The 269,784-nt window shown below is 32.2% G+C and overlaps 4 protein-coding genes across 26 annotated transcripts; 2 read left to right on the top strand and 2 right to left on the bottom strand.

The window, feature by feature from the left end:
- The first annotated feature begins 20,459 nt into the window (after nucleotides 1-20,459).
- LOC143222709 (xylosyl- and glucuronyltransferase LARGE2s-like) lies at nucleotides 20,460-63,014 on the top strand. Its single transcript, XM_076449593.1, has 15 exons — nucleotides 20,460-20,520; nucleotides 34,662-34,790; nucleotides 36,718-36,880; nucleotides 41,881-41,994; nucleotides 42,389-42,459; nucleotides 44,277-44,437; nucleotides 44,807-44,918; nucleotides 45,356-45,514; nucleotides 49,824-49,946; nucleotides 51,126-51,279; nucleotides 54,803-54,881; nucleotides 55,044-55,158; nucleotides 58,075-58,164; nucleotides 61,751-61,832; nucleotides 62,680-63,014. Exons 2-15 carry the CDS (start codon nucleotides 34,675-34,677, stop codon nucleotides 62,764-62,766), a joined length of 1,626 nt encoding a protein of 541 aa, XP_076305708.1. The 5' UTR covers nucleotides 20,460-20,520; nucleotides 34,662-34,674; the 3' UTR covers nucleotides 62,767-63,014.
- A 10,535-nt stretch (nucleotides 63,015-73,549) lies between these two features.
- LOC143222707 (phosphatidylinositol 4-phosphate 5-kinase type-1 alpha-like) lies at nucleotides 73,550-168,179 on the bottom strand. 23 transcript variants are annotated; one of them, XM_076449571.1, is made up of 22 exons: nucleotides 167,861-168,098; nucleotides 166,804-166,881; nucleotides 164,638-164,677; nucleotides 161,683-161,835; nucleotides 160,079-160,113; nucleotides 156,981-157,142; nucleotides 154,596-154,726; nucleotides 150,099-150,240; nucleotides 141,367-141,519; nucleotides 137,447-137,506; nucleotides 133,819-134,058; nucleotides 125,495-125,575; nucleotides 123,258-123,327; nucleotides 115,639-115,789; nucleotides 110,565-110,697; nucleotides 109,614-109,701; nucleotides 108,151-108,213; nucleotides 102,993-103,121; nucleotides 93,029-93,281; nucleotides 91,745-91,938; nucleotides 87,364-87,476; nucleotides 76,889-77,098 (listed from the first exon to the last, which is right to left on the bottom strand). In XM_076449571.1, the coding sequence occupies exons 4-22, from the start codon at nucleotides 161,819-161,821 to the stop codon at nucleotides 77,045-77,047; spliced, it is 2,391 nt and encodes a 796-aa protein (XP_076305686.1). In that variant the 5' UTR covers nucleotides 161,822-161,835; nucleotides 164,638-164,677; nucleotides 166,804-166,881; nucleotides 167,861-168,098; the 3' UTR covers nucleotides 76,889-77,044. The 23 variants fall into 23 exon arrangements, with proteins under 23 accessions (XP_076305698.1, XP_076305700.1, XP_076305699.1 ...); XM_076449584.1 differs by lacking the exon at nucleotides 108,151-108,213 and having other exon boundaries at nucleotides 74,835-77,098; nucleotides 87,364-87,461; XM_076449586.1 differs by lacking the exon at nucleotides 108,151-108,213 and having other exon boundaries at nucleotides 74,835-77,098; nucleotides 87,364-87,458.
- Nucleotides 168,180-168,210: 31 nt separating this feature from the next.
- Nucleotides 168,211-219,969, top strand: LOC143222706 (uncharacterized). The gene is made up of 3 exons (XM_076449569.1): nucleotides 168,211-168,364; nucleotides 213,638-213,722; nucleotides 214,409-219,969. Exons 2-3 carry the CDS (start codon nucleotides 213,645-213,647, stop codon nucleotides 214,775-214,777), a joined length of 447 nt encoding a protein of 148 aa, XP_076305684.1. The 5' UTR covers nucleotides 168,211-168,364; nucleotides 213,638-213,644; the 3' UTR covers nucleotides 214,778-219,969.
- Nucleotides 219,970-232,189: 12,220 nt separating this feature from the next.
- On the bottom strand, nucleotides 232,190-251,462 carry LOC143222704 (uncharacterized). Its single transcript, XM_076449568.1, has 2 exons — nucleotides 251,370-251,462; nucleotides 232,190-238,314 (listed from the first exon to the last, which is right to left on the bottom strand). The coding sequence occupies exon 2, from the start codon at nucleotides 238,292-238,294 to the stop codon at nucleotides 233,309-233,311; it is 4,986 nt and encodes a 1,661-aa protein (XP_076305683.1). The 5' UTR covers nucleotides 238,295-238,314; nucleotides 251,370-251,462; the 3' UTR covers nucleotides 232,190-233,308.
- Between the last annotated feature and the right edge of the window lie 18,322 nt (nucleotides 251,463-269,784).

Raw genomic sequence — 269,784 nt, 5'->3', positions numbered from 1 at the left:
CTTGCCATCCACCCCCATACACTTTCAATGGGGTTCAGTTCGGGCGCGAACACGTTGGATGGTTCAAAAGAATCACGTTATTCGCAATAAAAAAGTCCTTTGTCCTGCGGGCATTGTGGGTTGCAGCGTTGTCTTGCTGAAAGATCCGGTCATTTCCACACAAGCGAGGACCTTTAGTCAATAAGAATGCTCTCTCCAACATGCCAATGTAGCCAGCTGCTGTTTGACGCCCCTGTATAACCTGAAGCTCCATTGTTCCATGGAAGGAGAAAGCACCCCAGATCATGATGGCAACTCCTCCTCTGTGTCGTGTAGAAAATGTCTCTGGTGGGATATCCTTATCGTGCCAGTAACGTTGGAAGCCATCTGGACCATCCAGGTTAAATTTTTTTTCATCAGAGAACAAAACCTTCTTTCACTTTTCTACGTCCCATGTTTGGTGCTTCTCAGCAAAGTTTAACCGAGCTGTTTCGTGGTGTGGAAGGAGGCGTGGCCTTTGAAAAATTTACAGTTTTTAAAGCCTTTCTCTCGTAGATGCCGTCTTATTGTTCTTGAGCTGTATTCTGCGTCCGTAAGGACCTTAATATGGTTCGACGATCGGCTGGTGTCTTGCTGGCGAAATTTTCTTGGGCCAACCACTTGAAATTCTCGTTCCGTATTCCTCAGGGTCTTTTAAGAAATTTACAACAGCAGTTTTAATACGCCTAATCTCACCAGCAATGGCATGTTGAGAGAGACCTTTCTTTTGCAGCTTGACAATTCTGCCACGTTCAAACTCTGCCAACTTTTTAGCCTTTGCAATGTTTTTACCAAATGTAACACAGAAGATATCAGTGGGAGATGTTGGCAACGCTAATGCTTGAACACAAATGACTAAATTTCGTTACGTGTTTACCGATTAACGCTTCGTTTCAGTATGGTCTTAATCTTTTGAACATCTAGCATTTAAGCTAATTTCACAGTGTTCACATTTTCCCTATTAAATGCTATAAAAGTTGTTTTTTTTCCATTTTCTTATTTTCATCTTTCGAAGCTCTACTCAAATAAGTGGTTGAGTGTAAGAACGTAAAATACATAGTTTTTCTTTATGTTCATTGGCCTTAAGATTTTGGCCAGCAGTGTAATTTTTATAATATCTTAAATAAACTAAATTCTTTTAATTGTACTGTTTTTCTTTAACATTAAAATATCTACAAACACTCATTGATGTTTGCATTGTAAAAAGATGAACCGTAGTTCTAAATAAATATGTTTAAATGTGATATCTTACACCCTTGTGCAAATTAATTGAAACAAATGGTCATTTGACAATATTTTCAGCATGGCGGCCAGTATAGGCTCGCTGGACTCGCTGATTTCCTTTAATAGTCATTTTTTCACACAGACGGCGTCATTAGCTGTGTTTTGCAGCACGGTCGATTTATTTTGGGGATATATGACGAAATGTTGAGAAATATTACGTCATTCGAAATTGCGCAGAAGGGCAAGGAGACCAGTCAAAAAACAACTTCTTACCAGTTCAATGAAAAGAAAACGGTATCAATGGTGTCTGAAATACCAGAACTGGACGCAAGAACAATGGAGAAAGGTGTTATTCAGTGACGAGACTCATTACTTCGTACAGGGTCAAAGAAGTCTGCATCTTCGCAGATCTCCAGGTGAAAAACGTCGAAATTCTCACATCATTCAGTTTGTAAAACATCCCTTGAAGATGTTTTGGGGCTTTTTCAGCTACTATGGCGTCGGAGGCTTACATATCGTAGAATGTATGGTGCAAGGACCACAGTACATCGAAGTTTTGCAGAGAAGAGTCGTTCCAGAATTGAAAAAGAGATTTCTGGATGGATCTGGCATTTTTCAGCAAGATCTGGCTCCGTGCCACACATCGAAACTTGTGAAGAATTTTATGACTACAACGCGAATAAAGGTGCTGGACTGGCCTGGAAACACTCCGGACTTAAATCCTATTGAAAATTTTTGGGCGATTTGTAAAGAAAGACTTCGGGGTAAAGACTACGAAAGATAAGCTAATTGAGTCCATAATTGAGGTGTGGTACCGCGATCCAAAAATTAGTAACGATTGCAGTCAACTCGTGGACTCGATGCTAAAGCGGATTAATGATCTTCTGAAAAATAAAGGTGGTCATATCATGTATTAATTTGTGAGTAATTTTTGGATTTTCAGAAATAAAACGCAAAAAATTGAAAAAATCGTAATTTTCCGTTTTGTTTCAATTAATTTGCACAAGGGTGTACCTTACGTAAATGTCTTCTTTAGTTCATACCAAACAAAATATGACCTAAGTTTTTTAATGTTGTTTACTGTTGGCAATACTAAAGAAACTGTTGTCTCTCTAATGTCGGTAGCATAGTCAACAAAGTTTGTCTAACCAAATAAAGTTTTTATAAATGACGTAACTTATAAATTTAGAAATAGTGTCTTAAAAACAACGAGGTTTTTAACCACAGTACACTGTATAACACAAAACTATACAAATTACAGTGCTATATAGAACCATGTAGTTAGTGGATTATTCTAAGAGTGGATATCTTTAACCACCGCTAAAAAATGGTACGTCTGTATAGATCTTTGAGAAGTAGGTGGAATATTTGCTACTAATTTATGATTCTTTATAAACTGTTTATAATAACGTAACTGTTAAATTAGTGACATATGGTTAACTTAAGAATAGAATGAGCGCTTCGTTTGTTGTTTGCTAAGATTCGTAATTTTGAATATAACATAAAACAAAACAATAATGAAGTAAAAATTATTAAAGACAACTATACTTTATTCTATCCCGGAATTCAGAACTCTACTACAAGGCCAAACAGCGACCTCTATTAACGTAATCGTGACAAATGTTAGTTATAAGTTATTATAGTAAATAGTACTGACATTAAATTTTAGCTATTGTAATTTGAAATTAATATGTATTACAAAATATTCATTATAAGGAGTATTACTACCTAAAAAGAAGGTAAAAATTGACACATTGTTTAACTCTAATATAAGCATAACACAAAGTGATTAGCTTATTAATTATTATAGCATCAATATATGTTGTATCTAGATGCCAATAATTTTAGATATGCTAGTGATATATAAATATTTACTAAAAGATTGTATGACAAACATTCACAGATGCTAGATGTTTTATGGGTACTTTGTGAAACATATTTTACCTTAAGTTGAACATGAAGAAACTAAAGATGCTGGCGGTTAGATGAGAAGAAAATGATATATTAATTAAAATGATACTTCGGCGGGTAACAGATGTTGACCACTTATTGGATCTTATTATATATAATATCACTACCGCCCTCTCTGTATTTTTAATAAAGTGGATTTATGATTTCGAATACGAGTTAATAAGCGGTTTAAGTTACAAATGTTTAGTACAAAAATAAATAGTAGCCACATTGCATCATCTGAAGCTAAAACGTGGAACACATACAATACAAAGTGACTAAAAGGATACAAATACCAGAAAAACGTATTCAGGAATCATTAAAAGGTAAGTACTTCAGTGGGTTTTCAGAATTTGGAAAGTTTCCATCCATAGTCAGGTGTGAAAAAAAAAATTACTCAAAAGGGAAAATGTGGAAATGCGACACTCGCAGTTAACGTGAAGAAAAACACTGGAAGTAGAAAATGCGAAAATTCATCACCTACACTAAGATGTGAATAAAAGTACTGAACGTGGAAAGATGTCGCTCACAGTTAGGCGTGAAGAATGTGAAATGTCACCAAATACAGTTAGATATGAATAAAAACCGCTGAAATTGCTTAACTCTAGGATAATAGAAATATTTTATTATATTTTGAAAGTTTTAGAACTATTTATTTGTAGTTAAATAAAAACTACATAATAAGCTATCGGCACTCTGTCCACCACGGGTATCGAATCCCAATATGTGATGTGTCCACAGACATATCGTCTGCGCCACTGGTGGGCGGTGTAAAAGAAAATGAGTTAGGAATGCTTTGAATATTGAAGATGGTTTATAGAAATAAACTGATACCGTGAGATGGTTTAAAAGTGATTTGTATACCGAAGATGGTTTATAGAAATAAACTGATACTGTAAGGTGGTTTAAAAGTGATTTGTATACCGAAGATGGTTTATAGAAATAAACTGATACTGTAAGGTGGTTTAAAAGTGATTTGTATACCGAAGATGGTTTATAGAAATAAACTGATACTGTAAGGTGGTTTAAAAGTGATTTGTATACCGAAGATGGTTTATAGAAATAAACTGATACTGTAAGGTGGTTTAAAAGTGATTTGTATACCGAAGATGGTTTATAGAATTAAACTGATACCGTGAGATGGTTTAAAAGTGATTTGTATACCGAAGATGGTTTATAGAAATAAACTGATACTGTAAGGTGGTTTAAAAGTGATTTGTATACCGAAGATGGTTTATAGAAATAAACTGATACTGTAAGGTGGTTTAAAAGTGATTTGTATACCGAAGATGGTTTATAGAAATAAACTGATACTGTAAGGTGGTTTAAAAGTGATTTGTATACGGAAGATGGTTTATAGAAATAAACTGATACCGTGAGATGGTTTAAAAGTAATTTGTATACCGAAGATGGTTTATAGGAATGAACTGATACCGTAGATAGTTTAGAAGTGATCTGTTTATCGTAAGATGGTTTATAGGAACGACTGGATACAGTGAAAAGGATAATGGATGAATTGCATGTCGTATGATACAGATTATAAACAGCCGTTTTTAATTATGCTTTCAACAGCTAATCGATAGAAATTCCCAAAAATTTGCAAAAAACTTTAAAAAATAAATTAAATGGCCTGCAATATAATGCTTTTATTGGCATAAAATTACTGTAGGGCATTTTGAAATATACAAACTGTGTACTAGCAAAATTAGAAATAATAAATCTTATTATCAGTTTCTGCATTTGCAGCAGACAAAAGACAAGTATGAGTTTCTACACACCAGTGATTGAAAATCTGTAAAGGACTAATAAAAAGGGAACAAAACATTACAGCAAAATATAGTTTTAATCGCGTTTTTAAGGCTTAATATATCTTATATGATATAGATTTTATTAAAAGAGGAACAACTTAGTTTGATTTCCTTTTTTTTTTCAAGTAAACACGAACAATAATGGAATATGTAAAAACGTTAAAACGGAATGTTGTTTTTTTATTATTACGTTGTGTGATAAAAAAATGACAGTTGTTTTAATCAACCACACAGAATGTACGTTAGAAATATTTTTGATGGAAATAGAAAATTTTAGCATTGAGGAGATGATACAACTCTAACAAATTGTTTCTTCATATGTACAATTAATTAAAGCGATTATTATCACAACACTTTGAAGTTTTCCGTTATTCTCTTTGTTTTGTTTGTAGGAATATGAACAGAAAAAATGAAAATTGTGAAAACAAAATGATGTACACATCACATGGGTATGGACACTTAACTGTCAAATTATCTTTTAAGGGTCTGATATAGTGCATTTATAACAACATTCAAAATTAAGCATGATATAACAACAATCAAGAGTAAGCACGATATAACAACAACCATAATTAAATATTATATAACAACATCCACGATTAAACATGACATTACAACACTTGCGAGTAAACACGATATAACACTAACCACGAGTAAACATGATATAACAACGAGGATAATTAAACATAAAATATCCACAACCAAGATTAAACACACAATATAACAATATCCAGAAGTAAACATGATATAACAACAATCACGATTAAACATGATTGCTTTTATTTATTAATGATAACCTTATATCTACGGGAACAACCTTTAAAATGTTCTTAAACGAATTTTAACTGACTTCAACGAACGTCGTTACTTCATTTTACCTTGTAAATTTAGGTCGTTGTAGGTCTTTCAGGAAATTTTACCATTTTTTAAAAATAGCAAATCAACGATTTTTCAGATCATTCCGGGAAATACAGCTATATATTTATTTATTATAGACACCGTTAAAGCGTTATCTTACAATGTCAACAGTGCACATCGAGAGTAAACACATATACGCACACCGTTAACAAAACAACGGGATTTCTAGCAGAACAGATGGCTACAGTTTACAGATTCTAACACGTTTACTGTTTTCCAAGCTGTCTTTAAACAGTGCTTTTATTTTGGCAGACTTATTAATTTAGGGATAGCACCGTTGGCAGCTGGGGGGAATTTTCGCTCATCGTATCGGTCAACATTGGCACGAACCCTAATTGGATCATTTTCGCGCTGGTAAGAGATTAAGAAGCTAATTAGCTAATGTCGCGAGGAATTTATTAGCCATCAGCTCGTGGGGAACGATTTCTCTTTGAATTTCACTAGGGGACGATAAGAGTGAAACGGGCAAGCTCAACGTCTGGTACATAATTACTTCATTAGCTCCTTAATGACACTCCTAATACATCACCATCAATATCTCTGAATTGCTTGTAATGCTTCCTCGTCCTTGGAGGTTTAAATGAGTTACAATTTTTGTTTACTTTTTTGACGCTATTGTGAACACCGTACTAAAGGAACGTGGAAGTGAACTTCATTAAGCTGTAACAGCAACTCCTGGTAACCTTCCTTCTGCTAACCCTCCAAATTTATCTTCACAAGTACAAGGAACGAACGATCTTAGCTCGAGAAAGAAAAAAAGAAAGAAAAAATAATTTTTATAGTACTTGAATGTCTGTAGGAATCTAATCTGCACCATTTTAGCAAATAAAAACTGAAATATATCCACAAAGACGAGACGATAGATTGAAAGTACGTGCGTATAACTGTTAAATATTGTCTAAAATTATTTCCAATGGATATCACTGCAAATAAATGACAGCATCAAAATTAATGTCAGTTGAAAGAAATAAAACTAAAACCAGACCATGTGTTAAATACTTATAATATTATGTATTTTACAACAAAAAAAAACTAGTTTACAAATGCAAAAAATGTCATTTTTGTTCCTGTAATAATATAATCAAATCATCGTAAGCCTGGTATTTATGTCAGTGCTGTAACCGCAGTGTTGTACGCAGAGTGAGTATGTTACAGTTGTAATCAAAATATTATAAACATGGTGACTATGTCAGAGTTGTTATCAAAGTATAACAACCATAGTAATTACGTCTCAGAGGTAATCACCTGTGTTATAAGTGCAGCAACTATGTCACAGTTATAATCGCAATGTTATTGTAATAATGTTACGGCAATAATAATAGTTTTTCAGCAAGGTAATTTTCCTTGCAGCGATAAACTTAGTTATATGACGTCATTTTGTTGAATCAGTTATTGATTGGAAGTCAAATACCTTGTTTCCAAACCGAAATATTGATCGCGAGATTCCATAATTTGTATAACCACCACGAGATCGTTTCTATATATTTATTACGGCACATAACTCAAGCATCTGCGGTCAATCAATTGTTTCTATATTCATTATGACTACAAATTTTTAGCTTAAGTTTTAAATTAAACACATCCCACTTGAACAAACATCTCAATATTAAAGACACTATTTCCTTCGAACAAAGATATTAGTATTAAAGACACTATCTCCTACTTGACTTTGAACAAAATCTCAACATTAAAGACACTTTCTCCTCCTTGAACTTGAAGAATATCTCAAGATTAAAGATACTATCTCCTTCTTGAGTGTGAACAAAGTATTAACTGAAAAAAAATTTCCCCCTCGAAACACCCTTTTCTGCTGTACGGATGTCTCCTACGATTATATAAACAAATGTCACTATGAACATAGAAATGCTCTACAACCTGCCTTACTGAGACTAGAGGCTTCACGTAGCAATACGGTCAACTAGGCTGCTCTTGATTCTGATGAGATAATGTTTTCATTGAATCAGGAAAGACGAAACTGGTCCACCCTAGAGTAACTTTTATAAAGGGCGTAAAATAAATTGTGATCTGTAGATGGCGTCTTTTACATTTAGATGTATAATTTTCATAATTTTCGCGCGATTTTTGACCGCATAATCTGCCACCAATTGTAATACCTATAGCGAAGTTATAATAATAATAAAATAATAATAATTCTCTGTAATAAAAATAATGTTTAAAAAGTCGTGTTGGAACTTTTAGAAAAAAAACTGCTCAAAAAGGAACTTTTAAACTTAAATTATGCAGTAAGCAAGTAGAAGAAGCTGACAGTAGTTAAAGTGAATACTCTGTAGAAGAAGCTGACAGTAGTTAAAGTGAATACTCTGTAGAAGAAGCTGACAGTAGTTAAAGTGAATACTCTGTAAAAGAAGCTGACAGTAGTTAAAGTGAATACTCTGTAGAACAGGCTGACAGTAGTTAAAATGAATACTCTGTAGAAGAGGCCGACAGTAGTTAAAGTGAATACTCTGTAGAAGAGGCTGACACTAGTTAAAGTGAATACTCTGTAGAAGAGGCTGACAGTAGTTAAAGTGAATACTCTGTAGAAGAGGCTGACACTAGTTAAAGTGAATACTCTGTAGAAGAGGCTGACAGTAGTTAAAGTGAATACCCAAGATTTTTCAATAGAAAAAAAGAAATCATTTCTTCGTTTACACGACAAACATGGCAGAAGAAATAATAATAATAATAATAGTTGACTGAAATACTGAAGAATTTGATAATGGTAATGACGCGAATATTTTTATAAACTTAGTGGTTTTTTGGAAAAATCCCAACATTAGTATAAATTGTATCAGCTACTTGAGTAATAAGGTATAGAAACAACACAAGTGTTGCAGAAGAGGAGGGCGTTATTATGACGATGAAATCACTTTTAGGGTGTCATTGAAACTATGACATTTTATTGATTCCTATGTTAGTACTAACCTGTTTGAAATAATCCTGTTTTGATTTGCAATATAATCTGAAATAAACCTTAATGACATTAAATACAATGGTTTATTCACTAAGTTAATTTTTCGAAATTAAATTGCTTAATCCTGAACCTAACTTATAGTATACTGATCAGAAGTACAGAAAGTTAGACTCTGAAAATAAATGGAAACCATCCGTGTATAATTTTGTAAACAGATTTTACAAGTCGGTTCTGTCTCTTTAAATACAATAAGCTTGATAAAGGATGGAATTTATATTTCACACAAATTGGATATTGGTACTAGGTGAGACTTAACACCTTGTTGGAGAAACAAACTGCCGAGGGTTTATTATCTGATTTTATAAAATTTAAATGAGTGATAATTCCCCCGTGGGACAGCGGTAAGCCTATAGACTTAAAATGTTAAATTCAGAGCTCGATTATTCGCAGTGGACAGAGTAAAGTAGTAAATAGCCCAATGAGACTTTCCTCTAAAAAGAAAAAAAGAGTGGTAAAATAAAATAAATCATACAATTATTAATTTTTATTGTTTAAAGGAGTTCGAGAGATAAAAAGAAAATTAGAACTTTGTTTCTAGTGCCTAGTTCAACATGAAAATAAAAAACAACATATAATTAACGGATAAAAACTATTAATTTCCACGTGCGCTACGCGGTTGGCCTGGCATGGCCTAGCGCGTTAAGGCGTGCGCTTTGTAATCTGAGGGTCGCGGGTTCGTGCCCGAGTCGCGCCAAACATGCTTGCCCTCCCAGCCGTGGGGGTGTATAATGTGACGGTCAATCCCACTTTTAGTTGGTAAAAGAGTAGCCCAAGAGTTGGCGGTGGGTGGTGATGACTAGCTGCCTTCCCTCTAGTCTTACACTGCTAAATTAGGGACGGCTAGCACAGATAGCCCTCGAGAAGCTTTGTGCGAAATTCCAAAGAAACAAACAAAGCTACGCGGTTACCTAGTTAACTTCACTAGATTAAATCTATTCAAAATCGATAACTGGAAATTCTTGTTATTAATTTGGACAGTGTTAAAAGGGGGGAATAAGGTAATTCTGTTTTATCACTAGTTTTCTATCACAATAACCTCCTTAATTTTGAACTATTAATATAGAAGAAAGGTAGCTAACCAACAATGTCTACTGTCATTCTTGGTCTTCTATTGTCTGATAGAAAGTAGGATGGTGTTTTAGCAGGAACGTTTCACGAACCATAAAATATCGGATTGTTAATATGTTCGGACATATTAAGCACTGGCCACACCCATTCCTATAACTACTATTAATGTTACGTGAAATGTGCGTGAATGTAAAGAAAATTATATAATCGTGAAATAATACGTACTTGGAAACTTTGGAAAGTTTATCTTTTTAATACAGAAAAAAATATTTAATTAATAAAATTTCAACATTTTTTTTCCTTATTAACAAAAAAGGTGAAATTTCACAAATAAAGTTATTGTTTTATTTACTAAGGTTTGGATTTATCGGGCAATTTATTATGTATGTATTTCAAGAAATCTTTTTACATGATGAAAATGATCCTAGTGTTTTTATATGATACCGTAATTTGGCTTTTACATACATCTAGCAATAGCAGTAAAATGAATTACTGTAATTAGCTTCGTTTTTAGTTGAATAATTTTATGGATTCATAATATGGAAAGTATTAAAATACCAAAAATATAATAAATTACCACAAGAGCTATTTTCCAGCAAACATTAAAAAAAAAAAGGCAGAATCTGACGCGCTTTTTCAAACGTTTTTATTTGATTACAATCACCGCGCGTGCATAACAATGTATCCGCTGCCTGTTTCATCAGAGCCTGCTTTTTTTTTTCTCGTTTCTTCGTAAAATCAGCATAACTTTCACCCGGGTTTTCTTAATCGAATAACGTCAAGGTACTTCTATTGGACAGAAATATACAGATTTTCGTTGAAGTGGAAATCAAACGAACGGTTTAGTTAGGCTAACGATGATCAGGTCCCTTGGAGATAAGACAGAAGTTTAAAAGATGCAAAGAAGACAAGTTTATAAGACAAAGACTGAAAAAAAAAAAAGTGACACGCTTTCTGCCAAAGGAAGAAAACTTCAAAGGAACTTTCACTACGGCATGTGTAGTTAACTGCTGTACACACACACACAGAAGCTCACGAGAAATAAGGGCTGCATTGTGTTGATACAAATATGGATTAATGTATTCAAACCGAGTAATTCAGAGTCGTTTTCTTACATATCGTCTCGTTAAGAATTCTGCATTCGGTCGAAGTTTGTTTTGATTGAAACAGAAAGTCACGTGCGAGCGTAGGACGAGTGAAAATAGAGGAAGACCGATTTGCATCTTTAATGTTGATTTATTTTGCATTCACCAGTTTTCTCGCCCAGTCATCACAGTTTGATTGTCTCAATATTGACTCTTAAAACAGACACGGAATGGGAGGTTTTAGCATATAAGTAAATCGGTCAAAGTGTTAGTTATTATTAAAAACTACAGACGTAACTATTTACGAGTTTATTACATGTTCAAATATTCAATAGATTAATAGTTTGACTGGTGAGACTTATAGAAAAAAAAATGTAAAGAAATAATTAGTTCACAGTAGTAATTTTTATGAACACGGATTAGCATTGCGAACCTTGTGATAGTTTTCGGCTTAAATTTGTTTGTTGAATTTTGCGCAAAGATACTTCAGGGCTATTTGTCATAGCCATCCCAAATTTTGAAATCACATTTAGCCAATACCACTTACTTCCAACTTGTTGGCCACTTTTTACCAATGAATAATGAAATTTGCTGTCACGTTATAAATACTCACCGCTAAATGACGATCACGTTCGATTATATGATTCGAACCCGTGAAATACAGCTTAGGAGTAAAATGCCCCTAACAGGTTATGCCAGTCCCTCCACCCTCCTTTACCGCACTTCAAAAACCTCCTTTGATATAAAACTGAAGAGAAATATTTTAGGCTATGATAGCTTTTCCCCACCTTCCCTGAATTGAAAACCTGCTTTGGGTATAGAACTGAAAAAAAAAAAAAAATCGATTGAGATCAAGGATTATGAAGATTAAGCTGTCATACATAAGATATCGAAATATTATGTTTTAATACATGTATACTTAACATCACATTTTCAATTATTTCTATTTGTGTACCTGTACTTACGTGAGTATTGAAGTTTTAATTCATGAAAGAAATGAAGGATTATGGAAACATCTATTATTTGGTTTGAATTTTACGCAAAGCTATACGAGGGCCATCTGCGCTAGCCGTCCCTAATTTACCAGTGTAAGACTAAAGGGACAGCAATTAGTCATCACCACCCACCGCCAACTCTTGAGCTACTCTTTTACCAACGAATAGTGGGATTGACCATAACATTATAACACTTCCAAGGCTGAAAGGACGACCATGTTTGGTGTGACAGGGATTCGAACCCTCGACCCTCAGATTACGAGTCGAGTGCTGGGCCACATTTATTGTTATCACTTCTATAACAAAACAAGTACAATTTTTAAAATAAATGAAAATGTCGATATGGTATGCCTTGAAGAATTTCTTGCTCTTGAAAAAACAAATTTTACTGAAAATTTGAATTACTGTTAAATTCAAAGTGGATTTATTTTTTAGAATAAACCTTTTATACAGTTTAAAATTCAATAAATGTGTTAAGTATAACTGGCCAATTTTCCAGAATTTGTTTTTCATAAAAAGATAAAACGGATATACTAAAATAATTCAATCACTCCTATGTGAATTTAATTAAAATAGCTTCATAATTTTGTTTTTATGTCACACATTCACTGGATTAAAACAACAACAAAAATATTAGCTTTTTAACTCCAGAGAAAGTTTTCATCCTATGTCTCCGCCTAACAAAACTCGTTAATTTACAGCTATTTGGTGAACACGCCGTTTGTGTGTAATCAGTTTATTTTACAAGTTCGGGCTTCAGCGGCACCAGATGGGCAGGGGAAATAAATGCTAACGATGAGACGTGGTTTTCGCCACTTTTATCGCTTTCATTGCTCAGTCAAGGGATGAAGTCAGGCACTAGCCCCAGGGGTGGGGCTGTGCTTTGCAGCCGAAAACCTCCCGGGCCTTCCCCTCATCTTTGATTACCGCGTCACGCGCGTATTCATTGGCCTCATTGAATTTGGCTGAAATGGGCACTTAGATTTAATTAAGTGCCGTTTGACGTTTTGTTCACTGCGGTGATCGATCGAACTAAGTGGATTTACGATAATGTGGGGACTGCCTTGATTACACGCGCCACTGTTTGCTCAACGGTTCACAATCAAGCTCTACGCACGGCGGGTGTGCAATTAGAAAATTACATTAAATATGTCGTACTGTATTACGGCGTTAGGGCATGACCACCAAATTAAGCCTGCCAGGAAGCTCTGACAGTCGCCGCGCCGCTCATCTGTAAGCAGTCGGTGTTCTGACCAGCCTGGCCTTGGGATCGATGCCGCTACTAGCGAGTCGAGCGTGAAATGGTGCGGGTAATCTGTCGGAGCGTGCATTGCAATGTTTCCAGAACCGATTTTCCGCTGGCCGCGGCCTTATTAGAGAAACACTGCTGTTAAACGATCTGTCAGCATGGTTTCTTCACTGAGAAACTTTCGTTGATCGGCTTGCTGCCTGTCCAGCGACTTGGTCGTAGCAAGAAGTGCTGTGAAATAGTAGAAGGAATGAGGCTGCTTACGTCTGCATCAACTTTAGTAATGAACGCCCTTCTCTACTGTTTCTGTAAGACAGATGCTCCATTAGTGCAGACAAACTTTATGGTTTCGTATTAGCCTTTCTAGAAGTCGCTGATAAATGACCCGGACAACAGCTTATCATGCAGATGTGTTGGAAACACAAATTACATCTGACTGAATGAGGTAAAACAAGGCTAACGGATCACGCATGGCTGGTGTTGACATAAAAGTTTTGTGAAATAAATTACATGGATTTACATGAAATGATAAATACTCCTCATTGAAGCATCAATTTTTATTGAGACAGTTTCCAGTGAGCACCCTACATCAAAGTTATTTGTATATAGAGTGTATTACAACCTTTCTTTAAATAAAATAGTATTGTGCAACACTACTGCCCTCTGCAACATAAACATCTGAAAAAAAGTAAAATAAATATATTTTTTTCCTGATCGGGTAAAATTCTTCTTCACGTTATGCACAAGTTACATTGGATTAAACTGAACTAAGTATGGCATACAGATAAATAATTTTTACCTTGTAAGCAAACACAATTACCACCAAATAACTGAATTTTCAACAGGTCAGACTGTTGGAACTTATTAATGCTATCTTATACATCGGTACATTTCTTTCCTAGTGTTGTCGTTGATCGTTCAAGTTGTCAGTCATCACCCAAATACACTATATCCTACTGTTGTTCTAATTCTGAAAGTTCTAGTGTTAAAAATGCATTTTCAGACAATATTTACTTGCCTGACCTACCCTAACTGCCCCCCCCCCAATGAACCAGTGGTAAATTTACAGACTTACAACGCTAAAATCCAGAGTTTGATACCACTGAGTAGCTTTGCACTAAGGAAATATCCACAATCACCCTACCTGATCCCAATTCAGTCAGTTGTAAACGATAATAATTCAATTCAAAATATAGCTACTCTAAAAAATATGTATAAAGAATAATAAAATGTGATCAAAAATTAAATAAAGCGTTGTATTATTATTTAAACAACTGTTTTAAGTTTAAATTTATAGTCTTTTATTCGTTGTACAGTCATATATAGAATGAACACAAATCAGTTATATATATATATACAGCTTTACTGAACGAATAAATTCCTTAATTAAACTCATGTAATTCTTCAGTACAGTATATTCCGAATCGCAACGCCATCTATTAAGGGAAAACGATCAGTGTTCATCGTTACTTTAAACAATAACAAAAATCCGTTATACTGAAGCAGTGTAATTTCATATGCAATGAAATAGGTCATCAATTTAATTCGTGCAACGCTTATCATACGTTTTCTTGGCTATTTTCAACATAGCCAATTTCTTATATTAAATATTACTCAACTGTCTAGTCTTTATTTATTCGGCCACAGGGAATTTACGGGTAGGAAAAGTATTTATAAAAATAATACATTAACTTAAAAGGGTTGTTTGCGCTTAAATTTTCAACTATAAAACATATAAATAAAAGGAGTTTTATTACCATGAAATTCGAAGGCAATAAAAGGACACAAACGTTATAATTTCAATAATCGAAAATTAACCAGTACATAAAATGGAGATTTACACCAAGGTGCTGGATTGCGAGAAATGAAGAGTTAAAAAGATTAATTAATGAAAGTTCAGAAGAATAATGTCGAAGTAAAACATTGTAAGTTTTGTAATTATTTTTTTATACCACGGATAACTTAAAACAGCAGGACGAAACAAAAAAAAACAACATTTGTAGAATAATATATGAAGGAACGAAGCTAATACATCAACACAGTTGAAGTAGATAAAGCAGACAACTATTTTGGATACGTTTGACTAATGTGAACAACTGTGTTAACGTAAAATGATTCACTGTCTTTATGTGATACAAAAATATAACCACGTATCATTTATGTGAGGGCTATATAACTTTTGATTTTATTTAAAAACAAACTATTCTTGTTGGCGTTTCCATAAAGACTGGAAGATTATACCGCAAAAATGAGGCCTAACACTCAAGAACTCACTCTTACTGCATAAAACATACTGAATAGATAGAAAATGTGTTATTCTCTTATGAAATGTTTAAAGTGAATAAGAAGACATTTTTTTTTACAGAGAAACTTTTTTTCCCACTTCTATGAGATAATAAGATATTTCATAAAATACTTGCATGGGAATTTTATTTTGTTTTACCAAAAATTAGACCAATTTTGCTAGGACGTAGTAAATATCTGAACAGTGTGTTTTTCTTATAGCGAAGCCACATTGGGCTTTCTGCTCAGCCCACCGAGAGGAATCGAACCCCTGATTTTAGCGTTGTAATACCTGAACAGACAATGACAGTAACCTTGAAGTTTCCCAGCCCGATTTTAATTGAACTAATAATTAGAAGCTTTATAAATCCATTCTGTTCGTTACATTTATAAAACAGAGGGGCACTCAACAGAACCAATAACTTCCGCAACTGAGAGTTAATTATATTTGGCCCTTAAAAAATACAAAAACGTGTTCGGACCATTTTTGGCACAAAATGCGGAATAATATTCTATGTATGTTTACCAATTTTCGTCTAAATCCAATAACTTTTGACTGAGTTATAGAAGAAAAAGTACGTGAAAAACCCATTAACCCACTTTACTCTAACGGGTACATTTACATATCGATTCTCAATATAAAGACCAATAACTATTCACCTTTTCAAGATGTAGGACAATATTTCTTTCTTATACATAAGTAGTTAAATATTTAAAGTTATTTCAATCAACCAGATGACTATTCGTAAAACGGTTTCGCCAAGCAAGTTCAGCCTGAGTAGAGATAAACTTGTCTGATAACTTTTAAGGAACAGACGCTGCTGACCTTCCTATGTTTGTTTGTTTGTTTGAAGTTAATATGAAGCTACTCATTAGGCTATCTGTATTCTGCCCAAATCAGGTATCAAAATCCGATTTCTAGCGTTGTAATTCTTCATACATACCGCTGTATCACTGAAAGCATTATGTTAGGTGTTACCATGTTAAAATCCCAAGTGAAACCATGTTAAATGTTTGTTGTTATAAATAATTTATATCAAGTTTAACCATGTTTGAAACATTTTATTACGTCAAGCGTTATAATGTTAAAATGTCACGTGTGACCATGTTAAATATTTTTATAAACAATTTGTTATGTTAAGTAGATCTTATGAGAAATATGTTTATATGTGAGGTCTGAACATATGTATGTATGTATTAGATCAAAACCACTTTGAGAAATCTGATGTTCTTCCGCGGATAGTCGAACCCCGGATTTTAGTGTTGTAATTTCGTAAATTTACCGCTGACCCATTGGGGAACATTATATCTAAGCTTGATTATTTATCCACCCACCCCCCAAAAATACTTAAATTAATTCAAGTACACAGAAAAGAGAAAGTTACGTTTGTTTGTGGAATTTAGCTACTTATCTGTGCACCCTAATTTAGCAGTGTAAGACCAGCTAGTCATCACCACCCACCGCCAACTCTTGGGCTACTTTTACCAACGAATAGTGGGATTGACCGTGACAATAACGCCCCACGGCTCAAGTGGGCGCGAACCCGCGACGATTACGAGAACGCCTTAAGCCAGAAAGTTACGAATAATTTACATTTCCTTGTCTATGAGAACTTGAAATATATTTGGTAATAAATAATAACTACTTTTTGAGACTATATTTGTCAGATTGTATGCAACTGTACCTAAATAACGAATGTCTCTAAGACAACTTGTTATTGTTGATTTTTGGTTTTAAAAGTCTGTAACAGTTATTAGAGGATATAAAGTTAAATTAATGTTATCTAACTTGTTATACCTTCTGTAATTTATATATTCGTGAAAGTGTATACAAATAAAGCCACATTTACTGTATCTCCCCTGGTAGCAAATTATGAAACTATACGCAGCATATGAATATTTTCTGAGGTTTGCGAGTAATGAATAAATATTTTGTACAGTTCTCGAATATGCGCTTTGTGATTCAAGTTAAAAAGACTTGGAGAAAGAAGCAAATAAAATGGATTTTATAACTGTGATAAAACATTACTGAGTTTTATCGTAGAAAGCGTCTGAATGTTTTTAAGCACATAAAAATACATCATTTATAAATTTTTCGTGTAAATAAAACATTTTATGCAATCCTTCGAGTATATGATAGCTTTGAAATGGTCTAGTTAAATTAACAGACTTAGTCTTTCCATCCGAAAGCTTTTCTTATTAGAAAACTATGCTAGCTTCAGACCTTGGTGTGAAATAAGATTTGACCAAAACATGTTATGCATTGCGACGGATTGTAAAATTATCAAGTTCAAATCCAGCAGCGAAACCAACATGACCTCATTTGTAATTACACATATGAACCAATTTAATATATTTCATGTTTCCTTTCCTAAGACTTATTTTTAAATTGCTCCAATATTTTGTTGTCAGATATAGATACAACCTTAACGTTTACCTATAAGCAAACTTTATAAACCAGTTTCTTCAGGTATTCTTCTGATAATGTAGAATGAGACTACTGTTTGTGAACACTCCAACGCGGGTTCTTACATCGGTTCATAATATATAAAAAACGTTACTGGTAAGGTTATTTGATATTGTCAAGCTCTTAAAGAAATATTAACATGGAGTAACGAATCCCCATCCATCAAACATACTCACCCTCGCAACCATGGGAGTGTTATAAAGTTACAATCAGTCCCACTATTTGTTGGTAGAAGAGTAGCCCAAGAGTTGGCGGTGGTGGTGAAGACTAACTGCCTTCCCTCTAGTCTTACACCGCAAATTAGGAACGGCTAGCGCAGATAGCCCTCTTGTAGCTTTGCGCGAAATTCAAAAACAAAAAAATTATAACATTAGTTTTTTTCAAATTTGAAGGGTAACTTGTGATCATAATAAGTATATGCTTTTAATGTTGAACTGTTAATATTATATTGAGTTTGCTGTTAAGATACTACTTGATGCAATAATTATTCCTAAAGTTGCCAAATAAATTTTGTGGTTTGATCCTCTCGGTGGATCGAGCACAGACAACCCATTGTGTAACTCTTCGGTTAAACACAAAAAACAGCTGAAAATGTAATTAGAATTTCCACAATAATTTACACAGTTTGAAAATTCTTGAAAAAAAATTTCTTTTTATATTTTGATTAAAAATTTTCGAATAAAGAGCTATATAAGTAGATTAAATGTCATTTTACCAGTACGGTCAACCAATGGGAAACAAGAAGCGAAGTTGTTTGTTTGTTTTTTGAATTTCGCGCAAAGCTGCTCGAGAGCTATCTGCGCTAATCGTCCCTAATTTAGCGGTGTAAAACTAGAGGGAAGGCTGGTAGTTATCACCACCCATCTCCAACTCTTGGGAGTGATCTAATCTTTAACCAACGAATAGTGGGATTGACCATAACATTATAGCGCCCCCACACCTGAAAATGCTAGCATGTTTGGTGTGACGGGGATTCCATCCCGCGACCCTTAGATTACGAATCTGCCTTAACCACCTGGCCATGCCATCTTTTCCCTTAAAAATTAAAATCTGTTATTATGAGTGAATTAATAAACAGACAACCTTTTCACAAGCAACAGAACAACTTGGGAAATATATTCGTTACATAACTTCTTTATTTATGGACTTGAGTTCCCAAATAGATCCAGATGGGAGTTAAATGAATGATGTTGTTACAAGTTGTATCAAAAGTAAACATTCTTGTATTTTGCATTATGTTGACTGTTTTTGTAATTTACTGTCTGAGATTGTTCTCATATCATTTCAAGGTTTTCAAAACTTTCTTTTATCACAATATACAGTTTAAACTTTACTTAATTCATTTATTTTCTCATACGCACCGGTGGCTTAGCGGCAAATCTTAATACTTATAGCATGGCAGGAAAAGTCCATTATATAGCTACAGACTTCGCAACAAACAAATACAACTTTAATGATAAATTTCTTTTTAAAGAAAAAGCGACTTTTATTCTTTTACAAGACCTTTTAATGAGAACATGTTGCTTTTAATTACATAGCATTTGTGATTTTGTTTTGAACATTAACTGTTCATTAATAAGTCAGAGAAGAAAAAGGTAGATAAATACAAATAATTACTGTTTTATATCTAAAACTGTGTTCTGGAAGCAGCGTAATTATCCAGTAAATATTTGTTTTTTGCCGTTCTTTATTGCTATTTAAGTTTCACAGGGAAGATAGGTGGCGTTTTCTTTATTAGTGCATGTTATATAATTAAGCAGACCGTAACGAGCAGAGCTGTAACTATATTGTAATTAAATGGCTAATTAAAGTCAGATTGTATTGACCGACTTATTATTACTACAGGGAGTTGCTCCGTACACAGTGTCGGTCAGAATAATCTAATAAACAATTAGACAAGGTTAATTTTGTACATGACAAATATAGCTTCCGGGTGTCGTTTAATAAAATAAACATAAGGGAAAGGACAAGGTTACAAAATTACTTGCTCTTCAATATTCAAGTTCTTATAAAGAAAATGTGACAATAAAATGCTTGTTTATGAACAGCAAATAGTTCTGTATGTATTTCTACCTGAGAATAGCTCTTAACCTCTCGACAGTAATGTACACAAAAGAAAAATTAGTGTTTGTATAAAGAATAATAATAAAAAATTATATATAGTACAAAAAGTGAAACGTATAACTAACAATAGCCAGTGGTTTCGGAGAAACAAATGATGAAGTATACGGTCACTCTGATCATTCATATTATACTTATATAGATTTGTAAATAAGTTTTGCTGGTCAAACATGCATTAAGTCTTTTTTTGATAAAAGTCGAGGAAGGTCGAAACGTTGTTTTCTGCTTATCAATAAAAGTGTAAATACCCATACCAGCCATTCTGAGATGCATGCATTGAGTCTGCAAGGCCTGTAGTATTGATGAGCCGTGGTTTTGGCGAAACTTGTCTACTGAAGGGAGCAGAGAAACAACAACCAGGTTAGTGTTTGTTTTGAATTTCGCACAAAGCTACTCGAGGGCTATCTGTGCTAGCCGTCCCTAATTTAGAAGTGAAAAACTAGAGGAAAGGTAGCTAGTCATCACCACCCACCGCCAACTCTTGGGCTACTCTTTTACCAACGAATAGTGGGATTGACTATAACATTATAACGCCCCCACGGCTGAAAGGGTGAGCATGTTTGGCGCGACAGGGATGCAACTCAGATTATTGTTCTACGTTATTCACGGATTGTTTATTTTCTTCACTGAAAAGAAAACTCACAGTTGATATATTAAACTATTCTCAAAAGGAAAGCCAGTACAAATATAATTGTGGTACCAAATTAGGTATTTACTCTGTTTTTGTTTTCAAAAAAAATATTGCAAAAAAATTATTTTATTGACATCTTGATTCAGCAAAACCCAAACAGACAACAAATTCTCCTTAAAACAAAATTGTTATTTCTCTGCTATTAATGTATTTCTCTCCATCATGATCGTATAATCATTTTTCTGCTACGCGATATTAGAAATTCTTTCTATTGACAGTTGTGATTATTTTGTAACTTGAGTAAAGTAGCTTTTAATCAGTAGCACATCCATACATCTTTTAAATTATATATATATGTGTGTGTGTGTGTGTGTGCGTGTGTGTATATATAGTCACACTTCTTCATCATGTTATCAGTCCTTCCTTCTTAACATAACAGTAGCCACTGTTTTTCGACATGTACTTATGTTCCATGAGATAACACTCGTTTTACTTAATGATATCATGCACTATTATTCTAAATAATAGAGGTCATAAATTCGGACTCCCCCACATGACCACATTTATTCTCATTAGGTATATTATATCCTCTCCTTCAATATAATATTAGTAAGTATTTTATAATAATACACCAACCATTCTTTCACATGATAATATTCAATATTCTGTAAAATGACAGATATTTACAATTATTCTGCTTTATAAAGTAACAGCCAGTCTTTTCCTCTACATTCTTCTCTCTGACACAAATCTGACACGAAAGTTTGAAGTCAGAGATAAGCGATACAATATCATGGGTGTGCATAAGGTGGAAGGAGGCAGTCAAGTTCCCCCAAATACAATTTGTTGTTACGACTTCAGTCATAGTGGTGAGTGCAATGGACTTTAGGCTTGGTGGTTATGGCATTCCACTCGTAATATACGGGTCCTGTGTTCGAATCCTGTCAGTGAACATACTTGTCCTTTCAGCCCTACGGGCCATTTAATGTGTGGTCAATCCCACTTTTCGTTAACTAGCTGCCTTCCCTCTAGTCTCACACTGTTAAATTGGGAACGGTTAGCGTAGATAGCTCTCGTGTTGCTTTGCGCGAAATTCTATATCAGACACATCCAGAAATAAATAAAATTGCATGATACGTGAAATTAGATATTTTTAAATATAGTTTTGTTGTTAAACCAAATCCAGTTTGATTAGTTAGGTAGCTGCCGTCATCTATAGACAACTTTTTAGAATTTTATTTGATAAATTGTTTTCCACTTTATTTACACTGCTATTAGAGTAAACTATTAATTTTTCTTAATACTTTTCTTCAATTGAGCCTGATAGTTCAAAATAATAGTGACTTTGTATCATAGTTTATAAATTTCATCTTGTAAGTGACAAAATAATAGATCGTCCAACTTTGTACTTGCTGTTAGAGGATTTTTTACTGATGCGGTTTCTCTTATTTAATAAAAGGTGACTTTGTTTGTTCTTAAAACAAGTTTTTATAATGGTTTAATATTTCATAATAATTTTAACCCTCTTTAAGCCACACTGAAGATGACTGTTATCATATTTCTGGCTTTAATCCGATGTTGATTTGTTTGAATTGTAATAGTTCCCGCCATTTTCGATGCTTGTTTTGGTAGGTCAGGAAATATATTGTATTCGATTTAATTTGAACTGTAATTAAGATTTGAGCTCACGTACCATATCAATATTCTATGATTAATTATAAGTGTCTTAAACCACTGCAGAGGGGTTAACTCAGTCAAATCTGAGCGAATTCGATGAAGAGGTCACCGAGTTCCTCCTAGAACTTGATCTTTGTAAGCTAATGTGCTAAACTGTCTAATTTTTATCCAACTAGTGGTTCTTCACAAGATTTGTAACAAATTCATGCACATTTACTAACACATTATTAGTTCATAGAATAGGTATGTGTGTGTATTATTTGCTTTGAGCATGATGTAAACCGATAGAATAATCACACAGTGAACATCGACGAAATGCTCAGTGAAGCCGGTGTTTAGTTCGGTATTCTCACTTCTCTCGATTCCTATCTATGAATTATACAATCTTCTATTCAGAGGCCATTATATATATAATAAATAACACCTTAGGTGTGAAAAAAGGTGCGGCCATAAAAGACTCAGTGTGCGATTTAAAGGAATGAAACGATAATAATTTTACAGTAAATATTCCTTCCCTTAATAGCCAGGCTGTAGTTTTTTTGTTTTTTTTTGTTCAACTTTGGACATGATGGTGGGTAAAACAGCACATTCCTATTTAATAAAGTAAGCAGTTATCTTGAAGAAAAACTCTTTTTATTCTAGTCGTAAATGAGACAACTATGCCCATGATTAATTTTCCCTTTTAGCCAGTCCTGACATAGTCGTCTTTGATTGGGGTGCCTTTTAAATTGCTTGTAACACCATCTCGATGTTCAATGTTTAAAGTTTGAGAAATATGTAAAATCTTCAGTTTTAAATTGATCAAAGGTTGTACACAGTGAGGTAAATTATTTAGTTTTGTAAATTCTAGACTACAGAGTTCCTATCAAAATTACACCTTGATCAGTATGTAGTTCAAATGGGACACCAAGTCAGACCACAAAACTAATCTGTGATACAAAGTACTGCATATTCTCGATGAATGAACTTCTGTGTAGTTCTCTGATGCCCACTTGTCCTATTTGGATGTAGTATTTCAAAAATTCATCTTTTCGTGAGAATTAATGTGTTTAATTACACTGCACAACAATTTTTTTTGAAAAGTTTTTGCTGATTGTGACAGGTACCTGGTGGATATGCACAAATATAGTTTTGGTTTTGCTTCATCACGTGGGAACTCTGAAAAATAGAGAGTTAACTGTCTACCGGCAATAACGTATTTAATTGCGTATATGTTTCTAATACGCTATTAAGTTCAACATAATTAAAAGTGTTTTGCTCCTGATTTTCGTTTGTATTCAATGTCCGGAGCATTACGTTGCAGTGTCCAACAGTAGTCAGCAAGCATTGACGGATTCCAGTTGCCCTGATATCGTTTTTCTATTGTAGCAAAACTGAAGATTTCGATGAAACGGTACGTGACGGGCAAATTTGGATGTGATTTTCGTGATCATCAGCCAAAAATCTATAAGGAACACCAACAGTGTTCAAGAAGCAAAAACGTTGTTTTGCAGTGTTATTAGATTTTATCTCTGCTTTATGTTAGTTTAACACGTTAAACGACTACATCTTTCACCGTTCTTGACCACTTGTTAGTGGATAAAGACTCAAGGTATTTAACTACATTTGGCAGCTTACAGTTTGATACCCATATTGTTGACTATCGTCTATCAAGAAATATCCAGTCTACTGAAAAATAACCCCAAGCCATCATAATTGATTAAAATAGTTTTGGCTCTTCCCTTAGAAAGTGTTGATGAGTAAATTTGAAAAACAACCCCAGCCTATCATAACTGATTAAAATGTTTTTTTCACTTTTCCCTTGGAAAGATTTGATTGATTTATTGATCTTTAAAAATGGCCTTAGCCTATCATAACTCATTCAATTATTTTTTGTTTGTTTGTGTTTGAATTTCGCGCAAAGCTACACGAGGGCTATCTGCGCTAGCCGTCCCTAATTTTCCAGTGTAAGACTAGAGGGAAGGCAACTAGTCACCATCACCCACCGCCAACTATAGGGCTACTCTTTTACTAACGAAGAGTGGGATTGACCGTAACATCATAACGCCCCCACGGCTGAAAGGGCGAGCATATTTGGTGTGACGGGGATTCGAATCCGCGATCCTCGGATTACGAGTTGAACGCCTTAACCCACCTGGCCATGCCGGGCCTAAACTGTTTCTGAGTCTTCACTTGGGAAGCTGTTTGATTAATTGTGCTTATAGTGTTTATTTTGTATCTTCCTACACGTTGTACCTTGATCTGTTTATCACATTCGGTTTTCAGCAATTTTAACTATTGTGGCCAATAATGAAGTGTTAATTTAACTAACAAATTTAAAGTGGAACTAATATGATTAAATTGACTTCTAAAAGTGTTTTCGTCGTCACTCTTAAAATATTAAACGAAATAATACATTGCACTCATCTAAAGCTTGTTCGTAAATATTTGACTTTAGGTGGTGGGAAGAGCACAGGATAGCTGGCCTCTTGTGTAGCTTTGTGCTTGATAACTTCAAATAAACAAACTCTTGACTTTACGACTTAAAACTTGTGTACTTGTGCATTTAGGGCCATCTATTGGGCGATATATGTATCACGGAGTCGTGAACAACTAAGTAATATAAAACGGATTGTCTTGTTTGCAGTTGTATAATCCTGTATTTAATCCTGAAAACTTGAAAAGAACCCGTAATTTAAATCTCGGTGTTAGAGTATATCATAATGCAACATGAAGATAATCTGTGTGAAAGAGCTGGTAAGCTGTTTATTTTTTTAATTGCAAGGCTAGTTTTCTAATGTCAGTTAAAAAGGAACATTGCACCATTAACATAGATGTTAAATGCATCAAGAGACTAATCGAACGCTGACAGTCTGATGATTATCTCTAGAAATTATTGCCTGATGCCGCAATTTTCACTGCAAGAAAATTCTGCCAAGGTTGTTGAGGTCAATCTTCGACAACAGACCTTGATAAAATTTCCAAAAGCCCTCCACTGCACGTGAAACTCGGTTTCTAAAATCAGGTTAGACACAAAAAACCAATTGTAGCTGCAGCAGGTAACTGAGCAGATGTGTGTGATCGAATGTGATTCTTGTTTATTACATCGTCTTTTTTACGAGATTGTTCGAACCTTGTGAATCTCCTTTAGCGTCAAATTATTTTTTCTTTTCTTTTTAGTCTTGCTAAAATATAGCTACAACTTTATTGTAATGTTTCTCTTGTGTAGTTATCGAGGGATTTTTGTCTGTGATTAAAACTTACAGTTTGTAGATGATTATAATCCTGTTTCTGCTTGGGTGAATATGGTTTTGGTGTTGTTACATAATTCCAACGACAGTACTTTAAATAATTAACTTGGTAAGCAAGAGACGAAAGAATTAATGCGCAAACCCTATTGATATCTTCACCAACATTACATCAACGAAATTCTTATAATATCCAGTAAACGCGGGAAGATAAGGAAACATGAAAGTAATTCACCCATATAGTTACTGAGCGAATCATATATGTCTTAAAACTTGATGAGTAAATGAAAAATAGTATAGAGGAAAAAACTGTTTGTAAGCAATGTTAATATTATTAAAGGACCTGTTTTACTGTATATAAACATTGATAACATGCTGTAAAAGTTGGACATACACTCTCAAAACAAGTGAACCCTTAGTAATAAATGGCTCACCATTTTGTTTAGTCTTTGCGCGGAAATGTTAAATTGAATGGTAATAATATTACATCTTTAAGGTATTTATAGGGAGGAGATTTGTAGTAACATTTTTCATACTTTTCTTAACTAAAACATTAGTTTATATCAATGTCTTAAAGAAAAAAAGGCAAATGAACTACAAAAATCTGCAGAAGTTTAAAGATTAGCTCTTCGTCCTTTGGCAGTAGTATATACTTGTATCACTATTGAATTTATTTTGAACGTTCTCGCTAAACTAGACAAGCTATATTTGCATAAGCTGTTCCTAATTATGAACTGATAAACTAGAAGGAAGACAATTAGTCAACAGCATTAACCGCTAACTTACTCTTCGACTGTTGTGATTAAACAGTGGAATTTGACAGTCACTCTCATAAAGCACTTCCACTGCAAAGAGTTCGGCATACTAACCATTGGGACAGACTCGGATTGCTCTCTGAAGTTTATTGTTTGCTTTTGAATTTCGAGCAAAGCTACACGAGGGCTATCTGCGCTAGCCGTCCCTAATTTAGAAGTATAAGACTAGAGGGAAGGCAGCTAGTCACCACAGCCTACCGCAAACTCTTGGGCTACTCTTTTACTAGTGGGATTAATCGAAATATTATTACGCCCTCACGGCTGAAAGGGCAAGTATGTTTGGTGTGCCGGGGATTTGAGCCCATGACCCTCAGATTACGTAAAGTTTTAACTTTACGTATTTGTCGTTTAGATTGGATGCCGTAAAAATATTGTAAAAATAGATATTATGTTCTGTATTCTGGTTACCATACTGTGGTTGTCCTATTCTTCCTTACGGCTCATTAGGAAGAGCAACCTTTTTACAACTGGATGCAAGAAATAATGGTATAATCACTGATTACTTATTCCAGTAAATAACTTAATACAACTTTTGCAAATAAATGTTTTAAAGTAAAAACTTTAAAGAAGAATATATCAAATCGTTTATTGTACGGTAAACAGAAAACAACGATGAAACTGCCTTTAGCAAATTCACAAGACTACTTGGTGGAATTATTTTTACTTACGAAACCTTAGCCAAATACTTTGGCTGCTGTATCTTTCGTATAAATAGGGGAGACTAGATAAAAAGTACGGTTTTATTCGATTTTTTATTTGAAATAAAGCTAAAATGTCACAAAGAAAGTAACAAAATGATTTTTGACATTCTGACAATGAAGTTAGACATACTATTATTTAAACTGTTTGTAAGGTTAGTGATATAGTATAATGTTTGTATTATTCCTGATGCTGCGAACGGACCCCAAAACAGACTTCAGAAGTGGGTAAGGGAAATGACATTATTTTAATAACCCACGACTTTTTTAAAAATATATATTTAAAAACTACTTAAACTTTAATCCTGGCGCCAAAATAAATTTTTACCTTGGAGTGCAAACGCCAATTAAGAAAATTTGATTTTTTGTTTATTATATATTTTGTTCACGTTTGCTACTAACAACCTAGCGTTGTGTTTTGTAAATAAATGTTTCGCTTTTGAATGTGAGTACTTATTGGTATAGTTTGGTTTTGCGCAAAGTATGCCCGTTTAAAATCTTAGTCTAAAATTCAGGTAGACATTCGACTAAAAGATGAGATAGAAATATTTAAATATTGAAGACTAACGAAAAACACCGTAGAGAAATTGACTTAGACATTGCGTAGGTAAGATAGAAGTTGTGTAGCTTGGATAATGTGGATTTAGTGAATTTTAGAGAACAAATGACCCTGGCCTTTGAACGTTAAACTTACTACGTAGCGATGGAAAGTTATGAAATTAAGTTTTGTGTGTCTGTATATTCACATTGCATTTTAATTGATATCAATTTATCTTACAATTAAAACCTAAAGTGTATATATTTGTTAAATTTCGTACAAAGCTTTTTTAGGGCTATCTGTGCTTGTCGTCCCAAATTTAGAAGTGGGGAGTGCAAGTTATCCAGAACCACCCACTATTAACTTTTGGGCTATTATTATACTAATGAAAATTGTAATTGACCGTCACGTTGTATTGAATCCACAGCTATATATATGTTTTAAAATTAAATCTGGACAAGGAATATGAAAATGGTTTCACTATTTTTAAACAAGTTATAACTATGCCTTCCTGTGGATCAGTGGGTAAAACACTGAAAACCTAAGTTTGATACCACCGATTGGTAGAATAGATATCCCATTGTGTAACACCTTACTCTTAATAACAATGAAACAAAATCATTGCTTCAAAACGTAGTTTTACAGATTTAAAAACATATTTTAAGGGGAAAAGGCTAAGGCAACCTGTAAGAAGAAACTAATGAGCTTTACATTGGAAAGCTTTATTATAGCAAAGCTAAATGCTTATTTCTAAGAATTGGACGCACCTATTTGCAGGTAGTTCATGAGTAAGTTTGGGCGAACCTTCCATAAGCAAAATATGTATATATTTATTGTCTCCTCCCGTTCCACTCCCAGACCCATTAAATGTTATAATATATTTATTACTGTGACAAACATTGAGTCTAGTTGTATAAATGTGGATGTTATTAAATAGTTGATATTACGTTGGAATTTATTGTTAGTACAATTATTAGGTTGTGGGGAAAAAATAAGTTGGGATAAAATTCTAAGGCCATGTGAGACGAAATGTACACCATGGCCTTTGTATCGGAGCTTTAACGAAACGATTCTCTTAAAAATATTTGTTTTTATTTTGATTCAATTCTTTAAAAATCATATGATTTTATAATTTATAGAATGTAAAAATACTGAGCTGAAATCCAAGAAATCATTCATCTCCGTCTAAAATTTCAAGACTTCAGGCATAGTCTTAATGTTAAAGCGAAAGACACCATTTACTTAATTTCAAACACTGTAAGTGATAAGTGATTATATCATATACGAAGGAAAGTTAGTTATATCCGTTTACTAATTTCTGTAGTCACCTGAAATTCAAACAAATGTTGGTTTTATTAGTTTACGAGAATCTTGCAGCAGTTGTCAAGGTAGTAGTACTATATAGCGTGAATGGTGAAGGGCATGATGAATGTAACATGATTATACATTCCTGTTGTAATTGAAGCAACCCAATAAATAATTGGTAGAGGAGCTATACTCCATTATACTTCTAAACAAAAAGTATTGTGTAAAAATATAATCAAGGTTTGGGTATTAATAATAGTAACGTTTGCGTACTTGGTTTAATTAGTTCAAGTCACGAGTTGTGTATGTTTACAGGACTTGCGCAAGCTTAGCGATTCACGCACATAAATCGTGAGTGATCGAAATGCAGCGTGAATTTGGATTTTAAACACTCGCACAGATGCAATAACTTTAGGTGTCTTAATTCCTTTTAAACTATCTTCAATAGATCAGAATAATTACGGCAAGGGATACATTTAAATTACGTTCTCAGAATTAAGTTATTAGCTGCGCGTAGAATGCAAATCCTCTTGAAGGAATTAGAACCTTAAACAATTATAAATTGCAACGTAGTCCTATCAATCAATAACATTGGCTCCTTTTTGATTGGAAGCTGATTTTTGTATATTGCATCATCAATTTCTACATTATAATGCATTGTCATTAGGCTTCTCGAGTTTTTTTTTTATTTCTGTATCTCGAGCTTACACGGCAGCAGAGCATGGTGTATAATTTCTTTAAAAATATTTTTTAAAGTTGGAAATCTCAGGTACGGATTTTCTTTTAGAGAGGCTCTTGAAAGATCCCGTCTTTTAATTATTAAAAATTATGTTTACATCCTTAATTCGTTACGAGGAAAAGATTCTTAGATCGCCTTCCATTTTAGTGAACGTGCAGTAATATTCCACTCGTAATACAAAATTGTTTGAACTATTCGTTCTAATCTCATTCGTGCACATGTACATGATTAGGCTGCTCAGAATAATAAACGTACGATAAGATATCGCGTGGTAAAACTTTGATAAGCTCATGCAATTAAACATAGTGATTAAATATGACTTGAAGTGATTATAGAACTTTGCCATTGGTGGTAGGAGAAGAAAGTAATGTAAAATTCCTAAGACGCCCTCTTTAAGTGCCTAACACATACTACACTTCTCATTTCTACATTCGCCCCACGCCTGCGTAAACTCACTTGTATTTTCATATCTGCTTAAATTAGTTATGTTTTATTATGAGGTGGATGTGAAGCGGATGAATGCATATAGATACGAGTTTGTACTACCTTTTACCAAAGTAACAATGTTCACTTTGAAGCACAAAAAATTAGTTTTTATGAGCTTCAGGTTCATAATATCAAAAAGCAATGAGTGCAGTTATCTTGACTATTAACAAACTCAAAATTCGTAGTCGGTCAACATAAAAAATAAACAAGCAAGCCTTAATAATAAAATAGATTTCTATCATCCGTTGTTTTATGTTTCAAATTTAGTAAAGATAATCAGTCTTCGTTTCAAGATGCACATCTGTCTGTAAAATGAACAACCAATTACTCAAGTGCTTTGGTTTGGTCAACGGTAAGTTTACAGACCTGTAACACTAGCATCAAGGGTTCTATTATACGCGGCCCGACATGGCCAGGTGGGTTAAGGCGCTCGACTTGTAATCTGAGGGTCGCGAGTTCGAATCCCCGTTGCATCACACATGCTCGACCTTTTAGCCATGGGGGCATTACAATGTTATAGTCAATCCTACTATTCATTGGTGAAAGAGTAGCCCAAGAGTTGGCGGTGGGTGGTGGTGATTAGCTGTCTTCCTTCTAGTCTTACATTACTAAATTAGGGACGGCTAGCGCAGATAGCCCTCGTGTAGCTTTGCGCGAAATTAAAAAAAAAAACCTATTTTCTGCGATAGACATATCGCTAACTAGAAAAGTAATAACTGAATTCTTAAACCAAAATTTTAAGTAAAACAATGAATTAAGCACTTGTTGAGCGCCTGCAAAATTTATTACAAACCGAACTAAAAACTTGCAATCCCATTTTAAAGTTATATTTTAATTATCTTAAGTAAAAATCTATTTTCGGAGTAGCATTTATATCGCGTGTAACGGATTTACTGTTATACGTTTAATACCTACGTTTGTTTCAGTTTGATGCATGTGACGTATATTGTTGGATGTGTATTGTGCGAGTCTCGTAAGTTCTCTAAATTTGTAGAATATTCTTGAGGATAAGAATCTTGTTGTTTTTTTGGAATTTTGCACAAAGCTACTCGAGGGCTATCTGTGCTAGCCGACCCTAATTTAGCAGTGTAAGACTAGAGGGAAGGTAGCTAGTCATCACCACCCACCGCCAACTCTTGGGCTACTCTTTTACCAACGAATAGTGGGATTGACCGTAACATTATAACGCCCCCACGGCTGGGAGGGCCAGCATGTTTGGCACGACTCGGGCGCGAACCCGCGACCCTCAGATTACGAAGCGCACACCTTAACGCGCTAGGCCATGCCAGGCCTTGGGTATGAATCAACAATATTTGTTTTATGAAAACGCTAGTATGTTTTCGAGCATTGTTGAACGTTTTATAAATTCGCTTTAAATTATATAAACAAACACGTCAAGAGACAGAATACTGTTTGTCAGAAACAGTTAGTATACTGCAAGCCTCGGGAGCTATAATTGTGATTAAAGCTTATTAATCAGAATACTACAGAATTTGATTAGGTACTTTTATGTATTTCGAACATTATAAACCGTTTAACTTCAGCGAATTACCTTCAGACGTTAGTATTTCTATGAAGACATTAGTTATTGTCGTTTGTGAAAACTTGCAAGTTTTTTAAGTGAGCTAACTAGCCGTCAAGAGAAGTGTACAGGTGTATCAACAAATTAATTTATTCTTTGTGAACGTCAATAAAAGATTCAGTTCCAGACCAGGTGTAAGACTCAATATTGTTTGTAAGTTTGTAAAACTCGTGTATATAAACTATGATTTGTTATGACTAAGTAAATAACCGCTGTTATAACTTTATTGCGCGTATTAAAATGTATTTGTGTTGAGAAAGAAAATTGTGTATAAATCTTATTGGTAAATATCGTAAATTTGATACATATCAACATTCAATTAACTTCTAAATTTAAATTCAAATTTCTAGATGTTTGAAATCGTAATACGTAACACGATAAGTTGGAAACTCGTCCAAGATTAATTATAATACGTAATGCGTGCCTTAAATACTTCATCAGCGTGTTTTTTTGTTTTTTTTAGCAAAGTGCCTTTTGTCTTTACTATATTTTACTTTTATAATTGAAATATATAAAAAAAACATTAATACATGAGTGAATACCAACTTACTAACTACCTTCGTGATAATATTTTTTTTTTGCCAAATGCTACTAAATATGTTAATTCTAAAAGAATCAAACTCTTAAAATACTAAAAATATAAAATAATTCTATTTGAGACCTTTTAAAAAAAATTACAGGTGTTTAGTTATTGTAGCTCAAACAGATTTTAGAGTGAAATCATTACGGGAAGGACATACTAATAGCTTTATTCTGCATGCAAGTAAATTCCCTTTCGGTGGACTCAGCAGATAGCCCGATGTGGTTTTGCTATAAGAAAACGCAAGATTCAAACAAGCAGAATCAAAATAACATTAATAAATAAATTCGTAAGTTAAATAAACGAATAAATAAGAAAGGCCTTACTGAAATAACGTTATCACGCTCCATTCTTTTAGGGTGCCTTCCATAAATAACGTGCACATTGTTTGAATGTTGATAACAGTGTCATAATGATTGTGTATTAAAGTAAGAGCTCTCTGTGTTTCTTTGATTTGTACATCTCAAAGCTCGGCATGACTAGGTGGTTAAGGCAATCGACTCATAATCCGAGGGTCACGGGTTCGAATCTCCGTTGCACCAAACATGCCATTTCAGCCGTTGGGGCGTTATGATGTGATGGTCAATCCCACTATTCATTGGTAAAAGAATAGCCCACGAGTTTGTGGTGGGTGGTGATGACTAGCTGCCTTTATTTACACTGCTAAATTAGGGACGTCTAGCGCAGATAGCTCTCGAGTAGCTTTGCACGAAATTCAAAAACCAAACCAGTCACTAAAGGAAATTCTTGCTTTATAAATTTGACATTCTTGGAAAAGATTACTGCTTATGTAGATGAAGATGAGGATGTAGATTTGATGTAACTGGATTTTGAAAAAAAAAAAATTGACAAGTTACTACATTAAATGACTTGTGAAAAATAATATCTATAGATATGAGAAATAAATTAGTCAATTGAATAGAAGAGTGGGTAGAAGGAAAAAACCGGAAGGTTGTAACAAATGGATCTCAAAGTGGATTAAGTGGTGTACCTCAGGTCTAAGTGTTAGGGCCTTTGTCCTTTTTGCGTCCGTGACATTGATTGAAGAATATTAAATATATTACTTAAATTTACAGATGATATTAAAGTCGTGTGTCACTAGTTGTAAAGAAAACGCTGTTAATGATCTAAATCTTTTCGTAAATTTGATAAGTTGGGCAAGTAAACGGCAAGTAAATTTAAATTATAATAATCGCGCAAGATAATCCATGTGGGTTATCTTAATTTGAGTTATAAATATAATTTGGATGGAATTTGTTTTAACAGTGTCATGAAAGAAAGGGATCTAGACGTAATAGTTGTCTAAAGAGGTTATAATTTCATTGTATATGTCACTGTTTATGCCACATTTGGAGTATTGGGCTTCTTAACGTAGGAATGATATTGAGTTGTTGGAGAGGGTTCAGAGGAGTTTTACTGGAATAAAAAAACAGAAATCTCTCAAATTATTTTCTCTTGGAAAAAAAAAGGGTTAGAGGGATCTGATAGGGCATTTAAAATTGTAAAGGGATTGATAGTGTTGATGTATCTTGTTAATATAACAATGAGAATAGTAGGGCTAGGGGACACCAATATAAATTCTGGCAGTTATCTTCAGCTAAAAGTTTTAGTTTTTGGAACTGGTTGCCTTTGGATGTTTAGAGGCAGTAAATTTAAGTGTAATTAAGAGAAAGCTTGGTAAGTATATAAATGGCAAGTACTAGATTTAAGATTTTTAAAAATATATTTACTAACCGTTTCAATTTAGCTTAGAGGTTCGAGCAACTGAGATGGACCAGTCGGTCCATGTTGTCCAAAACGTTGTCATGCTATTTATCATTTATCTGCTCGCCATTTCAGCCATGGGGGCGTTGTAATGTGACGGTAAATCCCACTATTCGTTGGTAAAAGAGTAGCCCAAAAGTTGGCGGTGGGTGATGATGACTAGCTGCCTTTACTCTAGTCTTACACTGCTAAATTAGGGATGGATAGCGAAGATAGCCTGGAGTATCTTTGCTCAAAATTCAAAACAAACCAAAACCAATAATTTTTTGTTTGTTATTAGTAAAAGTGAACTTAAAATGAGCAATTTAATTTTATATTTCATCAATCGAGTAATCTTCAATGAAACTTTTAACTTACTTATTAGAACATTCTACTTTGTGTTTTTTATTATTTAAGGCTCTTTTCAAAAATTATGAAACATTTTATCTCATGCAGAGTTTTCTTTATTTTTCTTATTAGATTTAAAACTGCAATGAAAACTGAACGTTGCAAACGCTTTCTGTTCCAACTGATGCTATTTACCGTGGTTTGTATAGCAGCTTATATGTTCTGGATAAATTACTTTTCACCATCAACACTTACCGTTCTGTAAGTATAACTGTTTGAAGTTGAAATTCTTGTAACTTTATATGCAAAATTAGATTAAAATCAAATATGATGATTTTTCAGAATAACAACAACAATGGTTACACATTTCTAACACGATTTATGTGTATGGAACTGAAACTTTGAGCAAAACTAAGTTGTGGACACCTTTTATATCTATGTTCAAAAAATTATTAAACACCATTGGTAACTTTTATAAACAATCCATTTTTCTCCAGATTTCGTGGTAAATAAATGTATATATTGCCTTGTCACAAATACCACGACACCGCTTAAACACGTCATGCTGTCCATACACTTGACACTTTAATGAGTGTAAGTAGAGGGTCACACTAGGTATACAGAGTGGTGTATGTAAACGTAACATAATTTTTTGGGACATCATGAGACCTGCTGACCCATCTGGACTATCTCATCCCTTAAACTAAACCATTAATAAATAAATCAAAAAAATTTAAGGCCAATCCTTATCATTCATATATTTTTCAAGCTTTCTCTTAGACGTAATGTATTTTACTGCCCTGCCTCCACAACATCTAGAGGCAACCACTTCCAAAGGCATACCCCCTGTTATAAAAATAAAACTGTCTTAGCTGAAGATGACTCCTACCCTGCCAAAATCTATATTTGTGTCCCCTAGATCTGTAATTCTCACTGTGAGATATGAAAAATGTTGATACATCAATATTAGTAATCTTTTTTACAATCTTAAACACTTCAGTCAGTTCCCCTAACTCTTCGTTTCTCAAGAGAGAACAATTTGAGAGGTTTCTTCCTCTCCTCGTGTGACAACCCTACCATCAGTTATCACTTTAGAAGCCCTCCTCTGAACCTTTCCAAACAATACAATGTCTTCAAAGGTGAGGAGCTCAAGACTGAACACAGTACTCCACATGTGGTCTTACCAGTGACCTATACAATGCAATTGTAACTTTAAACTTGTACTGAATATTTCTGTAGATGCCATCTAAAATTATATTTGCCCTTTCACTAACAACATTACACTGTTTGGATGACTTATAATAAAGATACTAATACTATTACTCCAAGATCCCTTTCTTTCATGACGCTTAAGGTTATTCCAATCCAAATTATACTAAAGAGAGAGTAGGATACACGCTGATTGAAGTATAGGAAAATCAACAATGAAGTATTTGAATTCCTTAATCACATGATGTTTGAATCTAGTGCTCCTAATTTTATTTAATAACTAGTCACCTATATATAGGAAATTATTTTGTTATTATTGACGTGATTAGCACAGATGTATCATTATTAGCACTCATGTAAATATAGTAATATGTGTAATAAGATACACGAAATGTTTCCTGTTATTCGAAAATGTATATTTTAAAAGTTTTGTAAACCATCGTGTACTTGAAAGTTGACGGAAAAGCGATTTAGTTCTTTTATTCTCAACCTCTTCATTTTCGTTCATGCGTAAAATATTAGTTTCAGGTAACCACAGAATAGATGTAAAACAACTCTTGGTGAATCACGAATCTACGTAAATTTAGACAGATAAAAGTTGTGAAAAAAAACGATCCATAATACTAGGTTTCTTTGTTTACACACACGTGCACCACGCATATTTGGAATTGTATATAGTATATATCACTAAATCAAAAGAAAACTAACATATATTAAGTGTAAGTTTAGAATTGTATGACTGGTACATCAGAATCTTGAAAATCTATGAAAATATTGTATCATTACAAGTTTATTGCAACGTTTAATTATTTTAAGTCTGATACGTCATTTTAAGCACGTCGGATATAATCATTTGTTGGATATTATCTAATAAATTTTACTAAAGAAAAATTTGAGTTATTTATAATCCGAGGAACTAAGCAGAATCTTATGATATCATTATGCTATTGATTTCACTTTCTTTCTTTTGTGTGACTAGCAAACACTTAATTGTTCCGACGATGAGGCTGAACAAAAAGCCTAGAGAGAACCTTATTTTGCTTCAAAAAGTTCCTCATAACCAAATATTCAGTACAGGCTGGTGGAGCTCTTATTCTCATTGGTCTTTAAAGAAGATGTGTTATGATGGAGTGTGTTATACGGTAAAACGTTTAGAACTTTAAGTCACCTAATTAGTTTCAAATATAAAAATGAGTTATTAATTTTTTTATTCAAACTTTTTTCACCTAAACAAAAATCTAGAAAATACAGAAGGTTAGTTTTATTAAAGATATTGTTCGTTAATCTAATTGTTGATAAAACTCTCTGTTCCAGATTGACTACAACCACTTTATTAATCTGATTGTTGATAAAAACCGTCTTGGCTAGAGCTACTTTGTTAATCTGATTCTCTATAAAAAATTAATTGTCTATAAAACCGTTTCGCGACTATAACCACCTTGTTAATTTAATTGTCCATAGAAAAGGTCTCTAGTACAACCACCTTGTTCATCTAATTGTACATAGAACCTTGTCTCTAGTACAACCACCTTGTTCATCGAATTGTACATAGAACCTTGTCTCTAGTACAACCACCTTGTTCATCTAATTGTCCATAGAACCGTCTCTCTACTACAACCACCTTGTTAGTCTTATTGTCCATAGAACCGTCTCTCTACTAAAACCACCTTGTTAGTCTAATTGTCCATAGAACCGTCTCTCTACTAAAACCACCTTGTTAGTCTAATTGTCCATAGAACCGTCTCTCTACTAAAACCACCTTGTTAGTCTAATTGTCCATAGAACCGTCTCTCTACTACAACCACCTTGTTAGTCTAATTGTCCATAGAACCGTCTCTCTACTACAACCACCTTGTTAGTCTAATTGTCCATAGAACCGTCTCTCTACTACAACCACCTTGTTAGTCTAATTGTCCATTGTCCATACAACCACCTTGGTCTAACCCTCTCTCTCTACAACCACCTCTCTACTACAACCACCTTGTTAGTCTAATTGTCCATATAACCGTCTCTCTACTACAACCACCTTGTTAGTCTAATTGTCCATAGAACCGTCTCTACTAGTCTAATTGTCCATACAACCACCTTGTTGGTCTAATTGTCCATAGAACCGTCTCTCTAGTACAACCACCTTGTTAGTCTAATTGTCCATAGAACCGTCTCTCTACTACAACCACCTTGTTAGTCTAATTGTCCATAGAACCGTACAACCACCTCTCTACTACAACCACCTTGTTAGTCTAATTGTCCATAGAACCGTCTCTCTACTACAACCACCTTGTTAGTCTAATTGTCCATAGAACCCTATCTCTACTACAACCATCTTGTTAGTCTAATTGTCCATAGAACCCTCTCTACTACAACCACCTTGGACTCCATCTCTCTACTACAACCACCTTGTTAGTCTAATTGTCCATAGGACCGTCTCTCTACTACAACCACCTTGTTAGTCTAATTGTCCATAGAACCGTCTCTCTACTACAACCACCTTGTTAGTCTAATTGTCCATAGGACCGTCTCTCTACTACAACCACCTTGTTAGTCTAATTGTCCATAGGACCGTCTCTCTACTACAACCACCTTGTTAGTCTAATTGGCCATAGGACCGTCTCTCTACTACAACCACCTTGTTAGTCTAATTGGCCATAGGACCGTCTCTCTACTACAACCACCTTGTTAGTCTAATTGGCCACTACAACCACCTTGGACCGACCTCTCTACTACAACCACCTTGTTAGTCTAATTGGCCATAGGACCGTCTCTCTACTACAACCACCTTGTTAGTCTAATTGTCCATAGGACCGTCTCTCTACTACAACCACCTTGTTAGTCTAATTGTCCATAGGACCGTCTCTCTACTACAACCACCTTGTTAGTCTAATTGTCCATAGGACCGTCTCTCGACAACAACCACCTTGTTAGTCTAATTGTCCATAGGACCGTCTCTCTACCACAACCACCTTGTTAGTCTCGACAACAACCACCTTGTTAGTCTAATTGTCCATAGGACCGTCTCTCTACCACAACCACCTTGTTAGTCTAATTGTCCATAGGACCGTCTCTCTAGTACAACCACCTTGTTAGTCTAATTGTCCATAGGACCGTCTCTCTAGTACAACCACCTTGTTAGTCTAATTGTCCATAGAACCGTCTCTCTAGTACAACCACCTTGTTAGTCTAATTGTCCATAGGACCGTCTCTCTAGTACAACCACCTTGTTAGTCTAATTGTCCATAGGACCGTCTCTCTAGTACAACCACCTTGTTAGTCTAATTGTCCATAGGACCGTCTCTCTAGTACAACCACCTTGTTAGTCTAATTGTCCATAGGACCGTCTCTCTAGTACAACCACCTTGTTAGTCTAATTGTCCATAGAACCGTCTCTCTAGTACAACCACCTTGTTAGTCTAATTGTCCATAGAACCGTCTCTCTAGTACAACCACCTTGTTAGTCTAATTGTCCATAGAACCGTCTCTCTAGTACAACCACCTTGTTAGTCTAATTGTCCATAGAACCGTCTCTCTAGTACAACCACCTTGTTAGTCTAATTGTCCATAGAACCGTCTCTCTAGTACAACCACCTTGTTAGTCTAATTGTCCATAGAACCGTCTCTCTACTACAACCACCTTGTTAGTCTAATTGTCCATAGGACCGTCTCTCTACTACAACCACCTTGTTAGTCTAATTGTCCATAGAACCGTCTCTCTAGTACAACCACCTTGTTAGTCTAATTGTCCATAGAACCGTCTCTCTAGTACAACCACCTTGTTAGTCTAATTGTCCATATTGGACCGTCTCTCTACTACAACCACCTTGTTAGTCTAATTGTCCATGGACCGGACCGTCTCTACTACAACCACCTTGTTAGTCTAATTGTCCATAGGACCGTCTCTCTACTACAACCACCTTGTTAGTCTAATTGTCCATAGGACCGTCTCTCTACTACAACCACCTTGTTAGTCTAATTGTCCATAGGACCGTCTCTCTACTACAACCACCTTGTTAGTCTAATTGTCCATAGGACCGTCTCTCTACTACAACCACCTTGTTAGTCTAATTGTCCATAGGACCGTCTCTCTACTACAACCACCTTGTTAGTCTAATTGTCCATAGAACCGTCTCTCTAGTACAACCACCTTGTTAGTCTAATTGTCCATAGGACCGTCTCTCTACTACAACCACCTTGTTAGTCTAATTGTCCATAGGACCGTCTCTCTACTACAACCACCTTGTTAGTCTAATTGTCCATAGGACCGTCTCTCTACTACAACCACCTTGTTAGTCTAATTGTCCATAGGACCGTCTCTCTAGTACAACCACCTTGTTAGTCTAATTGTCCATAGGACCGTCTCTCTAGTACAACCACCTTGTTAGTCTAATTGTCCATGGGACCGTACAACCACCTTGTTAGTCTAATTGTCCTAGGACCGTACAACCACCTTGTTAGTCTAATTGTCCATAGGACCGTCTCTCTACTACAACCACCTTGTTAGTCTAATTGTCCATAGGACCGTCTCTCTACTACAACCACCTTGTTAGTCTAATTGTCCATAGGACCGTCTCTCTACTACAACCACCTTGTTAGTCTAATTGTCCATAGGACCGTCTCTCTACTACAACCACCTTGTTAGTCTAATTGTCCATAGAACCGTCTCTCTAGTACAACCACCTTGTTAATCTGATTTTCTATAAAACCGTCTGTCCGAGCTCAACTACAACCGCCTTATTATGTTCGTGTAATGGGAAATGTGCGAGAAGGTGCGTACTGTTATACACGTGGGTGATCCAAGTTAAATGGCTGTTCATTAGAATTATCTTATTAAGTGACACATCTTCACAATTTATAAAATGGGAATGTTTTTAGCGTAGCACAAAATGGACTGTTTTATAAATGAGAAAAAAAGAGAGAGAGGGAATATTTCCAAATATTTTGTTTTATTATAAGTTAATCAGCAGACACGTGTTTTATGATGGACGAACTAGAGTACAACTGTAGTGGGGCATTTTAGTGTCCTGTAGATAAGAAAAGTAATCAAAGAATAAGGAAAAAGGAAAAAATGCTATACGGAATTAGACATGCATTTCTGATTTTAATTGAATTTGAAGAAACATGACAAGCATAACGCCAAACAAAGTGAATTTGTTATAAGTGCAAAAACCAATCAAAGTGACAAGTGTGCAAGACAAGAGAGAACCGTTTCTTAATGGAGAGGTTTTGTTTATTTTATTTTATAGAAACTACTCAATGGAGTATTTGTCTGTTCATTGCAGTATTTGTGTGCTGTCAATCCATAAACTTACCACTGACCAGCTGGAGAACTTGGATGAAGCTTTCAACAGAAAGAATTCTGGAGCAAATACGAAGATATTATGAACTAGACTGTAGGCAAACACAAAGCGACAACCGCCTCAAAGTGAATCCATTACTCGAGTAATTAATCGTTTTGCCAAAAATGGGGAAGCAGACGTATCCTTACTGTCACTAAGCTCACCAGCATGGCCGAAACATCTGCAGGAATTGCATAACATTCAACAGGGAAAATCTCTGAGTGACATCAAAGGGAAACAACCAATAAAAATAAGCAATTAAGGCAGTCACAAGCTACACTCATTTCAAAATCAGTTTCTGTTGTTAAACCTACTGACTGCCATACGTGGGATTATGTGAAAGTTTTAAATCTTTCAGATTAATCTGCATGAAGTACAAGTAACAACTTGTAGAGTTTCTGTGGTTTAAATACTGCAATTTAACCAACATCAAGAAGATTAATTCCTGAAATGGAAATGTTTTTCTGAACTTTTTTTCCTAAAATAACTTTTATAACTAGTTTCTGTTCTCCTACATTTATGGTCAACACATAAATCATGGATTCAGAATTTTTAATTAATTTACTTTTTTAGTTTGTCGATGATGCATAAAAATTGGAAAGCTCTAAACGAATCCACAAATATCAAAGAAATATATAAATTTCGTCTATTTTCACTAATGTCTAACACACATTTCCCAAAGCATGTTCAATGTTCGATTTTATTGTTTCCTGATCTTAAAGTTTCTAAGAAAAAGTCGTTACGTAATTGTAAATGGTGTATATTTATACTGTTTGGTTTACTAGCCATAAGAGTTTGGTTCTATTACACAGACACTTAAAACACAATGTTCACGAACGAGTAGTCAAGTATTCCAGTACATACCGATTAAAACGAAAGCCTTACTCAGAGGAATCAACATTTCAATGGAAGTTGTTGGGAAAAAAGTAAGTAACATATCTTCGGAAAACCATTTTATTTTATTTATAATAATTTTAGTTCCAAATCATTCTTTGTATTTTGGTGTTATTTAAAGTGACAATAAATAATTTTTGATATAGAATGCTAGAATGAAACTTAATACATTTTCCATATTTTACTGTGGAATGTAGTTTGTGTAAAATTTCGCAACTTTTACGTATATGACCAGAGGACTTTTGATATTATTATCTTATTATTCTAGAAGTGCTGTGAAAGCAAAAAAATCTCTCATCGCAAACACTGAAGTGTATAATATTTCAGTGCTATTATAGTGTATATTTTATATAGTTTCCTGTCTTACTTGGCATATTCTGTGTTTTGTATGATTATTATATTCTGTAATTGCTTCTTGATTTTCAGAAATCTTCCGCATCTAGAATGAGTTTGTTGGTTGGCATTAGGCTTAGCAACGGAACTTTAAAGTTGTTCAGGTATGTGTAAAGCTTTTAACCTAACATTTTTCTCCGAAATGTGATTTCATGTTCGAAAATCAACTTATTTAGAACACAATCACTATAATAATACAAAACATATAAGCGAAAATTGTATGTCAATAATTAACTTGTTAATTTCATAGACAAATATAACAAGTTTTAATAAGCTTATTAAATTTGTATTCGTTTTATGCTAGTTGTTGATAATACTTTAACTAGAAAGATACCTGCAAATTTTCGCGGTGAAATTAGTATCTGTTGCGACATCACTTGTTTGAATACAGAATTTCCAGAACGATACAACATATTCTAATCTCAGACACAGAAGTCTAACAGGAAAGCCGACGAAGGGCTATTGCCCGAAACATTGTTTTCGTGTTCACTAATAAAATTATTTTAATTGGCGAGTTTGTCACCATTACCAAAATCTAAAGTCCACTTTTCTTAGGCCTAACATTAAGTAAGCCTTTATTAAGTACAGCCTATGTTCGAAAAAAAGAGATAAATTAACACTAAGTTGCACTGTTTGCGTTAGTTTAATTCAGGCTAAACTTTACTGTACTTTAGCTACCGATAAAAAATCTTACATTGTTATTCTACGACTTGACGTTATACGTGTCATTAGTTTCTACACTACAAGATCATAAAACAAATTAGTTACATAGTAGTGTCATTATAAGTGATTATTTTTCTGTGTCAGTTATTCGTTGGAAATTTGTGGCGTATAATTGATGCTAGCCACCCCTATGGTTTGAACTGTCACTTAGTAGTTTGGTTTTCTCTGCAACTTCATAATGAACGAATTTAAAACGCATACACCAATTTTACAGCTGTTTGTAATTGTACAGGTGGGAAATGATTTTCTGTTAATTTATTGTGCAGAACCAAAGTTTTTTTTCTTCTATTACACATTTAATTTCTAAACAGCAGTGAATTTATGGGTTTACTACACCCTATGCTAAAACAAAGAAATTATTATACAATCTTACCTCTTGGCTGGATGAAAGTTTTGGTTTTAAACGAGTGTTGTTTGGAGTTATATACCACAATAACATACATAAAAATATTTAAATTGGGTGTTTTGTTTAGCACAAAGCTACATAATTAGCTATCTGTACTCTCTTAACTGAGGGGAATCAAACCTCAAATTATAGCGTACCCATCGGGAGACAATATGTATTTTTTTAACTTTTCAAAGCTACTGAACGCATATAATATAACTACAAGAATGAATCACCATTTCCTTATAATATAGGCTCTGAGATATATATATTTTTAGAAATTATAATCGTTGTTTTTTCTGTTTGTGAGGCCCGGCATGGCCAGGTGGTTAAGGCACTCGACTCGTAATCCGAAAATTGCGGGTTCAAATCCCCGTCACACCAAACATGCTCGCCCTTTCAGTCGTGCAGGTATTATAATGTTATGGTTAATCCTATTATTCGTTGATAAAAGAGTAGCCCAAGAGTTGGCGGTGGGTGGTGATGACTAGCTGCCTTCCGTCTAGTCTTACACTGCTAAATTAGGGACGGCTAGCGCAGATAGCCCTCGTGTAGCTTTGCGCGAAATTCAAAAACAAACTTTTCTGTTTGTTTCGTGATTCTATATTTCTGGGCTGATCTATTCAAGGTATATAAAAGTCTTAGTGTCATAGAGACAAACTTTCCTCTAGTTGTGTTTGTGTTATAGGAATAACAGTTAAATAGCAATATTTTTTTCATGATATGTTTAACTTTTATTGCTCAGTGGATTTTCTGTATGAACTGTTTAGTTGTTGTTTTATTGTTGTCTTCTTTCTTTTTCTGGTATCTCAGGCGCTCGTCTGCACTTGATTTTGTACTGGAGCCATCACCAATAAGACTAGTGTATAAATCGCCACCTGAAGTTACAATCTGGGGAATAATTTTGATGTTGGAATGTGGAGGCAAAGTTTCAGACGCCGGTTTTAAAAATGTCGCCGTCTTTCCTATTTCAGGTTACGATGATGACTAAGAGCAATAGGTTTTTATATGAATCGTAAATTAGCATAGCTAATGGAGTTACATCACTTTGGACATTATTCAAACCATATCGCATAGAAATAATATCGTGAAATCACAATACTGAATTAAGTTTTAATGTTAAATTCCAAAAATAATTGTTAATAATCAATCACCTTATAATAGTGTTTGTGAAGACAGTTTTACACTATCAAGTTCTTTAAAGTTTGATATTCGTGAAGAAAAATAAAATATTCCTTGAATATAGCAGAAAAGAAATATTTTTTTCTTCTTTACAAAAATGTATTTTGTTAGTTTATCTAGTATTTACTCTTTTATTATTATTATTATTATATTTTATTTAGAATTACGAACACGTAGTGATGTTGTGGACACCTGTTTTCAAGAACCAGAAAGAACATTAGACGTACCACCCTGCCATCTAAATGAGGAACCTATCTTGGTACCACCAAAAACGTATGAAACTGTATTCAAGAAATTGTTTGACATATTATTTTTAAGTGTTAGTTCAGGGAAAACTTTGCACAGTTAGAAAGAAAATTCTTGTTTATATAACTATTAAGTATGTGTGGAATGTTATTGTGAATGTTTAGAACTTAATGATGTTTATGGAACCAATGTATATGACACAGTTGGGATACAGTTATAAATGTTTAGACATTATAATAACTTAAAGTTTTCGTGTTAACTTTAACAAAACCTGATACAAATGAATGACAGCCTTATTCAGACAGTGGATAAACAAACAAAAGCTTTCCATACAAAGGTATTATGAAAACAAATGCACTATTTCAGCTTAAAAACTAACGAATACATTTTGATTCTTGTATAAAAGATGAAATATTGAAACGTTTGTTAATACGTTGACTTTTATGGTTTTTTGAAATTTACAGATTAGCCAATGAAACGTCTGTAACTCTGGCAACCCAACTAACGATGAGTAGGTTAAAACTCCTCAACCAAACACTGGTACCGTGGGAAGGAGCTGTTTCTATTGTGTTTTTTCTTCCTTTATTTGGGAAAGAAGATGAAGCTCGAGTGCTTTCTGAAAAGTAACCGTCTTCATCATCATCATCGATTAATTAATGATGTAGTTAAATTTTATATTGCTAAAAAGTAACCTAAAAACACTTGGGTAGATTTATTTTAAACTTTAGTACGTAGGTTCTTTATTTCTGTATGCGTATGAATGCACACACACACACACACACACACACACACACACACACACACACTGCTGGTCAAAATCTTAAGGCCAATGAACATAAAGAAAAAATATGCATTTTGCGTTGTTAGACTTAACCACTCATTTGAGTAGAGCTTCGAAAGATTAAAAATGTTTTCAGCATTTAATAGGGAAAATGAGAATAATATGAAATTAGCCTAAATACTAGCTGGTCAAAAGTTTAAGGCCATACCGTTAATTGGTAAACACGTAACGATATTTAGTCATTTGTGTTCAATCATTAGCGTTGTCAACATCTCCTACTGACATCTCCTGTGTTACATTGGGTAAAAACATGGCAAAGGTTAAAAATTTGACAGAGTTTGAACGTGGCAGAATTGTCGAGCTGCAAAAGCAAGGTTTCTCATTGTGCCATCGCTGGTGAGATTGGGGGTGGTAAAACTACTGTTGCAAATGTCTTAAAAGACCCTGAGGGATACGGAACGAAAATTTCAAGTGGTCGACCCAAGAAAATTTCGCTTCCGTTGAGCAGGGGGATTCGACTGGTTGTCCGGCAAGACACCAGCCGATCGTCGAACCATATTAAGTCTCTTACGGACGTAGAATACAGCTCAAGAACAATAAGACGGCATCTACGAGAGAAAGGCTTTAAAATCCGTAAACGTCTTCAAAGACCAGGCCTCCTTCCACAACACGAAACAGCTCGGTTAATCTTTGCTGAGAAGCACCAACCAAACATGGGACGTAGAAAAGTGGTAGAAGGTTTTGTTCTCTGATGAGAAAAAATCTAACCTGGATGGTTCTGATGGCTTTCAACGTTACTACAACATAAGGATATCCCACAAAATGTGTGGGAAAATGTGGACATTTTCCACACGACACATTGGAGGAGGTTCCATCATGATCTGGGGTGTTTTCTCCATTTGGACCATCCAGCGTGTTCGCCCGAACTGAACCCCATTGAAAATATTTGGGGGTGGATGGCAAGGGAAGTCTATAGATATGGACGTCAATTCCAAACAGTGCATGATCTTCGTTAAACCATCTTCATCACTTAGAATAACATCCCAGCCAGCCTTCTGCAAACGTTTATATCGACCATGCCAAAGCGAATTTTTGAAGTTATTCGCAATGACGGCCGTGTAACTCACTACTGAAACCACTTGTTGTACATTTCCTACCCTGTTTAGGACTTCGTTTTGGTATGGTCTTAAACTTTTGACCAGCTAGTATTTAGACTAATTTCATAGTGTTCACATTTTCCCTATTAAATGCTAAAAAAGGTTTTTATTTCTATTTTCCATTTTCCTATTTTCATCTTTCGAAGCTCTACTCAAATAAGTGGTTGAGTCTAACAACGCAAAATACATATTTTTTCTTTATGTTCATTGGCCTCAAGATTTTGTCCAGCAGTGTTTATATATATATATATATATATATTTCAAGTTAATAAGAAACAACGACAAATCGTTTTGACTTACTGATTTGTTATTGTTTATGAAAACGGTATTACTTGTAAAAAAAATCGTGTTTAGCAGTTTCCATAATAGTATGACACATAGTTTACGACCACGATATGTATAATCAAAACTTACAAGTCCATTTGTAAAGGTTGTATATTGTGAAACCTTACAAGTCCACTTTAGCGATACATTGTTAAAAACACCATAGTAATACAAAGTGTTTCATAACCCACTCGTCCCAATGAGATCAGGTAATAAACTAAAGGCCCGAGGACAGAGGCCTGTAACAAATATATGCTCTACTAATTATGTTTTATACATGCTTTCTTTTTGTCATGTTGTGACGTGATATCTTGTATATAGTATTTTGAAGTTGCGGGTATTATTCCTATTAAAAGCGTGTGGGCTAAATGGTTAAGTCACATGCTATTTGTATAAGTTTTAATTTATTAATATACAAAACTTATTATTCAAGGAATAGTTTGGATATCAAATCATTTTTAAACAATTAAAACTGCAAAACATTATTTGAATATTTTTTACCGCTATTCTTGCCTTCCTTGTCAACCTTGCGATACACGTAATCTTGCTGTTCTTGTTAACCTGCAGAAAAAGTATATCTTTCAGCTTTCAGAACAAGTCTAATCTAGTGTTTCTTCCCAAATGAAAACGGAATAACGTTTTAGTAATAATCCCTTTGGAAAAGCCAAATTAAACATTTCTATACTTATGTCGTAGTTTAGAAACGTGACATTATTTACATGGCCGAGTGCAACCTAGTGGACATCGTGTGGGACTGTGGAGCTTACCTTCCGTGGTTTATGCCCCGTTATAGTTTGTACACATGTATCGTGCTCTGCATTTTGGGGTCGGAGTGCGTATTAAGAGTGAAGGTCAAATCCTACTGTTCGTCTAAGAATAGTAGTCAGAGTTGTCATCGTTGATTAGCTCATTTCTCTCTAGTTTAAAACTTTAAAACTAGGGATGTGTAGTGTGAAAAAGTTTGTGCGAAATCCAAACAAAAAAAAACCTATTTACTAATATTTAATATATTTATTTAGTAAAGATAAAACCATTTCCTGTAGCTAACTTATGTGTTATTGGTGTGACAATTTGTGGTGTAAGTGGTAGTTGAATAACGACAATTTCATTAAATAAATTGGTCAAATTTATTATAAGTGAAGGATAAAATTCGTAATTCACTTGATTCCACTGGAGACTTACTGGTACATTAAAACGAAATCGGAAACATTAAACATTTTATTTGATTTCTGTTTTAATAAAGCAAATCCTGTATTTATTCAATCGAAGGCTTTCGGTTTCAGAGGTAAATATGAGGGCTTATAACGCTAAAATTCTGGCTTCGATACACTCGATAGACACCACCATAATCTATTATTCAGCTTCTTACTTAACAACAAACAAATTTAATCCTAACATACTTTTCATGAATTAGAACTAAAAACAGACATTCGAGCACGTGTTTATTATTGTACTTTTGATGACATGCGTGAATAACCTACAGAACATCTATGTTAATATAAAATACTGCTTCCTCACACAGTTTTCATTCTATAGCTTCGAACGAACGTTCCAAGAATCCTTAAGACATCAAAACATTGAGAATGGTAGTTACAACGACCATTGACTGACTCAACCTGGTGATTAGGACGTTTGGCTCGCAAGCTGCGGGTCGCAGGTTCGAATCTCTGTCACCGAACATACTCAACCTTTCAGTCGTGGGGGCGTTATATTGTTACGCTCAACCCCACTAATCTTTAGTTTATAAAAAGAAGTAGCTCAAGAGTTGGCGGTGGGTGGTGATGACTAGCTGCCTTCTCTTTAGGTCTATCATTGTTAAAAAGTGGGACGACTAGTGCAGATAGCCCTCGATTAACTATGCGCGAAATTTTAAATAAACTTAAAGTCGAAAGTATTTAAAATGGTGGTTCCAACGACTATCACAGCATATTTTATGAATTAACCATGGTCGTAGCTACTTTTTCTGTAAAAACAAATTTGATTGGCAAACAGTCAGATGTAAATACATACGTTACACTTGTTGCTTACAAGAAACAGCCAATTACGGTAATATTTACTTTATTCGTGTTATTTAAAAGTTCAATGTTGTAATATCAAAAATAGATTGCTGTGTCTAATCGAATAACATTACCTTAACGTCTTAACTGACCCAGAAATATTTCTTAAATTATATGCACGTAATGTGTTTAAAAGCCTTTTCTCAAAATAAATATCTCATTTCCTGTGAATAGTGCTAAATTACACGAAAGTTAACTATGCATGTGATTTGTTAAACTTCATTACGTAAAATCTTTTGTAAAATCTCTTAGTCTAATAATGAAGATGCGGCATGGTGTGGTGGTTAAGGTCACCAAACATGCTTGCTCTTTCAACCGCATGAGTGCTATAATATTTCGGTCAATCCCACTACTTGTTAGTAAAGAGTAGCCCAAGAGCTGGCGGTAGGTGGTATTGACTAGCTGCCTTTCCTCTAGCCTATTACTGCTAAATTAAGGACGACTAGTTAAATATTTTTCGAAATTCGATGACGAAATTGAAACCAAAGTAACACTACAATAATAGACTAAAAGTTAAAATTAGGCATACCTGGAATTCATGTTAAAATGTTATATAGTCTAGATCGTAACGCTACTGTGGCTTATAATGCTTGAATCTACCACATTCTTTCAGAAATAAGGTGTATAATTTCATCAAGTATCATAATCTTGGGAATCGTGGACAAGTTACTATTGTTGTCGGGAACTGCACTTCCGAAAACTATCCCATCAACACTTTAAGGAATATTGCCATTAGGTAAGCTGTATAACTGGTTAAGCACTAGTGTCGTAAAGTTTCCATTTCCTAAAGTTTTAAAGAGTATTTATGATACAGGGATTTATTCACGATTTCGTTAGTTGAAAATTTTACATTGACAATGTATGTGTTTATTTCTGAATGACTTTTTGCAGTCGCGGGAGATCAGCCAGTAGTATCAATTGACTGAGAGAAAATTGAGACAAATGTCGGATATACGAAGTACGATGAATAAAGTAAAGCAGAATTCCATAAAGTAGTTGGAGCCCGCCATGGCCTGGTGATTTAAGGCGCTTAACTCACAATGGATTGTGGGTTCAAATCCCCGTCACCGAAATTTTCAACCATAAGAGCGTTATGATGTATTGATCAATCCCACTATTCGTTGGTAATAGAGTAGCTCAAGAGTTTGTGAAAGGTGATGTTGACTAGCTGTTTTCCTCTCTAGTCTGTGGCTCGGCATGGCCAGGTGGCCAAGGCACTCGACTCGTAATCTGAGGGTCGCGGGTTCGAATCCCCATCACACCAAACATGTTCGCTCTTTCAGCTGTGGGAGTGTTATATGTGACAGCCAATCCTACTATTCGTTGGTAAAAGAGTAGCCAAAGCGTTGGCAGTGACTGGTGATGATTAGCTGCGTTCCCTCTAGTCTTACACTGCTAAATTAGGGACGGCTAGCGCAAATAGCCCTCGTGTAGCTCTGCACGAAATTCTAAAAAAACAAACCTTCTAATCTGTTACTGATAAATTAGCGACGGCGCGAAATTCAAAGCAAGTCGGAATAATCAGCGAAGTGATCTTTCAGAGTGTGTTAAATTAATTTAAAAAAAAGTAACATGCTGTGAGTCATGGAACAGCGATAAAAAGAACTTCATGACCTAGGATTCGGTAACAGTGCAAACAAAACAACAATTTCTAAGGAACAGATCAACGCTAAATCTCGCCCCCTCCTTGTCTCATGCCCAAAACATGGACCAAACACCGACAACAAAAAACGGACAACCAAGTCAGGACTGTAGAGATTGGCTGTTAGTGCTACCTGACCATGAAATATCATTCTTCAAACATTCAATATTTGTTTTGTAAATAAGAATGAGAATGTATTTTAAATTCGATTTGATGTTAGAGAAGCGTTGAACTAATTCTAGCTCACTGTATGTATTCACCTGTGAAATCTAGAGAGGTGAAAACAGAATTTTTGCTTCTACTGGACGTAGACTTTCAACCTTCGGCTGATCTAGAGATCAACGCTTTGAGGACTATACGGTCTTGGCCCGTTGTTGATAAAACAGCGTTTGTTGTACCAGGGTTCGAATTTCGTGGGAATTTGAAGGTATACTAAGTTTTTTTTTATTATAAGCTTTACTTATATGGATGAATAATACATAGCTTATAGAAACACACCAAGTAAAGTTCAAAATAAAAATTAACTACTGTAAAAACTTTATTGATGGGTTAATATAGAAAACAAAACTATTGTTTATAAGTAAATTCACAGAAATACTTTTCAAGTACAACTATCTAAAAACTTCAAAAATCTTACAATTATATTTGTCGTAAGGCATTACTGAGAAGTCGATTATATTTTTAAACACTAAATTCTAATCTAGTCTCATAGGGATTTTGAAGAATTAAAAGAATGTGTAATAACCACACTATATTTGTTATATCCACTTGGAATACGATTAACCTATTACTATATACTCTTCTAATTCCTAAAAATCCGTAAGGAACTAGTTTAAGAATGTAGTGTTTAGAAATTAATAGTTTCGTTTGGAGTTTACTTATTGTTTAAGCATTGTTTTGTTACAACTTACAGCTTTTAGAGTAAAGAAAGTCTGTTCTTAGAACAGGTAGGACGTAAGATTTAGTATTTAAATCAACAATGTATTTAAATATTAAATTGATAATTATTACTTTTGCATGTGCGTATCACTCCTCGTGAATTGACAAATGTTTATTTATGGCTGAACAGAAAAAAGGCAAACTAAAAGTGAATAAATATCAAAAACATGGAATAGGTAATACAAAATATTTGCATGATATTATGAACGTGTGTGGAAATAATGATCTAAATTACAAATAGAGTATTTGTTGATTGTGGTATTTTGATTTTACTAATAAAGCTGCCCGAATTTTTCTTTTGTTAATTTCACGTTAATGTTTTAACACTAACATTTTATTCAGAAAAAAACTATTTGTTTTGCTCGTATGTTTATTGACTTGGGAAGGGGGGTTTTGGTGTTCTTTCAACCTGATCTTTAAATTACGTCCTATTTCATCTATGTAAGAGGATGAGCACTTTATATATATTTTTAATGTTTCTTGGTGTGGTGTATTCGTTAGATAATTTTCTTAATATGTGTTAGTAGATAACATGATTAGAAAACTGGTTTATGGAATTTACGTTGTATATGTTTTTCTATGAATTTTAGTGGTGAAACTTTGGAGGTAGAGAGGTGTGTGTGGTTCGTACGATTTTAACGTTTGAAAGACTTATCATGCAGTTGTTTTAATTTTGAAAGGTGAATTTTGTCTTTGTGCAGATTGTTTGTGTATTGACAAAATTTTGTTTGTTCATCTTGACAAGTAAAACCGCAAAAAACGTTATTTACATATCTAAGCCAAAATGCAGGTGTGTATGTGGAAGTGACTGTGGCATATTGTTCTCTATGATGTAAGAAAAGTGGCCAAAGGATCTGGAAATGGATTTCCCATGACAAGTCAGTGTAATTGAAGAAAGTGTGAATTTCTATATTAAGAAGCAAATATATGTGGCTCGTTGTAACAGTTCGATTAGGTGTTGCTATTTTATATTCATTCTGTTTTTTGTACATTTTATGTTCGTCAAAAATCGATATCTATCAATTCACGTTGATTGATATCTATTCACTATCAGTTATAAAAATTAAATACATTCTACATTGTAAGAGTGTTGAATGTTGATTTAAATATAAAAACGTTCTTTACCGTCAAAACGTGTGAACTTGAGAATGAATGATCGCACCAGTGATCGAAACGTCGTATATATTCTAAAAATCAGTCTTACTGTAAAACGTGTAGCTTGTATTAAAAGTGTTTAAAAATATAATAGGCCTAACACCAATATAACATGACAAGTAAAACTGCAATAGTTCAAATAGTTATTGTTGTAATACACTGCTGGCCAAAATCTTAAGGCCAATGAACATCAAGAAAAAATATGCATTTTGCGTTGTTAAACTCAACCGCTTATTTGAGCAGAGCTTCGAAAGATGGAAATAAGAAAAGGGAAAATAAAAATAAAAAACTTTTTTAGCATTTAATAGGGAAAATGTGAACACTATGAAATTAGTCTAAATACTAGCTGGTCAAAAGTTTAAGACCATACCAAAACGAAGTCCTAACTGGAAACATTCGCTTTGGCGTGGTCGATATAAGCGTTTGCAGAAGCCTGGCTGGAATGTTATTCCAAGTGATGAAGATGGCTTCACGAAGTCCGTGCACTGTTTGGAATTGACATCCATTTCTATAGATTTCCCTTGTCATTCACCTCCCAAATATTTTCAATGGGGTTCAGTTCGAGCGAACACGCTGGATGGTCCAAAAGAATCACGTTATTTACCATAAAAACGTCCTTTGTTCTGCAGGCATTGTGGATTGTAGAGTTGTCCTGCTTAAAAATCTAGTCATTTCCACTCATGCAAGGGCCTTTAGTCAATAAGGATGCTCTCTCCAACATGCCAATGTAGCCATCTGCTGTTTGACGTCTCTGTTCAACCTGAAGCTCCATTGTTCCATGAAAGGAGAAAGCACCCCAGATCATGATGGAACGTCCTCCACTGTGTCGCGTAGAAAATGTCTCCGGTGGAATATCCTTATCGTGCCAGTAAAGTTGAAAGCCATCTGGACCATCCAGGTTAAATTATTTTTCTCATCAGAGAACAAAACTTTCTTTCACTTTTCTACGTCCCATGTTTTGTGCTTCTCACCAAAGTTTAACCGAGCTGTTTCGTGGTGTGGCCTTTGAAGACGTTTACGGTTTTTAAAGCCTTTCTCTCGTAGATGCCGTCTTATTGTTCTTGAACTGCATTATGCGTCCCTAAGGGCCTTAATCTGTTTCGACGATTGGCTGGTGTCTTGTTGGACAACCCATCGAATCCTCCTGCTCAACGTCGGTAAAGTTTTTTTGGGCCGACCACTTGAAATTCTCGTTCCGTATCCCTCAGGGTATACAAAGAAATTTGTAACAGCAGTTTCACTACGCCCAGTCTCACCAGCGATGGCACGTTGAGAGAGACCTTGCTTTTGCAACTCGACAATTCTGCCACGTTTAAACTCTGTCAACTTTTTAACCTTTGCCATGTTTTTACCCAATGTAACACAGGAGATGTCAGTAGGAGATGTTGACAACACTAATGCTTGGACACAAATGACTAAATTTCGTTCCGTGTTTACCGATTAAAGCTTCGTTTCGGTATGGTCTTAAACTTTTGACCATCTAGCATTTAGGCTAATTTCACAGTGTTCACATTTTCCCTATTAAATACTATAAAAGTTGTTTCTTCCATTTTCTTATTTTCATCTTTCGAAGCTCTACTCAAATAAGTGGTTGAGTCTAACAACGCAAAATGCATATTTTTTCTTTATGTTCATTGGCCTTAAGATTTTGGCCAGCAGTGTAAAGGATGACATACTTCAACAATATTAAGTTGTATATTTATTGCTGCTGTTGCTATAATAGTAATAACAATAATAATAATTATTGATATTTAAATATATAGTAGGTAAAAGTGACAGGTACCTTTTCGCGGAGCAAAACATTTTTATGATTTAAAAGTTGTTTTTTTTAAACAAGTTTAATAATTTTGTGTTAGGAAAGTAGTTTTCTTCCCCGGACAAAGTCTGAACTTGTAAGAAGTATATTTCAGAAGAACCACAAGATTCAACCAGTCAGTATCCTTTTAGCGCGATTATGTCACATCAGAAGAGTGTTTGTTGATAGCATTAAAACACTGAATATTTTATTAGTGGAAAAGTTAAAATAAATTGAATATTATGCTCAGGACACCTGTGTTGCACAAAAACTGAGTGTTTTTAACTTAATCATTTTTAAAGAATATAACGAAGGAAAAAGTCACACACTAACAAACTACAGTAGGTGGTACAGAGAAGAGCAGCCCTATATTCTACAGTCTTTTGATGATATGTATGAACCATATACACTTCTGAAGTAAGTTGTTTGTATTCTATCAAACGTAATACAGTCTACAGACTTGATAATAGTATTTATCCTGGAACCTGTACAAATTTCCAAAGACAAAAATAATTATACGTTTAATTGCAAGCTGTGGAAGTGTACTAGTCACATTTATACACAGATTTTACATTCTTTCTTAACAGTGGTTAGAAAATATCCTACAACTTTTTTCTACCACAAATTGTGATTTTCTTGGTTGGCTTTTGTTTACATTCCTTTGATTTGTTCCGTAAAACGTCGCCACCGTTACAAATCATTAAGTTGGTAACAATTTTTAATAACACAACACTGAGAAGCCGGTAATATACGATTTCACTGAAACTCCACTAGCATCAACAGTAGTAATTGTATCTAATTTTGAGTAGAAATTTACAACATTAAACTACTATGTGCAACAGTGCTATTTTTACGTGATATTTCGAAGTATTGTTTCAACATGTCCTGTTGTGTACAGGTGATCTCCCAAGCTTTCTTTTTTTTCTCACATAAATGTTTTAATTTTCACGTGTCTTTCAGCTCAACAGTTTTCTAGTGTTAAAGAAGTTTCTTCTTCTAGTTGTATAAACTCACAGAATGAAACTGAACAATTAGTTATTTTCTTGACAACTGTATAATCATTAGAACTCGAAAGAAAAGTTGATGTGGCTGTTGAAATTCAGTAGCTTTATAAATTTTATGTAAATAAAATGTATCACAGAAAAAGATAAGTTTAACTTAATTAATCATAAAGAATACAAAAGAGGAAGAGGTCACACTCTAACAAACTACAGTAGGTGGTACAGAGAAGAGCAATCCTATATTTTACAGTCTTTTGATGATATATACGAACCGTATGTACTTCTCAAGTAAGATCTGTAATCGTTAAAATCTTTGTTTCACAGTAGCGTGTGAAAAACTCATTGAATGTTAATTTTATGTCTCTGCAGCGAGATATGCTGTTTTTCTTTTTTTCTCCTTCCAAACACTTTTCATTGGACCGTCGTTCTTTCATTTGATAGCGGACTTATTTGAAATTTGGTAAGGTTGTGTCTTGGTCCAATGGAACTAGAAATCTTTCTTACATTTTTTATTTATTTCTTTTTAAGGATTTTATGTGGTCAAAAATCAAAGTTAATCTATATGTTTGGCTCTTGTACGGTCATATTTACAGTAATCCAAATATAAATTTTTCGTATGCTCAATATACTGACATAAAAAAAAAACGTTGGATTTGCCCATTTTACGTCTTTACGGGGAGTAGTCAAAGCTCATAAAAGCAATTTTGAGGATTTGGGTAAATTATTTTTTCATGAAATGTAATACAAAGACACATTTCAGCAGGTTCCAACTATTGATATAAACAGTTTTTTTATTTTAATCTGTGTTTCACAATTTTTCTGGTGTAAAATTGGCCAGGTTGGGATTGCGTGGCGTAGACACGTTACATTCGCCCACGAATGTTTGCCTCTTTAATACTGTTATAATTTATTTATTCTATAAAATCTATACAAGTTTACTTAGATTGAAAAACAACAACTGTACTTTTCACAAACCACTTATTGAGATGTTAGTATCTGATCACGTTTGATTTAATCAACATATTGTGCATTACAATTAATATTAGAAAGTTTTATAAATGCAGATTTGTAGAGATCTTGGTTGCAGAGCTGAGTTAGAATCCGTGCGATATAAAATTTTCCGTGCACTTTAAGCTGAGGAGGTGTTAAAAGAGTGATATTCAATGACAGAGCATTGATGGTGAGTTTTCGGGCGTTGCTGACTGGCTGCCTTCCCTCTGTTAAGTATCACAAAAATAGAGATGGCGGGAGATGACCTAAGTAACTTTGACATAAATACAAATATAGAATACAGTGTAGTTGTTCCTCGTATCTACTTATTCCCTCCCTCATCTACTTAGTTAACTATATATAGGAATTTGTTCGATACTTTTTAATTTCAATTTTGCTTTAAACATTTTTTAACTTAGCACAAAATCAATAGCACAAAATGTGACATCGGATAAAATGTATTCTACTAAGAGCCTCCTAAGAAACAGTAGCCGTGATTTCCATCTGAATAAAAATATTAGAGTGAAGTGTAGTTATCTATGTTGCAACTTAGAGAATGGGGTGCATAGTTTTGTTCTTCGAAGAAATATGTACTACTATCTACTTTTGTGTGTAAATTACTATTTAAATTGTTATTGTGAAGGATGGATGTTTGAATCTCTAAATTCTGCCTCACAGTGTGATTGTAAAAAAGGAATATTTCATACGAGTAGATGAATACAATCATAACATTATAAACAAAAACAACTTGTATGAAACTGGATATGTCGTTATTCTACAGAGAAGCATAAACATTAGGGCTAAACGGAATAAATAGCGTGGTTTTGATACAGAAACGTAGGGAAAAATCCATCATGTCTTTTAAGAAAAAGTGAAACGGCTCATTCATAATTTGACTTTTTAGAAGAACAGAAAACACTATGCTACTTAAAATTCAATAAAAGTATTCTAAAATACGTAGGTATGTTAATTTGTTTCTTTACGTGTTTAACATGTTTCTTAATATAAATGCTTTGATACTTTTTCTTAATATTCTCTTTTTGACTGAACCATTTGGTCAAATAAGACTTACGATTTTAACTTATTTTTATAAGGATTAATAAGTGCTTTTCTACTTTTAAATGCGTTAATTTTAAAGAATATTTTCTAAAAACTGATGGGTGGATAAGGCAGAACTTATTGAAACAAGTAGTTGCGTGTATATATATAAATGTTTATACGTATATTTTTAAATTAAGAAATTATTTATACTCAACGGTTTCCTAGTTACATAGAAACCTTTCAGCATAAAGACATTTACAGTATTCACAGTTAATACTCCATGTGTACTTTGAATGTTCAGGAACACCCCCACTTTGCCACAATACGACGAACGATTTCGAGGATATGGAATGGATAAAATAACTTATATTATGGAACTTTATGCTGCAGGGTAAGATGTCAGAAACTAGTGAGTAACTTTGGCTTTTTACTTAGGTGAATAACTTAAATAATGGCACTTAGAGATGCAGGATAAGTTCGGATGTCAGAAACTAGTAAGTAACTCAGGCTTTTTACTTGGGGGAAATAACATAAATAATGCAAATTTGAGATGCAGGGTAAGATGTTAGAAACCAAAGAATAACATTGCCCTCGATTTTTTGCTTGGGTAAAGTAACCTGAATAATGGAACTTTGTGTTGCAAGGTAAGTTCAAATGTTAGAAACCAAAGAATAACATTGCCTTTTGTTTTGTGCTTAAAGTATTAGTCGTGTATCTATTACTTTGGAAAAGAAATTATAAGGGTTTCTGAGACATCAGTATAACAATAAGTACTCGTGTAAACTATTAGTACTTGTTTATTACACTGATCCAAGTGAATATGGCCTTAGTAGCTAGTTTGTAGATCTGAAGGTCTTGGGTGTGAGACGTGATGCTACTGAAGATGCTTCACGTTGTCAGATTTGTCATGAAGATTGCAATCAATTTCGTTATTCGGTTTAAAGAACCTGACAAAGACCTAATGGTTTCCGGTTTCTGTTACCTACTTGCCTTCCTTTAGGTCGACGGTTCAGAATTAATAATGGCTATACTTGGAATCCTTGATCTAACTTTTTAGTCCATATGCGCATGGTATAAAATGCAATTCAGATTGAAAAATTCAATCCCTCTCCTATTATACAATAAATATTCAGTTATATACAAAACCTCATTAATACTCAATAACTTCAAGAACTGTAGTGTTAATTATTTCTCTAACGCGAGTTAGCCAGTTTTTTGTCATCAGCGTTCTTACCCGCACAATTTTATATCTTTAGAAGTTACAGTATTCTGTATTTCAGTATTTACACTTTAAAACCAGATCGGATCGAATAATCTAAATTACCAAGTGAGACTACGTTTTGTTTTTTACTTAGTTTCAAGACTAAGGTTATTGATGGTTTTGTATTTGAAATATTTGATTTCTGTGAGCCAACTGGAGCAACATATGATTAGGAATTTCAGGTAAGCTTCCCTTTTTGTAAAGGAAAATAAAAGTAGTGTGAAAATGATGTAAACAAATTTCTTGTTTATGTTTTTTGAATAGTTTGTCAATTGATCTAATTGCTCGATTTATAGGTATCTTGCGTATTTCCTTCGAAGTAGTTTTTCAGTCTCTCAGATTACCTAAACAGACCTTTTCACTTTGTTTTTCAATTCTAAGACGAACAGTGTCATAAATGACAGTTTAATCAAACCAGTGGTTCATGGATTACATCCTTCATGAAGACACAATATTGTTGAGACAGAACTTGGGGTTTTGCCCAGGTGTTACACAACACTTACAAATTGTTTTTCTATCACTGCTTTCGCTAAGAGTTTTTTGAAAAAACTGGTGCACGTTAACTAAACAACTCTTACATGGATTACAGGTTTCAGAACTAATTTGTGTTTCAGTTTTCTTGTATTTTGTGACAGTACTAACATTATTTATATTCAGTATGTTATCGGACCTATTTTACTTGTGTGTCTTTTATTCTTCTAGAGGGTTTCGATAACGTCTTCGATTTGCTATTTCAACCAATTAAATTCTCTTTTGATATTGAATGTGGTCCCACTGTCCAGTTTTTCAAGTATAAGGCTTCTATCTTTAGCTCAAAAGCTCCAATTTGAAACTTTTTAAAAAAATATTATTTCTAAAGAAGGTAAAATGTAAATAGTTTCAAACAGTTCTACAAAAGGTGCACGCCCAGCATTAAACACTTGGACATTCCGTTTTTTTGTGTTTTTTAAACAACTAACCAACATTTTTAGGGTTAAAATCGGATTTGTATCAATATGAAGTAATGTACTATTTGTACTTTGTTTACTACGTTTGAATTGAACTATGTATCAAACGCTTTTATTAAATCTTCCTTCAAGACTTCATACATGTACTTTCCCAAATTGGTGGAATCAAGATTCATTGTTTACAAATATTAATATGAATGCCTGTGATGTAACTCAAACATGCGAAACAGAAGTACGTACCTCTACACAGTGTTCAGGAATTAACATCTGCGTATTAGTAGAAAACTTCTGCTCGTCCTCCTTAATTCTGAGAGTAACGATGGCGTCTGCCATATTTAGTTTCGACATATAGTTTTTTCTTTGAAAATTTGTCAAACCTGTATTGACATGTTGAATAAGACTTAGATTATTTTATTTAATACATTTATTATTATATCATACATCTAATTCTATTTTACTTTTTATTTACAATTATAGCAGATTTTCTACTTGTTAAATAATGATTTTTTAAAAATAATATTTGTAGTAATTTCCATTAAAAATAATTTATGTTGAATTAGTGCTAGATACAGGCGCACCACTTGGTTCGTTGGCTTGACGAAGGACGGCCTGGCATGGCCAAGCGCGTAAGGCGTGCGACTCGTAATCCGAGGGTCGCGGGTTCGCGCCCGCTTCGCGCTAAACATGCTCGCCCTCCCAGCCGTGGGGGCATATAATGTGACGGTCAATCCCACTATTCGTTGGCAAAAGAGTAGCCCAAGAGTTGGCGGTGGGTGGTGATGACTAGCTGCCTTCCCTCTAGTCTTACACTGCTAAATTAGGGACGGCTAGCACAGATAGCCCTCGAGTAGCTTTGTGCGAAATTCCAAAAACAACAACAACAACAACTTGACGAAGGAGCTGTGCGTATGTGTTCATTGGCAGTAGCGAGGAAGATTATTTAAGTGGTTGTCATACTTGCAAAAACATGAAAGTGAACAGTGTTGGGTCTCAGTATTCTTCTTGGAACATGCCTAATCTGCGACTTTCGCAGTAATAAATGATCGGGAAGTTGGACCATTTTCCATACGGACAGACTCGAGCCGCTTTATATTATAGCTTTCAAATGGTCTTCCATAGTATTTCTGTTAATAAAGGAATTGTTTTTATACAGATCGAAGCTAGAAAATAATTGCGACCTTCTTGTTCAAACAAACTAAATATGTAAATTTAGTAATCACCAAGTGCTTCACTTGGTATAATTTGACGTCATCTCCAAGCCAAGACCTCCAACTCTTGAGATATTTAAGTGCTATTATCTTTCTTTAATAGTTTGAAATATTTAAATTGTGAGTTTGGAAAATTATGCATCTAACTCAGTGTTTTCGACAACAACGTTTCTGTAGAAAACGAAAGTTTAAAGATTTAATATTCCTTACGAGAGGAATATCAAAGGCTACTGACAGTATATTTTGACTAATATATATAGTTTACCTTTTTATGGAACACTACCTAAACAAGACAGTGTTATGTGTGATGAGCATAATAAAAAGTATTATTATATGGAAAACAAGTTTCTTTTTCCTGATTGTTTGCAGTTCAAAAATTACCTATACACTTTCTAGATAAATCAGTCGCTATTGTTTTGTTGTGTAACACACCATAAAGTAAGTTATACATAGTAATTGAAAATTGGCAGAAAACGGTTATATTATAGAAACTTTACAAATAACTCGTAGTATTGCTATGTTGTAGTTACGACTAATGTTAAGTCTTTGGCGTTTCTTCAGGTATCAGTTTGTTGTTCTACCTGATGTTTGGATTACACATCTACCTCATCAACGAAACCCACTTTTGGGCAAGCTGATTTCGGTAAATTATTTATTTATTCTAGTTACTACTACTGTAATTACCACATTGGAATCAGTATAAAGAAACCTTAAACATGGTATCATTTTAACTAGTTGCAGTGTATTCATTTGTAATTGAAGGTAAAGATACACACACACACACACACACACATTTATATATATGTATATATATATAAACTTAAGAGTCTAGTTGTAATAAGGGATTTTCCATAATCCAGCTACATAGATTTCGAAAGTAATATTTATTTCTTTGTCATATAAGGACTTTTTACGAATCGGGAAGAAAAAAATAAACTTACAACAAATATATAGCAATATGTTTAGGCCATTTATACAACCTCATGTTGCCACAGCGACGAATAACTAATACTGAAGAGAGAAAATTGTCAAAGTGCATGCACCAACAAATGTTATCTAGAAATGACGTATCAAACAACCTGTTAACCGTTTATGTACCAGTGGTGTATTTCTCGTGGATTCTAGAATGATCGATAAGAATGATATTGCGATTTGTCCACAGAAATCTATGGACCACAATAAAATGTGACCCGAAGCCTGATTTAAAAAAAAAAAGATTTACTTGTGTAAAAAGTGCATATGACGTTTTTAGCGTAGAACATGTAAATATTTCAATACAATGTAAAACAATCTCAGGCCTGTGTAATTAAAACTTTCATACACACACAAAACTGGAAACTTAAAACCAGTCACTGAACCTTTCACACACATTTGTGAACTTGAAATCGATAACCATTTCATGAACCGTTGCGTTGAAGAAACAAAGCTTCATGTTTTTCACTCCACAAACCTCTAAGCTTACTTTGATATATTTTAATCTTACATTTCAGGATGCTGAGTTCAAGATCAGAAACAGGATGCAAAGATTTGAATTCTTACACTCTCTGATAGCAAGATATAACATCTCCAGATGCTGATGCTCCTCTTTGCCAAACACCAACCTTTATTAGTTCTGTAACTGTTACAACCATTCTGAAGCATACATCCTGACTCAAAATTTATCGTTAATTTTTATTTTATTTCATTATTTTTGAAAACGTGGTCATATATTTGCATAAGTGCTTTCTTCTGTATTCGGTCAAACTATGATTTAATATTTGATGTCGGACTGCTCCACGATCGTGAAATGAGTATTGTACAAAAATAAAAACATCGGTTGTTATCACGTTTCTCTGACATTTTTTTACTTGATCATCTCTATCTTTCGAGATACTTTTTCTTCGCCAATTGAATGCTTTGATAGAAACTTCACAGTACTAAAAACCAGAGGATCTAAGTTTATAATAAAACTTTTGAGGTTTCTTCCCCTTTTGTTTTTATTACCGAATTTGGCGTGGAAAATATTTACGATTTGGACAATTTATTTGCATTGATAATTAGCAGCTTACTTGATTAACGATTTCTTCTCTTTGCTGCGACCATTGTATTATAATTACGTTTTGTTGGGTCTGTTTCTACTTTTATGCAACTTCAAGGTTTTAATAAATTTCAGATCCATGGTGCTCGTTTCGTGATTTACCTTCTCTGTTCGACCAGTGTTTTTTCTAACAACTCGGATGTTATATCAGTTTTCGTAAGAAGCTGCGAGAAACTTTTCAAAGTAGCGTCACACACATGTACGCGAACCATGTAAGTTATTTCAGTTAAATAGATTACTGAGTTATTCCTTGAGGATATAAAACTAAATTCAACATTGCAAGAGCTTAGATGGATAAAACGAAATATCGTTCAATCTTTGGTAGGAAAAACCCAAGCAGTAGGAATTTATAAGGAAGAAACTTGACATCTTCCATCATAGATATAAAAACGTATTGATATGTTAAAAGTGGTTTTGAACCAAGAAAACTCTTAAATGTAACTCGTGAATGCATCACTTACGAAGTTAAACCTAATAACTCTATACAATTTGAGAAAGCTTAAACTTCTAAATTGAAATTATTAAAAATAACTCTTCCAATATACAGTTAGCTAGTAGGTTATTACTTGAAGTGATATTGTGGTGATAGGATAATTAATTAATTAACCAAGTCAGATTATTACTCGTTTCTGAGAGCAAAAGCCACACAGCCTATCATATAAGTATGGTTTCCACTACACTGGATGAATAAAAATACTAACAAAAGTCAAAAATCGGGAGCATTATAAACCTATAAGACTCGCTAACCCCACTCAGTATGTAATATTACAACCAATAATAACAAGGAAAACTATATGACACAATAAAATGGAATTATACTGATACAATGGGATACGAACCACAGATGAAAAAGAGAAAGGAAACTTTCTACAGACACATGACTAATAACACAATCAATCAACTTAGCATGAAGTTTGTAAGACCTATATACCTTTGTCGAAACTATCTAAGTAGTTGGTGCAAGTCCTTATGAGGGATGATACCTCAGAAGAAGGGATAGTATATCAACTTTTCTAACAAGCCTCGTCTTCTGTCACTACACTCCAACCCAGAAATATATATTTATTTTAAAGTGAATATAAAATTAAAACTTTGTGTTCGATACGCTGACGGAATGGTCAGTTTTTCTAAATTGATAACGTTAGTATACTTTGCTCGACTGATTAGCAAGATTACGTAACACGGTATTGAATGGACTGTTCTCGTCTCATAATTTGTTGGAGACAAACAGCCTTGATACATACTGCCATTTTATACTGAAATGTCTTTGTCACCTGGCATACTCTAATGCTTCGATGAGAGTTACAGTAACTATATATATATTATTTGGATGGAAATTACAAGTTGTGAACACTGAAGCCCATCTTATATATTAGATTCAGGTTATAGCCTTTACACCAACTCTCATGTTGTAAACTCTCTAACCACTTTGAGATACTCGCAGATCCATCTATTTGTATACGTACTTATGTGACTGCTTGTGCCATATCAACGAACTGAGTTTGTGATAACATTGTCATAGGAAAATAAATGGGTGAAAGTAAGAATCTCTTCAACTATTTTCAAAGGGACGTAAAAGAAGATATTCCTCCAGCATTATTATCCACAAAAAATGACAGTCAAAATCTAACAACAATGAAATACGTCTATTAACAAAAAAAAACAACCTGTGGTCATCAAAATTGGTAACTGTCCGTGGAAATATACCTGGACAGATTCAAATTATAACGGAAATGTGTTAGTTAACAAATTCCTGTAACAGTGAACAAAATTCGACTAACTGTAACTCGCACGAAATACTACAAAAGAAAAACAACAACAACAAAAGTATGTCAACCTATCTGCTATTCACTGGTACAGAACGAAAATTATGTAGTTCCGTATGCCTAAGTTACAAGGTCTGCATTTCTGTATAACTGGATTCATTCACTTTGATCTGACGAATCATGTTTTATCTCTTTTCTGCGCTAATTGTAGAATAATATTATGTAAACGAACTTCCTTTTATCCTTATGTTCCAATAACGTAAAGCTGCTACAATGGTGTAGAGTACAATACAATAAATTCATCTTTCAGTTATCACAGTCCTATCTGTATGTGTAGTATCTTTGTGCGGTATTATCTTACATTGATTTATTTTTCAGTCATTAATATCATTAAGTTAGACTAAAATTGGAACATTTGACTTGGTAGAGTTGAAGAAGAGATACTGGATATAATATTAAAGTAAAATATATCTATTTAATATATGAGCAAGTCAATACACAAAGTCAGACGGTGCTCGACAGAGAGAGGTTTTAGAATTTATGAATATATCTTTATACATAACCAATGCCATACATTTCATAGAATGGGTACTACCCACGTTATTTGTTGTATCAAGTAAAAATAAGGACTTTATTCTTTAGGCATTTCGAAACTTATAAACAGCAACGTTAATAAAGAAAGCATAAACAAGGTCTGAACATAAATATTCATCAACACTGTCAATGAAAGCTGTCGTAAAATATTCTTGTGAAACACCGAGACCATGTATAACAACTAACACATGAAATAAAGTCAATACTGGACGAAGCAGATTTTCCTAAACATGAAATCCTATCAAGTGCTCTGAAATGAAACGTATGTGAAAAATGTAGAAACCACTTTTAAGCTTAAATTTTAAAATCCAACAAAGAAAGAAAACACGGTACTTTTTAAAAGAATCCCATCAGAAATAACCAAAACATCGGTTACCACCTTATGCGCAGATAATAAACCCTTGAGATCTGTAATTACTTTATATTATGATGAAACTTTGTTCCCAGTATTTCACATGTATGTATGAAAGCAGCTGCAGTGCAGAAGAATGTAACTAAAACAGTGGTTATTCTACAACACTATTAATAGCAGCAAGTTTAATAGAATGTTAAAAATATTTCATGATTTACAATTAATATAATTTGGATAAAAGCTTGGCTCTGTTTAACCATGTTACAGTTATTAACTGCTCAATTAATAAGCAGTCGTGTGTGTGCTTTCTTTTTAGCTATCTGCTTTGTCCACCGAGGGGAATCGAACCCTTGACTTTAGCGTTGTAAATCCGTAGACTTACCGCTGTACCAGCGGCGGACATAAGCAGTCATAATGGTAGTAACTTCCACGCGGAAGTAATCTCTGGAGACGATGCTAGTAGAATAATTTAGAGCCACGTAGAAATAAAACACAGTCGCCTTTAACTTTATCTTAAGTAAGGTCAAGGGCACTGTAAGAAAACTGAGACGGGAGCAGTGCTTTATGAAATAATAAATGATGAACAAAAATAGATCTTTATAACGATGATTCAGTTATTTCAAACTGTCAGTAGTGTACCTTTACAAACCCATAAATAGATCTGGGCGGGATTTTGTCGGAGGTGAATAATAGTAAACAAATATCACTTTAAAGACTTGAATATGATGAATAGAGCAAAATACTACAAGATCAATGCAAAAATCTATAGTCTTGACATAGTTTCTGCAAACCCAACTCTGACCGGATTAATAAATATGTATAAGGAAAGGATCACGTTGTTTAGGGATTGTACTTCTACTAACGCAAAGATACGAAAAAGGATAGTCAAGCAACAACTATGCTTCAATACTTGTGTTTGTTGTATTACCGAATCCTGAAGATAATAACTATTTTTTTTTCTTTTAAGTGTTTAAATCTTTTAAGTGTGTAAGTAATGTGAACATTGTGCGTTTTTTCTTTGAATCTAAAATTTTGAGCTGTTATAGTAATCATTCATTAATCACTACTGTAACGTTTATTCAAGTTTTAAAAATTAAGTTTTTGTCTTATGATTTTATTGCATATAATTCAAAATATAAACTAAAAGAGGAAGAATTAGCAGAATGAAAACATTCCTTGGCAGCAAAATAGTTAGTATCGTATCAGAGTGCCATCAAATACACTACTGTCAAAATCTTCCAATTCTCGTCTTGTAAAGTATGCATGTTGAACACAATGTTTTAGGTAATATTAAAGCTAATTTTTATATTATAGGTTTTTATCACTCTTTCAAGGTATATTGACCAAAAATATCACTCCATTTTTGTCCTTTTGTCTTTAAAACTATCAGGTCATCCCTCAAGTAATGACCGATTTTAGGATGAGGAAAAGAGGATTTCAAACGCTTTTAATGTTATTTAATCAATAATATATGTTCCATTATCATTAACTACTTCCTGCCAACGATTCACAAGCTTCTGAATGCTATTTCTATAAAATTCTTGGGGTTTGGAGGAAAAGAAGGTAGTTTTGATATCTTCATGTATTCTAAGTTCTTTTCCATTAAGATAGTTCTGCAAACTTCGGAATAGGTGATAATCAGATGGGGCAAGGTCTGGAGAATGAGGAGGATGTGGAAGTTTTTCCTAGTCTAGCTCTTCAATCTTTGCATATGTGATCCTTACTGTATGGGGTTGTGCACAACCTGGTGTAACACAACACCTTTACGATTGATGAAAGCAAGCCTCTTTCATTTCAGTACAACATTCAAGCGCTCCAACTGTTGACAATAGAAGTCTATATAATCATTACACTAAGTGGCAGCAACTCAAAGTGGTTCACACCAACAATATCCCACTAAACGCTTAAAAAAAGACTTTCCTAGGGTGGAGGTCCATTTTGGACTGTGTTTTAGCCAGTTTATCTGCACTGAGCTATTATCTGCGAAACTCAACATTTTTAAAATATATCAATTTTTTATCTCGTCAATAACCTGTCCAAATAAAGGTAAGTTATATTCACGAAAGTGCAAATGTCCACTCCTGCTCTAAGGTTGGGTTCTGTCAAATCATGGGTGACCCATTTTCAATGTTTTGACACTTTTCCAAACTGTTACAGATGGCGGTGAACTATTAAATGGGTTGAATTAAATTTCTGTGCTAGTTCTTTAACTGTTACAGTACAATATTCATCAAGTGTAGCTAGCAGCAAGTCATCATTAAACTTAACAGGATGATCTGAACGTGGTACATCACTTAAGCTGTGGTCACCTGATTTGAATTTCTGAAACCACCTTCGACATTTTTTTATTGAGAAACCCTGCACCATAAACACCTTGAATGTTTCGTGTAGTTTCTGCTGCACTATTGCCTTTTTTGAACTCGTAAAGCATTATATGCCTAATGTGCTCTTCAGACACATCCATCTTCATAAAAGTTTATTTGATTAATGATCTGAAAAAGTGGAGTTGGGTTAGTTTCGTTTATTTGTCTAAACATTTTTATATACGTCCTACTACATATTTTATCCATTAAAGCCTTTTACGACAAAAATGATGATGCACTTTCTGCATTAAATTTTCGGGCATTACTTATGGATGTCTTGATAGAAAGAATATGAACAATTTTGAGAACAATATTTGGTAGCACAGCAGACCTGAATACAGAACTGTATATTGAGGCAATCACATCTTTGAAGCAAATTTCTACTTGCTATGCAACACAAATAAAAAGTAAATTCCAACTGGCAAGGAATGCAAATGTGGTTTCCAAATGTCCTCATGTGGCCATTTTCACAAAAACTGACTTTTCCGGTGGCAAAGCACTATCTCAAGGAATTAAATTATATTTTGTGTAAAATAATTCAGATAGAGTTCAGCATTATGCTAAACATATTTGCCACGATAATCTGTTTGGAGTTGCAATTATACAAGTTGGTCATGAAGGTGTTAGAATAAATTAAAACAGTATCGATATCCTCTCTTGCAACCTCTGACCTAAAGTGCTCTTTCAGAATTAGTTAAAAATACTATTATATATGAAAAGCCAATGAAACCAGACCTTTTCTTAAAGCTTGAAAAATATATAAGAGGAGGATGGTAGTTTAATAAGAAATGGGTAAAAAACATAAAACAGATAAATGGAATTTCTTACTGTATAAGAATTAATAGAAGCAAGATGGAAGAATAAGCAACAAGGTCATTTACAGTACATGGGTGACGTGTGTTGTATATGAAATATCAGTAGGCATTCCCAGCACCTCCAAAATATGCTGCAGTGGAAGAGACATCCTCAAATAGAAGAAATCTCTTTACGGGATGAAATGTATTTTTCCAACAGTGCACAGTCATCATTTTAGACTAAAATGTTTGGATTCAGATAAATTTACCAGCATTTTTCAAGTGAGAGGCAGATACTGATGAAGACTTGTTTAAATAGCTATAACTAGTGGATCACCAAAGCTACACTACACATTGTCTTCAAAGTTCCAAAATTGATCTGTCCTTGAGACATATTTAGGAAAACAAAAAATAACACAAGCACAATATAATCAAGTTCTTTAATCCATTCACAAAAAAAAATCTTGTCTAACTTCTATTGTCCAGTGAACTTGAATATCTACAAGTTCTAATGCAATTTTTTTATTTACAAACATGTCATCCATAAAAGTCAAAGAACTACTGTCTTTCAAAATAACTTCACAATAACTGAAACACAATTTGATTACACAATAATTAAGGTTTCCTGATCCCATGTTGTAGTAAACAACTGTTTTGCTTTCAGTCATAATACATATAAAACCATAAATAATGTTGCTGGTGTGGGATTTCTTACACATTTAACTCTAACAAACAACTTCCTCTGTCACTTTAAACAAACTTACTTAAATCTTCTATCCTTTAGAAGTTTACATCAAATGTCTAGCAGTAAATTCAGCTAAATTAGTCTCCTGTAGTAAAAAAATGAATCAAAAACAGATGAGACTTCTAGGTCATTTTTGTTTTCAGTGAATTTCATACTGTGTTGAAGAAAATTAGGTAAACAAGTTCACTGAATAACAATGGATAACTAATTGTGACAGTATGTCACGTTATTCAAACACCTGAAATATTTTACGTTATTAGTGGTGAGTAAAGGATTTGTAAATCACAATCAAGTGTTTCTTTTCAACAGTACACATGCACAAGTAGGAGCAAAAATTAAGAACTCTAATAAACTCACTTAAATATTAATGTACTGAAATATTTTAAGATAAATGTAATCTACACACTTTTTATGGAAGGTATTTATATTTTAATATTCAACAATCATGCAACATTTTTTTTAAGAGGGTGGAACAATGAAAAAATTGTTCTCTAAGTTTTATTAAAATATACAATCATTCATAGAAATGCCTTCTAAATTATCTAACATGACAATTGTACACCAAAAGCAATCATTGCATAAGATTTTTTTAAAAATTTAACAGCAAAACATACAAGCACAAGCATAATATAATAGTACCATGTCACACTCCAAAATTCCTTGCAAAAGAATTTTGGAGAAATTTATCTTTTACATCAAAATACAATATTTAGTAATAAAGTGAAGTAAAAGGTTATCTATTACAGGAATGAAATATACATTTATGCAGTGGTCTTTACAAAATATAAAAAACATAAATGCTACACATACATTATTTAGAGTATACCTTACTAATATCCCAGATAATCCAAGAATAATAAATATTTTTCTTTGAGATGAATTATTGTCCACATGCACTTACAGAAAAATGTAATCTTTAATTCTAAGAAAATTTAGGAATTCAACAATCACAAGACAAGGACAGCAACTTTGTTGCTTAGAAAAATGATACATTGTAAATTTCACACATTCATAGACAAGTTCCTATTTTTCTTTTTAAAATAAAAACACAACCTTTCAGGTAAACTGTCCCATTTTGAAACTCAGAGAAACCTTCCTAGTTTTTAACCTACAATATTTACAAACACAAATATTTGGCTCTCCCTGATGTTCGAAAACACTTCAAGATATTGACCAAGTTCAAAACAAAATTAGGTTAATTTTAATTACTCAGAGGCATAACAATCACCAAAAACACAATATAATTCTGTCTTCTAAACATGTTTCAAGAAAAGCTTAATAGACACTATACTTGGAATTTATCCTTAAAATAATATACCACTGTCCTATAAGCACTTTTCAATAGAAGCTTAAAAAACACAATGCTTGAAATTTACCCATAACATAACATTTCTCTGTCGTGTAAGCATGTTTCAAGAGGAGCTTAATAAACACAATTGAATTTACCAATAACACAGTCAGAATTTATCTGCTACACAACGTACCCCGTCCTCTAAACGTTTAGCTTGAATCTTTACAAACACAAGGAATTTTTATGACTACAAAAATAGTGTTCCAGTACTAATTTCTACTCATGTTAAATTATTCTTTAGCAATAAATTCCCATTGTTTAGTTTCATAACGTTTGTGTGAAAAATTAAAGTTTCCCAGAATATTTCACTCATATCTCAACCTAAGAACTTGATATTTCATACATCATTTGTCTGTATTTGTTTTCTTTTATCACAGAATAAAATGTGTAATGCACTCAAAAACTAGTAATTTTACCAAATTTCAATATAGCATATTTAAATCACCTTAATCCAAAACCATATTCTCATATTTAGAAAAAAGGCATTCCTTTCTTCATAAATATAACCTTTCACCTGCAGAAGACCTAGTCTTTCAAACAAAGAAAAGAAAATGTGTAATTCAATGTTTCATCTCTCTCTTTTAAAACACATTGAAATTACTTACAAGTAATGTGTAATATTTCAAAATCTATTATATTTCTTGCATGAATCACTCATTTGGTCAACTGATACAAACTTATATTAGATGTACTTCTACCATTGAAAATCATATTTACATCTCTAAATATTCCTAACTCATGCAATCTGAATACAGCACTTTGTATGCTATACAAATGTATTTTACCAATGAAAATCATGTTTATCTCATGTCCAATACTCCTATTTCATGTGAAATATAATTTTGAAATCTTGCTGTAGCACTGTTATATTTTTACACTTCATAAATACATTACTGTGAAGTGTAGTTTGTCTACCTGTAATCAGCTTTAATCTTTGACAAAACTTTCTCCTATATAACTTCAGCACAATGTTTACATTCCCTATACAAGATACTGTGAGTAGTGTAACACACAAGCAACGAGATAATTATCTAATGTATAACATAACTTCAGGACAAACGTTTACATGGCACATACACAATTCTTCAAGTACTGTAACATACAGGCAGCTACGTAACTATTTTATGTATAGTAACTTCATGGCAATGTTTTCATTATATACACAAGATACTGTAAGTAGTGCAACACATTAGCAGCTAGATAACTATTTTGTGCATAACATAACTTCAAATGATAGTTGAGTAATATTAAACATATATTTTAAAATAAAATGGAAATAATACAAAATAATGTAAAATAAATCACGATGTGTTTAATCCTACAAAGCTCATAGGCCTAAAACGGTTATGAAATAAACTTAAGTTTCTATGCAAATGATAAAAGTACACATGAGACTGCCAACACTGTCCATTGTAACAGGGTAATTTCAACAGTCATGTTAAATTTCATCACAGAAAAAGAGCTGAGTAAATTTTAAATAACACTGTTAATCAGGGCTGAAAAGACAATTATATTATATAGCCAACAGTCTTGAACAGGAATGAGAGGCTAGGTAGTTAAATTATACCTAAAAATATTTATCATGAGTGAAAGAAGATGAGTAAAAGAATTTAAGTGTTCATCAAATGTAATCTTCAAGAGTAAAACCAACAGGACATCAAACAACATTTATCAAAAGCACAAAGAAAGCCATTAGTGCTTACCAAGTCTTTCAACAAAAAATAAAAGGTCTAGGTAATTATGAGTCAGCAAACAATGGTAATGAATAAGCAAGTCACTTATGACAATCACGTATTTGCCACAGATGAAAATACCTTGGTTAAACTGCAAACAATACTACTATTTTAAAAACAAGTAAAAGAGCTGGTAGGTCAAGATAATTTAAAATTTTAATTGGAATTGAGGAGATTGGGTGGATATGATTCAGCCAGTAGAATTCATTAGGAATACCTTGAAAAAATAAAACAAGATAGAATACCTATAAGACAATCAACAGTATTCATCACAAATACCCAAAAGACTACTTTCATGTACATTAGCAGTGAAAGTATTTTATAATTAAACATGGCATGAAGAAATACAACGTTGGGGTATTTGAGAGATACAGAAACAATGTTAATGAGGTGTAAAATATTTGGGTAAGTGTAAGAAACTACCATTAGAAGTAATTAGACTAGATGGTTATGAAGTAAAGCAGTAATTTTGAAATGTTTAATACAATAAAAAGGAAGCAGACAAACCTCATAACACTCTACTAGAGTGAGAAAATGAATAATAAATAACATTTACAAAAAATGAAAACAATACAATGATGAGTGTTTAAATCAATAAACTTATATTGCTTTTAAAGTATAAAAGTAATTCACCACATTGAAATTAACTTAAAATAAAAAGTGAGTGTGAGTGAATCAACATCAAAATAATAAAACTGAGCATGCCAATAACCTGATTCTATTCTGAAATTCTCATCTTAAAACCAAAACTTGTGATATGAGGTTCTATTGGAGTTTTCAAATCAACATTTTTATTCAATAAAAATTTATTTTAAACAGATTGCATTTCACAGTTTAAATGCATTTTATCACACACAAAAAAAATTATGCTGATGTTTAAATATTTTTAGTCTCTTGAATTACAAAACATAACTACAATAATATCAAAATATACAAAGTGTGCACAACTTATTAATATATTCTTAGTGGTCATTCATTTTAATATAATGGCTTTGTTCTTTTCTGGCTTTCTGTATTAGAAATGATACACCTTTCCGGCAAATGGGAAAATTAAAAAATATAATCAATAAAAATATATCACATATTCTTCTCTTTTGTCCTGGAATAGTTTACATTAAATCTGCATAAAACTCAAAGACATATGATTTGAACTTGTCCCTTATATAAGCAATTTAAAAAACATTTTATCAAGCCATTAAGAACAGTTATACTAGTGAAATAACTGAATGAAAAACTAAATAAAGTTTAATAATAATAATAAAAACCTTTTATAAAACTGATAATAATATACCAAGTTTTGTTTGAAGTGAACATCTAGCCCAATACACATTACTGGATACAAAATACTTGGTAAAATGTCATTCAGGGAACAATTTGAGAATTCATTTTCACTTCAGAATAATGAATCAACAAATATTACAAGGAATTTACAGGGCATTAATAACATCATATAAACCAAAAGGAAAATCTGTACAGGAATATTTGAGATATGAGATTTTAAATTTACTACTACTTTTACCAGTGTATTCAATAAAAACTATTAGATACACTGAGAATACACTCAGTTTCCTATAATTTGCTGTAACTTATGGGCACATTAATATTGCTGAATGACCAAAAACTAAACTTGTAATTTATTACTACTGTTGTTACTGTCACTGGATAAATGAAGTAATAAAATAATTCATTAATGTTAAAAAATGTCTATAATGTACTTCACAAACCCAAATATTACTGATAACAAAATACTGCAGTAGATACAATGTAAACACAGCATTTCTCTTGCTATCTCTGAACATCAACAGAGAATTAGATAATTTTATACTTTATAAAAAGCAAATAGAAGAATTAAAATAAAGTAAAACTCATCTTTATAGAAACTCTTTATTATTTCAATCTTGACGAATTATGAAAAACGAAAAAAAAAAACAAAAAAACAAAACAGAATGGGTCTATCTTTTAATTGATAATTTATAATATATCAAAAGCAGAAATGTACAAATTTTACCAATTAATAAATTACTTATATTGGAAGCTCTATCACTAGAAAACTTGTGAAAAGTTGTGTTTTACAGTAAGGCATAAAATAAAGTTCACTTAACTGAAATGCATTAATAAATGGACATAAGTGACTGGTTACACAAAATAACATGTAATAGTAATGTTTTAAGCTTGCATACAATCTTTAATATTCAGAAATATTTCTACCAGCTACTTGTAACAAGTGCTAACTTAGTGGTTACAGGAAATACACATCAACTTGTACTAGTTACTGTTAACTGCTTGTTTGATGTTGCTAAATATCTTATTAAAAAATGGTGTACCTACACTGGTAAAATACATGATTGATGACCATAAGCATCTATAGATCACAGATAATAGGTTTACATTAGATACAGCTTTACCAGTTACAGTATAGTACTTTCCATGTTACTAAAACTCTAATGATGACAAATGGTAAAGCTATATGTGGGTACAACTGTATCAATTATGGTAAAATACTTGTTTAATGTTATGAAGAGTCTAGAGGTTACATGTTCATTTGATCATATAAACTATAGTACACTGCATGTTTGATTTCCTTAAGAATCTAGGTATTCCAAACAATAGGCCAACACATGTATAATTGTATCAACTCTTAGGAAAATGATTGATTGACCTTGCTAATGTTTTCTCATTCTAAATTACTAACATATTTGTTAGACTTGCAGAATACATCAAACTAAGTTTTAATAACCTGTAACTGTCATTTAGTTTTCAAACCTTTGGATTATATTCTATTGTTTATAATATTATTCTTAATTCTGTGTAATAATGAAAGGATGTGAAAGTCCAAATGTAAGATTTAATAGCTTGACACTTGTGTGTGTTATGATTAGTTTTCATAATTAGATGTCTCAAAATCCAATGATAAGAAATTATGTCAAAATATAGATAATGAATGAAAAAGTTGTATATCTGATATTAGGTTTTAAAACATTGTGAGTATGATATAAATGTATACAAAATCCTAAAAGCATATGAAATAAAAAATCAAGCTTTACAAACAAGGCAATAGAATAATATTAAAAAAAGGAAGTTACACAGCAAATATGAAGTCTTCAAAACTAAAGTATGAAAGCATAAGTGCTAGTACAGAAGTAAACTGAAACTGTTTATACATGGTCAGTTTATTCAACAGTGTGAATATTTTTTTTTTCATTTAAGTACAGAAGGTTTAAAAACACGCAAAACTACATTAATAATTTTACTTAAAATCCAACAACTTTCTCTAAAGAGCATCATGACAGCTTACATTTATGAAGACTTTTCATAGGTATGTCTACTACTGACCTATTGGAGAACTGTGCATGATTTAATACTAAATTATTGTTTTGCAGCCTTCTGGACTGAAAATATTTATATGTAAAGTACATCTATTTTTAAAAATTATTTTTCTAATATTCCATTAAACTTAAAAGTAAACGTTTTAATTTTTTTCAAAATGAAAATATAAAATGCATAATATGTAAACTATGTGCATTACTTTATACAATAAAATAACCAAACATCTTATATTTGAAGACTAATATAACTTGTGATCCTTGAATGGGGTGAACCACAGACTCATAAAACTTTTTTTTTTTTCCAAATCCTTCAGTGGATGACAACAATTTTACTCTCCATATAAATTTCTATTTAACATAAGTAGATATTTTATAAAGCCTTACCCACAAATACAAAAATGAACACTAGTTCTTTAAAAACAGATTACTCTTGCTAGAAAAAAACACAAAGATGAATGAAGGATTATAACAAAGTACAGGAAACAGTACCTTAATTATTTTCATTTGATGGTTTTTAGAATATTTTGTGACACTAAAATTATAATAAACTATCATGAAATATCTAGAAACAATTGTAACAAGAAACATTTTTCTGCTGGATCATTTTCATTCATATTGAGTATTTTAACTTCTTGTCAATGACATTTACTTTGTTAAGCAGTATTACTGGCTAGTTTGCAAGTGGAACCATGGCCTGAGGCCTGACCTGACAGAGTCATGATGACGATGTTAGACAGCTCAAGTGGACAGAACACTACACATGCTCATTATCCTCAGCAATGGAGGTCAACACATGGCCTGGGGAAGACTGAAATTAAATAATTAATTGGTCAGTGTAAAATAGTGTGCATGTTGTTTAGAAAGACAATGTATTAGTATGTTAAAGCAAAATACAAGTTACTTTATTGAAACTGTAGTTACTTGTTAAATGCACATAACTCGATTTTACATTAATTTCAAGTGCAAATATTAAAAACAATAATAATGTTTACAGCTTTGTGCAATATTTAATACACTTATCTTAAACATGTTAAAAATTCTTTTTAGGAAGCACAGAGTTTTTATTCATAATTCCATGACATCAAACCCACATATAATCAGCTGTTTATACATGTAAAATACGCATATGTTTTACACGTAAATTAAAAGTCTACACAAGTATTACAAGATTACATCACTTCAAACTGAAGAAAAAAGTAGAGAGAGAGAGAGGTTTGTTAGATGTGAAAATCAAATAATGAAAAAGCATGACATGCAATGATCAAGCTGATCATGTGTTGACTGGATTACTTTATCTTAACATTTTATTTTTACAACTACAACAATGTAACTAACATACACTACAAACTATTTCAATGAGATCTTTTTGTATATCTTGAAATACAACTTTTTCAATTAAAGAAGCTGAATTAGAATTAAAAAACAACAACAAGAATCATGTTTTAAAGGGATAATACTGGAGTCAGTAGTCTCTGACTTGAATTCTTTATTAAACAATCTTGTGCACTCAGTGAAACCTTAATTATCATTACTATTACAAGAGTAAAACAAAAATAACTTAATTTCAGTTATTATCCATTTTATAATCAAAAATAATTTCTGCACAAAAATTTAAATACAAAACTTGTGCTTCATACCAGTCTTTGGATGTATTTTGTGACAAGCAAGTGCATTTTTACCCATCTTAAGCCTCTTTTCATTTTGCAGTTCAACACAAATGCAACTTAAAGACATATAAAGTATGTATCACCCAGCAGTTTCTGTAGAGATAGTTTTAGTTGCAACAACCCACAGTTAAAATTCAGTAATTTTTAGAAATACATAAATAAAAAAAGCACAAACTAAAATATTCTGCTTCATGCTTTCAGATACCTTTGAACATTTAACACACCAATACATAATACAAAGCCTGATTCACAAAAAATGTTACTTCTCTACCAAATTGTTTCTTTATTGCATGTGGAAATGGAACATATTAAAGCCATATCTGTTACCAGTTAACACTTAGTGTTCCACTGATCATAAAGAATCAACATTTATAAAGGATTTACAGAATATGTAGCCACTGGTGTTACTACTACATTCTTCTAATTATTCAGTAGACAAGCTGTTTAAAATACTAAAAATAAATATGAAGCTTACTGTATGATCTGATTCATCACTTTCCACTGGATTATACTGGTTTCGGGGAATTCCAGCCCTCATCAGGTGCCATAAACAAGGGCAAATTGAAAGAACAAGACTAGTGATGGAGTATTATTTGTATTGGTTGTATTTTACTAACCACAGTGAACCAATATTTGTACAGTATTTGATGAATAAACTATATATGCTTTCTGGGTAATTTTTCACACTACAAAGCCCAATAAGATTACTCACTTAATAAAGCTGTCTACTTAATCTTGAGTCTCAAAATTCAATCTGACTCGAGATGAAGCCTTTAACATACCAAATATACAATATATGTAATAAGACAGGTTAAAATATTAATAAACTTGTAGGGAATAATGTTTATTCACAACCAAAATATTTTAAAAATTATGAAAAATACAATTTAAAGGATTTTATTCTGATAAACTTTTGTTAGTAATTACAAGCTACTAAATAAATATTAATTACAGGCTATTAATATGCATCACATTCACTTAAATTTACACCCTACTGTCATGTACCTGTATATGAACAGCTTCACTGTAAATTAGTTGTTTATAAATTTACTGAAACACCTTATGAAAACCTTTTTGTGTGAATGTTGTAATATGTATCATCGTGGGAATTACTATCTAAGAATATAATTATGTTCATTTTGACTTTAAAAGTGCATACCATCATGTGAAGAAAAACTAAATTAGCACACCTGGATTGTAGATAATGATGCACATATATCATACATGTATGGATGATTTACTGGATGCCCAATAAAAAGAATCTTAGATGGTTAATTCAAGTATTTGGAGTAGCATGTAAACCACCACGTGTAAAATATATCTTAGTATCATCTTAAATTATTTTAATTCCCTTACTGCTGGATAAATAATATGTACATTAAACACAACTGTTCATTTTCTGAAGAGTTTACAAATACAATTTTTTAAACCATTTACAGTCATGTGAGTGTGTGTGTGTGTGCACGTGCAGGTGGGCACACATGAAAATTTTTTAAAAATCTTAATTGTAATTAAGTAAGAACATACACAAAGTAGCACAGCCAAGGTTGAATATTAATAAAAGAGAAATAAATATTACAGGGGCTAAATCCAAAAGTTTTAAATCTGGATTGACAGCTTATATTACACAGTACAGGTATAAAAAATAAAGTCTTGGAAATCTACATTAATGAAATTTAATATATTAAATTATATATTATATTATATATTAGACAAAAAATCCTTCCTAGAAGAAATGATACAACTGTACAACCTCAGCTTGGTGTACAAAAAAACATATTCGAAGGAAAAACAAGAAAGAGACCCATTTAAAATCAAATATCAAATGCACAGTGGCCTCAACTAACCAAGAACAGGCTGAGAATTTTATGCTGAACTGGTATATACAATGAATATAAAAGAGTACAGCAACAGCCTAATTTTGTTTACTCAGTCAACAGACTTAAACCTTAGTTGTTTATTATTCCAAATCACAAATAGTTACATTCATAACAAGCTCCACACACTATAACCTTAACTGTACACTGTTTATAACAATCTTGTTACAAAATTTAACTTTATCAGATCTACTATAATGCAGAATGTAAATTCTACACAAGGCTACTAATTTATTACATAGACTTAGATTTTAGTTCTACCTTAATGTTTTCAATTTTATGTGAAATTAAACGTCTGATGTTTAATTAAGCTCCTTTTTATATATTTATCACTACATTTTTCATTGTCTTCTTATCAAAACTTTTGTTTTATTATGGCACCTTGTGTTATATTCAACATCTTCTGTAATACAGGCAGTACCATAGGATTTGAAAGTCTTTACATGTTTCAATACACTATGAGGAAAAGAGAGTGAGATACTAACAAGGAAAAAAATACATGTTTATTATAATTACCCATATGATAGCTCTCCATACAACAGGACTAACAAATACAGCACAATAAAGCCAAAAAAGAACTTTTAAAATGCTAGGTAATGAAGTAATAGTAATAATAATAATAATAATAAAAAAACCAACTACAACAGTATCACACAGCATTTTTTCTACATACATATACATCATACTATTATAAATACGCACTGATGCAAGTTCCATTACAATAAACTAACTACTATTCAAAAGCTTATACTGATATAAAACATCACTACAAGCTTTGATTAATTATAATTAGTTCAAGTACTTGGGTCTCTGCTACATGCAGTTTGTAAATAATTTTTATCATGTAGATATTCTAATGAAATAACTTTTAAAACAAATATTGTTTTCTGTCAATAAATTTGGACTTGAGATGATTTTCTGTTTTGATCTTGTTGGTTGTATTTATCAGTGTCAAATTGGTCCTTGATTAAACTGACAATTCATGTCTTCTATAACAATATCATTACAGCTGAATTTGCATTAGCTAAATCATGTAATTGCAATAACTCATTAATGAATACATTTACAACAGAAAGTGTAAACACCATATTACAAATACATCCTGTTTGGTAAACCAGCTGAATAAATAGTATTAAAAATAGACACACTTATCACATAGTGTCAGGAAAATACTACAAAGAATTAACAGAAGTAGTTTGTTTCTTGTTAAGAGTGATTTTTAAGTACATTAAAAAACAAACTTGTTTCTCAAACAGTTCCTTTTAGAAATACAATAAAACTTTTACTGTGTTAGTTTTGTCTAAAAGTCACACAGTAAACTTTACCAAATTTTTCTTAAGTAATCAATACAGTTTATGTGCAGTGGTCTTTTTTCCTTTTTTAATTATTTTATCTTTCACTTCCATTCATAAACATAATTTGAGAACCATACATTGGAAGAAAGGGAGGCATCTTTAGTACATTCAGCAATGTATCACACTTAATAGGACTTGTAGCAAAAATGCAACACAAGTATAAAAACATAAAATGATATCCTATGCTAAAGTAGCACCAATTTTTATAATTTTTAAAATCTATAAATAATACTTTATGATTTAAAACATTATCTTTCTAATTGATGTGAAAAGTGCTTTTTCTCTCATCTTTGATCATTTACTTTAAAAAACTGAGGCCTGGAACAAAATCACCCTAGTACACTATTATAAATAACTACATAACAAAATACATTTTAGTAAAAGTGGGTTATCCAATCTTCCAGAATGTTCCTATCATGCAATATTTCACACAACAACTGATAACGAACAATAAGTGCACAAACATCTTTAAGATTCTAAATATAGTAATATATCAAAGATGGCAAAGTGCATAAGTTTGAGAAATGCAAAATAAATTACACTAATACAAAACATAAAACAAGAGGTAAAAATTAAGTATCATAATGACACATGGTAAGCACCACAATATATTCTACACCCTACTTTGGGTATAATAACAATGTTCTGTGAAAGCACTTACTATATATTTAATTCTTTAAAGCCTAGCAAATAAACAGCACAACAACTTTTGAAAGTTAGATACTGGTACAACAATTTTAAATACACACTACATGAGTAATTTGTACACTGATATAGATGAGAGTAACATCTGACAAAAAACATTAATATTGTAATAATAATGAAATAAATTTAAAATAATGTGATCACTTGAAACATGAAATAATGATATACAAAACAGATGCACATCAGATATTTGACAGAATATACAATCTTGTTACCATATAGCACACCACATACTTCTGAAATTTACAAACACCAAAAACACCTACCAGGAACTTAAAAGAACCATCAAGATGGATTAGTACTCAGTAGCTTACATAAATGTATTGTATTCATTTACACAAGTTAAGCTTCAAACACAAGGATAAGACAGTTAATTAACAGATAAATTTTATAGCTTGTTTACAGCTTGCAGTGCACAGTACAATAGCATCTACAGAATTACTAAGTGGTTGACAAACCAAGTAAGCTCCTATGCTATTTGATCATTATTTTAACAATAAATCATATTTATAACACCAGTTTAAGTTCCTATGTTTTCTGACCATTGAGTTAGAAATGAATCATATTTATAACATCAGCCTCAGTTCCTGTGTTTTCTGATCATTACATTAATAATAAATCATGATCACAATGCTAACTATATTTTTTTATTATCCTTTATCATACGTTCACCTAAATTATAAAACACTTTCAATTTCTTTTTGCTTTAGTTTGTTAAAACAATATGGTCCCTCACTGAGGGCCATCAAAAATATATTTCAGAATGTATGTGCACATGCATACACAAAAATTATTCATTAACTCTGTTTTGCATGCATTTCTGCTGAAATTTAATGACATTTTATCATGATTTTGGATTTCAAACCTTTTCTAGTACATCACAGATCTTTCAACTTTCAAATATAACATTTATAAGTTATATTGACCATTAACAATATTACTTTATCTTCTTATAAACCAACATAACTAGGAAGAAAAGTGCAAGCCAGTTTCTCAAACTTGTTAATTGCAAATTTTAAAAGCTGATTTCTAACTTGTTTCAAAAAATTTAGAACATTTAATATCTACCATTTATTCAATAATAGTTTTTAGTGATTGTTGTGGTTAACAGCATTAAGTAGTTGGTATTTAAATACTCATATTCATAATTCTTCAAACAGTCCATGTTTCTACAGTCAGAAGAGTGTTTCCTTTTCAAATCTATTAATTTAAAACTTGTATCAATACTTCTAGTCTACATTTTTTTTCACATCAAGCAAAAAGCTGAAATTATAACACTTAACATAAAAACAGAAGTAAATAGCATATTGACAGCACCTTAAATTCATCTTTCATAACAGGTTGTTTCCTGCTAGTTACTTTAATTTCCGTATCTTTTGACCACACAATTAAAATTTGGAGCTGAATATCCTCTTAACCCTCCTGTTTATATTTTGGTCCATTTGACCTGATATTATTTTCCATAATGCACTGACAAAACTAAATATATCTTTGAGTTTATTAGAATGACAGCTTATATTAATTCTATTTTTGATATATAATAAATTAGGCTACAATGATCTGCAACATAAAGCCATACCTAAATTCTGAATATAATAGGAGGATTAAGGATATATAGCACTTATCAAATCATAAAAGTAATTAAATACATATTAAAAAAAAGAGGAACAGACAAAAATTTAGGTTATGCCACACAATATGAGAGTACACATACCTTTTTGTAAAACTGTATCTAGTATCATAATCATATATATTATTTAACAGGCACTTAGTAGTGCAATAGCACAGTAATACAAATACATGTACTACCTGCCTGATACCTATAATTACTACTACCTGATGAATATCTTTAGTGTTTCACAGTGATAGGTCTCTTAAAGAATACACTTACAGAAAGTACACATAATTACAATACTTTGTGACACACACTGAACACTATAATAGTATTTTAGTGACACTTAGCTAGACCTGCTCTAGTTTTAAGTAACAATGTGTAAAGGAACATGTCTAGGGTATCAGTTCCAGTTTAATGTTTAAACAGTAACAAAATTAAAATAATTTTAAATAATAATGAGTTATTACTGTAAAGCTAGCTTAGTAGTATTTTAGTGATAAACAAAGAACAGACAAACTTTTCAGATAATTACATTATACCAACTAATCTATGTAAAAACTGACTGATTAGAAACATCAAAGAGTAAATAAGAAATGAAAGATGACAGTAAGTTTAAGATCTGAAATGAACAACCAGACATTAAACACAATACAGACAGGAAGCAGACAAGAAGCTACATTTGTATTTCATTGAATTATCCATCTGAGAAAACCACGAACAACTTGTTGTTTCTGTCAGCAGACAAGCACACTGCTGTTCATCGAGACATACACAAACATGACGGGATGTCACTGAAAGAGAGAGAGAGAGAAAATGGGGAAAACCACTAGGTACAAGGAAACCATGCAAAGAAGAAGGAAAAAAAAAAGGTTTAAATTATTTCCCAACATTCAAGTGACAGATTACCATTTGCTTATGTATAAACATTAAAATCCTCCAATGAAATTAATACAACATAAATATGGCAAAACAAATTATATATAAAACCCTTCACAAAAAATACATAATACTCCCTTTTGTAGTTACTTATATTTAAAAACATTTTGTGATTGATACTTCATGATAGCTGACCATGATAAATTTTGTTTAACTAAAAAGAAGGATAACAGATTCAATGTCAGTATTCCTTCAACTATCAATTAACATACAAAACTATGTTTTCCCCTATTAATTCACAAAAACAACTCTCTCTCTCTGAAGGCTAATAAACAGTATACTATAAACGTTTTTTTTTTCCACATAATAATAAAAACAAAATAATCATTATTTAAATATAAAAAATATTTTATATTATCTGTCCCAGAAACAAATTTATTTTTATTGAATATTTAAAAACTAAATAAATGCTTCCCTCAGATCAACTTGCTAAAGGCTCTCTATCATACATTAAAAGTTTCAAACTGGTAACTACAGTAAATGAAACATTAAAAAAATGTTTAAACAAAGTTCATTATAAACACAAACAACAGCACATCAATAACATTAATACAATATAGTGACTGGAAATACTTTTCTTTAGGGAAGCAAAATTTGATGTTAAATAAGTACGTGTGTATGGCTAAAATTGTTTTCAAAAATTTTGATGGTTCTGCTGTTGGATGGAAGATTCAATCCATCTCTATTTTATAAATGATAATTATTACAAATTTAAGTATCACACAGCTGGTTAGTACTGTTTTATGTATAAATTAATTCTGTCACTATGGTACTACTGCATTAATTAATTTTTTATTTAATTAAATAATGCAAATATCATAGAATAATCACATACAAAAAGCAGATATTGTCCCACAACTATTAATTTTTTTACTTTCTAATTGTGACAATAGCTGTTAAAAATTTAGTTTAGCTTTAATGTGTGCTTTCTGTGGGAATAAAGTTCAAACTGAAAGTTAAATACACAATTCTCTGCACAGAAAACAACATAAAACATAGGCCATTTGACAAATTAACACCTTGGCTTTCTATTAGTTATAAGTAATATAGTATTAAGTGTCAGAGAGAATTACTGGCAATCTGTGTTAGAAAGGATGTCACATGAGGGCATGAGAAGTAGAGTCAGATTTTCAATTTCATGTCTCTGTAACTAAAGACCAAAAGGTTAAAAAAATTATGCTTTGCTTGAACAATGATGATATTATAATGAGTAATTTACATTAAATTTCATACTTCTTGAAGGGGTGATAAATAAATTAGACAAGAGGGAGTTGCTAAAAAGAAAATGTCATCATTCTCATATTAGGGTAAATTCAGAAATTTTGTTTAATATTACCATATAAAATTATAAACTTAAAACTCAATAAGTCTTAAAATTTGGATTATTAGCCATGCTTTTAAATCTTTCAACAACATCATAAACAAATTGGAGTAAAATCAAGGAGACTTATGGAATTATGATCATTGTCACCCCTAGATACGCAACATTTAGCATTTTTTGAAAGTAATAATTTTAAGTTCAAACACATTCATGATATAAATCAGGCAAGCAATGATTAAACAAAAAACTTATTATTAATTATAGTAATGTTTTCACAACTTTCACACAGATTTTCACTACAAACTTATTCATGGTAAGCCACTGTTATTCAAGTTATTTAGTTAATAACATAACACAAAGAATGATCAAGTGGTACTGGAAGAGGAAGTTACTAGCTCACTGTTTATTCTTTTTCCTTCTTGCTTTAGGCACTTGTATATTTTGTTTTATGTTTTATGATAACATTCAAGAAGCTTCAGTCATTAAAGCTAAAATGCTGGTTTAAAAAAAAACTAAAAATACCTATAACCATCACTAAATGCTCAGTTTTATGCAACAGAAATAGTCTACTAAAAGATTACTAAACTTTCACCCTTAAAGTGTCTTTCAATACATCTCTTACAACTATAATTCTATTATTGGTTTTTAGTATTACTCCTCTTATTGTAATATTAAAAACAATTATATTCTAAGCTTCAGAATGAAAGTATAAAAAACAATATTTATGCAAATACTTCACACAGTTCATTAAAAAATATTGAAATCCTAAAACAAATAAAAAAATAATGCCACATGGAAGTATAAAATTATGCTTGATAAATACTACTACTTAAAGTATGTTTAATACACCACTTTATTAAATTTATAAAATTGAAAACTATTTTGCATTATTCTTTCTAGCAAGGCTGTACTTAATTAATTACAAAATCTTTATGAATGACATTTAATTTAATATCACTTAATGACAGCTTCACAAATTATAAAAACAATTTACAAGGTTTGATAATATCAATCATTACATCCCACAACTTTTGAAGTTATCTTTCTTCTAGTAGGTTACATATATTCTATTATATCTATCTCTGTTGCTAACTTGCACATATAAGAATTAAAATCACTTTTTACATTAGACAATGTTTGATAAGATTAGATTATAGACTTTTGATATTCTCTGATGCCAAGTATGGATTATTTACTGTACCTCAATTTTTGTAGTTAGTAAAAAATCCATGATAAGGTTATATAATTTTCACATGTTATGACAATCATATTGCAAGGTTTATAGAAATAAATCTTGTATTTAATTTGTTTTTAAACATCATTTCATATACACACTAATAATCAGGCTAAACTGATCTGTAACATAAAGCTATACCCATGTTTCAATCTTACTTCTTTAACTAATCAAAAATATTGTTAGTTATTTCTATATCAATTTCAAGGTTATAAACGATACCAAATCATAAATATGCAAACTGCATACATTAAAAAATATTTATATATGCCCATAAAATACTATGTAGGCTTTTATACTTGATAATAAATAAAACATTTAAGTCAGAAAAGTGTATATATATACAAGAATTAACCCACTTACCATTTCAGTTTCTTGAATAAATTGAGTTTCTCCCAAAGACAGATGAAAATCTTTCTGTAAGTATGGGAAGTTCCTTACTGGAGTTGTTGGACAGGCTGCTGAACAACAAGAAACTTAAACATAATAAATACTAAATATAATAACAAATAACATACGAGTAAAAAAAATACTATACTGAAATACACACTGCTAAATACAAATACTTGTAAAGTAAACAGTCTAGCAAAAACGATGTACACAGGATTGTACACATGGGTGCACTTAGAAGATATTTCTCAAAAAATTTATTTTATTAAAAAAACACAACTAATTAAAACTTGATAGCTGGTATACTAGACTATATAATACATTTTACCACTGAAAATTAAATAGGTATACTTGAGCAATGAAAACACCAAAAAACCCATATGCATACTTTTCTATGTTTTACTTACTTCAGGTCTTTATTATCTTAGTGTTCTTTGTTTCAGTTATACAATGCATATTTGTTATTTTTTAGTAGAATTACATACTCTTTAAACAACATCCTAATCCATTCTTCCTATCAAAAAGTGAACCTTCTGTTTAGCAGCCAACTAAACAGACTGATTTTATAAAACATTTAAACTATCTATATTTACAAGCACCTGCAGAGAACCTATATAACAGAAGTAAAGATACATTAAAATTTTGGGTATTAAGTATTAATTGAATAATCACAAAATTATTTTTAGTGGCCATGACTGAACAAATTTATATATTTACAGCCATACTGTAGTATGCAGAAGACCATCTGTAAAATAAGTGAAAGTTCCTCCCACATTAGATTACAGTTCTTATTTATACAATGACTGAGAGCATATAAAACAATCAACTGATAAGTTTATTGTACATACAGTTGCTTATGGCTTACCAGTTGCATACTCATCCTTACATTTATTAATCTATAAAACATTTTGTTAACTGAGTCCACTATAATAAAAGTGAATGACTATTCTAATGTTTCAATAATTGCGTTAGTTGGTTTGGAATTTTATGGTGCAAAGCAACTAGACTATCTGCACCAAACATCCAGTAAAAAGTTAAAATTAAAGTAAAATTCTTAAAAAGGAATCAATATAAAACAAAGTTTAATTTTTAAATTAAAAACTTAAATAGCATTAAATCCAATTTTTATATCTAGTTTACAGCAGAAAGAGAAATCACAGTAATATTAGTTGCAAAAAATGTTCTGTAGCATGATTTTAATTATAACTCACTAGGATGACTAACAGGTAAGCTCACACATCAGTGTTAGTCACCTGAAGTTGGCCTTTCCAGTTCTGATATAGAGTTATTTGACATTATAGTCATTTTCTAATTTCATGTCCAATTAGTTGTACTTTAATTTGCAAAAAGGAATAATTTATATTAAAAAGAGGTCTAATTCATAAATTAAAAATTTAAATAGCATTAAAAAGGCCAATAGCCTTTAAAAAACTAAAAAAATTTGTAAGGTGGACAGTGTCACCATCATCAATGACACTTTCCAACATTGTGAATAAACCTTTTAGGACAAACTGAGAGTCATAACGATGGCAAGACAGTAACATGTGGCTTATTGTGACCCGAGTGCCACACAGACAACACAATGGTGCACCAGTCCCAAATAAAAGAAAACGATGAGCTTAAAACTGTGACCAATGCGTCGTCCAGTTAGGACAACCTCCTCTTTCTGACCCTTACAGAAACAAGGTTGAATAGAGGGTTTTATACAGAAAAACGTGTTTTCACCAGTCAGTTTTGAATATTAGCAAGAACAGGGGGAAAACTAACATGAAGCAATTCCAGGACCAGTAGAGAATTAAGCCAGTCAGTGTAAATAGTGCAATTTGAGTACTGCTTAGTTTCTATGTGATCTAGGGCAAGGGAAATGACATACAGTTCAGCAGTGAACACAGAAACTGTAGAGGTGATTCTGTGTGCAAACACCAAATCACAACAAACCATGGCAGAGCACACACAGTCACCAGATTTCAAACCATCTGTAGAAATAGGAATGGAAGGATGGTTCGAAAGATGTTCAGCAAATAACAGACAGTATTTCCAATCAGGAGTGTCTGCTTTTCTGAGGTGACTTAAAAAAAAGTTTACATTTGGGGATTGTAACAAGCCATGGTGGGATGGGCTGACCAGTGGATACAGCAATCCTATCCAAGGACAGACCCAACTCATTCAACTGCACCTGGATGTGAAGGCCAAAAGGAGTAATGGCAGATAGTCTGTTCTGGAAAAGCATGGCCCATTGAAGAAAGTAAACACAACCCCAGGTGGGATGCTGTGATAAGAATTGAAGTTTCAAAGCATACAGTAAAGACAGTTACAAATGGTGGAAGTGGAGAGGAGGTTCAGGAGACTCTGTGTACAAGCTCTGGACTGGGTAAGTGCAGAAAGCCCCGGTGCAGAGCCGAATTCCCTGATGATGAATGGGGTCCAGCATTTAAGGCCAAGGACCTGACAGAGCCATAAACAAGTGACCCATAGTTTAGTTTTGATCAAATAATAGCACTATATATTTTTAGCACAGAACTTCATTCCACTCCCCAAAGTGGTGGAAGAAAGGACACAGAGGATGTTCTGTGCTCTTGTACATTTGACTTGCAGCTGCTCGATGTGTGGTATAAAGGTCAGCTTATGGTCAAAGATAAGTCCCAAGAACTTTGTCTCAGAGACCACAGGTAGCACAACTTCACTGACACAGAATTCAGGATCAGGGTGAATACCCCACTGGCAGCAAAAGTGTATGCAAATGGTTTTAGAGAGAGAGAAGTTAAAACTGTTTGCTGTGGTCCACTTCAGTAAATGAGTGAGGGCAGTCTGTAGCTACTGTTTAATATATCTCATGTTTGATGATTAACACGAGATATTAAAGTCGTTGACACACAGCCCATTTGCAACAGTAAGAGGAAGTTGTTCATTGATGCCATTAATCTTTATAACAAAATGTGTGACACTTAAAAACACAACCCTGAGGAACTCTCCATGTTCCTGTAGAAAAGAACGAGAAAGTGTCAAACCCACACGAACTTGGAATCGCCTGTCCATTGAAAAATTTTAAGTAAAAATGGGCAAATAACCATGTAACCCATATAAGTGGAGGTCTTGCAAAATGCCATACCTCATATAGTTTCATAAACCTTCTCAATGTCAAAGAATATTGATATAAGATGTTGTCACATGAGAAAGGCTTCTCTGATGTTTCAAGTCAGATCAGGTGGTCCAAGGTGAAGTGCTGTCATAAAACCCACACTGGGTGGGTGAGAGGAGGTTGTTTGATTCGAGAAACCAAACAAAATGAGCATTAACCATCCTCTTTCTCCTTGGGTGGAGAAACAAAAAAAATCTATGACTCGAGGATGTTCTTCAAATCCCTCTCAACAATAACTCCTCATGACAAATTCAAAGTAGCATGAGGAGTAGCCTCAATGGGTGTATCCACAATCACTTTTGAATGTAAGAGTTCACTGTGTTTGGATGTGGATGTTTCCATCAATGTCGCCAGGGCAAAGCTTTTTGACTGACTTTGGAGAGTCAGCAAGTCCTTCTAGTTCCTTCTGAATGAAAAATGGAGACCTTTGCCCTAAAGGTTTGTCTGAAAGAGAATGTAATAAAAGAAAATGAGGAACAGGTGTTAAAGATTGCTACTCAGAATCTTCAAGATGTGGTTGTTTACCTATGGACTGTTTTTTCTCTATTTAAGTTTTTATTTGGGGGATCCATGATAAAGAAAGAATGTTTCCATGCCCACTGACCCCACCCACCATGGAGCCCTATAAAGGGACATACTACGATGCCAAACAAGGACACTGCAGCAATGCCAGGGTGTCATGAGCACTATACACAAATACAAGTAACAGAAACTATGTCCACAACACCTGTTGAGAATATCCAGCACTAGGGGGTCATCCATTTACAGGAATTCAAGACCAAAGTGGTGTGTTTGGGTTGGACCTTTCAATGACTAGGATCCTCTCCTCCCCATCACGGGTCACCAAACATGGCATACATGTGGGTGGATATTTAGATCCCAGAAGAGGTAAACTGAAAGAACAGAACTTCTTTGGGAAGTCCCCTCACAATGTACAGGAATCCACACTGAAGGGCAATAATTGGGAAGAACTACTTATTACAAATGCAGTGGATTTGAAACAAAGCTTCACTATACTTTTGTGACAAAAATAATAGTTTTCATTCAATTGTTTTAGCAACTTACTTCAATTTTTTATTTGTAAAACAATATTACAGCACCCAAGTTTTATAGATTAACTTACTATTGCAAGTAAAATTATACAAAAAAGTCTTACTTTTTCAAAAATGAATAACATGTTTAGATACATTCAGTTGATTTAGAGCTAAACAATACCTATATCTCCACTAGAACTGGACTCTGTGAAGGATGGAGTGCCTTCTGTATGAGTAGGTGTTGAACCTTCAACACTGTGGGGTGGAGTCCATGTAACAGTTTTCATTGTTGACCCAAGGCCTGAAGTGCTCGAACTGCTTGTTTCTGACATAACACTACCAAATGATTCTGTGTGGATTGTCACTTGTGATATGCTAAATAAAGTAACTCATTCAGATCACTTGGGAATATTACAGTAAAAAATAAATAAAAACACTTTGGTCTCTCTTAATTTCAGTCCAAGACAACTGTACATAACCAAGTTTTAATTCATCCTTTTATAATTTCCCTTTTATTTGCCACCTGAGCTATATTTAAATTGTCGTCATAATATTTGCATATAAGGGAGAGTACTGATTAACAGACTCAACAGTTAAAAATGTTTGAAGGCACACAAATTAATAGAACCATCTGTTTACTTTAGCAATCAACTATCTATTGTCTGAAGCATTACTTAAATGAAAAATATTCATCTTACATCATAATATCAATTGAGATAGTTTTTAAAGAAATATTTTAGCATACTTATGTTTCCAAATAAACTGCAATTTAATTTTATTTTTTCAATATAAACATTACATGGTTTAACAGGAAATTGTAGTAATTAAAGATGTTAATCATGAGAACCAAATAGACATCAACTACTAGCATATAGACTTTAACATGTTTTTATGTCAGAATAGATTTGTGTATAACACGATTATCATGCCGAATCTTAGTCTCCCTTTCAATCATCTACAAATAAAAATTTGTCTTGGATAAAATAATAAAAAAATCCAAACTACTAATCCAAGTTTTGTCATTTATGAGTTAATATTTATGAATGTGAAAGCTTTCTAGAAATGGCCAATACTACCAAAATGGAAATGGGTTAATCACAGACAGCATTTAAGTTTTTTTTTAATCATTTAAAACCATCTGTTCTTACCTCACATTTAGTTAATAACAAGAGAACTTGTAAGAACTTGATAATGTCAAAATAGAGAATCAAATTAAAGTTTAGTGCCACATCAACCCAGGAAATAAGATTTCTTGTAAATGCTGTTTCTTTGTAATTTCTAGGTTATTCTTTTGAGTTGATTTTACCACATTTATGCTAAACATTAACTTACTTAAAAACTAAATTGACTTTTCTGGTTAGTTGATATAACTTCATGTTTAAATTTTCCAACTGCTAGTTCAATAATTTAAAATAATAAAAATTAACAGAAAATGCTATGTATCACATATCCTTTAAATTAATACCTAACAACATCACTTCTGTCAAGAGAGGAAGAAACAGTCTTGGAAATGCCTGATCCTACTCGAAGTGCAGCCATCCTTGCATTAGGTACAGGATCTGTATTCGCTCTAAATTTTGGCAGTTCTTGGTACGGCACAACTGTTGTCTTGATTACTGTAGTACCAGTAAATGACTCAGAACTTGGTTCAAGAGATGAAACAACTGGCATATCACTGAAAGTTACAGTGGAGGAAGCACTTGGTAATTCACTAACACCTACACAAAATATGCAAAAAGAACAAAAAAATATTAGTTTAAGAGTAACGATACAGATCTTATGTATGCACTGAATACACAAAAATTGAAACAAAGGCAAAGAAGATTGTTATTTGCACTATAACTGAGAGGAGCAATGAGTAAGATTACATATTCAATAGAAAACAATATGAAAATATAAAAATGATTCTGCTTTACATGGAATCCATGCAAACTGCATATTATTTCTTTGTTGGTTATGAAACACCTACACTGACATGTGCAACTCTTTTAAGCTATAACCAGACTTATCATGCCTTAGAGCAGTTCTGACTTCATTTAATATTACTACTGAATGAGCTTCATGTATCTTAGTGGAACATTTCATTGCTTCCATGTCTAACACAAGGACAAATTAATATCAGAATGACTGAGTCATTCAATCTCACATTACTCTCATAACTTAAAAAAACTATACAAGTAAGACAGTCTGGGTTGAGAAAATTTTTATGTAGAGGAGCGAACAACGTTTCGACCTTCTTTGGTCATTGTTAGGTTCACAAAAAAAGAAAGAAAGGTAACTGAGCAATAGCTGACCACATGTTTGAATGGGTTGTGTAACTGAGTGTAGGAATGTAGAGGGCACGCTTAGACATTTGATTATATTTATTAATATAGGTATAAAGGTGTTCCTTTGTATTGGTTTATTTTGAGCTTGAGTTGTTGTATAAGTAAAGCTTCTTTAATTTTGCATTTGTTTGTTTCTTTATTTAGTATTTGGGTGTTTTCTATGGTTATGTTGTGTTTATTTGAGTTGCAGTGTTCAGAAACGTGTGAAAGTGACTTTTTATGCTCTTTAAATCTGGTTTCCATTTTTCTACTTGTTTCTTTAATATAGAAGTCATGGCAGTTATCACATTGTATTTTATAAATAATGTTGGTGTGGTGTTTGTCAGTGTAGTTTTTACATAGTATAGACCTCAGTTTTGTGCCTGGTTTTTGAATAAATTTGGTATTAACTGGAATGTCATATTTTCTTACAAGTTTTTGCCAAATATTGGTTATTTTTCTGCTGATGTCAAGAATATATGGTATGCAGCAGTATATGGTTTCGAGATTTTTTAATTCGTGGGATATATTTACTTATATTAGTTGATTTTGCTCTTTGTCTAGGTGTGTGCGTATAATGTTTTGTATGGTTTGTAGAGGAAATTTATTGATGTTGTTGAAGTACTGTTTATTTTGTCTAATTTGTCATTAATATTTATTCAAAAACCAGCCGTTTTTACATACATATTTTTCTCTACAAGTGGGTTTTCTCATCATCACTGATTAAATAAAGTTTAAAGAAAAGTTTTCCTGCTAAATATTTTAGGTCACTAAAGAACTGTCACAAAGGTGAACCTATTAAACTAAAAAATGGCTCAGTTACACCAGTCTACAATAAACAGTTATATGGTAGCAATGTTAAAAAAAAAATCAACTTATGCTTGAACCCTTTTTTTTCATTGTAACAAGTACCTAAAATCATTAATATAAATCACTGTTTAATTTAATAAACAAATGGATGGATATTTCACATAATACAAGTTTTAAGGCACATACATTATGAAAATTATACCATAAATTATCACTTTCTAAATCCAGCACATCCTGAATTTGATTGTGTGCAAATACTTTTGGCCAGTTAAATCTATAACTCAAATTCTTTTTACAACATGAAAAGGCAGAACCATAAATGCAACAAGCTTTTAACAAAATATTAAATACATTAGGTTATAATATGGGGAGGGGGAAGCAGAGGCACTGCTGGCCTCAACTCTAGAGGTAGGACTTTATTATTACTGACAAAACACTTGTCTATTTATGTCATGGGAGTACTTTCTTGCTCTACAGCATGATATTGTATGCATTCAAATCATCCAATAAACTATTTTTATTTTTCTTATGGCTAAGGGATAGTTTGCTCACATTCAAGTTATGGTTCTCACATGTTGTCATCAGCTATATATTCATTATCCATGCTCACATTGCACAAAAATCACTTGTTACTGAAGGTTAATATTTTTCCACATATCATAAATTTGGATAAAAAAAATTAGAAACAGAAAAATAAGGGAGAAAGATCAATCAGAATTGAGAAGCAACCAGTCTATCCTGAAGTTCTGTAACTCCAGCAACTTTGAGTGTATATGTACATATGAAAAAGTGAGCTGTTTTTGCTTCTTTTACCTGGGCTATGTGTATATCTAAATAATTATGAAATAAAATATTCAAATAGATTTATTCTATCTGAAAGAAGATGGATATAGGTTTTCTGCATGCAGTAAGTGAAGTTTTAGTAAAATCAATGAAAATAATAATTAAAAGAGTATTTCCCAGGCAAATCATATCAAAGCATGTTTGCTTGGTTATGATGGTGGCCTTTCTGAAAGGACTTGTTCTATGCCTTGCAGCTCCTCAATACAACTCTGGAGGAAACTTGCAACTAAAATTATGATTACTCATGATAAGAAGTACTTAAAAAGTCTTCTCAAAAAGAAGGCAACACTTTCTTCATCACATGCATTATAATTTAAATACAAGAGTTTCTATTGAATAATCTTCTGAGATACAGTATGTAGAGTGCACTGGAAATAACACAAAGACTAAATAAATCAAGAATTAAAGAAATGAAATAAAAAAATCACAAGAGAAACTGAATTAACAATAAAGTGTAATAAAATGTATCAAACTAACTATATATAAAATATAAACAAAATTCAAAATATCACAAAACTTTTGCTCAGTAAATTTTTCATTTACTTTTTTTCAACCATTTGTGAACATGTTGAACAATAAGAAAGTAAATGAAGAGCTTCATGCCAAAAAAATTTATTCATGTTGAATGTGAACCTGTTTAAAGAAACTGTAGGGATACTGAGAGTTTTACTTTATTTCTTATAGCAGAGCCACACTGGGCTTTCTGCTATGCCAGCTGTGAGGAACTGAACCACAGATTTCAGCATTGCAAGTCTATAAACTTACCACTGTCCAACTGGAGAAATGAAATTGAACATCCTGAAATGTACATCATCTAATCACAAATGTACACTTACTCACAGTTGTTTAAGTTTAAAGATAAAATAACAAAAAAAAAAATCACTGCCTGTTGTATCCATCATTGCATAAACTAATTCTCTTAAGATTACTACATATGAAAAAATCAAAATCAAGGGAACTGTAATTCTTGAGTGACCTGCAGCAACTGCCATGCAAAATATGTGAACCAGAAGCAATAAAGCATGATGGGCATGATATGACAGTAGAGAAATAATTCAAATTCAATTCTCCATAAGATCAGTTTAAGACTTTAATAATAAGATGGTTTAACAAGAAAAGGACTTGGAATGTTAAATACCCCAGAAACTCCAATCATTTTATATGAACTAAAAAAAGAAATAATGAAAATGCATTACATGTGAAGGTCTCTCTATAAATATTACAATAAAGGAAAACATTTAATTGAAAAACCAAGATTTGATAAGTGCATGCAATAGAAGGTCATAAATAACAAAAATAGTCCTCATTGTATGGTCAAGACACTTGACCATCTCCCATTCACTAGCATAAGAAGGAAAAAGAAATTCATGATATAAATGTGTGTTTTTGTTATAACAAAGCTACATTGTGATATCAGTTGATTCCACTAAGGCATGGGTGGACAACTTATTTTTCATAGAGGCCACAACTGTGGCTAATGGAAGCAACATTGATGGGGGTTTTCATCAACAAGTTTTGTGAAATTGGCTTAATATCTATGTGCAACGAGCATCTTAGCTGTGCCTCCAAATTTATGTCAATAAGCCGAGATCTGTATCTAGACTTGAGAAAATCTAGCATAGAAAATAATTTTGAAATTGTTATCTTCAAATTTAGAAGACTCACTTACTAGAATAGTGAGCCACGTCTCTCTGATGAGACATTTTTGTTTACCTTTTATAGTGCTAGAAATCCACACTTATCCAAAGATAAAAAAAGATGTAATTTTCTTACTGAAATTTCCTAAGTCAAACTGAAATGAATCATGCAAAAATTCGAATATCAATTTCAAATTTCTAGAAAACTATTCAACTTTGCAAAATGTGTCAAATAACTCTTTTGTAATTGTTCCACAGGAAGGTCTAACTTTAATTGAAATTCATGAATGGACTGTGATTGCTTGCTTATTATTTTACCTCTTCTCTGAAGCTTCTCATTCAAATTATTCAAGTGAGCAATCATGTTGCACAGAAAGGAAGTAAATCGTGCCAAGACTTTTCCTCTCCTTAACCATCTTACATTTGCAAAATCAGTAAAATCATCAAAAATAGTGTCACTGCTTTTCTTCAAAGACTCAACAAACTGTCAATGGATGAGAGAGTTTCCACTTCTAATTCACAATTTTTAAAACAATGTTCATCAAATTTTTCAATTCATCACTTTTAGACATCTGAACACAAATTTTTCCGATACAAAATGCAATGGAAAATGGCAGTGTGGACGTCACATTATTTTCAATTAAATGCTGTTTCAAAAGAGAAACAAATCCTAATTTCACCTCAGTTATGGCAGGAGCATCATCTGTTGTGACAGAAACCAGTTTTTTAAAGTCCAGATTGAATTTTTTTGACATTTCAAGAAATTTTTCAAAGATGTTTTTTCCCCACATTCAATCTCGTAATCCACAAAAGCCAGGCATTTCTTCTCTCATCGTGAAGATTATGAAGTTACATATTGAGCCCAAAATATCAACTGTGCTGTGTCACTAACATCTGTGGACTCATCTAGTGCTAAAATAAAATACAATCTCTTAGTTGTTCAAGCAACTGATTTTCTATGTCTTTCACTAACTCTAGCACTCTGCAGACAATTGTTATTCAAATTAATTGCAAATTATTTACCTTTTGAAAAATATCATCTTTTATTTTTAAGTCATAATTTTCCAACAGTTTCAATGACCACAATCAATATTTCTTTTACTAGTTTGGCATCAGAAAACTTCTTTTTTTTGAGCTAGAATCCAAGCTACTTTATAGCTAGCTAACGTAACTAATTCTATCAATGATAAAATTCTTTTTAGGCCTCGCTTTTGTTCATAAAGTTGTGCATTCAGATCAATAATTTCATTCATAAGATTTTTGCTATCAACTGGAAATTTTACATGAAATTTGTTGTGAAAATTGTTACTAAAGTGTTGCTTAAGGTTGTATACTTTGTTATTCCTAAAAACTTTGTTACACAAAAGACACACTGGTTTGTTATTTGTTTCAATTACTGCAAATTTCAACTCCCGACTTTCATTAAATTTTCGCTTCACGTTTTTCCAGTCATGCACCATTCTCTTTTCAGCAGTAATGCCAGAATCATTTAAACTGTCTTTGTTTTCTGAGTGTTCACCATCAGCTGGATTCTTTCATTTTTGAATTATCCACTTATCCTTATTACAGGATTAAAAACGAAATATATTTAAACACTTGAATGTTGCACAATAAAAATATGTTTGCAAGTGCATGCAAAACAATGCACATTCGATAACAAATATCTAAACCAGACCGACATAACAAAATGGGCAGAGTCTGTGGCAGTGATGAAGCATTAGTGGTGACGTGAGGCAGTGTAGTTGCTGGTTACCAAATTTGCAATAAAAAATAAATGATGGAAAAAGTTGATTCCTAAACTCAAGCTGACCACAATTGAGCTATCCACTGGTCACATGGCCACAGATTGTCCATCCCTGCACTAAGGAGAACTGAACCCTTGTTTGTAACACTGCAAATATATAGGTGAACATGAGATAGAGAGACTATATGGAAGAAAGAAAGAAAACAAAAGTTCCTAATGATAAAAAATGTCAATCTCTGAAAAAAAAACTCATAATTCAAACACTACTTGTTTACTAAGTCTCAGCTTTCAGAGGATGTGGAAAAATAAATCTAGAAAACACTGTTTTATTACCAGCACCAAACAGCTCCTCCCAGTGAACAGTAGAACAAGAGCAGCAAGTTGCATGCTTAGCATCAACATTTGACACATTATAAATGTTACAAATATAGGAATTTTGAGAAAAAGAAAATTACGAGAAAATTCTACAGGAACACCAAAAAAATGGAAAACCAGCATACTACTGGTTTTCCAAATTAAAAAGTAATTTGACCTGCATAAAAACTTTGCTGTTAAGATAGTTATGCAAGTTGTTTCAAGTTCTCACAAGAATTAAAGGTATGTAATGAAACATACAAATACATAGTTATTGACTTAATATAAATGACATAAAATTACTCCAAACAAGCCCAGACTGTTATAAAATAATACAAAGAGGAAACTACAGAAATGGGAAGAATTCAATTCCTTTAGTGTCCCTGAAAATGACTTCTGTTTACTAAATCTATACATTAAGAATTTGATCCAAGTACTAACTTCATTTCCTGTTTATCATCTACACAAAATATCTCAATTTTTCAGCACTAATCCAACTATCCAAGATGTCTCAACTAAAAAAAAAGGTTTTACTAGCGATTAAAAAACAAGTTATTAAGCTGCAAGTATATGAAAAATGTTTTAAAACCTCTGCAGACTAAATTACTGTAAATGAAAGCAGATTACAAACATTTTGAATCAAAAAATGGAAAAACAAAGAGGGGGTTATAAAATGAGTGTAAACACAGAATAGAACCAAAGTCAGTGAACAATGGTTCTGCACACACTGCAATGAGAATGTGACTGGACCAATGATAAAGGAGAGGACACTGAACTTGCTAACAACCAAGAGAATTTAAACTTTGAAGTTTCATAAAGCTAAAGAGATTATATTCAAGGTTTATCATATTTAAAACCATGAGTTGTGAAACGAGTGAAGTTCAAGGCAGTGTTGAAGAACCCTGGAAAGATATATTTCCATCCCCTTTGTAAGTGTATAAGCCCAAAGGCATATTTAGTATGAACGACACTTGATTGTTTTACAAAACATCCCACACGAAAACGACTGTGAGGTGGGAAAGTGTCAAAAAAACAGAACTGCATTTTATACCAGTGTAAAAAAGTACGTATTAATTCTTCTTTACATACATGTATTTTTTAAATACTTCAATAATAGATTTTCTGTCCAATAATCACGCTGGTAGTAAATATACTGATAACACATGATTATGAAATATGTGTAAACATTAAAATATTTTTCTGGGGAGCTGATATTTTCATAGTAAAACATCATGATAGTTCTTTTCCTCCAATGAAACAAATTTTTGTTTTTGGTTTTAAATACACTGCATGAAAATCAGTAATAACTTATTACATAAAAATTAGCTTATGATTTAGAGAAACTTGTACAGTTGTTTTTCTTGTTCATCAAAACGTTTCATTAGATATATAAAAACATACAAAATCAGTTTCAACTTAATTCACATTTTTTTTTACTTTGACACTTGTAGTAGTAGCTTCCCACTAAATTCCATTTTTGTTTTTCACTGCAGAAGTTGCTTTACTCACTTTTCAAAGAAACCCCAATTACTTCTTATACCATTTTATTCATTACACATTGATATAAGTAGTTTATAACCTGCTCTATTCAATGATATATAAACTTCAACTGTAGCTATTTTAAAAGCTATTGCTCCATTAGTTGTTTTCACAGTATATGCTGTAGTATCAAATGGTGGGAACATGGCCTGTAATTATCTGATAAAATACAGAAGGAAACAAGACTTGAATAATCATATTCTAATGGGATGAAAATTTAATAACAAAGTGTGCTCCAAGGTGGGCTAGAAAATAAAAACAAAACAACAAAAATATCTGTGTAAATGATACCAAGAAAATGTTAGAAAATAAAAAAATCTAAATAATATATTTTTGAATTAAAGATGATTGAAATAGGGTTAGAATTATTTTACTTGAATATTAAAATATGATATGCAGGTACATACTGAATGCCTAAAAAGTACTCTCTAGTCTGGATAGATTTTAAACAAACAATTTTCGATTTCAAAAATATGATCACTTTTGTAACATCAAACGTTTTTTAAAATGTGTTCTTTAAATTGTATTGCCTATTTCACCATACACTATACAATAGCTTCAAAAATATAACAATGGTTACATATTTCATCAACATTTACACTTCAACTATGTACACATCTATTAACTATCTGTTTATGGGCTCAGTCAAATTGAGTAGTTCTGTATTGTTATATTTACTACAATCCTGAACTTGGTATATGTATCTTCATAAGCTTTTGCAAACTTTAGGAAAACGCTATAAGTGTTATAACAAAATCATATTTTTAATGTAGTATTTTTACTAAATATTTGCCTATGGATTTCCAAAATTTACAGAGTCATTGTGAGTGAAACATGGTTTCTGAAATATAAATGAAAATACTTATTTCCACTTCAGTTTTCACATTTTGTTTCTCTAACTTCTAAAACTTCCAAAATGAATATCAAATTTTCTTTTGCAAAACTCTATATTTTAGCTTTCATTTCCTCAATCCTAACTGAAGCAAAATCATTGATTTTCAACAAAATGAAAAGTTTAAAAACAAGAAACAAAATTAACAAACTGTAGTAATGGTCAGAAAATTTCAAATTATCTTAACAGTTTCAACTACTAATATTTTCACACATCTTTATGGTTTTATTGCTGAACTTTCTAGTAAATGGAACAGTAAACCTCACATGAAATGCAATAAATCATAGCAAAAGCTCATTGGTTATTTCTCTTACAGCTAATGTAAACAGTGAGTGATTGTGAGGAGTCATGTTACATGTGTGCTCTAACTTGTGAAATTTCAGACATTTTATTTTACTGAACTTTTATTAGGCTAAGCTAAGAATTTTATAATTTTTACATTTCTTTTTGTTAAAAGCATTTAGTAAGGGTTTATATTACTAACTTCATATACTAGATGGTTTGTACTCAAGTAGAAGTTGAGGATTCTTCCTGAACCTCCACTCTTGTATACAACTGGATGTCAGTAAAAATTTACCTATTATTAAATTTATGACAGGGAGCATATATATTCCAGTCACAAGAATAATGTCCCAAAAATATAATAATTTATCTAGCTTTCTACATAAACCACTGGTCAAAATTTCTTAAGCATTCAGATAATTAAAATATAATCACCACAAACCATTAAATTTTGCTGTTTATTGATTTATAGTGGGAAATCTATACAAAAAGGGGAACTTGTTCTTTCTATTGATTATAAAATAGGTCTATCAGTTATTTACAATCAAACAAACTTGAAAGTTAGAAAGAGAGTGAAGTTCTTTTGTAGGTTAGCAAATTTATTAATATTTTATTCAATAAATCAAGAAGACAGAAGGTTAAATTTTTTATCCTTGCTTGTAATTATATATACTTTGTGTTTCTGATTGGTTGGAAACAGTACAAGCTTATCACTGAAGTTATAAAATTCTGAAATGATGAAATCAAAGATCAGATCTCCTGACACATAAAAAATGAGATTTTTATTTTCTAAATAACATGTTAAATAATATAAATATTTGAATTATAAGCTTTGTTTTCATGCCATGTTTATTGCTATATATTGATAATAAAGTTGTTTAATTAAATATTGCATATAACACAATAACAGATTGTAACTTGCACAAAATAGCCAGGATGAAAAGATCAGTTGTATGAAGAATTCAATTTAGCAACTTCTCTTGAGTAGCTGCTCAATACAAGTTCGATTGTATATGATTTACCTTTGCTAGCCCCAGGTGTAATGGACTTGGATATTATCACACCCTCAGACTTTGACTGGTCAGTTTCTGCTGAGACTGGTCTGTGCCTTACAGATGGTCCCTTGCGTTTTGAAGGGGAATGCTTCAGAGCTGGAGAAAAAAATATCAACTTTATTCCACTTCAAAAATTAATGTACATTATAAAGAAAGATGTGGAATATTGTTCATTTGTTCTTTAATGAGTTCATTACAATTAGAGCTCTTTGTCAACTGTATGAGCATTACTAATTTGTTCTGTCAAACACTGCTTAAGTTGTTTACACATGTTATGATGAAAATTATAATAAATCAATGCACCAAACAGCAGTAGGATTCAACCAATGAACTAAAATGAGAACTATAAAATTTATTTCAATACATGTCTACCATACTGTACCAAATACAATCCTTCAGAATAAATGATCCTATCTTTTCTTAAAAATTCCTATGATTAAATCTTGAGTTTGTCATAAAATAACATAGATCAGAGTATCTACTTTTTATCCTAAATTGCACAATAAGTAAAATCAAATAATTCAATATTTTAAAATTCTTAACATGTTATATAAAAAGATGTGCAATACTTAAAGTAGAACTATTAAAACACAAGTTGCTAGTGGTATTTCCCTTCAGATAAGCAAAGTTGAAAACAAGGAATATTTTTTTAAGCTGTAGTCCTCATTAATAGCAAAATAATCCTACATGATGGTAACAATAACTAATCATTTGAAAGTTATCTTTGTAATAACAAAAGTTCAACATTTTTAAAAGTTTACATCACTTGTATATTTTTAACCATGGATAAACACTTAACTCATGGTGAAAAATGCTTAACTCTATCAGTTTTCTTGGCTTCCAAACACAACCAATTGTTATACATACATTATTATAGGATGTTGTCTTACAGTAAGTGTTCTGTAAGCTATATTATGGCTAAATACAATTCCTAGATCCATTTAGTTTACATGCATGTCTTCCCTAAATGAATATTATAGGACTAGATAAGAAAGTACCATCAACCACAAAAACAGCACATATCAAAACTGTACTTTTAACCACAAGGATAACACATATATATGTATACCTTAAACCACACGGACAACAGAAATCGATATGTGCTTTCAAACACTAGAACAGCACATATCAATGTGCACCTTAAACTACAAGGACACCACTAGTATAGCACACATTGACATTTATGTTGATTTATCAAATCAGCATCAATCTTTGCCTGTAATTATGGAAAGATCACACTATAAAGTATCAGAATATAATAATTTACATGATATTTAAGACAGTGCATGCACATACCTGAGAATAAGTAAATTTTCTGCTTTCAGTTTATAGCATTATACTTATATCATGCAATACAAATGTTATCACAACAGTATTAATTTGGAATACAGAAGACAACATGCAAATAAAATAAACAATATACAAAGTTCACTATCCATGTCTTAATGAATCAAACTAAAATGAATACATCCATAAAAACAATAGAATAAAGTCATCTACATCACCACAAAAACCATTACCAAAAATAAAACCAAGTATGAAATTTATCAAATATTCAAGTCATTAAAATGGGAGAATTACAAGTATAAGGAATTAAAACAAAGATAACTGATGTACTTACAATATACTATCACAAAAAAATATATTCACAACAGTGATTAGAAAAAAAATTACTGTAAATTGTAAAGTGCATATGGTATTACAAAATTCATGAATGAATGAAGACAGAAATAAAAGCTGAAGAATATGTAATATTTTTCACATAAGTTTAAACAAGACATACCATTGTTTTAGTTATAAAACTAAAATAAATGTGCCCAGAAGTAATGACACAATCTATTTACACCTTTCAAGTAATTTAATAAGACATAAGTAAAATAACCAGTTACTCAAAATATTTGCCTGGCATAATATAAATAAGAGTACAAGTGATATTTACAAGTATAAATTATCTACTGGTTTGCCAAAATTATTCTTCACTATTGCCTGAGGATTGATTTCTCACATTTCAATCAGCTTTACCTTTCAAATGCTTCACATTACAAATTTAACAATATTTACCATTCAGCTTTCACTGAGGCATTTAATATATTAAAGCTTATAGAATTTCTTTAGTTCTTTTCCTTCACTTGTGATAACTATATTACATCTCAAAAATGTATTCTGAAAATAAAATTGACAAGTGCATTAGCTATTAAGACATCTACAATATGACATGGATTTTCTTGTTAGAGAACTGCAAAACAGAAAAAAAGGTTTAAAATTTGCACTTTCTGTAGAAATATAAAAACTTTTGGTATTATAAAAAACTTTCTGTTAAATATCTATAAATCTGGATTCACTGATACTTCTTGTTTGCCTTTCACCATTCTGCTACTGGCTCGTTTGGTTTGGCCATCAGTTTCAGTATTATAACTTTTAAATTTGTTCAACTTTCAGTAAACAGAACAAGTATTTTGCACTCAAAAAAGCATATTTTTTAATTATGTATTTTTAATAAAAATGTATCTGAATATACAGTGTTCAGATACTGACGACTCCAAATGGAAATATTTTAATTTTCTTCACCTGAAAATTTAAAATTTCATTTGTGTAATTTCTAAAAACCCCTGAATAATTATCAAACTTTTTTTCAGTAAACCTTAAATATTTTCCTGACCTTAATTTTTCAACATTTGGTCAATTTGATAGACCTCATAACAACCACAAAAAATATGAAATATAAATAACCATTCTTCTTTCTATAATGACTGCAAATTGTAACAGAAAACACAACTCATGATGACGAGAAAACTCTATATAGTTTTTCTCTACCCATATCAGCCGTTTTTACACATATAAGAAATACAACTATTCATCTTAAATATCGTAAAGCTCATAACAATATACATCTGTTTATATTTAAATTTTAATGTTTTACTGCCTTTTAACTTATGTCTAACTAATAATCCTACCACACAAGTTGTAAATTACTTAGTAAGCACATAGCTTGAGTTACCATACTGGATTATGTAAGGTACAAGGTGCTTGCAAGCATACATTATGAATAATTATTACTATTTTACCTAATCTAACCTAACAAGTTTCTAATTTTTATAACAAATAAAGAATATACATGACACATAAGAAATATGTACTTCTGATATTCTCTTGATTTTTTGCTATTGATTGTTGATGAAATTTAAGCCTATTGATGTATGAGTACACAAAATAATTATTTGATTAAATAATGCACCTTAGAACACAAAATAATAATATACATAAAGTCAACAATGTCTTATAACTGTCATAATTTGCTTGGCTAAAAGACTTTAAAATTTAGCTAAACGTGTCAATGTGAATACCATGATAGAAAGTTTTAAACTGGAGGCAAAATGGACAATATGATGCACAGAAAACAATATAATACATTGGTTATAAGTGATATAGTTTGAGAATTACTGGCAATTTGTGAAAAACAAATGTGACAGGTAGGTGAATCAAGTGGGTCTCATTTCCTAGTTTATGGCTCCAAAAACAGATAAAACTGAAGGCTATAAAATTATGCTTTGCTTTAGTAATATTTACATTAAGTTCCACACTTCACAGAAGGGTGATAAATTGGAGAGGACAGAAGACCTAGAAAACAAATATAAGTTCTCAAACTATGGGAGATTGTGACTTAAAATATTTCCTTAAAATATTTTGAATTTAAAAATTATATAATATTAAAACTTCGTGTATTAACTGTGTTTTGACCCCAAGTTTATTTAAATACAATAATAACATAGTTCAAATACATTTTGAGTGACTTTCTCTAAAAGCTATTACAAATTAATTTTTTTTTGTAAACATCTTTCTACAGTTCTTCATCAACATCAATCAAGCTTGGCCAAAGGAAGTGATTTCAATCTGAACCTAGTCTTCGAATTAACTTTAGTGGATGTTTATTGATATATACTCTTCTGATATTTCAATGTATTTCAGCAACAAGAATAAGCTATGACAGTTCTTTTGATAAGTTGTGTTGACACAAAAATGTGTAAGGAAAGCTCAAAAATTATAGTTTTAGTTAAATATCTACTTGAAGAATGACAAATAAACATGAATTAATTTAACTACAAATGTTTTCTTGGGTTCATTATTCCTCAAGTTTCTAAAGTTGAGTTAATTAAACTAACAAAGTAAACAGAATAAATATATAATAATAAAATACAAATTACATACATTTTTCAAAATCATATCACAATGAAAATGCAATCATAACTTAATTTTCTACACTGTTATAACCTAGTATGACAATACATTGTTTCTAACTAATAATTTCCAATTATGAGTATATCATTACCATATCTTTAGTAATAAAAACTATAACATTAACATACACTCATACACAGCTGTTCAAATAATGATAGTATCATTTATTTGCTAAAAGCTTAGAGAAAATTAAAGTACAAAGAACTAACAACAAGCAATTATAACTAAACAGTTTATGGAAATTTAAATATGTATGATTGCTTCAACTTTCTATCTGAAACTAAAATCCAATTCAATTTCAACAAAACTCAGGATACATATATGTATGGAAAAGTTTTAGATGTATGACTAGTTCAATAATTTAGTTTAAGGTTGTGCTTTCAGATGTGCAGAGAAATAATCACTTGCAATATGACTGATTATACATTGAATTGATAAATCCAGATTAATATTATCATGTTAATGACTACTGGGCTAACAGCAACAAAATGTAATTTTGTAATGAAAGCAATCAAACAAGAACTTAGGCTTATCAATTAGAAAAGATAACACCCAGATAAGAACTAATATAACATTATAGTTAACAATTAACGTAACACTTTGCAAAACATTTCATTGTATAAAATACAACTCAATACCCATCCAGGAACATAAACAAGCTGTTCTTTAATGGTGCTGAATTATCTCAAGTTGTGACAAATTTCTAACTCCAACACTAGAAAGAAGTTATCTACAATCACTGTAGTACACACATACAGACACACACATTCAGAAGTACATTAACACAGGTAAAAGGAAGAAGAAAAATTAAATGATGGGTTTTACAGCAGACTGACATAAATTAACAGCCAACAGCACAGTTAATAACATCAAGAGAGAAGGTTCGTACCTATGACACTAGACACCAGGGTTCTAAATTTGCGGTGCGGGCCTTTGATTTCAGGCAGGTCCACTTGGTGGCACAAGGAGTGGTAGTGATAGCAGAGAAAAAGAAATGTGGAGTAAGGGCCTTTTTAGTGAGATATGTGACTGACAGAAAGTATAGTATTTGGAATGGAAGTGCACAAACTGAGTTATTGTAGACAAAGGACACAACAGGTTATTTAAGATTCATATCCTAAGTTATTTTACACTTTCCTCTTTCACAATATTAATGAAGTATTAATTACATCAGTGGTAAAATTTCAAGACAATTCAAATTCTCTTAATATATAACTTTCCTTTACAGTTAATAGCTAAAGTGCTGTATGAAAAAAATAAAATTACACACAGTTAATAAAAAAAAAAGTTCAAAATTACAAAATTAAATTTTTTTTTCATCTGCTGAAAGTAGCCTTTAAATTATTTCAAAGCCAGTAAATAAGCATATATTAGAGGTTACAGCATGAATGTTGTTATATTGTTAAATGGATTTCACCATTTAAAATGTCCAAAAATATCCTTTAAACTTTCTCATTAAAAATTAAATCATGAAAAGCCTATAGTAATATAGAATGATGCATACGCAACACTTGAATGCAAAAGCAGCTCAAATATAGTATATCAACTATTATTTGACTGTTTTTTGTTTCTTCTATTACAAATTAGAAATGTTTAAAACCAATAATATAAAGAGTTTACTAGAAAATAAGTGAATGTTCCTTACCTAAACAAATATTCTTTATGCAGTAGAAAACAGTATTAATAGTGTTTGTGAAGGATTATTTGCATTCAACGTTTTTTTTTATAATACCCAAGAAACTGAAGTTCCTGAAGTATCATTAAAACTTTATTCCACAAAGTGAAAAGTGTGTTTCAATTTCTTTGTTCTAAAATATATCAAAATATTCCTTCCAGTTTTTCTGCATTACTGAAACTGGGTTAGATATTTATTTTGGTAATTTCTTTACATGTCAATTGACCTAGAACATTTAAGAAAATCTACTCATAGTGTAGTATACCTTTACACTATTAAAAATGACTTCTGTAAAACTTTTTAACTTTATTGTTAACAATACAATCACAGTAAAAGTGACCAATAATGGAATAAAGTCTGAAGAGAAGAGCAAACATGTTTTGTCACAAGCTGTAAGAGATTAGGAAATGTTAAACTGTTTTCCTAACTATTTCAAATAAACAAGAGAGGACTTAAAATAAGTACACTTTTTAAACAATGAATTTATTATTCAAGTATCTATAATCTTGGAAGAGCTCAGTTGAAACACATGGGCTATTTATAATGGAAATTAAAAGAGTAAAGAAGAGAACCAGTGATACTTAAATATTCAAAATATACAAATTATAAAACACAAACCAGAACAAAATACTCAAGAAAACATGAGCAATGAATTAAGTGATAATTATACGACTTACAAGACATGATTTTCTTAAACACTGTTTTGGCCATGAAATCCTGGAATCTCTGAGCATAAAAGGAAGGCCTATGTACTGAGACTGTATCCTTATAAAAATAAAAATAAAAAAAATAAATAAATGTGGCATTATATAACTAGTAGGAATTTCATACAAAACAATAATAAATGTCTTGAAATACATTAAAAATGGAAAAAATAAATCTTAGTAAACATCTTTAGGTAAGATAAATTTCACATTTGATTTTGTAAAATAAAACTTAGTAAACATTTTCCTGTTAAGACATGGTACTATTACAATTACAGTTTAGCAGATAGAATTTAAAATATATGTATTACATAAACATGTTTCACTGCTATCACAATAATAATAATAAAGGTAAAATAACCTGTTTAGAATTGGCAACATACAAAATTTGTGGTGACTCAACTTTTAAAATTTTTAATTGAAAACAACAGGGTTCTCAAATACCATTTTTAAAGAAAAAATATAAGCTGAACATGAAATTATGGATCTTAAGAGGATCATTTTCTACTTAATACTTTGGAACACAACCTCAACCATTCCCACAATTATAATATTGAGATGAAAATACATTTATTAAAACTTTGAAAGGAATATTTACAATTCATCAAGTTTTTTTTATACAGTTTGTTTTCATAAAGAAAACTAGGACTACTTGTAAATGCAGGCTTTAATATATTTTTAGATTCATGATGAGACCTGCAATAGAAAGTATAATGAAAATCAAGTAATCAATATTTTAGGTGTTGATTTTTATGTTGCATATCAAAGCAAAAAAGATATTTATTAAAAAACATCTATCAAAAACAATTTTATCAAATTTTATTTTCTAGAAACTTTCTTAGAGTAGCTAGAATGTCAGCTTCAAGAACCTCAAACTTAAATTTTATATTGCTGAAAAAAAAAAACAAAGAGCATTTTCCTCACTCCATCATGTAACACTGACTTCCATGTATGTTCTAACTTTTTCTTCAAACGATAACTTTGTAGAATATCAATAATTCCTAGAAATACCAAAAGACGTTCCCCTCGGGAATTCCTTGCTGGTATTCCACCAGGCCTAAGATAAAAAAATAAATAAAAAAATTGGCATTTTAAGCATACTTTTTTTCAAGCCTAAAATGAAGAATAAGCCAATACGAATAATGAGCATTACTACATTCTAAATCAAATTCATTCTCATCCAAACTACCTATTTAACAAATACAATATTCAGCTCACCTTTGTATAATAAAAGTAATTTAGAGCTTATAAAAACATGGTTCAAACAACTCATTATCTCTTACAAATTAAAGCCCACCTTTCTTAAACACTAACATACAGCTTTGACATTAGCCCATGATTCTGTGATTACACCAGACATGTAAATAGTGCAGAAACAAACATCTTCTGTTTGGATGACACATTTCAAAAAAACTCAATTAAACTTTAGAAAAGTAAACCATGAGTCAATTAATTAATTTCCAGTTATAGCTGTTTTTTGCAAAATAAAAGCTCATGTATCATAATCAGTGCTTGAATTGGGGCAGGATGCCCTTCCACTTCTTCTCAGGAGAGCCTTAAATCATTCTGATACCTATTAGTTGACTAAGCTTTTCAGAAGGAAAAGGTTTAAGAGATAAAATAAATACTTATGGAAGTAACTATATTTATATATTTTTTTAAATGTCATATCAGAGCAAAGCAGGGGTGAGACAAAGCAGTACACAGATGGAGCAAATGAGCACTCATTAAAGGCACGTTCAGTGTTATCTGGTTTGAAAACAAAGTAAACAGTTTCCATACTATTACTTGTAACAGTATACACCTGTTTATATTATTGCTCTTTGAAATGCGACTACCTAATAGTCTTGCCTCACAAAATGTAGTTACTTGATAACCATGCAACTCACACTACTGTACCAAATGACTGAACCTTGTAAAGATATGTTTTTCATTATTTTACATAATCTGAAATAATAAATTGATTTTTTCATTTTAGTTACATTTATAATAAGTAAAAAGTTCACAGAAATATAGCACTCAGTTACAAACCATCTCACTTTTTTTTTCCTTCACTTTAAGCACTTATCATATTCAAACAACAAATATGTAATATAAAAGTACAACTGCACAAAAGCAAAGGTCAAAATAAAAACCTACATATTAGTTATAATTCCACCTGAGGAAACTCAGACAGCAGTCAGGAAAAACATAATAGGATTTGAAAAAGATACTAATCATATTAGAATGTAAATAGTAACAAAGAAATAGCCAGATAAAGATGCTGAGGTGTGAATGGCACTTAGTGCAAATGAAATAAAAGTGAAAACAATATCTCTGAAAAGCAATTATATGAGGATAGATCAGGAAACAATTTTAAGTATTTTATATTCTTCAATATCTAGAATAACTTAGTATTATATTAACAACCAATCAAACCAAAACATTTCCAGTATTCTGAAATCTTTTTTCACCTGCATCTCAGACCAACAAATAACGATAGCACAGATATGGATGAAAAGTATCATTATACTTAGATAATATTATAAAGGTTATGTTCTGAAACTTATAAACTTTCTAAAATGTTTAAAGAAACCTGTGTTAAAAATAGAGAAAAAGGGAGCCAATGTTAATGTAGTGTCATGTACTCCTGGACTGACCATGGTGGGTATTAAATAAAACAAGTACAGTACAAGAAAGTACTTACAGCTAGGGTAAGAAGATTTGTAAGTGACACAAATGCAAGATTAATCACAAACCATTTTCACACATACTCAACTGACATATAAAGATGCTGTGTAGTTACCTGAAAATGAAGACCCTATGAGACATGTTACAGGATAATGATAGTCATCTCTGCCTAAAGTTAAAGCACATCAAAGCAGTTACAAAATGACAATGCAGATACACAAGGTATTGTTGAAATATAGAACAATCTTCAGACCAAAGTTGCATACAAATGATGTGGTGTTAGATTTATGTATAATAAAAGTGCTCTGATTCAGCCACTATCCTTTGATTGTTCTTTAAAATATCAGTTATCTATTTAAATAGCCCATTACATGCTGACCTAAACCTAATACCTTATAACAGAAGGTATATGACTCACAATATCTCCCCCTTCCAACAAGAATGGAACAATAATACAAAAGTTTATGATGTGGAGAACATATTTACTAAACTTTGAAAGAAGCAATTGTACCAGAGGTTATTCTGACAGATCATTCTCACTTTATTGAAAATTATACCAAATACCAAAGATGGCAGTGTTCCCTTACAAAAAAAAAAAAAAAAAATCAAGACATGAAAAAAATGTATAACCTGAAGAAGAAATGACTAACTTCTTATATGGATACTATTCTCAAAGCTCAATGTGAAATAAACTGGCCTGTTGGAAGTTGTTAAAAGTATCTTTATCCATAAAACAGTTGCTATTTCAGAAAAGTAAATAAATGATGATAATTTGGAACTGCCATCATAAAATAATAAGTTAGTCTTTCTCTTACATAATGTATTTAAATAAATATCCATATTTCTCACAACTACAGATTCAAAACAATACTGTACTGTTTCATAATAGTCAACCTATGCAAGTAAAATATAATTCTGGAAATTGGTAGACTGGAAAAGACAAGCAACAGATTCCTCCTAATTTATAATTAATAAGCCTATAAAAAACAAAGTTAAAATTTTCTTTTTCAAAAATACATTTATGAAAATATATTCCAATGAGAGTACAAAATGGATTAAACTACCAACAATTAATAGAAGGGGAAAAAAATCCAAACTGACTTATATTATTTATCAGTGGTAAGATGTGTTTTACCACCCAACAATGTTATTTTAAAATTCTACCTTCACCAACTATTCTTTAAAATGTTCCATGTTTAGTCTACTTTTCCTTGGTAGGCATGTGTAAGTAATAGTTAAAGCCCCAGATATAAATTTTTTTTAAATCTGTATGACTGAAAGCTGACAAAATACACATTTGCCATTTTCAAAACTATGACAATAAAAACTGACACTAACATATTTTTCCAAAAAATAAATACAAACTGCATATTCTTGAAATATTTAGTTTTATACCCAACTATATTTATTCCTCATTTCATTGTCACTCACCTCTCCCCAAATGTCATGTTTTAACCACAGGAACAACAAACCAGTTAAATATTATAGTAACATATGATTACTTTCTCATATATATATATGTGAGGAAGTGGACAGAAAATGGAAACACTGGGTAAATGAGGGACAATAAGTATATGCAATGCAGAGGCTACTAAGTAGGTGTGGCTCATACATTGTTTAAGCAAATAACATTCAACATGCATAGGATTATGTATAAAAATGCTGGTGAGGCCTGGTTGCCTATAAGCATGGCTGGCATAGCTGCGAGAGGAGACCTCAGTGACATTGAAAGAGGAGGTGATTGTCAGGGCACATTTAGAGGGAGTTTCAGTGACCAAGACAACATCAGCATGTTTCATTAACAATGGTGTCTTAAAGTGATATCAGCATGGAACTCCAAGGAAAATACAACATCAGTAAACAGCAACAGCAGGTGGAAGTGGTAAATCCAGGATCATGATGTCTATGCATCAATCAAAGTGCATGGATTTAATATTCTTTTTAAGCACTTTGCAGGAATATTTCCAACTTCCTCACTACCTTCCCTACTGATTTTACATTTGCAAGGTTGTAATTAACAAACTTATAATATCTTTGAAATATGATTAAAGTATAATTGCATAATAGAAATCACTGATAAAGACAAAAAAAGATGCTGGTTATTCCTGAAGCTTTATTAATGGAATTTAAATTTTTTCTGAAGTAATTGGGATATAAGAATAAACTTTTAATGTAGACTAAAAACAACCACAAATTATCAATAACAGAAGAGCTAAATGAAGACTTGCATTCAAAAATCCATAAATTATTAAAACTACTACTAGATAGTTTTATTGAAAGGAAAAATACAATAATTTAAAGTCATGTTGATTAGAAAAATTATCTATTTTACATTTTTCTGCTACTTTACACCTTCTTGTCAATAAAATTGCATACAAATTCTCTAAAATAAAATAAAAACATGTTAATTTATTACCAAGTGAAAACTTAAAAAGGCATATTAAACCTGTTTTACCTTGAAGGCTACCCCCTGTACAAAACCAAAAGCAATAAAATCATTCCTACCCCTCAAATCTGAAATTTCTTGGTTAAAAACAACTTTACATCAAACCTTCTACAAAAAAGCTGCTCATCACACAATTCTACCTTATTGGGATAACCTTCAACTGATGTCCAAGACAAAACAGATTTGGTAAGGTTTTGGTGCCTCAGGTATACCAAACAATTCAGGGTCACATACCAACAATCAACAAATTATTTCATAGCATCTTGTAGGGTGCATCATGCTGTTAAGGCTCAGACTCTTATAAAGACTAAGCTAATATTAGGTGGGAGCCTCAATAAAGTGTTAGTCAATTTATTTAAATCACGTGCAGCACATATATTACATATTTACACAGTTCAAACATTAAAGGTCTGACAACTTCATACAAAATAATACACAAAAGGTTTTGAGTCTAGTGTTACAGAAAAATGACTATAAAATAACATTACATACACCACTCGAAAACCCTTTGATAGTACCATACATGTTCGTATTGAAGTACTGAGTATAAAAATTACTTAGATAATTACATGTAGTCATACTAAACAAAACTGAATATGTATAAACAAAAACACCCACTTGTGGTTACTGTTTATACAACCATAAATGTTTTTGCATATAAAAGTACTTATAACAGTTGTATATAATCAAACATTTCTAAATCGTCAGACTAAATGCTACTTAATATAGTACATTATCTCACAAGATCTTTCCAGAATCATTACTTCCCATATTTATCTCATGTTTTTTCTTTTGGTATGCATAAACAGCAATAGTTTGTAAAAGCTTCTGTAAGAGAAATCAGAATCACATTTCAGTGTTGTTAGAATAAACAAAACTTACGGAACATCTTCATCTTGATCAATCGGCTCCACTTCAGCTTGAATGCTTTCCATGGCAGTTGAATAAGCAGCAAGTCTTTGTTTATTGATGGATTTACTTCTTGTGAGATTAACACCTGACTCTTGTCCTGAAACTTGTTCTTGGTGTTTTTCTTTAAATATGACAGAAAACAATAAACCATGATCATTAAATGAGATTTCAAACATTTGAACATCTCTATATTTTTCAGAAACAGAAGTACTTACTTAAAAAGGTGATTCCAAATTAGTACTAAACCAATTATATTTATAATTTAAACCAAAAGCTTTCTTAAAAAGATTGTAACATTTATGTGAACACACTACTTTAGCCACTGAAGTCTAGCTAACTACATTTGTTCAACTTTGTCTCTTCAAAAACCAAGATAGTTGCAAATTGGAATAGACTTGTACCCAAGTAATAACAATTACCTACTCTAAAGCTGAATGTGAAAGTAAGAACAGGTGACATTTTAAGTAGAACTATGTCTACTTTACAGATTTCATTATTTAATTTTATACAGTTGAATGCAGTTACACTTAAAGATCCAACTGCATATAATATTACAGATGTACTAACTGATTAGCAATAACTACTACAAAAAAATAAGAAATGGAGATTTTCTTCATTTCTGTTGGCAAAAATACTCAAACTTAAATATTTAAATTGCTTAATTTCATTGGTTAATTTTAAAGTTTATAATAAATGTACACTATACAACCTTGTAAATAAAATATATGAGAATGGAAATTGTGCAATACTCATCTGGAGCCCAATGTTTTACACTCAAAATAGTGGTGGTAAACTACCTTTATCTTGTGTGTGATGTTTTTCAATGAAACTATAAAAACATTTCCCAAAATGTCACACATTGTTTGGGTGAAATTTGCACTTTCAGACTTTACTTTTAAAACAATATTTAAAAACTGTGTTTACAAAAGTACAGTTGAGTTTAAAAGATTCTAAAAACAAAACTTGTGAAATATGAGTATATTATGGATACGTGCCAGATAGAAAAAAAACAAAACTGTACATACGTAATGTTATTATTTTATGTTTGTAATTCTTCAACATCAAGGTATTATGTTTGCAATCTATTGACATCAAGGATGTGGAAATTTATAGAAAGACTATGTGACAGATGTATAAATAGTTGACCAGACATGCAAAACAGAGTAAGACTAAAGTCATGAGAAAAAACTTCAGCCTGAGAAAAGTTAGAAAATGTTATGTTAACCATTGTGGGAGTAAATGGCCTAACAGTTGATACGTTAGAAGGAGGTAACCATCTGAGAGAGATAAGAATTTTTCTTGTCAAAAGATGTTCTAAGCTGAGCCCACCTGTGTAGATCTTCGACAAAAGGAAGATGATTATTGGAAGTGCAAAATGAGATCAATGAAAGTTAAGAATACAACTTTGGTAACTCACACAACAGTGTGACTTATACAAGAATACTGTAAAAATAAAGAAAAATAGTTCAGCTTCTCAACTAAATTCTGAAACAATTGAATTGGACTAAGTGGAATTTTGATAAGAAAAAAACTGTGTAGAGTTTAAGATACTACTATGACCTCCATAGCGTGAAGATGTTTGAATACATACATTTAACTTATTTTGAATATATTTATAATTTTAAAAACAAGTGAAGTGTGTGCCTTTAGTTTATTGCTAAATTGATTGCCAACTAGTCACAAACACTTATTGTAAGAGGATCCTTGGCTCAACACACCCACATATTTATATTACTGTATTTACATCACTAAAAAGTAAGTTTATCACTTTTGATGAGCTATACCTAGAATTATATAGCGGTAAATGGCAGAAAAAGAAAGTGTGAATGAGAGTGGAAATAAGTAGACCCAGTAGTAGTAGAGTGAACAGTGTAGAGATTACAATCATGTGATATAACCATGTCAAATTTTATTCAATGGATAGAAAGATGAGAGTATCTTTGGTTAAAAGACTGAACTATGAGAATTGGTTAAACAACAACAAAAACTACAGAGAAGAGTAGTAACTGAGATGAGAAGAAACAGAGAAAGAGAGACTGCAAGTAGAGAGAATATAAGTGCAAATTAATAAAGTAAAAAAAAGAGGAAAACTAAAAATAGCAAGAATAACAGCACAAAATGAAACTGCAAAGTTCACCTAACTGAAGAAAAAAGAACTCAAGAATGACAATGGAGTCAAGACAAGTCAATCCAAGTTCACAAATTTGATGAATAGAAACATGACATGGATGCTTTCCTGGAGAGATATGAAAATCAGAATTGGGACAAAGACAACAGGGTAGTCCTGTCTCAGCCCACTTCTTAGAGAAAAAAGGCTTACAAGTATATGTGGGCATAATGTCAGATGTCATGGACCATGACAAATTAAAAGTGGCTTTACTGAAACAATATGAATTTATTAAAGGTTTTTGCCAGAAGTTCACACAAGTGAAACCTGAAACTGGAGAAATTATTTCATTTTGTGGAACACCTACAGTAATACTTCACGAGATAGACTGACATGACCAAATGTTACAATAATTTTTTGGGACTGGCAGACGTATTAATACAAGAACAATTCATTATCACATGCTCAGTTGACATGTCACTGTTCCTAAAGGAGAGGGCACTGAAAGCTATGGAGGAGAAGATCATGCTGGCAAAACAATATATGGAAGCCTATGGAGGCAAGTACAAAAATATGAAGTTACATTTAAAACCAGTGATAGCTGACCAGAAACAAGAGTTTACCCAAAGGTGATAGAAGGTTAACAAACAGAAGGGAGAAGAAATGTATTGTTTGTTTTAAAATGAGACACATTACAAAGAAAGCAAATCCATTTCCAGCAAGTGAACGCAAAAATCTGAACATAAAGCAACTGGAGCTATTTACAAAAATATTGCTGTGTATGTTAACTGATGGGACAGCAAGAGTTTCCTATAGGAAAAAGTAAAGGTGGATACTCCATATTACCTAAGAGATCTTGAGGCCATGTATATTAAGAAACAAATATATGATTGGAGAAAGATACAGTATAAAAATCTGAAGAAAGTGAAGAAGAAAGACCTTTCACCACAGAAACTTTGGGATAGTGTCTGAGAGGAAGCCAAGCAAAGACAAATAGGAAAGACTCGCAAAACATAAGACTGGAAAGAATCATTAAATTAGCCCTATCAAAAATTTTTTACTAGAAAACCCAAAGACAGTCAGGAACATTTTGATAAGACAAAGGTTAATGTTTCAAGGTCACACAGAAGGTTTTAGTTCTGTTATCTGAAGATGAGATATACAAGGATGTCAATATAAGTGAAGAACTGATTATCTGTTATCCATAGCCTGAAGTTTGTTATCCATAGCCAACAACAAACTCACCCAACAGTGAAAAGGACTTTTCACAGTACAACCATGGTCTACCATACCAATCCTGAAGAGGTACTTCAGGATTATCTGTTATCCATAACAGGATTATCTGTTATCCACAGCCAACAACAAACTCACCCAACAGTGAAAAGGACTTTTCACAGTACAACCATGGTCTACCATACCAATCCTGAAGAGGTACTTCAGGATTATCTGTTATCCATAGCCAGAAGTCTGTTATCCATAGCCAACAACAAACTCACCCAACAGTGAAAAGGACTTTTCACAGCACAACCATGGTCTACCATACCAATCCTGAAGAGGTACTTCAAGAGAAGACCTTATGAGTGCGTCTACTTATATACGTATGGATATGGCAGGTGTGGCTGTCACAGAAGCAGAATATAAAGACGATGACTTTATTATACAAACTTAGGACCTACTAGACCTAAGAGCAATGGGTGAAGATGAGATATACAAGGATGTCAATATAAGTGAAGAACTGATTGGCAAGATGATGAAAGAGGAACAAACTCTACTTTCTCAGTATACAGATAGACTAGGAAAGAGACCCCAGACAATATGAGATCAAAATGAAGAAAAGAATTCCTTGTCCAAGGTAAGGTTTTCTGTGAGAAAAGACTGACAAATGAATTGGAAATGTTGGTGTATATGAACTGAAAACAGTCTTTGTGAAAAAACAAAGCAAATATTTCTCTTGAAGATGGGCTTATTGTCAGATATGACTTTTTAGTGTAGGTAGTGTTATTAATTACTTTGTGTTTGCAATCCATTGATGTCAAGATGTATAAATATATATGATCAGAAACAGAAAGTAAAAGTTACATGCAAGATAATTTTATTTTAGGGCTAGTAGAAGAATCACTGATTTTTCCTTTCTGTTCCTGGTGTAGTTATTTATCTATAATCTTTACTTGGTTTAAATTAGTAGTGCTTGTTTATTTTATAGGATGAAAGTTCAACAACTAAGAATAAAATATCAAGCCTCCAGTTTCTGATTATTTTTGAAATATCAAAAGATCTGCATGTGTGTGAGAAAGTCAAAAATTGAGAGAACGAATGAATTAGTAAAACTTCATAAATTTTAATATGTTGAAAAATATCATCATCAACAACATTAATATCATTTTGACAAGTTTTGAAAAAGTCTTATTACGTTTAAATTTCATCCAATATCACATTCAACCTTGACAGTGACCCCTTAGACAGGAAGTAACAATTTAAAAGAACCAGCTGCTAATAAAAAGTTTCCAAATTATGGGAATTATGAATTATAAGATTGTAACAAGAAAAACACTCAGAACCACCAGCAATCCAAGATTACTGATTCTACAGAGTCAAAGAAAGAATAAAATTATTCTGACATTACTGGTTGACAAAGGAGATTGTACAATGAATGTGAACAGGAAATAATATGCCATTGAAGTTTTACCCAAACTAGTTTGCATGCATTCAAAATCTGACACTGAAGAAGAACTCAGAACTAAAACTTCTTTTAGCACTTCTGAAAGCAAAAATTACAATTAATCAATATTACTGGTTATCTTCCAATTGTGCATTTTCATGCACTACCCAAACTCCATAAACAAAATACATCTTTAAAACCAATTAATTGTCATACTGCCTTGAGGCTTTATGCACTCGGGTGCATGGTTTAGAAAACCTATTTTTTATCTAACTGTTGGATGTCTAGTAGCAATTCATATAGCTTTAAAATATTTATTTTAAAACACAAAAAATATATATAATCAGACACTAAAATATTCCACACATCCTTAATCCAAATACATCTAGTACCTCTTATTGTAAAATATCTGCTTTGACTGTTGAAAGAAAACTAAGAACTGTCTGATTCATGTACTATAGAACATGCTCTTTCTATTGATTTTATGTTCAGTAGCAATATGAAACAGAATTATGGACATTTTTCAAAAGTCAGAGGATACAGATGAGGTATGTCAATGTGGGTTGAATAAATATAGTGATATCTTAGTAAAATAAGAGATTGAAATTTGTTATGTGGCTTCTCAATATCTAAGGCATGCATGTCTAAATGGTTGAAAAATCTGAAGCTCTTATATGGAAATAGAAAACAAAGCTATAAACAAGAAATGAAAGTGCGACCTCATCCTGTAACGCAGAGGTGAGGACTGAGAATTTATTGAAATATTTCCTTTTGAAATTAAGGAATTGAACTTTGTATAATAAAAACTTGAATTATAAACATGTTATCAAGTTTACTGAACACACTGATAATAAAGAGTTTAATTAAAATACATCAGAAGAGAATATAAAAATCAGGCCACAACATGCACACTTTAACCCACCTGTATCCAGTGCATTAATTAAAAATAGAGCTGTCAAATGAATCCTTATTTGATACAATCTATCAGAGAAATCAAAGAAATGACTGTACACAGTCTTTTCTAAACCTAAGGAAAGTAATTTTTCAAATACTCTTTCGTCTTTAGTGTTTTGTTTGGTTTTTTGCAACCCTTTTAGTTTAAAATATATGAGATGTGTGTGCTCAAGCCCATAGAATCCCACATCTATAGTACCTTATTTTTTATTTATTTTTTTCATTTTTTTATGTTTATCTTTTAACTCGAGAGAGCAGTTACTGTCCCACAAATGTCTGCAGGCAGTGAAAGGTGAAAAAGATGTGGAACATTGTGGGCTTAAGCACCCACATCTCATTCTCCTAGTTTCTAATTTTCTTATGCGAGACTAGTGTATTGGAGGTGAAGACTGATAGATGGTGTATCCCCACTGCAATGTGGGTCCTACTTCTTCAGTCACCTCCAAAACCTAGGATACATTTTATAATCCCACATTGTATCTTGTACTCTAGTATCTTTTTTAAAATATGCAGCGTATTTTGTTTAATTTTAATGTGTTTTGTTTATGGCTTAAATATTTATGGTTATAATATACATATATATAAACCTATGCTTCTTTCATCAAAACCTTGAAAATTCATCAAATTACACAGATTTATTCCATGTTGTAAGTCTAAATTGGTGGTTACAACTACTTGATAAATAACTGTAAATAATTTCCTGCTAACAAAGACAGTTCCCTTAGATATATATAAACATTACGCAAACTTTGTTAGAAAGCTGAATTGTAATTAGCTTCAATAGCTTTATGAAATGAAAAAAACATATTAAAAGATAGTAAAAACATGTCAAAAGAGAGATGTGGCTGCTCCCAAGGTTTAAAATTGATTTTTTTGATGACAGATTATTTAAACATGTTTTGACAGATGTTTTAACAACATTTCTAACAATTACACAAAGTTACTGTTTTGCATTAGCTATTTAATATGTTTTGTACCACACGTTTTAGCTCTATGAAAAATAGACTACATATTTTTGGTTTCAGCAAACCCAACATTCAAATACATGTGCTTTCTAAAACTGAAAATAAAACTGCTTCCATTTCCTGTAACAATTCATTTATAAAAACTTTCTTCTCCTATATTACAAATTTTTAGGCACCTTTACAAAATTACTTCCATGATATTTATTTTAAAAAAAGTTAATATGTATACACTTTGAGCTTGAAGACTTTAATGAACTGCAACTGTCTATTGAAAGAAAATTACAAAATCTAAACCAATATCTTCTTTTCTTTCAACAGGCAGTTACAGTCCACTAATGTTCTCAAACCTACTCTATCTATTTTGCCTCAAGTTCCACTGTATACATTCTACTTCTTCTCCTACTTAGTAAAAGAAAAACAACCTTTTTGCAAAAACATATTCATATATGTACACAATAAAAGCTTCTTTCTTGTAGCATTACAAAACTACACCAAAATGTCACCAAATAATATGACCTTCATGTATGTGCATTTCCTAAGAGCAGAGCCATATTGGGCTATCTGCTGAGCTCACAGAGAACCTAGCCTCTGATTTTAATGTTGTAAATCCACAGACTTTCCACTGTACTAGCGAGGGTCAATATGCCCTTCATATCACAAATATATATCATTTCTCTCTCTCTCTCTTCCACACACACACACAAATACATATATATAATATATGAAATATTTTGAAACTGAAACATAAGATGGTAGATTAAGTTTGTTTTTTCAAATTGAGATGGAATTTAGTTCAACTTAATTCTACTTATTCCCCATCTTTCAAACACAGGAAAGTTTCAACTAAGATCAATTTTGTGCATTCTATTCATATTCTACAGTTGTTTGCACTTAAATATCTTACCTCTTGCAGAAATTGTGGTGCTATTTTCTTTTCCATCTTCAATGTTTAATTTTATTTGTTGCTGCTGTTCCTATAAAACATTTTCATTCACAAAGTTATCAAAACAATTTCTAGATGTCTAAAAATTAATTACATGGTATAAGTAACACAAAATCCAATTTAAAATAAACTTTATTTTACACACTAAGTTAAATTACTTCATTTTTAAGCATAGTAGATTACCAGTGATAACTAAAAACCATAAATCTTAACTGCCAGCAACGTAAAACAAGAAATTAAATTTCAATCATCCAATTCTTAACTTGTCACTCCTCAGTAACAGCCATAATAATAGTAAATAGCAAACAACTGTAAAATGTTTGCTGACAAATTATTATCCTTACTGCAATGTTGTTTCGTTAAATACAATATTTGTACAATAATACAAAATGTAATCAGATACTGAAATGCACAAGTACATTCGTATTTAGGCCATACTTTATAGAATCTTAACTAATGTTAGGCACACAATATCTTAACCTCTCATTTCTTGATAATAGCAACAATAATAAATAGCAAACACCTGCAATAGATGTTATACATTTATTTTAACATTTATATTTGTTTCAGCTTAATGCATGTAACATATTGTCAAATGTGTATTGTGCAAGTCCCACCTGACACTGAAATACATCAGCTAGATGAGGATTAAACTGTACTATACTTAATACAATCTATAAATATACTTACAATGTTAATCCATAATTTAACATCAAACCTTTTCATAAACATCAAGCTTTTAATGTTAATATACTAAATTGTTAATGAAGAATATTTACATTCAACTTGTTTATTGTTTCTTCATTCAGAGAGCAGTCATAGTGACTTGTTCATTGAGCTTTCCTGCTCTCTAGTGCAGACAGACAATTACCGATTTTTTGGGTAAAAGTCTTACTATCCATGTTTATAAGGCATTCTTTACAGCAGAATTATAGTTATGACATTTAAGTGTCTGTGATTAAAGTTATTTTGTATTATTCTTAAAATCCTGTATTTAAAGTAGTACTGTTGCAATACAGACACTAATCTGATAACAAATATGTTATTGGTCTTTGCTAGTCTATTATAACAATACTCAGCTTTGTTTTTCATGGTTATGCACGTGAACCTTACAATCTAAATATGCATGATTACACATTATTTCCATAACAAATAGATAAAGTATTATTTTATAGGTCATCACATAATTATTGTCTAAGATCTTTTAAAAATATTATAGGCTTTGTAGAACCATTAAATATGCATCCTTCAATTTTTATCCCATGATATTACCAAATGAATACCACCTGGTACAGCACCACTTTGGAACATTACTTTTCACAATTAGTTACAAACCTATTTAAAAAATCTTAATTCAGCACCCTGATGCATGGGTTTTGTTTCATAAAATATTTTAATATAAAAAGTGCAAAATAAACACACACACACACACACACACATATAAATATATATACACCAGTGAAGTAATAATTGATAGAAATTATGAAAATGCTTATGAAGGGTTTTAGGGTTTTTTTCTGAAACCATAAGATCAAATTATATTTCCTGTTCTACAAATCATACATTTGAATTTGAAGAAACAAAGTGAAAATTATCAAAAATTTGTAATGTGCCATTAGTTATATTAAATAATATATACTTACTGTGTTTTATGTTTCATTATGATTACCTTTACCAATTCCCCAAAATATACTTTTTCACTTTTAACAGTTTCATTTTCCTAATTCTGGTTACCCTCTGAATTCATATACATTGACTGTGCTTCATTGTGTTCTCAGTCATTTCAATTCTGTATCTCAACAGTATAATCTTTATTTTACATGTTTTTAGTCAGAAATATGTCAATTGATTTGTAGTGTACAAATTTATTATTTTAGCAAAAATTAAATCACATTTCATACTGTAAATACATAGTGTTACTGATAAAAATAAATGCCTATTTCAAAGCAATTATCTTCATCTCAATATTAAACACAATATAAACATGACTCAAAAAAAGGTATGGTGGTATAAGTTTGCAAGACTCAAAGCATATTTTCTCTTACCTTTTTATAAAAATGTCTGTAATGTTACTAGTTAGTTTGACATATCTTTAAGTTGTGTAATAAAACATCTAAAATTCAGTAAATTAATGTCAATTAATACATTAATTAAAAAAATTGAATTTCATCTTTCAAAGTTATAATGCTTATACCTACCATTTTTTCTCTTGCAGCTTGGTCCAAGTTATGAATGCCAATCAATAAGCTATAATCCATTATCTTAAAGCTCTCTAAAACCTACATTAGAAAAAGTTATGAAAAATTTGAGTTTTGAAAATAGCAACAAAAAATCACATATCAAAATTATATTATTTTAATTTGTAATAAACAGAATAAAAACAACATTTAACACCATTCTAGAAAGGAGGAATTCCATTGGTTTTAACTAGTTCACTGAAATTCAATTCTGTACAGAAAAAACAAGCATATTAAACATTGTATAATTAAAAATTTTAATTTAGGTATAATACCATGCTGTTCAGAGTTCTTTTTTTTTGGTTGCTTAAAGCACAGCAACCAGTGAATGACAACAGTTATTACTCTTAACCCTATTACATGCAAAGCAGCTATCCAGTGTCAAATGCACACATGCATGCATACCAAATTTTAAAATTTAAGTAGAAATAGTACTTTCAACTATTTTAACAGTTATTATCTCCACAACCAAAGGTTGATGGAGGTTATGTTTTCACCCTTGTGTGTGTGTGAGAGAGAGAGAGCAAAATTTTTCAAAAATGGCTAAATGGATTTTGACAGAAATTGGTATACATTTGAACTATGATAAAACTTCAAAGTGATCAGTTTTTGGAAGGTCAAGATCTCAGCAAGGTCATTAAAATCCTTATCTTTTAACATAGGGACCAATTTTTCTATTATTTTTGCTATATAACCCAGTTAAAAACAATCAGATTTTGATGAAACATGGTAGACATATGTAGAATATTGTTCTTCATTCTCCTGCCAAAAATTATCCACCTACATCTTTAAGAACAGAGAAAAATATATTTTATTTTGCAAGGGTCAAACATGATGAAAATATATGCTCTACAGAGTAAGTACCCCCTCTAGTTTCACTTGAAATTACTTAAGAATTAATATCTAGAAACTTTGCAAAATTTATGTAATATAATTTGCAAAAACAAATTTAAAAACTATTTGAATTTTGATCTCTGTCCAGGAGGTATTATCTGTAAACACCATTATAGATTTATTTAGAATATCTCTACCCATTCTAAGGTATACACTCAAACATTATTCATATCCAATTTGCTTTTTCTCATGTGAATTGTATTGCTAGTGATTTTACTTCAAAAACCTAGATGGCAAATATCTTATGATGTGAAAAGTAGGTTGGACATAAATAAAAAACCTTAACCTTTATAATGGACAGAACCAGAGATGAAAATGACTGGATAGAAAATATTCCTGCCCATCTATATCAACATAGGTAAATAATTAAACAATTTGTAGTTTCTGACAAAGTTTTCATAGTGGAGAATAAAGTAAGTTTATTAAACTTAGGAGCACGTCACAAACCTAGTATTTTTTTTCCTTTTTAGTTTTTTTTCATATTTTTGTTTCTGATAACTTTATTGTTTCATCCTATACCTTCATGAAATGTAGAAGATGTTTTTAGGTAAGAATAATAATGGTTAATGAGCATGATAAGCTACAAGTTCTGGAGAAAGTATGGTGAATATAGAGCTATCTATCCCAATTTAGAAGTTATAGACTAGAGGTAAGGTAGCTGGTCAATACCACCCATAGCCAGTCCTTGCAATTTTCTTTTATGAACAAAAAATGGAATTGACCATCATATAATGATTCCACAACAAAAAGAGCACATTCAAATTCGTAGTCCATAAACTCCAAAAAGAGTGCCCTAACCATTGGGGTATATGCCAGGTCCCTTTCCAAAGAGAAGCTCTTCAATTAACAGAAATGTTTTTTTGTGTGTGTACAAATCACTACTGAAAACAAATGATAATCAGAGAGAAATTAAGATTAACAAACATATTGTTGAAAAAATATTGTCTACATTAGTGTAGGTTTACAATACAAGTGAAAGTTGTGTTTCTACTGCTCAATTCTTATTACTGTTCAGTGTTTTATGCTATTTTTACACTTACATAACTGTTTCATTAGGTAAAGATAAGATGCATAAATAAATGAAGACAGAAAAACAAGTTAGAACTCATTAAATATATAAAATGGAAGTTTCTAATCAATAAATATATTCTTTTTTATTTTTCAACATATTCTCATCTGTTCACAAAAGAAAATGAGTATGCTGTTATTAGAATATAATCATAATAAAAACAAATCTATTGGATACATTTACAAGATTTTAAACAAACAATAAATATGAAGAAAGAATTTAAGTATTTTATAAACAGCTTTTTATAATAAACTTCATGAAAATTCACAATCTAAAATATTACACAAATACTAAACCCAATTATACAGCTTTTAAACCACAAATTGGACATTTTCACACAACTAGGTTAAACATCTTAAACATGAGAACAAAACAAATGAAGTGGATCATGATATCACACTATTGGTCTAGAAACAGGTGAAGGATAAACACTTTGATAATTGCATGTTATGACTACTGTAAAGCATGAGCTGACAAAAAGAATTCACTAAGTATACTAGCTGTTTGTTCTAAAACATCTTTGCATAAGAACTGTCTGCACATAATCATTTCTAGTTTTGAACTAACAGACTAGAGGGAAAGCATTTGGTCAACAGTACCCACCATAAACACTTGGGCTACTCTAGTCTATATCATGTCCAACCCCTAAAATTATTTTACAAATACTTTTTTTTTTATATACACTATTTATAAATAATTCATTTTGATATAACTCCTGCTGATTATGATAAATTAAAGGCTTCAATTACCTTATGTTATTCTTGGTCGACTCTTTCATAAATATTATAAAAAATCAAACAAGTTGATTAAATACACCAATATTCAACTTGTGTGTACATTTTTATATTGAACAAAATCTATAAACAGTTTGGTATAATTAAACTGACCAGAGATCACTTTTTGCCAATTATAACTACATTAAAAAAACTGCAGAAATAGCTTTACTGTTCATTTTGTCTCTGCAGAATTCTAAGTTACAAAATATTATCAAAAGGACAAGATTATTTTTATAGCCAATAATATAATATTCATTACCTGAATAATACTTAATCTTATAGGCATTACATTTTTATGTACAACAATGGATTTAGTTTTGTGTTCAAATATGTTTTACAGCTAATAAACTAATGCATGTAACTATACCCTTTCAGATACTAAACAAAAAATGAGCAGGATTTAAACAATTAAAAGAAAAAGAAGAGATTATAAAACTAACTTTAAATGAACAACCACAAATTCCACAGTTTCACTGAGAAAGAGATACTCTTATGGCATAGACTCACAATATTAGCAAGGTGGAGCATGTTTTCTTATAGCAAAGACACATCAAGTTATTTGCTAAGTCCACTGAGCAAGTTAGAAGAATCCATACGTATAACAATGTTTGGGTTACAGAAATATATAATATAAAGCTTTATAAATAGATGTAGTATGATCTTGAGTAAAGTTCATATTTCTCCAGTGTTTGTTATATTCAGTATAATAAAAGAATACATGCAATAAGATATGATAACAAACACAATCCACCTTTGAATGTCCTTTACAGATACATAGATAATTTTTGGATTGGAAATATAAGGAAGCATTAGAACAATAATACAATATTAAAATAAGTACAAAATTAAAAACATTCTTGATGATGAGAAACATACTTGAAATAAAAATGCATCTCAGAACAGCTGGTATGGGTATTAACACTTTTATTAATAAAGCAGAGAACAATGTTTTGACCATCCTAGGTTAATCTGAAAATGACCTATGAAAGTTGAAGCATTGTTCTCTGCTTTATTAATAAAAGTGTTAATACCCATATCAGCCATTCCAAGATACACAATTAAAAAAATTTTACTTAAAGTCAATATATGACCATTAAAACATTAACTACACGTTTTGATGCTGCAACATCATATTTAGGAGCGAGTTTCAAGACACAGCTATGTCTCATTTATAGTTTTTTTATTAAACAGATCCTATGAATAGTAAAGGTTTGCAATTCCTACGTTTTAAAGATCGTCCCACATCATTGCATAAATACTCACCAAATCTTCACATTTCTATTTAATAATACATATTTTTTAAAATTTATTTCCAAGAATTATCAAATATTATTAGCTCTAATATCTGTTGGTTGAGCTAATATAGTATTTTCCCACAATATTGTAAGTTATGTCTTGTACATGTTCTGCTATGGCCAAATTTTCAATTTCATTTTTATTCTTTCATATCCTTTATGCTCCATTACATATTCATATACAAGCCACACAAGTATTTGAAACTAAAACCATCAATGATACAAAATTTAAACCTGATATTTAGATATGTAGATGATGCATTCTTTGTATATAGTAATTCTTGAGATATAGTAATAAGGCATTAACTGAGTTTGTGTTTATTTGAATAGTATAGAGCCATCTTTACAATTTACAAGGTAATTTAGAAACATTTATTCTTCAAAAACCCTTTTCTGTCCTCAAGCATTCACACCAATAACTATATCATACTAAGTCACGATAAATATGAGTTTTACCCTTAAATTTAAAAGAACTTTGAAAACATGTACAAATCACGAAGACTTAAAAAATGAGTTATTAATGAAATTTATAGTAATTAAAAGAGGATTTAACCCAAATATTTTAAAAAGAGCTGTCAAGAAATTTACTAATCTAAGTATCACTTTAAAACCCAGTTATAAGAAAAATTAAAAAGGATCTTAAATTTATTTAAAGTATTTAGAAAACAACAAATATTCTATCCTATATTTAAGCCAATTAATAAAATAATGCAAAATGTAGGTAATATGAAAGACAATATACAGTTAATGGAAGAACAGGAATCTATAAAACTGAATACAAGAATCCATGGAAATACTTAAATATAAAAAAAAGATAATTTATTATTAAATACAGATGAAAGTCAGAAATATTTATCAAAAAACACCAGCTGACCTTCTTTCTATACAATGTTCACACGAGAATTATAATCCTGTACATAGATCATATGATCTATTTAACTGAAAAAAAGCCATGATTATTTCTTGCAAGTCACTCTGATGATGATGCTGCAATGTTGAAACATATAGAATCAACACTTTAGTGGTCATATACTGACTTCACTTAAAAAAAAGTTTTTAACTGTGTATCTATTTTAATGCTGTGTATTATCCAACTATCCAAAAATTATACACAAGTGCTCAGAAATAAGGAAGCACTATTTATTTCAAAATACCAGCCAGTAATTAACAGACTGTTAATGAGTATTATGATTTAATCATGTTATATTTACTATCATTTTTATATTAAAGGTATCTATAATGCTGTTAATTCTGCTACACCTATAATATTCCCTTAAATTGGTAAATTGCAACTTTACAAAAACTTGTGGTTATATACCTGTTTTTAATGCATCATTTTATATACAGTTAATAGTTCTAATAATTTTGTCTCTCAATGTATCTACACCTGTATTACCACTGTAATAAGTTAGAATTCATTATCTCATTCTCTTATATTGTCTGGAACAAGTTCTATGTTTATATTCTTTAAGCCTAACACTTATAGTAGTAGGATGCTCCACCCACATATCATAAACAAAACACTGACAGTAGAAATAAATACATCTTTCTAGAGTTTGTGGTTGTTCAATTAAAGGTAATTAAGTCTAAATTACCCGAGCATACATTTATTGCCCTAATTTATTAAACTAAAAAAAACAGTTTGAGTCTAGCAACTCAAACATCATAACAAAGGGGTATTTTAGATAGATAGCAATAAAAATCCAATGTACTTAGTGTTAGCATCACATTATTTCTCCAAGTGTCTGTGTTATAAAATCTAAAACGTAATAACATGCCATCAAAATGTGTACACATTATAAACACTTATCCTAACACATAATGGCTATCCAGAAAAAAAAAAAGTTGCTTCACTTTCATAGGTAGCATTAAAATAGTAAAGTTTTATATTGCAGGTCACACACTAATATTTTTTACCTTCTCATACCCACATTAAACCAGTCTTTCAAAAGAATACTTATAAGGTGCTTAGTTAGAACTGTTTAATTTTCTTTCAGCTTTTCTAATTTTGTTGTCTTAGAAGAAACAGAAAATTTGAATAGCTCTTCCATAAATTTCTGAGAGATTACCAATCTAATAATGTATGGTAGTTATATGTTTGGTATTCTCACAATGATTTGTCAAATCTATATTTCTCATTTTGAGAAAATCTATAAAAAGCTTGAAATCTACAAGAAATCTCCATCATCTGAAATAATACTTTCACAGTCATGCAAATGTCATATGTAATATATATTTACATTGTAATAATATTTTTCTTTCATTTATTCTCTCGCTAGGTGGTTAGGATGCTTGACTCTCAATCTGAGGCTTACAGGTGCATACAATTTTTATTACATGTAAGCAAAAGGGTCAAATGTATTAAAATGAAATTGTTTTATACAATACAATGTCTAGAAAATCACAACAGCAGATGTTTCAAGTTCCAACAAAAATATTTCCCAATGTGGCTGACTGAACCAGGTCTTCATAAGTATGTTGCACAAAACCAGCTGGTCTGTCTTTCACAGGTAGTAAATGAGTAGTAATCACCAAACCTATGTAATATATATGGACATCTAGTAATGTGCCACATCACATTTTGTTGAATATCCAAAATCTCAGTTTTGCAAGAATAATTTGTGTTCAGCAAGATCAGATAGATTTACTGCACATTTACCAATTATTACTTTCAGTAATTGTTTAATCATCCACACACAATTATTCACTTCAAAAGTTAAGAGATGCATACATACTGCTGTGTTGGGATCTGATAAAACTATTTTTTGTTTTACAAATACTGTCTGGCTGTTTCTGTGTGTGTGTGTGTGTGTGTGTGTGTGTGTTTATACTGATATATTAGTAAAACATGTCAGAATCTGCTAAACATTGTGGCCTTTTATTCAATCCACATTCTTATCTAACCACAGAAAATTGGACATCTTACCACTAGCTTTGTAAAAGTTTTTTGAAAGCTAAAAACCATCTCTGACAACATTGGTATTGCAATTACTCACTCAACCTTCAAAAGTATTAATTAATCATTCCTATTCATACATTCATACAGAATGACTTTATAACTACTATAAAATTTGAATTAATCATTCAACGCTCATGATCTTGCACTTATTAACAAAATACTCAGAACTCAATAGATTGCTGATGTGACAAACAAAGTATTAGAAAATTACACAACAGACCTATTCGACCTCAAATAAAAACATTTAAAACATGCTTATTGCAGATGCATTTTTTTAAATACAGAACTACAAAATTTTTAATAGCATAAAATGATAAACAATACTATTAAAACTGCTTTTTAAAAATCATTTTGATATCACAGCTTTACATTAAAATTATGGTGCAGAAATCTTGCAGTAGTTTTTTTGTCAAATTTAAACACACACCTAGAAATTAACGTGTCCATAAGAGCTACCTTTAGACTTTTCACCAATACATGTATTTGTTTTTAGCACATTTCTTCTGCTCTTCCACATATTCAAACAAAATAGGCAGAGTCATCTATTTCCCCAAATATTATTGTGCTAGTAGAATATGTGAAAATTCAACAAAATATATAGGGTTGTGTTATTTCAAGCCATGAACTAAAACCAAGGAATACCAAATTCATGTTGGAAAAGTTGTTCATAAAAATTCTCATAAACAATATTTTCACCTTCATCGACAAACTTGTAACTGTATGACCATATCCTCAATAAGGCAAAGTAGAGATGAGTGAGAATAAATTGACTCAGATGGGAAAATATCCCTTCTTCCCAAATTATACCATTTGTATTAAATAGGTAATTAATCCAATCTAGGGTATCTGCAATAAATGAATAAAGTTAAGACTTGTATTTTCTGGTTTTTGAAATGTACTTGAATTCTGATCATAGCTCATTTAAATAAAGATTTTATTGTCAGTAATGACCCAAGTATTTGTTTGTGCATGCCCAATTTTTAAGTTCCTGCTAGTTTTAGCTCTTCTAAACTTTGAATACAACTAAAAATGTAGATAAAATAAATATTTCATAAACTTAGTAACATAAAAGTTTAATAATTCAATTAAAATTCATTGATAAGAGTTTTATTAGAAAATGTCTCAACTGCAGTAAAGTACAACAAACAGTCTAATGACTATTTAAAATTCTATTTATCACTATTCTTACTGGACAATTGGATTGATAAGTAAAGAATTACATAATTTTATTGTTAGTCTTAACATAATGTAATATTATACATACTAATTAACAATTACCTGTTATTACTTACCCTACAATCCCTTTGGATAGTTTTAATTAATGCACTAAATGTTTCAGCTTCTAGTAATATCCCTTCAGGATGATGTTCCATAAAATCTAAATCTTTGAAAGTGGGAGATGCTTTATTTCGCTCATACTTGTTGGCTTTTCTTTTGTACGTAGAACCTTTTAAGTCATACTTCTGATGCATTTTAATTGATGAAGGAAGCAAGTTGTTCATCACTACCATTCTTACATTCTTTCCACCACACTACAATTAAAAAAGTAAAAATTTTCAATCTCTGTAGTTTGTGCATGTGTAAATAAAATCAGAATATGATCTACTATTGGTGAAAATCATAAAAAGAAAAACTTTCTGGCAAAAAATTAAGCAAAAAAAAGTCTTAAAAATACATAATGTTAATAATGATGCTTTTATAAAATTCAAATCCTTGCTGAATGTTCTTTACCTTACCATCACATTGCTAGCATAATTGCAGCTCAGGATTATACTCAGCTACTTTTGGAAACTCACAATTCCATGGCCATTGAGATTGCTCTTGATGGTTTAGTTAATCAAATGAAACTTGAGAAACTCACTGCAATTTAGTTTTTAGCACAAAAGGGTTAGCTAAAGATAAAATTTTTGGGAATATGAAACTACAATACAGGAATGTTATGGGCCTGTTAGATTCACTTAAAAATTGTTGTTAGATGTGCAAATGGGAATACAGCTGTGTCAGGAGCTTATTTTTTAACATTTAAACTGAAAATGAAAATATCAAAAATCAAAGTGTTTTGTAGATCAGATTGCAAAATGGATGTGAACATGGTTTAATAACATTGTGGAAAGTTGTAAATCAGTCAAACTTGCCTTTTAAAGACTTAAGGGACATTATAGTTAAGGTGGAAATCATTATTATTTATTCAACAAGGCTTCCTCCACTTTCCTTTCCATTGGTACATGGACAACCAAGCTTAAAAGACTGCAGACAATCCAAATATGGGTCACACTAAGCACAACATTGTTAGGTTTCTAACTTTAGGAAGGTTGTTTTGTTAAATCAGTCATGTTTGCTTTATGCAATGTCAAAGAAAGTTAACATCTTCCTAAACTGAAAATACATTTCCAATAAAACTTACCTCTCTTTGCTAATCAAACTCATTGAGAACACCTGATCCAGTCTTTTATATCACACTCAAATGCTTTAGAAATATTCCAATTTGCAAATTTCTCTGCCAACTTCAAAGTCCCATCTATTTTGCGACTGTATACTAGTACCTCATACCAATAATGTAATCACTTTTTTGAGGGCTTTTAGAGGGGAGGAAAGGTAGGAAAGTATCAGCAGATGTAAGTATTATTAGAAAAGAGACTGACAAAACAAAGAATATAAAACTAAGGGCTAAAAAGGAGAATTAGTCAATGCATGTGAAACTGTAAAATGACAATTTGGTAATTGAAAAGGTCATTTGAGCTGAATAATATAAAAAAAAATTGAATAAAACCAATAGAACTGGGAATTCAAAAACCTACTGATATTTAGAATGCATAAAAATAGTGGATAAGGCTGCCTTATATAAAACCACTGTAGAGAAAGCAAGCCCCTTCTTAAATACCCAAGAATGTGTGCCTTCTTGAAGAGAAATCTGAGATACAACTGTGAAGTTATTGCATGATAATTTTTCTTTTCAAAAGACAGACCTTAAAAAATAACCTGCTGTACAACAAGAAATTTGAGAACATTAATATGAAGGGTAGATTCATCTTCTGTTAAAGTATGCTAAAACTTCTGACCTTGGAGATAAGCTCACCAGCCCTAAAGAGATGTATGAACAGATAGATCTTGGGACATGATGATGGAATGATTACGCCAATTGTAGTGTTGCTCTGATTCAACCACTATTTGCAAATGGCAATGTTGCTCTTCAGTAATGAGACAGGATGACCCAAAGGATTGGAATGCACGATCCACTGAGGGACAAGGCATAGCTACTCCATCACAGAACTGAGAAGTGAACCTCCCAGTAGGAACAACAGAGGGAAAATGAGAGAAACACAAGTAGTCACTTGCCACCCTTTCTGCTGACAAGGAAAGTGTAGTGTCACTTTCAATAGAAGAGATCTCCTAAACCTCACAAACTCTATTAACCAACTGAAGAAAAGGGTCTGGAGGTAGCTGCTCAAAATGATCCTGTTTAGACTAACCTGGTAAAAGGAGATGGAAAAAGCAAGTCTAAATCCTTAGAAACACCTGACATAGAACACCCCTTCCCCGAGAGACACCCTCGGGCTGCATATATGCCTCCATCTCACTACAAATCATATTGCAAACAGTCTTAAATGAAAGTGGCCCCTACACTGATAACAGAGGTGGAAGAGAAGAGGCCTGGTTGACCTCTGTGTAGTAAAAACATTAACTCATGAATTTATACCCATTCATTATGGAGAGCCAGCAAGTCCTTCTAGTTTCTTCTGAATGAAAAAGGGAGACATTTGCACTAAAGGTTTGTCTCAAAGAGAATGCAATATAAGAAAATGAGGAACATGTGTTATAGATGTTGAAGATTGCTGCTCAGAACCTTCAAGATGTGGTTGTTTACCTATGGACTATTTTTTTCACTACTTAAATTTTTATCGGGAGGATTCATAATAAAAAAGAAATATTTTGGTGTCCACTGACCCCACCCACCATGGAGCCCTATGAGGGGATGCACTACAATGTCAAACAAGGACACTGCAGCAACATCAGGGTTTTGTGAGCACTATACCCAAACAACAGCATCAGACACAATGCCCACAACACCTGTTGAAAACATTGAACACTGGTACTTTGTTGATCCTAGCCTATGTGGACCAGCTGACTGACCCAAGGGGGCCACCCCAAGGCCACCTGTCAACAGGAATTCAAGGCCAAAGTGGTGTGTTAGGGTTGGACTCCTCAACCACCAGGATCCTCTCCTCCTCTTCACTGGTTGCCATGCACGGCAAACACATGGGTGGATGTTTAGTTCCCAGGGGAGGTAAACTGAAAGAACAGAACCTTCCCTAGGAGGTCCCTCACCGTGTATAGGAATCCACACCAAGGGGGGAATGACCAGAAAGGAGAGAGATTTCTCGCCATTTAAAATTTAATTCCTTCAACAAGCAAGAACAATTCAGATAGTATTTTCTAACAGAGCTGGTCAGCAGATATTTCACAGTTAAATCATTTTGTATTATATTAGATTCTGTTAGCCACATTTCCAGAAATGGCTATTCCTTTTTGGGCAAATACCTTTCTCTCTTTTTTTTTTTGCAGCTTTTTCTGGCCTTGCCACTCTCGCACTTGCTCTAAATGTTTTTCCAGCAGGGTAAAGTGTACAACAGCTTGAAAATAGTTACAACTAACTAATATGTTGCAAAAATAAATTTAACTCTTAAATTAAGGTTTCTTTTATATCCCCCACTCTTAAAAAAAACTTGTGCATCTTTTATCCATTAAAATGCTGATTTAAAAATAAGCAATATTTTGCTGAAAATAATGTTACTGTGTGACACTTTAGGATGTATCTGTATCACTGCATAATAAATGTTCATTATTTATAAATTATGCTTTTCAATAACATTCAACATAGGGGTACTGATTAAGATAACAAAGAAAATCAAACTAATTTACCTGATAACAGTAGAGTCCAAAAAACTTAGGCAAGAGTGTTCTTGGATTTTGGTTCAGATTCTATTATAAAAAGAAATTTAGGCCATAAGATATACCAAAAAATACAAATACATACATTTTACTACTCATAATTTTCCACAAATTCACAGCATTACTTTAGAAACAGCACAACTATATTCACTATATAACAAATTTGTTATTTAAAATGTGAGCTCACTTTAATAATGGATTTCTTTAAAATCAATTTTCATAAACATACAACAATTTTTGAAATTTTGGAAGATAAAATTTTCAGTGTTATTTATTATAAAGCTCAATTCTGACTGGAGCTGTCTTAAAATGCTATTCTTGTATAACAGCACCAATATAAAATAGGAATACATACCTAGAAACTTTAGCCCTTAACTGAAACAGCAACATTTGTTTTCTGTTTTTTGTAATTTTCTTTATTATAATATTGGGGTTTATGGTTACTTAGTATTTTCCTTTGTTTGGTGATATCATATTCATTCATATTTAAAAAGTACTAATGTCTTGCACAATATTTTTAGGGCTAGCTGCTCTAAGTTATGAAATTCATTCATCTGAATGTGTATACATATACCACACACTTTACAGGCATCCAGCATTTAAAACACATTTAGGACAAATCTCAGAACTTGCTAGTATTCAGTGCTTTTATATTTCTGCACATGTGAAAAGTTTTTTTTCTCAAAGTTTATCAAGGCTGATCAGTGATATACAGCTAAAGAAGGAAAGCAGTAAATGTTAGAGAAGCCCCAGGATTCATTACAATATTTCCATGAAATCACAATATACTATTGAAGAGATGTTGTAAATATGACTGTTATATGATTTACACAAAATACAACCACTTGAATTTTAAGAACTGCCTTGTAAGGCATCACGTGTCACCAAGGCAACAACATTTTTGCAGGAATATAGGAGAGAAAGTTAATCCTATTACTATGAGTCATTGTGTTTGTTAACTTGCATCCAACATTTTATTAAACTACTACTTTATGAATATATGTTAACAAGTTTGGTATCAAATTATATATCTTAATTCAAATTTTTGTATGATCTATATGTTAATTTCTTGATTTAAAAGTAAATATCAAAAAGATATCCTAAATATTTAATTTTGTGTGTCACATGGTATCTTGAATGTAGCATTGGTTCAAATTAGATGTTGGTGATGTCCAAATATGAAGTCTAAACAGTAGCTTTTGCAGCCAATGTGAAGTATTCTGGCACTAAATTGATTCTTTTTTTTTATACCAGAACCCAAGCAGTAAGGTAAGAGTTTAGTCAGCTCAAAATTTTGTACATTTTTAGACCCAAATACAGCTTAATTACTAAGCTTGATGAATTAGTAGAATTCTATGGTACTAATAGCACAATTTACTATTCTTCATCATTTCAAAATATATGTATTTACATAAATCTAAAAAAAAAAAAATTATTTCATTCCACATCCTTCACATGCAAAATTTGATAAGGTTTAGCAAACTGTCAAGCAGCAAATAAATTAGTTTGCAACTAGAAAGGATAATTGTTTGCTATTATTTGTTATTTATTGTTGTATTTATATCCATATATATATATATATAAAATGTATTTTAACTTTTATACTCTTGACTACAGTAACACCAGTACACATGTGATGAATCACTGCAACTTCTGTAATGCTACTGTTACCTATGCACAGCTGGAAGGTCAATATAATAAATGTATATGAATGTGTAGTGTTATGAAATTTAAGCTATTTAAACTTAGACTAAATGTTTATTTTAGTGTTATAGCTTGTAGGCATTCCAAAACAAAAAAGCAACTTTATTTCATTTTTTATGATGGTTACAAGGTCAGTCAAATTGACTCAACCCATACAGAAATATAGTAGTGAAAATGATAGATAAAATATAAAGTTTTTTTCTACAAAACACATTTGACAATTATATGGAGGTTATGATGATTTACATGAAATATGAAACTTATTTTGCTGCATAAAAGTATTTTTAATCCTAAAATCAAAATTACTTCACGTTGGACAATCAACATTCAAAAAGAAAAAAGGCATAATAAAAACATTACTTAAGCAATTTTAAAACTCAATAAAATCTGATATTTTGTATACAAACTCTAATGTTTACTAATAATCTGCAAACTTTTGAAAGATATGCATACATTATAAAAATTCAGAGTGTAATTACTCTTGTGGATTTGACCATCAACCTTACAATGCACCTACTGGATTTATTTTGGTAATGGGAGATGAATAACAGACCTATGGATACATTGTACAGCATGCTGAACACTGGGCCTTGCTTGGTTCATGCCAGTCTCCAAAATACAATGAATTTAACTCCTTTCATAGATTTGGTTCAAATTACTAATTGGCCATTTTGACTATTTAGTTTGCATATAAATACAGCACTTGTATCTTCACAGAATCTGACAGACTTTCAGTAAACATTACAAGACTTTTGTACACAATGTTCAAGTATTTTCAACAGACTTGTCTTGTGAATATATCAAGTAGTTTTGCTTAGTAGTCTGAATGCAAAGTGATTTCCATGTTCAGATTTACAATACTTTTATTCATCTGAAAATTTCTAATTTCATTTGTATGATCTTTAAAACTTCCTAAATAATTACAATTTTTTTTACAAATTACAAATTAGTTTTTGGCAGAACTTTATATTATATTTATTTTTTTTACCCTAACTTTATACAAGGTAGGTCAATTTAAACATCCTCTTAACCACCAAACATTGAAATAACTCTAATTTACCACTTTTTTATTTCTAGAATGTCTTCAATTTGTAACATGAAACTACATTTGTTTATCCTGAATACCTTCAAACTTGTAACAGTATACATTTGTTTATCCTGAATACCTTCAAACTTGTAACAGTATACATTTGTTTATACTTAAATTTTATTGTTTATTGCCCTTTGAACTGTGTCTAAGTTAATATTTCCAACATAAAATTTGTAAATCACTTGGTTAATGTGGAGTTCTTGTTATCCCACTGAATTACATAATTTTTGTTACTGTTAGTGAATTGCTGACCAGAAGGAAGGTAACTAGCTATACACCCACTGTTAACTTTTTTATGTCTCTAGGTACATGCTTTGAGAAATACTGTACTAATAATTAATTAATGAGGTCATGGATTAATTAATTAGAAAATATGACTGACAGGCCAGCTCTATTTCTCAGTGGCACCTGATGGTTGGGTTACATTCAAACCAAAGAATAATTTTGTGGTATTAACCATTCCAAAATAAGTTTTATTCATTTATCAGCATGATTAATCTCAATACACATCATGCATCAATTTTAAACCTTATTACCCCATTATTATTTTATGTTGTGACAGATTACACAACCACTATGAAATTTGCTTAAAAATATTTGAAAAAGTATCTAGATTCTACCTTAGTGTTAAGAGTCTGTAGCTCAAAATATAACTATTCACAGTGGGATTTGACCATCTTATAATGTACCCACAACTCGAAAGTGTAAACTATTATTCTTTATATATACTGTTTCTGTTATGTATGAATCTATTACTTTATTAACTCAGCCTAACAGCAAAAACAAAGGGTTAAAACATTTTCTGCTCAATGAAATGTTTATTCAAATTATAAATACATATTAGCAACTTAGTCATTTTCAATCATTTTCTAGTTAGTTCAGTGATTCTTTTCCAAAGATTATGTTAAATTGACATTCAACATAAGATGGCATAAAATAAATCTCATAGATACACAATGACCTTAACTGATTTTGTCTTGTGCATTAATTTAAAAAATAAATCTATTTTAAAATTTAAGTTTTATATACACAACAAGTTAGATATCCCCCTGATTCTTACACATACAATTAAATGATTACTCATGTTGATACTCACCATATAATAGCCTGGAAGTAATTTCTGAAGAAATTCTGCCTCCTTGTGCTGAACAGTTTTGATGATGAATTCATCATCTGTTGTGACGTAAAATATACTTCCACTAGCCCCAGGATTAGTCAGCTCTCGCATTGGTTCATTGCAAACAGACAGCTATTAATGAAAATCAAAGATATAAAGTTAGAGAAATCAGTGATGTCGAGAAACCCACTTGAGAAATTTATATGCAAAAACGGCTCGTTTGGGTTGAGAAAATATTTTACATAGAAGAGTGAACAGCATTTCGACCTTCTTCGATCATCGTCAGGTTCACAAAGAAAGAGGTAACTGACCAGAAGCTGACCACATGTTTGAAAGGGGTTGTGTAACTGAGTGTCGGAATGTAGAGGGCAGTGTTAGATGTTTGAATATATAATTTTATTTATTTTATTATATTAATATAGGTATAAAGGCGTTCCTTTATATTGGTTTATTTTGGGTTTAAGTTGTTGTATAAGTAAGGCTTCTTTAATTTTGTGTTTGTTTATGTTTGTTTCTTTATTTAGTATTTGAGTGTTTTCTATGGTTATGTTGTGTTTATTTGACTTGCAGTGTTCGAAAACGTGTGAAGGTGACTTTTTATGTTCTTTGAATCTGGTTTCCATTTTTCTACTTGTTTCTTCAATATAGAAGTCGTGGCAGTTATCACATTGTATTTTGTAAATAATGTTGGTGTGGTGTTTGTCAGTGTAGTTTTTACACAGTATAGACCTCAGTTTTGTGTCTGGTTTTTGAATAAATTTGGTATTAACTGGAATGTCATATTTTGTTACTAATTTTTGCCAAATGTTGGTTATTTGTTTGCTGATGTCAGGAATATATGGTATATAGCAGTATATGGTTTCGTGGTTTTTTGATTCGTGAGATATATTTACTTTAGTTGGTTGATTTTGCTTTCTGTCTAGGTGTGTGCGTATAATGTTTTCTACGGTTTGTGGGGGGAAACTTAGTGATGTTGATGAAGCATTGTTTTATTTTGTCTAATTCATTGTTAATTTTATCTGGTGAGAATATTTTTATGGCTGTGTTTATTGGGTTTCTTAGTATGTTGAGTTTTTGTTTTGTTTCATGTGCTGAGTCCCAAAGAATGTATGGTCCAGTATAGGTGATTTTTCGGTGGATTTCTGTTTTGAATTGTGTGTCGGTTCTTGTAATTTTGAGGTTAAGAAATGATGTTTGATTGCTTTCTTCCTGTTCACATGTGAAGTTAATGTTGGGATGTATAGAGTTATTGTGATTGAAAAAATTAAGTATGTGTTCTGTAGATTTGAATCCCGCAACCGTGTCATCTACATATCTGAACCAGTATAGTGGTGGATGTAATGCTGTGTTAATTGCTTGTGTTTCAACTTGTGTCATAAAAATATCGGCTAGAACTGGTGATACTGGGTTGCCCATGCTTAGGCCATTTGTTTGTATATAGTTTTGGTTGTTGAACATGAAGTTTGTCTTTATCGTGGTGAATTCTATTAGGGTTGCTAACTGGTTACTGGGAATTTCAATGGTTGGGTTAGGGTGTCGGATATAGAGTTCTAAGGCTATCTTGCAGGCTTCAGTGGTTGGAACTTCTGTAAAGAGGGATATAACATCGGAAACTGGCCATTAAGGCTTTATGATTAAGTTGATTTAGATTAGACTTGAAATTAAGAGTCTTTGATGAATGAGCTGGCTGATGTTATATATTTGGAGAATGCCCATGCTATGTATTTACCAAGATTGTAATTAAACGATTCATATGTGGACATTATTGGTCGTAATGGACAATCTGGTTTATGAGGTTTGGGGATGCTGTATATTTGTGGTGTGCGTGAGTCGGTTTTACGTAGGTAGGAATAAAGTATTTGTGAAATTGTGTTGGATTTTTTCATTTGTAGTAGTAATTTGTTCAGTTGCGTCTCGTGTGTCTTTGTGTGTATTGGTTTAAATTTGTTCGTGTCTGATAGGATGTTATTCATTTTTTGGATGTATTCATTCGTGTTCATTATGACTATAGCGTTACCTTTATCTGCTTTTAGCATTTTTATGTTTTTGTCTTGTTTCAGGTTTTTAATGGAATTAATGTCTCTTTTTGTAAGGTTGTTTTTTAGTTTTCTGTTTTGTGAAATTATGTTGATGGTTTTGTGAGAAAATTCTTTGAAAAAATCGTTTAAGATGTTGTTTTTAGGTGTTTCTGGAAAATATAAATTTGTAATTTTACCTGGGAAGTTTAGCTGTTGGATGTCAATAAAATTATCTAAGTTGTCTTCTTTCTGTTGGTTGTTTCCTTGTTGTTGTTCTCTGTAGAAAGTATCACAAGTGTCCTGGCTAGGTCTTCTAAACATGTTTTGATTTCTAAGGTTGGAATGTACCTAGGTGCTATTATGGGTTGAGTCCTTTGTTAAGTAGATGTATCTCGTCTGTGTTTAATTGTCGGTCGAATCTGTTAATTATGAGGTTAGTCAACGGTTTGTCGTTTTGGTGTCTTTTATGTTGTTTGCATCTTAGTTTTTCTAGTTTTTTGTTGTGGCAAATCTTTTTGTCTCTGTCATTCTTAGTATTGATTTGGTTTATGTTTCGTTGTATAAGTCCGTAAATCTCTGGTTTAATGCATCATGCCAGTTGATGGTCTAGGTTCATTTTTTGTTTTTGTAAGTCATGGAGTTCTTTGTATTTTGTGTTCAACATGGCTTTAAGTAGTTTTTTCTGTAAATTTTGGATAATGTTTGTGTATGTATTAAAATTTTTTGAAAGTTTTACCTTTACAAAATTAGGAGTTAGTTGTTCCTTTCTACATTGTTGAATAAAATAAATGTCATTTCTTCTATTAATAATTCGTTGGTTTAAATTTCTTAGTTTCTTAATGATCGTGTGAGCGTGTACTGTTAATAGTGGTGTACGGTATGCTAGTTCAGACATAATGGTAACAGGTAAGTACAAATACACTGAGAAAAACACAAAAACTTACACTTCTCGTACAATCAAAGAACATAAAAAGTCACCTTCACACGTTTTCGAACACTGCAAGTCAAATAAACCCAACATAACCATAGAAAACACTCAAATACTAAATAAACAAACATAAACAAACGCAAAATTAAAGAAGCCTTACTTATACAACTTAAACCCAAAATAAACCAATATAAAGGAATGCCTTTATACCTATATTAATATAATAAAATAAATAAAATTATATATTCAAACATCTAACACCGCCCTCTACATTCCAACACTCAGTTACACAACTCCTTTCAAACATGTGGTCAGCTTCTGGTCAGCAAAATTAAAGAAGCCTTACTTATACAACAACTTAAACCCAAAATAAACCAATATAAAGGAACGCCTTTATACCTATATTAATATAATAAAATAAATAAAATTATATATTCAAACATCTAACACTGCCCTCTACATTCCGACACTCAGTTACACGACCGCTTACAAACATGTGGTCAGCTTCCAGTCAGTTACCTCTTTCTTTGTGAACCTGATGATGACCGAAGAAGGTCAAAACATTGTTCGCTCTTCTATGTAAAATACTTTCTCAACCCAAACGAGCCGTTTTTGCATATAAAAAGTTAGAGAAAATTATTTGAACAATCCATAGCTGTATTTCTGTTCTCAGCACAAGTATTTGAAAAATATAAGATGTAAAAAATTGAATATATAATAATTAACGTAGTTACAACATTGCTAACACTTCCAGACTCGATATTAAATGTACTGCATTGTTTTACTCATTCAATCCAGTTGTACATATAACACGTAGTTTTTCAGTATTAAATTCATAAACATATTTCTGCAATCTAAGTCTATTACTACTGCAATTAATAGTAATAATAGTTTTACTTTATCAATGCACAGAAAAATGGAAAAAATTGCATCTTAAATATTGCAAAAATAAGTTACTTAAAATTTTCTGGAACAATGTAGTCACTAAGTTTGTTAATTTTAAATATATATTTTTAAACTTTATTATGGGAGACAGTACTCAAAATTTATGAAATTGTTAAATTTTGAAATAAAACAAACTTAAAAAAGAAAGTAAACAACAGCTAACTTTATCATTATTAGAAAAGCAAGTCAGCAAATTAGATTATAATCAAATTTTAAATGGATAAATACACAAAAAAGGCTTAAAATGTAGAGATAATTACTTTGAAAAGATCAGAAGACTTGATTTTTTTTGACCACCTAATAATAATTTAAGTGACATAGAAAAACATGTTAAATATCTACTGAATTTTGAACAGTTACTGAAGTACAATCTTTTGAGTAAGCAATGACCTTTCATTGATGGCATTAGAACAAGTAAATGGCATTGCTTTAACAACTGCTTCAATGATTATTACAGTTTTGGAAACAAAACAACCTAATATACATATATATACAAGTACAAACTTCAGGCCATGAAATGTTAAGTAAAAATTATAAAACCAGATAAAAGAACTATTGTCATTACTTTAAATGAAACTGATTGCATTAATAAACTTAATTTCTTAGAGATCCAGAGAAGTTGTAAAAATGTTTTTCACAACAATCATAAAATAAAACAAATTAGTGCAGATTTTACTACCTACAAGAGTTGCTAAGATTCATGAATGTTGTTGTCTTGTTAGAGTGTTTGGCATTATTACATATGAGAAACTAAGTTTTTGATTGTTACACACATTAATTAAAAATGATTATATCAAATATATTCACAAGATATAAAAAAAATTAATAAGAATATATTGTGCTAGTTTATATAGTTAGGCAAGTTTTGCCACCACAAAAATTTATTTTGCACTCAACAAGGATATATTATGACTGAACAAATGGATGGTGTTGCTATGCGAGACCACTTTAACCATATCACTTACTGATATATTCCTGTGTCCCAGTAAAAAATTACTGTATTGAAGAATGTTCTTTTTAACTTAACCACTAGTATATTGTAAAAAGTATTTTCAGAGAAGCTCAGTGTGTAGTTTTTTAAACTATCTTAACAGTAGATATCATAATATTAAATTCACAAAATATCAACTTTAATTCTTAGACCTCTTTAGTTATAATAAAAATGGTATATTTGAATGTGGAATTTTTCATAAGACTTTCACTGGTTTTTATTTCTATTTTGACAGTTTTGTATCCTTAGATTTTAAGAAAAATCAGGTTAGAATATTGGTTCAGATATACAAATTAACTTGTATGTATGAATGTTTCCCAGAAGATAAAAAACATTAACCTTTTACAAAAAAACCTTTCCAACAGCCAACATAATCTATGTTATTCAAGATTTATTTAAAATAAGTCTTTCTATACAATCTAGTTGAAATGTTGCTAAACAATTTCTTTATTCCTTATTAGAAACCAGTTATGTAAGTTGTATCATCAATGCATATTCAAGTTGAACTCGGATGTTTAAAAGCCTATATGAAGATTACAGTATTTAAGATGTAAGGACTGTATGCCTATCACCAAAATTTCTAATGTGGTATATGAATATAAATGTCCTAAATGTTCTTTAAGATATATTGGATCCACAACAAGGTGGTTAACAGTTTATTTACAATAACATACAAAGTTAAGATCCACATTATTTTCTAGCATCAAGAAACGTGATGAATGAGTGAAATGAACCTGTAAGTTGAAAAAAACTTAAAATTACAACAAAGTTAAACACAGAATATGAATTGTGCATAAAAGAAGGTCTATTTAAGTTTGAAATAAATGAATAAAACAGTGCAGTTACTTCTTACATTATGATAATAATATTCACATTAAAACACTTATTACAATTATTGGTTCCATACTCCAATTTAATCTTCTAATCTATGTCGTTTCAACACATACAAACTTTTGTAGTGTTAATTTTCACGTTACAATATAACGTGTGTAGTATGCTTTAAATAGCACTTTTAACACACCCTAACAGTTCAAAACTTCTGTTAAAAAGTTTGGACTGAAGAATATTGAAACATGCAAATAAAAATTATTCTGCTACAGTAATGCATGTATGTGGCTGTGATTTTTCTGGTAAACCATTATATCTTGGATAAATCTTAAACTGACTATGTTTAAACTGAGAAAGTTTACATCAAACAATGTTTAAAAATCAAAATAAAAACTGTTCAATCATTCATACCAGTGCAAAGAAAATTTAAACCTTTTTACTGTTATTAGTAAAACTGTTAATTATATACATTTTGAGTACCTGATAAATCCTGTCTATTATACTTGGTTTTCCAAAGTTTAATTTTATACTGGATTTAAATAACAAAACAAGCCTACTGTTAATTAGATGAATTTTTTATGATAAATAACACACTGAGCCAAAACATTCTATTTTGTTTTATTGTTTTTATTTGTACTGACAGCAAATGCAACATGCATAAATAAAACTTGTCAATACACAAAACTTCAATTCAGTTTACTTTATATCTTTTCTTTTTTTTTTGATCTAAAATGCTTTTGAGTTTACAAATCCATCTAGAAAGATTTGTCATAAACTAGTGCAGCATATTTTAGCAGATGAGAATCCATGAACAAAGGTCAGAGGCAAAAACTGTACATGTTTCTCAGGCAATAGCATGCAATGCAATCAAGAAGGATCCATATCTGGAAATGATGCTAACAGGATAATGTATTCACTAAAATAAAACTTGCAGTCACACCTCATGTTCAACGACTGCATGCCTAAAGTGGCTGGAGAATATGTATTCATTCTTTCCCATACAAAGAAATACCGTTCAATTTTCCTATGATTTTGTTCAATCCTTCTCCTACACTAAAGAAATTATGAAAAGTCAGCAAGAAGAAGTGGTGTACAACTGACATGACAGTCTTTAGTAATGTAAATGCTATCCAGATACATGTTCTTTAGATAGAACATAACTTGACACAGTAATAGAATATAATGATATAGTTAGGAACCAAAGTTTTTTAATACATCAACCCAATCAACCTTCTGTTATTTTATCTGTTACTTTCCCTACACTGGCTGTAGCAAAATCAGCTATGAAGAGAAAATGCAAATATTAAAAATATGAATTTTTCCCCTTCTAGAATGACTACATAAGACAATTTACACCACTTATTCAAACAGCCAAAACTAACACACTTTTCAACACACAAGTTTATTTAGTTTTGTTGCTTAACAGCTGCACTTATACCCTTAGATTACATCAAAAAGCATCTCTCACAGTAAAACAGCTTTATAAAAACAATAACATGTATCCCTTATGATTAGCATGTGCTGTTATCAGTATTTCTTTATATTTAAGTTTTCTTAACTAACCTAACAAGTTTCAAATATTAAGATTTTAGTTACTTTCACAACATTATGTACAAAGTGCATATAAAAAGTGCAAGAAATTCAGTATTTGTATCTTAAAATCAAGCATTAGGCTGTCAGGAGATGTGGCTCTGTAACACTTTTAATAATGTTGGTGTTACAAGATATTTTTTTAAATTTACAATATGTAATTAATAATACAAATTTCATGCATAAAAACAACCCTACAGTTTTTACAATTTAGCTGGTCTTTTCACTAAACTATAAATAAATAAATGTATCACAAAATTCTATTAGCTGGTTGAAACAAATACTACAAAGACAAACAATAAAACTGTGGACAAATATTTCTGAACCTTGTGCACACATGAATTAAATAACCTTAAAAAGATTTAACAAAGCTATATTTCTTAAATTTCAGAAAGAATTACATCTTTCAAAAGAAAGGCATGCAAGTTTGACCTTCCTTTGTTTTTATCTTTGTAAAACAAGAAGCTTAGAAGCTATACATTTATATCTTAGCTTAATTATATCTACAGGTATGTAACACGTACCAAACTCAGGGGATCATGTAGAGGTAGAATGAAAATTTAAAGTGAAGTACCATGTGATACAGAGAAGGGAAGATTGAAAGGTTACATAAATTTGGGTACATTTGAAATTAAAATTTTTACCCTCCATGCTGTACACAAGGTTAAATTGGCAGAAAAAAATCATTGTGTTAAACGTTCATATTTTAAACAAGAAACAAATCAACAAACTTTCTTTATAAAGGAGAAAACAAACCTATATCAGATAATGATTCTTACCCCAGTGAAATTAGAACTACTTATCCGATAGGATAATAATCTGATAACATGAATAATCAAGTTTTTTTTGCAAACATAAATCATATGTAAAGATTACTGTTAATTTCTAGACCTGTATAACATTCAAAATGTTATCAGAAAAGACTAAACTAGTAGAATGTTGCAGAACAGAAGACAGTTATTATCTTATCTGTTTATCTCACTCTTAACACTTATCATAACACTTCTCAAAAGTAAAATACACTCACAAAAATCAACCAGATTTAGTTGTTTGTTTTCAAATTATCTGCATAAGGAAGGGAAAAATTCTAAGATCACAGTAAAAGAATACTAGTGTAGTGTTCTGAATGAAATTATGCATGAAAATAAATTAGATAATCCAAAACAAAATTATACATTAAAACATACATGAATCCTAAATTAGGTGTAAGATCATTTAGAATGTATTTATTCCATGGCTTTCACTGCTCCATGTCAAAAAAGAGGCAACAGTAAATGTCCTGGTTTTCTTTATAATCCATTTTCTTCTTTGTTTTTAAAATAGCTGCCATCACATTTCATCAGCTGAAGTTTTATTACACTACTATTATCTACAGATTAAAAAATTAAGACAAATAAACATGCTAACTCACCAAAAAATCATCAGGTTGAATACCAAAGAGATCCCTGAAGTATCGGAAGGCAATGGGAGCATAGATCTTGAACTTGAAATCACTAAAGTGATGAGCAGGTGTAAAAGTGCTTCCTTCCCTAGCAGATGACAAACAAAACCGACTGGCAGGCAATTAAACCGCACATTCAACAAGTAGTTAGAAATAAATAAAAGCTAACAAACTTTTTGTGTATTCTTATTCAGATATTTAAAAGAAGCCCAATTTATAAATTATAAATTTTGTATATTTTATTACTGAATTTTGGCATTGAACTGTTTTTTTTTTATCAGTCTAAAAATAACATTTAGCTTACACTAATATAATTACCCAAGAACTAGTAAATGATTCAGAAAATATCTATATAAAAAATTTTTCAAACCTTGTTCTGAGTAACCATTCACATTTCTGTGCCAATTTTCATAAGAACCCATGCAGCAAATCATAAGAACCCCAAAAATTACCAATCTGATGGCTTCAGTAGAAAAATTTCAAAAATTTAAATATATTATGCTAGTTCTAAATAATCCCTTATTTGTTTACTTTAACTGTTAAGTAAATTCATGAATTATGTTTCAAAAGCCTCCAAATCCCTTTTAAACTCCTACTTTGACTAAAATTTACAAATAAATCAGTTGAGTGAAATATAAGTGCCAAACATTTCCTTGATGCTCCATTTTTGAGGTCTAATAATTCAAAAAAAAAAAAAAAAGAGAGTTACATTTAAATACTTCAAGTGTTGAAAATCTAAAATCCCATTTTCAAGTCCATTTGTCAAGAACTATTATGGAAGTCCAAACAGCAAGTACATATGAATACTTACAAAGGTACAATTACAAGAACTTTCTATGAACAAGTTCAAACTCAGCAAGTGCACCATTAGAAAATAAAGTGTTTGCTCTTTTGATAATAAATGTTAAACTAATTCATTACCAGGTTTTTCCAACTGATATTCCATTCATAGGAATAGGTAACATCTTAAAAAATAATACAAGATGAAGTATTACACTATGAAAATCATGGATTTCCCCATTTGTTCAGTTCAAACTTGTACAACTCTTCCTAAACACTGCAGCTTCAGCAACAGAATCCAACAGTTTCTTTTTTTATCTATTATTTATATTTCCTAGTTTCCATTTTTCTTTTCCTTCCTAATTTCTGCATTTATTTCCTTTCTCCTTTACACTGAACAAATATTCTTCCTAAAATTTCAAAATCCCTAAGTGATTCCATAATATATATAAACTTTCATTTAAAACAAATAGATCTACATGTTCTTAACTCTTTCAGCATAGATATAGTTTCTGGGTTAGATCTGAACCATTTTGTGCTTGTTAACAGTTTTCATGCTGTAACCTAAACTAGTAAGCATATGTTCACAAATTTTGGCAGATAAGTAAATTTTTCTTTGCCCTTGAGCACAAAATAGATTTATTTTATAAAAAGTCTTAAGACTTGTTAAGCAATGTTTTTCTCATACTTGGTTTCTTTTTACATATTGCCTGTCTCACATTCCAAGTAATTTTCATTTCAAGCTTAATAATACTTTTATGCTTCACAAAATTTACATATTTCATATGCAAAATCTTTATATTGTACAGATAGTTATCAAACATTTCTTAAGACTTTGCTGTGTATCTGTTATTTTTACTAACAAATCTTTGTACAGGTTTGGTCAACCACCACAAAAAAATAGGAAATAAATATAAATGCCTTTTTCATTTTGAAAATATAAGTGTTTATACTAAAAGGCTTAAATAACATATTATATATTTAACATTTTTTTAGATTGATCTTTCAGCCATGCCTGTCTAACAATACAGAAGTTACAATGACAGAGCATGTGCACTCATATTACCATTCCTTGTTATACAAAACTGACCTTTAATCTTTAGAAAAAGTCACGTGTCTTGGCTATGTTTTAGTAGACTGTAGCTAATAAAATAGTCACATTTCAATCATACATTATATATATGTACACAGACAATTATTATTAACAAATAAGTTTTTAAACTTATTTTTCTTAAAAGAAGAGTAAAGAAAGAAAGAAATTAATTATTTCTTCCAGTTACAATCTTTGCACTTGTGTTGCTGCTTTTTGCAAGTTGTTGAGCATTTCAAAATTTGCATGTGAATGATATTAAATAACATTTGTTTTATGTTTTATATACATACACTGTTGGCCAAAATCTTAAGGCTAATGAACATAAAGAAAAAAAATATGCATTTTGCATTGTTAGACTCAACAACTTATTTGAGTAGAGCTTCAAAAGATGAAAATAAGAAAAGGGGAAATTTTTTTTTTTATCATTTTATAGAGAAATGGTGGACTCTATGAAATTAGCCTAAATACTAGCTGGTCACAAGTTTAAGACCATACTGAAATGAAGCGTTAATCAGTAAACTCGTAACGAAATTTGTCATTTGTGTTCAAGCATTAGCGTTGTCAACATCTCCCACTGACAACATCTTCTGTGTTACATTGGATAAAAACATTGCAAAGGCTAAAAAGTTGACAGAGTTTGAACGTGGCAGAATTGTCAAGCAGCATAAGCATGGTCTCTCTCAACGTGCCGTCTCTGGTGAGATTTGGCATAGTAAAACTGTTGTTGCAAATTTCTTTAAAGATCCTGAGGGATACGGAACGAGAATTTCAAGTGATTGGTCCAAGAAAATTTCGCCAGTGTTGAGCAGGAGGATTTGATGGGGTGTCCGGCAAGACACCAGCTGATCATCGAAGCAGATTGAGGCCCTTACGGATGCAAAATGCAGCTCAAGAACAATAAGACGGCATCTACGAGAGAAAGGCTTTAAAAACCGTAAACTTCTTCAAAGGTCGTGCCTCCTTCCACACCATGAAACAGCTCGGTTTAACTTTGGTGAGAAACACCAAACATGAGACGTAAAAAAGTTTTGTTCTCTGATGAGAAAAAATTTAACCTGGATAGTCCAGATGGCTTCCAACGTTACTACCACGATAAGGATATCCAACAGGAGACATTTTCCACATAACACAGTGGAGGACGTTCCATCATGATCTGGGGTGCTTTCTCCTTCCATGAACAATAAAGCTTCATGTTATACAGGGGCGTCAAACAGCGGCTGGCTACATTGGCATGTTGGAGAGAGCATTCTTATTGACTAAAGGTCCTCGCTTCTGTGAAAATGACTGGATCTTTCAGCAAGACAACGCTGCAACCCACAATGCCCGCAGGACAAGACTTTTTTGTGGCAAATAATGTGATTCTTTTGGACCATCCAACGTGTTCGCGCCCGAACTGAACCCCATTGAAAATGTGTGGGGGATGATGGCAAGGGAAGTCTATAAAAATAGACGTCAATTCCAAACAGTGCATGATCTTTGTGAAACCATCTTCACCACTTGGAATAACATTCCAGCCAGCCTTCTGCAAACGCTTATATCGACCATGTCAAAGCGAATGTTTGCAGTTATTTGCAATGACGGCTGTGCAACTCACTACTGAAACCTCTTGTTGGGCATTTCCTAACCTGTGTAGGACTTCTTTTTGCTATGCTCTTAAACTTTTGACCAGCTAGTATTTAGGCTAATTTCATAATGTTCACATTTTCTTATTAAATGCTAAAAAAGGTTTTTATTTTTATTTTCCCTTTTCTTATTTTCATCTTTCGAAATTTTACTCAAATAAGTGGTTGAGTCTAACAATGCAAAATGCATATTTTTTCTTTATGTTTATTGACCTTAAGAATTTGGCCAGCAGTGTATATACATTTGGATGACCAAAAAATCATAAATGCTATATCAATATCACAAAATTCCACTACAGTTTATTATGCTTATGACTAAGCTGTATTTCAAGCAAACTAAAGACTCAACCTACCTTTTTGAAATCTTGATTTCAAAGAATGAGATGGCATTGTAAAACTTGCAAATGACTGAGAAAGCCAAGAGGGGGCATTACGAGCTTTCAATTGGTTATTCACATCATATATAGAAGTGTCTATAAGGGATTGTTTCCAGAAAGTGAAAAAGGTAAGCAGACCACTATGTTTAGTTCAGTACATGAGCAATATCTCAGCAAACAGAAAAGATAGGAGGTTATTTTATATTCTGGCTTCTCAATATTGGTTATTTCATTTCCTAATTCTTACAAAACTATAGACTTTGTAATTTGACATCACAAACATTTAATTTAAACCAGTGCTTTATTCAACATACCACAAACAAAAATTGATGTTTAGGTATGTTTTTTTAATATTTACTTTCAAACTGAGAAATTAAATAATGTATAATACTAAAATCTGAATTATATTCTACAGTTTGATACCAAAATTGAGAAATTCATAAAATAGTAATTCAATAAAATTTTGAATGCAAGTCAACAAATGTGATACCTTTGACCTGTAATCCATGTGGAAAGGGTTAAATCTCAAATTTAATATTCTTACTTATAAAACCATTAACTGAGCTTTTTTTTTTTAATCACAAGTTGGGCTCACCTTGCAAATGGTATAGTCTCCACAATTGCAAAATCTTGCATTAATAAATCTCTCTCTGGTTTTGATGCTAGCTTTCCCACAGCATAGCCAATACCCAGTTGAATTGAGCCCATGATTTGGGATGTCTGAATCTGAAATTCCAACAAGGGAATAAATTCAACCACTAAACTTCTGTGTCTGAAACTACTAGATATGATCCAAACAAAACACTTGCTGTACTTTACTATATTAAACATTTATACTTTACTAGATTCCTAAATCAGAAGAACTGTTCACTCCTATGGTGCTTTTTAGGCATCCAATAATATTAAGATTGTGTTTAAGTTCTAAACATTGAGCAAGTCATATAACTCAAGGTGTCCAAAAACCAGATAGATCACTAAAAAATTAAAAATGTAAATACACTTTCATGATACATTTGACTTTAAAATAATATTGTGATTAGAAGAAAATTAAAAAAATATATTTATCAGGCATGAAACAAGGATAAGAAAAATTGCTACAATATCACTTCCTTAAAAACTCGCATGAATGAGGTTTACTTGGCACCTCAGACTTGCCCAACAAAGATCATAAACCATTCTATAATGGTCACTCAGATACAAAACAATCCTTGTTGATAAAAATGTATAGGAATCAATTGAGAAAAAGCTCTAAAACGAATCCTATTATTAGATATTTTCCTTCATCAGAATTTTGAGCTAATAAGGTAAAGAAATTATATTTTAAAATGGAAGAAACCCTTTAAAAGTGAGAATATTCCTGTACAGAATAAATTGTCAAGAAATAAAAACAACTACGATCCAATTTCAGTAGTTACAGTAAATTTTTAATTTGTTTCATTTTTGAGTTGAATTGATGTAATATTATCATCACATATTTCAATCATAAATGTTTCCCTTCTATTCACTGAACAAAAATTCTTCTAAAAGTTTTACTCAAAATTATTCAAAGTTCAGCCTCCACCATTATAATCTTGATTAAAAACTAATAAAAACACTTTAATTCAAATGCCTGTATAAAGCATACAAATATAACTATCATTCTGATATTATATCACAGTCTGATTCAAAGTTTCTTCCACAATAAGTTTTAAATGGTTAGCTTATACATATTCTGTTTAATGACTGACTGTAACTACTGTAACCTCACACAGAAGCATTATGTCAGTTAGCCATTTATTATATTCTATTTCCAAATTACCAACTAAAAAAGCAAAATATTTAGTACACAAGGAATTATGAGCTTCAAGTATAATAAAAAATTACAAAAGAAGCAAAGATTTTATAGGCTAGAAGATGTTTTGAAAGTTGAATTTCCTTTTTTTTTGATAAACAATTAATTCTGACACTGAATTACACTTTGTAATTCCATTTGACACTATCAACACATCAATTTCACCCTCATTTATCACAAACTACAATGTAACTTTTATTATGGTTATTAAAATAGAGATTATTGGAATTACCTGGAATGTTCAGCTTGGCAATAATATTACTGGATAAAAAAAAACCTTTAAAATTTGGAAACACTGATTTTTACTGCACTATTGGAATAAAAACAATTAATATTCAGATAGTTGTGGTGCTTGTAAAAAGAGATCTTCAATCGTTGAAGAGGAAGCAAGACAAGATTGTGTGTGTTTTCTTATAGCAAAGCTACATTGGACTAGCTACTGAGAGAAGATTGTGACATTACTCAGATTATTTTGTTAGGGCAAGGAGTCTCTTGTGAGGAAACAATAACTGCTTTTTTTATGGTTTATACACACAAATGTGAAAACCATTCCCTTTACAATCACTGTTTGTCAGAGCTTTAAATGTTTTAAATAATCATTCCAAGAAATCAATGTTAAAAAGATTTTAACACAAAGTTACAAAGTATTACAAAAAATATAACAATACAAAATTAATACAAATCATCTCATTTAACATGCATATCATAATTGGAACCATTAACACCTGGTGAAACTCCATAATTACAGAATTGAGGAAAAAATACAAAGACAATTATACATTTCATAAATACTTCATTTATCAGCAACAATGGTTTCTTCTGATGATGCATTTACTGACAAAACCATGGTCATAAATAAATGAAGTGATATATACAATTGTCTTGTTTCCCTTTAATTCTGTAATTATTTTTTACATCAAAACTAAGTACAGTAATACTGCAAACAAAAGTCTCAGCAATCAAAAAAGCGACAATGAAGCTTATGACAAGTTGGTAACATTTATTTACACACACTAAATTACAAAGTGAAAGATCACTGAACAAATCCATACACATACACAGCTGTAAAGAAAGTCAGTTACTCAGGACTCTCTTTTTCAAAATTCATGTATAACTAATTACCAATAGAGAAAAATGCTTAATCCACACCTTTTTATATGTAATCTGACCACTTTCTTCCACTCTTCTGTGTCCAATTTTCCTTTCTTTATCTTTCTTCCTCTCAGCAGCAGTTCCAGGAGTTTGAGGTCCACTTGTATTGGGAGTTTTGGGCCCATGACTAGTTTGTTGAAGAAGTTTTGCTTCAGTCAGCTATGAATTGGACCAAACCCAAGGTTAAATTATCAATCATTTTCACTTCTCTGTACTGATAAGCATTCCAAATATCAATAACTGTTCACTCCAAACAATAAATTATAACTGCATTGTTTCAAAACATGCTATTAAGGGTATGAAGGACAAGCTGAATTAATCTAGCACAACTCTAAACTATTATTCATTTCTCATATGTTTAACACAAAATTCTACAAACCAAACCATTTTTCAATAATTTCTGCAGATATTAATCGTATTGAATCACTCTTTGAAATTTTAGAGGTAATAAACACAAATTAAACATTACAAGTGTTATACATAAATAAAGAACATTATATATTAGCAAACATGCATTTTCAGTTCAAACCATGTGAAACAAACAAAAATTCTTCTAAGTAGTTTATTTCTAGTTAATTCTCTCCCTATTGGGTCACTTGAATCTATCACCCTTGGAAACATTTTGTACTCATTACAGCTTTCATTATACAACTTTTAATACATTTAGTGTATCTTTACAAAATCAGACTTTTAATAAATATAATTCTTTTGTACACAAAAAATAACTTTTTACTGAAACATTTTTACATACCAGTGACTTCTACTTTTACAAATTGAATTCCACATTAAGATTAAAAATACTTTTCTTCATCTCAAAAATCTCAAATTTTACATTTGTGAAATAATAAAAAACAAAGGACTTTCCTCTACCCTGATTTACATAAACAGTACTTCATATGTTAAAACAGTTACTAAAAGTAAAAATTCCCATATGAAAGAGTTATAACTTGCCTTTTATAACCCTTTCACAACAGGTCAAGGTTCAAAGGCCATGTTATCACGTTTGTTGACTTGCATTTAAAATTTCATTGAATTATTATTTTATGAATTTATGTCAAGTTTGGAATCAAATCGTAATTTATAATTCACTCATTAATAATTACATGAGTTACTGTCTTGATTTAAAAGTAAATATTAAAAGAATGTGTGTAAATATAGATTTTAGTGAGTCACATGGTATGTTGAATGCAGAGCTGTTTAAAATTAGATATTTGTGATGTAAAAATACTAAGTTTACAATTTCTTACAAAGTATCAAACTAGAACATAAAATTAGAAACTATCTTTTTATTTTGCTGAGATATGACTTATGTACTGAATAATACACAATGGCCCTATTAAACATTTCATTTCTGGAAATAGTCCCTTATACACACTTGCTTCCATACATGACACGTGAACAACCAATCAACAGCTTAGAATGTTCCCAAGTGGTATTTCTGCTATTTTAATCTTTGAAAACAGTACAACGTTCTTTTGATCCAAGTGTTGCCTTTAGTCTGCTGGAACTTTCATATTTTTTTAAAAATCTAAATAAATCATAGTTATGTAGCTTAATCAAGAGTCGCATTTTATGGTGTAAGTGTAGTTATTTATAGTTTTTGGTTATTCAACTGTATATATAAAACCTAAACAAAAAATTTTATGTTTTTCATGACAGAGTTCAAGAAGAGATGATTGTTTGCTTCTTGATTTATTGTTATATATCTAAGAAAAATAAGTTTAATAATTTATTTCTAAATAGTAATAATTTGTATAATAATTGAAATGAGACTATACTACAAAGTACTAATCCACTAAAACACAGCCAAGACAGGGAAGACTGAAGGTCAGTTTGAAATTACTGGAAATGTGACCTGAGTGCACATACACCTCGTCAATGCAAGCTATGCGATATTAGGTAGGCGTGACTGGAAGATCCATACAATAAAATACATACATTCATATATTGCATAAAGAGACTTAAGCTGCATAGAATAAACATTTGTATTTTTATGTCACAATATGTAGTTATTCTAGTATGAAAAAGCATAACTTATATTTATTTCTTTTCTTTTATGATGGATACCAGGTTGGTTAAGTGACAGACCTCACATAATTAGAGTACAAAAAATAACAAAATATAAAGTTTTTCTGAAAACAAATGTTTGAAATGTATTTAGGAGTTTTTAGTTTATGCAAATAATATTTCAGATTTTTGGGATGAAGAATATTTTGTTTAATCATAAGATGAAATCAATTTCCACCCAGACTACTAGAAAAACAGACTATTATCTTACAATACTTTAAATTAAATACTTATAATCTTTACTTAAATTCTACCGAATGTGTATCAAAAGTTATAATGCAAATGTGCCCATTGCAAAAAGGTTAACAGAAAAGGCAACATGGTAATTTCTATATTTCAACAATCTAAACAATTAAAAAACAAGTAACCTTGTGTTAAAGTGATTTACTTATAAAATTTATTAAGTATTTAAAAGAATTTACATCTAAAGCATACATGTATAAGCAGTTTCAAATACATGCATTACCAGAGTGAATTTTCACTACAACTGTGAAACAGCAACAGCTATGGAAAGTTCTAGTGAAAAACTTTTCTTATTGGTTCATGAACAAGTTACAAGGCATCATTTGCAAGTTAACTGTTATCAAAACGTAGTACAGTGTTTAAGCACATTAGGAATAAATTTTCATATAAACACATGGTGCCCTTTGAAATACATGCACACCAATGTCAATTCATATTCAATACTACAGTCAAAAAAATATTACTGAACTGTAACAGATCTTAACATCTAATGTTTTTAATCTGTGAATGCTGTCTTATTGCTGACACTTAAATCTTAAGTAATAATTAATCTGCACTTCTGAAAACAATGTCAAATATATCTAGCTAAACGGAAGGAAGCAAAAGCATTACCATGTTCAATAACTTACTTCCTATATATAGTAGTTAACTGCAAAAGTAACGATAAAACTGAATGCACCAAAACTTTTACATTTAAAAAGGTAAAGGTCTGCTGCTGAAATAATAAAAATGCTAACTTTAAGTTCAGTAATAATACTCTAAAATGCATTTACACATTTACTTACATCTACAGGTGGTGGTCGTTTTTTCTCAACTTCTCCTGTAACGTAAATACAAATGAGTGAAATAAAATGTATTTATACAAATAAAACATCTCTTAATTAAACCATTTACCGTGTTTCTCCGATAATAAGATCTACCCATAAAATAAGACCTAGTGTGATTTTTGGGGATAGTTTTAATATAAGCCCTACCCTTAAAATAAGCCCTAGTTAAGAGTGGCAGGAAGAGGAAAGAAAAAAAAAATTTATTAATTAGTTTAATAGTTAGTTAATTAGTTTGTTTAAGTATTAATCAGTTAGTTTAATAGTTTAATAATAGTTTATTTTAAATGGTTAGTTTAATAGTTTTACTTTGTAACTTCATTTTTTTAATATATCAAAATAAGACATCCCCCGAAAATAAGCCCTAGTGTCATATTTTGGAGTGAAAATTAATATAAGCCCTGTCTTATTTTCGGAGAAACACGGTAATACTTGTATTTCACTGAGATACTTGCAATGTAAGCAGAACTCAATTTCCTTTTCTTTTCTCAATGTGAATAGTTTTACAGTTTTTAACTACCTCATGAATTATTGAAATAGTTCAATTTTTCTTTCATTCATTATCTTTTGATGCAAAATGGAAATTGATTCTTTTTTGTTCTGATGACAATCTAAAGAAATTATTATTCTACTTTATGAATTTTAATGACTATCTGATGTTTTTTATTTAATAAAAAAGTAACTTAGAGATTTGAAAACATTTGATATCAAACTAGTAGAGTTATACACCAATTCAAAATTATGTGCAAGCATACTTACTCAGCTTTATGGATACAATGAAATGTAAAACTTGTGGTTATATTTTCATCCAGAATTTAACTATTGTTACTAAAACAATAATTTCAGTGTTTAAACATTACATGACATTAAGTTTTATAATCCCTTAGATGTGACTAATACAAGATTAAGCAATTAACTTGATTAAATCAACATTACCAATTACTTACAAGAATAGGTTACACCAATTAGTGTCGGTTACAACAATCAATTAATTACACTTAGAATTAAATCAGTTAATTAAACAAAAACCCACTAGTGTTTGATTATTCCAACTATCTAGTAATTGAGATTAAAATAAAATCAATTAATATCACTAAAATAATCAATTAATTGAAACTTGGGTTTCTAATTATGGGTTTCAGTCATCCTAACTATTCAGTAAACAAAATATTGAAATTATATTATAATTTTTCTTATTAGCCAACTCATGAAAATAAACACTGGAAGTAATCATTCAATGAGTCAGAAAACTAATTAATTACTGAATTCCATTAATCAACCAACACTAGTAAAAATATTTTTACTTAATTGTTAGTCATACCTACTTATAAGTTCTTTTGCTTTTCTAATCCAAATTCATGCATAATAAGAAACATTTGATCATAAAATTGGTTTTATTCATTTTCTATTTACAGTAGTACTAACATGAATCAAGAGGGCCAAAACAGAAAACTGTTAAAAGACTGGTTAAGAAAAGCCCAAGTCAAATAAACAGCTAAGATTAAATCTTGTTCTTAATAAGTAAGCAAGTAACAAATAGTGAAACATTTCTATAGAAATCTTACCCGATAATGATTCTTCAGTGAGGCATTCTGCAGTTCCTTCTCCTTCTTGTACTTTTCCATTGCCTTCATTTTTTTCTTTAATATCCTGTTCCTCATTATTTTCATATAATTCTTTAGGCACAACAACTTCTGCTGCCATGATATGACATCAAGCTAAAGAAGTATATTTACAGAAAATAAACACTTAATTCTAGAAGAAGACACTTTGGAATGTGCTTCACATCTTTAGCAGACAACTATTTTACAATGCTTGAAAATCTAGTGCAATGTGTGTTCATGACCAAATTTCCACATTTACTATTAAAATTATAATCACTTAAGTATTTGTACAAAATATGCAAGTGTACACATAATATGAACATGCTATCAACTGATTACTCCAAAAACATTATAAGGGTAAAATATAATTTTACATTTCTCTGCAACTTATTACTAATTTTGTTTAAAATTATAAAACATTAAGAAAGAATCACCCTTAGGTTTAAGAAATACATCTGCATTAAATCTACTAGAAAAAGTAAACAAATAGTTTAAGTGTTAATTTAACCAACAAAAATCAGTAAATGATATTTTTAACTTTTGATTGAGGCTACCTAATTTTTCTACTTGGAAATTATTTCATACTGAAAGAAAATCATACTAATTCTTTTAATTTAATATTAAAAACTTTTTAAAGTACAAAATGGATCAAACATTCTGAATTATATATTTTTTCATATAATAAATTTAAATAGATCCATTATTTTAATATGAGCAAAACTTCAAACTATTATCAAATCTAGATCCTGTTTCCTCTAAAACATTAATTCTTTCTAGACAAGTTGTAGGACAAAGGTCATGCCATCAAATTTGTCATCTTGCATTCAAAATGTTATTTAACTACTATTTTATGAATTTTTGTCAATAAGTTTGGTATCAAATTGTAGATTATAGCTCATGTTTTAGTGTTATACATTAGATAATTACTTAATTTTAAAGTAAAAATTAAAAAAACTTAAACATCAATTTTTGTGTGATGTGGTATGTTGAATAAAGCACTGGTTCAAATTAAATGTTTGTGATGTCAAAACACAAAGTCTATAGTTCTGTAAGAATTAGGAGATTAAATAAGTTATATTGAGAAACCAGAATATAAAATAGCCTCCTGTATTTTTACTTTGGCGAGATATCACTCATGTGTTGAATCAAATACAGTGATATAGCTCTCTATTTCTACTTTTGGAAATGCTACCTTATATACACACTTTTATATGACATGTAAATGTGAATAACTAATCAAAAATTCAGAATGTCCCCCTAGTGACTTTCTCAGCTATTTTCAAATGCAAGTCTCATTCTCTTTTGAAACAAATGTTCGTGCTATAAGTAGAATCTTCAGCCTGTTCAAAATTTCATATTTTTTTAATATCCAAATACAGCTTAGTTACTAAACTTGATAAATTATAATGGAGTTCTATGGTCTTCATATAGTAATTTTATGATTTTTGGTTAAAATTTATATATAAAATAATTTCACCTCAAATCCTCCATGTGAGAAATTAAGGCTTAGCAAGCTACAACAAGCAGCAACCAAGTACAAAGATCATAACCAGAAGAAATAATTGTTTGCTTTACTTCTTTATTTACTGTTTTATGTTACAATGAATGGGTATATAATTAAATATTTAGCTTCAGTTTGAGTTATTGCTCTGTTTGGATAGTTTTGTTGGATAAAAGGGTAATTTGATGATAGTCTTCAAGAATATTATGTTCTTAATTAAAACGCCAGTTTGTGTGTCATGTGTGGCTACAGATCTATATATGTACTTGTGTTTGCACCAAGTATCTACCCAACAACTTTATTATCCAGTTCCAAAATCACTGCCTGGATCCATCAAAACAATGAATGACTAACACTATACTGCATGCATTTTTTTCATTTGTCTTGGTATTCCTACTTTCCAAGGTCATCTAAATAGTAAGGATGCTCATCCATGGCTTATGAGTTGCAAGTTACAACTGCTCTGTAAACTGCAAAGCCTTGCTTGTCTTGGATGGAAAAATTAAGTAAGACACAAAATACAGTTAATTCAGAAGTGTCATTAAACAGAAAATAGAAAATCAGTGACAAACAGTACATCAAGAACAAGACCTAATTTAACAAACCTACTACGAAATAGGATAACTTAGGCCAATACTATAGTTATAAGTGCTTTACTTCAGGTTTATGATTTTTTCATAGCACTTTTTCCTTTCGTTTTATTAAACTTTTTTGTAATACTTTTATGCTATCATTTTATCTCATTCGCCATGACTTCAGCTTTCCAAATTCTATCACATTTACAAAACCACATTATCAGCAACTAAACCCTAAACTAATGTATTTTAGTTTTCATTGACCTTTATCAGTAAGTAAACTGATGGTAATCCAGATCCCCAAAGGGTAATGACCCTCATGTACTTGGGTTGGACATTTCTACCTGGTATAAACACACACATTCATGACTACATATTCCATTATTCTATAATTTTTAATTGCAACTTCAACTACATTTGCTGGCATTAGAATCTTCTGTAAATGTTAAATAAGTAGACTATTTGTTCTTCAGATGACACTATAGAATTTTGAAAAGTCTAAGAACTGTGAAGAAAAATATTTTTCTTCTACAATATTCACTCTCTAAACCTGCTATCACCATTTGTTATTAAAATATCCAGTTTATTCATAAACAGTGGAAAACAAGGTTTGAATTAGTTTTCAGCCAAAAAGATAAATGTTATGACATGATGTCAGTCTGATGGAGAAATCAGGCAGCAGTTGCTCAGGTTTAAGGAATTAACCTTCCCACAATCTTAATATCTCACTCAATGTTCAGCTCAACAACCTTAACAAATCTATGATTCTGTGTTTCATTAGGCTATAAATCTACTTTAAGACTTACATATGTACTTCATACACATGTACCTCATGCTTACCTGTTTCTTAATATCCTAAACCTTACTCATAAATGGCCATCTGCAAAACACAAAAATAATGTTGAATTTTATAAGTATAAAGTCATAGAAATCCTAGATCTAAACTTACTATTACAACAATAAAAACCTTATTTCCTGAAATATTCAGAGGTACATGTATTATTGCTCTTTAGCTAATAAATAAAAGTTTCAAAAGACAAAAACTTAGTGCCACCTGAAACAAATATGTACAGCTTGTGAGAGAAGAGAGAATAAAAATCAGAGAAACATTTTGGAATATATAAATAAAAATGTAGTACTACCTGTACTGTGTTAATGCTGGCTTGTCCAAAAATAACATCAACTAATTGTTGCATTAAGATATTCTAAACCAATGCTTCCCAAATGGTGTGCCTCAGCACACTTCTGTGCTGCAAAGCCATTCTATGTATGCTGCAAAATTTTGTATATGTAAGGCATCAAGTATGTTTTTTCATGACCATGTAAAATAATCAAGATTATTTAGTCTAACATGGCCTTATTATCCTAACACAGGACATCAAAATGGAGTAAAAGTACCCCCAAATTACTATATTTCATGTTTTTAATTACAAAAACTGTCCTGTTTTTAGGTGTAGGAGCAAATGAGTGTGCAGAAAAATTAACAATATTCTAGTATACCATAACTACAAATAGTTTGGGAACCTTTATTTTAGACAAATCTAAAAACTTTCATATATGACAATACCACACATGTACCCACACAAGTAGACAGCACACTAATCATTAACTTGAATACACCAATCGTTTCATCGAAACAAAAAAATTCATACACAAAACATAGAATATACAAGAAAAACTTTCATGTGATTCAAACAAACAAAAACCTGAATTCTGAAAACATGAAATATTCAGCATTCTTATAATAAGGAGCTTTTTATACCGTAGATATTTAACTCTTTCTAAATTCTATTGTACAAAGACTCTCCCTTTTCCACAGTTAACATTTATATACAAGTCTGCAAAGTAATCATTCCATTTTCAGTATCTACATACAGTATACAGAAAATACTGCAAGATCTCTACATTGAACTGGATTGCAAAATTTATAGTTCTTTTAAATACATCTAAATGAGGAGGAGAAATAGGAAGGAAAGTGTCTACCTACATACATCTTTTTACTTGCTAAATTACTTATAGTTGAGAAAATATTACAGTGAATCACAGGAGGAATGTAGATTTAAGTAGAAATGAGTAATTACAAAGAATTAGGGCATACACTATCAACATGTTCAGATATAGACAAAAGTAAACTTTGAGGTATCAGAAATCATCTCATTAGAAATATCTTACTTTAGTGTAACCTGTATCACTCTTATTAACCATATTAAGCAACTAGGCAAGTCTGGGTAGATAATAAAATTCATTTAAAAAGTATACAAAAAATAAGGAAAAATATCCACAAGAGATTAAACAAAGAAAGTTCTATAACCAACAAGTATATACTAGGTAATCAACAAAATATTCACACCAATTAGGTCTTGTCCATACCAGATGCACACATTTCAGAACAATTATATAAAAGGTAAAAATATATGCAGAGTGCATTCTAAATAACTCAGAAACCCAAGTACTTCATACACAATTTCCTAGTTCAGACACAAAAACTTCTTAGCAAGGGTATATTCAAGTATTGAAATTTTACTTCAGAATCATAAAAAAAAAAGTGTTCTAATGCTATTGATAACTTCAGGGTAATACCAGAATCAAACATACATTTTGAGGCATTTTGGGTATGTATGTACATAATATACACTATAAATTGGAGAGACACATGTAAACAACCACCAAGCTCATGGATGTCACGTGGTTTCCTCTCTATACAGTTCTTGATCACAAAATTAGTAATGAAATGAGCGTTCTATCACATTCAAGCAAGTGATCTGTTAATTGGACATGTCTGATTAGTCCAGCTGTTATACCTATATAGCTTGTAAGAAAAAGAAACATAACTGACTATCAAGCAGCTTGTTTATAAACTGATATATAACTGATTAGAAATAGTTACTTGTTACACTTTCAAGTCAAAAATGAATCAACAATCAGTCTGACTTAGATAAAAGGATGCCTACTGAGATTTGTAATTACATAAAATCACACATTTTAAAGGTTTCAAAGCTTCACTACCAGAACTTGACATCTAAGGGTATTTCACCCACAGTTCTGAAGCCCCGTGGTGGATCCTCTGCATAATAACAGGGTTAACTATGAAAAGTAAATGAGCATGTATATAATGGATTAATAAACAGATAAAACATTGATTATGAGAATCATCACAAGCAGGCATAGCCAGCATACTGAATTTTGCAGAAATCTAGTATAGCAGACTTTCCCTTTAAATTACCAGATTTTATACTATCCACTAAAAGCCTACATATTGCATCATTCAGAGTAAGTTTATCTTTTTATTTCTTACAACACCCAGTATAAAGAATTGACCAAAAAAGTAAGTGAAATCTCTGATTTTCCATGCAGAATACAATGCATTCTCAACAATACTTGATGGGTTAAACTACAACAGAGAATTACAATGGAATTTTTGTTTGGCTTTTACATTTCTATGCACTCTTTAATTAACACATCATGGATACACAAGCAAATACAACAAGAAGCAACTATTAAGTACAGTTAACACAGAGTTAATAGTTTTGTGAATCAACCACATGTAAAAGAAAAGAGAAAAAAGCATTATTTGTCAAAGCAGCAAAATATCTTTTAACTAAACTCAGACTGGAAATATGGGTAACAAAAATAGGGAACTTCCTCTTTGTACATATCTTACACTGATAAAAACTAAAAGCCAGTTATTTGACAATGGACAAATGTCAAGATTTAAGGTTAGAATTGCAAAGCATAAAAAGGAGAAATAAGAATTTTCAGTCTCTTATGAGGAATGTAACTTGTAAGAGATGAAGACACTTACACTTAAAAGTCTTGCACTGTTAATGTTACACTTAAGTGTAAATTACACTATTACAATTCCAATAGTTTTCTTCTTTAATTTATTAAATGTTTAATTGATTTCATTTTCAATCTTCAAAATAAAACAATTTAACACAGAAACTTCAGTCTAATTTATATATAATGCAATTTAATAAATGAATTAGTCGTTTTGTTCAGTTATTTTATATTAACTAATACTTAGTGGTAAAACTAAAACAAAAACGAAATATAGGTCGCTCACCCTCGCTATTTTTATGTTACTTTCTACTACTTGTAGTACTAGAATTTTAATTAGTGTTCGCTACAATCTTTCAACGTTAGTCTAGAGGTTTTTAGTCGTGAAACTAAAGTTGGATAAATTAAGTTCAAATTACTTTCGCAATTTGAGAAATACAGACTACGTAAATTTAACATAAGATTTATAAAAACACAGAAATTTCACAATGTTTGCAATAAGCCTAACGTTAGTTTCTCAGCCTACGCTAGCTATACAGTCATCCACTTCCGAAAATTTTGACAAGATTTTTATTGCGCACGCATAGACTAACAAAACGACCTCTATCATATAAAGTGGCTACACTAAATATTTTTATCAAAACATTGGTGACTGCTGTTAAGAATGAATCAGATATTTCTACAGTAGTTTATCAGTGTAAGTGTATCTGAAACCTTGGGCATTAAAACTGATTTCTAAACTACCAGGTGAAAACTGAAACTGGGAACAGACAATTCACGGAATTAAATGGTGAGATATCTGTATTTATCGTACACCCTAAAACATAATATTTGTTAGGGAATGAGCATTATTGATTGTATGAATTAATTACAAAATCTGTAACGTAATATTTAAAAGAATTTGTAATGCTTAAAAAATATTAACTACATATTGGAACGATCGTGTATAAAGTAAACTTTTGTTTTAAGTTTTCGCGCGAAACTACACGAGGGCTATCTGCGCTAGCCGTCCTTAATTTAGCATTGTAAAACTAGAGGGAACACAATTAGTCATCACCACTCACCGCCAACTCTTGGGCTACTCTTTTACTAACGAACAGTGGACTGACCACACATTATAATGGCCCCACGGCTGAAAGAGCGAGCACGTTTGGCATGGCAGGGATTCGAACCTGTGACCCTCAGATTACGAGTCGAGTGGTTCGTTTTCCCCTCGGTGAACTTAGCAGATAGCTCGATGTGGCTTTGCTATAAAAAACACACAAATTAAACTGATAATTTTATCATTTCACTATTAAAAACTAAGTTTGTTTATTGGCTTTAGTGCAAAGCTATTTGAGGGCTATTTGTGCTAACGTCAGTATCTTTGAAGTGATAAATTAAAGGAAAGGCAGCTAACCAACGCAATCTAACGCCACCCTTTGGACTACTAACAAATACTTGGATTAGTCGTAACATTATAATGCCCAAATGGCATCATAGATGGTTGGATTCGAACTCACGAACTGCAAAATGTGAGTCGAGTACTTTAACCAACAGGTCACGTAGTCCTTCCAGAAAAAAAGAGATTGTTCTAATCTTTAAACTACTTTAATATTCTATTTATGACAAATTGTATTGCTTGGCTCGACTAATCTAGATTGTTTTTCATATTTGAAAATAATTAAAAAATGTCATCTGAACTTTGTCAGCTGATTTTGCAGAAACAATTACAGAAATCCCACAACTATTTATGAAATAAAAAATTAGAAGTTCTTTTGTCAGTTTTTTATTTTAAAAATAAGTAGATCGTTAGTTGCCAATAAATAAATGAGTGTTTAAAGTTTCATTCTTTCTGTGAATTATGTTTGTGTGTGTGTTTTTTCTTATAGCAAAGCCACATCGGGCTATCTAGTAAGTCCACCGAGGGGAACTGAATCCCTGATTTTAGCGTTATAAATCCGTAGATTTACCGCTGTACCAGCGGGTGACATTGTGTGAATTACTTTCTCATATCTCTTTGTGAAATTCCAAAGTTAAACGAAACCCACAATTGTTTGATCTTAGCATAAGCAAGTGATTTGTGGATTAAATTTTGGAAGGACAATTATAGTGATTTTTTACAAGCGAAATGAAAGAGACAAGAATCAGCACGAAGATAAGGAGTAAAGAAAATATAAGCTAAACATCTGTTGGTAAGGTTATGCATTGTTGGATGAAAGTTAAAAAGAACGGATAAAATGTGTTCAAAAACTAAATAAAATAAAATTTGTTTAGTAAAAGATCAGCAGACTTAATGTTGTAAAGATTAAAACAAGGATAATACTTTTACAATTTCAAATATTAATCATATAAGAAAACAACTGCTCTTACATTCACTCTATAGATGACCAATCACAAACTTGGAATCACAAATATCTCAAATATTTCTGCTTCATGTGACAACCTTAGAGCAGTCACGCATATGAGAGGTAATGTAGGACACAATGTAATTATTCTACAGAGCAGATGGCTTTCTTGATTAAGTTGTGTTACAGAGTAGCATCTACAGTTGAATTAATATATTACATTTCCAAAACTATCATTAAGTGTATTCGAACTCAGGCTGAAGCCCAAGGCCTCATGCTATGACTATAAATATATTGCACGTAGGGGTTCTATTTGGAAGGGGCCTTTATAAGTTGAAAACCCTAGGGCCAATAAAACCCTTAATCCGGCCTTGTGTACAATTATAATAAACAATCTTTATTCAAAACAAATACAATAAAAAATTACTTTACTTGCCATAACTTGCAATCGTCTTTACTGGAGAGTTAGGTTTGAAATAATTCAGAGACGTAATAGATCGACTGCTCAATTGAGGTTATATCTCAGACTAAACAAATCTTTCATTATTTACTTGATTTGTTAACGACAAATTTATCAAGAGTAATTAGTGCTATCCAAGTTCTTGGCCTTTCTCAATGAAACATAAAACCAAACCCAAACTTCAGAATGATTAAAAATATTTAAAACATACTAACTGAAACTTCTCCTTAATCTGAACTCGAAACAAGAACCCAAACATAAAATTAAATCATCCTTGATTATAGGAAACTAAACCGTTAAAAAATATTAATTCAAATACAAAAATAAAACTTCCTCAGAAATACAATATCATATTACTGTAAATTACACTATATACAATTCTTGAACATAAATGAGCATAAAATAGTTAATGATTCCACACTATAGTTCTACAAATCAAATTCGATATGAAAATACACTCTTTAAGAAAAAATAATTAGAGTATAAAATTGTTAACAATAAACATTGCAATGATGAAATGAGATACACCAATCAATAAGAATACGATCATCCGTTTATCAGTAACTACACCGACTCTTTAATAATCGAATATAGCTAATCATAAATTATAATAATAATTATAAATTAGAAATTAATGTATTAACACACGTCTATAGAATATAAACATTAACAAAAACGCAGTGAACCGTATGAAGTAACCCTTACATCAACATGAGTAAATTAATAAATGGGGCTCTTTAATAATGACACTGCTTACATTGCACAACCATTAAAAATGAAATTAATATAGGATTTTTAATTACAATGCATGCCCATTAAGCCCCCTTTGTAACTCTGGACATTTTGGAATGTCGCCCCTTCAGCCGTAGGGGCGTTATATTGTGATGGTCAATCCCACTATTCGTTGGTAAAAGAGTTGCTCAAGAGTTGGCGGTGGGTGGTGATGACTAGCTGCCTTCCCTCTAGGCTCACACTGCAAAATTAGGGACGGCTAGTGCAGAATGGTCTTCAGATCCAGGTCTTGCAGGCCACTAACCATGAAATCCTAAGCGTATTGATCTTTGTAGTATCCTCCTTCCATAATACGTCAATAACTTAAGGCTTAAGCATATAGTGAGGAAATTAGATCACTACAGGCTAGCTGAAAAACAAGATAGTTTGAAGGTTTAAGAATCTGATATTAAATAGGAAAAGTGGTGATTGAAAATATAAAGTTAAACAAATTAGAATTTGTCGAAAGTTCAACTAGGTGTGTGGGTTGTAAAATTTTGCAATTATCCAGTTACAATTATGTCCTCTTCTAAAACTACATTTCAGACAAAGGGTTATAAAACTACCATCTCAGTGAAGTTCCATTCCTACCTCCATCGTATCTTCTCAACCCATACTGTCTGTCGAACATGTATTCTTAATATCTGCGAACAGTTTAGTCCACCTGACTTAATTGAATATCTGCTTAACCAATACGTATAGCTAGCTACCCAATGGTACCATTCCCACTGTAACAGCTAGCACAGTTTATCTACTGAACCACTCATACTCCTTCTACTACCATTTGCTTTGCATGTAATGTTTTCGATAACGGGAGTGAAGACAACATTTATTACTCAATCCTCACCTTTCTTTACTGAATCATTAATTTTTAACAAATTCCGATTTTTTTTACGTGAGAAAGACTCATCATGTTTATTAAAAGCTTGCCAAATTTCGTGCAGTTACATAAATTGTATCACATCGTATTGGATGATGCATCAATACAATTGTATAATGGCTTCATGATACGATATTCTTATAGTATTCATTTATCATCACACTTTTAGTAATTACAGTTAATTTCGTATCACAACGTCTTAACATTCAGATTAAAAATCTTATTTTTGTTAACATGTTCTTCAAATGGTGGGTTCTTTGTGCATTGATCCAGTCATGTTGTATTGCACACACTAATGACTTTAAGTAATATTCATACAAACATGTAAGACCACAGTCATATGTCTATTTATAAACATATACTGTTGTTTATATAAATATCACTATTGCACGTTGTCACATACATTAATATTTTATAAGCAATTCCATACAGCTCATGTGCAAATTACTTTGGTAATCATCTCAGATTCTATTCCACAGGTTACGACTAAGTAATGTTCTGTCATCTATAAGCTGTCAAACCCAAGATGTTTTTCCTTTCAGACGTTACATACAGAATAATAACTGGTAAAATTCAATAAAACCATTACTTTTTTAGCTAGAATTATCATCAGCTAGAAATTAATAATCCTGATATTCGTACATTATACACATCAATATATACTTAGATGATTTGGTTTGATTTCAGTTTTGCTAGCTGTCCTAATTTAGCAGCGAAAGAATTGAGGGAATACAGCTAATAATCACCACCTACTGCCAACACATTGGCTATTATATAATCAATGAATAGTGGGATTGGCTGTCACATTATAACACCGCCATGGCTGAAAGGTAGTGCATGTTTGGTAGGATAGAGATTTGAACCCAAGACTCTCAAATTAAAAGTCGAGTGAGGTAACCATCTGACCATACAAAACCTCACTCAGAGAAAACAACTTCCTCACTTCATATATAGAAGTTATATGTTGAATTAAGAGTACTATAATAAAGATCATGTGATGATATTCTCCTTTGAACTTCCCAACTCATCTAGATAATTGGGTGATTGTCTTAAAACATTTGACAACAGACATCATCACAGGTTTGACTGACAACCAGTGATGTCTCTTGCCTCTAGATGAAGTACTTATTTATCTGGTTCGAACTGAACAGCCAGATAAACACCTTATCTCTTTCCTTCCTCATCCTCTCAATCTAGGTGGAATAAAATTGCACTCTTGTCCTTTTCTGGCATGTTAGTCTCTTTTTCTGAAACCATAGTCAAGTTTGTTTGTTTGTTATATTTTTGAGTTTCGCGCAAAGCTACACGAGGGTTACATATCTGCGTTAGCCATCCCTAATTTAGTAGTGTAAGACTAGAGGGAAGGCAGCTAGTCATCACCGCCCACCGCCAACTCTTAGGCTACTCTTTTACCAACGAAAGTGGGATTGACCGTCACATTATAACGCCCCCACGACTGAAAGTGCGAGCATGTTTGGTGCGACATGGATTCGAACCCTGGACTCTCAGATTACGAGTCGAACGCCTCAACCCACCTGATCATGCCGAGCCATAACCATAGTCAAGCCAGTCACAAGTGATTTGTCAGTAATATACTAAAGCAAGTCGTTGGAATGCATTATGTGATCTAACTTTTCTCAGAAAACGTGAAAAAGTCCTGTCCAAATGGAATCAAGTGACTTCCATGCCACACCAAGTCTCTATGGTGATGCATCTATTTCTTGATTGTGTTATTACAGCATGTTGCTTGTCATATTACATTCTTTACTTGCTCATAGCATGCGAACTTGTATATGACAACTAATGGAGACTTGTTTTAACAGACTTTTATTCAAGGTGAAACACACCATATATTATTGACACTAGTGCTGAACATCTCGACTTGAATGTAGCCAGAAGAACCATACTAAATGTTAGAATTAGTGTGAGTAACGCCTTGGTATCTTCCAGTCTTTATGTTATGAGATTCTGAAAATGTCGTGTTAGATCTCTGTATATAACTATATGCAGTATGGGTTGAGAACTATAGTTTCTTGATTGTTAGTGATGGTACATTACAGCTTCCTGTATTTGAAATTGTTCATTATATTTATAAGTACCACAGGCTCAACACATCCATGCTCTGCTTCCCAATCTGAGGAAGAAGTGTCCAAGATAAACCTGGGTCTTTCAATTGTTCTTCCTGTCACTCTCAAAATGTTAATTGTGACGTTTATCCTCTAGAGGAACCCTTAATGACTGGCTTAATTTATCACAGTAGGAAGGGCTTGGACTCATACTGTGTCCAAGATCAGGACGTTCAATCAATAAGCAGTGCATCATTGTATTTTAAAGATATTATATTGGCATTTTTGTGCTGTGGGTCTGGACAGTGTGGTATGACTAAATCATGCTCCTGTAATGCTGTTATAATTGCTTGTGAATTTTTAAAGTTAATCAACTTCTTCAGCAACACATTGTAGTAGAGGATTTCCCAAACTAAATAGTATTTGTAGTGTTTCATGAAGACCTCAACATATAGAATGTTGCAAAATTAGGGACGGCTAGTGCAGAATGGTCTTCAGATCCAGGTCTTGCAGGCCACTAACCATGAAATCCTAAGCGTATTGATCTTTGTAGTATCCTCCTTCCATAATACGTCAATAACTTAAGGCTTAAGCATATAGTGAGGAAATTAGATCACTACAGGCTAGCTGAAAAACAAGATAGTTTGAAGGTTTAAGAATCTGATATTAAATAGGAAAAGTGGTGATTGAAAATATAAAGTTAAACAAATTAGAATTTGTCGAAAGTTCAACTAGGTGTGTGGGTTGTAAAATTTTGCAATTATCCAGTTACAATTATGTTCTCTTCTAAAACTACATTTCAGACAAAGGGTTATAAAACTACCATCTCAGTGAAGTTCCATTCCTACCTCCATCGTATCTTCTCAACCCATACTGTCTGTCGAACATGTATTCTTAATATCTGCGAACAGTTTAGTCCACCTGACTTAATTGAATATCTGCTTAACCAATACGTATAGCTAGCTACCCAATGGTACCATTCCCACTGTAACAGCTAGCACAGTTTATCTACTGAACCACTCATACTCCTTCTACTACCATTTGCTTTGCATGTAATGTTTTCGATAACGGGAGTGAAGACAACATTTATTACTCAATCCTCACCTTTCTTTACTGAATCATTAATTTTTAACAAATTCCGATTTTTTTTACGTGAGAAAGACTCATCATGTTTATTAAAAGCTTGCCAAATTTCGTGCAGTTACATAAATTGTATCATATCGTATTGGATGATGCATCAATACAATTGTATAATGGCTTCATGATACGATATTCTTATAGTATTCATTTATCATCACACTTTTAGTAATTACAGTTAATTTCGTATCACAACGTCTTAACATTCAGATTAAAATCTTATTTTTGTTAACATGTTCTTCAAATGGTGGGTTCTTTGTGCATTGATCCAGTCATGTTGTATTGCACACACTAATGACTTTAAGTAATATTCATACAAACATGTAAGACCACAGTCATATGTCTATTTATAAACATATACTGTTGTTTATATAAATATCACTATTGCACGTTGTCACATACATTAATATTTTATAAGCAATTCCATACAGCTCATGTGCAAATTACTTTGGTAATCATCTCAGATTCTATTCCACAGGTTACGACTAAGTAATGTTCTGTCATCTATAAGCTGTCAAACCCAAGATGTTTTTCCTTTCAGACGTTACATACAGAATAATAACTGGTAAAATTCAATAAAACCATTACTTTTTTAGCTAGAATTATCATCAGCTAGAAATTAATAATCCTGATATTCGTACATTATACACATCAATATATACTTAGATGATTTGGTTTGATTTCAGTTTTGCTAGCTGTCCTAATTTAGCAGCGAAAGAATTGAGGGAATACAGCTAATAATCACCACCTACTGCCAACACATTGGCTATTATATAATCAATGAATAGTGGGATTGGCTGTCACATTATAACACCGCCATGGCTGAAAGGTAGTGCATGTTTGGTAGGATAGAGATTTGAACCCAAGACTCTCAAATTAAAAGTCGAGTGAGGTAACCATCTGACCATACAAAACCTCACTCAGAGAAAACAACTTCCTCACTTCATATATAGAAGTTATATGTTGAATTAAGAGTACTATAATAAAGATCATGTGATGATATTCTCCTTTGAACTTCCCAACTCATCTAGATAATTGGGTGATTGTCTTAAAACATTTGACAACAGACATCATCACAGGTTTGACTGACAACCAGTGATGTCTCTTGCCTCTAGATGAAGTACTTATTTATCTGGTTCGAACTGAACAGCCAGATAAACACCTTATCTCTTTCCTTCCTCATCCTCTCAATCTAGGTGGAATAAAATTGCACTCTTGTCCTTTTCTGGCATGTTAGTCTCTTTTTCTGAAACCATAGTCAAGTTTGTTTGTTTGTTATATTTTTGAGTTTCGCGCAAAGCTACACGAGGGTTACATATCTGCGTTAGCCATCCCTAATTTAGTAGTGTAAGACTAGAGGGAAGGCAGCTAGTCATCACCGCCCACCGCCAACTCTTAGGCTACTCTTTTACCAACGAAAAGTGGGATTGACCGTCACATTATAACGCCCCCACGACTGAAAGTGCGAGCATGTTTGGTGCGACATGGATTCGAACCCTGGACTCTCAGATTACGAGTCGAACGCCTCAACCCACCTGATCATGCCGAGCCATAACCATAGTCAAGCCAGTCACAAGTGATTTGTCAGTAATATACTAAAGCAAGTCGTTGGAATGCATTATGTGATCTAACTTTTCTCAGAAAACGTGAAAAAGTCCTGTCCAAATGGAATCAAGTGACTTCCATGCCACACCAAGTCTCTATGGTGATGCATCTATTTCTTGATTGTGTTATTACAGCATGTTGCTTGTCATATTACATTCTTTACTTGCTCATAGCATGCGAACTTGTATATGACAACTAATGGAGACTTGTTTTAACAGACTTTTATTCAAGGTGAAACACACCATATATTATTGACACTAGTGCTGAACATCTCGACTTGAATGTAGCCAGAAGAACCATACTAAATGTTAGAATTAGTGTGAGTAACGCCTTGGTATCTTCCAGTCTTTATGTTATGAGATTCTGAAAATGTCGTGTTAGATCTCTGTATATAACTATATGCAGTATGGGTTGAGAACTATAGTTTCTTGATTGTTAGTGATGGTACATTACAGCTTCCTGTATTTGAAATTGTTCATTATATTTATAAGTACCACAGGCTCAACACATCCATGCTCTGCTTCCCAATCTGAGGAAGAAGTGTCCAAGATAAACCTGGGTCTTTCAATTGTTCTTCCTGTCACTCTCAAAATGTTAATTGTGACGTTTATCCTCTAGAGGAACCCTTAATGACTGGCTTAATTTATCACAGTAGGAAGGGCTTGGACTCATACTGTGTCCAAGATCAGGACGTTCAATCAATAAGCAGTGCATCATTGTATTTTAAAGATATTATATTGGCATTTTTGTGCTGTGGGTCTGGACAGTGTGGTATGACTAAATCATGCTCCTGTAATGCTGTTATAATTGCTTGTGAATTTTTAAAGTTAATCAACTTCTTCAGCAACACATTGTAGTAGAGGATTTCCCAAACTAAATAGTATTTGTAGTGTTTCATGAAGACCTCAACATATAGAATGTATTTTTTTGTCACAAAAGTAACCATGAGCTTGTAACCACCATATGCAACTAAATACTCTATTTCATCTTAAAACTATGATAAACTTCTCTGATCCTACTGTCACTAGTATCTGTACCTAAAAATAATTCGTAGTTTTGTGTAAAGGATTCCATTAAAGCATACTTCAAGAAACAAAAAAGCTTACTCTCACTCCTTATTATGCCTGAAGAGTGCTTTTACTTTCCTGATAGCTGACAATTGTGTGGCAAAGTTTGAAAGTTGGCTACAAATTTACTGGTGATATAACAAAAATGAAAGAAACTTCATACTTTTCACTTCATTGGCTGAGAACAGTCTTAACAGAATCAATGGAAACTCCATTCCTCTTCATAATAGGATAAAAAAATTCACTTCCATACACAGGAATGTACATTTTCCTGGTTTACCTGCTGGATTATTATTTTTGGTTTCTCAGCTATAGACTAGAATGTGTAACCAAATGCTAGAATGACATCAACATGGATGAGATACTTCTCCCATTGCAATCTTTTCTTTGTAAAGTCAATTAGCATATCAAAGGTAGATGAGTACTTTACACATATCAAATAGCATGACAAAAATTATACAACCCATCTCTTATACTAAAGGCAGTCTTAGAACTGCTCTCCTGATTCAGCTTAACTTACCAGTATCTGGAAACTAGATCTAAAGTATAGTATCAGTTAGAGCTTACCTTCTATCTCAAATCATTCATGGATGAAATCAAACACATTCAAAAGATTGTATCATCACATTTTAACATCTGTTACATCTTATTGTTGGTTACAACCCTAATTCTCTAAATAGGAAGCTGGATAACTAATTCCTCATAATTATAAAACAACTCTAAACATTCATCCACCCTAAAACACACAATTGCCTGAGCTAGTGCAACTTACTGTTTGAAGAAAAACAGGTAATTTCATGAATATGTTATATAAAAACATTACTAATTCACTAGATTTTGTCCATAGCAAACTACTGTACACTACTTGTACATGTGCAGTACTTTGATTTTCTATCCCATATATACTTGTGTAATCTACTTTTACTGGAACAACTTTCCCAAGAACCAACAGTTCATCAGTTGCACAAACAAAACTGATGAAGGCTTTGTGGTATGTACATTTCAAGAATGGCAATGGTAGAGCCAAGGATTGTGATAACTACCTTCATTCGGTGAGAGATAATACCCAGATCTTGTTTAATATTTACCTCTCCATTAATTTTTACTTTATTGTCACATGCCAGAACAAAGTTATTATCCATGTTTTGGAGAGCTTGAAATATTAAAACATCTTCCACAGTTTTGGCTGCTTCTTTGTTTACCAGAAACTCATTCTTTTGCCCTTATACTTTCATGGGCACATATCCAGGTCAATCTAACCTTGAGAGAGTTAGGATGATCACTAATACTTTCAGTACAAGGAGACTGCCATGTTCCTCCAACTCAGAGTCCAAACTTGACGGTTGCTGCATTTGTTTCCAGACACGTAATAGTAGCATTTGTCACTTAACATTAACTCTTCTGGAATTCCTGAGCAATGAGTTAAAACTTATAAGTTTGTAGTGTAATTTGCTTTTCTTCACTCAATAGACTCTGTGGCTGCAGCCAAAGTCTCTCCATTTCAAACTCTTGACCACTACCTGGCTGGGTTTTCATTGCATTGGCATAATGGGTACAGGGTGGTAGGCATTTTCAGAAAACCAAATCTTCAGAGGAGAACTTGAACTTCCATCCAAGGTAACAAAACAAGTTGCTCACATAATCTCGTCTATCAGTCCTAATCGATCCCTAGTTTTCACATGATTCGTTATCACCCTGGCAGGATATCTTCAGAATCAAAGACGCTTTCTACTGCTCCACACATCATCATCCTTGTCATTAGAGGCTTGCAGTCTCACTTACCAGTGATGTAGATAGCTCTAGTTAGAAGATATTGTTCACCAACTACATCTCTAGTTTTTCTCAACTATTCTTCAATGATTGTCACTAAAGAATTGAAGTGGGGTTATCATCACTGTCAAAAACGCGAGAGTTCTATATATAATACCCCATTCAGTGTGAGACTCATCAACTGTTATGCCCTTATGGCAACTTTATGTTGCTGGGCTTCAATTACAATGAAGTCAATCTTCAGAGGAAGAATTAAATTTATTGATCTGGGTACACCAGCTAGTAGCAGTTCTTCTTACTGAATCATTGGCCACAATGAGAAAGAAGCCATTGACATTTGCAGCATCAGTAAAAATATTTCACTTCTTTTGCACCCAACAAGTCTATTAGACAACCATTTTCCTTCAGTAGCAAACTCTCCATTTTTGTTATAAGTTTTTGAGCTGAAAAAAATGCCATTTCCTTGAAACAAAGTTTTTAAAAGTTACATTCACAATATTTTAAGTAAATGATGATGCACACATCAGACAAAAATGCGAAAAACTTCACAAAAATATATTGTGTGGTCACAGAGTCAAATTTTTCTCCTTCCTATTTGCACTATAGTATTAGCTTCTCCTAAGTTTGACAAAGTGAATCTGCAGAACAACAGGAGATCTGTCAAGACATTTACTATGACACAATTTTGCATTCTGTGACTAACTGAGTTCACAATAAAGTAAGAGAAATGGTACCCAAATGTACAATCATATCAAAAATATTTATTTAAACAAACACAGTAAAAATGTACTTTGCTTGTTACAATAAACAGTCGCCATTGTTAAATAGTTAGGTTTGAAGTCATTCCATGATATAATAGATTGAGTACCTCAGATAAGATCATGTACAAGACTGTCTGTTCAGTTAATGTTCCAGATTAAATAAAACTAATATTATTTACTTATAACATCAGACTTACCCTCAGAAAGTACCTTTAAACACATGGATGGTAATTTAAAATGAAACATAAAAATAGGTTAAAAGCTCACGAGATTACCTAATAGTCAGTAGAAAAGATTACTGTGTAATTTCACATACTATAAGTTATCTTGTACCTTTATCATGATATAACATAAGGTGTTGCTTCAGGTAAATGTTAAAGAATAATAGGGAGCCAGAAGAAAAAAACAATTTAACGATTTTCTTGACAAGCGCGATTTGTGGTAGCTATGAATACTTGTATTAATAAGATTAATAAAAAATGATACATAACACATTGTGTACCAAAATTAAAACAAAATGAAACATTAAGCATAAATAAAATACGGAATATAAATGTTTGCATGCATACAAATACATGAAGAGTTAACATTTTTAAACATGAAAAGCTAATATTTTAAAGTACAGTGTGAAATAAAGTATACGAGCAAAATACATGAAACAAACTCTTGATCTTAAATACATATATATGTATGATAAACAAAATAAGTAAAGAATAATAATATTAAACATATATCGAAACGGTGGTAAAAGGAAGGAGACAAATAATGCCAGCTAACATATAAAATAATGCAATACATTTATCTATTGACTGTTTGTTGTATGGAATCATAAATACAGGAAAACAAATATGAGTTTCAAGGTTATTATAAAGAATGGTGTACGAATGCTCTGGAAACACACAGAAATATACAAAAAACTGAAAACCATTAACCCTCAAAACATTAGTATTTTGTATACATTGAAATACCGACATTTATATTGAGTAACGTTTTAAAAGGTACACCAAGTCTTAAAAGTGATGCGTTTTTTATAAGGAGATTGTATTATTCTCAGCCTATGCTTGTTTTAGAAAAAAGCTATATAAAACAATTTACTTTATCAACCACAGAGAATAGAAATCCGTATTTTAACGTCATAAGTCAGTAAAGTTATGGCTAACCCATTGAGGAACGTAAAAGTAGCTTAATTGGAAGTTTATTAACATAATAATATGCTCTCTCGAAAACAAACCTGTATTAACACAGAAATGTAAAAGGTTTTTTTTATCATTGCAGTCTAAAGAAAAAGTTTAAGTCTATCAATAGGTACGTATAGAAAAAACAGGAAAATCCTTGGATAAACTGAAAGAAAACCCAGGAGTGGTCTGTTAAAGTAAACGCAACGAAAACCCTGACATTTTCAGATAGAAAAAAAAGAGAAAAGTATTGTTTTGGAATTTCGCACAAAGCTACTCGAGGGCTATCTGTGCTAGCCGTCCCTAATTTAGAAGTGTAAGACTAGAGGGAAGGCAGCTAGTCATCACCACCCACTGCCAACTCTTGGGCTACTCTTTTACTAACAACTAGTGGGATTGACCGTCACCTTATAACGCCCCCACCGCTGAAAGGGCGAGCATGTTTGACGCGACACGGGCGCGAACCCGCAACCCTCGGATTACGAGTCGCACGACTTACGCGCTTGGCCATGCAAGGCCAAAGAAAGGTAAGGAGCATCTTATTAAAGTCACAACTGTACCAAAAAACCTAACATAGACATATAGGAAAACAAAGAAAACTATTAGGTAAAAAAATTGACAACACTAATAGATAAACGTGCACACAGATTACTGTAGTCAACTATGGGCGTTCATAACGCAGTGCTTATATCAGATAAATAAAATTACATTTTTCTGCATCTTTCATCAAAATATATGTTCCAGGTTCATTCGACGGGAATCGAAGTTTAATAATGAACAACAAAATGACGGCAGCAACAATGAACATTTGGCACACGTGTGAACAGTAACAAACATTTAATTCTTGAAAGTTTTGGAATATACATGTTCCTTCTTCAACAAGGGCAGCTTATTACGTACAAATATTTATAAAGTTTAAACATTTTATAAAGTTAATTAAAATTCAGAATAAAAGGATTAAAGAACGTAAAAGACAACCAAATGAACGAAGGATAGAATAATCCAACAGCATAACACAAGTATTCACAACAGACTTAATTGTAGCGAAGTTGTGGATTTTCTTGAATTAAAATTTCAATATTAGATGATTTTGAAATTCTTAATCAGAAGGGGATGATTAGTGTTTTTAGTGTGGGTAAATTGTGTACTCTGGTGGATGTGATCATTTTTTACCAGTTTTGTTTGATACTCACATATGTCCGCAGGCGTAATTACGTTATAGTTTTGCCAATGTAAGTAACATCATAGCTACCACATGTGTGTTTATAAACTATCCTGGAACACATGGGGGTAGGTAATAGATTTTTAGATTGGAATATATTTTGTATATTGAAAAACGAATTAAATGTCATTTGTAGCTGAACTTGTGGATAAAATGTTTTAATTAGTCTCAAAATTTATGACTTCTCTGTGAAACTGTGCTTACCAGAAAAAAGGAATAATCAGTTGATGATATTTGTCAACAGTGTAGGGTGTATTTTGGGGCTCAGAATTTGTGAGAAAGGAACTTGCGTGTCAGGGCTTGAATAGGATGTTCTGTAAGGCTATGATTTCAGTATGAAAAGAGAGGCAGTTAGAACACATTTGAAATATTAGAACAGATGTTATAAGTTAGAATAGATGTTATATGTTAGAACAGATGTTATAAGTTAGAATAGATGTTATATGTTAGAAAATATGTTATATATTAGAAGAAATGTTATATGTTAGAACAAATGTATGCCCTAGTAAAAATACTAAGTATGACGTTACGTTTAAAAGAATTCTGTTCTCACCTCTCTACAGTGGCACAGCGGTATATCTACGGATTTACAACGCTAAAAACTGGGTTTTGATATCCGTAGTGGGCAAAGCAAAGACAACCCATTGGGTAGCTTTGTTCTGAATTCCAGCTTGTTTCACCAATGTAAACTTTTTAGGATTACTAGTATGGAATTATATTCTGCCGTCTTTTAGGGGCTTGTCTAATGTTAGATTTTTTAAATTATTTTTGGATACTTGTTATTGGCAATAGAATCATTTTTCTTTTCTATGGATTCCAACTTTGTGCTGCATTTTAAACAGAATAGTTTAGTTTTTCTTTTTCTACCTTTGTTTTCTTCACTATTTATAAGAAAGTTCAGTATCTCTAAGATTAAATTAAAATAATAAAATATTGTTGTTATGAAATTAAACAAAAGAAATCAACTGTCAAATTGAATAGGCAGATTATGAGAAAAACTGGAGGTTTTACTGAAGACTAGGGTATCTAGAACAAACTTAATTAAATCTTCTTCCAAGGAAGATTGTCGGAATTATCTAGTTTCTACATAATAATCTGCCTTCATTACCATATATGTATGATTTATGCACGAACAATAAACAAAATTGTCTTTTTATACATCATTTTAAACTACTTCATATTCCTTATCCAAATAGTTATAAAAACGTTTAGCATCTGCCCTACAAAACATCTCACATTCCTACAGTTAAAAAAATGAAGGTTTTGGCAACAAAATAATAAAACCTTAACATAAGTTGTAAAAAACTTACCAGTTCTGATATCGACGTATTGTTCGCTGATGTACCAATACTAGAAACAATACAAGGTGTTCAAAACGTCTGGAACACAAGTGTGAGACAGTGCTGCTGTCATCTTTAAACACTGCTAATGGCTCATACTTTCACTCTTTTTAAACATAGCTAACAACTTCCCAACAGCACTGTCTCTGTATATATGGATGGTGCACATTAAATTCGGCAGCAATCTTTCGCTGATACCAACCTTTTCTGCCACACAGTAGAATTAACTCGAAATTTTTGTACTTTGACAGCACCATAATCAGTCACATATGGTTCCACTCTGTAGAATATCTCAATGTTGGTGAAGAGCTTCTAGTTCCTGTATATACACTCGTCTCACTCTTTGATATCTGTTTGAACAACAATGTGTTTAGGACAGCACTACAAACAAAGGTAGAAAATAGCAATGGAATATATTCTACTACCATTACTATCCAATGTTTCTGGAAAAGCTTTGGAAATGAATTACTTCCATTAAATTAAGCCCAGCATGGTCAGGTGGGTTAAGGCATTCGACTCGTAATCTGAGGGTCGCGGGTTCGTAATCCCCGAAGCACCAAACATGCTCGCCCTTTCAGACATGGGGGCGTTATAATGTGAAGGTCCATTCTATTATTCGTTGGTAAAAGAGTAGCCCAAAAGTTGGCGGTGGGTGGTGATGACTAGCTTCCTTCCCTCTAGTCTTACACTGCTAAAGTAGAGACGGCTAGCGCAGATAGCCTTTGAGTAGCTCTACGCGAAATTCGAAACAAACAAACCATTAAATTAAAAACATGAGTACTCCACGTTTATGCTGGATAGATATGGTTTTCTTTTTTACTTTAGCCAAATAAATAGATCATTTTCCAACAACTACACAATCTTTTTTAAACTAAATCACTTCAACTGTTAATAATTGGTAGTGTCTACTTCATCATGTTGTTATTGCGAATTGTGTTAACGTATATTACAATATCGATTAATATTTTTTGACTGAAATATTTCTGAAAAAGTAGTTACGGTTAGAATCACCTAATGTCACACAACGTCGATTATAGTAATATCTAGATAGTTGATGTACTTGAATCTGTCAATATCGACCGTGTTTTTGAACCTAATGAAGTTGATGTTGTTTAATTAATTGATCGATTCTGACACTATGATGGATAGATGAAGAATATATCTTTATTAATTATGCACCAGAAAGTTATTAGCACTTCTCTCCAGGGCATCTAATTAAAAACTAATAATTGTAAAATCAGACGATTGACTTGTGTATTCTCTACAGGTATGTTACATGTTTCTTAGTAATTGCTGTACGTGACTATCATAATTTATTTAAAAATAAAAGTTCACAAGAAGACAGAAATGAATTAGAATAGAGTTTCATCATTAGTCTAGCTGATAGCGTTAATATTAAAACAACCTCATACAATCAGTATATGCTTGTAGTTTATATATTAAAAAATAAATAAATAAAATAAACCTAACAAATCAACTTTTGAGAATCCGAACTTGTATTCAGTTCCGTAAGTTTGCTACTCTTAACTTTTAATTGGATAACAGAGTGAAAAACAGGTAATACAGATGGAGACTGTAAGACTGTTATGAAACAGGTGGATTTGATAGATAACTCAATGCATAAAGGGTAAGATTCGTGCATGCACAAAGTTTACAGTGTGTACTGATGTTTCCTGCTGCGTGTTATATGTCTGTGATACTTCTGTAATATCTAATTCAAATTGCTTGAAGTGTGATTTAAATCTAAACACGCAAAATATGTTATTTTAAATATAAAACTATTTCTGGAATCTGTAATTTGCAAGTAGCCAATGGCAAGTAGTATATATCATCAAATATTGATTTGTTTTGAAAAGCTACAAAAAGGTAGAGTGATAAACAATAGTTGTATTGAAGTATCGTGTTTTTGTCGCATAACTTGCGTATTTGGCGTCAATTTAATAATGATACGTGTTTTTCCAGTTCTGTTTCATGTAAGTGTGTATGCAAAGATGAAGAAAAGAAGACAAATCGGTCACTTTGTAGCTAATATGGTGTTGTAATCGTAGTATTTAAAATAAGACAAATTACTACAGACGAGACAAAAAGGGAATAATCGTATATCTTAGACGAAAGGAATAAGCCAAATTAAGCTAGTTTGAGATTAGCAATTATAACATTTTAAACCCTTTCATTGTATTTCAGCGAAAGTTCTGCCTTATATTTTACTAAATATTACATTCACATATCTCCTAAAAATCTGTTCATTAGAATGATATTACTTCTGTTAATCTCACTAGATATTTTCTTAAACAATGTACGAACTAAGTAGACCTAACGTGACTAATTATCCTGCTTTATTTACAAAATTTATGGCTCATATACTGTAGTGGAAGCTCATTCAGAGGGTTGTGTACTCTATGTGAAAAATATTTGAAACATGCAAATCAGCGAGTCACGTGACAGTTAGAGCTAATATAAAATTTAGGTGCACAACCTGCATCAGAACTATATTTTGATAGCCCTTGTAGATCATGCCTATGTGATTAGATCGGGGATTTAGAATTTCCAAAACGAATATATCCTTTCCATTTAACGGCTTTCGAAAACAAAGAAATGTGAATCAACTTGGGAGACAAGGACTATCCAAATACGAGACCTGCAACACGAAGATAAAAGGTTGGAAACAAAAATCATCCACGTGCCCCAGCCAACGATATATAGGCAATAATCAAGAAGGATTTCTGACTGGAAAGCTGACAAAAGTCACGTTTACACGAATTGCTTCCATAATGTATTAATCTGGATACTTTTTAAACTCCACTTTCTAATCTCCTTGTATTTTATTCATATATGTACGTTTGGAAATAGATTCGCACAGATTTCTCACCTAATTTTTCAGTTGTACTCTGATCTCCCGGTAGGACAGTAGTAAGTTTACGGATTTATAACCTTCAAATCCGGGGTTCGGTTTACCGTGGTAGATACAGCTGATAGCCCGATGTGGTTTTCCTCTAAAATAAATAAACAAATTGATGTATTTCAGAACTGAATCAGGACAATTCATTGAAAGACGAGGTATGTAAAAATAAATTATGAAATATCCCTAAAATTTTGTTAGTTTAAAGTACATACTAAAATTTCCACAGTTAACATATATGCCCTTTTGTTTGATAAAAAAATATTGTACTTCACTTTGATCCGGCCTTGATACCTTTTGCTACTATAACTTTAGGTTTTTCTCTTTTTTGCTTCTTCCCATCAGCGAATTGTATTAATTATATTTTTCATCCTCCACGAAAACACATCTGTTTTGTTTTTCGCATCGAAATTTTATTAGAATGTACAAGTTACACTATGTTAGAAAAAGTGAGATCCTTCTGAAAACAAAAACAAAAACTTAATACCACATCTCAGGTCATATCAAGAGACATACATGCATATATATGTTTATAATTTTTTTAAAGATAAAAACTAGTAAGTAGGAATGGAAGTACCAAAAAGTAAAGAGATAGATAGGAATGGGAGGGAAAACATTACAATATGCGATGGTTTTGACAGGGGTAACTTCACGGTGATTGTGACGATCATTCCTGCTTCAAGTGATTTTTGTGACTTGCTAATCATTGAGATCAAACGAAAAGTGTATATAGCTAAATTTTTCTGTTGTAAACTTTGTTTTAGCAATCAAATACAGATACATGTATGTAATCAAATTGTGTGACCCTAACAAAATGCATCACTGTTACGTATTATAATTTACATCGGACGAATTTCAGATTTATTATGTTACATATTACGATTTAAAACAGCCTGAAACTTTAATTCGTATTTAAAAGTTAATTGAATGTTGATATCTATCAGATTTATGGTATTTGCTAACAAGACTGATATACACAATTTTCTTTCTTAACACAATTATATTTTGATGTACAAATAATCATACAGTTTATAATAACAGTTATTAAAAATAATGATTTATACACAAAAGTTTTACAAACTTACAATCAATACCGAGTTTTCTATATAGTCTGAAACTAAATATTTTACCAACGGTTCACAACGAGCGAATTTATTCTGAGTTGATATTGTTACACTTTGCTTAATGGCTAGCCTCACGCCATTTACTAGCTGAATTCTCTCGATGAAGATATCTATTGTCTTCGTTGAAATACTAACGTCCGAAGCTAAACGGTTCGTGATGTTAGAAATCTATAAACACATCTGGTCAAATATTTGTAGCTTTCTGATTAATAAGCGATTATCACAGTTATAACTTCCATGGTTTATAGTGTACTGACTGTATCAAACCAAGAATATTAAACTGTTTCCACATGTTACGTTGATTACCTTTAATAAGCTTCAGAAGAGATTTTCTAGAAATCTCAGCCAAGGCAACAATACTGGTACTTTACATATAAAAACACCATACAATCTTAGTTCTTGCGTCCGAGAGTCTTCTACAAATGTATAGAACAGGTGGAACTTTCGCAATACAATATAAGTTAAATGCATTTCCAAATATATATCAAACTGAAACAAACATAAATATTAAAATAAATATATAATATTAAATTTCTTACAATGATATATATTTTGTTCACTGAAGTATTGGTGACATAGTAAACATTACGAATGTGACTATAGACCTTGAGAAGGAAAAATTCAAATTATTCTTCACCTTCTCAAGCGTGAGGACCAGGTTGGACTGGATTTATATTACCAGAATGTTCTTCAAGTAGTTAAACGGTCGCATGTAAGAATGAAAATAAGTTACGTCGGAGGAAAGTGTGTCATGAAACAGACGCCTATCCCAAAATCTAAATATTTTATGTTTAAAATTGACTACTTTCTCACAGTATTCAAATATAACATATGGATGTATATTATACAATTATATGTGCTATACAAGATTCATATTAATATATATATATTAATCATGTATATTAGTAAAGGATGCTAGGGTTTAGTTATTTCTCAGTCATTCCGATGTACACAAACCTACATGTTCTAATGCCCTTAAAGTCGATGTTGGTATCACACACTTTGCCCTGCTTCAGAAACCAAAAATAAACATGTATTTCTTCACCGTATATTACACCACACAGTCTTTTAAAAAGAAGGTACAAACATCGGAGAACGAAACAGGATCGATCAAAACAGCCGCAGTGAAACCGCTAAAACTATTGCGCATGTTTCTTTCCTTAATCCTCACCATTCCTGCATAGTCCAAATTAAAAATGAAACGTGAAGAGAAAAACCAAACATTAATATTTTATCGAGAAACTATTGAAAGTCTGGTCGACAATGAACCAAATCTCTCTGAAGAAACAATACACAAAATCGGTCACTTTTACAGATCGTTTAATTGATATTATTATATTTAAAATTATTAAGAAAATCAGTAATTTGGACTACCCGCTAGAACTTATGAAGAAACCGGTTCCGACACTTTAAAACCAATTACCGCCTTGCCTCTACTCTGTTACTTACGTGCAATATCGTCTAACAAGATAAATATTATATCTATGTCAAGAAATCCTATTGAAGAAGAAAAAAGTGACCTATATACCAATAAAACTGACCATTTATATATTACTTTTAAACAAACAAAAGGCCATGAAATGTGTTTAAGTATATCTTTTTATTCTTACCAGTATAGCTAGTATTGGTTTGAATTTTGTGCAAAGCTACACGAGGGCTATCTGCGCTAGCTGTCTCTAATTTAACCGTGTAATACTAGAGGGAAGCTATCATCCATTTCCAATTCTTGGACGACTCTTTCACTACCAAATAGTGGGATTGATCATCACATTATAATGCCCCCACGGCTGAAAGGGTGAGCATGTCTGGGGGTTGGGGATTGGAACCCGCGACCGTCGAATTACGACTGGAGTGCCTTAACTACTTGGCCATGCCGAGCCTATAGTTTAGGAACTCCGGACTATAATTTTCCTTTTTTAATGTAATCATTCGTACTTTATCCGCACAATACCCTTTGAAAATTAAATAAACTTTTCATCCAACAACTAAAATGACAGAGACAGTAGGTGCCAGATATAAATTACCTTCTTGACTTGAACTAATCGTATTCGTGGTACGTGTTTTGTTTTCTTTACGTGCACACGCACGCGCGTGTGTATATAAATATATAATCTATAGCGTACGTTTTGAAAACTTAGTTTTAAACTACAGATGCTTAATTCGAACATTTTATTCATCAGTGCTTAATTTTTTTATAACTTTAATTTATTAAATTACACTTTTTGTAATGAAATAGCAACAAAGCAATATTTCCACTTCTAACATACACATATTTGTTTGAGTGTCCACTTTTATGCCTGCACTTTTTGACCTATCTCAACCAAATTTATGGTAAACTTTTGTGTACCTCAGGAGTGTCACAGGTGGTTGGAGCTCATATTTGCTTCCGACGACACCTTCTTCCGGGAGTCACGACCTTTTAGTCTCCTTCAGTCCTCCCCCCATCTCTGGGGAGTAACAGAGCAGGTGATATTCGGCTCTGACTCTCTATGTTACCCCTTATGTGTTCTCCATAATGTTTTATTGATCTCTACAAATCTTCGAAGACACCCTTGTGACGTCTTGAAGAGTGATATAGATGGTTGGCGTTTGAATCTGGGATCCCTATGACTTTGTCGTGGATGGAACGGGTAAGTCAACCAGTATTCTGAAATAATTTAAGTGGATTAAGCCTAAACAACTGTCATTAAACGTGAAAAACTTTTTAGTGTACTCCCATGAAAGCTCTAAATTATCATGGCTGTTTTCATAATGAAAAATAAACCGATTAGAGTGGAATACAGTTTAAAGGAAATCTCGAATTCGCAGGATCGTACGTTCTGGATCACAGATGTTGCAAGTAGACGCATTACCAGAACTCTACAGCTTAGTGAAAACTGATTTCATGTTAAACTTCTGAATTAAGTAACACCGCCAGCTTCCTATTCTGTGCTAATAAGCTACCCTTTCTTTAATAATTTCCAGATGTTTTTACAAAGCTGAGAGTAATTTGTGTGTGTGTGTGTATGTATGTGTACGTGATAAAAATCTGTATATATATTTCTTTACGCAACTAAAACAGTAACAAAACATGTTTTAATAAAAAATATATAGTGTTGCTCGGAATTTTCAGAGTATAAAAATAAAGCACATCATTATATCTCTCTATAAATAGCATAGCTTCCTTATTCTCGTGAAAATAAAACAGTCGCCTATAAATAACGGTTAACTCTAATTCGACGAAATAATATGTAAATGTTTTTGTTTTGTTCCATGGCGATGTGTAGTTTTCGAAGAAAAAGTAAATAAACGGATGAAAATGTTAGGTGCAATAGCTTCAATCGGTGCACTGAATTATTCTAGAGAAGCCGGAGTTGCTTTAGTTAGATTGTTTTGATATATAGCACATTCTCTGTTTTTAAAACTGACTAGATTTGTAGAAATGTGATGTAAAACTGTATTTCAAAACAATGCACAACGAAACCTAACCTGGCTATATAAGCGTTCTAGAGAAAGGTATTTGAATTAAATATATGTATGTATATTCACCAATTTCCTACACCTGTTCGTGAAACTACGCTCATATCTCATGGGCGTGTTATAGGTAATCTTTGAAGACAGATAGAAATGGAACACTAGATTATGCAAATTTTTCGTGTTGGTAGCTCCATTATCTGCTTGTCGCATCATGTATTATTAATAGTTTGGTTCATGGGTATCCCCACCGTTTCATAAATGTAATTCTAACTAGTTTGCCATCAAGAATTAGCGAAATGATATCGCCGTACTTTGGATAAACTACACTAAAGTAGATAATTCTTTGTTATATTAAGACTAGAGCATCTGTTTACAATGATACACTTCCTTACTCATTATGTCTTATCGTAACCAGAAATATTCCCAAAAGTATCGTTTAAACAGTGGTGAAATTACACAAGTTTAAACTTGGAACAACAGTTAGAATTACAAACTCTCAACATAGCTTCTTTGATAGATAAGTAGATAGGTCTACCTGTGATTTAATCGATCAGTTAAATTGGAACACATTTCATCACTGCTATTGATCGTTTCTGTGATTGTTAACGTCGCATTCGGAGCTTCAATTTTCCATGAACATAACAAACGGGACTGTAAGAAAACTAGCAGACTCAATACTTATTATCATTAATTCACACCAGCCAAGAGCTGGATGGTTGACATTACAAGTAAGTTTCGTTTTTTAACAAATAAGTGTAGCACTTAAAAAATACGACGAGATCTTTAACAAATAAGAGGAGGATTAAGAAACAGTAAGGTAGGATAAAACTGTAAAAAATGTAAAACGAGATGTTTTACAAGTAAGAGGAAGGCCAGGAAACAGTAAGATAGGACAAAGTCATAAAACTGCAAAACGAAACATAAATTAGCCAAAAAAACCTGTATTTTTGATATTTTTTCTGTTATTTTCCTAGAAACGTGATTTTCCCAACGTAGTAGGGAAAGGAAGGGATACATCTTTCCAATCACCCGCTCCACACAACGTTTATATTTTTTTTTTCTGAAAGAAAAATCTTTAATATATGAGATAAAATATTTTCCCAACTTACTTGGTTAAATACTCCCAATTAAATTTTTGTTACTTGTCTGTTTGTTTGAACATAAGCACAAACTAACACAATGGAAACACGGATTGTAGTATTATAAGTCAACAGTGTAGAGCTGTTTTGAAACTTTCTGAAGTGATTTTTAAGATACATTAATAACTTTTTTAGGAGTGTGTGTTTGTGTGTTTTTCGTATAGCAAAGCCACAAAGGGCTATCCGCTCAGCCCACCGAGGGGAATCGAACCCCTGATTTTAGCGTTGTAAATCCGGAGACATGCCGCTGTACTAGCGGGGGGTGCTTTTTAAGGAAAGTATTGTTTACGTTGTAGAGGTATTATAGTGTGAACATTTATTTAATAAATATAACGACACCTTAAAGACTCTAATTACATTACATTTCACACATTATTTAGTTTACCTTTATTTATCATTAGACATAGTCACGTTCAGCCAAACTTTCTAGAAATATAGTTACACTTCAAAGCTGTAATATCGCGTAAAAACAGTCTTCCCTGGAAAACATCAAGAAAATAAGCAAAGGTGAATATTCAAGATGAAATTATTTCATGTAAAATATGATAGACTGTGTAGGAAGACGATTTCTTCTTATTGATTTATTATTACTATAATTACTTTGGATTAATATTACAAGTAGGTACTGTGGTTATTGAGTTTAATACTCATGTTAAAGTGTAGACTGTTCGGTATTCTGTCATCCTATTAAGCCTATCAAAGCTTGAAATTCATTTATGCATATATTTTGTCTGTCATGAACTATTTAGTTTAATAATATCATATGAACTAGCTAGTTATTAAGTTCCCTTCTCATTTGAAAATGTCTAAAATAAAAAATTATACTTGTTATTATTTTAACGTGTTCTTGTTTTGTTGTCCTCTTCCCTGCCAATTTTTACATAACCCGTGAGACAGAAAATGTGATTAAAAACGTTTGACTCTCACACAAGTACTTGAATGTTCTTCACCAGCTAGTATTCACGTTGAACATTGTATTGATTGGCAGAAATCAATACCTTGCTGTGTATGTGCTTTTTTTAGCGATTCGACAATTCACTCGTTTTTATTTCTTTAGTCTCTTTTTGTGCACAGATCACAACATTTGTATGGAGTTTTGTTAAGCACCAGATAAAGCTTAATTTAAGAGATACTAAGCTTCACCAAATCATAAAGTGGTTTCGTTCAAAGATATTTATAGAAGAATGCAAGAACAGATACTTAGAAAAATATTAATCATACTAAAGTAATTGTTTCTTTTAATAACACAAAGTAATGTAGAACATTTTAACATTATATCAGTGTTAGCACTGTAGCTTAGTATCTACACTGAGTCACTTAGTTTTTGAAACTATAAACTTTTTCAGGCAATATGGAAGTGAATTCGTCCGTTTTAAATCATAAGCGATTTATTAATTGTATAGTAAATATCTGTGAAATCGAAGAGAGAGATTTTAGTAAATGTATTGAGCTATTTTTATTGATATGGATCGGAGTCATATATATTCAAATGAGCGAACCTGATTAACTAAATAGGAACAAACTTGTTAAGTTGAAAAATCACATAGATGTTGTCAGACGGGTATTGTTTTTCATTCTTGTAAAACATGTTTTTTAGAAAAAAATCGTTATTACCGAAGACATATTATCCCTTTTTCCTAATATTTGTATCATTTGGAACAATTTACTTTACTATAACAGCACTCTCTGTTGGGAAACTTTTATTTTATATTGATTATTTAGCTTATTTGATTTGAACAAATATCCCACTTCAATAAAAAAACAAACTGTACTTCGATTGTTACGATATACTTTTTGTATTTTGAAAGGCGTATTTTACTTTATTCATAAAAGATCTATAAGTACTAGTAACAAAAATTTAAATTTCTTGATGACGAGCAACCCACTTGAAACAAAAATGTATCTCAGAACGGCTGTATTGACTGTCACATTATAACGACCCCGTAAACAGGTTTATCTACGAATTTTAACCCTGCAACTTGCAAAATAAATATCATATTCACTTCTTCTTAAATAAAAATATTAAACTTTATTGTCTGAAGATTAATATAATAATAAATAAAATTTAAAATATTTAAATTTCTTTCAAGTTTTAGACATTGATAAATATAAAACAATTACTATTTGCTAATAATTAATATATCTACTGTTTTCTTTAATAATTTACTCTATTTTTATTTGTCACTATTACAACATTTAAACAAAAGTTATCTTGGTTTGTCTGGTCGTTGTGCGCGATCTGGGAAGGTCAGATTCAATCCAGACCTCTTCCTTCCCTGCCCCCCGCTAGTACAGCGTTAAGTCTTCGGATTTACAACGCAAAATCAGGGGTTCGATTCCCCTCGGTGGGCTCAGCAGATAGCCCAACGTGGCTTTACTATAAGAAACCACACACACACACTTCCTTCCTTCTCGGCCCGGCATGGCCAAGCGTATTAAGGCGTGCGACTCGTAATCTGAGGGTCGCGAGTTCGCAACCCCGTCGCGCTAAACATGCTCGCCCTTTCAGCCGTGGGGGCGTTATAATGTGACGGTCAATCTCACTATTCGTTGGTTAAGGAGTAGCCCAAGAGTTGGCGGTGTGTGGTGATGACTAGTTGCCTTCCCTCTAGTCTTACACTGCTAAATTAGGGACGGCTAGCGCAGATAGCCCTCGAGTAGCTTTGCGCGAAATTCAAAAACAAACAAACACGTCGGCTGAAAAATCTCGAAGGAGAAACGTGGCGTAACACTTTAATGCGAGCCATGCCCCTATTTTGGGGAGCATAGTTTCTTCAAACGTAGTTCACATGTTATTCGTTCTCATAGTTTTGTTTCTACATCTTTCAGGCAGTAATACTTCTTCAACTTGTGCTGCACCAGTAACGAAAATCCCGATTCACAGAGATATTAATTGTTGATGTTTTATAAAGAATTACCATGATTTCATTTCGTTTATTCTTATTAAACAAAATGTAATAAAGTAATTTTTTCTGTGTCTTCTACAGAAAAACGAAACATTTTTTTTAAAGTGCCTGCAAATACGCTCATGCTGGGGCCGCAATCTACACTGATTGATAACCGTCGGATTTACAATAGTGACATAAATTCTACCAAAACTTTCATCAGGTGTTTTTTTTTCTAGTAAATATGATTTAAATTAACCATGTATTTGGAGAACATACAGAGAGTGTTAAGCTGTTAATTAATTTTACTTATAATTTCTACAATATAAGCAATATATATAGGAAACAAATACAGAAATATTGTAATTCAACTACAACGAACTTGATTGTTGTCACAGTTACTGGGACTTGACTTGAAAACAGTTTCCATGTATTGCTGGCCAACGAAACGATAACATCTTTCAAATTAATATATCGCTTCAGTAACTATGAAACGTAAATTATTCATACTATGATACATTTCTGTATATTACGTTGAGAAACTGCGTGCTATTACATAATATTTAGCTGTTTTATACAACATTTTTTTTTAAATTAGTTAATGCTTAGAGTGTATAAAGTCACCGTATAATTTAAATGAGTAAAAGTCCAAGCACTGGTCAAAGAGTTGGACAAATGTAAATAGAAATGGCATGATCTACTTCTATGTGCTTGGACTGTGAATTCGTGGAGTAATGGTTTGAAACTCTTTTTCACAAAAGCCATGTTCCGCACTATGGGATTGTGGGTGCGTTACAAGAGTGACGCTAAAGTTTAATATTTAAGTAAACAAGAACTTAAGGGTTGGTAACGAGTGCTTTTAAGTTGCTGTCTTTTCTCTAATCTATCAATTCAAAAGTAGGAATGGCTATATACAGTTAACATTTGTGTAGCTGTGAACCAAAATTCTGAAACAAATAAAAATAAATGTAAATTACGAACTTAATACTATAGATAAGTTTAATTCGTTTTTAATTTTGAGAAAAGCTACACGAGGGTTATCTGCGCTAGCCGTCCCTATTTTAACAGTGTAAGATAAGAGAGAAGGCAGCTAGTCATCATCACCAACCGCCAAGTCTTGGGCTACTCTTTTACCAATGGAATTGACCGTCACGTAATAACACACCTACGATTGAGGGGGTATCATTTTCATAAGACGGGGTTAGGACTAACGATCCTCAGGTTGCAAATAAATGTCATAATCACCTGGCCATGCCGGGGCCTTATAGATAAGAAACTCTAAACTCTTAAAAAGAAAACAGTGCTTTTTTCGTAAGGAATCCAGACTAGGGGTACATTCTAATTAGGTTCGCAAAAAATGTTACGAAAAAAATAACATATATGTCCATCAAATAATTGACAACTAACAAGTCGCAAAACTGAATACACTCAGAAAAATATGTCAGCAATATTTAAATATACGAGAATAAACCTAGATTTTTCAGTTAAAAAACAGATAATAAATGATAAGAAACGATTCTAACAACAGATATTTATTCTTGCTCGTATTTTTGTTATTTGACACTTAAAGGACAAATTAATTAGCTAAGATGCTAATTGGTTATAAAGGAAATATACTTGTGTTACTCTGTAACATTCAAAGAAAATAAAGCAATTCACTTTACAGATGACCCTTCGTTATTTTAACATCGTGTACATTTTACTGTAAATAGATCAAATTCTAACATAAATTAAATCCATTTCCAAGATGCTGCTCTTAGCATTAGTGTCGGTAGCTATAGAAACAGTGCCATTATATATATATATGCTATTGTCATTAATTAAATAGGGGATTTTATTAAAACCACCTGTCCTGGCTTCGGATTAAGTATGATTGTCAAACGGTGTATTTATATCAGGATTTTGTAAAGTTAACTATTTTGACAGTGCGTGGGTTTTACAGGTCTTAAAACAAAGGAAATGGCGTAATCCTTCCAAAGCCATAATAGACGGGTTCCCGTAGCGGCACAAGAAATATGGTTTATATAAGTAATACAGGCCTCTTCTTTTTAAAAAGTCGATCCAAACTCTGCAAAGAGTCAAAAACGAAGTTAATTTGGTAACAGTTTAAAGCAAGGTACATACAGTTAACTTGTATGTACAAGCCAATAAAACAGCTTGTTACCGGGCGGGTTCAATTTGATGAAATTAATTGTATTAGTTATACTGATCTTATGACAGAGGAAATAAAGAGAACATATGGTCATAAATAAAAACTACTTAAAGTTGAAATAAGAATCCTGTTGTAGCCATCAGATTAATTTCGTAAAAGAGCTTTATTTTTGAAGTGTATAAGCTTCAAAACGTAACTGAATTTCTTGATGCAAACAAAAGTTTCGGAGAAACAATATGTTGTAACTTGGGTCATTCTGAACTCAAGATACGGAGCAGTCATAAGTTCCAAATTCCTAGTATATACATATCGTTGTAGTGAATTGCCATTAGACACAATCCCTAGTGACTTAGTTGTGAATTATTACTGGACTTATTCCTTAGTATATAATATCGTATTGAATCTTACCAATCCATACTTTTATATTGTTGTAGTGAATTGCTACTGAACTCCGTCCCTAGTATATACTGTTGTTGTGAATTGTTACTGGACTCAGTTCTTGATATATCATATAACACTTATTTAGAACTGGATCCAAATTCTATCATATCGTATAGAACCCATGCTCTACTAACTCATATAGTACTAATACCTCGAATGAATTGTGAAATATTTTGTACCATATTATATTACTTAATCCAATCCGGGACGAACATGCCCCAATAGTTAGTGCATCGAACTGCAGACCAAAACTCCATAATTTGTGTCCCATTCCCGAAGAAAATATCGTGCTTCACACTTTGAAGTTATAAGTGCGTTATAAAAGTGACTGTCTACTCCCATTTGACACTTGTACTGTCTGACTTCTGTTTAGTCTATCATTTATGGACGGTTAGCGTAAGTGACCCTTGTGTAACTTGGCACAAATATTCTAATAAAAATAAACAAATTAATATCTAGATTATATTATGGTGCTGAATTACCACTGGATCCAATCTTTAGTATATAATATAGTATGTACTAATGTCAGATCGCATCCTTAACGTATAATATTGAAATAATATTGAACTAGACTACTACTGGACCTGATTCTAGTGAATAGTACCAGATCCAGCCTCTAGCATATACAGAGAACTGAATATATAGCACCAAAATGATTTTTAACCTCAACAGTCGTTATATTCCACGTCAGTATACGACGGTTGAGCTAATATCAATTACCCCTTGGCGTACTTTTTATTGCAAAAGGTTCAACTGTAAGGCTGTCATATCCAAAGCACACCATTTCACCCTGTCTGCTTTTCATACTACATCTAGAATATAAGGATGCGGCTTCCCAGCATTCATTTTAATAGTCCTGTCACAGAAATCGATAGGCACTGCGTTTGGCATTGGTCTGTATGCTTTCATGTGGAGTAGTAAGAATATCCGTTTTGTTCTCTAACTGTGAGGTGGTGACAATTCAACGGACATTCCATAAAAGCAACTTACGTACATAATGTCTGTGTTATTTTTCCGGACGATAATCTGTTTTTATTATGTTAAGTACTATTTCTTGTAACACGTGGACATGTTTGTATTCCTGGATTCTCACTTGCTTCATGACGCCACACTTTGCTTACTACAACTGAGCTATGACTTGTTGCAAGTCGCTTTCTGGATGGTTCCAGCGCTCCAGTACAAATACTATTAAATGTAAGGCGATTTTCCCCGATTTGAAAACAAAAATTTTAAGATCTGAGTGCTTGGTTATTTTACTGAGGAAAATACTGTTATATACCCTTTAAAAAAGCGACCAATTTTCGGTAGCATCACACTACCTACGAATGTCAAACAATGCCAAAATGTAGTTCTGATACGTTATATTCCACTTCTAATATATATCTGTAGTTGTGAATGATTTTTTTGAGTTGCATATTTAAAATCGTCACAATATAACGTATTCAAGTAATTAATGGACTCACAACGTATTACACATTAAATTAATATGATGTACTGAGTTTGAAATTGTGTATGTATAGGTTCTTCAGATAATTATTTGTTTGGTGTTAATGTAAGAACGTTTCCGAAATGACTGAATGGTAATAGTTCGTATACTAAAGAGATAAATTACAGGGCAATCAACCTTCGACGCCTCCTTATTAGATTCTAGATACATACATATTTATATAAAAACACATGAAATTTAACTAAAATTAACGGTAATTAAAAATAATGGGTAAACCAAAAATTAATTAAAAAGCTATTTAACGGATATGCTTTAAGATGTTTTTATATTTTCTATACTTTTAAGAAAATTTCACGTTAAACCCTATTCGTAATGATGATACGGTTTTAAGTCAAAACTGTGTGTAGATCAGACCCTCGTGCATCATCTGTTACTATTAGATGAAAAGAAGAAATAAAGAATGATCCAATCGATAAATCGAAAAGAAAATTTGATTCTTTTTTTCTCATTTAAATTATACTGTATAAATGTCTTCAGTAGATCCCATTGTCGAAACTTTATTGATTACCAATAACTGAAACAAAGAGAAGTGAAAACGTAAAGTCCGTAAGAATAACGAATTCAAATTTTTCTCTTTTGTTTTTAACCATGAATGTTGGGTAGCACTGAACTGCTACCTTTGGTAAGTTTGAGCGGATTTGTTAAAGAAACACACACAGTTCTTCTACTTACACAACGTTATACGGACTGATTTGTTCTTGTTAGTTATAAACGTTTTATTGGTTCTCCTAAAAATATCGATGATTTTTCTAAGCACGAAATATCTGAACAAATTTCATGACATATATGAACATTTTCATTTGTCAGGCTGTCAATGTGAATGCGTATTCTATTTCAATTCATTTTATTTGCACAAAAAAAAAAAAAAACTTGTTGTTATCCTATTAAATAGGCGAATTCATTATTTAAACCTTATATTAAGATTAACGTAACTGTATCAGGTTAATCTATGGTGATAGTGGCTGGGATTTGATCTTGGGTCTTCTTCGTACAAGGATACGTTATTCACTCGTCCATGGTTTCTCCGTTACAATCCGAATAAACTAACTTATCTGAATGTCATCAATAGGAGTCTTTTTTTTTTTTTTTTCCAGGTCTTGTTGACTTCTACATCAGGTTGACTTTTATTATTACTTTACTGTCGTGTGATTCCTATCTCATTACTTTTATATTATTTCAGATTTTTTTTTTTTGGCCTTCTTCTCTGGCATGGTGGACTTCTACAGACAGTCTTGAAGCTCAGTTATTCTACGGATTCTAACTTTTGTTGATTATTTTACTTTTCCCCTATATTTCATTTACAAAAGACGCTGTAAGTGATGTTTTCTCTCCATTCAGTCTCTAGGTAGTTTGATTTGCAGGTATTATGACTATATTATGCTTGGTCTTCTGAATACTGTTTTGCTCCTTACCTATCCTCTATGTGCTTTCAGTGAAATTTCTTTGAACAAAACTATATGTTTATTTGTGTGTAATTTTCTTCCTGCTTATTTTTGGTGTTTGCCTTCTCTATTTCTTTCTTTTTCAAGTATTTCGGACATCCGTTGTCGAGAGGGAGTATATGTAGTTACATGTTTTTATTATTTCTTATAAACATCTTTATTATTACAAACCTGTTCCTTTCTGGAGACCAAGCAGTCTAATACTCTCTTGTTTACACTGTTAGGGTTGATTGGTTTATAGCTATCTTTACTCTCATCTGTGGGTTTCGTGTGAATGCCTGTTGCATATGATTTATGTGTTTTCGTGACTATCACATCTAGAAACGATAGTTTACTATATTTTTACATTTCCATTGAGAATTTTATCGTTGAGTGTTGTCTGTTCAGGCGGCTTCTGAATCCTGAAACTTAGAGCAGCTGTTTTGAGGGCCTTATCTTTCAGATATTCCATCTATAAATTACCGAGTGCTGTTAATAGGGAAGAAAGCATATCTAGACCCTCTTGTTAGTAGTACTTACCTTTATGTCAAAAGCTTTGTTTTTTTTTGTTTTTTGGTATTTCGCACAAAGCTACTCGAGGGCTATCTGTGTTAGCCGTCACTAATTTAGCAGTGTAAGACTAAAGGGAAGGCAGCTAGTTATCACCACCCACCGCCAACTCTTGGGCTACTCTTTTACCAACGAATAGTGGGATTGACCGTCACATTATACACCCCCACGGCTGGGAGGGCGAGCATGTTTAGCGCGACGCGGGCGCGAACCCGCGACCCTCGGATTACGAGTCGCACGCCTTACGCGCTTGGCCATACCAGGCCCATGTCAAAAGCAACATGTGTTAATACAGAAGATTGCGAGTTCTGTTATCGTGGAAGTTTGGCCCGGCATGGCCAAGCGCGTTAAGGCGTGCGACTCGTAATCTGAGGGTCGCGGGTTCGCATCCCCATCGCGGCAAACATACTCGCCCTTTCAGCCGTGGGGGCGTTATAATGTTACTGTCAATCCCACCATTCGTTGGTAAAAGAGTAGCCTTCCCTCTAGTCTTACACTGCTAAATTAGGGACGGCTAGCACAGATAACCCTCGTGTAGCTTTGCGCGAAATTCAAAAACACAAAAAACACACACATTATCGTGTAGGTTGTCAATTGGATAAGTTCTCTGAGCTTCTATGAGTTTCAAGTTATTGACGGAATATCTCTTTCTATAGATATTTGTACGGTTTTAAAGTTTACGTTAATAAAGAGGTTAGATATCTTCTTGCTGTCTAGATAAGGATTACATGGCATGTCTCTAAATCTGACTATGAGATGGAGAGGATAACCTTATTTGTGAAAGTTAGATTAGCAGAAATGTTTGCTATGTGGGACTCTATGTTACACTGTCATTTGCTTCTGTTCGAAATACTTTTTTGATGTTCCTTGAAACATTGGTTAATTTATTTATCTGTGTTATCTGTAGTTTAAAGCAGCATGGCTCAGTGTCTTTGCGTAGCGTGGTCGAGGTTGGAGGGTGTCATGCTGTTATGTCCTTAACCAAGACATTTTAAGTAACCTGTTGCAGTCCAATTACCTGTTTGTTGGTTACTATCTGTTAGCCGCAGAATTAGCCATTCTCATTCACTTGCAGCATTCGATGCTGGAGTTCGAAAGCACAAGCTCTATGTACCTTGCAAGGAGGTAGTTTTCATTTCAACTTGGCTGTGATTTGAAATTATTTGCGTAATGGAATTCTAAACTAGAGTAGAAGCTTGTCCGTGTATTCATCGTTGGCCATAATTACAGTGGTCACTCAAGGTCCTCATTGGTTTTGTTCTCGACCTTTCTTGGAGGATAGACACATTTTTTACCTCTTCCTTCTCAATTACTGTATTGGTTTTATGTTTATTAATTTTTAATTTCGTACATAACTATTATCTCCGTTAGTCGTCTCTAGTTTTGAAGTGATGAATCAAAGAAAAAGCAGCTAGTCAACATCACCCACCGCCAACTCTTTGTTTACTTTTCATCAACAAATAGTGGGAGTGACTGTCACATCATAACTCACCACAGTTGAAAGGGAGACTATATTCGGAACAGGATTCGATCCCGCTGCTATGTTAGGTCAATACTTACAATGAAATTATATTTGTTATTTTATTTCGGTTCAATTGTTATATCATTATCCTGGGGATTTTGTTTTGTTAGAGTCATATTATAATGAACCTTACGCCTTGCTTTTTTTCTGTACTGCTAACTTCATTCTAATTCTGAATTCGTTTTTTTCTTATTCTGGTAGGCTTTAAGTTTTGTTTTCTTGGCTGTGATTAGATGGTGGATATTTTATTACTTAATAAATTAAGACATACTTTTATGTTTGTTTCCGCCTCCCCTCAAAGAGCTTATTGCATATTTTTGTGCTTATTATCAAAGAAAATAACAGTTTCAGAATTTCGCATAAACCTACAAATCATTATCTTCACTTAGATGTTCCTAATTTTGAAATGATAGACTAGAAATAGTACACCTCATTTCAATCATATGATATTTCTACAGCAGTCTTTCTTAAATTAATTTATTTCGACAAAAGACATTTAAAAAAAAATCAAAGTGAACAGCGTTAGGTTTTCCTCTAAAAATCAAATTGTTTTCGCATTTCACGTTTCCGGAACTTAAACAAGCGTGTTTTTTCTGTTTTATACGAATGGTTAGTGTTTTCTTTGTTTGATATATAATGTTGATATTTTGAAAGCATTTAATGAATAAGTATTTAGTTTTAATAAATAAGGTAAAACATCTCCAATACGCTAAATGTTTTAAGTCAACTGTAACAATATTACTAAGTTGTTTGGTAAAATAATGACGTATTTACTTTTCCTGGTTGTTGTTTTTTCGCTATCATAACGCTTTTACGTACACAGATTTTCCTCTTTAAAAGTGTAATTACTTTGGTATGGAGTGAATATACATTTATTTCAATATTTTTGTAATACTGTTCTTTCGCTTGGCGGGTTCTTTTAAATTATTCGAGGAAAGTAATTGGAAGCGAAGTCTACGTAACGAAACAAATAAGTTTATTTCTTCTTTAACATTGACTACTATGGGTCATTTGTATACACTTATACTTGTAGACTCAAATCTGTAAATAACATTTAAACGGGACCCGGCATGCCAGGTAGTTAAGGCACTCGACTTGTAATCCTAGGGTCGCGGGTTCGAATTCCTGTCACACCAAACACGCTCTCTCTTTCAGCCGTGGGGGCGTTATAATGTGATGGTCAGTTCCACTATTTGTTGGTAAAAAACGTAGCCCAAGAGTTGGCGGTTGGTGGTACTGACTAGCTGCCTTTCCTCTAGTTTTACACTGCTAAATTAGGACGGCTAGCGCAAATAGCCCTCGTGTAACTTTGCGCGAAATTCAAAACAAACTAACTAATAAACGTTTAAACGAAAATACCTCGTTAATGGTACTACAATTAACGTAAATATAAGCCTATTTGTACAGTTTCACAGTTAGCCGAATCAGGTAACTGAACATACACGATAACTAACAATAATCCAAATACTTCGCTCTATCAATTGGAAACTGACTAATTTCCTCATTAAGTCTTACTTGGTCAACAACTGCTTGAGATTCACACACTGAACATTTCACCACTACTTGTATCACTTCTACTGAGATATTCTTTGAAATCACTCAATTTTCGTTATTTCGTCTGAAACATTCTATGTATTTCAGGCCTCTTTAACGTCGTGGTCCTCTAGATAACATCTAAATTAAAATATTAAAAATGTAGCTTACCTCAGTATTATCCCTCAAAATACGAATTTTTCTACCTTTCGTTTATAAGTTATTCGCTATTAAAGATCATTCGTGCGCTACCTTTATTTTCACATGCGACCCACTAAAATGTCCTTGTAAAAACAATACATTGTTAATAGAAATGTAGAATATATAAAAAAACAAAGTTCATTGAAAATTAAATTTGTATAGTTGTTAAGAGAAACTACAAAATTAATCTGGTTATCATCATAACTTGTCTGCATACTTGAAGTATTTACGACTGTTTCACAACAGAAAAGTTCGTTATTGTTTGGCAGCGTCAATATTTCATCTGTTTATTTTATCAACTGTAAAACAGTTTTGGCACGACTTCTAGGTAAATAAGTTAAGCTTCACGGCTGTTTTGTAACGGAATTAATAAGTGGAAACTTGACCTTAGACTAAGTCATTATTGCTTACTGAGTTCCGTATATATAAGTAACTTAAATCTCCTGAACTTTATGTATTTTTAGGATATAATTAGTGTTCTTAATATTAATCAAATGTTATTTGCTTGTTTGTGAAAAGTCCCTTCCGCGGTCAAAAGTAAGGTCCACTAAGGTGAAAAGTCACGTGTCTCTTTTTTATGCTTCATGAGAAAATAATAAAATATGGCGCTAAAAACTGGGTTTCAATAGCCATGGATTGCAAACGCACATAGCCGTTTGTGCAGCTATGTCTGGTGAAAGAAACAGTGTTATCAATGGTGCAGCTATGTCCGGCGAAAGAGACAGTGTTATCAATGGAAGAGGTAGGTTTCTATTTATTTATTCCATTTATTCATCTTTCATTGAACTCAGTTTTGTATTCTTCTGTTTTCATCGTAAATAGACGCCAAATTCTTCCGCATTATTTATCTTGTGGTGAATCATTAATGCGATGAATAGAGCTCAGACGCAGATTTTTCAGACACCAGACGATTTAGGATACGGTCTAAAAAATTTAATACATGGACAGATTTCTTTTCTTGGTTTCAATGCAATGAGCTGTCTATCTAAGCTGACATATTTGAATAGCTAAAACGTGATCATAGATCATCTTAATGATTAGACCATCTATCATAAGTGTATTGGAAATTTGGCGAAACAAATATAATGTGTAAGAGCCTTTAAAAAAGTATATAATCTGATACTATACATTATGACATAACATTCAATATGTATAAAAAGTACTACAATTTGATATATTTCAAAATACAATGAGACGTATTTATGCATTATTTATTCTAATACCATTCTCTTTTAGTTCTCTAAACTACATATAATAAAATAATGCAAGTATCATTATTCAACAACCATTTTAGCATTAAACTTCCATGAAGTGGATATTTAAAACGTTTAATTAAACAGATTTTACAGAGTTAAAAACAAAATGAAAGAAAAACGCTTGAAATCAATGGGAAATGTTCATGTCTCATCACACAGATTGTCATACATTATCATTTGTATAAGCTAAACCTGTTCCTGTCTCTCTCATCCTAATTCATTTAGAAGCATATTTATCGGTCTCAAGTCTCTACCATTTTGCTTCCTGAGATACGTTAATGATTTCGCTGATTCAGTTTCAGCGTACTAATTATGCGCCACAAAATAAATACGGAAGAATTAATTGTCTACCTATGACAAAACAAAGGAAAAATAAGGAACAATAAATAGTGATTAAAAGGAGTAATACAGTACATAAACTAAAACCTTCCTTCTCACTAAAGATTCAGCCTCTTTCAACATCATCATACAGAGAACGCTGTAAAAAAAACTGAATTGAAAAATGAAAAAATGAGCAAGAACGTAATTCACAGAAAAATCAACAACAACAACAATAAATGTTTTAAACCGGGACGCGTTTTTTTCTGTGATTTCAAACACTGCAAAACAAAATCTGCAATAACACATCCACTGCTACTAGATACTAAAGTGGTCTTAAAATATACGTTTTGTTGACGTGATCGACCTTGAATATGAGTTAACTGACGGTTTCACGATACCCACGCGAAATAAAGAAAATATAGATAACTCACAAAAGAAGAATGGAGAATGAGAAATCGCGGTTTGTGACCTTTTGCCGTAAAAACGCGCTCCGGACTATGAGGTTGTAGGTGTCGCTACGAAAAGTGATAGACAAATTCAACTATTACATGAGGTAACATCAGTCAAAGATTTGACAGTTGGCATTGTTGATTAGCAGCCTTCCCAATAGCCTATTAATTTTATATCAAGGACGACTAAGCACAAATAACCTTTTGTTTAGCTTTACACAAAGGAAAATTTTATTTGTTACAGAGTGTAAGACCATTATTATTTACGTCAGGGTCAATGAGGCAAGTTTGCTTCAGAGAAATCGACAGAATTCTACAATTATTTGTGCGTCTATCATCTGAATCGTAAATACATACATATTTGTATCCATATTTGCCTATTTGCTAAGAAAAATAGCCAATACAAACACCATAAAAACGACTCTAGTTTTATTTTAAAAATAAGTAAAAGTGTTAACATATGATGCAGTTGATTTTTCTTTTTATACCACCGTGATCACTCATTTCAAGATTTAAAACTATTTTTGTAATATTATTTAGAAGTTAATGAATTTGCTGTCTGTGGTTTTAAAATGTTTCCTTCTTTTCAGAAACTGTTTGGTTAAAACAATTTCTAAATCATATTTGAATTAAAATGGGCCCCAAACCAGATATTCAAACTACAATTATGGCATTATTCGAGCTATCATTAAAAGTATAAGACTGACAATTTAGTCTCTGGTATATTCTGTTGTAAAGAATGTTATTTTCTATATAAAATGATACGAAAGAAACTGTACAAACGATCAGTTGGAACATTCGCATATATCTACTAGTTTCGTTAGACTTTGTTGAAATAAAGGTGTTTGAAAAATATAGATAGTTTATTTTGTCTTTATTTTAAAATCTGATGGAAATTCTGGATTACGTGAAAACGCAGAATCCACTTAACCTATCACAAAAGTGTCTAGTAAGTAGAGTGGTATTTTATGAAAGTGTGCTTACAAAAATGATATGAGCAAACAAACTGCCTCAGTTGATAAGAGCAATCGATCGCTGCACTTAAGGGGTACTATTGTCACGATTAAGTTATTCCTGGCGCCATGAGGAACAAGTTTTTTGTTGTTTTTTCTTGGGGTGTGTTGTAACGAAGTTTCTATTATATATTTCTTTTAATATTGGTTTTTGTTTTAGTTAAACATATAGTTAGAAATATATGCAACTTACAGTGTCAAATAGGTGTTGCGAAATTTCCGTCTGTTCTCGAAACTTTTGGAAGATTCTCGAGCATAAGAATCAATAATGTACTGTATGTGTATGTAAAATGCCAGTATTGTTTCCTTAGCTGAAATTTCTAGAAAATATTCTCTCAAGATTAGAAAAAGTAACCAATGCAACGAGGAAAGACAGTTTTATATTGCTGGTTTGCTACTATAAACCTCGGAAGCTACAATTGTGGTAAATGCTTATTAATCAGAAAACTACAAATATTTGACCAGATGTGTTTATAGATTTCTAACATCACGAACCGTTTAACTTTGGACGTTATTATTTCTACGAAGACATTAGGTATCTTCGTCGAGAAAAATCAGCTATTAAATGGCGTAAGACTAGCTATTAAGCAAAGTGTAACAATATCAACTCAGAATTAATTCGCTTATTGTGAACCGTTGATAAACTATTTAGTTTCAGACCACATAGAAAACTCAGTATTGTTTGTAAGTTTGTTAACTTTGTATGTAAATTAGCATTTATAATAGCTATTTATGATAACTGTTATTATAAATTTCATTGTTGTTTGTATTAATTTGTCTTAAAATAGAAAATTGTGTGTATCAGGCTTGCTGGCAAATATAATAAATTTGATACATTTCGACAATCAATTAACTTCTAAATTAAAATTAAAATTTTCGATTATTTGAAAACGCGACATAATAAATAACATAATAAATTGGAAGCTCATCCGGGATAAATTATAATAGTTAACAGTGTTGAATAAAGTAAACTAGGTTTATTAGCTTTCAAGGTAATATTAGACAATAAACAATTTTTCTCTGTTTTATGATGTACACAGACTTAGTTATCGATTAGATTAGTGATTTTTATCGTTCTGGACCATGAAAAATTTATAATAGATAAACATTTTGTGTTAATAAAATTAAATTATAAATTCATGTTCAGTATTGTTTTTTTTTCTGTTAAGAACTTTATCATAGATTAATGTTAAGCAACATTCAGTGCTTATAAATATAAGGCATAAATATTTAATGTTCAGTAGGGGCTAATGTTAATAAAGCCCAGTTCTACACAGATGTTCGAGTATGTTTTTCTGTTATGACGTCCGTCAAATTACATGCGTTAGTGTTAGCTCGTGTTGTGTATGTATTACATTTCAGATGAAAGATGTATATTACTCTATTTTAATATGACATATTTTTACATCGATTGTTTAACAAATACTTATTGTGAAGTCATAACTGCTAACTGCTCTATCTGCTTTATCACCTTAAACATTAAACAAGGTTTGTGTAATGTTTTAAACACCAGTTAATAACATTTTGTCTTTTTATAGCACTAAAACGTTCGATAATATTTATATTATTGTTTAATTCTCTAAGCGTATTAAGTGCCGAAGAGTAAATTATATTTTGTTACACTCAACTACTTAATAAACAATGCTACAGTAGGATGAGGGTGAGGTATCTTGTAACGAACAGGCTCTTGACTAAGCGAAAATAAAAAAAGATATAGTAGCTTAACCTGTCGAATAAGTTCATGGACAAACAAGTTTACAAACAACGTGAATCAATAGAGAAATTCACACATATACAAAAAACAAGTATAATCTTAGTAAGTAAAAATAACCCACAAATTTTCTACTTTATGATAAAACTAATTATTTTGTGTTTCATATTTGTGTAGTCACATGTACTTTGATAGCTGAAAATAAAATACATTTTACTTACTAACTTAAGTCGCACTAGGAAAAAAAACCCATTAGCTACGCTATTCAGTAAACTTTAGCACTTGTTAGAGACCACCTAAAAAAAGAAATAATGATATTCAGGTGGAGCAGCGGTAAGTCTTTGGATTTGTAATGCTAATCTGAGGAAGTTCGATTTCCTATTGTGAGAAACAGATAGGCCAATGTCGTTTTCCTATAAGATAAATAACAAAACACAACACCCAAAAATGTAAAATTAACGAGCAGGAGCATGGCTAATTGTATAATATAACTGTTATGTTTGTTTTAATTATAGGAGGTCTGAAACAAGTTTTTCGTTGGTTCATTTTTGTTTGTTTGGGAATTTCGCACAAAGCTACTCGAGGGCTATCTGTGGTAGCCGTCCCTAATTTAGCAGTGTAAGACTAGAGGGAAGGCAGCTAGTCATCACCACCCACCGCCAACTCTTGGACTACTCTTTTACCAACGAATAGTGGGATTGACCGTCACGTTATACGCCCCCACGGCTGGAAGGGCGAGCATGTTTAGCGCGACGCGGGCTCGAACTCGCGACCCTCGGATTACGAGTCACACGCCTTACGCGCTTGGCCATGCCGGGCCTCGTTGGTTCATACACAACATGGTGTTATTTTTCTGTGTTACACAACAAGATATATAAATGAAGTTACAGTTTAATACAATATAAGTTATTGATCTTTGTTTCACATTCTAATAAAATCTCCAAACATACAGTAATTTGTTTTATTACATTTTTTAGGTATTAGTATAACTTTCGCTCAGTTAGGCTTAATTACTCAAAATGAGTCAAAATTTAAGTTGCCGCTTTAAGTTCGTAATTAAAACATCAGTGAAATTGGTACCGCTTGCAACATAGCAGAAAATGATTACTATACTAAGTATTTACTACGAGACAGAATGTAGCACAGTCTTCTAACTAATTGAAAATACGAATATTTATTTCTTAATTCTACTCTTTATCAATGTGTTCGGCTTGTGATTCTTCGAATAGAATGGTAACTTATGTTTATTGATACTAATAAAATATACTGTAATGTGTTTCTTGTTCCTGCATTCCAGTATTCCTGAAATATTGCAGAATACACATTATAAGAATCGCATTATATAAGAGTAAATGAATACTTAAATTTAATTTTCGTAAGTAATGAATTTGAGCATCTAATGCTATACTGAAAGATGGGTGTGTATCCTATATATACAGGCCAGAATACCTGCTTTAGTTTGATTTGGTTTGGTTTGAATTTTGCGCAAATCTATTTATCACTACCGACCGCCAACTCTTGAGCTACTCTTTTGCCCACAAACAGTGGGGTTAACCGTCACATTCCTATCTCCCCCCCCCCCATTCCATTCAAACAGTTTAAAACCGGGTAGGCAGAGCACCGATAGCCCATTGTGTAGTTTAGTGCTTAATTCCAAACAAACTAACCATCACATTTTAACGCCCCCACGGATATACCACTGCCGGACCTAAACTTAAGTTTTGCATCACAATTTGCTGACGATGTAGCAGTCTGAAAAAGTGCCCCCGACAGTCCCGAATAGTTTACATGAACAGTGCTAGAAATATAGAATAAAAATAAATATTCCGAAAACCCAAGTAATATTATTCAGCAGATTAAATAAACTAAAAAAAGATCCACCACAGTTATACATGAATGGATCACTTTTACTGACCGCTACTTCTGCTAAATTTTTAGGATTAATTTATGACACCAAATTAACGTGGATACAGAATACTAACAATATCCTGACTAGAATCTGGAAAAGAGCAAATTACGCAAGACGTCTTTCAGGTAAAAATATCAACTGATAATATAATAAAAATCTACAAAATTTACATCAGACCTATAATAGCATACGCATCTCCTGCCTAGATAAACATAACACAAAAACAATTACAGAAACTACAAAAAATACAAAATTCAATCTTAACTTCAGCCTATAAAGTACCATGTAGCACTTCATCCACATTCACACACAAGTATGCAAAGATAGAAACAATATCTGAAAGACTCTTGCATAACACTAAACTATCTTAATAAGAATTGGCATAAAAATGATTTATTGTGTGATCTCGACAGACACTACGTACATGATGAACATAGTCCTAAGTACCTCTCTCCTGTAAATATATATTTAAGGAATATAAATCAAGCTGGCCACCGTGCACTAGACACTTAAGAGTAGTTTTATTTTATTTCATTTTTTATAATGCTTTTTGTTTATTTTTCCTTTTCTTTCCTTTCTTTTTATTTTATTTTATTCTTCTGATACATATAGGCCAAGCGTGTTAAGGCGTGCGACTCGTAATCTGAGGGTCGCGGGTTCGCATCCCCGTCGCGCCAAACATGCTCGCCCTTTCAGCTGTGGGGGCGTTATGATGTTACGGTCAATCACACTATTAGTTGGTAAAAGAATAGCCCAAGAGTTGGCGGTGGGAGGTGATGACTAGCTGCCTTCCCTCTAGTCTCACACTGCTAAATTAGGAACGGCTAGCACAGATAGCCCTCAAGCAGCTTTGTGCGAAATTAAAAAAAACAAAAACAAACCGATAAATATATATGGGAAAAGGGAAAATATATATATATAAGCGAAAAAAACAAATAGAAATATATATAAAAAATGGAATAGAACTGAAAAAATAAAATGGGATAAAGGGGGAAAAAAGGCAAATCAAGACAATACATGGATATCGCCCTGATAAGGGTCGGAGTACTGTGGGATACTCTAGCCCAAAAGCACTACAACAACAAATTCTTACTAGTAGCCGACGTGAAAGCTAAGGATAGAGGAAGAGGTCTTGTGCACCTGACTTTCCTGGGTATTTAAGAAATAAATACACCCAAATACCCACAAAGAAAAAGAGAACGCCCACACGGCTGAGAAGGTTAGCATATTTGGTGGGACAAGGACCTGCTTTAGTGTAGCATATGAGAACGTGATCCAAAAATCTGTGGATTTGTTTTTATAAATAAAATCGTAATTCACCGTATAAAACACCGTTCTGTTTGGTGTTTGATATATTTCAAAATGTGGTCAGTTGCAATTAAACTCTAAGCTTAGGTAGAGCAAAAGACATTTTTCAATAATTATTAGCTAATAAATAATTATCAGCTGTTATGTTATTGAGAACTGCATACATTAAAACTTACTAAATTCGATAGAGATTTGCTCTGATGTTTTGATGAAAGAAAGATTTTGAAACGTGTTCTAAAAACGTTTGAAAAACGAGTTCCATAAAGCTGGCCTAACCAAAATCTTAGTTACATTCCAAATTATTTAAAAAAAAATATGATAACACATTATTCTATACTTCAGTGCTTGAGCACATTATATGAAATAAAATGCATTGGCTTATTCTAGAAGAGCTTGTGGCAATAATTAATAGAAACCTAGCTATAACTTACTGAATGTGAAGACGTGCTCATTATTTTAATGTACACATCCGTGCAAATGAAGGCAAAACAATATTTAAAAATTGTACACTTATAGTGGAAAATATCAAATCTCACTAGGGCGCCATTTGTGAGAATCTGAAATCTCGAATCCTAGAGAGTTAACCAGCACTAAAACAACATTTACTTTTCGAAAATAGAATAGGAGTTAATGAAATAATGTTTGGTTGTTTGTTTAATATTCAGGTTCATCATGAGCCAGGATCACAATAAGAAGATTGATTTTTGTGTTTGTGTGTTTGAAAAGGCTGAAGTGAAGGAAACAAAGAAGGTATTATACTTTTTTCTCGACAATTTTACACGTAAATCACTAACGAGAGCATAAAATTCTCTAACTAAAGGTTTTTATAACTTCTTCTCATTACATAGTTTAAATATTTTAGTACGATTCCTTAAAACTGGTTGTAAGTTCTTATATTAAAACGAAACGAATTAATTGTATTTACATTAGTTTTTCAACACCATTAAGATATTTAAAACTTTAACTTAATAAATATCAGACAATTTGCTAACCCTTGAGAAACGTTTCAGTGGAGAAGGAAATATACCACCTTCAAATTAAAGATTTGCCATCATGAGCTGTTACACTAGCTTTTACAAGTTTATGTACCATTTTAAATATTAAAATCTCAGTTACAAAATAAATAGCTTCCATTATGAGCTGTTATACTAGTTTATTTTACATGTTTATATTTCTTGTTAAATGTTAAAAGATCAGCTCTAAATTAAAGAGTTTCCATCGTGAGGTGTTGTACTAGTTTTTCGTAAAAGCTTAAATATATATATCATATTAAACTTTTAATGTAACAACTGTATTTCGAATAATAACCAGAGTTATAGTATGGTAGTAATATTAAACTCACGAAAAACTGCTTATTCACAACTGAATAAGGTTAGAAACTAATAATTGTTTTGTTATATAATTGTTTCTAAGAGAATTTCTCCTTTACTGTTTAGAGGTTTCGATTCTTTCCGCGGGTTAAGTCGAGCCATAAACGTGAAGAGAAGTCAAATTCTTCAGGAATATGCCCTAAATGTGGTAAACCAGTGAGCCAAACAGTCTCGTGCAGAGCACGTGAGTATCAAGAGGCTAAACTGCGGCGAGAAAGTTCTCTGGCTATCAGAGAGACTGGTACCAAAGGCAGCGCATACACGGCTTACCCAGAAGAGGAACTGGAATCCGTGGATGAACGTCCAGTCTGTGATTGCCCGTCTTGTCGTAGGGAGCGTGGGGAACCGTTAACTGTGGAACTGCTGCCCATGGACGCTCAAGTGAGCCTTCAGACCATGGCGCAGGATAGCCTGCTATTCTGTGAAATCCTTTAAAGCAAAGGATCTTACAAAGTAGTATCATTTCTTGGCTACTTCTTTCTTATTTAAATTATTATACGAGCTGTATTGCTTTGTGTTTATATGTTTTGAGTAGTATAAAACCCAAACCGTATTTTGTAAGATAAGAATGTCATATTTACGTATAGCTATAGGTTTCTACCCTTCTCCAGAACATGGATGTAAGTCCCTCACTTACCTTTTAGTAAAAGTAATTCTATGATTGTGTTGACTTTGTAACCATCGGAGAGTTATATCAACTCTGAATTTATTGTCCATGAAGACACACCTTGACAAAAATAAGTGTATCTACTGTAATGAATACTTGTTTATTACGTAGAGATGAATAGCTTTGGGCTCCACTATAAGTGTAGCAATATTTTATAATGAGAAAGCGAGATATTAAAATCGCTAATGTTTTATTCTATTACATTAATGCAACATTACCTTATTTCACTTCCTACATGAAGTAATGTGTCATATTGGCATCTTTTAAACACCTAGTAAACCCTCTGGGTTGTTCGACTGCGGGCGGTATCTTGAGATGACACCGCGTTCGAAAAGTGATTTACCGTTAGAAGATATATGTGCTTTCTATGTAGAGTACAATTTTAAAATGTGTTTTCTTATGTAGAATATGTTAGTTGCACTAAGGAAGTATGCCTACAATTTGGTATTATTGTATTCATTTACCATTCATATTTTTTTCAAGTATTATGCTTTGTTTGATACCCTCAAAAGAAATTTATTTGTTAACAGACAAGCCATCTTACTTTATTGTTGAGAAAAGTTTGTTTACCCTTATATCTTTTGACTCATGTTTTAAATTAACCTGACTTCTTGTCAACAGTTTATATTAAATCTTTAGCCAAACATTTGACGAACCCGAAAACAGTCTTAGGCAACTATTTTCACCAGTGGATTCTGTTTGGATTATTATGAATTATTACATTATTAAATTATTATTATCTCTCTTTTGAAGATTTCACTATTCACATTACACTTTACTTTGTTATCTAACAAAAGACATTTGTTTATGTACAGCCAAGTAGTCCTGTGTTGTTAAGAAATTAACAGATAATTCTTATTACAAACACACACAGGGAAGGAGAGCTCATATTACTGTACAATTTAAATTAGTTAAGTAATGGTGTACTGAAAATATTCAATACCTCATAGTTAAAAAAATATAAATATTTCTAGCATATTAACTTACTTCAGAGTCTTGAGACCAGAATTTATCCCAAACCTTTATTATGAAAAAATTAATAAATATTTTTCTCTAATATGAATATTATTCAAGTATAATAGTATCAATAGCCTACACTCATTTATACTTCATGAACTTTACAAACCATAAAACTTACTTCCAACAAGGTTTTGTTGTTGTTTTTTTATCAACAATGTGACAACGACTTACAACGTTAATCAGAAGTTATTAATTTTCCACTTTCTTCGGAGATGCTTTGTGAAATAATGAACAACAGAACGACGGCGGCGACAACAAACATTTGATACTATGTAGAGGCAGCCGTTTTTACATATATAATTTGTTCTACCAGTGGATTTTCTTGACATCACGAAACATTTGATACGTTTATGCTCAGTAACAGTTCTGGGACGTTGCGGAATATTTATTTTCCATCTTCAACAAGTTATATTGAATATGGTAAACTATTAAATACAGACACTGCTGTTGTCCTATTGTTCATCATTAAACTGAATTACCGTCAAATGAATTTATTGCTGTGTGAACGTTTTGAAGGCTAACTGTAACGCTATACCATAATGTGAATGTCAAAATACTCCACTAGACTATAGTGTGAATTTCCAAATACTTCAACTAATTTTTTATTAGTTGCTTTTTATTAATGGTTAAATGTTCTGCTTATTTATAGGATTCTGTGGTTTCGTCGACAAAGTTGTTTTCTCATAATAAATTTCTAATGAATATTAATGTCTCAAAATGTAATCTTATACTTAAAACAAAATTAACTGTTTCAAAAAGCTAGCTGTTTCACTGTTAAACTGTAGGAAAAATGTATCAAACTTTCAGAAATATTACTTAAATTTCAAGGTAGTTTCCAATTGGCTACAAAGTTTTGTGACTTTCAATAAGAAACCTATGTGTGTGTTATAGCAAAGTCACAGCGGACTATCTGTTGAGCCCACCGAGGGGAATCGAGCCCCTAATTTTAGCGTTGTAAATCCGTAGACTTACCGCTGTACTAGCAGCGGGCGAGAAACCTATGTAACGGCCTTCCACTTGGTCCAGTGCGTGATATAGTACATAAAAACGTGACTTTATTTTCATAAGTGTTCGCTCAATACTTTAGCCAATTGCTAAAGTACAGGTATAGACGTCATTGACCTTACTACTGTATTATGTACGAAAAATCAAAACCCTAAAAATCGTATGTACTATTCAGAGACAAAGAAATAGTTTAGGTTAGCATAAATATATATATATATATATATATATATATACCAAACTTGTAACTTTCACTTCTTCACGCGTTGTTGTAGTTTACGAATAGACGTTTATAAGCTTTTCCTGTGAAAGCTCATTTTGATAACTGTGCAGATTGAAGCTGTATATCTGGGTAACGGCACTAAACATATTACTTATGTATAATACTCGAAGTACATGTGACGAGCGTTCGTTTGATTTCGTTCTCTTTGTGTATACGACATAACAAAATACAACATACACTTATCAAAACAGAAACTGTACGATCATTTAGCTGATATATTTAATCTATCCCTACATTGAGGTTACATACTAACTGCTTGGAAGCTAACAGACGTTTTAGTTTTTCTGAAAGAATGAAACCCAGCAATTTAACTAGAAAGCTACAGACCAATCAGCCTAACCGGCTGTACTGGAAAACTACTAGAAAAATCGCACGTTCAAGACTTTTCGCTTATTTCGAACTAACAACTAAATTATTAGACATACAAAACGGATTTAGGCAAAAAAAAAAGGCAATCCACAGACCTTCTGGATTCACAGAAACCATAATAAATAGTTTTAACTGAAGCAAATACACTATTGCTTACTTTCTCAATCTTGCGAAAGCATTCGACACTGTATGGCACAATGGATTAAAATATCAAATGTCATAAATGAAACTACCGCGAGGTATTTATTATTCGCTGGCTCTCCAACTTTCCAGGCAACACAAAAGCTAGAATTAAAGTGTCGGGCACATTCTCAGAGTAGATTACTTTTTATATTTCATTTTGTTTCAGATAATCATATACCAGAAAACATGAAAAAATGTATGTACTACTTTCATGGATATGATCTAAAAAGGGTCACTAGCGTGTACGAACGAACTATTGTAACATGCACGTAGTGGTTTCATGGTGTAAAATGGGTTTAAGTTGAATTCTACTGAAGAATTAATGTGAAATTCATGCACGACCCTCAAAAACCAAACCAACAGTCAAGGAGAGGGGTAGAGGTCCAGCATCTACCTGATTTTACCAGGTCATTTAAACAAACAATGATCAATAAAACGCTTACAACTCGTGTATGCCAGTTTTCATGTATATATATATATATTACCTAAAAGACATTTCCTTTGGTGAGCTGTCTTCGCTTCATAGAATTGGTTTTATTAGCGTTATAATATTTCATTTTTATTCAGTTGCTCGAGATAAGTTTTATGGAAAAATTATTATATTTCTTTTTTTTGTTATTATCTAGAACGTTCTGTATATCTTTTATTTGGATCTATAAGTCCTCACATTCAATCACTTTCTGTGGAACTTCTATACATTAAAGCAGAGACGGACTATGACAACAAAAATAACTCACTTAGCCACTGTATATTTGATTCACAACCAAGTTTCGACTATTCGACAATGCATTGCAGCAATGGCTAAACTTATAAATAGAAGATTACATCTCTTTCTAAGAAGAGTATTCGTATAGAGACAATATTATGAAATGATGTAGAACCACATGATACAAAATTTCACAGAAGAAAGTGTTCACTGTTCTGCAAAGAAGCAGAACAGCTCGAACAGTAGAGCAGTTAGGACAACACAAAAGCTCTGAAACGTACCCAAACTCAAATCTGAGCAAGGCCTTCTTCCTCAAACTGACGGCTATATTTTCTATAGAGCACCTCCGATCCAAGTTGTTACAATGAAACTGGGTACACCCCTTAGTACCATCAACAAAACAGTAAAGACATATTTGAAAGTGACGAAGGTTCCAAAACTGCCAGTCTCACCACAAGACCTGGAATAGTGTTCTTATGATCTTCCATTAAACTAAATGTAATATTTATGTCAAAACAAACATGAAATATCTCTTAAAGTTTCTTTTTATCCGATATCTCATTGGATGACTAGTTTTGTTGGTAATTCAATATCAAAGCCGTTTTTTGTCGTTTATTCTGACTAATATTCCCAAAACGCTTAACGTTTTGGCTATGTTTTACCTTATGCAACTTCATGTGTATTTTTAAAAGAAATTTGTTTGTATTTTTATATTTTAAATAATATAATCGTTATGTAGTTATTTTGTTTTGAAGAGACGTTATTTCTTGTAAAGTTGTTTATTGACATTATCAGTAAGTTGTTTGGTTCTGCAATATTCATTCTTATAGCTATCCAACATGCTATATACCTATGTTGTTATTTTTTATTTAGTTAGTTGTAGAATTATATAATATTTGTCTGTCTAGATTCCCACCAGGCAACAAAACTAATGATGATGTTAATGAGACATCACATTTAAATTTCACAGACTGTATGCTTTGCTTATACTATCTGCTGTACATTAAACCCTAATCATACGCACTCGAAAGCATGTTAATTAATTTGAAGTGATGTAAGCTTGTTTTTTGCAGGTATCTGGTTTAGTGTTCACTATTTATAAGAAAAACTTTTCCTGAATTTTCCCTGAAAGATTGATTTAATTTATTTTTACTAAATTCCAACACGCTATATTACTAGTTGATAACTGAAATAACAAACAAAAAGTGCATGAGAAAACGTCTGAGCAATGTAATAGTTTTATCTTATTTCGCTCTCTCTATGTGTGAATGTGTGTACATATATGAAATTTTAAGCAAGCAGAAAATCTTACATAAGAATTATGTTGATGTTGAAGATTTTGTATTGATGCATTAATAATGTTTTTAAAAGTTTTACATGTAAAATGAACTCTTAGTTTTCACGTGACCTATAAAATAAAAGATATATATTAAAATGCATATAATTATCTTACTCATTCTTTTCGGATGTTTTTTGAGACTAAACAATCTTCTTTATAGCCTTAATAACATTAAGTACATTTCACATAAACAGTAAATTATTTGTAGAACCTTCTCGAAAATGATTATGTATTTTGTAAAAGCAAAATTATGAATGATTTAAAACCAAAGTTACTTTATTTTATAAAATACTTTGGGACATATTAGGTAAAATTCTAATGTTTCTTATTTTGTTATCTTGTACTAAACTGTACTTCTCTGATAGTTTATTCTCATTTACGAGGCCAAGCATGGCCACGTGGGTTAAGGTGTGCGATTCTTAATCTGAGGGGCGCGGGCCGCATCCCCGTTGCGCACAACATGCTCGCCCCTTTTAGCCGTTGGGGCGTTATTATATGACGGTCAATCCCACTATTCGTTGGTAAAAGATGTGGCCCAAGAGTTAGCGGTGGGTGGCTAGCTGCCTTCCCTCTAGTTTTACACTGCAAAATTAGGGACGGCTAGCGCAGATAGCCCTCGAGTAGCTTTGTGCGAAATTCCAAAACAATTTTCAGCAGGGTTTGCGCGAAATTTAGAAAACAAACTCATTTGCTGTTTTTTTTTTACTTTTCTATTTGAATATAGTATATATTTTTATTTATTAAAGTATGATTTCTGCGTTTAACGCTTAATTTCTCTTTTTCATCTTATATTTAGAAATAAAAAATTAAAATAATTTCACTATATTTAAATGTAATAAATTTCACATCAGTTCGTAATATTCTTAATGAAGCAAAAATTTTGAAAACAGTTTTTGAGATATTAACAGTTTACAGTGGTGTAAATCAGCTTAAGTTATATAATAAAATTGAACTTTCCTTAAAAAAAACTTCTGTATAAATTTGACACCTTTTTTCAATTTATGACAAAAATAGGATGTAGGTTCGAAATATTCATTGCGAAAGATCAGCTCACATAATTTCTAAACTTTTTTTTGTACGTGAAATTAGTTAACAAAACTAGGAAACTGATATGGCTTTAGTACTTACAAAACTAAAAAATGTAATATTCTAACGTAGAACATACAAACAAACTAGCGTATTACTTTTGTTTGAGATAGAAAAAACAAAAATTTTCTTATTGCGACATTTGTCAGTTTCTCTCTATGTTAATATAATCTGTTAATAAAACACACCAACAATGCTGATTGAATATCACTTCACAAAAAAATTATGATAAAATAAAAGTAATACAAATAAAATCATAATATCTGATCGGAGTAAGTTAATAATTAATATTATAAGTAAGTGCCATATTGTGCTTTAATAATCTTGGGTTTGACATCATGTATAAATATTTTCGATTACTAAAATAAAAAATAGAATTCCTGGTAAAAGTCAGTGACATCGTGAAAACCTCACAAGCTTTGTGTTTGAGTATAGAAATATCCTTATTTGTTGCTTTATAACTAAAAGCTGATTACTGCAAACTTATAAAACGAAACATGGTTTCTTGTGGATTCGAAAGGCAGTCATTAAGTTTATGTTTACTGTTTTTTGCTATTTTGTTAAACTGTCTAAAATCAAAGTCGTATAAGTTTCATAAACTACTCTACCTGAACAAGATTGCTAATATTGCTTTGTCTATATCCCGGCCGCACCAAACATGCTCGCCCTTTCAGCCGTGGGGGTGTTATAATGTGACGATCAATCCCACTATTCGTTGGTAAAAGAGTAGCTCAAGAGGTGGCAGTAGGTGGTGATGACTAGCTGCCTCCTTCTAATCTTACACTGCTAAATTAGGGACGGCTAGCACAGATAGCACCTCGAGTAGCTTTGCGCGAAATTCAAAACAAATGTTTTGTCTGTCAACCCATTTTATGTTGCTTACTTACCGGTACTTTTCTAAATAAACACGACTGATAAACTCCTTGTCGCATGTTTCACACAAATGAAACATTCTAAAACATTTTAATGCATAAGACAAGAGATACATAGTATTTTATTTATTTTTATTTCTGAAGTTAAATCGTTTAAAGATCAGTAACAACAGGAATATAGTACGTCTAATACTAGAGATAAATATCATATTAGGTTACAATTTTGTTTCTACATTCTTCTCAATTAATCCATTACAGATTTTAAATTAGACGCGTGTATAAATACCATTTTGAATCTATCTTAGGTCTGCATGTCAGTGACCGGTTAAAAATTCGTCTTGACGTTGAGAGCAACATATGGCAGGTAAAAATAATTTAATTTTTTTTCACACCTGATTTGAAATGAAAGTGTCCATAAGTGTGGCGAATAATAGTGCGACTATCTTAGAAAAAATGGCCACAAACCGTTGATAATAGATTACAAAACCTAGAAAAATGTGAGCTTCTTATTTGTTTGAAGCAGGGGCGTAGATCCTGGGGGGATGGGGGTATACATCCCCCCTTCATTTTAGGTGGGGGGTATGGTGCATACTATCATCCTCCCCTACAGTTTGGTTTGTTGAATTGTTTTATTGCATCACAGACCTACAAATTGTGTATTTGTTCTTGTGATTCTCGTGTTCTTACCAATCGAATTACATAATTAGGCCTCTATGTAGGCTTTTTCAGTAGCCGAAATGTACATCTTTAACATAGGCGTGCTTCTAAGCTTTTCGATCTAAGTGATAATTCGTAAGTATCAGTCAGTAGGCCTAAGTATACATGCAAGTATCGTGGCAACAAGATTACTCTGTAACTGCATGTTTACAGCTTTCAGGTTCACGTAATCAGAGATTACCAATTTTTAAATTGAACAGTTCACATAAGTAGTTGCAAAAATCATCTCCCCATGGGGTGTGAAAAAATATTCGCAGAGTCATTGAATACCTTGTTTACATTAATTATATGACCAAGAAACTACACTTCCAAACACATGATCGCGCACGTCAGTGGTTTTATTTTCAAGCCTGCATTATTGATGTGCTTCTCCATTCTCTGGGTTTCACATGTAACTTAAAAATGAAACATAATATAATAATACCATGCACATAAATGATGTATTGATTCCATTCCAGTCCTATCAGTGTGTGCATTACAAACTGCTCAAAAGTTGCAAAGGTAATACATTCACCAAATGGCCAAATATGGAATTAATAAAGTCTTTTCCAGTCTCGAAAGCAGTCTTAGCTCTGCTTTCGTCGTTCAACTCAATTTACTAATATCGAGGATTTAGGTCTACTGAGCTTAACCAATAATCACTTTCCATTGCATCCAGAAATTCATTTATGCACAGCAGTTTCACGTCTAAGGACCTTCTTTTTGACAGTCATCACTAGAGATAATCAGATACTCACTGAAGGTTGTATTATCCTGTCCTTTAACATTCACTCGATTTCAGCGCTGGATATATACCTAGTGGTCCAAGAAAGTTGACTGAGCATGACCCAGCGGTTAGCATGCAGAACTACGTATCTATCATTCATGTCTTGCATCTGTAAAAATATTATTCCAATAGTTAATGATCCATATTATTGGCTAGTTGCATGTATTCTACCATATCAGTTTCAAATTAAGAACAGTTAATGTAGATAGCCCTTGAGTAGCTTTGCACAAGTATACAAAAACAAGTAATTAACACAAGGCAGTCTATGTGGCACTTGTTTTATTTAACACATATAACCTGTAACTATGTGATGATGTGTGGCTGGTACCATAACACATAATTAAACTTCTTAGTTCAAACTTCTGTGTTGAGTTCAGGTTTTTGCACGATCTTCAAGTAGACGCTTTAGTTGCTCTAGAAGTTACATATTCATTCTCCAACATAGCACAACGACTCCAGCAACACAGTTAGACTACAACATCCCTTCTTGAGTTACTTTGATGATAAGCATTTCAGCTGGAAGTTACACGTCCAAACGTACAGACTACCATTAGTACAGATTACTGTTTGAATTAGTGCCACTTATTTTTAAAGAGATAAAACGCGATATATTATGTATCAGTTGTTGTTTTTTTCACAATAGATAAGAATAACAACGTACTTGAATGTGTCCCTACTACACAAGGAATACCATTTGCACATCAGAGTGAATAATATGCACACAGTCCACTGTTCTTGGACTCAATGTGGATTTTATTGCAAAACTATTGGCTCCTGTTGCACAGGCAAAAACTGATTGATAATGTCTGTAGTAAATGTATTCCTAGGATACCAATGTTTAAATCATATTGTTCACTCTGTTCATTGTTTAAAGAAAACAGACAATACGTGTCCAATAAAACAACTGTCAGTTAGGCTTCTCTGTGTCAATTATTTATTTTGTATACTTGTGCTAAGCTACTTAAAAGACATTTGTTGTCCTTACTTTGAAACTAATAGACTACAGGAATTGCAGCCAGCAGCTAGTCAACCGTATGTGCCAATAATTCTTCCAGTTACAAGACTTACATTACTTTTTTGTTCAACGTACTTAGTTTGTTTTTCTTTTTAGCCCGTTCACTTTAGTCACTGCAATATTAATTTCTTTTCACAGTTCTTCATCACCCCTGTTGAGTTCGAAGACCTTTCATTGTTGTAAACCTTTGAACAATATTACCCGACGCAGTGTTCCTTCAAAGACTTATTGAATTCATTTCTTTACATTGTTGCCTGTGTTCACGTCCTACTTTTTGATATCGTTTATTTACTACAATTTACTGTATTTATACGTTTTATACCAAACAATTAATTATATTTTAATCTTTGTATGTTAGTTCTCTTAGCTATAGCTTAGAAATCTGTTCTCGAGCCTTAGAACTATCTGTCATTTATTCTTTTTCTCTTTCACACTAGCTCTTCTATTAAGTTTCATTCTCACTAGAAACCCGATGAGGAACTGCTGCCCGAAGCGTTGTTTTCGTGTTTTACCAATAAAATTATTTCAATCTGACGATTTTTCACCATTATTTTATTTTCTAGTTTGCATTTTATTATTTCTTTCGCCCATGCAATTATTTTATTATACGATCTGCACTTATAGTCTAGTTTTTCCTCATTCTCTAGAAAAAAATAACTGCCTAAAGAATACTTGAACATGGAGTGCCTGACACAGAGTAAGGTCAAGGAGTTGGTTGCTCCAGTATTCTTTGAATGTTTGTTTGTTTTGGAATTTTCGCACAAAGCTACTCGAGGGCTATCTGTGCTAGCCGTCCCTAATTTAGCAGTGTGAGACTAGAGGGAAGGCAGCTAGTTATCACCACCCACTGCCAACTCTTGGGCTACTCTTTTATCAACGAATAGTGGGATTGACCATAACATTATAACGCCCCCACGGCTGAAAAGGCGAGCATGTTTGGCGCGAACGGAATATGAACCCGCGACCCTCAGATTACGAGTCGCACGCCTTAACACGCTTCGCCATGCCAGGCCACAGTATTCTTTGAAAACTTAAACTCATGCTGATGCATTATTATGAAAACATACTATGTGAAACCTAGTATATAATTTTCCAGGTTAGTTACTATAACTTTAGGTGCAAGCTGATGTGTGAAGTGAGATCCAGCTCAAGCTCTACTATTTTAAATCAGTAGGTGCTGCAGCAGCCATTACTTATTGTTGACATTTTTGCGATGTTGGTCTGAAAAGTATATGCAGCTATCTACTATCTACAACTACTTTTTAGCAGTATATATACGTAGTAATGAAAATATTTGGGTGTATTGAGTTAAGAATTCTTCTACAGTAGGTTCCTGTGACTTGTTGGCGATAAATTCGACAAAAACAAACGACATGCACTTCAATTGATTTCTAAATAGTTGTTTGTTTTGAATTTAGCGCAAAGCTACACGAGGGTTATCTGCGCTAGCCGTCCCTAATTTAGCAATGTAAGACTAGAAGGAAGGCAGCTAGTCATCATCACCCACCGCCAACTCTTGGGCTACTCTTTTACCAATGAATGGTGGGATTGATCATCACATTATAACGCATCCATGGCTGAAAGAGCGATGCATCGTCAGAGCATTGGCCGTCTTTAGAAGCACTGGAAGTTATTTTGCTGGATCCATAGCCACACTTATAGCTACTAAAACTTTCTTCTTTTGTTCCAGTGTACGTAGCTTGATGCGACTAACTTAAACCATTTCATCACTGAAACTACCTTCATGAGAGATGAGACGTCCCTCAGTCATACGTAATACCACATAAATTCACTCAGTAATATTTCAAAATGTATTAGCACCTTATCAAAATATTAAAATGGCATTGTAGAAAATGTCTTCCTATGAAATTTCTGTGAATTTTCTGCATAAATGGGCAAGTTATCTAAGGGTACTTGCCCTCAAGCTTTGAACTCAGTGTTTTGAATCACTTCCACTCCATAGAGTGTTGTAATCTGTGGTGCAGTTAATAAACAACTGTATCCCAATTTCGCCTTGATTAAATGTTTTAAAGCATCGAACACTGGGCATCTAAATTCATCACTGGATGTTACACCATCTATCACTGTAACAGCTTCCTCCAGGTCCAGGTCATCATTTGCCATACCTTGAACACTGGCTGATTTCTCTTTTTTTTACCTTTACAATAAAGTAGTGGTTCCAAGTTCCAAGTGCCCAATTCTCTGTCTAATTCAGCCAAAACGTCCCAGAGTGATCTCATTTTCTTTTTGAAGTCCAGAAATGCACACATCCCGATAAATACTGTGTCATTTGACTAAGCTATTAGTAGGGTAACTCAGTAAGAATTAGATGCATTATCATTACTATTATAATGATGTGATATCATTAGATCACACAGAAACCTCATTGCTGAACACGGTTTTGGAACATTGTCAGTGTACCTTCCTATTCAATTTTTAACTAGCTTCTAATTCCATTGGATTATAATAATAAGCCATTTGCACTGCCTGATGGTGTTGTAATGCAATGCTCAAAAATCCATCCAGTTAATGCATCTCGTAAATCTCCTCAGTCTATGATGACTCACACGGTACCTTGGAGTTCTATAGAGACTATGCCTATTGTTCTTGGGGCTTTCAGGCCACCATGAGCTTTTTCTACTACTCTGTGTTCCTACATACAGAGTATAGCCATATGAAATCGTTTTAAGGTTGCCCGTCAACTTTTTGGTCCCAAGAACAGATTGAGAATGTTGATATTGCTCTCACCATGTTAGTAAATGTTTTGGATCCAAAAGAATGTTCACTTTTGACCTTGCAATTTTCCTGGACTAAGTCTTCACAATCATGGTAACTTCCTCATCTTTGACGTAATTTTTGGTAATCTCAGTAAGTTACCTTTTATAATCACATAAATTACAAACTTTACTGTACTAGAAGGTCAACAGACCAAGAACCATATTTAAAATAAACTCCGTAATAACAATATTTTGATCATAGCATCAATTTTTTTTTTATAATTAGTCTTTGGTATCCAGGTTCATTGGTGTTTGTCAAGAGTAAAAAGAACAGGTTCAAGATTATTAAGGGAAGAGCAAATTTAACATGAATAGCAAGGAAAAACAAATTAGCACCAATGATCAAGCAAACAAAGCTTTGTTCACACAAATATTTGTAATATTAACAAACTGCTAGCTGGGTTCCAATACTGTGTAAAATGTTGCTGGGGTTGAGTTCAAGAGAAACTAAAAAGTCAAAATCAAAATGAAACATAAAACATAACTGTGCAAGACCTCAAATTCTATACTCGAGCCAAAAGCTTAGTGAGGCATTCTACAACTTCACAGGTTACCTACTTCAAGCTATAGTTAACATTCACTTTTAAATGAAACCAGTTGTATAGAGTTCTGTATGTCTGTTTGAATATCCTCTAAAATCTCCACACAGAAAAGTGAACAAACCAGCTTCGTACGTATTAACAAAGGCAACAATAAGTAACCTTTACATGCATAAAAGAATTAGCACATTTATTACAACTCTCAGTCAAAATGGGTATGATTAAATGCATGCAGAAATGATATGTGGATTCAGAAACATCTAACTGAATATACCATAAACAGTATATATCTTACAGTAGTCGTAGAGTTGTGTATTAGATGAAAAACTCAAGAATTCCGCTGATTTTTCATGTGAAGGATTGTTATTTCGCAGAAGGAGAAGAGAATGTCTTTATTGATGTTGTCAGTACCCTTCCGACTGTATACTGTTCTACTGATTCCTCTATTTTTCTTTCTAGCGACACCATTCTGTACTCTGTTTTCTGAAAGTCGTACTCCCTTTGAATGTCGATGAACACTTTCCATAGTTGCCGTTTTCACCTAATTATAAGATGTAAAAGATTAGAAAAGGGAGCTTTTCTTCCTTGTCTAGCTCTACCTAGATATTTCTGGCACGTATATCTAGGTGATGGTCTTACCATATAGATGCTGTTTTCAAGCTTTCATTTGAGCACCAAATTTTCAAAATGTTACACAATACTACCCGTGTACAACAAACATTATGTATGTGACACTGTGTACTTGAGATTCTTTGTATCAGTCATAGAAGAGCGAAATAGTCGATTCAGCTATAACAACAATTTAAAATTTGAGACAATTAAGAGCAAGGTTAGAAACGGCGAGGAAATTTAAAAAACGTTACCTGAATATATTCTTTACTACTCTTAGAAATGTTAATTTATACAGCAATTCCAGACGTTTAGAAATATTGACGTTTGATTAAAGTTATTGATACTTATAACGGGCAAATGGTTAAAAAAACTCATTGTTACTCGAGAACGGTTTGATAGTATTTATTATATCAATACCTGTACAAGTGAGGTTTGTTTTGAATTGTGCATAAAGGTAATTGAGTGCTATTTGTGCTAGCTGTTCAGGCCTGGCATGGCCAAGCGCGTAAGGCGTGCGACTCGTAATCTGAGGGTCGCGGGTTCGCGCCCGCGTCGCGCTAAACATGCTCGCCCTCCCAGACGTGGGGTGTATAATGTGACGGTCAATCCCACTATTCGTTGGTAAAAGAGTAGCCCAAGAGTTGGCGGTGGGTGGTGATGACTAGCTGCCTTCCCTCTAGTCTTACACTACTAAATTAGGGACGGCTAGCACAGATAGCCCTCGAGTAGCTTTGTGCGAAATTCCAAAACAAACAAACCAAAACAAGCTAGCTGTTCTTAATTTCGCAGTGATAGACTAGAGAAAAGCAGTTAATCGAAATCATCCATTTCCAGCTCTTGGGTTACTCTTTATGAATGGAATAGTAGGATTAACCGTCATATTAAAAACATCTCATGGTTAAAAGGTGAGCATTTTCAATGTAATAAGGATTCTAGCTAACAACTCAAAAATTGCTAATCGAGGGACCAAATCAACAGGACATCTGTAAGAAATCACTTCCTTAACTTGAAACTGGTTTGGCATTATTTATTACACTGACAACTGCACAAGAAGACTTCATTAGCTTGAGACTGGTTTCACATTATTTATTACATCGGAACCTGCAACAGAACAATTTCTTAACTTGAGAATGGTTTGACATTAATTATATCGACACCTGCAAGAGAACATTTTCTTAACTTGAGAATGGTTTGACATTAATTATATCGACACCTGCAAGAGAACATTTCTTAGCTTGGGAATGGTTTGACATTATATCGACACCTGCAGAGAACATTTCTTAGTTTGAGAATGGTTTGACTTATCGACACCTGCAAGAGAACATTTTCTTAACTTGAGAATGGTTTGACATTAATTATATCGACACCTGCAAGAGAACATTTCTTAGCTTGGGAATGGTTTGACATTAATTATATCGACACCTGCAAGAGAACATTTCTTAGTTTGAGAATGGTTTGACATTAATTATATCGACACCTGCAAGAGAACATTTTCTTAACTTGAGAATGGTTTGACATTAATTATATCGACACCTGCAAGAGAACATTTCTTAGCTTGAGAATGGTTTGACATTAATTATATCGACACCTGCAAGAGAACATTTTCTTAACTTGAGGCTGGTTTGACATCATTTATTACATCAACACCTGCAAGAGAAAACTTCGTTAACTTGAACTGATTTGACATTATTTATTACAACTACACCTATACGTGTACTCATATGAAAAGTTGGTTTGATAGTGTTTATTACACTTACTCATATGAAAATAGCGCTTCTATCAACCCACATTTGTTACACCCACTCCTGTGTATAACTAAACAATATGCGTGACGTGCCTAAAACTTGGTAACATGCAATAATTTAATTCAATAAAATTTTAAGCAACACGTGAGCTCGAATATGTATATTGTTCAATTATTCACAAAACACTACTTTCCTAAAACTTGAAATTGGGTAGGTTTGCATCACAAAACATTCAACTACAACTCCACAAGGAGAAGGTATGAAAGTTTAAACCGATTGCCGAGCTTCTAAAAAAATTAAGCCTAACATTTGTGTTTTAAGACCCGTTCATATATAAAGTTTTCATAAATGAAAAAAAAGGAGCACTTACCAAATTTAAACAAGTTTATATTAACACCTATTAAAAAAAATTGGTTTGTTTTAAATTTCGCGCAAAACTACTCTGCGCTAGCCGTCCCTAGTTTAGCAGTGTAAGACTAGAGGGAAGGCAACTAGTCATCACTACCACCGCCAACTTCTGGGCTGCTCTTTTACCAAAGAATAGTATGATTGACCGGAATAATAACAAATCTACGGCTGAATGGGCGAGCATGTTTGGTGTGACGGCGATTCGAATCAGCAGCCCTCAGATTACGAGTCAAGAGCTTAACCACGTGGGCCGGAAACATTGGTAAACCGAAACACCATTATTAGAGATTTCACAGATTTACTTATTTATGTGTTTACAGACTGCACGACGAACATAATTACTTGGTTTAAAGTTACAAATGGTGTTTGTTGTTCTTTTGTAATTAAGCACAAAGCTAAAAGCTACACTATGAGCTATCTGTATACTGCCTACCACGGGTATTGAACCTCGGATTGTAGCGTGTATTTAAGTGCTCAGACATACTGAGGGGCAAACTATAAATAAAAAAAGGTGTTTAAAAAATGTAAACATACAGAAATCAATTATGAATGTCTTGTTTGAAGAATAAAAAAAGTGCACATTCGTTTCACATCACCAGATTTTATAAAATAACGATAGTAATAACTATAATAAGAGACTGACAAAAATAATGTTTTAAAATAAGATTTTCAATGTTTCAAACGTTTCACACTGTAGAAGCTCGGGCAGTAAAAAATTAACAGTTTCTAAACAAAAACGAAGAGCTACACAGAGTATATCAGTTGTCAGGTTCCAGGTGAGAACGTTTGACTATAAAACACCATTCAATACTATTGAAAGTTTCATTTTATTTTTCCAGTCAACTCATTTTGGTCTTCTTTGTTTCAAGTAAATAACTTTACGTTTCTATTTATTGAAGGATCCTCCACGGGACGCTGCATAATCAAAGTACATGAAACCATACAACAGAATCAAATACTGAACATAGGAGAAGAGCATGGAAAACAAATCACAAAAAGAGAATGTATACACATTTGGTAAATGTCATAATGAAACTACCCTAGATTATTTTAGAATAGCCTATTACTACCTGCGCGACAGATACGAAGTCATCCGAACTCGCAGAAATAAATTGTGTTTTGGAAATGTGATATTTTTCAAGTGAATTTAAATTAATTAAATATATAAATAAAAAAAGAAAAACCGTGAAAAATACGTTTACTTCGTACATAAATAGTAAAATTAAAGTGTCATTCCTAGCGCCATCTATGTATATTAGAAAAACTACGTACTGGATCTGAACACGAAATTTAAGATTTTATTTTTCAAGGTAACTTGTCAGATACAAATGAGACCATGCGAATGGCACAATACAAAGTAACCGTTTACACTCGTACTTAAAACATTTTACAAGGATTACGATAGTGTATTTTGATTATAAAGTTGAGCACAAAATACTACCATCTAAACGTGCAAGTGAGTGAGGCACACGAAAACTCGTATATTTCGAAATCTCTGTTAGTAATTATGAAAATTAAAACAAAAAATATATTTCGATAACACGGATAAAGTAACCATATAAACAAAAAATGTGTCGAATATTACATAACATCAAGTTACACATACTCCCTTGTGAAACTATTTTCTATTGTATACTTACACATTATCTTCTGATGTATTGTACTATTGGTATCAACGACTGGAAGACGGTTTTCATATCATGTTAAATACTAGGTATTTATAAATTGAAACCACATTATCAATAGTACAAACTAAGGATTAATATTTTATTTTAATAACAGTGTACAAAACATAACATTTCCTATTAATTTAAGACTTCATGGACCGTTTATGAATTAATTTATTTAAATAAATTTTACGTATTTTATACTGAAAGTATACAAACTTTTTGTATTAGTCTGTCTTACCTTCTTATGGATTACACAAGCATAAACATATAGTAAATCCGGTTCATATTTTAATATCGATAATATGTACATTCATGTATCCCAAGACTAACATTATTTATAGAGTATTAAAGCATTTTACACCTAAACCGTTAGATATGTCATAGAAACAAAAGAAAACTTCATTATAGCATTTTCTTTTTCTTTAAAGCATTTCTGGCATTGAAAGATTTTAACGTATTTAATAAACTTGAATGTAACAGTTACTGTCATGTTACGATTTTGTCTCTCTCTCTGTGCATATATGTGTGTGTGTAAATGAAAGAATCTAAACAGTTTCTATCGTATCTATAAAAGTGCAAAACAGCAGATCAATTCAGTTACGAAAACAAAACTTCATGTTTCTTTCCAATCATATACTAAAATGAAATAAGAATATCAGGTTAAGTTTTAACAATATTTTACGAAGCCAGCAAACTACCTAATGCACTGACAGCTTCCTAAAAAAATCACAACACACAAGTTTAGGGAATCAATTAAAATATCAACTTGTGTTAAAAAGTATTTTCAAAAATGTGACTTTTCAGATAGTCTTTTAACAATATTTGTGTGGCTGAATCATAAACACCTATAACAATGTATACGTAAAACCTTACTGTGTACGTGCTTTGTATACGCAACTATCTGCATCCAGTAGATATTTAACAACAGAATTACAAAATCTAGCCAAAACAAATGTGATTCATTTTTTCTTGTTTAATGCAGATTAATTGATACAAAACATGATCACTGTCAGCAAAACTTTAAGAAACTTTTCCCATTAAACAATTAATTTATTTACAAGTTTAAAAAAAATGGTTATGTTCTTCACATACTTAAAGGAGTAGCACATCACCTACATTTTCTTATAAGTTATGTATACTTTTATAAAAGAAAGTTTTATTTCTGATTATTTTTCTGTAAATTACAAATCTCATTTTTCACTGGTTGATTCTGCTTGCAGTGAGGCAGAGTTTTTTTCAGTGTCTCCTTCAAAATGTTCATCAACACCAAGTTCATCATACTGACCAAGTTCTTTTCCAGAAATATCTGTTAGCCATTCATTATCAGGTAGTGAATGGGCATCAAACAGAAAATCTGATCGATCCCCTCCATCCCAATGTTTTTCTAGAAGATGGTATGAGAAAAGATGAGAAGGAATGAATTCTTCACAAGTAATGCAGTATTCTGCACCTCGATCTACACTTTCACCCTGATTGGCAGAATTAGACAACTTTTTGGTATCTGATTGAACACTTTTGTTGTAATATGTCAACTTTCCACTTTCACTGACAACTTTATCATTTTTTATTGTGGTTTGTATAGGTAATTGACTTATTTCAATATTATTTGCCTGGCTATTGTGAATAGATATTTTTTCCACATTATCATTTTGTTTGCTGCAACTAGGCATAAAATCTTTCTCCAAGTTTTCACTCTGACTGCTGGAACTAGACGGACAGCTGCTTTCAGAATTTTCCACTAAATTTTCTCCTTTGGGTAACCTACTTATTTCTAAAATTTCCATGTGGCTTCCTTTTCCTTGAAATTTACTCACATCAAAAATTTCAATTTCACTGCTAATATTATGTAGCCTGTTTTTCTCCTGCTGACTAAGAGGACTAGACAAACTGCTTTTATCAGATTGCTCACCCTCATTAATTAAACTAGAGAGTCCACTTCTATTTGAATGATCATTCTGATTATTACTAAGGCATCTGCTTCTGTCCAGATTTTCACTCTGGCTACTGATGTTCAATAACCTACTTTTAAGTGAACTGTCACTTTGAGTGTTTGTATTAGACACTTTTATTATATTCAGGTTTTCATTCTGGTTGCTGGAATTTGGTATACTTAGTCTATCAGTTTTCTCATTTGAATTGCATGAGTTAGATGACCTAATTCTACTCAAATTTTCACTTTGGATGCTGGTATTATATCCACTATTTCCATTAGAATTTTCATTTTGTGTCATAAGCAATCTGGTCCTATCAGCACTGTCACCTTGAGTATTTTGATTAGATAACCTGTTTTTCTCAGTATTTTCACCCTGGATACTTTGGGTAGACAGTCGGATTCTATCAGAATTTTCACATTGGTTGTTTGGACTGGGTAAATTACTTCTATCAGGATTTTCACTCTGGTTAATAAGAAACCTGGTGTTTTTATCAATATTTTCATTTTGCTTATCTTCACTAGATGATCTTGTCCTATCCAGAATTTTCCCCTGAAGTCCTCGATTAAGCAGGTTGCTCACTTCTACAATTTCTATTTGACTACTCAAATTTGGTAACAAATTCCTTTTCAAGTTTTCATTCTGAGAACCTGGGTGTGGTATTCGAGATTTTTCAAAAGATTCATTTGGATGAGTTGGGTTACGTAATTTTTCCTCTGCAGAAGTATTTTTCTGGTTTAGTGCACAAACACTTTTATTCAACATTTTCCTATTAAGTAATTTGTTTACATTTTCATTTTGAATTTTGGCACAAGAAGGGCTGTTTGTCTCAACATGTTGCTTTTGAATACTGCTTGTTAGTAACTTCTTTTGAATACTTTGATTTTGATTAGTATGAGAAAAAATCATTGATTTGAGTTCCGGTTCTTGAGAATAAAGATGATGTGCAAATTCTTCATGCATCTTAACACTTTTCTTTGCCTGGGAATGTTTGACTTTTGCTTTACCCTTTTTAGATGTTGAAGAGGAACAAATGGTCTGTTCTTGTACTAGTTTCTTTTGGAGAGCTCCAGAAGGGTTTTTCTTCATTGGAGATACACATGGGGATTTGTTGTTACTTACTACATTTGTTGCTGCAAGAAGAAAATTATTTCCTATGCAGGCATTATTTTGTTCTGTGGATATGAAACTTCCCATCTTACTCATGTGAGACAGCATGTGGCGCTCCATCTCTTCTTTGCGACCCCATACCCAACAAACTTCACACCTATACAAATCAACCTTGGTATGACGATATTCAATATGCTTCTGTAACTCTTCTGGTGTGGTAAAAAACTGCTGACAAACATCACAATAAAAATTTCCTTGACTAAGGTGCTGAATATGAGAAGGTTTCACACATACATGACGAGACATTGCTTCACCACTACTGAATTCTTTGAGACAATGCGAGCATTGACAATTTCGATTATTCAGAAATTCTGGAAACACTGATGTTTCCAGGGCACTTGAAAGTTTATTCATACTATTTTTCAAAGCGGTTAATTTTTTAGGTGAAGACCAGAACATTTTGGACAAGTTAGAATCTGGCTTCCCATTTGAGAACAAAATTACTCTAAAACCTCTGTGTGTTTCAGTTACATGTTCTTTCAATGTTTTTTTATCTCTTAATGGTAGATCACAATAAACACAGCAATACCTATTAGAATCACCCATTATTTCATGATGCTTTTGTTCATGAAATTCTAACAGTGGTCTTTTACTAAAGAACTGTCCACAGTACTGACAAGCATACACTAAACATCGATATTTATGCAATTTTTTGTGTCTAATATAGTTCTCAATTTTTGAAAATGAGCGAAAACAAATTTTACAAAGTAAACACTTGGAATTCTTGTTTGTTATTAATTGACCTGAAGTTATTCCTTTCTTTAAAAGTTGAAAGTATGCAGGTGATCTGGCTATTTTGGGTAATGATTGGATATTTCTTTCTTCCTCTGCAGCATTAAAATGATTTTTTCTTCTAGGAAAATTACAGTGTCTCTGATGTTCTTCTAATATCTTAAAATTTTCAAACACCATATTACAATTTTCACAGGTCCAAGACTCTTGTGTTCCCATAGATCCATCAGGACCAGGTTCATGATAAAATTTGTTCTCAGCCCAAGAATACAAGTTGTTGGAAGCAAGTCTTTTGTAGTTTCCTGATTCCATCCACTCAGATTCTGATGGACCACTTGGTTTCCTCTTTCTTTTACTAGCTCGTTTTTGCTTCTCTTTTGTTACAAATGGAACCTGATCTTCTGATAGATGTATGGCAGACATAGGTACACCATACTGGTTTATTATATTGCTTGAAACCTCCATCCCTGGTTTTATTTGTCTGGTGTCCCAAGTGTATGAATTAGCTCGACCAGACGACATAGCATTTTGAAAATTAGATTCACTAACACCCCCTGATGGCAAGTTTACTGTACCACCCTGGTGCTGATTAAATGCATTTTGTTCATGTAATCTCATATGGCTAAAAAAGATATCTTTCTGTTGGAAAGTTTGGCCACAGTACTTACATATAAGAGATGCAGCAGCAGCAGCTGCATGAGCATTCACATGCTTTTTAAAGCTACTACGACATCGATAAGTTTTGTTACATACTTCACATGTAAGTACAGGTCTCTTAGCAGCAGATTTAGTTTTAGCTGAAGTCCCAGGGCTTGTGATGTCTTGAGATCTAGAGGGAACTTGACTTACATCTTTACCTGTGAAATGTGAGAAACTTTGAGCAGTTTGTTTTTCTCCTAAATATACAGAAAACTGTTGTTTGTCTGATGTTAGGTTAGGTTCTCCAGGATTGTAATTATTATCTGGTCGTGAAAAAACTGGTTCAACAGAAACACTGGCCAAAGACTGCATAGATATAGCCACAATTCCTTGAGATGCAGTCACTGTTTTAAGTACAGGAGGAGAAACAACTTTTCCAGGAGAAAACGAATTTGATGAACTTGTAGATTCTTGAATAAACTGACCATTCTCTTGAGAAACAGTACATGTAGTAGCTACTGTATGATCAACAGTAGGGTGAGCAGTATAGCTAACAGATGAACTTCCTGATGCAGGAACTTCATGACTAGTCTCAGGAGAACATAAATGGACAACATGAGGCTTATTGTAAGGTTGAGAGACAACAGCTGAGAGTGATGAATCTTTGGGAACTGAATCTACATCAGTGAACCTGCTAGAAATTGAACCAGATTCTGTACAAGTGAGTTGTGAAACAGAACCATCCTTATGAAGAGAAGGCCCACAAGTGTTCAATGCATTAGCAGATTTGTCATGTTTTCCTAGTTCTGATGTGTCAGAAGTGCTTAATGTATTAGCTAAGGATTTATTGGTCCCTTCTAACATAGCCACTCTGGATGGGCTTTCTGGGGGCACATCAGAATGGAAATCTCTTAAATCTTCATTTTGGACCAAACCCATATCTGGAGAACTGTCAACATCTTCAGGCTCTGTCTTAATCACTGCTAATTGGCAATCCATAAAAGAATCCACAGGATTATTAAGATCTTCTTTTTGTTGGCTTGAGGCAAAATCTTCTTCTGCTGAAGTTAAACAACCATCTGAAGAACTGGAATTTTTTTGAGGAATATTATTGGTATCTCCATGGCTTGTAACAATGTGCTCTCTCAAATCTTCTTTAGATGGCATGACGACATGACACGAGCTACAAGTACGTTCAACCAGATCTGGATCACACTCGTTTTTATGCACTGTTTTTATATGGGTTTGGCAGTGAGAAAAGTTGGGAAAAGTATCTTCACAAAATGGACAATGATGCAAAGTCTGTAATGAAGCATCAAATCCAGCTGTCGATACATTTCCAGAAGGTTTGGGTAAAAACTTCTGGTAAAGAAGTTCTTCATCTTCAGTTGCTGAAGAAGAATCTTTTGAGCCTGGATGCGAAATCTTCTGTAGAGTAATTTGAGGCTCCTCATTCCTACTGCATTTTTTCTCCTGGTGCATAATCACTGTCAATTGTGATGGGATAGGGGGAAGCATAAAGTTCTTAGATAATTCATGCTTTATGTTAGTGTCTGGAGTTTTAGGACCTGAATTTTCTTGAAATGATAAAGCTTTGAACTGGCAAGTTTTCAAGTGCCTCTGAAGTGAAGAGTTGGATGAAAGTACTCGACTACAGAAATTACACTGAAACTGCTGCAACATGTCTCTCCCAGATGACATCATAAGTTCTATATTCCAGCAATCTAACAAAAATTCAACCAATCAAAATAAGGTACATACACACGTAAATAATGTAATATTATAATACATTTTATGCATAACTGACAAAGATGGATAAATAAATATTATTTTTTTATTTCCACACTAAACTATAATAACCATATAAACATCCGAAAAAATTTTTACTTGATCTTATTATCCATTTTCTTTTAATAAAGTTAAATTAGACAACTCCAAAATGAACAAAGGATGAAATATACATTCAAACTACTATATGTGTTTTATAAGAAATAAATTTCTACACACTTATTATGTAAGTCCTTAACATAATTGGTGTATACCTTTCACCAATATTATTCACAGCAAAGTTACCAAACTGATTAGACAATGCATCTTTATAAGTTATAACATAAGAAAAGTATATTTAATTAACTATACATATTACCTGGTTAGTTTTTAAGTCTTAACTTATGCAGAAACTTTGCTCTGATAGGAAGTTAATATTAGTGAAAATGAAGCTTAGGTGATTATTTATGAATTTCTAACATGTGAGAAGAAAAATGTATTTTTGTACTTAACTGAATTCATTAAACATACACTGTAATTTGGATCGATGTTTAGCTACAGGCTTAAAAGTTACCATTTTAATGTGAATAATTTCTGTATCTACTAGGTTTATTACTGTAAATTTGCACTTAAAACTTATTTATATATAATTTAATGTAATTAACTATTCAACTCGACTCTTTTCCATTATCAAAAAAACACATCCTCCTCCTAAAATACTACCTTTAATACAAATTGTGATATTAAGTAACTGCAGGTCCATACACAGCATGTTTTAAAGAGGGGATATAATTTGGGAGATCTAAAGTCAACACATTGTGAAAAGCACAGTCAGCATGTAAATCATGCTAATGCTATATGTGTCACAGGCATGTGACTATTTCATGCAAAGAAATGCCAATGCTTTTTAGAAGAATGTAGACAATGCACAAAAACTACATAGGGGTAATATTTTTAAATAAAAAAATAGGGGATTCAGCTTAACCCCTTTGAACCCTCCTGTATGTGTGTATGAACTGTTCACAAAAAGATGTATTCCATAAAATGTAATTTTATAATTAACATTAAAGAATCATAAATGTTGTACATTAATTTGCAAGTTTTGGATATAAAAAATGCAATAACAATCAGTTGATACGTACAATATGAGAAAACAATAATTTGAAAAATACCAAAAAAAAAAAACAAGAAAAAGAACATTGGAATGATAGGTAATAAAGGATATGTAAGTAATTATACAACATCACACATGTTTACATATATATCTAAAAGATAATCTGACACTACTAGTTTTTTCTATAAACATGGCAATGAAAGAAACAATAGTTTTCCAAATTTTATAACTATTTGAAATACAATAAAAATGCCATCTATAATCTAATTATTTTAATATTTGCATATGATATTTATTGTACACCAGTCATCAAAAAAATAGCACTAATACATGATTGACTACAAATGACATTTGAGTTGCATCCTTAATTAAGTATACTTAAGAATTTTTACTTTAAGAACTCTTCATCTGGACTCACACACTATGACCTCCAACTGTGGAATTGATACTGACCAACAAACCACTGTCTTATCTTAATGAATCAAACATGGAGTTCTTTTAGTAGATTATCAAGGAAATCTTGATAAATGAGGTTCAATACCTTGTCACTTACAAGGTGTCTTAATTGTCTGCTGTTTCAACTCTACTCAGAGTAAGTTTTGCAACCTCCAAGGCAGCATGGACAAGAAGGACTTTTGTCTGATTTTTCTCCACAACTTGCAACTTGGACAAAAAGGTATCAAAACTACACAGAACATCAACCAGGCATTTGGTGATGGATCTGTTACTGCACAGATAGTTCATCATTGGTTCTTGAAGTCTTGAAAAACATAAAGGTCATGGAAGAAAGCCATCCTAAGATAAAAACACATTAATGGAAGTAGTTGAAACAGACCCTTGCACAACAGTACATGAGCTTGCAGAAAATCTAGGCACAAGCAAATCAAGCCAATAATGCCAATCACCTGAGTGCAATTAGAAAGACAAAAAAGTGGGATAAATGGGTTCTGCACGAGCTGACTAAAAATCAACAAAATCAGCATTATGGGACCTATTAAGGATGATGCTCCAAAAACTGAATGAATTGGAAATCAAGGTTTTGCCTCATCCACCTTATTCCCAAGACACTTCCTCTAAAGATTTTCATTTTTTCATGCACTTTGACAACTTTTTGAACAATAAACACTTTCAAAGCAAGGAAGCTGCAGGGGAAGCTTTCAGGGAGTTCATTGACCATAGAAACTCTGATTTATACAATAAGGGCATAAACAGCATCATTACATGTTGGCAAAAGTGTGCTGAAGCAAATGGTGCTTACTTTGATTAAAGCATGTTTTGCAACAATGGTTCATACTTATCCAAACTTTGCAGTTCAAAAACTACATTTATTTCTGAACAACCCAATAAAAAAGATAAAATATGGTTAAAGAAAGCATCACAAAAAAGGCACTGAGGACTGGGAACTGCAACAAAAGACAGAGGTGAACTGGCATCTAAAAATATCAAACATGTGCCATAACACTGCTAACAGTGCAAACTAAAGTGGTCAATGTGAAAAACTTAAAGGGATCTAATGTTTCAAGGTTTTTAAAGAAAAAACACACATACCGTAATGTACACAGAAAAGGCATTAATCACCCTAAACAATGATTCTCTTAGCATTCTACCAACACATCTATGAATTTGAGAATACATTTCATAAAATAGGTATACAGGGGCTCTTAACTGTATACATTTAATAAGCTAGTAGGCCTATACATTAGTTAATTATACAAACATGAAAGCTGAAAAGTGAGCTCAAGTTTCATCAACACTTGAAATCTATGGAAGGTAGCAATATTTTTAGGAAAATACTAAAACAATCATTAAGTTCAGATCAGAACCAAACCTTTCTATACCTAACAATAAGCATAGTTATGTTCAAACAGTATTAATTATAATGATTAGAATAAGCTGTTACACCAATAGGGTACCATGAACCAATAAACATGAGGCTTGGTTTAGTCATTAATTCATACACTAAGATAGATATGGAGAATACTGATAAAATAATTATTTTAAAATCCTCAGTTTTCATAGTGAAAAACTTTTCAAACAAATACAAGGAAGAAGACACTCAAGATGGCTGGTGTGAGAATTAAAACTTTAATCAAAATAAGGTACAGAACAATGTTTTGATCCTCTGATGTCATCTTTTTCTGTTAACCTGAAGACTTAACAAGGTTGAAATGTTGTTCAGTATTTTATTTCAATTAAACTTCTAATACCAATACTAGCAGTTTTGCAACTATATTTTTATTTCAAGTGTTTCTTGTCATCATGAATTACTTCACCATGACAGTTATATGAGAAGTGTAAGTCTACAGTGTTTCTTTGTGTACTGTATTATCTGTTTAAACTCCATTATGCCTGAACTTGCATACATTATGCAATTGCTAACCATACATTCCTGTGCAATCATAATAAAACTAAGAACCTCAAACCAAAAAATTATTAATAGAAGAAATGACATTTACTTCATTAAGCAGTGTAGAAAGGAAAAAACTAATACCTAAGTATCTAAGAATTTTAATCAGTGTACAAACATTATCCATAGCTTACAGAAAAAAACTGCTAAAAGCTATGTTAAACTCAAAATAGAAAGAACTAAATGATTTGCAGAAAATGTCAACCTGAAGATGACCTAAATTGGTTGAAACATTGTTCTGTACTTTATTTTAATTAAAGTTTTAATACCCATACCAGTCATCTTGAGAATACATTTTTTACTTCAAGTTGGTTTCTTGTCATTATAAAGAGGTGGATCTTTATATATATATATATATAAAGGATAAACTAAATCCTTTGGAATGACAACATAAAAATGGTAGTAAACTAGTTGAAACTACCATAATTTTCTGAGCACAATACATATTTTATTCTTCAGAAACAATGAATCAAACTAACTTTATTACCATAAATAATAAACACCTGGACTTCTGCAACCCTTTAAAGAAGAGAATATTAAAGTATCCATGTAATTTCTAATTGTGCACTCTGTGTAGTGCTTGCTATGTTTGCAATAGTAGCCAACATATAAACATTTTCAAAACATCAGAATATCTGTACAATTTCAGAAACAGAGTTTACCTTAGCACTTGCTAGTTTGCAATTAGGACTGGCAAATATATATTCTCAAAAATCTATTTACAGCTGGTACAAAAGTAACACTAACTATTCTATGAGTTATTTAGACTCAGAATTTGAATGTTTAATAAAAAATAATGACATTTTGAATATGAAACATAATGTAGCAATAATTACTTTTATTTTCATGTATTTCTAAGTGTGTATATAAATATTAAAGTACACAAAACTTAGCTTCTTGATCATTTTATTTCAAAAAACATCTTTAAAAGATATTGAAAATGAATGAAAACAGGAAACATTTCTCATTTACGCTTAGAAATAGAGAGAAATAATAAGACACTATCAAAATGCAACATAACTAGAAAGTATACATTATCATCCATAATGCATGTAGGAAAGGTCAAGTTTGGGTGTAAAAAAAAGTTAGATTTGTTACAATATATTATAAGTACCTTAACTTCTAGACAAATTTTTGGTAAAAAGAAATATGTATTATAGTCAGAAAATTAAAGTGTATGGTTTACAATCATGGATTGCAAAGGTAAAATGTTTTAAACTAATAATTCTTATATGCAATCTGATCAGATAGACAATGTCAATGAGAGATTGTATAGGGGTTGTTACTAACAAGAGTACTGATTGTTGATACAATAATTATGGAATAATTTAAACTAAGCCAGCCATATTGTTTGGGATTGTATGGAATCAAGCAGTAAAGAACAGAAGTTTCTTGAAGTTATTCTGAATGGTTTTCAATACCAAATGGTCAGATAGTCAACCAGAAAGAACATAATTTTCAAATTAATGTTAACCTCCCATATTTCTAATAAGATGTTGTAAGAACTTTGAGAACCCACAAAACAAGTTTAATCATTAATGAATTACAATAATGGGTTCAAAGATGGTGTGGTATAATTTTAGGAAAATGTCTGACAATAAATTATTTTTAATTCAAGATAGGTATTCCACTAAAAGAAGAAAAGGATAATGGGAAAATCAAACTTAATTCACTTATTAAAAATAGAAAGATGACAACCAAGGATAGATTTTTACAAGCTTAAGAGGTTTAAACTGAGAGACAGAATAAAAAATTTACAGCACCATAAGAAAGTTATGAACTTGGTTAAAAAAAAAACTCACAAATAAAAGGGTTTATATAAAAAACAGCTGGCTGATGACATTAAAACTCACAGTAAAGATTTTTTTAAGAACATTAAATGCAAGAAAAATATTAAAATGGAGAATGGGCCCCTTAAAAGATATATATGGAAAGATTTTTGAGTACTATATGGTAGCTAAGCTTTTAACTGGTTTCATTTTTTCCATTCTTATGAGAGAAAATATGGTTGGTTGGTTGGTTGATTTGGTGTTTTATGGCACAAAGCAGTTAGGCTATCTGCACCAAACATTTGGTAAAAAGTTAAAATTAAAGTATATTTTGTAGAATTCATATAAGGAAATTAAGGTAAAACAAAACAGTTTAAGAAAAAAACATAAATAGCATAAAACCAATATTTACATCTAGCCTACAGCAGTAAGAGAAAACTACAGTAATACAAGTCATAAAGGACTTTCTGTAGCATAATTGTAATCATCAAAACTCACCAGGAAGACTAACAGGTAAGTACAAAAACCACTGTCAGTCGTTGACCTTTCCAGTCTTGGTTCTGAGTTATCTATGTTATGGCCATTTTCCAAAAGCAAAGTAATATAAGTTTTAAGACTTGTAGCAAAATTGTAATAATAACTCACCAGGATGGCTAACGAGTAGTTCAAACAGTAGCATTAGTTACATGAAGTTGGCCTTTCCAGTCCTGGTTTCAAGTTATTTGATGTTATGGCCATTTTCTAATTTCAAATCAAACTAGATGGTCTGTGATTCTTAAAAGGGATCACATTAAAAAAGATCTAATGTATAAATTAAAAAACTTAAATGGCAATAAAAAGACTAATGGCCTTTAAAGAGTCATATCGACAGCAAGAAAGTAAAATGTGGTTTATTGTGACCTGAGTGCTACACAGACTACACATTGGTGTATCAGTTCCAGATAAAAGAAAATGATGTGACCAATGTGTGGTCCTTAAGGTAGCAAGATGGCCAAAGCCCAATATAGGGTTTTATTTGGAAAACCTTGTTTTCACATTGCTCACTCCAAGTTAACTGCCAGGTGACACGGAGCCGAGCCTTGAATACAGAACCATAGTCCTGGTATGGAACAAGCACAGTGGTGATAGTGCCAAAGCAGACAGATTTAGCTGCAGTGTCAACAAGATCATTCTCACGAATACCAGGATGGCCCGGTATCCAGAAAAACTGGTTAGACGTAAATGTTAAAGAGAAATGGGCCAGTCAGTTTTGAATATCAGCGAGAACAGGGTGTGAACAAATGTAAAGCAATTGTAGGGCTAGTAGAGAACTAAGTGAGTCAGTATAAATAGTGCAGTTTGAGTACTGCTTAGCTTCTATGTGATCCAGGGCAAGAGAAATGCAATACAGTTCAGCAGTGAACAAATAAGCTGTAGAGGGGATTCTGTGTGCAACCACCAAACCATGGCAGAGCTCACACAGTCACCTGATATTAAACCATCTGTATAAATAGGAAAGGAAATATGGTTCAAAAGATGTTCAGCAAATAACAGACAGTATTTCCAATTGGGAGTGTCTGCTTTTCTCAGATGACTTAAAGATAGGTAACATTTGAGAACTGTAAACAGCCATGGTAGGTGGGCTGACCAGTGGCCCACCAAGGAAGGAAAACACAACCCCAGGTGGGATGCTCTGATAAGGAACAAAGTTTCGAAGCATATAGTAAAGACAGTTTCAAACGGCGGAGGTGCAAAGAAGGTTCATGAGACTCTTGAAGATAAGCTCTGAACTGGGGAAGTGCAGAAAGCCCCAGTGCAGAGCTGAAATCCTTGATGATGAATGGAGTCTAGCATCTTTAAGGCCAAGGTTCTGGCAAAGCCATAGACCAGTGATCCATAGTCGAGTTTTGATCAAATAAGAGCACAACATACCTTTGGCACAGAACATCAATCCTCTCCCCAAGTGGTGGAATAGAGAACACAGAGAATGTTCAGTGCTCTTGTACATTTGACCTGAAGCTGCTTTATGTGTGGTATAAAGGTCAGCTCGCAGTCAAAGATAAGCCCCATGAACTTTGTCTCAGGGACCAGAGGCAGCACAACTTCACCAATTCGGAGTTCAGGATCAGGGTGAGTACCCCCGTTGGCAGCAAAAGTGCATGCAAACAGTTTTATAGAGAGAAAAGTTAAAGCCATTTGATGTGGTCCACTTCAGTAAATGATTGAGGGCAGTTTGTAGCTGCTGCTTAACATATCTCGTGTTCGAAGACTGACATGAGATGTGAAGGTCGTCAATATAGAGCCCATTTGCAACAGTAAGAGGGAATTGTTCAGTAATGATATTAATCTTTATACTGAAAAATGTGACACTCAAAACACAGCCATAAGGGACTTTAAGTTCCTGTAGAAAAGAATGGGAAAGTGTCGAATCCACATGAACTTGAAATCTCCTGTCCACTAAAAATTTTTTAATAAAAATGGGAAAATGGCCACATCTACATGAACTTGGAATCTCCTTCCATTAAAAATTTTTAATAGTAAATGGCAACGTAACCCATATATATGGATGTCTCACAAAATGCCATACCTCCATATTGTATCATAAGCCTTTTCAATGTTAAATAATATTGATACAAGATGTTCTTGTTTGAGAAAGACTTCTCTAATTGATGTTCCAAGTTGAATCATATGGTCCATGGTGGAGTGCTGTCATCAGAACCCACAATGGGCGAGCGAGAGAAGGTTGTTTGATTCGAGAACCAAACAAGACGAGCATTAACCATCCTCTCTAAGGTCTTACAGAGACAGCTCGTCAAAGCAATTGGAGAGCAGTTTGACAGAATCTTGGGATCTTCCCAAGCTGAAAGAAAGGTAGGACAATAGCTTGGTGCCAGGCATCAGAAAAAACATTCTCCTGCTAGATCCAGTTAAAAAGAAGCCAAAGAATAGCAAGAGAAGCAGAAGATAGCTGGCACAGCATTTCATAGTGTACATCATCTGGTCCAACTGATGTACTGCCAGACCAATGAAGGGCCAGTTTGAGTTCCATCTGTGTAAAGTGATGATTATAGTCATATAGGCAATCAGCTTGAAAGGAAAGAGGTGATCACTCTGCCCAAGTCTTGATTTCTAAGAAAGTGGAGGAAGAAGCAGAAGTGATAGATACCTGGCAAAAGCTTTCACCAAGAGTATCAGCGATGCTCCAGATATCAGCTACTTCCTGGCCATCAGAGAGCAAGATCAAGAGGGGGAAAGAATTATATTGCCCACTGACCTATCAATTCTTGTCCCATGTGACTTTGGAATTGGTGGTAGAAGATATGCTGGTTGTAAACTTAATCCAAGATTCCTTCTGGCTTTTACATCTTACCCACTGAGCATATGCATGGGCCTTTTGAAAAGCAATGCAATGCGAGAGTGTTGGATACATATGAAAAGTATCCCAGGCCCATTCTTGAGCCTTCCGTACCATGTGGTTGGCAGGATTCCACCATAGACAAGGATATCGTGTAAAATATGTCGAGGTTTTAGGAATACATTGAGCAGCTACTTGTATAATACAGTCAGTTACTGCTGCCACACAGTCTTCTATTGATGGCTTACATAAAATGGCAGGAGGAAGTTCTGTGAGAGCAGTGAAAGAGGGCCAGTTTGATTGATCTAGCTTCCACCAGGGCACACAGGTGGGTTGACATTGACTACAGCCAGTCTCTGTCAAAATTATGGGAAAATTATCACTGCATCGTGGATTATTGTCTACCCTCCAAGAAAAATGGGAAAATAGTGAAGGGGAGCAAAATGAGAGATCAATAGCAGTAAAGGACTGACTAGGTGCATGAAAATATGTAGAAGAACCAGTATTGAAAAGAGAAAGGTTGTGATTAGAGAGCATTTGCTTTATGGACCAACTCCTCTTATCAATATCAGCACTTCTCCAGAGGGAGTGATGTCCATTAAAGTCCCCCAGGATTAAAAAGGCAACTGTTCAATGAGAATCAAGGTCCGATTGATCATAAGTCCTTCAAGGTGACAGGTAGAGAGAGGAAACAGTGATGGCACAACTGAAGGAAACACGGATGGTTACAGTCTCCAAGCGTGTGTTGAGTAGCAAAGACAGGGTGGGCACATGTTGATCAACCAACAGTGCCACCCTTCCATGCATTCATCCATCACACAGCCTGTCATTTCTGTACAAAGAAAACCACCCAAAGGTGACTGTATTAGTAGGTTTCAGAAATGTTTCCTGTAAGAAAAGACATACAGGATCAAGGGAAGTAATCAGTATTTTGATGTCATCCAGATTAGAACATAAACTTCAACAGTTCCATTGTATTAGGGTGGCAATTTCTATTTATGTGTAGGCAAATTGAGTGGAGAACCATGCTGTTTACAACCACATCTTTTTTCTTTACTGTCTTTATTCGAGGGAGGTCTATCAGTATCCATGGATCCTGTGCTGGGCCAATTGAACAGGTCTTTGCTGTTGAAAGAAGATTCCAGTGACTGAGGATGTGAACAAATGATTGTTTTGCATCTTTGGGTGGGAGAAGATGTACCCAAGGAAATACCTGCACCTGGAACCAAAGAAAGTGGATCTTGGAATTTGCTGGAATGTATGTAAGAGACAGAAATGGGTGTTGAAGCTGATTCATCAATTTTTTTAACCATAGAGGTCTAAAGATTTTTCATTTGTTTTAAGAATGATTCTTTTGGAGGCATGGAGAGATCCGTCTGCACTCCCACTGTAGTAGTGGAATGAAGTGCAGCAGCATACATCCGAGATGAAGTGGTGGACAGTAACTTTCAAGCCTCAGGATAAGTAATGTTATGAATCGTTTTTAAACTCTGCACCTCTTCTTCTTCCAACCACTTTGGACAAGAAGGAAAGTAGGACGGGTAAGAGCCATTGCAATTGATGCAATGAGGGTCCGTTTCACACTCACAGGCATTATGATCCTTGCCACAGCAATAAGCACACATCAAGGAACCACAACATGATGTCTTTGAGTGAATGAACCACTGACACTGGAAACATCGGAGAGGGTTCGAAATTTATGGCCACACTCTACAATTAAGATAACCTGCTCTGATGGTGGCAGGTGACGTGGTGATGTAAATGTCAGAATGAAGATACTGATCGGCATCGTAATTCCATCTTTGCGAGTAGAAATATGCCTCACTGCCGAAACTCGAGTGGAAAAACCAGCAAAAATCTCTGACTTGGGGATGTTCTTCAAATCCTGCTCAACAATAACTCCTCATGATGAATTCAAAGTAGCATGAGGTGTAACCTCAATAGGTACATCCTCAATTGCCTTTGAATGCAAGAAAAGTTCACTATGTTGAGACGTGAATGTTTCCACCAATATGTCACCAAAGTGAAGCATTTTGACTGACTCTGGAGAGCCAGCAAGTCACTCTAGTCCCTTCTGAATGAAAAAGGGAGACATTTGCACTAAAGGTTTGTCTAAATGAGAATGTAATATAAGAAAATGAGGTACATGTGTTATAGAAGTTGAAGATTGCTGCTCAGAACCTTCAAGATGTGGTTGTTTACCTATGGACTTTTTTTCACTCCTTAAATCTTTATCTGGAGGACTCATAATCAAAAAAGGAATATTTTGGTACCCACTGACCCCACCCACCATGGAGCCCTAAGAGAGGATACACTACAATGTCAAACAAGGACACTGCAGCAATGCCAGGGTTTCATGAGCACTATACCCAAACACCAGCATCAGATACAACGTCCACAACACCTGTTGAGAATATCCAACATTGGTATTTGGTTGACTCTAACCCAAGTGGCCCAGCCAGTAGACTCAAGGGGAGCCACCCCAAGGCTGCCCATCTACAGGAATTCAAGGCCAAAGTGTTGTGTAAGGGTTGAACCCCTCAACCACCAGGATCCTCACCTCCCCTTCACGGGTCGCCATGCATGGCAAACACGTAGATGGATGTTTAGATCCCAGAGCAGGTAAACTGAAAGAACAGAACCTTCTCTGGGAGGTCCCCTCACCACCTACAGGAATCCACACCAAGAGAAAGAGACAATATCAGAAATATTCTCAACCCTTGTTCTGTGAATGATGGTGCCACTGTAAAAATACCCACTAATAACATGCTCAGACCAATTCATTAGGGAAGGGTCAAAATCTTGTCAGAGCATGGTGAGACTATAGTGCTAAAGGCCTAACGAAGTATTTATCAAATGGAAGAAAGCTGACTCCACCTCATGCCATCTCTAGTCAAATCCAAATGTATAAAACAAATTATAAAGGATAAAGTTATCCACATTATGCTGAAAAATATTATGTGGATCAGTTGTACTACTGATCCTAACACATGGCAGTCAAACATAGACACTAACAAAAGAAATGGGCTGGGCATGTAGGAAGGTATTCTAATCATAGGTGAACATTAAGAACAATGGAATGGCAATCTGGGAAAGTGAAAAGATCTGAGGGAGGGCAAAAGAAAAGATAAAGGGGCAATATAGTGGCAGAAGCAGGAATCAGATAAACATGTTATGCAAAGAATAAGAAATACTGAAATGGTCTGACAGAGAACTACATCCAACAAGGGATTAATGCAAATTAGAAGATAGATATAGATAATAATGTTTATGGGAAATACTGGGATTGACACAAATCCTCTATAAACTAATTTCCTGGTGCAAAATAAAGATTCTTAGATTAAGAATAAAGAACCAGGACCAGAAAGCATTTTGCCCATGATTTTGAAGAAATTCAGAGATAAAATATGCAAGTATCTCTCTTTTTTTCTTTTTTTTTTGAGAGGGGGGAAATTGGTAGATAGAGGACAAGTGTTACGGACTGAAAAACTGTTAATTACTCCTATTCTCAGAAGGGGGTAATAAGAATTGTCATGGAAAATACAGATCAGTTAATATTAAAAATTATAATGGATTTACTAAAGTAAAATTTTCCCCAACTTTAATAAAAGGTATGTTACTGGAAGATAGAAAGGATACAAAATTATTGTTTTGTTTTTCTTTTGTTATGCACAATATCAGATAAGAAAATCACATTTATGGGGTTGAGAAATCCTTGTAAATTTTAGTGAAAAGTGATTGGATGTTAGAAAGAAATAAAAGTTCTCATCAACAGAGTCCTGCCTGTAAGTGTAACGAGTGGAGTTACTCAGGGATCAGTACTTTAGCCTTTATTTTTTCTTTCTTACACAAGTGATATGCATTAGTAAAACGTTTATGAATGACAGTTCAACTTATGGGTATTTCTAATTGTATTAAGAATGTTGAATGTTATGTAATAACTAATCAGTTGGATAATTTTAAAAGATAAGAAGGCACTCCGATATTCTGACAAAACATCATCTTCAGTACGTTCCCCTCAAAGAAAAATCTTTTGATTATGCTCATAAAGAGTTGTTTGCCAAATTATTAATATTAATCAACTGTAGTTACGTTAAGTAAGTGTCAGAAATAGTGATACTGCGAATTCACAATTAGTAATATTAATAACTTAGTACGATATAATCTACACTCTCTCTCACTAAACGTATTCCTAGCTAATTACTCTTACAAGTTTCTTTAACACTTATTTAAATTACTATTTTAATATTGTTTTACTAATTTAGCGCCTCGTTCCATGTTAAAAATTAATAGTGATAAATACTGAGCTTAACACCCAAGAGAACTTCCAAATTCAAGTAATGCCAATCGACTACTTTTCCAATTACAAGTTTTCTTTCTACACTTACTGTAATAGCTTATTGTACTACAGGACGAGAACTTCAATTTTCAAACACAGCCATTGTGAAAAATTGTTCTTCTCATATACCCCTGCTACTGCCCTCTACTGGAAAACAATTTTGAACTTATCCGAAAATAGATCGAGCAAAATGAAATATCACTAGAAATTAAAAGTAAAAAAAGTTTGGCATTTCGTTTTTGTTTAGTTGAAAAGTATTAAAATAATAGAGTTGATTTGGTTCAGTTGTGTTTTTTCTTTGGGGTATCAGAAGTATTTACTCGATAGTAATGTCCATTTAAGTGTATCATCTGAAATAAATTTAAGTACCTGAGAGCTAAATTGTGTGTCATTCTCCTATCAGCAAATTCTGACGTAGTTTTTAAATGAAAATACCTTAAATGTTGGCAATATCTAGCGCCGCTTAGGAAAAAATGTAAAAGACAACAACTAGAAGAGATATTTTCAGCTACCATATGAAACTATGCGACAGAAGAGCATTGTTACAAATCAATAGTAACAATATATACAAATACACACAGAAAACACAGTTGCAGAAATTCTTACAGAAGAACCAAAAGTAAAAACACACAACAAAAACAAAGAGAAATAAACAATAAAACAATGACAGACATTAAATATGTAAAATTTAGAATAAGACAAGATGTCGCAGTGACCTTTCCAATGTGGTATGTCTTCAATCTCACCCTTCATAAAAATTAATCGTGTACATAAGCCATCTTCCTTTTAAAAGGCACTATAAAATTGTCTGTTTATCTCGCGGAGCACTGCAAACAATCACTGAAAGTAAGCTACATCCCAGTTTCTTGGAAGCTGTCCAATTTTTTGAAAAACAGGAAATATCGAATAAATGTAGAACTTCCAGTTCGACCCTGGCTAGTAGCATATGTTGTCAAAAACAAGAAATACATATTCCGGTCTTCAAGAAGTTTAAAATATATATGTGGAAATACTAAATATTTAGTATGTTTTTAAATTGCTTTCTCTATTGTATACTATAAATTATCACTTATGGAAAGCTAGTGCGGTAACACTTTAACCTAAAGTGCAAAAGTTTTGTTCACCAGTTGGTGGTGTTAAAGAATGGTATAACGATTTACTTGAGTTCAACGCTTTGTGTTCAACCTATTTTGTACACTGTAGCAAGGACTGTTTTTATATTATTTTTTCTTCAATAGAGATTATAGATTTCTTCAATGGTTTTTAATACTTTTAATGTAAAATAAAAATAATTCCATCATCAATGATGTTTATGTGGGAGAGGGAGAGAGTCACTGATATACATTTCAAAACTTATTATTCATGATTTTTTATTAGACAACTATATAGTTGTACAAATATTTTATGAACTAACTGTTAGAAAATTATTTAGGAACGCTGAATAGTTTTTACGCTCTATGCACTAATTTAACTTTTGGTAAAATCATGTTGAAAATCGGCAAGTCACTTCACAAACACAACAGATATAAAGTCGCGGTGGAACGACATTGCACAGGAACACATGCTGAGATTGTTTGACGTGTCGACACCCTAAGATCGTAAATATGCGTTTAGATTGCAGATATAGATATTCCAAGATGGGAAACTCTCCATTACTTGGTGATAATGTAAGACAAATAATATGGATCAACTTTGGGTACTTTCAGTATTTATCATAAGATCGATGCACCAGGAATATCCAGAAAAGAAAATGAAATCCTACATCACGTCATGCCATAACCAAGGTAAGTAAAATGTGATGTCTTGTAACAGGTGAAAATCCCGAACACAGAGATCCGTGACTAAAGCTTTCCACGTGCTCTAGGCAACAGCGCACGACATAAGAAGGATCTCCATCTGACAGAGTATAATTTCATCAACATAAGTCTTTCAGCCAGATCTTCAGTGGCGGATTTAAGGTTACATGGGTCCAGGGGCTAATAATATTTTGTGGACCCTACATTCCATGTAATTTTACATAGAATAAAATTATCAATCAGCTTCCACTAAGTTTATGAGCCTCCTGTAGACCCCACCAAAATACGCCACTGTGTATCTTAAACAGTTCGAGAATGAAACATATACGAATCAAATTGCACACGAATACATTTCTGTATGCCCACACTACTAAAACAGGTGCTTGGAAAACATTACCCCTGTGCACTCAATGGATTATAAAAAGCTCATAGCTGAAGAGACGTGATTTTAATATGACAGTCTTACCAGTGAGCTTTTTGAAATGAAAATAGACTGCAGAGTTATTGTCAAACCGCGTTAAGAGTATTCATTTTAGTTCAAAGCCACACTAATTTATTTGCTGTGTACACCATGGAGAATCGACCCTGGTCGTTTTAAGTTCGTAAAGATATCACTTTTCCTCCGGGGAACAATACATGAAGTTGAAAATACATTCACAACATCGTATTTATATTTTGAATCACTGAAGTTTAATGATGAAACTAGTGTAGAATGTATATTTATTCAGGTATATTCACGCAATATTTTTATGAATGTCTATGGCAGTCGTTGCATTCATTTGTGGAAAACTTATTGATGGAATGCTTCAAAGTTGAAACGTGCTAATATTTTTGAAAGAACCATGAACAAACCGTTTTAGAGTAGCCAAGAACTGATTGAAGTTTGTAATTTGTGGATTTTGTGGGATGCCTGACTTTGTATGTTTCACTCGAGTATTTATGTTATTTATTGACGTTTTGTTTCTAGATTTTAATACCAACAGCCAGACAATACAGAGAAGAATTTTGTGATTTTAGGTAACATACAATATGTTTGTTAAATAAATAATTTTGTGTTTCAAACTACGTTTATGTTTTTCTCTATCGTCCACGTTCAATTTATACTTCCCTTAGCAGCTATGAACCCACATTTTTCGAGAACTTTTGGTTTGTCCGTTCGACATCGGTGTAGCTGAGTATTAGAGAGCAGGGTTCTTTTGGTTAATTGTGATTTTCTCTGTGTTATCAGAACGTTTCATTTTGTGTCTGTACATGTGTAGTATAAAACTGTGTGAAGAGCCTGATAGGATTTTAAATTCTCGGTAAATATTTTTTTTTTTTAATATATATTTGAGCAAAGTTACTCAAGGGCAATCGGAAGCAGATCGATAGTTAACGCCACCCACTTCTAATTCTTAGACAGGGTAGTCCTGTCTAACTGACGAGGGCCCAGCATGGCCAAGCGTGTTAAGGGGTGCGACTCGTAATCTGAGGGTCGCGGGTTCGCATCCCCGTCGCGCCAACATAATCGCCCTTTCAGCCGTGGGGTCGTTATAATGTGACGGTCAATCACACTATTCGTTGGTAAAAGAGTAGCTCTAGAGTTGGCGGTGGGTGGTGATGACTAGCTGCCTTCCCTCTGGTCTTATACTGCTAAATTAGGGATGGCTAGCACAGATAGCTCTCGAGTAGCTTTGTGCAAAATTCCTAAACAAACAAACTAACTGACGACTGTTTTAGGTTATTTTTTGCATAAAATAATTCTATATATAGAGTGGTCTTCTTCAACGGACTAAGAAATATAATATATATGTGCTGACCATTATTGAATACTTCATCAGTAAATATGCACGTATAAGGTGTTGGAAGTGATCCTCTGAAGGAGGTGCCTACTACCTCATACAGTCTGCTGTAACAGAATAATATGTTGTACATACTAATATGTAATATCAGTTGTATATTTACAAAGTTTGTAAGGTATCTGTTATAAAGATATATCATGCAGTAGAGCAAAATATAACTGATTGTTTTTCAAACATACAGATGTTTAGCAAAGAAATAAAGCTTCAAGTAGCTGTGATGAACCTTTTTCCCAGTGCAGCATGTTACATTATCCACAATAATATGTGAAGTGGATGAAGTTTGCATTGGTTGATGTACGTTAATATGCATGTTAGCATTTGGAGCATTAAGGTCATGCAGAAGATATGACACAATGATGCAACAAAAATATGAATATGGAGATTGGATATAGCTTTGCCATATATCTACCACACAGAAGCAGCTTGGGTCTGTCTTGACTGGGCCTCATTTTGTTCTCAGGCATTTCAGCCTATCAAATTATAACATAGATGGATCAAGTGGTATATAAAAGCTTAGGTAACACATTCACTAACTGGAACAAGAATCACAAATTGATGAGTGAGATGTCAATAAGAGCAATGTAACGTATTCTAAAATTTAGACCCAACTGATGAGGAGTAAGATGTTGGCAGCAATACCTGACAGCCAGAGAAGACTCAGTTAAAGAAATACCACCAGTTCAGCAGCTTAAGAGTACCAGTGTTAACTAATTTATCATTACATCTAAGATTAGTATATATATTTTCTATGCTGAGAGACAGAGAAAGAGTTGAGTGTTTAAGCTTATAGATGATGGAAATGGTTATCATGGCTGTAAGGATGTTGTATGGCAGACTTAGGTTATTAAACTTAGTTTACCAAGCATTATGTTGTACTGTATAGACATACACAGTAGTTTAATATGTAATATTAACACTCATGTATGTGGTGGTATAGATATATGGATATATATGTGTGGTATAAAACACCTGAAGCCACATTCATGAATTTTGCATTATATACATACATAACATAGACAAAGAGAGCAATTATCAGACAATAAAGAAAAAATTTAGTCATGATGTTAATATATGAAGTAGACTGTCAGCACACACCACAATTAGGGAAGATACATCTCCCTATAGATTCACTCATGTTTGTGATAGAATATGACTTCTATCTAGAAGTATAATGTTAAAAAACTCGGGTTGGCTTACACTACATTATTAGAAAATATAGTGATACCGAATGTTTTCCTTATTGCTAAAAAAAAGAATGTTCATTTTTGGTAGAAATAAAATATTGTTAAGTAAAATCATCTGCATAAAGAGAAACAGTACAGTATGTTGTGTGCCATGAAAAACAAACAAACTAGGAAAGCATGGACTACTTGATGTTTTCACTGATTTTTGAAGTGATATGCTAATTTCACAAACTAACACTTTTGTTGAATATTAACATTTTTTGTACACATAGCAGTTTAAATATACTTTTGTGTGGATTTTCACTTTACAACTTGAGATAGGTTAGAAATATCAGTGTAGCATTATTTTTAATTTTTCAAGCTGTACTAACCTTGTGACATAAGCTAAGTCAAATGGAGGTGTTATGCTTATGTTATTTGATTTGTCAGGAGATGATGTTGACACTTGCAAACATGTCAACCTGATTACAGTTACTTTGTAGAGATGCTTAATTAATAATTGTCAACCCTTCCCTAATGGATATTGGTATAAGCCTTCCAGCAGACAATGGTAGAATAGTTATGACAGTGATGACAGACATGCTAATTGCTGGGAGTTATCATTGTTGGGCAGTGGCTCAGCTGAAGTACAAGTGTTGATCACATACAAAATGTTGAAACCAAGACAATTACAAATGCTTAAGAAACATTTAAATAATGGCATGTGGACAAGAATATTGTTTTAAAACCTAGGAGAGGGGATTTTGAGCGTAACTCACCAGTTAACAAATTTTAATCCTACTTGACTAACTGAATTTCTGATTTATCAAACAGCAAGTTGACTAAGTGTTTTCAATTTTGACGTTAGCTATACAAGACAAAATTTCTGATCTACTGACTATCTTGCTGGTTCATGAACTTAACTTGCCAAAAGTTTTTATACTTGGCTTTTCATAGATTATCATAATGTAAAATCAAATTCTGATTGGGGTGATCTTGAATAGTTTCAAAGGTTCCAATGGTTCTGGGGGAGTTACACTAGATCTAACAATGTCTGATGGATATGGACTTTCTGCTGATTGAAACTTTCACCAATCCAACTTCAACAACTTTGTGGAATTCTTGATAAGCCAAGCAGTAACACAGTTGAAACTGTAACCTGTATAATCAGTATTGTAAGTTCTCTGCTGCAAAAATTGTAAACAACTATTGATGATTTATAATTGTCTTTTTTGCAAGAGTCAGTTTGGAGTAAATGTTGAAGTGTTGTTTCTTATTATAGATTATAACCTGATGTTTAGCTAGTGGTAGAATATTATTTAGACATTACAAATCACCAAACACATAAATGGCAATGAGTATATTTTAGCCCATCTGAGAACTTTTAAATTCAGTTACATGTTGAGGATTTTGAGAACATGTTGGTATGTAGTTTAGTTATAAGTTTTCCTAATCACCACCCTATGATAATGCCTGTACTATTGACCTCTTATAAGGTAGGTGGACCAGTACTGACACCAATTATCACTGGGCAATATAGTGCCACATAAAAATCAATCTTTTTATTTGTGTTTAATTTTTTTAAATTTTATGATCTAAAGTAAAACTAAAAAAAAAAGTTCGATTTTCATTATGAAAGATGTTCTTAATGTCAACATCAGCCAAACTGTTGAGCTGAAGAGCTTATTAAGAATTTTATTAATAGTGAAGCTAATTACTGTCTATGTTTTCCAGTTTTCATACTGAGGAGCATAGCTCATCCCTTCCCATTCCCCATTTTCTGAATCATCTTACTATTAGAGAATCAGATGCTGAAGGAGACAAATTACTTTGAAATGTGTGAAGTTGTACCAGAGATTGCTGCACCTCTGGTGGACCAGAAGCATCATTTCTCCACTACCATCTCTGTTCACCCTGAATGCTGAGACCACAGTGCAGCCATTGAAAGAGGAGAAAACCAGAAAATACACAGTATGATCCTGAATGAGCACTACTTGAATGAAATTTGGGCCCAGAACTGGTGCGATCATGACTTTAAGAAGCCTAAGCAATATATTTAGTCTGTAATACTGCCAATGGGAAGTACAACCTATAAAGTACCAAAGAAAGAGTATGTCCAAGAACTCCTGTCCAGCAAAGAAGGCCATATTAGTGAGGCTTAAAGCAAAGCCAAATGCATATACCAATACAAAGAATTTAGTAATGAACAATGCTAAAATAACTGCATCAACATTTTTAACTAGAAAGCTATAGGAACACAAGACCTCCCAATGCATCTCAGCAACCAAACTCATTCAAAAATATGTCATCTTAGGGGTTTACACGTATTGTGGCTCTACTCAAACTATCTTCTACCTTAAGGTAAACCATCTGGAGTCTAAAAAAGTGAATATATATATATATATATGTGTGTGTGTGTGTGTGTGTGTGTTTTGTCTTGTATTTCAAAGTTATTTTCATAGTGTGATAAGCTGTTTTATTGTATATTTTGTGACAAGTTCTTGTATTGCTAAGGTGCTTAAGCTTGTGTATTTAAGTATGTGGTTTAACAAAAGTTTGTTCTTTTTATAATAAAGTAAGTACAATGTTATCTGATAGGGTTATTTATTTATTTGTTTCTTTTTTCATATTCTACAAGTAAATCCTAGTGGTTCATAACAGGGATTGCAAGGAGTTTCACAAAACCCTAAAAAAATGCTAGAGCAAAAACATATTAAAAAGTAAAGACTCAGTCAAACAACGTTTTAAAATCTGTACTGTTATTTGCTAAAGCTGTCCATAAAAACACACATTAGACTTACAAGAAAGAGAAAATAAACTCAAGTCAGTCCATTTATAATTATTATTATCGTTGTCTTGCCAGCCTGCAACAAAAATGTCTTGGTATATTGTACCCAAACGTTTGTAAAATTCTAAATAGGGTACTGTGAATTTTATAGGCTTGGTATATTATACCCAAACCTTTTTTACAGTTCTAAATATGCTACTATGAATATTGTCAAGGTATTGAAAAGTCAATATATTTTTATTTTTCCATGAGCCAAAAACATCATAAGTCTAATGTGAACAATACTATCATAGCATCTTAAAATTAGCATTTTTACAAACATACGGTGTTCCTTTAAAAATCTTGCATACAGAGTGAAGCTGGAATTACCAGCCAATAATAGATGAATATGACTGTAGATATATATGACTGTAATATGTAGTACTCAATGCTTTGTACACTATACACTTAAGTGTCTTTAGGGAACCAACTCCTATATTATGTATGAAGTGAAGGAGCCAAAAAACAGCAACATGCACATACTATTAAATTATATTACATTTGTAAAATAACTGTATTGAAAGAGATGAAGGTTTATTTAAAGTAATGTTTTAGAATTATGAGTTTTATTTGAAAAGGATGCATTTATATGGTGATTTTTGTGCTTAGTAGAGGTTTATGTCTTGATCTAGGCATATATTTACTCACTGGTGTGCAAAACATACAGAGAAATTAGTTACACAGAAATTATAAAAGCTCACTACATCCTCAAAAAAATCTCCATGACAATCTCCAAGTGATGGTTAACAGTTTATATCTAGAACTAATGCAATCACATACCTAATACATATAGTATCAACAATCTACTACAATTTATAAAGTTAGCTACCATATCAAGTAATTTTTTGTCCCTAGTTGAGCATGCAAAAAGCCAGGGAACAGGATAAATAAAAACTGGGGATTTAGAAATCAGCAAATAGGGATTGTAAAAAAGTAAGGAAACAAGGTTGGGGATGCTGTAGACATTATTTACTCAAACTACAAATCCCTATTGTGTCGCATGGTGCTACCTAGAATTACATTTGATGGAGTCAAAATAGGAGTTTTTAGTTTGAGTGAGGAATGTCTATAATATTTACAGCTTTGTTTTCTTACTTTTTTTTCTTCTTAAAATCCCTATTTGTACATTTTAAGTTCCCAATTTTGTTTAATATTTTGTATATCTTGATACATCTAATATACGATGATGTATTATCAACCTGTGTACTGACAATACACGTTATGAAAATCTGTTGTAAGCTTTATGATGTAATGAAGAGCTCTAGCTGTAAATTTCCCCTTCCAAAAATAAATATAAAAATATTTTTGGCAATTTGTACCATACTTATTTATTTTTTAGTTGATGTTTCCTATGCTATTAACTATGTTTTGTTTCTTTTTGATAGTACTTATTAATATTATACAAAAAACATTTTTCTACTCAAAATTATAAAGACTATTAAATTAACACTAATATTTAAACATTAAACATAAAATGTAAACAGTGAACATAGAAACACCTGTTAAATAAAAGAGGACAGCTGTACTGTTATCTAAAACAGGATCCTACATCATACAAACACAAAAACTTTTAGCATAAAATATAAGTATAATGATTATACAACAATAAGATTTCATGATGCCTTAGTATACTTTTCATTTCTGCATTTTATTTTAAATTAAGAAAAAAATCATTTGCATAGTACCAAGCATATCAAGAATATTATTGTCCCAACATAATTTTCATCAGTATTTTTTTTTTTTACTTTTAAAACAGCTATCACATTAAGATGTTACCCTTTGCCACAGGAATATCACTATGCTAAATTCCTGTAGTTATTTATTAAACTATAAACATATCCAGTGATTAACATCTTAATAGAAACTGTATACCACCAGTTATCTACTATAACAGTGGTTCCCAACTATCTTGGCCTGAAGGCATCTTGAAAGTTTATTTGTTTGAAATTTTAGGTTTGTTACAAAGTGAGAATCTAATTAGGTAGGTAATTTGGTATAGTTATATCATGTATATTTTAAGATGAGAAATAACACATTGTTGAAAAACATTTGGCACTTTGTTGCATATAATTAGCATCTTATCAGAAAGAAATGGTTCTATTTCAATAAAACAATTGTCAAATACATTTTTCAGTCAATTACAAGAGATTAAAAAAATTCAAAACATGATTGGGAAATATAAAAGATGTGAAAAAAACAATTTTGTCTAAACACAAAACAAAAATATGACAATTCAATTCATGTAAAGAAAAACTTAGAGCAACTGCCCATAACTGAAACACATTTAAAAAGAACTTGAATATTTATCAAAATTAGAGAAATTTCGGTAGTTGACTTCATTTGATTACAGCATTCAAGTCTCATAGTCATAATTTTTCACAAAGTATGAATTTTATGCTTTATTAAAAAAATGCTAAATTTTTGCAGAACTCTGTATTTATGAATAGGAATACAAAACCAAAAGTTTGTTTGTTTGTTTTAAATCAAGAGTCAGTGATTATGGAGGTGAGACATTGTCTTGGGTTCCACATACTCAAAATCTATTGAACCATTCCAAGATTCCAAAACTTTGGATCAAATGAGGGCTTAGGGTTGGAAAATACAATCAATCCCAAGTTCTCTTCAATATTTAGATACAAGTAACTGACTTGAGGTTGTTACGGTGCAAAATAGTTTGTATTTATGATTAGTTTGAATTAACCAGATAACTATTTATATGGTTATAGTTTTCACCTGTGCATGTTTTTCATGAATAAAATGTTCTTTTTTGTGCATGTATTTTTTCAAATACTAATTTTGTCTCTCTTGTATTAAAATTTATCCGAAAAAGCAGAAAAGGAAGTTAAATCTCACTTTATATTATGTTAACCTTGGTAACATACATGAAGCTTATTTATTTGTTTTTACTAACAAAATATCACAAGTTTTAGACAACAAATCATGTGAATGTCATTTTCAGTGCCTTAACCTGAGTAATGAAGATCAGGAGGTCAAATACCATATATAGGAAATTTTCAAGATGCCACATGTACTGAAAGATACAGATATCTGTGAGTGTTCAGAAATCATACCTGCTGCTTTTGCAACACAGTGACCAACTAATTATAACGTAAAAAAGAAGAAGAAAAAAAGTCTTAAGAGAATTTTGATCTCTCTTTTTCCTGAAATGAGTCCCCAGTCTAAAAAATTTAAAATTTTAAAATTTTAAAATGTTAGAAACTAGGTTTTGATACCCATGGCGGACAGAACATAAATAGCCCACTGTATAGCTCTGTGCTTAACTTAAAAAATAACGAAAAAAAATTCCTGAAATAAAGTGTATTTAAAGATAAAAATATGATAAATCTATCATGTATTTGGTTTCTATTGTATAAGTATATATTAATTTTTGTAACTTAAGTACTTTTTCCTCTTAGACAATAACTTTTCTCAGCTGTTTCTATAGAAATTAAATAAAATTATCTTTATTACATGTTACTTATTGATCAGTTAGCATTTGCTGAATTGTTTGCTTGCTAGTTCTTTTAATTTTGTGCAAAGCAACACAAAAAATATTTGCACCAGTTACCCCTCATATAGCAGTGAGAGAATAGAGGAAAGGCAGCAGTCAACACTACCCACTATCGACTCTTTCGTTACTCTTTTACCAATGATTAGTGGGATTGACCTACACATTATAATGTAACTATGGCTGAACAGGAGAGCATGTTTGGTTTGTAGGGGAATTTGAGCCTGCAACAAACAGATGCAGGTTCAAATGCCCTAACCACCAGGCCAAACATTGGCTGAAATCAGTAATTAAGTAATCAGAGAATTTGGCAGACCAAGCTTTTGTGGATTAGATGGAGACATTTTTCTTATTCTTCAAGTACATTTGTCTTTGCTTGAAGATTACCAGTAAATTCTTTCTTGTATGTAACTTTATTATAATTTTTTATGTACTTTGCCAGTAGCTTCTAGTTAAAGGTCCTGAATAATTATAATAATCTCTTTAATTTTGACTTAAATTATAAGAAATAAAAGGTTTATTAGGGTAGTTAAATGTCACAAGTATTTGGCCTATGGATGAAATGGAGAAAGAAGTGTCCAAAAAGATGTGTGCTGAAATTATGAAATTAAACTAGTGATTTAAGGTCTAATCATAGTAGCTTTTAGGAGTGTTTGGCAAAACCTAGAGTCACAAGAAGTTTTCTCTTTGTCATGCTTTATTTATGAAACTGTTATTTTTGTATTATATTTAACAGAATTAATGTAATGTCCATACTTACAATTCTTTTTTGTTTGACCTTATGGATTATAAACCCAGAATTTTTACACTCTGGTAGCTGGCCCTGACAGCAGCACTAGAGAGTGAATATTTGTACTTATAACTGTTGTGTATTAAACCGAAAGGTTTTTGGTTTTAAGTTTAAAAATCAACTGATTTCTTTTATGTTTCAACTAACTTGTTTTTGTCTTTAATTAAAATCTTAATCTTTAATATTTAAGTATTTCTAGTATGTTTCTTTTCTAGATTGCAACAAACTCTTTTAATCAATGAGTTAATTTGAATCTCTTTTCTTAATATCTTTTTTGTTTCAGGATAAGATGAGGAAACAAAAATTACTTGGAGGTGCAAAAGAACACGTAAAACCTGAACATGATAACTCAGAAAATGTAGAACTTAAATATTTCAAAAGTAACGATTACTAAATTACACATAATAAATCATGGAAATGCAATGTATAGAAGGCTAAAAATTATTAACAGGTTTCATCTGCAACCATCAGATGTAAATATAATTGTTAGTGGATATTATTGAATGAAGTTAACAATGTGATGTTTTACATTTGATGTTTTTCACAAATTTCTTTGACCGTGCAAGATAAACTATTTTCCATTTTACTAATGATTTTGTTATATTTTTACCATACCTCTATAATTATTCAATAGATTTCCCAATAAAATAAGCTGTTACTCATAATTACATTTAAGATTGTCAGAAAGTTCTAAGAATTTCATAATCATAATATTATTATAATTTGCTTTTGTAAAGTTTATTATGGTAGTTTTAAAATGTTTTATACTAAAAGTTTTATCTGTCTATTTAAATGAAAATACATTTTTTCATAGTGTTACAAGTTACAATGTTACAGGCTTACAAGTATTTGGGTTCTTACAAATATTATCTTGCTAATGAAAACATTAATCATCATGCTATAAAAAAGTGATTTTAATGTGAATAAAAACAAGCAAACAGATTAGATATTTAAACAGTAAAAACATCTGCAGCAAACTTGCAATATCCATGAATTCCTGAAAAGCAAGAAGAATAAGAAAACCAAAACCACTTCAAATCTCTGTTTACACTTTTCTAAATCAGTAAGTATTCAGAAGTAAATTCCTCGTTTATTTTGTTTTTGGACACAATATATATAAAACCAAAAACTAAACAGAAACACATTACCATTTTTAAACTGAGTATTTTTGCAAATGAATTCAATAAATGTTTTTTTTTAATTTTCTAATGTGAGGCTAAATGTAGGTGATTAGCAATACTTTAAAGATAAAAACTGGAAATATAGAATCACAAAGTAGTTTCTCCAGTTTCATAATTTTACTCTTAATTTGAAAATAAGTTTTTTCCTCTTGAATTATACTATATGCATAAGAGTATTAAAAGGCACATGCTAATTAGCTACTTTAAAAGAAATGAACTTAAAACTGTTTTGAAAAGTTTTCACTGAAGTTTACATCTAATTTAAAAATTTTAGCCTCCCTTAAATTTTTAAGAAGATTGTAAAGATTAAACACAGTTGCAAAAATAAATATCTACCTAAAATAAGTTTTGGATTGAAATACCAACAGCTACTTTAAATATTTAAAGCACAGTGAATATGTAACTTACTTGAAATTTTGAAGTCTTGAAAACAAATAAGTCCTTCTGTAAGAAATATATTCTGTATACTACAGATAATTTTGTTTTGCTATGCATGGAGTTATGTGTCTAAATATAATTCAGTCATCAATAAGACATATACATTATTATCATGATAACCATCTCATTCAAAACAAAAAAATGAACCTCTAGAAATAAATTCATTACGTTGCTAGTATGTCAAGAACATTCCACTTGTGTTTAATTGCAACCAATGAAATGGCTGTATTGCTCTACATTTGTAAATCTCACAAAAAACCTGTTATAGAATAGCATGGTATTTGAAAAAACAAACAACAAATACAAGTCTCATTTTTGGCACAGAGAACTTGACCATAGGATTAATGTAATTTAACATTCATAAAAATTATTATAATATGTGTTTTGTAGATTTCAAATCTTATATGTTTATTTAATTAACATTAAATTAAATAATTTTATTATTTATTTAATATTTAATTAACTATCAGATTAGAAGTCAATGAACTTTTTATCTGATATAAAACAAAGTTTTTACTATTTGCATTTTTCTGTATTAAGAAAATTTCTGTGGAAATAATGCTCAATGATGTTATGAAAAATATTATAGCTCAAGAATACAAATTTAATTTCAGAAAATTTTAATTATGATGTAAATTTATGTATTTTTATTTCCTTTAGTTCTTAACCCATAAACAGCAAGAAGATGTAGGTAAAAGAATCAACTGATGATGGCCACCAGTTAAAGGTTAAAAATCATCTTAATATAAAATTTAACACTTGAAGAGGTGTTTGCATGCTATCATGTTAAAATTAGAGAACTATATAACAGCTACAAGGTAAATATATTTTATTCATTTATTTATTCATTCAATCTTCTGCTGGTTTGAAGTCTTACAGGTATATAAATTAAAACGTTAAAACATAAATATTAAAAGTTTTTCAACATGACTGATTAACAAAGATTGAAACAGCTAAATAACAATAATGACTTATTTTTATTACAGAGAGTACCGTATATGATCTTAAGAGTGCTATACTGTCCTGAACACTACAATTTTCTTTGAACAAGATATTACATTTTGCCTTGTTGATTATAAAGGATAAAATTTTGCAGAAATATGGATCTATAAGAATCAGCTCATGAAACTAAATATGTTTGCTGTGAAATTTGATTAGAAACAATAATTTAAACTTTTTTTTTGTAACTACAGTAATTTTAATGTTATCATACTATCCTGTAAAGCTTGAAATATGTCTGAAAAACTGAAAATTAACAATGAGTTAAATCTAAACCAATGATTCTGCTTGCTGGACAGATACTTAACCATCAGAGTTATCACCTGTATTAAAATGCTCAGTTTTCACTCACTGATCATTGGAGTAGAGGAGAATATTTTATGTTTTCTACCTCTTTATCACTAAATAAATTTTTCAAAGCATCAGTGTACTACAGGTTTCATTCTTAACACACAAGGTTGATGACGTTGCTTTCTGTAGCCTAAGTTAATCAAGGCACTGGTCATCAAATGTACTCCTCATTAGAAAGTACTATTGAAACATGAGACATCCTATTCATTGTGGCAGTGATATTTTCTACTGGCAAGTAGAAAGTGGCCTCAGTCACACAGATAACATATTTGTCTGAAGAGGAGAAGTGTATGTATATAATGTTATGTTTTTTTAGCCTCAGACAGATTTTTGCAGGTTTTCATGAACGACACAATTGTCACTGATATTCCAGATTTTCAAATTTAGATAAAACTGGAACATTTCAAATTTACTTACTGTTAGGCTTTGGCCTTAACATTTGTGAGCTTAAAGTAGACTGTTCAGAGAACACAAACTACTTATCCAAGTTTTAACATAAGCTTTGAATGTATGAATAAAATATTGAAAATGTGTAAAATTTTAATGTCAAGTCTCTTTCTTGTTAGCCAGACTCAGTAAAAGCTAGAAAAATTCAGGCACTGCTTTGTGATACAGTTTTTTCAAATGTCCATTATTTGGTAGTTTGCTGAGAGTACTTCACATCATAAAATAAGGAATTTTAGAGAACCCTGGATTATGCTAAATGCTTATAATAAGGATGTGGTGATTGAATATCAACCATTATTGTGGTTAATGGTATATATGATCACCTATGTGTAATTATTAACTAAAAACGTTTTTTAACAACTAGATGCTAATTACTAGCTATTGTTATACTACATTTCAGCTGCATGTTTGTTGCCATCATTAGGGGCATCCTGAGAAGTACTACTTTTGCGTTTATAGTAGCTAGAATTCAACCCTGGGTATTTCTGTTGGAAATCTGGTATATCATCCAACTGACTGAAGTCTTTCCCCCTTAAAACTGAAACAAAAATCTCATTCAAATGTTTTCAATATGCGTATCTATGTTTTGTTGACATCTATGCTAAATTGAGTATGCTATCAATTATATGGATTTAGAAGGCTTAATTCATATTTCAATCTGAAAATACACTTAACTAACCTATTAAAAGTTCTAATTAAATGTTTCCACACCAGAGGGATGTCAATAATACAGTTTAATATTTTTCCTTTTTGCAGTGGAAATACTTAACTGAATTTAATGAAATTGAGAACAAACCTACAAAACAGCATGTTTCAGCTTTTACAAAAACAAATTTTATTTATTTTTCTATCATTTTTTTGATGTGAAAGTTTTCAAAAGCTTATTGTGAAACACTATTTTAAAAGAAAAACACACATACATATTAAAATACCTGTTTTCAATTTAGAATTTCAAATCTTTTTTTTATGAATCAGAACATTCCATTTCATACATTCAGTCAAATTAAATTCATTAACACATTTCATTTTATACTTTATTTTGTCAATTTCACTAGTCACCACTTTCAACTGTAAATTATAATAAACACCACAAAAACTAATAAAAATTTATCAGTGTCCTGAAACCTGAGTTTTCAAAATAACATAAGCCAGACTAGGTAAAAATATTTTTCTAACAATATTCTTGGTCATTATCAGATTATATTTAATAAATATGATTTCTTTTCAATGAATAATAAGTTCCTTTAGTTTGAGTCATTGGAATATTTAACAGTCATCTGCCATATTTACATTTGTAACCATGACATCTTGTCAAGAAACAAAATTTCAGCAACTTAGAAAAACATTTTCAAAAATGAAAAGAACACCTAAATTAATCATAAAACAAATACCATGGTCTGTTGTTTGTTCCTAATTCAGCAGACCAAGGTTGGGCTAATGTTGATTGATGATTTACTTGTAGGTGTATTGTTGGTGTTAGTAAAGTTACATCAGCTCACCTTCTTAAAAATGACAACCCAGATATGAAACCAAAGTTGGCAACTATTTGACCAGTACTGTCAGTTATATTGGTCCAAGATTGTCCATTTCCACATTGGCTATTTGTTGAATCATTGTTAGCTTAACATAAACATCCATCTTTTTTAATTGTTGGGCTAGTGCTCTGGCAACAACAGTCTAAGAAATTAAAAAATATATCTCATTAAAATAGCTTAACTAACATTAGATAAGCAATTTTATGTAAAGGGGTAAGAGTGTAGACCTATTATAAATGCAAAATTTTATGATGTAATTTATTTTTCTTTTCTTATTATTATTCCAATTATTATTAATATCCCATTAACAGAAAAGTAACAGAATTTAGAAAAAGTACTGTCAAAGTTTAAAATGTGAGAAGTAATAATGCCATTAATTTATGTTTTCCAGCTGTTCTAGAAAATGATCTAGAATCCAATTAATCAACACCTCTCAGTTATGCACTATAGAGGACCCTGTTCAGTACCATCGAAATGCCTTTATTAGTGACAGTGCATGTGCCAAAGTTTAAGTTGATGAATTTGTATTACTGAAGAGTGTAAGTTTTGTTATCCTAAATTAAGAAATAAACTGGAGATTACAGGTTTTCTATAGTAGCATATAATATATGAGTTTATGATCACAATGACTTAATATCTTACGTTTCTGACAGCCTCAAATTGGCCTTGTGTTAAAGCAATGAATTATAAAGTTGGCAAGTTGTGTTAAAATGATACCAAAAATATTTCCTGCAATGTGGGGATGAAGGTGCATTATAAGAGGTACAATCAAGTCTAACTATTTGACCTGATGAGAATAGCCCTTGAATGGCATTTTGTTAAATTCAACACAAAAACTAGAAAAATACAGGGTAATTAATATTAACTTTCAATCACACCAAGCTACCTACTTAAAACAAAACATTTTATCAAAGGCAGCATTTCCCAAATCCTTAGCAAACCATTTAATATCCCCCCAAAATGGATCATGCATTGTTTCAACATACTGTAAAAAATAACCTGTGATTATACAGGCCAAATTTTGATGGCATATATTGAATACTTTCTGTATTATGAATTCAAGGAATTGTTGATAATTTTATGTCTCATAATACGGTATTGTTACAATTCTGTGAATCCATGGAATAAAAATCCTGCAACAGCACACAATGATATCTTATACCTGGCTGGATATTTTTGTGTTTTCCTAAAGTTGTATAATTAAACAACACAATGTCAGAACACTTTTTGAAGCCACAACACAATATGATCACAGTGACAACACACCAAATTTAAACATCATTTAAAATATCTCTTGTGAATATGGATTCCAATTCATTGGAGAAAGAGAAAGATAATCAAAAATTAGAACTCAGAAAAATAATACACATACAAGATTCTTTAACACTAATCTATCTGAAACAGCACATCATGCCAGAGAAGATCAAATACTTCACAATAAATTGAATTAATACTAAAGTAATGAGATATGTTACACATGAGAAAAGAAAGAAAAATAAAAGCTTCTTACATTAACCTAACTGATAAACACTCAGACAACATGCTACAGAAGCCAGCAAAATCTGGATATTCCAACTGAAAACATTCA

Source organism: Tachypleus tridentatus, chromosome 8, assembly GCF_004210375.1.
Source record: "Tachypleus tridentatus isolate NWPU-2018 chromosome 8, ASM421037v1, whole genome shotgun sequence".
Lineage (NCBI taxonomy): Eukaryota > Metazoa > Arthropoda > Merostomata > Xiphosura > Limulidae > Tachypleus > Tachypleus tridentatus.
The sequence above is the reverse complement of the archived record's forward strand: the minus strand, read 5'-3'. Positions and strand labels throughout refer to the sequence as shown.

Coding starts and splice junctions, on each gene's coding strand:
- LOC143222706 (XM_076449569.1), top strand. CDS start 213,645: ATGAGCCAGGATCACAATAAGAAGATTGATTTTTGTGTTTGTGTGTTT. Junction 213,723..214,408: donor AAGTGAAGGAAACAAAGAAG/GTATTATACTTT, acceptor TTTACTGTTTAG/AGGTTTCGATTCTTTCCGCG.
- LOC143222709 (XM_076449593.1), top strand. CDS start 34,675: ATGAAAACTGAACGTTGCAAACGCTTTCTGTTCCAACTGATGCTATTT. Junction 44,438..44,806: donor CGCCGTCTTTCCTATTTCAG/GTTACGATGATG, acceptor TATTTTATTTAG/AATTACGAACACGTAGTGAT. Junction 55,159..58,074: donor GAACCATATACACTTCTGAA/GTAAGTTGTTTG, acceptor TTGAATGTTCAG/GAACACCCCCACTTTGCCAC.
- LOC143222707 (XM_076449570.1), bottom strand. CDS start 161,821: ATGGCAGCAGAAGTTGTTGTGCCTAAAGAATTATATGAAAATAATGAG. Junction 115,790..123,257: donor CACCACAATTTCTGCAAGAG/GTAAGATATTTA, acceptor TCATATTTAAAG/AAAAACACCAAGAACAAGTT. Junction 91,939..93,028: donor GACAGAAGTGATGTTGTTAG/GTATTAATTTAA, acceptor TACTTTATTTAG/CATATCACAAGTGACAATCC.
- LOC143222704 (XM_076449568.1), bottom strand. CDS start 238,294: ATGATGTCATCTGGGAGAGACATGTTGCAGCAGTTTCAGTGTAATTTC.